This window comes from Tiliqua scincoides, chromosome 5, assembly GCF_035046505.1.
Source record: "Tiliqua scincoides isolate rTilSci1 chromosome 5, rTilSci1.hap2, whole genome shotgun sequence".
Lineage (NCBI taxonomy): Eukaryota > Metazoa > Chordata > Lepidosauria > Squamata > Scincidae > Tiliqua > Tiliqua scincoides.
The window spans coordinates 80,204,645-80,478,990 of NC_089825.1; the positions used below are offsets into that span (position 1 = coordinate 80,204,645).

The 274,346-nt window shown below is 44.1% G+C and overlaps 6 protein-coding genes and 1 pseudogene across 6 annotated transcripts; 4 read left to right on the top strand and 3 right to left on the bottom strand.

The window, feature by feature from the left end:
- Window positions 1-26,385: 26,385 nt before the first annotated feature.
- On the top strand, window positions 26,386-26,502 carry LOC136655157 (5S ribosomal RNA; annotated as a pseudogene).
- Window positions 26,503-49,329: 22,827 nt separating this feature from the next.
- ZNF385C (zinc finger protein 385C) lies at window positions 49,330-159,761 on the top strand. The gene is made up of 8 exons (XM_066628316.1): window positions 49,330-49,579; window positions 133,544-133,686; window positions 144,603-144,713; window positions 147,905-148,076; window positions 151,197-151,538; window positions 156,357-156,544; window positions 157,886-157,999; window positions 159,540-159,761. Exons 1-8 carry the CDS (start codon window positions 49,330-49,332, stop codon window positions 159,759-159,761), a joined length of 1,542 nt encoding a protein of 513 aa, XP_066484413.1.
- C5H17orf113 (chromosome 5 C17orf113 homolog) lies at window positions 107,786-112,370 on the top strand. The gene is made up of 2 exons (XM_066627366.1): window positions 107,786-108,308; window positions 110,836-112,370. Exons 1-2 carry the CDS (start codon window positions 107,786-107,788, stop codon window positions 112,368-112,370), a joined length of 2,058 nt encoding a protein of 685 aa, XP_066483463.1.
- A 12,943-nt stretch (window positions 159,762-172,704) lies between the features above and the next one.
- Window positions 172,705-180,186, bottom strand: NKIRAS2 (NFKB inhibitor interacting Ras like 2). The gene is made up of 4 exons (XM_066628627.1): window positions 180,123-180,186; window positions 177,696-177,830; window positions 176,238-176,479; window positions 172,705-174,057 (listed from the first exon to the last, which is right to left on the bottom strand). Exons 2-4 carry the CDS (start codon window positions 177,787-177,789, stop codon window positions 173,818-173,820), a joined length of 576 nt encoding a protein of 191 aa, XP_066484724.1. The 5' UTR covers window positions 177,790-177,830; window positions 180,123-180,186; the 3' UTR covers window positions 172,705-173,817.
- A 1,966-nt stretch (window positions 180,187-182,152) lies between these two features.
- Window positions 182,153-217,850, top strand: DNAJC7 (DnaJ heat shock protein family (Hsp40) member C7). Its single transcript, XM_066627187.1, has 14 exons — window positions 182,153-182,361; window positions 199,373-199,461; window positions 201,878-202,002; window positions 202,095-202,208; window positions 203,195-203,269; window positions 207,616-207,734; window positions 208,692-208,845; window positions 209,694-209,858; window positions 210,659-210,750; window positions 211,153-211,226; window positions 211,472-211,618; window positions 212,387-212,539; window positions 213,232-213,294; window positions 213,778-217,850. Exons 1-14 carry the CDS (start codon window positions 182,243-182,245, stop codon window positions 213,813-213,815), a joined length of 1,527 nt encoding a protein of 508 aa, XP_066483284.1. The 5' UTR covers window positions 182,153-182,242; the 3' UTR covers window positions 213,816-217,850.
- CNP (2',3'-cyclic nucleotide 3' phosphodiesterase) lies at window positions 217,824-238,258 on the bottom strand. The gene is made up of 4 exons (XM_066627188.1): window positions 238,047-238,258; window positions 226,459-227,128; window positions 223,475-223,617; window positions 217,824-222,697 (listed from the first exon to the last, which is right to left on the bottom strand). Exons 1-4 carry the CDS (start codon window positions 238,047-238,049, stop codon window positions 222,245-222,247), a joined length of 1,269 nt encoding a protein of 422 aa, XP_066483285.1. The 5' UTR covers window positions 238,050-238,258; the 3' UTR covers window positions 217,824-222,244.
- Window positions 238,259-241,767: 3,509 nt separating this feature from the next.
- On the bottom strand, window positions 241,768-260,219 carry ODAD4 (outer dynein arm docking complex subunit 4). Its single transcript, XM_066629249.1, has 12 exons — window positions 260,106-260,219; window positions 256,867-256,998; window positions 256,167-256,320; window positions 253,962-254,023; window positions 252,458-252,617; window positions 250,847-251,071; window positions 249,462-249,669; window positions 248,272-248,358; window positions 246,743-246,939; window positions 246,012-246,112; window positions 244,703-244,781; window positions 241,768-242,081 (listed from the first exon to the last, which is right to left on the bottom strand). The coding sequence occupies exons 1-12, from the start codon at window positions 260,217-260,219 to the stop codon at window positions 241,768-241,770; spliced, it is 1,833 nt and encodes a 610-aa protein (XP_066485346.1).
- Window positions 260,220-274,346: the final 14,127 nt, after the last annotated feature.

Here is a 274,346-nt window from a genome sequence, read left to right on the forward strand (position 1 = left end):
TTACCATCTGGGCCAGTTGAAACTCTTCACTGTCAATCAAATTCTGTGCCTAGTATAAATCTGAATGATTGCACACTTGCTGTTTTTGCACAATGCTTGCACACTTGCTGCTTGTTTGGACACTTCGTCTGAGAGATTAAAACATCAGTGGCTAGGAGCATGGCCTTGGCTTTGCGATTAGGTACTGGGAGAAAGCTCAGGGGGTGCTCCTTCCACGCAAGTTTTAAAATTGCTTTATTATAGCTCATGTTTATCTTGGCAAATGAATAGCTGTACTTGTAGGATTGTCATTGCTTTTATTTTTGTTGTTTTTTTAATTGTGTGTTTAAATTTTGAGAGCTCATTCTGATCTTTTGGGAAAGCTATATGGAAGCATGGGCCTGTCTTAAAATTAATCTTCCCAACAATGAGGTTTAGAAGCTTGCTTGCTTCCTTCATTTCTTGAGTTAGTCAAGGTAGCAACTGAAGTTCTCTTTGGATTTTTGCTTTTTGCACAATGAACACTAATTCCAAAGCCAAGGCATTTTATTCTCCACTTTCTCATAACAAGATACAGCAGCACACTCAACTGCATTTATGCTTCTGGTCCTAGGAAATAAGCAGCAAATTATTTTTTAAAAATCTCACTCCTGAATAAATAGTTTGCTCAGGCAGTTGTCGTTTAAGCTCTGTCTGTTCTAGAAAATGCTGCTTGAGATGGGGAATTGATTTTTCTCTAGCTTGAACAGGGCGAAGTGGTTCTTGAAGCCAACACAGGGCAGTGAGGGTCCATTATCAAGGGAAAATAGTGCAGTTGGGGGTGGGGGTGGGGAGGAATCCTTAAAGGGAATGCATAGACTTGGCTGCTTCTGTGCTTTCCATCAATTTCTATCACCTGTGTGATTGATTCTAACCTATAGTTTTCTCAATTTCACCGTGGGGAACGCAAGCCGAGGATGTCATTGCTGTAAGGCTTTAGAAGTGCCTGCATAGTGGTTTTCAAATGCTTTCATTTCACACATACTCTCTTTGCAAACTGGCCTGTAATGAGCATTCTCATCAGAACACCAAAGGGGGTAAAAAAGCTTCTTACAAGATAAAATTTCCCCCCTGTTCTTATCTCACACGGCACCAGAACCAGGGAACACCCACTAAAATTGTGTGTTGGGTAAGTTAGAACAGAATGTGTTCTTATGAACATTCTTTAAGCTGTTAGATCCCTCTTAGTTCTTTGATATTGTATTTGCACCTTTCTGACCTTGCTGTCATGTTGGTTTTGGTTTTTAAAAATCTGTTTCCCCAATCTTAGTAGCATTATTGGGTAGTGTCTCACAGCTGGTGGGAAAGGGCTAAGTCAGGGACCAGGTCATAGGTGGGCTAGGAGTCCAAGTGAAACGGAGTGTCTTGGGGAAGCAAACTATCTGGAAGACACAACTCCAGTTGATTATATGACATTGGGCCCTGAATGTGGCAACCACCAATTATGAGGAATCAAAGAGGTGTACAAATTGTAATAGCCCACCTATATATCCACCATGAATAGTTGGGAGAAGTCCTTTTTCCTGCAAGCAGTATTATATAAGATAGGATCAAATGACGTAATGAAGCAGTGCTTCTCTAGAGCAAGCCTCATTGGAAGCAACATGGTGAAAGTTGAGCAGGTGGGAACAAGTAAAGATTCTGGTTATGAATTACTGGAAAGCTGAGACTGATCTGAAGCAACTTATGGTGCTGTGAACCTTTTTGAAATTCTAGGAAATTTTCCCATGCAACACCTAAACGTGATTCTTGCTTCAGTCAATTGCACTGTCAGTGTAAATTCTGCATTTGACCAGAATGTTCATTTGCACAACAAACTTCTATCTAATTAACAGATGTTAAATCTCCACTTAGTGAACAGAGGCAGAAGGGTAATTTAAGCTTCAAGTATGAAAACACTCTTGCATTTTGCCCTGTGTTGGGACTTGACTGGTTTGGACTGGTGTCCACTTTCGTTCTTCTAAAACCCACATATTAGTTTTTTAAAAAAATTCCTTAAAGATACCCAGAGTCCTTAGTGTAGTCTTTTTCCAAAGGAAGTTAGCTTTAGCAAAAGCTGCCTCAGATTTAGGTTGATTTTCTTTCTGCCACTACCTTGTATCACACAAGATTTTTGTGCTATCCAAGCTAAGTATCTTTTCTGAGTACAATAGTACAAAGCATTTTGAACTGGTTGTTTCCCCTGCCCCCAATCCTTTCTCTTTCAAAAATCTTCACTAAAATTGGAGTTGGGTGATTTGTGTCAAGAAAAGGAGACAGTACAGACAGTATCGGAGAGATAGTTCTTTGTTGTTCTTTGTTACCTTCTTCCAGGCAATGAAGGATGACTGCAATTAGGAAATGATAAAAATAATAGTCCCAGGAGAAATAGGAATGATACATAGGTTGTATCTGAAAAAAGGTTTGTCATAGCTCCTATTGAAACTTAATGGGACTTCATCTTATTCATTTCAGTGATGCTTAGTAGACAGGTTTCTCTATAAGGTGTGCTGCCCAACACACTCTTGCTTTCATTATATGTGCAGCCATGTGTGTGTTCATTGTAAGGCACTCTCACAGCTCAAGCATGGCAAGATTAAGATCCAGCAGACTTGGCCAGGTGTGTTCCTCCATAGTCTGTATGAACTAGACACGCTTTCTCAAATATGTTCCCTAAGCTTCTGTAACACAGAGGTTTTGGAACAGATATGCAGTGGTCCTTGATGGATAAGCTGATGTGTCTACCTTTCTTGAGGTAGAAAGTTTGGAAACTGCTACCTTGGAACAGTACTGTAAGTAAGGTATATAGAATCATAGAGTTGGGAAAGATCTTGGAGAGTGGTTTAGTCATTAGTTTGGAGAACAGACTGAGCGGAGAGCCACAATGTAATGCTGGGGTTCATTGTCTTCATACTATCATTTTAGTTCACATTAATTAGAGCATCTAGGTCAGCATCAGCCTGTCTTTGCAGTTGGTTAATATCTGCACAATTGAGGCATGATGGTGTAGTTGCTTCTGTCTTCTGTGCATCTATCCCAGCTGTCAAAGACATATTGCCTCTGGGCACGCAGTGTTGTATGTTTAGCTGTTATGGTTAATTCTTACCTGCTAGACCTAAATGTCACACTTTTATCTATTCCTTTGGAGGGACTCAATTATGCTAGTTGACATAAGTAGACTGTGTGGGTTGGTGTGTTTTAAGAAATAGCCATCCCTTGTTTGCCAAAAACCTTACCCATTTCGGTGGATGACCTCCACACCTCTTGTATTTGGGGAGTATTGAAGGCTGCCAAGGAATATCTTCGTTCTGTTCTGGACTTTTAAAGGCATTAGTGCAAGTCCTGTGTTCATTTTTGGGTGTTGACATGGGAGGTTGTTGAAGTTTTGTGCACTCCATAATGTATAATTCTTGGTGGAGTTTAACCTTGAATTTCCTGCCTGCATTACTTGTCATTGTGTGCCTCTGCCTCCCAGCCAATAGCAGCTGCCGCCACAAGGACCCAAAGTCTTTGACTCCACATGGACCTCAATAAAGGTAAGCAGATGAGTTTGGAAATTTGAGTCACTGACCAATTTTTTAAAAGCATAGGAAAAGATTGGGAGTGGCAAAGCCCACTGCAGGGGAAGATTGCCAGGCAAGCTCTGTCTGTGTAGTAGTGCTTCAGGAGACAAAACGAGAGAGAAGCTGGGAAGAGCAGCGAGCAAAAATTATCAACTGAGTCACCGCTGATAATTCGCTCGCTTCTCTCGTCTCTGGCAGAGTCTAAAGCGGTATTAAGTGTGCTGTTCAGAGAGAGCATCAGTGGAATGCTAATCGCATTTAAACGGCGTGACTGGTACGGAAGGCAAAGAAAAGGAGAGGGAAAAGGTTTGTTCTCAACTCCAGATGGCTTGAAAAAGCGCAACCCATGACTGTTGAGAGATGCTCAATTAGCAATTGCTCCTTTTAATCAGGAGTGGGTTTGGGCTGAACTGCCTGGGGAGGCTTTTGAGGTGCCTAGGAAGGCTGGTTTGGCATCTTGTGGTTTTGTAAGCACTGGATTTTACACTAATAAATAGCATCCCAGTGCAGAGCTATTTGAATTACCCTTCCACTGCATTTGTCTTGTCTTTCCTCAACCATCAATTAACATGTCCCTTTACTTAGAGTGGTTGCTCACCTTATCCCGAACACTGCATTCTCTGCTTAAGATGACTTCTCGTACGTTAGCCACTGACCACCCTCTCGCTCTGAACTGTCAGGACAACTAGCAACTTGGCCCACAGAATGTTGGCAGGATTAGATCTAGAGTGAGAAGGTAGTCAAGGGAAATAAGGTGTGTTTCCTAATAGCTGTGTAGTTTTTCAGAAAGTATAAGCACAATGACTGTTCCTACCATCTTCCCACCCCCACCCCCACCCCCCAGGAACCACCAAGTTGACTTAAGGGCAAGAAGGAATGGGTTATAAACTATGGGCTAGGCCCTATTCCACAATAAAGAAAAAAAAACAACCAGCAACATTTATGTGCCAAAGCAATTCAAATTCTGCTGTGAGAAAAACCTGCAACCTATGTAAAATATGCCAACGCGTATGATTTCTCTTCCGTTGCAAAAATGGTTCTGCCAGGCCTTGGGAAGGGCACTTCGGAAGCTTCTATAAATGGAAAGTCTTCATTCAGCAACTTTTCTGGCTTTCAAATTGCAGCAGGCATTTTCCAGACACCATCTTCACTATCAGAAGGGCTGGATTCTATTGGCAAGACCATGTTCTGTGACTTTGCCAAATTCCCTCCTTTTTTCCTACTCTATAGACTTCCCTTAATATGTATAGTTTGATTCCCTTCTCTGTAGTGGCATGCCTCTTGGTGCCTTCTGGACATTTAAATGCTACTACTATTACACCATTTGAGGAGCAAAGTAGACAATATGTGAGTGCCATGAGCAATCCTTTTTATATTTTCTTTTTCTTTCTTTGTTGTTTTTTTACCTAAAAGCTTTATTAGGGGCTGTCATAATAATCAGGTGGAGTAATGACTGATATAAACCCTTTCTTGCTATGGCTTTGCCCTTTCCAAGCTTTTATTTCTGCAGGGAAGCCCTGCATTTTTTGCCCCTGTGGGCAGAAAAGCAGTTTGGTGGATTTTGAGCAGAAAAAATGAGAGGAAGAATGGTTTTCAGGACATTCATGCAGGGAAGGTTGAAAGGTCCTGTTTTAAATCTCTGCCTGGTACCCCACCAGGACATGTTCATGCTTGAGCAAGCCAGATGAAATGCAATAGTTTATTACATGAGGTTTGCAGCACCTCGACACATCTGTCAGACAGTGGCTCTTCTGGGTATGGAACAGAACTGTACTTTAAGCCTTGCTGTGGGGACATCATCCCCCCATCCCCCCACTGTCATCTTCACTTTCCTAGGCAGCAATTTTCAACCTTTTTCATCTTGCAGCACACTGAAGGTGCTAGAATTTTCAAGGCACACCATCAGTTTTTTGACAATCGACAAGGCACAGCACACTGCCAGTTGGGGGCTCACACCCTCCAATGGCCCTACTAATAAATGATTCTCCCCCCAAGTCCTGCAGCACAACTGTGGACCATTTGTGCCCAGTGGTGTCGCTAGGGAGGTGCGGGGATGTGGGTCGCACTGGGTGGCGCGCAAGGGGGGTGACGTGCACTGGGGGGTTTTAGGAGCAACCCCGTCATGCCATATACCAATTTCCAGTGGAATGTAATGCAAAATACCAGAGTAAAATATCGCCTTTCTATCAAAAGTTATGGCCAAAAAACTGGAGAACAAAAAATGCATGGAGCCCTATGGAAAGTGAAACCGAGCTGTATCGTGCGTTTACTCATGAGTAGGTGGACTTGCCTTAGACCAGGGGTGCCCAAACCCCGGCCCTGGGGCCACATGCGGCTTTCGAGGCTTCTCAATGCGGCCCTCAGGGAGCCCCCAGTTTCCAATGAGCCTCTGGCCCTCTGGAGATTTGTTGAAGCCCGCACTGGCCGGATGCAACTGCTTTCAGCATGAGGGCAACTGTTTGAGCTGCGGGATGAGGGTTTCCTCCACTGCTTGCTGTTTCACGTCTGTGATGCAGCAGAAGCAGCAAAGGAAAGGCCAGCCTTGCTTTGTGCAAGGCCTTCATTCATTCATTCATATAAGTTCATCTTTAATATATTCATTTATGTAAACTTATGCAAATTTATTCAAATTTTAAATGTAAATTAATTCTTTTTTTTTTCCCTGGCCCCCGACACAGTGTCAGAGAGATGATGTGGCCCTCTAGCCAAAAACTTTGGACACCCCTGCCTTAGACCATCAGAAAGGGCAGGCTGAGGCACCCAGAGAAAGAAGTTGCCTTTTTTTTTGTTGATGCTGAAAAAGCATTTGACAATCTGAATTGGGACTTCCTGTTGGAATTAATTGACAAGATGGGTTTGGGCGAGAACTTTGCAAAGGCAATTAAGGCAATATATAGTGACCAGAGAGCCTCGTTGACTGTAAACTCTGATAACACAGAAAAATTTAAGGTTGAAAAAGGTATAAGACAAGGGTGCCCTCTGTCTCCATTGCTTTTTATAATGGTGTTAGAAATTTTATTTTTACAGGTCAAAGAGGACTCTGAAATCTCAGGTTTGAAATGTAGAGGTTTTTCATATAAATATAGAGCCTTTGCAGATGATGTGTTGTTTATAATAGAGAACCAAATGAAATCACTGTCAAATCTGTTAGTAAAAATAAAGGAATTTGGAGATTTAGCAGGTTTTTACGTAAACAAATTAAAGTCCAAGATTCTATGTAAAAATGTCAGTAAAGATAAACAAAAAGATATAGAAAACCTGATCGAATGTGAAGTAGTGCAAAGAACGAAATATTTAGGGGTGGAGTTAACAATGAAAAATATAGATTTGTATAAAAATAATTACGAAAAACTGTGGAAACAAATTGACAAGGATATGTTAAGATGGAATAAGTTGAATTTATCATTACTAGGTAGAATCTCTGTGATTAAGATGAACGTGCTACCAAGAATTCTGTTCTTTTTACAAACAATACCGATAATTAGAGACTTCAAAATGTTTGAGCATTGGCAGAGGAAGCTTTTGAATTTTGTGTGGGCGGGAAAAAAACCGAGAATTAAGATGAAGGTGCTGTGTGATGCTAAAGAACGAGGAGGATTTCAACTGCCAAATTTGAGGTTGTATTACGAAGCAGTTTGTTTGTCATGGCTTAGTGAATGGTTAAATCTAAAAAACAGAAAACTTTTATCTTTAGAAGGTCATGACAAGATTTTTGGGTGGCATGCATATTTGATGTATGGGAAAAAACAAATGGATGGACATTTCATGCATCATTTCATAAGAAGGAGTATTTACATGGTCTGGGAAAAATACAAAAAATGCCTGGGAGGAAAAAAGCCGCTATGGATTGTTCCAGCGGAAGTTATAAAACCGACATCAACCTCTCAAGGAGAAGATTGGTTACAGTACAAAGATATTTTGGACATGGAGGGAGGGAAGGTGGAATTAAAGAAAAAGGACAATTTAACTTTTAGGTATGACTGGTTTGGGTACAGACAGATTAAAGACCTATTTGATGCAGATAAGAGAACCGTTGGTTTTAGGGGAAAAAATTCTGAACTAGAAGAGATACTGCTGGGAGAAAAGAAAAAGCAAATTTCAAAGATTTACAGACTGATAAATGAATGGTACACTGCAGATGAACTTGTAAAAGTACAAATGGTGAAGTGGGCAGTGAATGTAAATAAAGAAATAATGATGACATCTTGGGAGCATCTCTGGAAGAAATCATTAAAGATCTCGATATGCAATAATATAAATGAAAATTGTTATAAGATGATGTACAGGTGTTATTTAACTCCAAAAAAACTAGCAAATATGAATAATAAGTTATCTAACAAATGTTGGAAATGTCGTGAGGGGTCTTTCTACCATATGTGGTGGACTTGTAAAAAAGCAAAGCATTTCTGGTCAGAGATGTTTATAGAGGTCACGAAGGTATTAAGATATACAATTTATAAGAGTCCGGAATTGTTCTTGCTAGGTTTAAATTTAGAGGAAATAGCAGTCAATGATAGAACTTTATTATGGTATATGGTGACAGCAGCAAGGATGATATATGCGAAGTATTGGAAGCAAGAAAAAGTGCCTGATATAGACGAATGGCTACAAAAGATGATATATATGATGGAAATGGATAAAATTACGAGAAGTTTGAATGATGAAATGCTAGAGAAATTTCATTTGGAATGGTATAAATTTGAAGCCTACTTGGAGAAAAATTGGAAGGTCAAGGGTTCATTAATGTTATTAGAATGTTAATAAGAACTATACAATGAACAAAAGTTTATCTTGGTAAAAAAATAAAATGATAAATGGTTAAAACGTTGTGGGAAGTCCGGGGTGGGGAGGGAGGGGGGAGTGGAAATGAAATTTATATTGAAGTAAAGAAAAATATGTAGAAATGTAAGGAGTGAATTGAAACTTGATGTTTTGGATCTACTATAGATATAATGTATTGTGAAAATTTCAATAAAATTTATAAAAAAAAAGAAAAGAAAGGGCAGGCTGAGAGGATTCCAACGATGTCAGAATGGTCCTGATCCAATGAATGCAGCCTCCCAAAAACACCCTAGAAGGAGGTCCCTCCCTCCCAGCTGCGAATGTATTGAGCCCTATGGAAAGCAAAACTAAGCCTCATGGTCGCGAGTAGGCAGGCAGCCTTTACTTGTGAGTAGGCAGGCTTGTGATCACTGGCTTGTGATCAGGCCAGGCAAAGGGGAATGTGAGGACACCAGAATGGTCTTGATCTGATGGAACTGGAGCGCGACAAATGCTCCAGAAGGCAGCCTCTCCCCCCCCCCCCCCCACTAAAAAGGACCAAAAAAAGAGACTTGAACTGGTAAGGAGAATGTTTTCTATTTTGCACTTGTAGAGCCAGGTGGGTCTTTATCTTGATATGCTTGAAATAGAAGAACTTTAAACTAGGCACTGGGAAGGGCTGAAAATCTCACTGATTCTTTTTGGGGGGTGCTATTGCAGGCAGGCTACAGAGAATATTCACTTGGTGGAATAGGACTGGCGCCCCCTTATTTAATTATTTCTTTTATTTTTAATTTAATTATTTATAATTTTTTATTTTAATTTGCTTGATGATGTCACTTCTGGCCATGACATCACTTCCAATGGGTCCTGGACAGATTGTCATTCTAAAAAGTGGGCCCCAGTGCTAAAAGTTTGAGAACTGCTGCAATAAGGTGTTAGTAAGTTGACACGGGATTGTCACTCCCGGATTGGCCTTTTCAGCCACACTAGACGCTGTGCCAGAACCACCTTTCAGAGCGCGATACCATAGTCTTTCGAGACTGAAGGTTGCCAATACTAAGTTGACACGGGATGGGTGTGTGTGTGTGTGTGTACAAGTTTTCAAAATCACTACAATCAGAGTTTGGAGGAATAATACCATCATGTTATATATCAATCAATGTGTAATTTGATGCAGAATGCAATGAAACAAACCACATTGACATATCTGTGTTCTATCAAAAGGTACAGCCAAAAAACCAGTGGGGGCGAGGCGATGGTACATCACCATGCCCCCCCCACCTGGGGTGTTGCCCTGCCCACTGCATGGGGTGGCACGCAGGCCTCCTGCACCAGGTGACGTGAATTCTAGTGATGCCACTGTTCGTGCCACACCAATATGCTGTGGCACAGTGGTTGAAAATAGCTGGAGTAGGGTCTCAGACTGTTTTCTGTTTTAAGAATCCTCTTCTGCTCTAGAAGTCGCCTCCTCTCATGGTTTCAGGGGCTTCTCACCAAGAGGATCATCTGCAATTCAAGGTGCTGCTGTCTTTTTCCTCTGTGGGTCTGCTGAGACAGAACATGAGCATCTCACAGAACCAATGTCCTAGTAGTCCTCTTCCATTTTTATCATCCTTTGACTGCCTTTTACTTTTCTAGAGGCCTAGCAGAGGACAGCATTTTTTAATCTGGACCATTATCTCTCTATGCCCAGTTTCTCCCTCTCCAGGTTCGTCTTTCCCTTCTGCTGCTAGGATTTTGGCTGGGAATTTTGGTGGTCCTAAGTGACAGTGGCATTATGACCTTGTGTTTGAACTATAAGTTAGTGTTTTTAAAAAAAAAATGTATATTCGAGGCCTAAGGGAGAAAAAAATCAAAGGGAAAAAGGGCTTTGCTTCTTTTTCCTGCAGACGTTGTAATACTGCCTGCTGATCCAGTGAGGGATGAGTGGCTCTTTATGCAGGTGTCAACAAATTACATCAGCTGGGAATGTTAATGGGGGGCTCAGCAGGGCAGAACCTGTTTGCTCTCCAGCAGAGCATCAAAGTTGGCACTAGGGAGATATCATTGGGTCCCTAGGAGGGTGTCCCCTTGCTTGATCTTCTGCCCAAAGTATCTGCTTCTCATAGCCTGCCTTGGGCTGAATGAAGAAGCAGAGTCCAGGAGTGGCCAAGGGACTTGTTTACTGACCTTTGCCTTTGAGATTATCTACACTTAGCATTAGATGGCGGCCAGGCCAGTAAATATCCACTTGCCTGGTCACTTGTGGCAGGTTAGATTTGTCTCCAAGTAAGCAGGCAGAGCCAAGGCATGCAACTGTGAGAATTGCCCCCCTCCCAATGCTTCTGACCACTTTGGGTGCTCTGTACAAAGTTCAAATGACAGTTTGGGTGGGGAGGTCTTGGCACCCTGGCAAATGCCAAATGTTGCCCTGCTAAAAGTTGTTCTTGCTTGGAGAGTAGTCGGTTGTGGGCTAGAAAAATGGATGTCTACCCTTGGTTAGGCTTCATGTTGTATTGGTAACTTGGAAGGTCTGACCTTGGAAGGTCTGATTACCCTATTTGCATCTAGTAAGACAAGCTAAGGCTAATATGGAAAATATCCATATAACCCACGTGCCCACTGCCTGTTAGCTGTAGGAACACAGAGCCTCTTCAGTTTGCTGGGCAGTCTGACACCTTTCTTTAAATGTCTCTATTGCAGCGATTTTTCAGTCTTTTTCATCTCATAGCGCACTGACAAGGCACTATAATTGTCAGGTCACACCATGAATTTTTGGGCAATTGACAAGGTACACCACACTGCCAGTGGTGGGCTAACATCCCCCAATAGCCCTACTCATAAATGACTCTTCCCCTAAACTCCCGTGGCACATTGGTGGACCATTCTCAGCACACTGATTGCAATGTGTAGGCTGCAGCACACTGATTGCAAATTGCTGTTCTATTGTCTTAGCACTGTGTAGGACTTGTTAAAAGAATGGGATTTTGTCATGGCATCCAGTTCTCCTGATGGCAGTTCCCGCCGTATTCAACCTTGATCCTTAGCCCTTCAGTGTTGAACAGGATGCTGCAGGTGTACCTGCCCTACAGGTAGTGATGGATCCAGTGGCACTGGGGTCTGTATACAACTTGAAGGTGCTGATTCCAGACATTACCAAAACAAGTGGAGTTTGGATTTGTTGAATACCTACTTGAGGGTGCCTACACGCACACATAAAATGTTGTATATTCTAGTGGCGTGTGTCTCTTTTTTGTTTGTCTTCTGCAGTCAAAAAGAAAAGAATTATAATACAGACAGCCCCTGTAGGCACTTATTGTATTTAAAAATAAATTAAGACAGCCGAGACACAACTGCTGATCAATTCGAGACGTGCGTTATGCTAGAAGTGATTAAACAAGGGGCTTCCCTTTCCTGCAAATTTTTCCTTTCCTCCAGCTAAGATATATGTATAATTTTATTAGTTTATCTGCTGGAGATGTTCAAGAACCCAAGCCATTAATTATCACCTGCCTAGTCTAATTTTCTTTGTTGCTCTTCCACTTTACAACAGTTTGAAAAGGACTGAGGAATAAATGCTGGTTGGAAAATTGCGTTCTTTTTATTCACTTTGCCAGGAAACATTTGTGATGGGGAAGTGGGCTGATAGGACAGGGGCAGTGTGTTGCCATGTAGTGGTAAAAGGAGGTGTTCTAGGGAATTCCAGTACTGTGACATTTCCTCCCCCCCCCCCCCCCCATTCAACATTAGCGGAGAGTGTTTCTTGTAAGGAAGCATTCGGTTGTCTGATGGTGGCTTGCTAAACCTACCTCAAGACAAACCCTACCTTTCTCAGGGAGTTCAGAAGGCAGCTTGAAAGATGAATTACCGCTTGTGATATGCATGCCTCCTCTAGTCAACAGGTTTGACAGGTTTTACAGTGGTTCTCAAACTTTTTAGCACTGGGATCCACTCTTTAAAAATGACACTATATTGGGACCCACTTATCATTATGAGACTTTGAAAAAAGGTAATCCAGACAGAAAATATTTTTATTTATTCACAAGTAATGTTTTATTTATCACTGGCAAAAAACTTGATCCATTTCTTGTAACGAGGCAGCCCTCATGAATAGCCTCAAGGCTTGAGTTGTGTGACCCAGCTTGACCCCACTCCCTGTCATTGATGAACTTAGAGAAAAAAAATACACCTAAAAAAAAGATGCTCAAACATTTCTCTCCCTATATTTACATAAGCTTGTAAACAGCAGGAGCTCAGCTTCTTGCAGGGCGGTTAGCAGCTATCTTGCACATTGGAGGAGCTCAGCTTCTTGCAGGGCGGTTAGCAGCTATCTGATTTTTGCATAGCCTCAGGGCTTAAGGCGGTTAATCTGATCTTTCCATCACTCTTTTCCTTGGAGGCTCTGTGGGACTCACCAGAAATTGGGTCCCGACCTAGCAAGTTGGGTCCTGACCCAAAGTTTGAGAAATGCTGGTGCATGGAATCAAACCTTTCTCAGATTGCTTTCAATTCTTAAGGATTACGTCCTCCACGCCTCCCCAGGCAAGAGAAGTTCCAGGGAACGTATCACGCAGTTTCAGTAAGCACACTGGGAGTTTATGGTGTGTCTCTAATACAGTATCTGTTTTTTTATATGAATGCACATATAGAATGTCATGGAAGCAAATGGGCTCCTGTAGCAGGCAGCAAAAACATTTGATTCTGCTGCAAATTCCCAAAGCAGCCATGTGGACCTGTGTCCCCCACCCCCTCAAGCTGCTTCCAGACCAGCTAACCTCCAGCTCAAAAATTATCTGATCTTTGCATCTGCAGCACATAAGAAAGTCATAGTTGAGATGCTTATTTTGCAACACCATAATCTCCCTCCAGCTCTGTGCTGTGGGCAATTATTAAAAAAAAACCAACGTAATTTTAAACAAACAAAACATACTGTATTTTTCTCCTACACAGAAGAAGTTGTTAATGTCTGTTTTATTTCATTTACTGTATATTCTGCTCTTCACCCACTAAGCTGAAAGCAGTACAGTATTCTTTACCCTCCCCTTTTATCCTCACAACAACCTTGTGAGGTAGGTTAGGCTGAAAGAGAGTGATTGACTCAAGGTCACCCAGACTGATGGCAGAGTAGGGTCACCCGGTTCCTATTGGAACACTCAGGCCACTGCATTATTCTGCTGGCACATGTGAGTTTCCTCCTCTGGCTCGTCTTCAAAAGGATAATGGTAAATCTCAGTCTTGTGCCAACCCTCAAATTTCAGCCCTCTCAATAATCTTGTGCCATAGTCAGTTCATCCAAGTTTCTTTTTCTTATCAAGACATTCTAATCGGTCCCCAAACTCCAGGCATCTGTTTAGGGCGGCTATGGTCCCCATTCAAGCTGCGGGGAGGAGAGAGGCTTGTGGTTGCTCAACACAATTTCCTTGGTGAACCCTGCTTTTCTTTGTCTGGGAATTTCATAGGATCATAGAGTTGGAATGGACCCACATGGTCATCTGGTCCAACACCTGCCTGTAGCAGGAAAACCTAGAGTATCTCCATGGCAGCTGGACTCCATTCCTTTCACTATTCTTTCCACTCCAGCAAGGCTGTCTGGATACAGTTCCCTGAAGATTATATGAAAATCTTCATCAAACTGTCTCTCTGTTAAATAATTTTTTCTTTGGATCTCCCACCTTGCCTTGCACTAATCTTGGTATGCGAGACCTGTAAGTTCATTGATAGCTGCCAGTTCTACAAAGACCCCCTCTAGGTTTTGTACTAAAATTCAGTCTCCAGTAGACCTGGTTGGCAGAAGATTTAGGACAGGGCAGAAGGAGTTGCTTCTACATACAGCAAATAATGTATGGAATTTGCTACCTTAAGATGTGGTGATGACCATTCGTTCAGAACAACAACAACAACAGTATTTATATACCGCTTTTCAACAAAAAGTTCACAAAGCGGTTTACAGAGAAAATCAAATATCTAATGGCTCCCTAAAGGCATTAAAATGGGGATTAGACACATTCATTGGAGGGCAAGGCCATCAATGGTTAAGTCTTTGTGGCTGCATGGAACCTTCAGACTCAGGGCATTATTCCACTAAATACCAGTTGTCGAGGAGTGGCAGTGGGAGTGGGCTCTTGTTTTCATGCCCTGCTTGTGCATTTCCCAGAGGTGTCTCATTGGCCACTTTGGGAAATGGTGGTTTTCCGAGGCACAAGTATTCCGAGGCGCAATCATGTTATAATATCTAGCATTTTTATCTCTCGTTGTAACCTGAACTTGCATTTACTCAGTCAGTATGGGATAACTGAAGCTGCACTTGTAATTTTTCATTGCTACCTCTTGAGGTTTTATCCCCCTTTATATGAAGGTCACCCACATTATAGTGGGTGGAGGGATCGCGTGTCCCCAGTGCTAAGGTTGATATTTCTATCCATAGGCTATGGACCATAGCAAATCTGTGTGGCTAATTGGACACACCCTCTTGGATAGCACCACTCCAGTCCTTTCAAGTAGGAGTTTATATGCAGTAATAATAATATTCCACCAGGTCTCCTTTGTGGCTTCTGTGTCAATGCTTTCACTTAGCACAGGCTTCTGGTATTAGCATAGAAACACCTATATGTTGTATCCTTCTCTAAATGTCCTTGATGTGTGCATTTTCCTGTGCTGCCTTTGGGGCTCTCTAATTGGTTGACAAGACTTTTATGCTCATTACCAAATTCTGTGGTGTCCCCATTTGGATGACCTGAAACATTTGCACCGTCATCCCTTAGCCAGGAATGCTTCTCCACCAGACGTCCTGAGCCAGATGCTTCTCAGTTTATGTTGGTTTCTTCCAGTTTAAACGTTGATACTGAGGTCTCACAGTTGTTGGTTTGTCATTCAAAGTGGAGTTCACAGGTCCAGTTTGGGTTGACCTCATCAGCTGCTCATGCATCACAGGGATCTCCTCAACCAGTCCTAGCTTGAGGTCTCATCGGCTGGGCTTCCTTTGTGGCTGCTGATGAACTATCAGGATTCTCCTCTTCAGACTGAGGTTGTGTTTCAGCTGCATTTGGGAAGTGTCCAGGTTTGCTTTGAAGTTGTTGGCAACCTTGAGTCTCGAAAGACTATGGTATCACGCTCTGAAGGGTGGTTCTGGAACAGCGTCTAGTGTGGCTGAAAAGGCCAATTCGGGCTCTCCCACCATCGGAAGTACTCCAGCTGATGCTGAGACCACTCTTCCCTTTCAAAAGTTGCCCCACCTTGACTCCTTTACCAGCTCACAGTTTCTCTCCAAAGAAACAAAAATTCAATTGCTGATGCCAGTGTTATACACCTCATTTCTCTGAGCAGGGAGAAGACCAGGATTGCATGCAATAGACTATCACTTCCTTTTGAATAAAGCACTGGAGACTTAAGTTGTCTTTGCAGTTCGTTGTACAGGTGTGCGTCACTTAATGATGGGGATATGTTCTCCGATCCCTGTTATGCCATTAGGTTGTTAAGTGAACATTCAGCCCAATCTAGTGCCGTTGTTGCGTAAACAGACACTTCCTGCCAGACACTAGCTGGCCGCACAGGCTACTGGAGATAGATGGCCTCTTCTTTGCAATAAGAGCCTCTTTGTTGTGTAATCAGGCACTCTGTTGCAGGCTGTGGGAGACCTGCCTAATTAAGAGCCTCTTTGTTGTGCTTTGACTACTGTTGTATTTGCAGTCTGTGGTTAAGCAATGCACGCTTGTGCTTGCAAAGATACCAGCAGAGCTACTTGAGCAGGCAACAGAACTACTTGTCTTGGCAGTGGCGTCACTGGGGCTTGCATCACCCAGAGTGGAAGGCAAGCGTATCACTTCATCATGGACCTTCTCACATGCAGTGGGCAGGTGGTGGGTATGGTGATGTAGTATTGCTTCACCCTGCTGTTTTTTTGGCCATACCTTTTGATAGAATAAAGATATTTCAAAGTGGTTTGTTTCATTGTATTCTGCTGTAAATTATGCATCAAATGGTAGATAACATGATGGTATATAATTCCTGTTAACTGCGATTTTGGTCACTAGTGGTGTCACCCCCCTCCGGGGGGGGGCATCTTACTAACATCTTATTGGTTCCATGCTCTGTTATAACATCTCATTGGCTCTTCGAGCCATCAGTCTCCTTGGTCCGTTTTGAATTAAAGAAATGTACTTTTTAGTTAGATAAGACAGTTACCTTTTTGTTTTCTGTTTTTTTGTCCATAACTTTTGATAGAATTGAGATATTTCACTCCAATTTTTTCATTGCATTCTGCAGTAAATTACACATTGAATGGTATTATTCCTACAAACCATGATTTTAGTGATTTTGTCACAAGTAGTTTCACACAAACACCCCCCGGTGCGCATCACCCATTGCAGGCCGCACCCTGCTAGTGATGCCACTGTGTCTTGGATTCTCAAAGCAGCAATGTAGCCCCCTTTCTTACACTCCAGCCAGGACCAGGTCAAGAATTCCTACCTCTTTGCTGCTGCCTGTCTATCCCGGTTCAAACAGCAACAATGCATAATTTCTCTGCCCCTCCTACCAGTTGAAGGAAGTCACCTTCCAAAGGCAGAGGAGAGATTTCCAATTATTCAGGGAATATCAGCTGATCCTTCCTGACTATATGTTAGTAAGAGTTGACTCAACAGTGAATTGTGACGCAGCAGCCATAGTGTTACTGATTGTGTCCAGCCTCAGAACAATGTCTTGAATTTGGAATATTTAGACTGATATCCATACTGTGTGGCATGAAAATGACTCATTAGATGGGGACTAATGCTGAAAAAGTTTACAAAGTGCATTTTGTTGTTCCCTTCCCATCTTTACCTCCATAGTGACCCATCAGCTTCTCTCCTTTTCTCATAGGAATCCACAGAGAATCCATGCACTTTTGTGGAGAAAGGCAGGTGCAGAATGCCTTACTTGGTTTGTTAATAAAAATGCAAAGGCTATTTCTGCAGTCAGTGGCATTCCCCCCCATTACAGTCTCCTCCAGGGAATACCTGTCTCTTCTGCCTAACCTTGATTATAAACCCTTTGATGGGTTTATAATCAAGGGGGGAGGGGGGCATGCCAGTTCGAGCTCTTTTTACAGCATCTGGTACAGTATTGGTACTGATGAAAGATTTGGTTGTAGCAGCAGGTGAGCAAGCCTACATGACGTGTGGCTAGGCTGAAGGTGAGGAGTGCTGAGAAATATTATAGCAAGCCTTGAGGGTAAGGTGGAGACTTCTTCAAACTTCAAAAGCCCTGAGTCATACATTTCACGCCCATCTAATCATTTCTGGATTTATGTACCGGTCACCGATGAAGGTCACACATCTTTATTATGCTGATGAGAGCGAGCCAACTGCAGCAGCTTCCAAGAGAGTTGATTGCCATCTCGGCAAATGGTCTGAGGGAGTTAATTTTGGGGATGGGGTACTGGGGGAAGAGCATATTCTCGTAGTGACGGAGCAGAGGAGCCCAGCCTGCACAGTTGGCTGCATCAGGTTGCACGCCCACCATCCTATTTTAAGCACTCAGCGGTGTGGATGTTGGGAAGTGCGCCAGCACCATCAATTGTGAATATACTACAGCAATCAAAAGGTTCTGTCAACAGAATTGCCTGCAATTGACTGAGCTCCTGGCAGGGGGAAAGAAGGCTGTAGCACAGTCATTCCTTGTCTCCCTAGTTGAAAGAAATGCAGGTTCATATTAGTGTTTACAGATGACAACGATGTACTGCAAAATGCTTGCAAAAACAGTTCACAGGTTACATAACTGGCATTTGGGTTTTGCCACCATATCTATAATTTTGCAGGGAAAGCTACTTTTCTTAAAAATTCCTCTACAAATTAAAGGGTCTCTTAAACAAGAAAACTGTTCAAAGGCCTTGCTTCACTACAGTCATAGGACCTTAATTACTATAAACAGCTGAGTCTTTTACAGCAGAAATGAAAGGAGGGGAATGCAAAAACCTAACGACAGACCCCCAAGTTCACAAGCATCAGGTTTAAACATGTGTAAGTTACCATGAACCATTTATCCTCTGGAAAATATATTGAAGAAAAGTTGATAATTCCCCCAAGGACTGTGTGAGAGGGGCTGTTATGTCCATTGTTCAGGTGTTACTGAGGGTGAGAAGTTAGTGCAAAGTTCCAGTACATTGGGAAGAAGCAGTTGTTGAAGAGAGAGAGAGAATTCAAAACTGTGGCCCTTGCTTCCCTAGTAGATTAAATTCCTCCCATCAGTGTTCATGTTTCCCATCTCTTGTAGAGGGGCTGGTGTGGGGCACAGAGTCATGGCCTCATATTTTACAAACCTCTTCATGGTTCTGAGTTGGGGTTCCAGAGCTGATGTTCAGAGAGGGCAAATCTTGACTCAGAACAAACGTATGTGAAGACAAACATCAATGATGGACTTCTTGGTTGTTAAGTTGGTCTGTTCTTCTACCTTCCCTCCCCCGTTACCACCACTCCTTCCTCTTGGTGCCAACGGTTTAGCTGTATTACAGATTTATGCTGGCTGTGCTTAAGACATTTCCAGCCAAGAAAGCTGTAGCCAGTCTTTGGGCAGATCTGCTTGTCAGGGAGAGCACCAATTCAAGTGGCAGGCAAGGATTGTCACGCATTAACATAGTGACTAAAAAAAGATCACCCGGGGCAGTGGTATACCTGGTGGGGTGTCCAGGGAGTCGCATGGTCCAGGGTGGCCAAGGGAAAGGGGTGGCATTTGCCACCCTCCCACCTGCTACCTCCCCCCTGGAGTCATTCTGAGAGCCAGGGAGGCTGCATATGGTTTCCCCATCACTGAACACTTTCTGGAGGCTGAAAACCAGAAGTGATTATTTTCAACCCCCAGAAGGCCTTAGAAGGTCTTCTGAGAGCTGGGGAGACTGAGTGCATCCTTCCTGGCCCTCAGAACAACTCCAGGGGGAGGTAGTGGGCATGGTTGGGTGGCATCTCCAGTGGCAAGGAATGCCACTGACCCAAGGGGTCATCCTCCCTCAAAGGTTAAGCAAAATAGATGTATTTTTACCCTCAAAGGTTAAGCAAAATAGATGTATTCAAACACCACAGGAAACTTTAAAAAGAGGGGGCTATCCTGAGATTTTGTGGAAGCTCATTCCATAGACATTATTCCACAACAGAGAAAGCCCTGCACCTTGTTGCCATCCCTTCTCCTTGGATGTTTTGTATCAGCTTCCCAGGCAAGTCAGAGCCCCAGATACCTGCACGGGAAGCAGGAATGCAATCAGGCTTCATCCTGTTGGCTCAGCCATCTCCTTCCAGGTGTTGCCAATCTCAACCAGCCTGCCTCCTTTCCCCTTCCCACAAGTCAGAGGCCCAAGAACCTGCCAGGGAAGCAGGAGTTCATAGTTCATAAAATGTAATGAGTATAACCTTGACTCGTTATTTATCATTTTGACCTGTAAAAAATCTTGGCTTTCATGAATTCTCTGATGTGACTGTGACGCCTGTGACTTGAAAGCAAAGAAGCATTTTTTAGTTCTTGGCAGCCTCTGTGAGATCCTTGCACTTTTTTGGATTTTAATTCTGCTGGGTTTATGTTTATTTTTATCTCTTTAGGATTCCTCATTAGCGAAACAAGGACTTAATCACATTTGTCAAGCAATAGAGCATTTGCTGCTTCCAATTTATTAGATGAGTTTGTGGAACACGGTAGTGGTGGGAGAATCTTCCTTATAAACCAGTCTTGGCATTCATTTGTAAATCGGATATGTCAAAACATAATGTGTTTGCCAATAAAACCTGTTGTGGTGAATTGAGGCCAAATATTTCTAAGAAATTCTCTCTCTCTCTCTCTCTCTCTCTCTCTCTCTCTGTGTGTGTGCCTAATATAAGCATTGGATATCACCATACCTACAATCAAAGGCAAACATTTTCCCAGTGAGGAGCAGCCACAGAATGTGGAGGTGGAGACAGCTGTCATAGTGATTTTGTGTTAAATGACCGCAGCAAATCTGTCACCTAAAGTATAAACTTGACTTTGTAACTCTTAGTATATAGACATAGGTAGCGATATGCAAATCCACCGCAGCTCCCTTTGACTCGAGTCCCTGCTCCCTTTGACTCGACTTAATGGGCAGTCCAGAGTGTGTTCGGGACTCTATTTTCAAATCAGGTGTCAAGCACAGCTCTGCAGGAAAAAATGGAGCTCCTGGTGATATGTGTGTGTGTGTGTGTGTGTGTATGTGTCAGAGTTCTCATTTAATACTCCCCTGATTCCCCATTCCATCTGTAAACAAATGCAGGAAGCGCCAATCAGCTCCTGTCAAACCCAGGCGATGAAACACCTCCACCCCCATTCACATCATGCCTTCAGAAAGAGTGCCAGGCATGCCAGGGCATGGAGCAACAGGGACTGGAAGGCGCCTGAGGTTGGCAAGGCTGGAGAGGGTGGGACACACTGGGTGAGGGCGAGGACAGAAGAGGCAAGGGGGAGGAGGATCGCGCACAGCAACTGGCAGTATTTACCAGTACAACCCAATCGTTTGCAGCTCTACTCAGAAGTAGTCCCATTGTGGCCGGCCAGTCAATGAATCTGCTGGAGCCATGAGTTTTTCATGAGTTGGCTAGGAACTACTTCTCCCTGCCTTTTCCCCTCACTTGTCCAGGGGAAAAACCTTCATCCAATGATCAGTTCTTTCTGAGATGGACAGGAGAGCCCGCTCTCACCTCTCTCTTCTCCCGCCTCCTGCTTGATGCGGAACCAAAACATTAATCCTTCACTGCCTTCTGGCTGGAACATCTCTGCTGCTCACCTGGTCTGAATGATGGCCCCATGAGTTCTTTCATGCTGCAAAAAAAGTAAGCAAGCACACCCAGACACAAACAGACTCAAGTCTGTACACATGGGACTCATTTCTGAGTCAGTGACCTCACTCGAGTCTGCCAAAGTCATTGACACATGTGACAGGAGTGTACATGACAAAGATCATGTGTGTTTGTGTCTTGGACTCAAGTCACCTGACTCAAGTTCCCATCCTTGGACATAAACCCCAGGAAGCTGAGTATGGAAATCAGCCACATGTGAAGAATTTGTGGCTTTCATTTGTAACTTTTCTCCTGGCGCACACACAGGGTGTTTCATATTTATTAATCAAAGCTTGATCTTTTTTCCCCTTATCTATATGGCCATCAGGCTGAAAGTCATTGACACATGTGACAGGAGTGTACATGACAAAGATCATGTGTGTTTGTGTCTTGGACTCAAGTCACCTGACTCAAGTTCCCATCCTTGGACATAAACCCCAGGAAGCTGAGTATGGAAATCAGCCACATGTGAAGAATTTGTGGCTTTCATTTGTAACTTTTCTCCTGGCGCACACACAGGGTGTTTCATATTTATTAATCAAAGCTTGATCTTTTTTCCCCTTATCTATATGGCCATCAGGCTGAAAAGTGTTCAATAGTTATCTTGCTGCTTAGTGTACCATATGAAGAAATAGTGCTGGCTGAAGTATCTCATCCTTCTTATCTGCTCCACTTGCAATGTGGTTCCACTCAAATCCTCATTTCTACCTTCTCCAGTTCTCAGCAATATGTTCTTCAAAGGCAAATTTTCATCAAGGCTTTTGCTGATTTTTTTTTTGCTTCACTATTTTCCTTTCAGTTTCTCCTCTGACACCTTGTAATATTTGTTGCTACAAACTTTTTGTAAATGATGCCACAGGAGACTGAAGTGTGAAACCAAGCAGTCTTGCTGCAACTTATCTTCAGATTGCTGCAGCCCAGATTCAATTCCCTGCTGGTGGTGTTTAGAACTGCTTCCCACCTTGCACCCACTCATAGAATACATCTGTAACTCCTGTCATTACCTTAGCCCTGTGTCTTCCCCCTTGCCTTACATGTCAAGGAGGCTGTGACTCTTTGTTTTGCTCAATAAAGATTTTAGAAAAAGCTGCTTCTGGGACTGGAAAGGGAATTGTGCATCTTGATGGCACAGTCGCTAACCAATACAGCTTGGAACCACAATGAAAAGCTTCAGAACCATTTTTTTTCCCTACTAGAGCCCACCCTGGAAAACTTGAAACTGTGGCCCTTGAAAAACAATATAGAAATTTATGTGACACCTTCCCTCCAATATTATAGCTAGTTGCAACTCACATTCTGAGAATATCGGGAGTACGACAATTGGTCCATCTAGTTCAGTATTCTATGCTTACTGGCAGTGGCTTTCTGCTTTCTGAAGTACTATGCTTCTTTCTACCACCTCAGCCCTCTTACCACCTCATTTTGTTACATGTGCCGATAAAACCTTAACTTAATCAGAAGGTTCAGGAAAGCTCAATATTATGCTTGGTATTCAACCTGGAAACTGGTTTTTGATATCTTGGCTAACCCTTGGAATGTGTGAAGTACACTAAGTTCACAGGACACATTCCAGTTCTGTTCTGGAGGTTTGTCCATATCTGATGTAAATTGAAGCAGCCAACAGGCCCAATGCTTTCGTGCCTGCACAAAAGCACCACAGTAAATGTACTGTGCCTCCAAAAAGTGCTGACATGGCCACCTGTAGTTCTGGGACCTAGCATAATCAAGGTGCCCCATACACATGGGCTGAATGCCTTTTTTCTTACCCCTGAGTAGCCACAGACCTTTCCCTGTACACAACATTAAGCAGCCCATCTTCTTTGGCAAAGGCAGATAAGGGAGTACCATTCAAGTGCATCTCTAAGGTTTTCTAGCAGGCTTCGGATTTTGTAGTTGCGAGTGTTGTCCGAGTGTGACCTCAAGACCCATGGCTTACAGGGGACGGCGTGAGATGACTTCCCATTCGTCTTTTCTCTCTTATAGGTCTGATGTCAAGTGCATTCCGCATGTTCTTGGCAGGCAGCAATTGCTTCAGTTACAAAGCGCCAGTTGGCACCTGTTCTGCCCTGTAACCAGTCTAAGGACTTGTCGGGTTTTCCTTGCGGGCGTCTTATGTCTAAGGCTTGCCTGCCGAAACCTTGCTGCTGGATAAACCTGGCTGTTGTGTTTTTTCTTTAGTTAGTAGTGCTAGAATTAGGACTGAAGGAATTCCAGTCTGTAAGACGAAAAAGATCAGGACCTCTTGGCTGGCTCTGTGATAAGGGTGCCAGCTCTTCCTCCCTGGCTCTCCTTTGCTCAGACGAGGTGGAGCAAGTGGCCCCAATTGAGGGGTGGAAGCACTCGCCTTTGGCAGCGTTTACGGTAAGAAAAATTTCCGGTACAGTAGACTGAAGATGCTGAGGGTGGCATCCCCTTTCTCCAGGTTTGGTTTGAATTGGCTGGGATGCCTACATTTGGCAACCCATCTAACGTAATGTGCAAAACCAGTGAGCTTTCTCCTCGGCTAGAAGAGCCCAAACATTTCCAGTGAGGGGAACTGCTCATACAGAATGTGCTATTTGCTGGATTTGAACATTACAAGGGGTTTACTAGGGTTTGCATCTGTTCAATTGTAAGCGTGTCTCGTGTCGTATGCCAGGGGTAGCCAAACCGTGGCTCACAAGCCACATGTAGCTCTGTGACATATAATGTGTGGCTTGTGGAAATATAATGGCTGAGCTCATTTTTGCATCACAATTCATATAGAAGGTAAATAAGAAATTTTTGAACTTCATGGTTATTTACCTGGTTTTATTTAATTATTAAATATATTATTTACTGAGAGTCCACTGGATTAAAACATAAGTGTAATGTTCTTGTGGAGTAAATATATTTAAATGCTTCTTAATTATTGTGGCTCTCAAACATCTGAAGTTTACTGTATGTGACACTTACGTTAAGCAAATTTGGCCACCTGTGCATTTACTGAGGTGGATGAAGACATTACTGTGTGTATGGAACAGCATTTTAGAGAGATGTTGAAGCCCCTTAAAAGCAACCTTGCTGGGTCAGGTCTAGGATCCAATTTCTAATAGGAGCTAGCCAGTTTTCTCTCGGGGGCATTCAAGCAAGGCATGAAGGCAAAAGACCCTCCCCTCTTGCTGGTCCCAAGCAGAGAGGGGTGCTCAATAGGTGGATCGCGAGGCAAAATGAGTAGATCGCGGAGTGCCGACCCCCCCTTCAGGTGCCTCTGGGAGGAAACGCCGGGAGTAAGGCCCATTGTACTCAATGGGGCTTACTCCCAGGTAAGTGTGGCTAGGATTGCAGCCTCACAGCCTAATCCTAGGCATGTCTACTCAGGAGTAAGTCCTGTAAGTGTATCTTGAGCCCCACTGAGTATGTGGGGCTCAAGGTACACCAACATACATTGTGCACATAAATGTTATATGTTATGATGGCGCGAACATTGTAAAAAAAACTCCGGTGAATCTCCGGGCCTTGCTGGGTTTCAAAGTAGCTCTCGAGCCAAAAAAGTGTGAGCACCCCTGAGAGAGATGATGTCTGTGAAAATTTACCTGGCTAATAGCTATTGAGAGGTCCAGCCTCTATTATTCATTTTTTTAAGCTTACTTTTTCAGAGCCATTCTAGCAATGGAGTGCATATGTTAATTATGTGTTGTGTGCCAAAATATTTTTATTGAATATGTTTATATACTACTCTCATAAAATCAGAGTTATGCAAAACAGTTCACAAGTTTAAAAAAAATAAATCCAAATGAATAAGAGAACAGATTGACAAACAAAACAACATAAAAAGTAGTCTAAAATCCACTACCAACTACAGCATAAAATATTAAACCAAAATCAATGAAATGCCAAGCAGCTTCTTGTCTCTCCTAAATCTATTGCCCATCAATTTCATTAGGCAGCTAATGCTGGTTTCTATAAAAGAACAAAATATTTCCCCCCTGCACCGCCTACTCTCTTTTCATAATTGTATAAACATCACTCATGTTCCCTTTTCATAGCTACTGGTATATCTCTTTTTCTAAACTCAGAAGCCCCAAGTTCTCCAACTCCTTGAGAAAGTTTGTGGGAGAGCTCAGATCCATTGGAGGTATGGATTAGGGAAAAGTTGTGTGTAGTGACTTAAAATCTGCATGGCTGTGAAACCTGGAAGTTTGTGTTAACAGAAGTGCTTTCGTCCAGCTATCCCAGTTGAAAAGAAGAGCCTTGTTTAGCTTCAAGAGCCTGTGTGGAGGAAGGAGACAAGTAAGTGGGCAGGATCACTACATGGGTTTTATTTTACTGATAAGGCCTCTTGTTCAAGTGCAACACTATACAGCTCTTTCTCCCCACAAGCACTGCTTCATCAAAAAGTTTAAAAAGAAACTTTGGGTGTGGGTGTTATGGTCCAGCATTTTTTCAAAACCTTCAGGAAAGAAAATTGCACACACACACCCAAACCATACTCCTCTCATGCAATCTTTGTTGAAGTAAAAACACCAGTCTCAGGAGACTCCTGTGTCACTGGAATGTTAAGATTAATATTCACATATTTTTCTGTGGGTAAATCAGAATTTTTTTTAATTTGAGGAAATATTATTGGACGTGATTGAGACATACAAAATTATGCAGGGGATGGACAGAGTGGATAGAGAGATGCTCTTTACACTCTCAGATAACATCAGCACCAGGGGACATCCACGAAAATTGAGTGTTGGGAGAGTTAGAACAGACAAAAGAAAATATTTCTTTACTCAGCGTGTGGTTGGTCTGTGGAACTCCTTGCCACAGGATGTGGTGATGGCGTCTGGCCTGGACGCCTTTAAAAAGGGATTGGACAAGTTTCTGGAGGAAAAATCCATTACGGGCTACAAACCATGATGTGTATGTGCAACCTCCTGATTTTAGAAATGGGCTATGTCAGAATGCCAGATGCAAGGGAGGGCACCAGGATGAGGTCTCTTGTTATCTGGTGTGTTCCCTGGGGCATTTGGTGGGCCGCTGTGAGATACAGGAAGCTGGACTAGATGGGCCTATGGCCTGATCCAGTGGGGCTGTTCTTATGTTAAGAATAAGAACATAAGAACATTCCTTTTAAGGTGAAGATAGACATAACACATGTGGATTAGTGGGACAGTTTAGAAATACCCTCATAGTGTTCGGTCCAAACACAGACTTTCTTCTCCTAGGGTAAATGTTGAGAAAAGAAGAACACCTCCCCTCTGTCTTGCAGCTTGCAGCTTGTCAGAGTTGGAACAGTGAAAAGATGTCTGTGGGTGGTGCCAATTGACTACAACTGTTACCCTGCACATGCCCGATCTTGTCTGATCTCGGAAGCTAAGCAGGGTCAGGCCTGGTTAGTACTTGGATGGGAGACCGCCTGGGAATACCGGGTGCTGTAGGCTTATACCATAGTCTTTCGAGACTGAAGCTTGCCAGCCATGCCAACACACACTCACTCCTGCTATCCCGAAATCCCAGAGCAATGTTGCAACTGAGTTTTTAAACTCTTTGCAATTTTTTTAAAATTAGGTTAAAAAAAATGACTACATAAGCAGATAAATATGCATATGACACTTAGAAAAATAAAAAGATAAACAGGTTTCCTGAAAAGGGGGTGGGGGGTGGGGAAAGACTGACTGCTAAACCAGTATTCAGCTTCTGATATGTATGCACTCAAGGCAGTCTTTGAAACAGAGTTGAATTTGGGTTCATACAAGTGAAAAATGGATTGTGGCCACTTCTAAAACAAGATGACTGTGTTCACTTAACAGATTCTGATAATTACCCCAGATCACCTTAGTCCAAACTGAACAGTCTGTAGGGTTTTGTAGTATTGTATCCGCCTGTGTTTGCCTGTTTCATCTTGTAACCTTCGCAGTGATACTAATTTATACAAATACTAATTTGCTTAGCACATGATGGTTTGAGAGCTGGAGGTAAATCCGTCGCCCAGCAGGGGTGACAGGGGAGAACACCAGGCCTTGCATGGTAGCTGTAACTTAGCCTTTATTGAGTGGGATGACACACTTGTCTTGAAGCTGCATTTATCTCCAGCCTACGCAGGCCAGGCATATTCCTTCTGCAAGCATAGCAAGTCCAAGAAGCAAAGAAGAGTTTTATGTTTTGCGAAACAGTCTAACACGTGATCCTTTGCTTTTGTCTTTGATACTAATGGTAAAGGAGAACTGCTTTACCCAAGATAGAAGCAAGCTACCTTGACAGGACTGACATTTTCCTGACAGTATAGCTGGTCCACATCTAGGAGTTGGGGTCAAGCTAGACTTTGCGCAGAACAAATAATGTGACCCACGTGTGTTCATAAATAGCATGCATGATGAGATTGAAATGCAGTGCAGGTTAGGGGGCTTACATCACTGTGTTCACCACGGTTCTTATCCAAATCACAGCCCCTTAACATGCTACTTTAATTGGGGGAAAATACATTGAAAGACAATGAGAGCTCCCCCCTCCCCCCCCAAAAAATATGTGCATGATTGGGGTTGGAACTGTCAGAGTTTTGTAGGGCAAAATCATGAAGCCCTTTACCATAATCTTGTACTCTTTCAGCCCTCTGGCATGCTATTTGGGGAAAAAGAAAAAACATACTCCACAGCAGGGGGGCTCACACTTTTTTGGCTCGAGAGCTACTTTGAAACCCAGCAAGGCCTGGAGATCTACCAGAGTTTTTTTTATAATGTTCGCGCCATCATAACATATAACATTTATGTGTACAAAGTATGTTGGTGTACCTTGCATAACCGCATGAGCCAATATTGCACAACACAATATAATTAACTATAAACATTTTTTGTAATTACTTGAGTTTACTTTGATGACTTGCACTGAAGTGAATCAGCCAAGGATGCATAGTCCGGACAGTAGCTGCTGACAGCCAGCCTCAAGCACACTTCCAAATGTTCATCGGTCATGGTGGAACGGTACTCGGACTTAATGATCTTCATGTAGGAAAAGGCTGACTCACATAAATAAGTGGAGCCCTTCCTGCCTCAGGTGCTCTTATATCCCTGAGGGCCTATTGCCTTCAAGTGGCTGCAGCTGTGCAGCATACTCTGCTGGATGCCCAGGCCTTACCCTTAAAGGGGCCACTGCTGACACCACATCTACCTCCTCACCAGATCTTCCTCGATTCCAATACAAGTGGGGGGGGGGAGCAGATCTCTATACAGACCAGTGCAAAAACAGGGGAAAGGTGTGGGGGAGGGAAGATCTCTATATAGACATCACAGCAAGACCAGTGCAAAACCCCTTGCACACAGAACCAACAGATGGAAGTTGGGGGGGGGCAGATCTCCATACATACCAGTGCAAAAACAGGGGAAAGGTAAGTCAGCCCCAGTAGAGTCAATGGGGCTCACTCCCAGGGATGCGTGGATGGGAGAGAAGCCTGACAGCAGCTCCTCTCCAGGTCTACTCACGAGTCAGCCCCAGTAGAGTCAGCGGGGCTCACTCCCAGGGATGCGAGGACGGGAGAGAAGCCTGCGATCGACTCATTTTGCTTTGCGATCGACCGGTGGATCGCGATCGACGTATTGAGCACCCCTGCTCCACAGAGTTATGTTTCATGTTCTGGGTAACATCTGCTTTGACCCTTAATTTTGAACCATGTTTCAGCCATCATACTTTTTTTTTTCAGTGCCAGGAGTTGTTCTCTTCCAAACAATGAGAAGTGAAATCTATTTTCTAGAGATATTAATTCACTTTCAATTATAGGAGATATGACACTGTGAAATTGCATCCATCCTATATCATGAAACTGGGTAGTGGGTTCAAGACAGAGTTGAACACATTGGTTGATGGTCTTCATCTTAATCTTCTTTTCAACAAGAAGTCATTTGCAAAACAGTTTAGTAAAATATGTAAAGTTGTGGTTTATTTTCTGAGCAAAATGGACTCAGGAAGGATTCGTTTTTAATTTCTTTTTTCTCTCTCCTCCTGAGATATGTCAGACACAAAGACCAAGGACAGGTGCATAGGCTAGAAGTAAGCTGGAACCAAGCGGTTTCTATCAGCACCAGTTGTTCAGACTGAGGGAATTTGGCAAGTTGCAAGTCTTGATATATCCCTCATTACCAGCAAACTGGCTTTCCAGGATCATTTAACTACACAAGCCAGGAGGGCGGCAAGCTCCTAGCAGGAATGGTCTACACTTCTCTGACCAACAGACCCAATGGTGCGGAAAGCTGATGCGTAGGACCTGATGGCACTTGATAAGCTCTTTGGGCATTTTATCCTCTTCCCAGCCCTAATCTGAGGCATCACCAAAATAGGACTTCCAACCAACCAGCCATCCATTCATCCAATTGGTAAAACTGTATTCCATCAGAAAATAGGTAATGGTGTCTGACAAACAGATGAACTTTGTATCCTGCTACATTTTGACAGTCTCCACCTTTGAGGCACTAAGTTATGCCCTGCCCCCATCATTTAGTAGCCAGTCTTCATCTACTTTAGTGTTTGTCCCGTGTAGTGGCGGGGTCTGCTATTTTGGATCGGAGTCGCCATTTCTCTAGGTCGCAGGCTTGGTCCTGGTGTAGGTGGGTGATTTTTCATGTCACCGTGCAGCGTGTCAAGTCATCATTTAGTAGCCAGTATTTTTTTTAAATTGAAAGTAGATGTCTAGATGCTCTGAGCCAGCTTCTCTGATGATTTCTTTCTGCTGGATCAGTCCAAACCTGGCGCTAAGCATCCGTGCAGCAAGTGAATTACTGTAGCTTCCTTGTGGGGAACAAACATGTGGTACCATTTTCTCAGATGTCTTGAATAGGCAACGTCTCCAACAATCAGTACATCAACCAAAATGAACAGGAAGGCTCTCACAGAATGCGGTAGTTCCAGTTTGGCAGTATCCTGGTTGTCTTGGCAGGGCCATCACTCTAGAGATGAATAGCACCAGTGGGGGGGGGCTGCTGAGTGTCATAGATGAGTGTTTAGCCAGGCTGCCGCTCACAAACCCCTCAATCTGGAAGTGACCCCACTGTGAAAGCAGTTGAAGCACTGGAGCAACAAATTATGTAGCTGGGGTGAGGGCAAGTTGCCATCTGTGTAAAACTTTAAGGGCGTTTAGATGAGCATGTGTTTTGGAATAATTTACAGGGACAGTGAATCCCTGAGGCAGGAGGAGTAATTGGAGAACCACTTATAGTGACTACAGGCGGAATAACTTAGAATACCATAAGTGGAGAGAACGTGCGGCCCTTTGACAAGGATAGTTATAATTAGGATTTGCACTTTGGGCTCAACTGATCTGTTCTTCCAACTCTGGTTTTGGGTAGTTGAGTTCGGTTTGGCCCTTTAAGCTTGGTTCTCTTGTTGTTCACAACTGTAGTTTGCTCTTTCTTTGAGAAGGTGTGTGTGTGTGTGTGTGTGTGTGTGTGTGTGTGTGTTGTTACGGTCAAAGACCAGCAAGTACAAACACACAATACCGCCATACATCAGGCGGAATTTAAAATTTCAGCATTTAAAATAAGATTGAGAAGCAGTGAATGACCTGTCTCCATCATGTGAATGTCTGGCCACTGGAAAGGCCTTTGAATTAAAATGTAGCTCCTTCAGCAGTTCAGTGCAGTTGCACTGAACCTGTGGGGAGAAGGGAACGTGCTGCTTTGGGCAGTGGGCAGACGTTGCTAGGTTTGCGCATGTTTTGTGTGACCTAGACAAGTGCCTTGGCTGACAAATGACACAAAACGTGTGCAAACCTAGCAACAGATCCATTTTCCCTCACCTTGTGTGTTCCAGTACTGCTGAATCTGAGAACAAGGTTGACTTTTTTTGCATTTGGCATTTATCACTGTTTGCTCTGGGAAAGGCTGTCAGCATTTTTCTCTGTTTTGTTGCAGTCATTTGGGCCATGTGAAACTGTACCTTTTTCTACTCACTGGGGGTCTATTTAAGGAGCAATAATAGTACTCTAACATCTGGAGGCAGCTAATAGCTCTTCAGAGAGTTGAAAGTGATTTGAGAGAGACGTTTTTCATAGTGCAACACACACCCACGTTTCTTTAGTCAAGGGGTTCCCAAACGTTTTTGACTGGATGGTCCCTTGACCTACTGGGCCACTGACCATGGCTCTCCATTAGAGCTACAATCCTATACATTGTATGGGATAGTAGGTTTTTTGTGAGGATTCTGCTGCTCACTTGCCTGGTTTCTGCGGCTCCACAGGGAGCCACGGCTCACAGTTTTGGGAACCATTGCTTTAGTCTCACTTTTGCCTCTGGACAACCTGGATTTGCAGGTTTTTAAATCCTAGAAAAACTTGCCAAACCTATTTTACTTGAGACGAGTGTACACACCACAGCAACAAGCAATCTTTTTCAGCTCTCTGGGGAAAAAAAGTTGTCTGTATCCAGCTACACACTGGTAGGCTCTCATTGATGTATAGCTGTAGGCACCGTGGTTCAGGAAGGAAAATCAAGACGAATGTGTAATTCATATAATGCATAATTCACTTGAGTTCACTGCTGTAGGATGTGTTGATTGCTGCTAGCTTAGATGGCTTTAAAAAGAATTAGGTATTTGTGAAAGATAGATGGGTCCTAGCTAATTGCCAATGAAAGTTATATGGCGCAGTCTTCAGTAGCAAAATACCCAAGTAACAGTTGCTGGAACAGGCAAACAGGTGTTAGCTGTCACTATTGTGCCTGCTTGTGGTCTTTGAGGATTGCATCAGACATGCAATTATTTGATAAGAAATTATATCCATGAGCTTCAACCCACATCAGATTTGCAACCACTCTGAGGTTTTACTTGTGGAAAAAGCTATTCCAGTCCCTCCCCCAGTGCCATCAATTATTCTTTGGCAGACTCTGAGGCTTATCTAGGGTATGTCAGGTCTGGGCACCTGCCCTGAGTGCCAGTTGAAGGGGGGTGCTGCACCACTGAGCTGGGGAGGGCAGCCGGATCATGAAGCCATCGCCTTAGGTTTCAGTGACTTTGCGATCTGGCTGCCCTCTGTTCCTTCTGCTCACTGGTGCCCCCTTCAAGCAGAGCCCCTTCAAGGGGCATCCCCGTCAGGTGAGAACCCCCATAGGAGAAGGAACGGAGGTGGTAACTAGACTGAGGAATCTGCCGCCACCAGTGCCACCTCCTGTAAGAGAACCATTGATTAAGTATCTTATAAAGCCAAGCCAAATTCCCTGAAAAAGAGTGAGGCTGGAGATCTGTGATTGGATCTCTTAATTAAAAAAAAAAAAGGCTGCAGATGGGAGAGGGACAAATAGCTTGTGGGAGATCTGTATTGACAAAATAGCATGAAAGAAAAGATTAAACCCCACCTCTCCCAGCACCTGAACCTATTCTCTTCCCCCCCCCCCAACTGCTTTAAAAATAAATGTAAGGAGATCAAAGACCTGACAACAGATCTCCAGCATCTTGTCTATTTGACCCTTAGCCCTCAGAAAAGAATAAGCAGGGGGAAATACTAACAACACAGTGAAATGCTACAGTAGTTGGCAACCTTCAGTCTCGAAAGACTATGGTATCGCGCTCTGAAAGGTGGTTCTGGCACAGCGTCTAGTGTGGCTGAAAAGGCCAATTCGGGAGTGACAATCCCTTCCACACCGGGAGCAAGTGCAGTCTGTCCCTGGTCTGTCTCCCTGGCTATGGGCCTTCCTTCTTTGCCTCTTAGCCTCAAACTGTTGGCCAAGTGTCTCTTCAAACTGGGAAAGGCCATGCTGCACAGCCTGCCTCCAAGCGGGCCGCTCAGAGGCCAGGGTTTCCCACTTGTTGAGGTCCACTCCTAAGGCCTTCAGATCCCTCTTGCAGATGTCCTTGTATCACAGCTGTGGTCTACCTGTAGGGCGCTTTCCTTGCACGAGTTCTCCATAGAGGAGATCCTTTGGGATCCGGCCATCATCCATTCTCACGACATGACCGAGCCAACGCAGGCGTCTCTGTTTCAGTAGTGCGTACATGCTAGGGATTCCAGCACGTTCCAGGACTGTGTTGTTTGGAACTTTGTCCTGCCAGGTGATGCCGAGAATGCGTTGGAGGCAGCGCATGTGGAAAGCGTTCAGTTTCCTCTCCTGTTGTGAGTGAAGAGTCCATGACTCGCTGCAGTACAGAAGTGTACTCAGGACGCAAGCTCTGTAGACCTGGATCTTGGTATGTTCCGTCAGCTTCTTGTTGGACCAGACTCTCTTTGTGAGTCTGGAAAACGTGGTAGCTGCTTTACCAATGCGTTTGTTTAGTTCGGTATCGAGAGAAAGAGTGTCGGAGATCGTTGAGCCAAGGTACACAAAGTCATGGACAACCTCCAGTTCATGTGCAGAGATTGTAATGCAGGGAGGTGAGTCCACGTCCTGAACCATGACCTGTGTTTTCTTCAGGCTGATCGTCAGTCCAAAATCTTGGCAGGCCTTGCTAAAACGATCCATGAGCTGCTGGAGATCTTTGGCAGAGTGGGTAGTGATAGCTGCATCGTCGGCAAAGAGGAAGTCACGCAGACATTTCAGCTGGACTTTGGACTTTGCTCTCAGTCTAGAGAGGTTGAAGAGCTTTCCATCTGATCTGGTCCGGAGATAGATGCCTTCTGTTGCAGTTCCAAAGGCCTGCTTCAGCAGGACAGCGAAGAAAATCCCAAACAAGGTTGGTGCAAGAACACAGCCCTGCTTCACGCCGCTTCGGATGTCAAAGGGGTCTGATGTGGAGCCATCGAAGACAACAGTGCCCTTCATGTCCTTGTGGAAGGATCTGATGATGCTGAGGAGCCTGGGTGGACATCCAATCTTGGGGAGAATCTTGAAGAGGCCATCCCTGCTTACCAGGTCGAAGGCCTTCGTGAGATCTATGAAGGCTATAAAGAGTGGCTGTTGTTGTTCCCTGCATTTCTCCTGCAGTTGTCTAAGGGAGAATACCATATCAGTGGTGGACCTGTTGGCTCGGAATCCGCACTGTGATTCTGGATAAACGCTCTCTGCAAGTACCTGGAGCCTCTTTAGTGCAACTTGGGCAAACAACTTTCCTACAACGCTAAGGAGAGAGATGCCACGGTAGTTGTTGCAGTCACCCCTGTCGCCTTTGTTCTTGTACAGCGTGATGATGTTTGCATCTCTCATGTCTTGAGGTACTCCACCTTCTCTCCAGCAAAGACAGAGGATTTCATGCAGCTCAGTGACGATGATCTCTTTGCAGCACTTTAGGACTTCAGCAGGGATGCTGTCTTTTCCAGGTGCCTTGCCAAAGGCAAGGGAGTCCAGGGCCACGTGAAGTTCTTCTAGGGTTGGTTCACTGTCAAGCTCCTCCAACACAGGCAGGCACTCAATGTTGTTCAGCGCTTCTTCGGTGACTACATCTTCTCTGGAGTATAGCTCAGAATAGTGCTGCACCCAGCGTTCCATCTGCTGCGTCCGATCCTGGATGACCTCGCCTGTGGCAGACTTCAGAGGGGCAATTTTCTTCTGCGTTGGACCTAGGGCCTGCTTGATACCATCATACATCCCCTTGATGTTGCCCGTGTCAGCTGCTATCTGTATCTCAGAACAGAGCTGGAGCCAGTAGTCGTTAGCACATCTCCTGGCAATCTGCTGGACTTTGCTGCGAGCAGCTCGGAGGACCTGCAGGTTGTGCTCACTGGGACAGGCCTTGTATGCTGCTTGAGCTCTCCTCTTTTCCTCAATGACTGGTGTCAACTCCTCAGAGTGGGCTTCAAACCAGTCTGCCGTCTTGTTGGTCTTCTTGCCAAATATGGACAAGGCGGTGTTGTAAACGGCATTCTTGAAATGTTCCCATCTGTTGGATGCGTTTGCATCGACAGGGCCTGGAAGAGATTCCTCAAGCGCTCGTGCAAATTCCTCCACTTTTCTCTGATCCCGGGTCTTGCTGGTATCAATGCGAGGTCTTCCTTCCTTTTTCGTGTGGTACAGTCGCTTTGTTTGCAGTTTCACTCTGCTGCACACCAGGGAGTGGTCAGTGTTGCAGGCAGCACCCTGATAGCTGCGTGTGATCTTGATGCTGGGAAGGCTGGAGCGTCTGGTGAGAATCAGGTCGAGCTGGTGCCAGTGCTTTGATCTTGGGTGTCTCCAAGAGACTCTATGTTGGGGCTTCGTGTTGAAGAACATGTTGCTGACACAGAGACCGTGATGACAGCAAAACTCTAGCAGGCGTTGGCCATTTTCATTCATCTTTCCAGTGCCGAACTGACCTAAGCAAGTGGGCCACGAACTGTTATCAGCACCAACTCTAGCATTGAAGTCGCCGAGGATGAACAATGGCTCTTTTACGGGGATCTTCTAGATAGTGGTGGCCAGGTCATCATAAAATTTGTCTTTGGCTTCTGTTGGAGACGACAGAGTCGGTGCATAAGCACTGATGAGAGTGACAGGTCCTGCTGATGACTGGAGCTGCAGGGACAAAATTCTTTCACTTCCCTCAGTAGGTGGGATGATGGATTTCAGCAGAGTGTTTCTGACCGCAAAGCCAACAAAATGTTCCCTGGTTTCGTTTGGTGGTTTTCCCTGCCAGAAAAATGAGAAATTTCTCTCCTTGACAGATCCGGAATCTGGCAGCCTAGTCTCTTGAAGGGCGACGATGTCCATCTGCAGTCTGCTCAGCTCCATGTCGATGACAGCTGTTTTGCGTGCGTCATCTATTGCTTGCAGGTCATCAGAGAAGCCAGGTGTCATTGTCCTTACGTTCCAGGTGCCCAGCTTTAGGGCAGGAGTTTTCTGTTTTCTATTGCATGGTGCAGAGTTGTCGATCTGCTTGTCGGTTTTCACCCTAAACCCCACGCACCCCGTGAGGTTAACGGACCGTGGCGAGGCAACACCTTACTGGCTGGGGACTGCCCAGCTTAAGGCGGGCGGTAGCTGCCCAATGAGATGCAATGATCTCTCCCACCGTCGGAAGCAGCCCCTGGCGTCACGCCCTACACCAATCGAGTGAAGACTTATAACCGGTAACTGCTGCTTCCCGTGTTGTGCCGACGCCGTATGGCAAAGTTGGAGTGTCCTCTCCAGTGCGCGAAGCCTGGGTAAAAGAAGGTATGGAGGATAGGCTGTTACCCATGCAGCAAATCCCCCCTCTCCACGTCGCTGGAATGATCCAATGGAAAGGCAGAAACCAATACGGTTGGTTCCAGCGGCGTCGCAGGAGTTGCCAGAGCGTGACTGTGTTCAGCCACGAACTGCCTAAGGGACTCCAGCTCCTGATTTTGCCTCAAGGTTGACTCCTGAAGCCTTTTCCACAAATGCTACAAATGATATTGAAATGCTACAAAGATATTGGAAAGCTAGGAAACAGTTGAGAAGCTAGCTTAAAATTGGGAAGAGTGCATTAAGTATAAAAGCAATTCTTCCATTATGATCCTGCCGTAGATCGAGCTAATTATGTGTGTTATGTAAACTTTTGGCCTGTCCTGTTTTTTAGGAGACCAGGTTGGAAAAAATCTATTTTTGGTATGTTTTAGATCAGTGGTATTGTGTTCTAGGGAATCCTGGGAATTTCTTCAAAGCTTATTGGGGTTCTGCAACAGGAATGTCAGCAACAGTAGACAAGCTTCCTTGAAAAGCAGTTTGTCTCTCCATTGTTTGTGCTCTCCTTCAGTGCACAATTGCTGAATAGTGTAGAGTGTCTTTCCAAGTAGACAGAGTAGGTTTACCTGGGGGTTATTTTGAGGCCCAACAGGCCTTGCAAGTATTCCATGTGAGCTGAGAGTGCACCCTATAATGTGCCCTTCTGCAATGTTCTGAGGTTCCACAGCAGACAAGTGGTCGTGAAAAGAGTTTCCGGGAAGTTGAAAGTTTTGAAAATAGCAGGAATTTCTTACCTGGGATTTCCTGTTCTGGGGAGAGGAAAGGGGGGCATTCCCACCAAAAGGATGTAGGGCCAATCCAAAGCATTGTCTCCTGCTGTAGGAGTCGTCCCAGCCCCAGATGATCCCAGAGAGCTGGAACATCTCCTTTACTCCCAGCAAACAACTAGAATGCCAGAGACAAGAATCCTCAGAAGACGGAAAATAGGTTATAGAAGGACAACAGCCATGTACATATTGAGAGGAACACTCTCAATATGAACACCTCTCATACTGAGAGGAAAGAAAATAGGGGAATGCACCCACCCACTTAGGAGTGCCACCACCAACGTAGACTAGAGTTCCCCAGGAACCCAGGCAACCACCTCACAGGTAGCCCATCAAAGGCTACCCTCTATTTGCCCTCTCAAGGCTTTTTAAATATATGTATTATACAGGGTGACCCAAATACCAGCTCCTTTTCCTGGAGTTCCCTCAGAGTCCATTTCATGAATTCAAGGTGACTCAGCATGTCCCCTCCTGTCTGGAGGCGTGCCCTGAGCAATTTCTGCATGAGATGTATTTGCGCGCCAACACTGTCCCGTACATATATTGCTCTCAGGGCGTCCCAGCATTCCTTTGCTGAGACCAGTCCATCAATATGGACCAGTTGCTGGTCCTCCAGGGTCAGGCCAATAAGATACAGAGCCTTTTCATTGTCCCTGTGGTAGGCCTGAATGAGCTCAGCATCGTTTTCTTCATCAAGGGCTCCCCAAGTCCGGTGGATCAATGACTACTTTCCACAGGGATTCATGCTTCAGCAATAAGACTTTTGTAGACCAGATTGCATAGTTATGTTCATTTAGTCAGGTAATCAAAAACCCGGTGGCTGAGACTGCATTCATCTCCATGCCCTCATTATAGCCACCTGTAGCTTTAACCAACAGCAATAGCAGCTCTTGCAGCACACCAGCTCACAGGATCAATGCAGCAGTTCCTGGGACCAATTCAGCAGTTCCTGGGCCCATAACCAATGTTAAGGTTGAAAGGAACCTTGGGTGTGTCCCAGTGTAGAGCAGGGTGCAAAAAAACCCGGCAGACACAGCAGAGGCTTAGAAATTGCTGTTGTATATTAGAGCAAGGAGTTGCACACATAGAGTAGTCAAAAACGGTCCAGGTCATACACGTAGAGTACAGCAGTCCAGCATTACCTTATCCAAGTCAGTATCCACAAATCACAGTCAGTCAGTTAGTCCAAGGTCATTTACAACATATATATATACACACAGTTATCCGATCGTCAAAAGTCTCCGGCAGCAGTACCACAGTTTTCACCTACTGCACTGGTGGAGCTGCATGCTGTTAAGGATTGGAGAGGAACCTTGAAGACTGAGGCTTAAGTAGTCTGAGCACCCAATCAGAGTCTGCTTAGTTAACTAGGGTGTGGCAGGCACAGGTGCAGTGTAATTCTGCTGTCTCCGTGTGACTCAGCTGCCTGCAACTTTCCATGAACCAACTTGTTAGCATTGTCTCTGGCTTTGCATGAACAGAGAGCTAACAAGTAGGTGGACAGTAAATGATAACGTTTATTCCACATACTGTCCGCCTACTTTTGGGTCACCCTGTATATAAACACTGTGTTTCTGAGGGTGCTGATTTTTGTGTGTATTGAACACCAGTTTCTATACAGGTGTATGTTGCCAACCAACCATGGTCCGTATATACAAACAGTCCGTTGTTTTACTGTACAATAATTTAAAATGCAGAAAAATTTACTTTTGTGTTGGTGATGTTGTCATTAGGAGGTCCCAGAGGCCTTTTTGGGATCATGCCGGGCCTCTAAAGGCCTCAGAATGACCTGCAGAAGCCTTTGGAAGCTACTTCTGGTCTTTGGGAAAACTATTTCTGCTTTGCTTCCAGAAACTGAAAGTAGCTTCAGGACACTTCTGTGGGTCATTCTGTGGCACTGTGGTGGTCCAGTGAACCTAGAAGAGACCTCTGGGGCCTCCTAATGACATATACCATTAGCCCAAAGACGTTATGCATTTTTCGCGTAATGCCAACATAACGATGGGGCTTGGCAAACGAAACCCCGTCGTTAAGCGACGCATACCTTTGCAATATGTGGTTGCCAATTACATTATATACAATAATAGCTTACATTTAGCGAGGGGGAGAGTGATGATTGAGCAAATAGGCCTTTGCTACCAACACGCTGGGTAAACAAGACCTTACAGGTCTGCACTTAATGGTTTAGGAGTTGTCCAAAGTTCTAAAATACAACAGCCTTGAAACTCTTCCCCCACCCCAAATTATTGTCCATAACATTCCCCTGTAAAGAGTGTCTTGATGCCCCAAGGGAGCCTCCTGCTTCCCTTATCCACTTGTGCCTTGTCTATAATCCAGACCCCATTCAGATTTATTTTTGCTGTTCTGAATTCTCAGTAGCATTTGTCACTGCTCTATTCACCTGCTTCTCCTTTTTTTCCCCTTAAAAAAAAAAGATTTCAGTAGCATTATGTTTTATGACATTATTAAGATTAAAATAGAAAAAAGACCTCAGGTTATGGACTGCATTACGAGAGCTATAAAACTGACCGTAGAGGATTATAAATGAGGTGGCAAGGCTTCTCTTCCTGACAGCTTGCTTACTGTTTTCAGATTTACTGCCAGTCAGTCTGGTTAGGGGGTTGTAATTCCTCCAATCAGACTGTTATTCCATGGGAAAGTCAGCGTGTGCATTTTAAAGTTAGTTGTAGCTGTAGAGAAAGAGGGAAGAGAATTGAAAGGAGAGAAAAAAGAAGCCACTTCAGCAAGGGCTGCAATCTTTCTAGCAGCGTGATTTGGTTGCAGAATATTTCTATAGATCACTTACGTCAGCACTTCATTTTTAAGAAGAAAAGTGCCAAAGCTTGGCATGCAGATGTATACACAGATACACATGCCTCTGAGTCTCTCTGCCACCCTAATTTCAGATAGATGGGGTTGGTTTTGATTACTCAGTGGTGAAGAAAAGGCACTCTGTACATTTTCAGTGGTGCTGGTCAGTATTATGTCTCAGGATGTCAGCTCTGCTCCTGAATGTCCATCTCATAGTTCATGGACATAGTACTGTCTGTGCAAAATGAGATGTTCAGTTGAATCACATTTATCATTTACTATATTTTTTTAAAATATCACCCATAATTATTATGATGTTGGACTGAAGCTTATGCACATTCACGGCAGTTTCCAAACGGTAACATAGAAATTCTGTCTCAATCTGATTACTTTAGATCAGGGGTGCCCAAACCCCAGCCCTGGGGCCACTTGCGGCCCTTGAGGACTCCCAATCTGGCCTTCAGGGAGCCCCCAGTCTCCAGTGAGCCTCTAGCCCTCCAGAGACTTGATGGAGCCCATGTTGGCCCGAGTGATGTTCTCAGCGTGATAGCCAACTGTTCGACCTCTTGCATGAGCTGTGGGATGAGGTCTCCCTCCACTGCTTGTTATTTCATGTTTGTGATGCGGCAGCGGCAGCAAAGAAAAGGCCAGCCTTGCTTTGTGCAAGGCCTTTTATAGGCCTGGAGCTATTGCAAGACCTTCATTCATTCATATAAGTTCCATCTCTAATATATTCATTTATGTAAATTTATTCAAATTTGAAATGTAAATTAATTCTTTTTTTCCCCGGCCCCCAACTTAGTGTCAGAGAGATGATGTGGCCCTCCTGCCAAAATGTTTGGACTCCCCTGCTTTAGATGAATAACAATAATGATATATAACAGGGGTGGCCACCTAAAAGCTACGTACATACGATAAACTTCAGGTGTTTGAGAGCCGCAGACATTTAAATTTAAGAAGCATTTAAATTCTTAAATATATTTACTCACCATGATAATTAGACTTAAGTTTTAATCCTGTAGACTCTCAGTTTGTACCCAGTAAATAATTATAAATCATGAACATTTCTTATTTACCTTTTATAGTAACCCATTTCTGCCCAGCCTACAGGTATACACACTTGATCCCTTATGCAATGTTGGGCAGAAATGGCTTAATTGTGATGCAATGAGGAACTCGGCCAACATATTTCCGAGAACCACTGATGATGATGATGATGATGATGATGATGATGATTGTTATTAGCAGCATTTATATACCGCTTTTTTCAACAAAAAGTTCACAAAGCGGTTTACAGAGAAAATCAAACAAACAACTAATGGCATATAAAGATTATATGTTAAAGAGCTGCAGGTGGCTTGTGCATTGCAGTCTTTCAACCTTGTTCCACTTGCAGAAATCCTGTGGGAGGCTACCCAGTTGGGAAGGCAAATAGCTGAGAACTCAAAGAGCAGGATAGTAGGATCAAATGTTGTGTAAAAGGTGTGAAGGGGTAACAGCAGATAGATAAACTCGGTGCTCATCAGTCAGTGGTATTAGTACTACAACTAACACGACTTCATAGTACTTCATTTTGTGGCAGGTGGTACTTGGCCTTTCTGGCCTGGCCCTGCTAGATATGGACATGGTTGGAGCTGTTGTTTGCCAGTGGGCAAGATGGGGCTGTGCTTTGGGAAAGGCGGGTGCAGAGTGAAAAAGAGATCAGGAGGCAGTTGCTACTGAAGAAACCTCTCCCATCCAGCAGGGTCAGCTGTGGAGCAAGCCACCAAGTCCTGTGTACTGCTATCCTCTGCGGTAGCACTTGGAAAAAGGTGGTACTTGAAAAAGTAGTCCAGTCAAGTCTTGATTTAACAGATTAATGGGAGACGGGTTGCCCATGAATGCAGAAAGTCTGTTAAATCTGAACACACTAAAGTTGATTGGAGACACACATGCACAGAATGTATATGCAGTAAGTAATTTTTAATGAAGCAGAAAACATTCATTATTTCCAAACTCTGTTAAGTTGAGATCAGTTAAAGTTTTGCTTGTAAAGTGGAGCCTCTTGAATCATGTGATTTACCTGTCTGTTGGGGGGGCCAGGAGAATGTATTCTGATAACGGGATATCTGGAGAAAAAGGGAGTGCTATTTCCATAGACCTACAATGACCTTGAGGAAGGCCAATAAAAGTACAGAAGTAATGCTATGGGGTTGGTATCATATTGCGCTTTGGGGTGAGGAGGGCTCTCTGTGCCTACACCACTTGCTGTAGCCTCCCGAGCAGTCCAGGTTGAAAGTGGGGGTGCTGGAAAACTCTTAATGTGAAGCATTTTAGAACTGACCCTCATTGCAACTTCTGACCTTCTTTTATTTCAAAGAGATTTAGACATCTGTCAAGGATCTCTTGCCATCCATCATCTGCATTCAGACTCCCTGTGTTGCTGCTGCCACTGCCTCCCCCTTCTAGGTTTCTGCTTGTTCTGACAGCTGCTCCTGGAAGATCTCCCTTTTTTTTTAAGCAGCCCAGGCCACTTAAGGTCTTGGCAGAGCATAAGAGCCTGTCTTGAGACCTGCTCCAAGTACAGTGGCCACCCAGAGTTTCACTTCAGAAGACAGAGAAGTGGTGGCAAAGAAGATCTTGTCACCATGACTGCACACATGCAGAGTGACTCACTGTGATCTGTGGGTCACTGCACCAAAGCCCTCTGCCCCTGGGGTAGGTCTTTTACTGCCCAATCCTATCCCCCACCATTGGTGCCGGTGCAGCCACACTGGTGGAGTGTGTGCGCTGCATTCAGTGGTTGGGGTGATCAAGAGGCATGCCAGAGGTAAGTAAAATTACTTTGTATTTACCTCTGTGGAGGCCTCATGAGGCCCTTTGGGTCTTCTCAGATCCATGCCCCACCTATATAGCTGACAAAGAGAGAAAGGGAGCGAGGTGAAAAATGTGGGATAGAATCTGGCGTGCACTTTTGTCAGAGTGATCTCCCCCAATTCATCTCGGAAGGCTCCCAAACAGCCCCCTCCCTGCCTCCCAATTTACCAGTGCTTGCAGAGCCTCCTGGAACCATTGCCATACATGCTGCACCTCTTGCTGTTTTTGGCAATGACCGAACAATTTGCGACTGTGGCTGGTGTTTTGTGCTGCCATGAAGCGGGTTACACTGCCAGACTCTGGCAGCGCAGGCAGCCCATAGGATCAGGTGGTTAGTGTAGTAGGTTCCAAGAAGGCTTGAGCCTCAGCACCTTCAGAAAAGGACCCTGGAACTACTTCCTTTAGCCTTCCAAATCAAATTACATGTTTGGGTTTTTTGCTTTCTCTGTTGATGGGCGCACAGGCAAGGTCAGATTTTTGCCTTGGCTATGTGTGCACTAGACCTCTCACATGCCTGAGCTGGAGACTTGCACTGGAAATAGGTTTCAGGGCTCAGCCTTGACTCAGTTTAAGGCATAAGCTACCCGTGATGTTAATCACATGTTTCTCCCTACAGAGCAAAAAGCTACTGGGGTTTTGTGACTTGGAAGCAAAAACAAAACAAAAACAGTGGAGAGGAAAGGGTTCAGATTTCCTCCCCCCCCCCACTCCCCAAACATACTGATCTCTTATTGGAGATTGCAGCTTTTGCAGCTGATTTAAATAAGAGTGTGTAATGGGGGGGGGGGGTCTGTTGGTGATTATTTAAAACATTTATATCCTGCCATTCCCCTGACATCAAAGTGTCCAAGTGTCTTAAAGAATACAATAAAAACAATAGATATAATAATACAGTATTAAATCATAAAAGCAGCAACCGTAAAGATTTAACTACAAGCAGTAAAACAATAAAATCAGCAGCATACTAGTAATAAACAAAAGGTTAATAAGAACAACAACAAAAAACCCACAAACAAAATCTCAAAGGGAGACCCATAACATATGAGGGGCTAACAGAAATTAAGGGGGAGGGAACCCTAATGAAAAAGGTTTTTTCAGCCCCTGCCATTAACATTGTGTAGTTTTTGAGCCTAAATCCTGGAGATGGGGGTATTAGTCCCTCAAGCCTCACATGGAGTGTTTTTGTAAGAACATTGGTCTGGCTCCCACTGTAAGCAAAATTCATATAACAGATTATCCCAAGAAAGACTTGGGGATATATCTTATCCTCTTTCATTGTGTATGGTGGAGCGCATTCAAGGCAATACTGTACCTCCCCGAGGCTCCCCAAGGCTATGTACTGAGCCCCTTCCTCTATTCCCTGAATACACATGATTGTACCCCATCACATAACACCAATGAAATTATAAAATTTGCAGACAATACTACAGTGGTGGGGCTTGTTAGCGGGAATGATGAGTCTGCTTATCGGAAGGAGGTACAGCAGTTGCTACTGTGGTGCAAAGAAAATAATCTCTCACTTAACATCAAAAAAACTAAAGAACTTATAATTAACATCTGGAAAAAGAGGGATGTACACACACCATTATACATAAATGGTGAGGAGGTGGAGAGGGTTGTTAGTTTCAAATCCCTAGGTATTTACATCACAGAGGACCTCTCATGGACTATTAAACACCAGCATGTTGATTAAAAAAGGCACAAAAGCGGTTATACTTTCTGAGGAAGCTTGGGAGGTTAAATTTGTCACAGCAGCTGCTGTCTTACTATCTTTGCACCATTGAGAGTGTCCTAACCTATGATATCTTGGTGTGGTACGGGAATTGCTCTGCAGGGGACAAAAAAGCTCTGCAGAGAATTATTAAGGTTGCACAGCACATCATCAACCTTCATCTACCAGCTTTGGAGGACATCTATACATCTCGTTGTCTACAGAAGTCACATAGTATTCTGAGAGACCCCTTCCATCCGGCTCATAAGTTCTTTGAACTGTTGCCTTCGGGTAGACGATACAGAACTATTAGAGCACGCACCACACCATTCCTGAACAGTTTTTATCCCACAGCCATAATTACATTGAATAAGGCAATATAGTTGTTACCATGCTCCTGGGCATTATGGTCTGTTATACTGTTTTATTTTATGATGCATGTTGTATAGAATGTGTGGGTGAGTGTGTAGAGTGTGATTGTTGGAATTGTATATATTTATGCTTGTATCTCAAAGGTGCATAAATTTCGTTGTGCTGTAGCACAATGCCAATAAAGTTACTACTGCTACATATGTGGCTTTACCATGTCAGGGCTAATTCCACTGTAATTGTCTTGTCTGTATAGGGTTCTCTTGGCTAATTCCAGCAAACTGGTAAGAGAGAATGACAGACTACTGCACTGCAGGACCTAATATTCTGGGAGGGACACACGGGCACCTCAGAGATTAAGTGAATGAGATGAGAGCGTCCATGATACGGGAGGGTTATTTAAAACACAGTAACTGGATATGTGATGGTGGGCCAAGCTAATTTGAGTGGCTGTGTGTCCTTTTTTTAGAGAGCTGCGGCCTTTTGGGAGGTATCTTGTCTAGCTAACTTTCCAATTTTAATTTCTGCCCATATTAAAAATAACCTAGTCACCTGTGGGAAAGCAGTGAGCAAAACACATGCACCGGAAACTCAGTGACACATCTGGGTAAGAGGCCATTGGAGATCTTGGCAGAGTTCAAGAGAGAGCTGATGTGCTTGGCATCTGGCAGTCCATTTGCTGACATAGCCTTTTCAGTGCAGCTTTAATCAGTGCTAGATCGAGTCCTGTATCAGTAGTTATTTTGTTCAAATTCATCTATGCTGCGGTTCCTCAGTGTTTATTCATTGAGTGTAAATCTTTGCATCATCCTGTTCCAAAGATTTGGGAAGTACAACAGCCACTTCCTCTGAAGATGGTTTTCTGCTGTACCCCTGCTCTCTGCAGTGGCACAGTGTGGTTTGAATTTTGCAGGATGTTTTGTGTGGAGATGGTGCATAAAGAGTACTAGTTTTGAACCTGCAAGGGTGTGAGGTTGAAGTGGAGCATGTAGTGTTTAGGATGAATCCAGTAGTATTCTATCTAGAGGACCCTAAGAGCTGAATTAGACATGACAGGAGTAGCCATGTATGTATGTTTACATGTCTGCCCAGGCACAAATAAAGTGGGAGGGGAGGTCATATATTAAATCAAAAAGGGTGTGCAGATAAGGGAAACTGAAACCTCCCTTTCCTGCCTCCCTGACGTATGCTGACCTGAGAGGAAAGTGTCCGAAACAACAGATGGAAGGAGAATTATGCTGTCCTCACCTGTGTGCCATTTTTTACAAAACGGAAGTGCTTTGCACCCACTTCTATTGCAGGTTCCAAGCGTTGGGGAGCGCTGCAGAGGGCCCCCCCACACCTCCTGCAGCCTTCTGCAGCCCTACATTGTACAAAGTAAGTCACAAGCACCCCCCTCGCTGCCCTAGCCCCTCCCCACCAAGAACTTACTGAGGGAGTAAAGCTCCCTCAAGGTTTGGGAACCAGGGGTGCCCAAACCCCAGCCCTGGGGCCACTTGCAGCCTTCGAGGACTCCCAATGTGGCCCTCAGGGAGCCCCCAGTCTCCAACAAGCCTCTGGCCCTCTGGAGATTTGTTGGAGCCCACACTGCCCCGATGCAACTACTCTCAGCGTGAGGGCAACTGTTTGACCTCTCGTGTGAGCTGTGGGATGACGGCTTCCTCTACTGCTTGCTGTTTCATGTCTGTGATGCAGCAGTGGCAGCGAAGGAAAGGCTGGCTTTGCTTTGTGCAAGGCCTTTTATAGGCCTTGAGCTACTGCAAGACCTTCATTCATTCATTCATTCATTCATATAAGTTCCACCTCTAATGTAGTCATTTATGTAAATTTATTCAAATTGTAACAGCCTATCCTCCATACCTACTTTACCCAGGCTTCGCGCACTGGAAAGGACACTCTGTTCCAGAACCACCATTCAGAGCGTGACACCATAGTCTTCTGAGACTGAAGGATGCCTTGCTATTCAAATTTGAAATGTATATTAATTCTTTTTTTCATGGCCCCCTACACAGTGTCAGAGAGATGATGTGGCCCTCCTGCAAAAACTTTGGACATCCCTGCTCTAGAGTCTAGACGCAAATGGGACAGACCCTCCAATGAACCCACTACTCCCAATCTTTCCTTCAGTATGCATTCTCAAAGCAGTGTTGGGTGTGTGCCAGGTGTGCACTTGATTTGCACAGGGCCTCACTTGCACCCTTAGTGAACCTGGGCGTGCACTCACTTGACTACCAGCACAGCATCTGAAGTGCCTATTCAGTTCCCAGTGTGCAGGAATGCTGCACAGTCTGGTATGTGCTTTGATGCTTTCTGCTTCTGTGATCTTTCTTGTGTGTTGACTCCTAGCAACTGGGGGTCTGTCCACACACCATATGTTTAGGTTTACACTTTAAGACTGAAGGATGCCAACACACTATAAGCATCTAAAAAGTTTGATCATCACTGTATATCTCATAGCAACTGTTATGTTTTGTGCCCACTTCCCCAACCATTGAAAATTTCCAGGGCACCAATGACTTGATTTTGACTTCCTTTGGAGGAGAGATCATTGGAGCCTTGTGGTGTCTTCATCATGTTTGCATTGGGCAGATGTCGAGAGCACAGTACTCCTTAGAAGCAGTCAACAGGCTACATCAGTTCTCCAGGCATTTCTGTGCCTGAAAGGGGCTGCAGCTGTTGACTTGTGCTGTCTTAGCATCCATTCCACCCCCCTCCCCAGTCTCAGTTGAAATCTACTCTGTTGTCTGCCTCAAGCTATCCATAAAGCCTCTCTGCATGTAGCTGTCCTAACCACTGGGGGTGTGGGGTAGAGTGTCCTCTCATGTTCACCTCCACTCCTTGCCTCTGGGTAATCGCATGGCATTTTACAAAGCTCCTATGCTGTCCTCCACCTCCTGGAGAACCTCCTGTGAAGAAAGTACCTTGGTGTTGCTAACTCGTCTTTCACCAGTGATTTTCTGGAGTTGCCAGCCAATCCACCTCATGTACGAAAGCAGTAGGTCAGCTAACATTCATAATCCCATTTCCTAAGTGCATAACAGTACACATGTCAGGGAGCTTAGCTGTGGTTCCCTGCCTGTCTACCCTGTCATCTGACCTAGAACTGTGTTTTCTAGGAGTGGAAGCATTTCTGGAGCTGGCCCAGTACCCACTGCTTTGATCAGGGTTCAGGCCTGGTCTGGAAATAAAGGGAGGCCTCTGTTGTGGGGAGAGCAGTTGTATTTTTGTCTCCCTCATTGCCAGGAAGGCACTGGTACATATGAACTAGGGGGCCTGATGCAATCCTCTACTTAGCACCCCAAGGTCTCTGCTCCAGTGAAAGAGCATTTGTTTTTGCTTAGGTCTCACTGAATCAGAAACCTTCTCTCATAAGAAGCAGAATTCTTCATGGTACATGGGAGGTGGAGAGCATAAAGCAACCCCTTCCTACAAGTTATTCTAGCTCAGCCTTTTTCATCTCACAGCACACTGACAAGACACTAAAATTGTCATGGCACACCATCAGTTTTTTGACAATTGATAAGCACACATGCTTTTGGTGGGGGTTCACATCCCCCAGTGGCCCTACTAACAAATGATCCTCCCTTAAACTCCCGCGACACACCAGACTTTCCATGGCGCAACAGTGTGCCGTGGCACAGTGGTTGAAAATGGTTGTTCTAGCTCCTTGCTTTGCAGTAATCAGTACAACAGTCCTGTAAGGTAGACCCTTTTAATCCTTCTATTGCAATTGAGGACTAATGAGTGATTCAACCTGGGCTTTCCCTCAGTTTATTGTAAGTTTTTAATGTTGATATTGTTTACATTTATTGGATATTGTTTATGCCAATAAAGGTTAAATGAAATGAAATGCAATTGAGGGGGCAAGGATAAGATCAGACATGGCACTCAGCTCCTGTTATTTACTGTAATGCTGTGTCAGCTCTTGGTGTGAAAACGTCTCTGTGTGCAAGTAAAGAATTAATTCCAGGATGTTTCACCCGCATTCCTTTGCTGACTTTCCGTACATCATTCACAAACAACTGTCTCTTTAGATGAATGCCACTCACACAGAGATAATTGCCTTGCAGTTGTTTTGTACTATCACATTTTCTGGAATGAGAGAGAGAGAGAGAGAGAGAGGTGATTTCAAGGCTTCTGATCTTGGCAGATTGATCTTGCCAACCAATCTTGACGCTTGATTCTTTTTTGACTTACTAGAACCCCTGGTTTACCCCTTGAACATATAAAAAAAATATCTAAGGTTGAAGTCCTTTTCAGACTGGCTGGTCCTGGAATTACAGTTGTATGAATGTAGATTTTAGATAGCAGAGTGGACAAGAAATGGATAATTGCAAAATTAGATCCCAAAGGTCTTTCAGTGTTGCATTTTGCCCTGTAAAGACTGTCTTGAAAATCCATCATGCAGCAAAGGTACCTGCTTAAAATAAAGGTTTTTGAATTCTTGCAGTGCAAGAGAATGATGATTTCACTGTATGATGCTGTGTGAACAAAAGCAAAGGCAGTTTACTCCATCTAGAGGCTGCTTACGTGTACTGTTGGTGGGTTTTGGTACCAAATCAAGGGAAACAGTAACTTTGATTTTATGACCTTGTGGAATTGGTGGGTGTGTGTCAAATCAGTGGGCAGATTCTAATACCTGTTTTTCATCTTTTTCCCTTAGGAATGAAGCGGCCCTTAAGCCCGTCCCACCCCCCTGGGAGCAGTATCCTTGGGTCTGTCGCCGAGAATGTTGGTGTAGGATGCCCATCAGAGCAGCGCACAAAGCGGGAGAAGAAGCACCCATCCTTCACACTGTGTGAGGTGTGCAATATCCAGCTCAATTCGGCTGTCCAGGCCCAGATCCACTACAACGGAAAGTCGCACCAAAAGCGCCTCAAGCAGCTCAACAAAGGCAAAGTCCCACCAAGTCAAGGTAAAACCTCAGGGGGGCGGAAGCGCAGCGGAGAGCCTGAGATGAGAAATGTCGTTTAAAATGATAAACAAAGCCCAAACCTCCATGGCACAGTATTTACGTCTCCTGTTTCCTCAAATTCAGGGACAACCTGTATGTCATTTCTTTTCTACACGGGACCCTTGGATGTTTCAAGTTCTCCTGCTTCCTTAAACAGTTCTGGCCATTCTTTCTTACATACCCCTTTGCCTGGGACTTTCTCCCAAATATTGTATTCTCCTAGTATCACGGTCATTTTCTTTAAATCCTTCCTTGGAATTGCAACTTTTCTGTGAATCATTTGACTTAAACTCCTTGAGTGTCATCCCCTACTTGAAATGATGCCTGACTGAAGTAGATACACACAGTATTTTTACCTTGTTTACTTTCCCCTTCTTCTGTTGCCTTCCCTGTGGCATTGTCAGCTCCTTGTCACGTGGGCTTGTCATCTTGCTGTTCTGAAATGCCATGCACTCTGATAAGTGCTGTATAAATAATACGTTGTTAATCCTGAAGCTGGCTTGTAATAAAGGGTTTCTGTTTTCCTGTCTTCAAGAGAATTGCAAAGCTGTAATGGTGATTAAGGATTGACTTTACTCAAAAATGTAGATCATATATAAGCTGGGTGGCAAACTTTAATCTGTTAGATCTGTAATTGGTTGATTAATGATGGCAAACTTATTCGAGTGTTAGTCTGGTTCAGAGGTGATTAGGGGAGATACAGAAAGAAATAGAAATCATAACCTTTCCTTCTAAGAAGCAGTTTCTGTCTTAAATTTCAAATTAATCACAAATTTCATACTAACCTCAGTATCTCAGAAAGATACCTATATTGAGTTTTTGGTAACATACAGATCTTATTTAAGTGTGATAGAGTGGTTAAAGAGCAGATGATGGGTCAACTAAAAACACTTTGTTTTCTTTGAATTGTATAGTGAAATGTCTCATTCATATATATATATATATTCTTATATATATAAGAATTTGAATTGTTTTCTTTGAATTGTATAGTGAAATGTCTCATTCATATATATATATATATATATATATATATATATATATATATATATATATATAAAGAATTAGGGCACAATCCTAACCCACTTTCCAGCACCAACATAATAGTAATTCAACTTTGAGGTAAGGGAACAAACATTGCCATACTTGAGGAGGCCTCCGTGGCTGCCCTCCAACTGCATGATGCAGCACATGCCCCACTGGCACAGCTGTGCCAGTGCTGGAAAATTGGTTAGGATTGAGCCCTTAGTATAATATTTAAGAATGTAATCGGTGTGCTTGCACCAGGTCTTGGGGTCTTTCATTAAACACAATACTGAGGTTAGGAGGTTGGGAACTCCCAGTGGCGTGAGAACTTCTTCCCTCTTCCATTTGTTTTTGCTAACTGTAGTTAGTATTACAAATTTATCACTGTTTCGGTAAACCATTGTAACTCAAACCACAGTTCACAAATTTGCTGCTAACCATGGTTTCAAACAACCATCCATAGCCAGCTCTATAACTCTGATGGAGAGGGCATTTCTGAACAGGAACAGGAATATGCTAACCTGTGGGTCACTCCTCATTTCCTATTCCTGGTCAAGAGGTTGGGCAGTGCTGCATCAGGTCTAGTAACACTTTTTAGACTATAAAAATAACAATGGAGTAAAGAAAGCAAGAGAGTTGTTTTTAAAATGGAATCTGCTTTCTAACCAGTGTCAACGTTGCATTCATTTGCACTCATGGGAAATGTGGAATCTGATTTTAAGTGTTGCTTGTGACACTAGCATGCCAGGTTTAGTATTTCTCCATCTTACTATAGCAGGTGTGTGCCAAACATAAGGTTCACAGGCTGGATGCGGGCCCCAAGAAACAATTTCTCTGGCCCCTGTTATAATTGGGCTCTCCCAGCATGGTAATTGGACTCTCTCATAACTTGAAATTATGAACAAGATTTGCAAATTTTCTGTCATTTGCAGCTAATGAGTTTCTGTGTGAGAACGAAGTGCTTATTTCTAGCCATCATCTGCTGAATGACATCACATCCAGCCCTTAGCAGATGCCATGAATGCTATTCAGCCCACTATATGAAGTGAGTTTGGCACCCCTGTGTTAGAGGCATTCTAACAGCTCGGTCTTATCCTTTCCTCCCAAAAACAAAAACAGGCTCTCTGTATCCAGCGGGAGGGAGGGTCAAATCGGGAAGCTTCAGAGGCAAAAGGGGATTTAAATCCTCTTACACCTCTGTAAGCCTCCTTCTTCACAAAAGGTTTCCTCGGACCTGCACTTAGCAATTCCACTAACAAAAGTCAGAGGAGAGAAAGGGGATGGGAGGCTGCAGAAAGGGGCATAGGATCAGGAGTACACCATCACCGCTGGGTCCACTCCTTCCCACAGCCTCCCCACCTCCCATTTCTCCCCCTCCCCACCCCTGCCTGCCCTCTTCCAATGCCCTTCTGCCTCTTGTGCCACCTTACTATCATCGGGGCAGCTGGGAATCTGCTAGTGGGCACAAGAAGGCTATAGCCTTCCCAACTGTTCTCCAGCAGTACACTACTTGGTGTACTGCTGAAGCATGCTTTATGGCTGTTTTGCAGCAGTCGCTGCCAGCAGAATGCATGTTCTGCTGGTGGTGAGGCCCAATCGGAGTAATTTTCCTTTTGAAGTTCCTTTGACTGTCTAGTGCAGTGTCAAGGAGATACCAAATTATACAGAGAAGGAAGAGTCCAGAAACTTGGTCTGAGGTTGTCCAGATCATTGCAGTGTTATCCTCATGGTTTATGATGGTGGTTTAGAAATGCCACTGCCAGCCTCTTTGCCAGTAACCTTTGTCAGCTTCTTGGAGCGTAAATTTAAAAGGTAAAGCTGGGTATACTTTGGTCTACCTTAACAGAGCCTTCAGAGCAACTCTTTAAAATCCTAATCATTTTTTCCCATATGATTCATGGGTGTGTATAGGTTTTGCTGTTGTTTCATCAACCTGCATTCAGCCTGGGACAGGAATAATATGGATACAATAGGTGGGACAGTGGCCATTCTTTCAAACAGACTCCAGTGAGGGCTTAAAGCAGTGTTTCTTAACCAGTGGTATTTGAGGTGGTGTCTGGTGGTACGTGCAGGATCCCCAGACCCCTGTTGTCTGGCAGTGAGACCAGTGATGCAACGCAGCAGTAGAAGGTTTGGCTCAGTGGGCAGAGCTCCAGGGTGTGCTTTTTGCATGTTGAAAAAGCCCTCCTGTCCACCCTGAGCCTTTTAGTGATGTTTGTCACATTGCCTGACCTCCCAGTCTGGAAGTAACTGACAATGACATCGTTGCCAGTTACTTCTGGTGGCACTTCGAATAGGTGAACCATGCAGAGTGGTACAGTGGGGGAACAAATGTTGGAAAATGCTGGCTTAGAGGATTAGTATTTTTGGTGGACTTCCCTGTTGTCAATCCATTTCACTCACATGCTATACCTATGTAGTGTTTAACTTTTGTGGATGTCCTAGAAACAGAATTGCAAGGTTAGAAGGGACCTTGAAGGTCATCTGATCCAACTACCTGCTCAGCACAGGTGACTACAGCATCCCTAACAGATGGCCATCCAGCCCCTGCTTATCAACCTCCAATGACTACTGCAAGAGGAAGGCTGTTCTAGTGCTGGACAGGTCATACAGTTAGGAAATTCTTCATGTCTACCCTAAATCTCCTTTCCTATAATTTCAACTCATTGATTCTAGTCCTTCCCTATGGAGCTAGTACTGTTTTTTCTCCTTGCTTAAATAAACCCCACTTCTTTAACCTTGTATAATTCTATACGAGAGGTTCAAATTGGAAAGGGTTGTCTTTGGGTTTGAGATCTGGACTTGGTTAGCTGTCCTGGGATGACCTGCTCTTGCCTGCTAGATCATCTCGCTCTTTGATCCTGGGCTGGCAGCCTGAGGGATTATCTCTTTGGATCCAGGTTCCATAGCTCTCTTTATTTGGGTTTGGTGGGGGAATAGGTTACACACTAATGAACCAGGGTGGTGTCGTGGTTTGGGAGGTGGACTCATACCTGGAAAATCCAGGTTCAAATCCCCCCTCAGCCACAAAGCATCCTGGGTGACCTTGGGCCAGTCACTTTCTCTCAGCCTCATCTACCTCACAGGGCTGTTGTGAGATAAAAAGGACAGGAGCAGCCATGTACACTGCCCGGAGAAAGGGCGGTATAAAAATGTGATAAATAAATAAAATAAGACCAGATTCATGCTAACATATGCATTGTCATCCAGTGACTTTCAGTGTACACTGCCTTTCTTGAGGAGTATTTTGTGGAAGCAGTACAAGGAGTTCTTGTCTCTGGTGTGTGTTCAGCGATGGCTTTTTTCATGCATGCAGATAATTCCTTAACCCAACCATTTTCAACCACTGTGCCGTGGCACATTGGTGTGCCACAAATTGTCCGCAGGTGTGCCACGAGTGTTTTGGGGAGGGTCATTTGTTAATAGGGCCAATGGGAATTTGAGCTCCCCACCAACAGCATGGTGTGCCTTGTCAATTGTCAAAAAACTGATGTGTGCCTTGACAGTTTTTGTACTTTGTCAGTGTGCCATGAGACAAAAAAAGATTGAAAATCACTGCCTTAACCTAATCATCTTAATTTTAATCATCAAGTGATGAATACATGTGTATGAGCTTGCTTCCAAATATGTGTCTGCTTGCCCTTCTAGGAAGCAGTCCTAGGAGATTAACTGAACTGGTGGCAGGGTATCATGTCTTCTTTTTTTCCACCAGTTTTCCACTGTATCTGGAGGGGGCAGCATTGCAATGCAAACTGCAGTTTAACTGGCTTACCAACATTTCTCCCTTTTCAAGCACTTCCATGTGGTTGTTTAAAAGTGGATCACAGGAGGTCTGGTTTAGGGCATCTGAAGGTTGGCCAATGGGCACGATTGCGAACCTGTGACTTTCTCTTTTCCTCTAGTAAAGGGTTCTATGGAAAAAGGCTTAAGCCCTTCTTGAAATACTTCCCAGGTCTCCATTGTGCCCTATACTGCTGAAACTGGGGGCTGTTTCACATGAAATAGCAATAGACTCAGGTTTGTCCATTTGGCACATTGTAGAGGATTTATTTGTGGGGAGGAAAGGGATACAGAAACGTTGCTTTGGGCTGCTCCATGCTACCTGTTTAATCTGGAATTAAAGAATTAAATTCTTCATTTGCAACATGTTTTACAGAGAAACCAAATTATGTTGTTGCCAACCCATTGTATTCCAATGTTTGCTATGTTTTTGTGCTATCTTTTAAAATCTCATTTGTGATTATTTTTTTAAAGTTTAAAAAAGTTTTTTTTAAGTTTAAAGATTTTTAAAAGTTTAGAGTTTTTTTTAAGTTAAAAAAAATAATTGCACTGCTACCCCTGACAGATGTGGATTGTTGAAATGGTATTGAGGCATTTCAAGCCTATTGTACCTTTAATTAGAATCGTCCTAGTCTGGAAGGAGTAACTTCCTCTGCTTTTATTCCATCTTGTTCAGTGTGCTCCAGAATTACTGATGAATTGCTCCTTAATTTAAGTAATTACAACTTAATTGCTCTGTAATTAATCACACCCTTTTTCCTGGGTGGTAGGAGCTTTAATTACTGGTTTCCTCTTTTTTCTTTTATTGTGAAATTGTGCTATTTTTCTATAAAAGAGAAAAAGAAAAGGGTGGCAAAATGAAGTGAAACCAGTAGTTAAAGCCTTTTCCCTTACAGGAAAGGAACTGACAAATTTCAGGTCAATTAATTAGAAACTTATGACTGGGCCTTAGGGTCAGACAGAAGCCACAAGGAGAAAGCTTCCAATTAACGTTACAAGGGACCTTTGCTGAGTAAACTCACTTTGCTGAGTAAAGTCACCTTTGCTGACTTCTGAGTAAACATTATAGTAGGATCTTGTTTGTGTGGATGGGCCTTGCCGGATAATATAGCACCCCAAGAGTGGTGTGGAACCCTTGTTTTAATTCCACTTCCAAGTGAGTGTGGATAAGCAATGCGTCAGCAGGGTCATCAGTCACAGCTCTTTGGTTCTGTTGGAGTGGCCATACTAATCACACCATGGAGTGTAGCTAGCCCTGTCTGTTCTGTGGCATGACAACTGCATGGCAAACAGAAAACTGGAAAGTGGCTTTAAAAAAAAAATGTAGATGACAGTTTTCCCAATTCACTCATGACCTTTCTGTGACTTACCAGTTTAGGTGTGGCAAGCCAAGCAGGGTGCGGAAATGTCATCCGTTTGCAATTCTCTCATCTCTGTTTGCCCTCCCCCCAATCCATGGCCCCAAAAAGTCAACAGACATTCACAACTGCCACCCCTCACGTTCCCCAAGCAGGCCTGCCTTGGGCCCTGTCAGTTTATATCTCACTGATCCAGTCAGCTGGGTAAGATCGCAGGGAAGGATGTTCTTCTTAGGGCTTGTCTATACTGCAGCCTATTGCAGTGTTGCTTTGCCAGGGTGAACCATCTATCGTATTTGACCATCTGCTTTGAAAACTGTTACAGGGCAGAGAGTTGGGGGGGGAGAGCAGTTTGCTGCTGAATTAAACAAGCTTTTTATTTATGTGATGGGGGGGGAGTTATCTCTAAGTGACTTTTCCCCCATTTCTTTCAGACTGAAACAAACTGCTCCCCACACCCGTCCTGCAATAAAACCAATAAAATAACATGTGCCATAATCATATTGCAGGATTCCCTTCCTCTCTCTCCTTTTCATTGGCTGCTACTTGTGGGGACAGGGAATATCACATTTTTAATTTAGTAGAAGTTGCCAGGGAGAGAGGAGTCCTTGTCAGGGAGCTGTGCTCTTGGGGAGCCATGTGATTCCCATAGTGCAGAAGTTCCCAAACTTTGCAGGGGAGGAGGGACCTTCTTAAGTAGATGTGGGGGTGAGAATTGAGACTGCGGCAGAGGCGCTTCTAGGATCATGCCACCGCTGCACAAAAAGGAGGGTTTTCTCATGGGGGGTTGCTATTGTATGGTGTATAGCATGTGAAGGGTCCCCACCTCCCTCTGTGGATCTCCCTGTGCCTCAGAACAGGTCGTGTTCATTGCAGAGAGCTGTTCTGAGGTATGGGGCCCATAGAGGGGGCCACAGATCCCCCATACTCTTCAGAGGGCCATAGCGACCACCGGTAAGTGAGAAAACCTCCCTTTTTGCGCAGAACTGGCGCAATTCCAGAAGCACCACTACCTCAGTTACAATGTTACCCTGCCTCTTAACGGGATAGCAACCTTTTCTCCCTAGCTGGGGTGTCATGATGCTCCAGTTTGGGAAATGCTGTCATAGTGTGTAGTTCAGCCCAAAGTATGTCCCAAAGTAACCACTAGTAAAAGCCTAACCCTAACCCCTATTGACCTTCCAACGCTGGCATAGCGGTGCCAATGGGACGTGTGCTGCATCCTGCAGTTGGGTAGCACTCATGGAGGCCTCCTCAAAGTAAGGGAATGTTTGTTCCCTTACCTCAAAGCTGTATTGCCCTTATGTCGGTTCTGGAAAGTGGGTTAGGATGGCACCCAGTGTCACATCCAGCTTCATCTTTTGCTTACTGGGAAGGTAGCAGGTTGATAGCAGTCAAGTGTCTTCTTTAGCACTTACTTTTGCCTCATTACAGTTAAGAGTCCAGTTTGAATTGGTTTTTCCCTTCTGTAGATGACATACTTTTGCTAGACTTTGCTGGGAAGGCAGCAGGTTGACAGCCACCAAGTGTCTCCTTTAGCACTTATTTTTGCGTCATTATGGTTAGGAGTGCAGCTTGAATTGGTTTTTCACTTCTATAGATGGAATGCCCAGATTCCACTCAGTTCATCCACCTTCATGCTCTTCCTTTCCCCTTTGAGGAATACCTATCTTCTGTGACACCAAAAAACCTGCAGTGAACTGAGGAAAAGAGTAACAGATGCCAGGGCAATAGTATTACCTACAGTACCTCCCTTTGAATTTTTGAAATCATTTGCCGATTTCCTGTCCTTACTTTGGTTGCAGAGGGAAAGGGGATGGTGGTGAACCAATTTAATTTTGTTTTATGACAGAGGAAGAGTTTTTGGCAGGAAAAGTGAAGGGTACAGCTGGCCTGTGAGAGATGCTGGGAGGGCTCATTTGCCTGTGATGGCTGAGTGCATCCATGATTGTAATGCCAGCTGACAGGTTTCACTAGATAAATAAAGAGATTTTTAAAAATAAAGAGGGAGAAAATAAAGGACTACCACAGTTTTGTGAGTGGAGTGTTGACATGGTGATGGTGCAAATGAAGGAAGCCTGTGGTGAAAGGGGTGGGAGTGACCTCTTCCAGGGTGGGCTGTCATGGTTCTAGGGACATGATGTCTCAGTTTGGTGTGTGGAAGTGTTCTAGTGATTCCAAGAATGATTCTGATTCTTGTATACAGCAATGGGGCAAGAGTGTGTTCCCTTCTCCAAGATTTTCCAGATCGCAGCCTCTTTTTCCTGTTTCATAAATGAGTATAGTGAGTGGGAAGGAGCTGAAATGGGAAAAATTCTAGGAGTCAGAATGCTTCCTCTCTCTGCTCCAGATCCTTTTCTCTCAATATGTGGGGGTAGTGAAAGCATTTGTGCTCTTTGCAATGCCTGTTTGACATCATTATATGATCGTATGATCAAGATATGATAACTTGGAGAAGGGTGATCTGGTCTAGGGATGTGGTGTAAAGGTAGAACTAAGGGACAGAGGAAATGTGTCACTTTCCCCCCTCATGATGTATAACATTGAGATCTGTGTCCAGATGACGATATGTTAAGCATTTTCTCACCCTTTTCTTCATGTTGACTTCAGTTGGTGGGACAAGGAAACAGTGTAATTATGCATGGGAAGAGGAGCTTGATACGGGGCCATCATATTTTCAGTATATTTGAGGGTTTCTCTTCATTTTGTCTTAGTTGGAATCTCCAAAGTGATGACTACCTTGCTTTCAAAAACATAGGTCGTTTCATCAAATAGGCTTTACAGATGAGCAGATCTGGCACCCTTTGGTTTAAATGTAATACTTGCAGTTCTTTGAAAAAGAATTAGGTGCTGCATCAGGTTTTTGCCCTCAACTTTCACTTTCCCCCAACCTTATTTCCAGCCTTTTGTGGTTGTTTACAGTTGATTGAGCCACTGATTCTGCTCTTTCCTGTTGCTTCTGTGCCATTTCCCTCTATTTCATCCCTCCTTGAATGCTTCAGAAATATGTTCCCCTCCCCCTTTTAGTGTGCCCCTAAAAAGTGTGAATGTCAAAGCTTGCCAGAAATAAAGACTATGGTCTCTTTTCTGCACAGCTTTTTGATTGCTCTTATTACATTGCTTATCCCTATTGAGATAAGGTGGGATATAGTGAGAGAGAGAGAGAGAGAGAGAGAGAGAGAGAGAATTCTTTTGGTGCATATACACTCTTATGTGGATTGGTGCACAAATATCAGATTAAACTTCTGTCAACTATACTAACCAATCTTCCGGTTCTTGTAGAAAGGAAAACAACCCCACCACGACTAAGAACGCAATCCTAAGGCACTATTGGGCTGGCGCAATCCCTTGATTCGACCTCCAGGTGTCGCAAATGTACCGTAAGGCACTTCTGCACCACTGGGAGAGTCAGCAGGCCGGCTCTCAGAGCGTTGGTCTCCATGGTGCCAGCCTAAGGTAGGTTTGCTCAGGTGGCAGGCTGCCAGCGAGGGGGTGGCAGGGGGAGGGCATTTCAGGGGAATTCTGGGGCAGGGGGAGGATGGGCATCAGGCAGGCCAGTGGGAGGACCGGGCCCAGGAGGGGGGCAGGACCAGAATCCGGCACTTAGGCTGGATTGTAACCCCCCTCCCAAGTGGCCCAGCCTTTCACTGGTTCTCTCTGATCTTTGCCACTGATTTAGGGGTGGCTGCCATGTGACATGAAGTAAGGGGAATGCATTCCCCTTGGTCTGAGTTGCGCTGCAACCCAGCCCAATCCTGCTCTGGATACAGCACAGGCCGGCCGGCCGGCCTGTTCCAGGGCAAGTTAGGATTGGGCTGTAAACTTCTTTTCAGTGGGCTGCAGACCATAAATTGACGTGACAAAATCTACAGTTTTATGTGTGGAACTGGAATATTTTTCAGAAATTTTTTTAATAACTATATTTTTAGTTATTTGCATCCATAAAACTTACAATGGTAAGCAATAACAAAACTTTGAAACAAAATGTAGAGTATCCTATTACAGTATTTTAATTTTATCCAACCTATGCAACATCTTGATTCTCTGCTCCCAATTCAAGATCCATTCTAATGTGGCAAATATGTTTTTTGATTCAATTTTAAAATGAGAGTGTAATAAATAGAGAGCAAAAATGTTGGGATTACAAACAGGTGCTTCATTCGCTTCTGTGCTAGGTGGAAGAGAATTTCATACTGGAAGGAAATCATCAGGGATTGGTAAAGCCACTTGTTTCTTTGAATATATTTTCACATTTCAGTGTTACTTTCTAACCTGATAATAGCCCAAAATGCAGGCAAACTTTGTGCCATGTGTTTGACGGTTAGAGATAAGAGGCATGGAAGTGAGAAGCCTCTGAAACTTGAAGGGCAAACGCCGTGGGAAGCGGCTAATCCATTCAACTGCAAGCAGATCTATCCGGAAATAACTTTGCACGGTGCAGTTGGCTAGCACTGAATCTCTGGAGGGGAAATGGATGCCCTTTTGCATGTTGGGAAAGGGGAGAAAAGTCAGGGATCAAAAGTGCAACTGGTGTTCTGTTGTTTTACAATCATGTACATAAGAAAACTGCACTTTTCTTCACATCCTCATTCCTTTGTGCCATTGAGGAGCTTGCAAAGGGATGGCTGCGTTTTGGGTTGTGTTTCAGTAAGGGAGTGCAAGAATTGCCTTGCTGAATCTGACTAAAACCCTGCCTTGTTCTGCACTCTAGCGCCCTGCGTGACGGTACTGCAAAAGTCTCAAGGAAGGCCTGGCAGAAGTAGCTATGCTCTATTTGTTCCTAGCATCTGGTAGTCAAAAGAGCCAGCCTTTTAACGTATATCTACCACAAATGTATTTAATCCAGCAATTTTCAGACTAAGTGCCTTAAAAGAACTGCTGCTGCACTGTGAGAAATGAATTAAATAGTTCAAATTTCTTGAGAGTCTTAACAGTGATGGGGAAAATAATTGTGAGTACATTCAGCTATAAAGGTTTCCAGTAAAAAAAAGTATGATCTTATTATAGGGAGGGGAGAATCTCAAGAGTAGATGCTTATTAAAAAGGTGGGGAAAGAGATGTTGTTTACAATCCTGTGCACGCTTATCTGAGAGCAAGCCCTGTTGAATATAGTGGGACTTACTTCTAAGTAAAGCTGTAAGACTGCACTGTTGAGCAGGAATGTTGCAGTAAAGGGGTGGATCTGTTTGTTTCAGTCTTTTCCAGCAGTCTCCAAAATGCAGACTGTTATGTGCTGGAAAAGATGTCTGGGTGTGGCGCTTTCCGTTCCGTGCCACAACCTCCTATCTTTCCAGCCAATCTTCTCAAAGTTGTGCCAGGAGCTGCTTTCACCCAGAAATCAGGGTGCAGAGCCTGCTGAGGCAATGGGCAGTGGAAGCGGCTGCCCAGTGCAAGTTTCTGAGAAGATCAGCTGGAAGGATAGGAGGCTGTGGCACAGTATGGAAAATGCTGTGCCTGGATGGCTTTTCCAGCACACCAGATCCAGCTATGGTTTGGCGACCACTGGTCTATTTGATCATTTTATCTTTGAATTAGAGAAAGATGCAGTATAAACTTTTGTGATCTTGCCATGCAAAGGAAATTAGATGCATATATCCACTTTTAATGAACTTCGGAAGAAACTGGAATAAATAGATTTATCATTTAGCAGGATTCATGCTGGAATTTGATTAATTTGTGATACTTTTTATTAAAAAAAATACTACTGGGATAACCAAACATAGAATGCTAGTAAATCCCAATGTTATAGTAGCTAGACAATGGAAATGCAGATATCCATTTCTTGTGTCACATTGATTGAAGAGAATTTTGAAAGTGGGTCAATGGCAAATTAACCAGTTTAATACAACTCTGATTGAGGAGGGCAGATTATGATAAATCACAGTACTACATAGGTGGTTTCCTGTTGTTGCTTATTTGAATAATGATGGTAATCCTCAGTTAAAGGAATGTATCCTTTTTGTTTGTAATAGCTGCTATCTTTGTATTTATTCTATTTATATCTTGCCTTCTGCCTGACAGGAGACACGCAAGGCTGCTGACAGTAAGACAATTAATATACATTAAAATGCATTTTATTTCAAGGGGAATGGTGACTGATAGAAGCCTCAGGGTGGGATGAGAGGAACATATGGGAAATGTCTCTTTCCCAGACCTCAGACACAACTGCATCTATAGTAGTGGTTCTCAAACTTTTTAGCACTGGGACCCACTTTTTAGAATGACAATCGGTCAGGTCCCTGGAAGTGATGTCATTGCTGGAAGTAACACCATCAATTTAGACTTCAAACCTAAGCTGCAATCAGCCAAAGCTCCCATTACACCGCGCACTTGTGTTATTTTACATAGCTCAGAAGTCAAAGCAGAATGCAGACTTGGATCCTTCTCCATCCACGCAACCCTCTCCAGCATCCTATTGATTTGGGGCAAAACACCATGCCTCTCTCCCTCTGGGAGCCTGCCCTGCCCAGCAGCTCTGTACCATGTATTTTCAGCTCCGTATTTCAATGGTGACTAAGCTAGGTGCTATGCGACCCACCTGAAATTAGTTCGCAACCCACCTAGTGGGTCACGACCCACAGTTTGAGAAATGCTGGTCTACAGTGTTGCCAACATCCACTTTTTCCCAACACATGTGCAGTTTGTCCTAACTCCATTTTGGTTTCTGGCTGTCAATCTCAGGAGGTAGGCAAGATTTCACTCTGAAGGGGGTGAGGTAATGCTGAACTCTTAGGACAGGCATGTCCAACTTCAAACAGGTCGTGATCTACTTTTTCTGGCCAAAAGTGCCGGTGATGTACCACAAATGAAAATTAAGTTTCAAATTAGTTTCAAATTAAATTTTAACCCAATAAAGTTGGAGGATTCTCCCCCCCCCCATTTTTAATGAACCTTCTGTCATTTACTTGGATGTGATCAGCTGTTAAGCAAATTAAGCAAAAACAAAACAGAGAGATGAAGATCCATAAGAACTGCGAGGGAAAATGGAAAGTACATTTTTTCTTAAAGTTTTATTGAGTAATAACTTTCTTTAACTGTCTTAATAACTTTCTTTAACTTTTATTGAGTAATTTGTGTTAAATTTAGATTGAGTATTGATCCAGGCTGATCTTGCACAATCTTTAATATTTCGCTCTTGCTCATTAGTGAGACGTCTGAGCCTGCATTTCATTCACCAGCTTTTTGAAGTTGGGTGAATATTGCGTGAGGGCCAGTCTCAGGGAATCCTGGAGATGTTCATCTGTCATGTTGGAACGTTGTTTACTCTTTGTCATTTTCAGATGGGAAAACGCAGATTCACACAAATAAGTTGAACCGAAACAGGAGTGTACAGCTTCACTGCATCATCTCAAGTTGGGAAATTTGTCTCTAGGCACTAGCTTCCAAAACAATTCTTGCTCAGCATGGGTCTTGAGAAAAATGTCATTTTTAAGGGTTAATATTTCATTTTCAAGAGATGGCTTGTTCAATGAGTAATTTTTACTGATAGCAGCTGCAGTTTCTTTAATGTCCACATCTACTTTGAATGGGTATGACAAGTACTCCACAACTGTTCCAATTTTTTGGAAGTCACAGAATCTATTTTCGAATTCCTGGATAACAGAACAGATTTCTGTCACATACTTCTCGTTCTGAAAAACAAAATTTGGATATTGTCCCAGATGGTCCTGTGTATTAGGAAAATGATCAGAAGTGTTGTTTGCAAGGTCAGTCATCATTAGCTCAAATTTGCTCTTGTAGGATGAAACTGTACTCATCATCTCGCCAATGCATTTGTTTTTACCTTGTAGTTCAAGGTTCATATCACTTAGTTCGCCTGTAAGGTCAGCGAGAAATGCCAGATCACATAACCACTCCTCATCTTCCAACTCTGCTTGGTCATCTCCCCTCTCCTTCAAAAAACTTTTTATTTCATTCAGCAAATCACGAAATCTTTACAGAAATTTGTGCCTACTTAGCCACCTTACATCTGTGTGCAAAATGATTTCCGCTGCCCCTTCATCAAGATTGAAAAGCCGTCTTTGAAGTGATCTTCCATGAACTGAATTTACAATTTTGAAAGTGATGTCCATGACAGTCTTTGTATTGAGTCTCTTGCTTGCCAAAACTTGCTGGTGAATGATGCAGTGGTAAGAAAGGAAATCTGGGAAGTTGTCATGCTGTCTACAGAGGGCTATGAAACCGTTAACCTCACCTGTCATTGCTCTTGCTCCATCAGTAGTGATGGAAACAAGTCTATGCAATGGAAGATTGCACTTTGTCACAAAAGAATGGAAAGAACTGAATATTTCCTGACCAGTAGTTCTCCCTTTTAAAGAAATCATTCCAAGTAGTTCTTCTTTAACACTGAAGTCTTCAAAAACCATCCAGATAAAGACTAGTAACTGGGCTGTGTCTCTTATGTCTGTAGATCCATCCAGTTGGAGTGAGAAAGCAACACAATTTGAAACATCCTCCAACAATTGTTCCGTTGTGTCTCCACACATCTTTTCTATTCGCCACACGACGGTGTTTCTTGACAATTGTACATCTTGAATAGCAGCTATGAACTCTTTCTTATTTTTAAATCCTTCAAAAAGATTGTCAGCTGCTTCAAGAAAACAATCTTTTACAAATTCCCCTTCAGTGAAAGGTTTGCATTTCTTTGCGATCAGATTGCTGATCTTGAAGGATGCTATGGTTGCATTGACCGAATGTGATCTTGGCTTCGCCATCAACTGTCGCTGAGTAGCCAATTTCGATTTAAGTTCTTTGAGCTTCAGTTTACGAATTTCACTTTTGGGTGGAAAATCAGCATCAAACCTATTGCTATGCAGAGCCTTATAATGACGTTCCAGATTACCCTTTTTGGGCAAGGATACTGGGGCGTTACAAATTAGACAACAACACTTGTCTTTCACCATGATGAAGTAGTAGTCCATTTCCCATTTATCATGAAAGTGGTCGGTTTTGCTCTTCTTTGGAACACTCATCTTCATTATACTGGGGTGGCTGGATGTAGGAAGGCCAAATCTACTAAGTTAATATAAACACTGGCTGAATCTGTTCCAAAACTGTCACTGTCCCAAAGTATTAAAGATTAACAGGAACTGAAGACCTCTGGATGATGTGCAATACAAGGACTGGAGATGCCAAAACCACACATGCAGTTCTAAAAGTAAAAATAAGAATTCATCATACTGGCACCAATAATCAAATACCACCAAACAATCATCAAAAAAACTCAAACACCTGTCCAGCAAACCAGATAAAATCAAGTACCGCCAAACAAGTTCAAATACCACCACACGCAATTTAATAAATTCTGCACACAGTGTAGAATCAACGCAAAGGCAAGGCGAAATAAAATTGCAGTGTAGAATTAACGCAAAAGCTAGGCAAAATAAAATTGCAGAGGCAAGCAAAAGTCACAGTGGTTTGAACCAATTCGAAGGCAAGGCATAGGCAAGTTAGAACAAAATTGGAAAAGCCAGCCAAAATCACCACATTCTTGACACTCTGTTGTGTCTGCCCAAAAACGTTTAATGAAAGCAAACTATAAAGTGACCAATGACCAGCACACGCCACAACTAATACAGTAAGTGTATTCAGTTAAAGCCTGGGCGAATGGATATCGCCCGGTATATAACACACCTCTGAGGAGTGTTGGGGTGGGGGCAGGAATGGGTGATTCTTAGAGGCAGGAGACCAGGTATGACGCCGGGCCTGTGGCCCCCTGGGGTACCCACAAACTATTGGCACGAAAACAACAAGCGCCCCCAATACACCCGCAGGCAAGATTCCCGCAGGCAGGGAAAAAAGACAGGCAAAGGATCAGCAGTGGTGGCAAGCCCTTGGCAGATGACCTGCCGGCACGAGCTCTCTCTTAGCGACGGGGCGAGCTGCTGGAGAGGTGGAGCCAAGTGGGGCTGGCGATCTACCTCTGACCCCCCCACGATCTACAGGTAGATTGCAATCTACCTGCTGGACATGCCTGTCTTAGGAGATGCCTTGTTAATAAAGGGCTGTTAAGGGGAACAAAAGATACAGAACTATGGGGTAGAATCATCCAGTCTCGGAGGAAGATGTCTGTTGGGTCTCTGCATGTCGCTTCTCCAACCCTGTCTCCTTCCAATCGGAGGAGGAACTGTAGCACAGTGGAAAAATATATGCTTTGTACTCAGGTGTCACCAGATTCCATCCCCATTGTCACCAGTGAAAATACAACAAAAAGTCCTAAAGAACCCATATCTGTTGGAGTAGTAGACAGTTCTGAGCTAGGTAGCTCATGGGTTAACTCAGTAAAAGACAGCTTCATATGAGTGACATGCAGAAATGCAGGGATAGACTTCTCCCCTGAACATCTAATTCTTACTGTCCTGTTTACTTACTCTGTAAATAAGTCTTTGCAGTGTCTTAGCTCAGGAAAATAAAAATGTGCCTTAGCTATAAGGTTTGGGAAATACTGGTGTAATTTTTTTTCAGAAGATTATCCAAGCTGATGACCATCACATAGTTGCATGGCAAATGTCCCTTAAGTAGTGTGCTAGATGGCTTTTACTTGTTTTAAGACAGGCATTTAATGATCAAGTATATTGACTATTTCTATTCTCATTTGCGATTTATCACGCCTCTCCCTATCTTCAGTGTCAACGGGACTTTCCAGATAGTATGACAAGCCTGTTCAGTGACAGTTTTCCATGTTGCATTATTGTATGATGGCATGTCTTCTCTCTAAATTCCTACTAGGTGTTACAAAAGGATATATGACTGCAGTCAGTCCATCACGCTCATGCATCTTCCCAATTACATCTGGGTAAAGCAACATGTGATGTGACAACAGCATTCAGTATTTCTCTTTCCTTGTTGCAGTTCATTGGCCTTGGTTTGCATGGAGATGGATAAGTACTAGATGCAATGATGTCACACATATGTCTCTGTAACCAGACATTTCCTTACATTGCAGTGGTGGGAAGAATACAAGTTGGCAGCAGTCATTTGTCTCTTGTAATATGTTGCTAGACCCTAAGATTTGTTTCAAAATATTAAGGTTGATTTGTGTAGTTGATGTTGTCAGGGAAAGGGACTCCTGGGAGAAGGCTGACTGACCAAGGGGAGTAGTGCCTAGTGGGTAATGCTCAGACGCCCCACCTGCTCCTCTTTCCCTTTTCTGGACCAACTGCTTAATGGGGGAGAAACTTGGTAGTTTGTATTTGCTTCCACCATCCCAAGTCTCAGAGACCAGACAGAGGGGGGCCTTCTAGAGGAAAAAAAAACCCTCCCAGGGCAGCACTGAACCCCAGGGTTCTTATTAAAAATCAAGTCTGCAGTAGCGCCTGCAGCGTGAAGAGATGTGACAATCCAATGAATTATTCATAAACCTGAACCAGGCCAGCTAACAATCAAAACGTAACTAGTTTATTACAAGTCCAGAGGAAATGTGGGAAAGAAATGGGGGTAGCAAATCAGTACAAGCAGACTGATGGGAAATGACTGTGCTTGGCTGGAAAGAATAAAGAAAGGGGTTCATCAAATTGATGCATTAATTGAGGGATGCTGAATATAGGATCCAGGCCTTGTGATAGTTGGGCTCTCCCAGCACCACCCTTTCAGCAGCACCACTTCTACCTAGGCTCTGGGAGGGAGAGGTAGGAGGAGGACTTGGGCAGCAAGGAATGATACAGAGAAAAGGGCAGATCAAGAGGGGTGAGAGAGGGAGATGCTGCTGAGGCACTGGAACAGTTCAGTTATCTTGCAGGCTGCCCTTTCAGTAGCTGTGCAGCCATATCTTAAAAATATGATCAAGATTTGCGTATTTTCTCTTCTGTCATTTGCAACTAATGAGTTCCTGTGTGAGAACAGAGTGCTCGTTTCTGGTCATCATCTGCCTAATGATGTCACTTCCTGCTTAATGAGGTCACTTCTGGCCCTCAGCAGACACCATGAATGCTATTCGGCCCACTGTATGAAATAAGTTTGAAATCCCTACATTAACCATTAACGCCAACAAATGGAGCTGGGATGTGACTCAGAACTCTCGGTTTGCAACCCCACCTCAACTCCTAACTGCAGGAAGTTGGCATGCTGGCTGGAGTCACTGAGCAGACAAAACAACAAGAATCCCTGATTGGAATTGACCCAGATGGTTCCTGGCTTAAGCTGCTTACATTGCTTCAGGAAGCTTCAGTCCTTGAGCTCGTGGGTGAGCAAGTGGATGCTCTTCTCCTACTTGGGTTGTTCAGGCGAATGGCAAAGAATAACCCACACTTCTTGTGGACTGGGAAATGTCTAACCTTGCTTTGATGATGTCATCAGGTTCCTTGATTGGAGGAGTGTATCGCACCTAGTAACTCCATCCCACCACTTTGACCTAAATGGACAGGTCTGGCTGCCCAATCACAAAGCATATGACAATCGTGGAGGAGGAGTAGCTATACAGTAAGAGAAGCTGAATCCACAAACAGCACCTGTTTCCAGAATCATAGTGTTTCCAAAGGCTGCTTGCAGGGTGATGCGGCAGCAGCTTTTTAGGCTGCTGAACCTGCACAGGAATTTCCAGAGAATTAAAAGTACCAAAAAAAAAAAAAATTGGCAAAAAATGGGGGAATATGTTAGTTCTCTTGTTTTCACACATGCATCATATCTTAGTTAGGTGTTGGTATTTGTCTTCAGGGAATAACAGTTACCTGTACTTGCCTGCAGGGGTTAACAATCGTTTTATTTTAATATAAAATAGAATCTGGATTCTAAGCTCTTTAGACACATTGATGTACACATAAATAATAATGAGAATCAAATTATAATAATAAATTATTAATAAGAATAAATAAGAATAAAGATAACCTGGCTTAGTCAGGCTTGTGTGCAGAGGTTAGCTAAAATAATAGAACCATTTCAGCATGGTTTGCTGCAGTCACTTTTTGGGTATCAGTGCTGAAATCTGAGTCATCTTATTATGTCCATGAAGGCTGGCTGAAGATGTTTCCCTCTCACTGCCAGCAATCCTTTGGGTTATTTGATCTGAGTCTCTTTACTTTTCCTTTTTAAAAATGAAACATGGGAAGGAGACCACAGCTGAGCACATGTTTTGCATGTAAAATGTCCCTAGTTCAGTGGTACCCAAACATTTTAGCACTGGGACCCACTTTTTTTAAATGACGCTCTATTGGGACCCACTTAGGTTTACCAGACTTAAAAAATGAGATCCAGAAAGAAATGTTTATTTATAAGTAATAATCAGAAAAAAGACCCTGAAACATTTATCTCTGTATATTTACGCATGCTTGCAAACTGCAGGAGCTGAACTCTTTGCAGGGTAATTAGCAGCTGTAGTATCTCAATCCTCAGGGCTTGAGGCAATTATCTTTCCATCACCCTTTCTAGACCCACAGTTTGGGAACCACTGCCCTAGTTCATTTCCTGATATCATCAAGGGCTGGGAAAGGTACTCAAAACCCAGGAGAGCCACTGCCAACCAGCTTAGACAATACTGAGCTCAGTGGGTCTGAGAATTTGAGTTAGTAAATAAGGCAATTTCATTTGCATCTATGAAATTGGAAGTTCATCAGATGTAATTTTTCCAGTGATGAGTGTGCATTGACTATAATGGGCCAAATTCAAGATTTTGGGGACCTGTGGGCAAGAACCTACCAGTAGGACTGTCATAACTAGCGGAGATTGAGAGGAAGTGGTTGCCCTAGAACTGGGTCCCTTATTGGATCTGTGGAACTCCTTGCCACAGGATGTGGTGCTGGCGTCTAGCCTAGATGCCTTTAAAAGGGGATTGGACAAGTTTCTGGAGGAAAAATCCATTATGGGGTACAAGCCATGATGTGTATACGCAACCTCCTGATTTTAGAAATGGGTTATGTCAGAATGCCAGATGCAAGGGAGGGCACCCAGATGAGGTCTCTTGTTATCTGGTGTGCTCCCTGGGTCATTTGGTGGGCCGCTGTGAGATACAGGAAGCTGGACTAGATGGGCCTATGGCCTGATCCAGTGGGACTGTTCTTATGTTCTTATTGGCCTCAAGTCCCCAGCATCTGCTTCCTCCTCATTCTCTGAAGCTGTTTGAAATGATTGCATTTTCTATAGAAATTGATTGAATTGTGAAAAGAATCGCTGGTTGTTTCCAGTTTGTACCTTGGTCCTACATAGGCAGCCCACATTGTTCAGGGTAAAGGAAATCTACCTGGATTTCTGTTTCTGACTCTCCATAAAAGGATTGATGTGTAACCCAAATGAGACTTGGGAGAGATCTTTAAGCATTTGCCATAGACATTGGGTAACTGTAAGTAGCAGAGCTTTGTGACTGAAGCAGAAATCTGTCTTTTCTGTTCAGGTCTTGAAGAACTGAGCTGTTTTATGTGTTCAGATGGGAAGTCGTGTGCAATATACAATCTGGCGATCTGTTCTAATCATGCTTTTTTCTTGTCGCTTTTTCTCAGTCTTAAAAAAAAGAAAGGCATGGTAGATGTTGACATAAAGGGAGGAGGCTGCAGTGGAAAAGAGGAGGGGAAATTTGAAGTCAGAACAACAAATATTGGGATTTGAGGGATATGGATTTTCCAGTGTGTGGTCTGCTTTTAGGTCTTTAGCTGTCAGTGAATCTCCAGCACCAGTGCAGTGGTATCAGCCAGGCATGTGCAGCATTCTGGGGGGGGGCCCACACACAGAGGCCTCCTCAAAGTAGAAGAGTGTTTTATTCTTTTATCTTGGGTCTGCATTGCAGCTGCATTGGTGCTGGAAAGTTGGTTAGGATTGGGCTGTCAGTTAGGTGTTCCAAGTTCCCACCTTCAAGGCTGGTGCTGTACTTGCCTTGTAAACCAAAGAGAAGTTGAACTGGAAGGGGGAAGCGAAGTTGTGCAGGAACACCCACGCTGTGTCGCCCTAACTTCAAGGCCCTGTGCAAACAGACACTCACTCTGGCCTGGTGGGAGACAAAGAGTGGGACCTGATGGGTCACTCAGAGAAGAGGCAGGCTCTTCTTGGCACCCCAGGAATGAAGTCTTATGAATGTGAGGGGCAAAGCGTCTTGCACTGAGCAGAAAATATCCTGCTGCTTTATTGGTGACAGGTCTTCTTTATTTATGTTCATTATTTTTCAAAACATCAGGCTGCTGCCGAAAAGGCTATGTACCGGGTCATTGCCAGTCTGATCTTTTATAGCAATGTTAATGGGCTGGTGGACACATATGCAAGAGGTGTTCTCTCAGGTGTGAAAATCTTATGCAGGAGTAAGAGCTTGACCCCACTGATTCTAGGGTTCAAATTTTGTCAGGTATCAGTATCTTGCTAGGTTTTGTTTAGGACACAGGCAAGAAGAGCAATTGGTTCGGTGTTCAGTGGACAAGGCAAAGGGGGAGAGGCAGGGGACTGGAGGACTGAGAAATGATTACACCCAAACCAGACTTCACATATCAGTGTCTGCTCAGACTTGACTGCTGTGTACACAAGACAGGGCTTTCTCAGTTGCAGCCCCCAGACTTAGGAACTCCCTTCCCTAGGATGCTTATATTGTTTAAGCTCTCCCAGCCTTTTAATGGTTGCTTAAAATATGGTTGGCTGGCTTTTGGGGACAAATTGAGATGGGCTCCTTTTTTTTCACTGTGGTTTTATGCTGTCTTTTAGTTCTTACTGTGTAAAGTGTAAAAAAGCATATACTTGCTGAAATAAAAATGTAATACCAAAAAATAGCTCATCATGTCTCTTGTCTCAGGAATCCTTAGGACAACCCTGTCAGGTTGATTGTCCCTACATCAGAGGAGGGTTGGTGAATTACGACTGAGAAAGCATAGGTTTCTGAAGACTACCAAAATGACCTTTGAACCAGAGGCTTCTCGGCTTATAGTTCAGTCTTTTAGCAATGAGACTAAATGACACCTCTAGTTGGAAGGGCATTTGACCAAGATGAGAAATAATGTCAGTTGTTTCCTCATGTAGTTTTTGTCTTTTCTTTCCTCCCCTGTTTGTACACAAACATAATGGGACACAGTAACTACCAGTCAATCTTTAGGCAGAGCCTCATTGTGTGTTAAACCTTGGACAGCGCCTGGTACAGGTTATGATTTTTAAAGGTTGAATGCTCATAGTCTGCAGTTTGAGTAAGATTTGAGTAAGAAGTAGTTGGGGATGAACTTCTGCACGTTGCATAATTCTTTCCCTGGAGTTGCAAAATAATGTAGGCAAAATAAAAGAAATTGTACAGGTATGTTCAATTTGCATAATTTGTGCAAGTTACAGAATCTACATTATTTTAGCATAGAGAACACAAATCTCTGGTCTTGTAGAAGGATTGCAGCAGGATAGTTAAGTGAATGGCAAAAGGCAAGGATATTTCCTGGGTTAAGAGGAGCATGTTGAAAGGTACAGAGATGCAAGTAGGAGATGAATACAAAATGTAGTGCTGGTAGTGGATAGCTACCTTGGGCATTTGCTTCAACATAGGAATGGTAGGACATACATCTTTTATGGTAAGTAGTTCTCATGAAACTGAGACTATGTGGCAGGCCTGAACCTCCAGTAGGCTTTAAGTAGTATGTTCTCTTTGTCACCCCTGTCTCTTTTTCAAGTACATCTTCACACAGCAATTTTCAACCTTTTTATCTCATGGCACACTGACAAGGTGCTAAAATTGTCAAGGCACACAATCGGTTTTTTGACAATTGTCACACTGCGCTACTGGTAGGGGAGGGCTCACATCCCCTGATGGCTCTGCTAATAAATTACCCTCCCCCAAACTCTTGCAGCACACCTGTGAACTGTTCACAGCACCCCAGTGTGCTGCAGCATACTGGTTGAAAATTGCTGCATTAACACATGCACCGTCACCCCATTCTTTCCTCCTTGCCTACCACCTTCCTGGGCCTGGCTGAGAGAAAGGACATGGCTGCTACTGCTGTTGGGCAACTTGCTCACCCTTTTCCTTGGCGAGCAGCAGCAACCTTCACCTCCAGAGCGGTTGTAAGTGAACTGCTGCTGGTTCTAGATGTACTGAAAGAGGGTGAGCCCCACTGGGGCAGACTAAGTGGCACACAGAGGCAGTGGGGAGGTGTGGCATTTGTGTTGGGCAACCCAATCTGCTGCCACTTTCATGCAGCCACTTTGCCTTGCCCCCCCCCCCAATCTCTCCATTCACTCATAACTTGGTTGGATCTCTGTAGTTCATGTCACTTTCAGTCATTCCATTTATTTATACATCTTTTTCTGAAAGAAAATTTACAGTGGCTAACAAAGAAGATAATCTTAAATATAGGTAGGCTTTTTATGATGCATAGGTAGGCAGCACCTAGAGATAACTGATAAAGAGAAACTGCCAGTCAGGGTGTGATTCACCCAGTTGGCCCAGACCTCCCTTTTGACAACTGGTGCACATAGTCACAGTAGAATAGATGCATGTAGCAGCTTCACATTATGTACTTGCTTAATTTGTTAATGCTTGAAACAGCCCTCAGGTGTATCAGAAGAAATTTTGTTGGGATGAAGTTCTGCATCTTTCAACTTCTTCCCTCTACTGTAGCATTGAATCTTGTTTCAGAAGTAGGTTGGGGTCAGCTGGTATGCAACAATCAAGTCACTGCATCTTTATGGCCCATTTTAATAAGTAGATCACAGCTACACTACATACAGTTGATGTCTTCTACTAAATGAAGCATGGGCTTTTAAGAAGCAGTCTCTTAGTGTAAATGACAGCAACCATTCCCCCTCATTTATATCTGTAGTCTTGAGGACTAGAATCCTGGGGGAGCGGGCGAATAGTATGCTTGGAATCTATCAAGAGCCTACAGGCCATCGAGGGTTGCCTTGGGGGATGCATCCCACTCCTTGTCTAGCTAATGGAATGGAAATTGGTTATCATCCCAGCTGTTTCCATGCCAACCTGTTCAGTGGAGCAGATACCATTGAAATGCAGTGGATTAAAAAGCCCCTTGCTTAACTGACCCTTGATACCTGTTAAGGGCCAGTGTGATTATAATGAGTGCTAATTACGCACACTTAAATCGGAGCCGTTTATGTTCGCTGTGCTTATGAAGGCAACCTCTCGGCTTGGTTTCTCTGCAAGCCATAGAGGAGAGAGTTTCCTGGTAAAAGTGGTTTGTATACATGTCAATTTCTGCTGCTGTCACCTTGGACAAAATTATTGGTTGTTATCTTGCCCCTACATTATGTTTTACTGGCTATAGTTAATCCCTACACCCTTGTGTTTGTATGTGGGGTTTTTTTTTCTTATGAATGCTTAAGAAATCATTTGAATTATTTGAATAACACCTTTCTATTCAACATGCCAACAGTCTTCATCAGATCCCTCCCAATAGAATCTTCATTGCCATTTGGAGTTGATAAGAGTGGGATGACCACAGTGTCATCTAACAGAATATGTAGGATTGCTGAGAGAGGCTCCCTGCTTCTCCCTGAATTCCAGAGAAACCAGGAACCAGAAATGTGGAACCAGGAACCACGCCGTGCCTTTAGGATGGATACACTTTCTGTTAGCTTCACCAGAAAAAAATTCCCACTGCATTGTGTGGAAGGGAGACTACCAAATGGGAAGAAGGTAGGAATATCCGCGATATGTTGGCAAATGGGATTGTGACTGATGCTGTTGCCACATTTGAATATAGAGAAATTTCTAGAGAACTGGCTCTGTTGTGTCTGTTGCTGTAAAAAGCATCAAGAGTGTCTTGTGGCATTTTAAAGGCCAAGTTATGGCCCAAATCTATCCATTCAGTATACTGATGGACCCTGAGGTCCGCCAAAGTATACCAGGAATATTTGTATACCATTTTTCAATACAGTTGTTCACAAACTGGTTTACATAGAAATAAATCAGTAATGCTCAATGTCTCACATTTTCCGGTGTCACAGGAGCTTTTCTGCTGGTCTGCAGAGTGCTACCTCTAGTGTAAGGTTCAGAAGACTGCATGCCACTGACAGCACCCTGCAGATTGGCCACTGTGGTGATTTTGCTGGTGGGACGGGGGGAGATCTTGACAGCACTAATGGCTACTGAATCCTATACCCTTATCCTAGGCTTGATATGCTCATTTCCATGTAACAGATCTATACCAGCAAAAGACATGGCATAGATCTGAGTAGGCCCACAAGGGAACAGGAGGTGGTCAGAGAGGTAAGTAAACTTTTTCTCCATTTACCTCTCCCAGCTGGCCTGATTCCCTGTTGGTGTGCAGGATACAGCAGCAGCTGCAGCTGTGGTCCTGTATCCTGCGCGCAAGTGAGGGTTAGGATTGGGCCATCATTGAACAATAAACTTTTGTGTCCTGGGAAGCCCATTTTGTGACATGCATGGTGTGATCCTCAGTGGCAAGATATACATATGCATGAATATGGAGAAGGAGAAAAGAATACCCTGTAAACCATAGGGCCAAAAAGAATGCAAGGTCTGAGACATCTACAGTGAACTCAAATGAGTATATCAGGACTTCTCAAACTAGGGCATTACGACGCCCCGGCCAGAGGACCCTGGACTCTGCCCCCTTAAGGGGCGGGGGCAGGGGGGAGGCAGTAACACAATCCCCAGGATTGCATCGCTAAGGGTGCTGCAGGGACTGGCATGCACTTACCAGTCCCTACAGCAGCCTCCCAGGGGTGTGGGGAGCCCTGCATGACCTTCCACAGGGCTCCCCAGCCTTCAAAAAGTGAAAGTGGAGTGATTGTGCTCCACTTTGGTTTTGCAGAGGCAGGGCACAGTTGCTCCACTTTCTGAAGGCTGGGAAGCCCTGTGGATGGTTGCGCAAGGGTCCCCGCACCCCAGCAGGCTGCTGCAGGGACTGGTAAGTGCATGCCAGTCCCTGTAGCCCCCTAAGTGACGTGATCCTGGGGGTCGCATTGCTGCCTTCCCCCCACCCCTGCTGCCTTCCCCGCTCCCCCGCAAAGGTTTAGTGGCTCTCAAACTCTCCTAGTGTTTGAGAACCACTGGAGTATATGATAAACAGTGTCCATTCTCAGCAGCAGTAACTTAGTGAGCATTCTGTCTCTGCTGTGCTAATTGAATACCTGTAGTGGGTGTTGATTTAATAATACGAAGCAAAATACAAGTTCTCACTGAGGTGGAGACTGGCTCCGTCTGACTGCTTGCACGTTGGCTCATCTTAGCCGCACAGGCAGTTCATTCATAGCCAAGGAATGTTTGCCTTTCAGAACCCACCCCATATCCGTTAACTGGTTGAACCGCTGTGTGATTAGGGAAAGGGGGAGCTGGTCAGGCTGGCAGCCTTCATCTGATAACAGAAAAGTGAATGCTTTGAGAGAGAGAAAGAGAAAGAGAGGTCTCCTTCTAGTCGAGGAGCATAACCTTTTTTGCTTATTATGTGCACATGCATTTTAAACCAAGGCAGATATTGCCATCATTTGCTTTTTAGAGTTAAGCAATAAGGAAACCAATTTCAAAGTGAGTGAAATATTTGTTAGGGGAAAAGGTACATTTTGTCAGTGTTCAAAGGGTCTGCCCAGGTTACTGTTCAGGTTTTTAAGGCATTAGAAATTCTTTCACAGTTTGTGCCCTCTCTGACACTCCCACTCTCTCTCTCATTCTCACTGTATCAAAGGTTTTGAGCGCAGTAGAGCAGTGTGCAGAAACATACTTAGCAGAGCTGTGTTTTAGCAATCGATTAGATCAGCTGCTGAAACATCTTTTTACAATTAGAAAGATACGTTCACTGTAATCAGGAAGCAGATTGTTTAGAAAATGTAATTTATATTTAATACCAATTTAGTAAATAATACTAAGTAATAGTATTATTTAATACCGATAAAAACCATGAATGGTGGACACCATCTTGGAAGAGTAGGGATGCCATATTATGCAAATTTTCAGGTTTTTTTGGGGTGGGGGTGGATTCTAGACATTCCACCCAGGGTCTGTTTCATTCATCAACTGACCTGGATTGCCAGATTTTCTTTTCTTTTTTCTCTTTTTTAAGCAAGTTTTTATCTGCTCTGGAAGTCGAGATATGAACCAAAATGTGCAGGCAGTACTCTGCATGATCATTCAGTGAAAAGAGTCTGCTCCCACCTTCCATTCTTCTAGCCAATGAGAAAAGACAATAAACCTGTGATTGGCATGTAAGGAAAATGGTGATAATGTGCTCTTTCCCTTTCACACATGTGGCCCGTAGAGTTAAGAAAAGTCGACAGTCACCTTTCAGTTGTTTGAGCATGCAACCTACTGATTCCTTTATGAAGATATTGTGTGTGTTTTTTCCTCTCTTGGGGAGGAACTGAGGGCTCCCCTTAGACTATAAGGGAGAAATTCAGGTTTTTAGCATAGCTGTGATTGAGCAGCAGCATCTGCCCCCTCCCCCACCTCTGAGAGGAAAAAATGGCAATAGCATAGACCAGCGATTTTCATCCTTTTTCATCTCAGGGCACACTGACAAGGCACTAAAGTTACCAAAGCACACAATCAGGTTTTTGATAATTGCCAAGGCATGCTGCCAGTGGGGGCCTCATATCCCTATTGGCCCTACTAATAAAAGACCTTCCCTCAAATTCCTGTGGCACACCTGTGGACCACTCGTGGCACACCAGTGTGCCATGGCACACTGGTTGAAAATGGCTGACATAGACAAACATCGCTGTTTCCAATTCAGGTCTTGTTTCATGTTTTAAAATGTGATTCCCCCTTCCCCCAGCTTTTAAATATGATGCATACAAGTCAGTGGAACACAAAGTTTCTTCATGCAACTGAGTGCTTGATTGAATGTGGAAAGGAAGGGGCAGTTTAAGCAGATTTGACCTTCACTGCAGCCTGAAAAGTATTCTGTGTGGTTGATTTTTGACTGGAAATATAAATCAACCTTGGCTCTACCCCTAATAATAATAATAATAATAATAATAATAATAATAATAATAATAATAATAATAATGCAGGTATTTATATACCGCCTTTCTTGGTCTTTATTCAAGACTTCATTCAAGGCGGTTTACATAGGCAGGCTTATTTAAATCCCTGTAGGGATTTTTACAAATGAAAGAAGGTTCTTTCTTTCAAGAACCACAACATTCAGGTGTTTCTCTCTGATCTGGTTTCACATTCTGGCCTCCACGCTAAGAGCAGATGGAATAGCTCGGCTTCAGCTTGTCAGCTGCTTCAAGGTCGCAAGGCGCTGGTGGCCTCGAACTGGCGACCTTGTGGATGTTATCTTCAGGCAAATGGAGGCTCTACCCTCTAGACCAGACCTACTGCCCAGACCAATCTGCAACAGACCACATTACGGGGCGGTCATGAGCCGTTGTCTCCCCAACCTGGAATATGGGCAAAATGGACTACAAAATATTGCAGTTCCAAAGGCCATTTTAAAATGGTTAAAAACTAAAACAACTAACAATATATGCTTTAAAAATGTGAAAAGAACTGCACTGGAAGGAGCATAAGGTTGTCCTGTCTTTGCTGCTGCCTTGGGGGTGGGGATACAGCTGTGCTAACGTCTTGGATTTCTCAATTGTATTTCATGGGCAGCTCTCACTTCTGGGCAGCAGGAAGAAATTTCAAGAGCAGCCTGTGCTTCTGCATTTGGGGGGGGGGGGAGTGGGGAGAGACTTCCAAAGAAGCTAGGAAGTGTCTGTGGGACTAGTTATTACAAATCTAAGGCATGACCAACAAGAACTGACCCGCTTATCAACCAAGGTTCTACTGTCCTGAAGACCTTAGCTGGGAGGGAAGTAGCACCAGCAGAATTGTTTGTGCTAAATATACAATTGTGGTACCTTTGAGGCTTTAACATTACTTTCTTTTACAAACTAATTAAAGAGAAAGATCATATGCCAGTTCCCTCAGGCAACAGAAAAGACTGGACTAAGCTTGTGGATACAAGCCCCAGATTTCCCCTAACCCCTAATCATATCAGAGCAAATATCCAGCTGTTGCTATTTACCAGGGTCAGTTCCTATTTTCTAGTTCCTCTCCCTGGAAAATTATGGACCCTGTTTCTGTCCCTGTCCTTGCCTCATTTTTGCTGGTGGTAGCGTTGCATAGGGTTCAGCTCCCAGCCCTAGGCCTCTGAAGGTTAAACCTCTACCAATGCAATTATATGCAAGTTTACACAGAAGTAGATGACAATGGGCTTTACTCCCATGTAAGTTTGCACAAGATGGCTGCACAAGTTTGTACAAGAAGTTTGCACAAGGTGGGGAATGAATGCATCCTTCCGACCGCATGTACAATTAATGCAGGCATGTGAACCGCAAGGCACCATGCAGTGCTTATCCTGCTATTTCACACACTGTTGCTGTGTTGTATTTTGAAGTGTTGATAACCTATTATTTATAGGACAGTGAGGTTTTTCTAGTATTTCTATAAGCAAAATAATAATTGCTTGTGGGTTTTATATCAGTGGGGAACAGCCTACTGCAAGGTAAATGAGCAGCCAGGATGTATTTAACAATATAGAACAGCAGCAGGAGTGGGGCTCACAGAGTGTTCTTTGATTTAAAAGCAGGGGTGCTACAAGCATGTTCTTATGTTCACCTGAGAAATGGTGTAGGGTATTTCAGAGTTGAAAATACATGTGTGTGTGGACATAACTGTGTGGAGGTTAGGAATATAATAAGGAATAGTCATGCATATTGTCCAGCCTTCCCAGCCTTCCCAGCCTTCCCAGTCCAGCCTTCCCAGCATCAAGATCACACGCAGTTATCATGGTGCTGCCTGCGACACTGACCACTCCCTGGTGTGCAGCAGAGTGAAACTGCAAACAAAGCGACTGTATCACACGAAAAAGGAAGGAAGACCTCGCATTGATACCAGCAAGACCCAGGATCAGAGAAAAGTGGAGGAATTTGCACAAGCGCTTGAGGAATCTCTTCCAGGCCCGGCCGACGCAAACGCATCCAACAGATGGGAACATTTCAAGAATACCGTTTACAACACCGCCTTGTCCATATTCGGCAAGAAGACCAACAAGGCGGCAGACTGGTTTGAAGCCCACTCTGAGGAGTTGACACCAGTCATTGAGGAAAAGAGGAGAGCTCAAGCAGCATACAAGGCCTGTCCCAGTGAGCGCAACCTGCAGGTCCTCCGAACTGCTCGCAGCAAAGTCCAACAGACTGCCAGGAGATGTGCTAACGACTACTGGCTCCAGCTCTGTTCCGAGATACAGATAGCAGCTGACACGGGCAACATCAAGGGGATGTATGATGGTATCAAGCAGGCCCTAGGTCCAACACAGAAGAAAATTGCCCCTCTGAAGTCTGCCACAGGCGAGGTCATCCAGGATCGGGCGCAGCAGATGGAACGCTGGGTGCAGCACTACTCTGAGCTATATTCCAGAGAAAATGTAGTCACCGAAGAAGCACTGAACAACATTGAGTGCCTGCCTGTGCTGGAAGAGCTTGACAGTGAAGAACTTAGAAGAACACACCCTAGAAGAACTTCACATGGCCCTGGACTCCCTTGCCTTTGGCAAGGCACCTGGAAAGGACAGCATCCCTGCTGAAGTCCTAAAATGCTGCAAAGAGATCATCGTCACTGAGCTGCATGAAATCCTCTGTCTCTGCTGGAGAGAAGGTGGAGTACCTCAAGACATGAGGGATGCAAACATCATCACGCTGTACAAGAACAAAGGTGACAGGGGTGACTGCAACAACTACCGCGGCATCTCTCTCTTTAGCATTGTAGGAAAGCTGTTTGCCCGAGTTGTACTAAAGAGGCTCCAGGTACTTGCAGAGAGCGTCTATCCAGAATCGCAGTGTGGATTCCGAGCCAACAGGTCCACCACTGATATGGTATTCTCCCTTAGACAACTGCAGGAGAAATGCAGGGAACAACGACAGCCTTCATAGATCTCACAAAGGCTTTCGACCTGGTCAGCAGAGACGGCCTCTTCAAGATTCTCCCCAAGATTGGATGTCCACCCAGGCTCCTCAGCATCATCAGATCTTTCCACAAGGACATGAAGGGCACTGTTGTCTTCGATGGCTCCACATCAGACCCTTTTGACATCCGAAGCGGAGTGAAGCAGGGCTGTGTTCCTGCACCAACCTTGTTTGGGATTTTCTTCGCTGTCCTGCTGAAGCAGGCCTTTGGAACTGCAACAGAAGGCATCTATCTCCGGACCAGATCAGACGGAAAGCTCTTCAACCTCTCCAGACTGAGAGCAAAATCCAAAGTCCAGCTGAAATGTCTGCATGACTTCCTCTTTGCCGACGATGCAGCTGTCACTACCCACTCTGCCAAAGATCTCCAGCAGCTCATGGATCGTTTTAGCAAGGCCTGCCAAGATTTTGGACTGACAATCAGCCTGAAGAAAACACAGGTCATGGTTCAGGATGTGGACTCACCTCCCTGCATTACAATCTCTGAGCATGAACTGGAGGTTGTCCATGACTTTGTGTACCTTGGCTCAACGATCTCCAACACTCTTTCTCTCGATACCGAGCTAAACAAGCGCATCGGTAAAGCAGCTACCACGTTTTCCAGACTCACAAAGAGAATCTGGTCCAACAAGAAGCTGACGGAACATACCAAGATCCAGGTCTACAGAGCTTGCGTCCTGAGTACACTTCTGTACTGCAGCGAGTCATGGACTCTTCGCTCACAACAGGAGAGGAAACTGAGCGCTTTCCACATGCGCTGCCTCCGACGCATCCTCGGCATCACCTGGCAGGACAAAGTTCCAAACAACACAGTCCTGGAACGTGCTGGAATCCCTAGCATGTATTCACTGCTGAAACAGAGACGCCTGCGTTGGCTTGATCATGTCGTGAGAATGGATGATGGCCGGATCCCAAAGGATCTCCTCTATGGAGAACTCGTGCAAGGAAAGCGCCCTACAGGTAGACCACAGCTGCGATACAAGGACATCTGCAAGAGGGATCTGAAGGCCTTAGGGATGGACCTCAACAAGTGGGAAACCCTGGCCTCTGAGCGGCCCGCTTGGAGGCAGGCTGTGCAGCATGGCCTTTCCCAGTTTGAAGAGACACTTTGCCAACAGTCTGAGGCTAAGAGGCAAAGAAGGAAGGCCCATAGCCAGGGAGACAGACCAGGGACAGACTGCACTTGCTCCCTGTGTGGAAGGGATTGTCATTCCCGGATTGGCCTTTTCAGCCACACTAGACGCTGTGCCAGAACCACCTTTCAGAGCGCGATACCATAGTCTTTCGAGACTGAAGGTTGCCAATACATAGTCATGCATAAGAAGAAGAACAGATTACACAAAGAATACTGTAGTCCTCCAGTTCCCAAACCTACCATGATCACAGTGCGCTTCTGCCATGGTGCCCTTTTGCACCACCGCTACACTGCACTCCCCCCAAGATCTCATATGAATAGCATGAGATCTCGTGAGAATATCACAATCTCAACCTCGCCAAGATGGTGGCACTAGGAAGAAGAGGCCGCCAGTAACATCGCGTGGCACCCCTATGACATTTGCTGTGGTGCCTCAGGGTGCCACAGTACACAGTTTGGGAATCACTGCTATAGTCTGTGCAGTGAGTTAAAGTTAACTTACAATGCAATACTGTGCATGTCTGTGCATCCTTACTAGACTTAGCCTGCGTCCTATATATGTTACCTGGGAGTAGGTTCCATTGTATTCAGTAGAACTGATTTCTGAATAGACATGCATAGGATTGTGCCATCAGACTATTTTCTTTAGTGTTTATTTTAACCTTTGAGGTTTCAACTGCATATTATTACTGTAAACTGCCTTGAGGCCATGTTTATGGCAAAAGGCAGGGGAGAAATGTTATAGTGAATACATGCATACGTACATATTACATTCTACTTTGTGCAAGAAAAGCCTCATGCACCATTGCCTTGCTTCAAAGCAGCTTTAGGAGGGGGCAGTTTGGAAAGGAAACACAGCAGGGTTGTTAAGCCCCCTCAATCAATTTTCATAACATGCAAAAGACACTGCTCTGATTTGGCAAAATGGAATATGGCAACTCCTATAGAAGAGGCATTCCCTTCTCTCGCATCCAGGGGATGCCTCTGTTAAGGCATGTATCTTCTGAATACAAAGTCCGGTTTTCTTCAAGACTGTCTTAATGTTCAAATGCAGGTTTAATTTGATTAAAAAACTCTTACGGTTAATTAATCAAGATTTCTTTGATCTTATGACAAGGCTAATATTCAGGCATGGGGATAATGTTGCTGAACCAGAATGCAAAGTATGTAGGAAAGACAGGGCCTGATCTTTGCTTGCAACTCTATTTGTCATCAGTCTTCGGTTCTTTGCATTTAAAAAAAAAGAAAAGCATAATGCCCCTTACAATGTTTGTATCTATTTTTAAAAGACACTGGCTGACTTCTTGGCCTTTTCATGATGAAAGGCAGAATATCTTCCCCTTCTCCCGTCTTTCCCTTCAACACCTGAGTCTTTCTACTCTCCAGTTACAGAGGCAGCAAAAAGAGGGGCTGGGAGTTGGGTGGACATGGGGGGAGACATTTCTTTCAGCTTTATTAATTTCGATCCTAATCTTCTCTCCCATCGGCCTGCTCCCCTTCCTAAGGCCCCCAAGGGAAGAAAATTTGCCTCAAAGTCAATGAAGCTCATCAGAGTCTCAGAGGATTAGTAGATCCATTTGAGGGGGAAAAGTAAAAACGTATCAGTCAGATAAGTCTTCTCCAGATGCATTTGTTAGAGTTGTTTTAAGAAGAGAAGAAGCAGCACAGCCGGGATTTGATAGCAAAAATTTATAAGCAGCAATTTTTTTCCCATTGCGTGTAGAAAGATGCTTAAGTCACACTTAAGCATACACAACAGAAAATACAAACTGACTCCAAATTCTTAGATACGTTGTTGAGTCTTTGCTAACATTTTGCTGTTTTCGTATGTGTGTGTGTGCGTGTGCTAATCTCTTGTTAATCGGACTATTCCCAATAGGTGATTGCAATGCAAAATTGTTCTGGATTGGCTGGCAAGGCTTGTACTGCTTTTCTCGCATACACACACACTACTCACCTGTGCCTTTAATAACAGCCGGATACATGGAAATACTGCAGCTGGTGCTTTTCCTGGCATAGGGATACAGTGATAGAAAAAGTTATTACCTGCTAAATTTCTCCGTTTCAGGCATGTTAAAGGAACAGAATCAGGGCCAGTTTAAATGTTGCTTCCCTCCACAACCATTCTGTAATTAACCTCTTACTGGCTGTTCTATATATGAATATTTAGGGTATCTGTTATATTACAGTAACTTTGCAATGAGTGTTTTCTGTGTGTGTGTGTGTGTGTGTGTGTGTGTGTGTGTGTGTGTGTGTGTGTGTGTGTGTACATGCGTGTTTTGCAGAGACTCTGTGAGGTTTACAAAGCATCTCTATGTTGTCTGCATAGAAGCACTCACTGCCCTTCCCCTGTGGGTTTCTGTTAAAGGGTATGGGCAGATTTTTGCCCTAAGTTGAATACTGGTCATTCACTTAAAACTAAAAGGGTACGCTTGGGGACACCCCCAGAGTGGTGGTAAACCAAGCTAGCATACCTAAGGAATGTCCTCCAGAATCTTCACAACAACCTGGTGAGGTAAGGCTGAGAGAGTGTGACTGGCTCAAGGTCACCCAGAAAGCTTCAAGATTGTGTAGAGGTTTCAACCTCTGTCAACTGACCAAATCCAAAACTCTTTACTTTGTCACACTGGCTCACAGCTTGGTAACATAGTTCAAATATTTAGTTGCTTGCTGACTTGACCTGACCTCACCTGGATGTTTCTGGTGGTGAATGGCTGTAAATAATCTAATAGAACTTTTAACATGCCAGGTGCTTTTCAGCTTTCTCTCTTGTCTAGCTTTTCATTCATTTTTGCTGCAGCCTTGTGAGATGTGTTGTACTAGTTGCAAGGAGAGGTGTGTGTGTGTTGAACTGAGAGACTGCAAGATGCACAGGGCCGCCCAGTCCATTGATACGTGAATCAGGTCCTGGTCCCAGTTCCTTTTGTGAGATTTTGCCAGCTCTCACATGACCTTTGGGCTACTGGATCAAAGGCACTGCAGTGAAACAAGCATAGAACTAATTGTCACATGATCCCCAGAAATTAAAAACAAAAAAACAGGTTCAACCTGTGGGGAGGGGGGAAATAAAATAATCAACTGCTGCTGATAGATGCCCCATTGAAATGTCGGAATATTAAAAAGTACCAGGAGATGTTTAAAAAGCACTGCAAGAGGGTGTGAGAGATTTGGGGGGGGGGGCAGTGGGTATCAGCCTGCAAGTTTCTTTGCTTTTGGTTGCATTTCTGAGCCAGGGTTTCTTTCATTGGGGCTAGAATATTGCCTGTGTGTTCTTTAGGCATTGAAAATAAAAAAACGGGACTCCTTTTCTTCTGTCCCCCCTCCTTTTCCCCAGCCCTCCCTTTCTCTCCCCCCTATCCAATTTTGATGTTCATCTTTGTTTGCATGGACCTCTGCTGAGAGCAGTTACGGAGACTAATTTTTCCATCTGTCCTGCTTGCGCCAGTGACTGGGGAAAGCACGGCTGCTGTTACCTCCTTTAGGGCACTGATCAGTTGAGCATTAAGCTTTTAATTGAGGTGTAAGTGTATCGGCACAAGGGGGAGGCAGTGGTCGGCGGCGGGGTGGGGGCTGGCACGCCAGTTGCACAGCACACAGCTTTGGGAGAAGCAAGAGCTCCTTTTGAGCGCAGCAGTGTGTTGGCAAATACAGAGAAGTGGCCAGCTCTGGAGGGACGCCAGCTCCATAGCAATGCTTCTAGGTGAGTGCCATGCAACTTTCTTTCCCTGCTTTCTGCCTTCGGGGTTGGGGGGCAGTATCTCTTTTTTTTTCTGGTGAATGGAAAGCAGCATCACTTTTATTTCAAAGAGTAGTCTTTTTTTTTTTTTCCCCTGGTGGGCAATGTAGAGGCTTCAGCTGTATAAGAAGGCGTTAGAGATGTTCACCTGCTTTGCAGACACAGTGATGGACTGAGATGTATTTTATGCAGGCAAAATCTCAAGGAAAGTCCTAAAGTGCCCATGTGCAAGATGATACTGGCATCCTATAGGCAGAACATAAGAATCCAAAAGATTTTAGTTCAGTACAGAGAGAGATACAGAGTGCCTAGAGTTTACAAAGCCAGGATATTTGTTGCATTCAAACATACTGTTAAATCAAAGTGTACGTCGCTGTCTGTTAAGCATCCCTGGCAAAAGAACAGGGTAGGTGTTCATTGTCATCAACAGATGAATATATCTCCTCAAACTGTTTGACAAAGTCTAGGCAATCTCTGCTAAGATGTCTTGTCTCCTCACGGAATTCACCTTTTGTCTTAATTCATGTAACCATGTTTTTACATATTGAGGGAAAACCAAGTTGACTTTTCCATTGGATGTTGCTGTCTTGTGCTAGTTTTGTGAATGTTCCAGCACCTCTTTACCTGGCCAGTTGCCAGATGGTTAAAAAAAAAAAAACCCCTTCAGGAAGTTCACTGATTCCAGTGTGCTGTGAAGAGCAATCCAGGTACAGGTGAGAACATTTAAAAGGACCAACTCAGCACACCCAAACGCACTGAAAAGGTCAGCTTGTGATTTTGACTTCTAAGATGTGGTTGTGTATATTGACCCCAACTGAGATCGTTGGCATCTTGGGTGCTGTCTTCAGTATCTCTTATTATTAATTTTTTTAAATCTCTCAATACGTAAAATCTCTGTCTTTCTTTCACATTATTTTGGATACCCACTCTTTCTCTGCTCATTCCCATCCTTACCTTTCTCATTATTGCAGGCCTTGAGCTAGCCCTGCGGGAACAGTCTCTAGGTTAAGAGTGGAAGAGGGTGGGGGAAAATTGTCACTGCTTTCCAAAATGCATACCATGTTTTTAAAAAAATACTTGACTGTCTCAATAAGAAATGTTTTTGTATTCATCCTAAATTAAACTAAGATCAAATATTAATTTGACCAACCTAGCCAGAATTAGAAATATACAATTTTTCCTTGCCAAGGAGATGTTCAGACTAAAAAATATTTAACAGGAAATTTCTGGAAAATATCAAAATGTCAGACTTCTGCAACAGAACCTGAAAACATTCTGTGGTTTGCGGTACGGGAGAGGTGTAGGGAATTAATTGCCTTCCTTATGCCCTTGCTTGGACCCCTCTTCTATAAAAGGCATATCCGTACACTCCAACCTTTTCATATGGCAATTACAAACAGGGCTTGATGAGGTTTTTGATAAGCAGATTGTATTCTGCGAGAGAATCAAAACGAAAGCAGACAACACCAGTTACCCTTGCTCTTTTTGTGTGTGTGTACCGTATTTGGATCATTCTGCAGCATCTTCTGGGTTTTTTGTGGAGGGGGTAGTTGTACATCGGTGATGATGATTGCAATTATGTATTGATTTGTCCTGGGCTGGGATGCATCTCTGAGGTAGTCTCTTTGTTGTGGTGGGTTTTTGTTGCGTGTGGAGCTTTTTATGTGTGCGTGTTTGTGGATTTTTATTTTATTTTTTTGCGCAACAAGACTCCGAAAGGTGATGAAGCGTACAGAAGCATCTGTGACGAAAACACGATGGAACAGCTTGAGGTCTTAATCTCAGTCCTGGACTCCGTAGCCTTCTGCGACCACATAAACTGCATATGACTCACTGAAACGGTGGCATCCGCAGCACCGGGGTGCACAGGCTTCCTTGTATATGCGCCGATGCAGTTGTTCACCAGGCTTTGTACCATCATTGACGTTTTCTTAAGTGGCCTTCATGGCTTTTCCGCATCTGAGATTTTAATCCCTCTCCTTGCTGCTTTTGTGAAGTCGTGCTAGTTTTGAGAGACACCAACCTGTCTGGACATCATGTGTGTATGTTTAATAGAGAGAGTGCAATATAGGGCATTCTTCTCCTTCTCTCTGTGTGTGCATGTACTCATTTTGTATCATTATTAATGCCTTCTGCCTAGACCTGTCCTGGTTGTGCATCTCTGACCTTTCTAAGTCCATTGAGTCTAAAAAAGTCAGTGTCTTCTTCATTTAGGCTCTTTAGGCAGGGCTATTTTTCACTGGCAATGTTGCATGTCAGCTGTCTCGCATGGATCACTTTAATTTTTATAATAATCTGAAATGTAATCCATGCCTCCCCCCTCCCCCACCTTCCATTCCTCTTATTTCTGGAACATGTAACCATTGCAGAGATAATATATCTGGAAATATTTGCAAGGTTTTGTTTGCTTTGGCTTTTTCTTTGCTCCCTTGTTGCAGAGAGAAACACATCCAGAAACCAAACATCATCCCATTTTTTTTGGGGGGGGGGGATCACATATACAAACTGATATGTGGGGTGAGAAAAAAATCAGAAAAAGACGTATACAATTCCTTTGATTGTATTGCAAAGCTTTTTGCTGCATATTATTCTTTTAGTTATTTTTAGTTTAAATAGAGAGTGCAGGGTAGTGCAAATGACCTCTTTGTTTAAGAAAAATAAATTAAAAAAATAGGGAAAGTATTGCATTACAGCACAATCATTGTATTTTATGACATATACAACAGAAATTAAGTGTAATTTTCTTTATAATTTTTCTAACTTAAAAAAGAGCTTTTACAGCCTCTTTCCAGTTCAAAGAGCACCAGCTGTGTATGGAGAAATATTTTTGTCCCATAGATTTGCTATGCTGAGTGTTCAAATTCAAGGTTGAAATGAAGGGGAGGTTGCCTTCTAGTAGTGGCTGTAGAAACCCATGTTTCGCCCCAATAGGGATGTTTTGTGCATCAAACCCTGTGTCTTTTTGTGGGTATACTAGCATGCATTGTACCCACAAATGCATTACTGCTCTTTGCATCAGGACCATTATATTGTGGCATGCCTGAAAATCTCAGCTTGTAATGTGCTGTGCTGTAGTAGTTAAAAGAGGGAAAGAAGGATAGAACATGATGCAGGAAACTATAACCTGAAGTCTTTGTGTAGATCTATGGTATATCCACACTAGAAGAATACTGGTGCTGCTCTGATCATTCTGTCTCAAAAAAAATAAAAAAGATAGTGTGTGTTATGTGGGCAGAACAGCAAAAATACATTATGCAATGTTTATCAAAGATTTGGACATAGTGACATGCTTTGACAAATTACTATAAAATGTACGCCAAACAGATGAAAGGCAACCAAGTAGAGAAGACTGTGTGTTAACCAGGCCAGCATAGGTTTAATCAAGCTCTTTAGGTAGAAAAGCAAAGAACTTGAATTGTGTATAAGTAACATGTAATTACTCAAATAAAAAATTAAATAAATATATTATACTAATATATTGTATTAATCATAACTGAATATGTTGAGAGTTGCAGGTGACTGAAACATTGGCATTGTTTAAATATTTTTATGCTCTCTTTCTTTCTTTCTTTCTTTCTTTCTTTCTTTCTTTCTTTCTTTCTTTCTTTCTTTCTTTCTTTCTTTCTTTCTTTCTTTCTTTCTTTCTTTCTTATCAAAGAAGAATTCAAAGCTAATCTGCAAATGAGAGATTCCAATTAAATACAATTGGGCAGATTAGAAAATTCAAAAGAAAACAATCCCATGTGTTCATTCATAATCTAAGGGCACAATCCTAACCAGATCTACTCAGAAGTAAGTCCTATTTTGTTCAGTGGGGCTTACTCTCAGGAAAGTATGGTTAGGATTGCAGCCTAAATCTGTGTCTATTCCAAACTAAATATCTTTTCTACAGTTCACCATCACATGATACCAAAACATAATCAACATGCAATGTTTCTCATGTCCGTGTGTATCAGTCATACAACATGGTTGTTAATTTGACACTCAATATCATAAATTTTCTTTATCGGTTTTTTTTTTAAAAAGTTTGCCCACTTCTGGGATATTTGTCAGAGCTGCACACACACAAAAAATCCCTTTAAATGGAAAACCCCACTTAGAATTTATTTTGTGATAAAATTATAATAGCAAACCTTTAAAGTTTTGCTTTTCTTTAGTACTTCTGATGAAAAATCTAAGAGGATTTGAATTGTTGTCTGCTTGGTAGAAATTTTAGGAGCTTGCCATAAAATCTATGGAATTAAAGCTTGCTCCTGTGCTTGCTTTCTCAGAAGTCAGTCTCGCCAAACTCAACGGGAATTAGGATCCAATCCTATTCTACTTTCCTGTGCTAATGTAGCGGCAATGCAGCCCCAAAGTAAGGGAATCTGAACTTTTTAGTGGTTAAAACCACCAGCAGGAGAAGGGTTCAGGCAGGTGAAGAAGAAGAAAAAAGTTGTTTTCCCTTGTGAAACCCCGCCCCCCCCTACTACTTTTCCATGCTCCTACAGCGTTGCAAGGCTCCTCATCCTGGTTGATTGGAGGCTGGAAAATAAGTGTTTCTGTTTGGTACTACTGCAACATTATGTTGAGAGTCCTTCCTTATTTTACAAAAAAATGCTAGGACAAGGATATCAGATATTTACAGCACAATCCATTGCATGTTTATTCAAAATTAAATTAAATTATTTTCAATAGGGCTTACTCCTAGGAAAGTGTATATAGGATTGCAGCCTTGGGGGGCAGTTCTGTGCAGATTTACCTAAGACTAAGGGCCCAATCCTATCCAACTTTCCAGCGCTGATGCAGCCATGCCAGTGGGGTACGTGCTGCATAACTGCCCCTTCACTGCACCATTGACCACAGTCTGTATGTAAGCTTGTACTTCCCTTATGCTTCTCAATAAGCGGAGGATAGTTCAATGAAAACCCAGTGTAGCAGCTTCAAAAATGATACACTCCATGCTAAAGATCAAAGGAGAAAGGAACTGGAAAATAAAGCTTCCAATATGGTGTTGCCCTTATATAAATAAGTAGTGCAGCCATAGCCATGTATAATTCTGATTGCCACATCTCAAAAAATATCAAAGCTGCAAACAAAATTTCTTCTAATTTTCTTCTGGAGCATGTAGAGCCCTGTGATGGCTGTGTAATGGCAGCTGCAGAGTGCTCTGAGATGACTTCATTGCCAAGCTCCAGAGCGCTAAGAGGGAAAGCGCTCAAGGCTTGGATTAGAGCTGTGCAGCCACACAGCTTGCAGGGAAAGCTGGCTGCAGAAGAGGGCAACTAAATGGTCAAGGAAATGGAGCATCTTCTCTGAGAACAAAGCATTTAGAGAGTTTTAATGTGTTTTTAAAGATGATATAAGGTATAGATATGGAGAAAGCAGACAGAATTTTTCTCCTTCTCCCATCACACTACAATCCAGAATCATCCCGTGACACTGATTGGCAAGAGGATACCAGATGGCCAAAAGGTGCACATTGCATTAATTAATGTATACAGGTCGTGCCCAGTTGTCCACTGGGGTTCCATTCCAGAATCCTCAGTTGATAAAATAATCAGTGGATACCAAATCAGTGGAAAAATAGCTTTAAAGACCCACTTTCAGGTTTCTTGCTTCTCCATTGTCACCCCAGAATGCATTGGTATAGATACTATACTGCGTTCAGCCACTAGATAGAGTGAATAATGGAATCTAGTGGAATGAAATTATGGAGCTATTTAATTGCATGAAGGTGGGAAATTGGATTTTGGTGCTTTTTTCCTTGTTAAAAGGCATTCAGAAGTGGACCCGGTATCAGTGGTGAGTCAAATCAGTGGATAGCAAATCAGCGGATACCGAGGTCTCACCTGTATAGTTTGTTGCCATGTGATGATGATGATAACTATTTTCTGAAATGGCTATAAGGACAAATTTGGGGTGAATTAAGGCTGCAGCCCTAAACACAGTGATCTGGGAGTACGTTCCATTAAAGGCAGTGGGACTTTATTCTTAGTCATAACTGCCTATCCACAGTAGGAAGTAGATGTGGTCTGGTGGTTGCGTGGAAGACTGCTAGAAGAATGCTAAGCAGCAATGGTCCTGCTTGAATTTTGGATGGGAGACTGAAAGCTGATAAAGCTGTCATGAGATAAGAGCTAGGTGGAGTTGCTGTTTACATCTTGGCTGACCCGAAACTGCTCCTGCTGGAAGCTCAGAAGGCATACCCAGATGCGACGACCACAACCACACCATGAAGGATTCCATATGGAAGAAAAGGGTTCTATGAGCTGCTGGCAGAACAATTACTATAATAACCCCATTTGTACTCTATTATGGAGTAAGCCACCTTGGGCGTTTGCTTCGGCATGGGAAAGGCAGGATATAAATCTCTCAAATAAAATAACAAATAAATAATGGCTCTATTTCAGAGTCAGAGGCATTATGCCACTGAATACCTGTTGTTGAGCAGCAAGGGTATGACTGTCATATACTGCTTGTGGGCTGCCATTATTGAACTTTTTATTGGATTGTTTCATTTTTATCATTGATCAAAGCTAAATTTTTTATTATTCTGGAAATGGGGTAGATATCTGGCAACAAAATAAAATGATGAAACCCCTGGATAATGCTCATGTACAGAACCAGGACCACCAACGACTAGGGTATTTACATCCTTGAATATTTGCCATTTTGTATAGATAGCCAAAAAATCAAGATCTGAGAATCTTGGGTTTTCTGAACAGAAAAACTCATTGTTTCCCAACATCGCAGCTTTTCCCCACATTGGATTTTGAAGATATTCAATATGTTTAGTGCACCCATCATATCAACATACCCAGCAGTTATTTTTATTCTGAATGCCTGGCTTGGGCCTAAAGTTTTGCTAACTGTGCTAGACTGGTGGAATGTATCTCACCAATGCAAATCTCACTTAAATGAGTTTGCAGAATTTTGCCTTTTTATGAACTTTTTGTAAGCTTCCTAATCTCTGTTTAATCTTTGTAGCAATCTGTAAGGCAGTTTAGGGTTCAAGATAGTGGCTTAGGCTGAATGGGGATTTAAAATCCACTTCCAAGTCTCACTTTCTATTTGCTGCGCCATACCTGGGTCTCAAAAGTTACTGAATTCTGTATGTTTGAAAAGCTCCATTTGAATTCTTACAATATTACTGTAGTAGCATGATAACTTTTATTGGGGACAACTGAAAGAGAAAAAGTAGTGAGCTAGCTTTTTAATTTCAGGAAGAGAAGGTGGGGAGGAGAGTGATGTTGCTCTAAAGCAGGGGTGCCCAAACCCGGCCCTGGGGCCACTTGCGGCCCTCGAGGCCTCTCAATGCGGCCCTCAGGGAGCCCCCAGTCTCCAATGAGCCTCTGGCCCTCTGGAGATTTGTTGGAGCCCATACTGACCCAACGCAACTGCTCTCAGCATGAGGGCGACAGTTTGACCTCTTGTGCAAGCTGTAAGATGAGGGCTCCCTCCACTGCTTGTTGTTTCACATCTGTGATGCAGTAGCGGCAGCAAAGGAAAGGCCAGCCTTGCTTTGTGCAAGGTCTTTTATAGGCCTTGAGTTATTGCAAGACCTTCATTCATTCATATAAGTTCATCTTTAATATATTCATTTATGTAAACTTATGTAAATTTATTCAAATTTTAAATGTAAATTAATTCTTCCCCCCCCCCCCGGCCTCCGACAGTGTCAGAGAGATGATGTGACCCTCCTGCCAAAAACTTTGGACACCCCTGCTCTAAAGGGCTGTGGGAGCCCTGCCTATAATACATGATGATTTTCAATGTCTTTCCTGATTACTTCCAGAGAGATAACTGTTTCATGCTTTTCAATCTACTTAGAGCAAACAAACAAAGCATTCGCAAATGGGAAAAAATGGATGCAAATATGCCATCAAAACTGGTTACACTCAGACCAGTGAGAGAACATTTCAGTATCCTAGGACACTCTGCCAGAGTGAAAGTTGTGATCTTTTAACATGGGAACTTCAAAGAGAGACCCCAGTGTAAAACTACTGAATTAAAATTTATCAAGAGATTTGATTCAATTTGTTCAGGCTTGAATTGAGACAATGGTTTCCTGTCATGTTGCTGGATTAATTAGCTTAGCATAGTTAGGAGATCTTGTTATCGCCAATTACTGCTGTTCTGAATTATCACTGGAGTTTTACTGTATATGCATTTAAACTTAAGATAGGGTTGTCACTAACAGATAAAGGTAGATAATTTTTTTCTGTACCTATGTGTGTGCACACATGTGTACTTGCCAAGGATAACACTGCATGCATCTGAAGATATAGGCTGTAGTCCACAAAAGCTTATGCTACAATAAATGTGTTACAGCCCATTCCTATCCACACTTTCCTGGGAGCAAGCCCCATTGACTCTAATGGAACTTACTTCTGAGTAGACACGCATAGGATTGGTCTGTTAGTTATGAAAGCACCACAAGACTCTTTATCAGCCTTAAGGTGGTGATTCAGGAGCCATTAATTAGTCTGTAAGGAGCACTCAGCCTGAGAGAGAGTTCTGTGGTATACAAACACTGGCTCACTACTACAGTTGGTCCTAATAAAGTTGTTATGCTACTATTGCCGTTTGAATTTTTTTTTTCCTCAGACCAACACAGATGCTGCCTTTTGGATTCTTGCCTCCAATGTCTTTAAATAACTTGGCGCTGAGTACACTTGGTCACGGCATGTCTGGGTAGGAGCATTTGCAAAATGACAAGGAGACAAGTTGCATAGGATTTTGGACCTGTTTGAGTTTTGGTGTCTGATGCTTGTACATACTAGCAGAAAATCAGTGAAATTTGGTGGCTTGTAGGTCTTTGAGAGTGATGAAGACCTTCCTGGGTGTGGACAGATTTGTTTTTTAGTCTAGTACAGTAACCTTATGTCCTCTTCATAACTGTACTGCACAAAGCACTGCTTTCTTGTTCTGATGACAGAGCACAATGTTAAAAGTCTAGAAGTTTTTAGTTCAGGGCTGATTTCACAAGGACACTATTTGTATATGGCAAGAGCAACCTTGAGTTTTCTTTCTTAATTTACTTTTCATGGATTAAGCTGGTCTTATGACTGCTTAGTCACATGTCTAGACTCTCCATGTTTTCTCAGGAGGCAGAAATTTTTCGTCCTATACTTAGGAAAGAGAGAAAGTTCATAGCAGTTTCTGGTCTGTAAGATTTGAACTTCCAGATCCATTGCTACAGTCCCCAAACCCCTACACACACATGCACACTCCCCAGCCATTGCAGAGTTCCTTCTGTAGCATTTGACTAGACTTCCTCTGTGGAGAGACTGATCCAGAAGATGAGTATAATCTGTTTCCCTTGCCAAAGGGTATCATTTCAATGTTTTAGTTTGTTTTTTTTTCCAATGATGGTGTATGGGGAAACCTGTTAAAGAGAATCTGTCTTCCAGATTCTCATCCTTGGGCATAATGGGCAATTTCGGAACAAACATCCAGACTGATGGAGTTGTAACTCAAGAGTTCTCACTGTTCCCTTTGGCAAAAATGAATCTGGGTTTCACTTTGGTGGCTATCAAGCATCAAATGACCTTGTCTAAAGAGGTAGCTTAGTGGTGCACAAGAGAATAATCTTTGCTATCCAAGCCAGGACAATGTAGAAGTTTGCCAACTATTATACTATAGTAATGCCTTCTCTCTGGAATCTTTGAATTGCTGGCATGCCCAGAAAGTTAGTGCCACTTAGAGAACAATTGTCATGTTGGTTGCAGCAAATGAGAAAGAGATGGGGAGAGGTTTAGGGTTAATTGTCAGAAGACTTGGAGAGGATTAATTGCATTGTTGTCTCTTTAAATTTTTATTGGATTGTTACAGACTTTTGTATGCACATTTAGCTGTTGCTCATCCGGAGCCTTCACTTTGGACCAAGTTATATGATGTCAAAATAATCGTACCAACCTTAGCTAAGAAGTCTTGCTTGCTGGAGACTCCCATTTCTTAAAACTCCCATTTTGCTCCCTTTTCTTAAAACTCCAAAGGGGTTAAATGTTGGAAACATTTCACCATGGACATCTGGTTGTTTTTTTCAGGTATTCTCAACAGGCATTCTGAGAAATGGTGTTTCCTGAACTTGTTAACAGGCAGCCCGGTCCAGAAGCTGGCAGCTCTGCCAGGTGCAACAGCACCAGAACACCAGAGCATTGCTGAGGCTGCTGGAGTTGTTGGGGAAAGCCCCAAGCCCCACAACGGGGCCTCTCAAGTCTGCACTGGCTATTTTGCTGGCACAGAGTTAAGAGACTCCATGTCGGCCTTCTGGCCTGACACGGAGTTCAGGATCCAGCAGAGCAGAGCTCCACCAGTCCCACCCCTCTCCCACTCTGGTTCTTCCTCTTGCCCCCCTCTCTGTTCCATCCACTCCCTGCCTTCCCCCTTCCCCGAAACTGCTTAGTGCCTGCTGGTGCTGTGGTGTGCTGGCCGGCCCACCACACGGCACTGAGGCTCAGCACTGACTGGTGCTGACCTAATGCCGGCAGCCCCTCCACTCTGGGTGCCGCAGATGTGCTTTATGGCACATTTGCAACACCCAGTGCTGGCACTGGAACTCAGAGCCGGAGCTGATTGTGTTTAGGATTGGGCCCTGAATCCTTAACTCCTAGCAATCTTTTCCCCCCTACAAAGGAGAATTGGACTTAAACAAAACAAAAAGCAACAGCCATGGGAAATCTTACATACTAGGATCATTGACTTTTATGATTTTCATGAGAACTTTGGATTCCCAGTGATCCAGCAAGATTAGAAGAGCAGAGGACCCATGCTAATTTTCCTCAGGTATTTTTGCAGTGACAGTGGTAATGTTTTTCTACCTGCCCTTTATCTTCTTCTTTTTGCCTTCTCTTTCTATCCACTTGTTTCTTTCCATCCAATATTGGTTGTAACAAATGGTGAAGGTTATAATTTACAGATTAGACTCTTCCTCAGTTGCTGGCCCTAGGAAGAAAAGGGTGCCTCTTCCATTTCCTCTGAAGCAGTCTCTTCCTATAGCCTTCTCATCCCCACCAAAACAAATTGGTGAAAAGTGCAGTGTTTCTGCAGGGGCCAGAAGAGAGGGATGTGAACAATCACCTCCTTTTATCCCCTGAGCTGCCTAGCTCTTCTGCCCCCAGGTCAGGATTATGGTTTCTCCTCACTTCTGATGGGTTCCATATTATTTTCCTGTCACAGAGTTGCATTCCTCAGCACAGATAAGTCAAATCTCTGGTCCACTGGCTCCTGTGAATGCTGAAGCGCTTTGTAATATGTTGGGTCTATCAAGAGAAAAAAATCTTTGGATCCTGGGGCATTACCAGGTGCTTCAAGAATATTCAGGATGTATCTGTTTTCTGTGTCCTGTTGCAGGTGGGGAGCTTATCAGTGGAATGTGCTTCTTAATTGCCCTTTCTAGCAAATTAGAACCATTGCTTTCACAACTACAACCTTGTGACCTTTACCTTAAAGATTTTTTTCCTCCCTCAAAGTTGACTTCCTGGTAATTAAAAAAAAAAAAAAAAAAGTACCTAATTTTGAATTTGAATCCACTCATTACAGAGGAACTTGTACTCATCTTCAAATTGGCATACCTACATTACAAATTTGTATTGATTTTATACCAGTTTAGCTGTCATGGCTTCCTCCAAAGTTTCTTGGGAAGTGTAGTTCAGTAAAGGAGCTGAGAATTCATTGTAAGGTTCCAAATCCACCTTCCAAAACTGCAGCTCCTGTCTCCCCTCGGGGGGAGAGGGTTTTGCACTCCACCAAACCATTTTAAGTCTATGGTGTATAGACATACCTTCAAACTCTTCTTTCTCAGCTCCCATAATCTTTTAGTGATTCAGGCCCTATGTGATCCCTTCTTCTACAGGAGACAACAATTGGGTGGGGGCCCAATTCTTTCCCCTGCCACCAGCACTGATGCAGCAAAACCAAAAAGATGCACGCTGCATTGGGGGGGGGGGCAGATGACCCGAAGGCAAGTAAAAAAAAATTGTAACTTACCTCTGGGTAAGCCCAGAGAGCTGCCTATGGGTCTCCTCAGACATACTGCACTTATTTTGGTGTCATGTGTCTGAAAAGGGAAAAGGGGTGGTAAGGTTTTCAAAAGAGGGGATAAGATCTGGCATGTCCCATTGCTGCTGGATCCGACCTCTCCTCACCTCTGGTTCTTCCTCCAGAATGCCCACTTCCACCGCCTACCCTCCTGTGATCCACCTCCCTCACCCAGCTTACCTGCTTTGGAGCAGGATGCTGTCTGCGGCAGCAGCTTCAAAATGGCCACTGGTGGCATACTGTGTGTGCTGCCTAGTAGCCTCTTAAGACAGCAGAAAGGACTGAGCCATAAATTAGATTGTGTGATTTTTTCCTGGAATTTGCATAAAGTTATCCTAGAACTTAAGAAGGATCCTTCTGAAACAAACCAAGTCCATATAGTTCAGTATCCTGTTTCTAACAGTGGGCTGCTTGATACCTCTTGAAAGCCCATTAGCAAACTATGAAAGCTGTAGCCTTCCCCTGTTGTTTGACTCCAGCAACTGGTATTCTGAGAGATGCTGAACTGGTTTGGAAGAAGTGTCTGTCGGCCCTTGGGAACTGTTGTTCTATTGCATAATTTCATGTGAGGCAGTTCAGACAAGTCTCACCTCACATATGACTTAAATAATAAGTATTATCTAAATCAATAGCAAGAGGTGGTTTGGATGACTCATTCCCCATGCAATTAGGCAACATAAAGATGGCACAACAGATATGGGGGGAGCCAATGTGCTGAGGTATCATTTGAACCAATCCAGTGCCTTTGTGTATGAAGGTTCCATTTAGTTACCATGGCAATTGGTAGACCTACCCTCTAAAATTTTGTCTAAGCCAGTGGTTCTTTTTAGCACCAGGACCCACTTTTTAGAATGACATTCTGTCTGGATCCACTGGAAGTGATGTCATTAAACTGGGAGTGATGTCATGGCCGGAACTGACATCATCAAAATGGAAAATGTTTAACATCCCATATGACAAAATCAAATCAATCCAAGTAAGTAAACTAAAAGTTTACAATAAGTATAAAAATTTATTTAAAATAAAGAAGAACCCTCCCAAGCAGTTTCTGATCAATTTTTTTAAAAATTCCCCAAACATCCCAAAGGCTGCAATCCTATCCATACCCCCAGAAGTAAGCCCCATTGACTATCATTGTTAAAAGCATATACTTAGTAACCTGATAAAATTACAGATCTGTAACAGTCATTTCCCCAGATGCAGTCACATACCATGGTAGCATCAAGACTAATACATTAAAAATGAAATACACACAGAAATGAATGGGGACCCACCTGAAATTTGCTCATGACCCACCAAGTGGGGTACAGACCCACAGTTTGAGAAACACTGGTCTAAGTCCCTTCTAAAACCATCATACCATCATTACATAGTGTGGCAGTGAATTCTGTGTGTTAATTGTGCACTACTAGACAAAGAAGATGTATTTATGTGTTCAGTGTGAAAAGTGGGCGCACTCTTGTTCTGTAACTCCTTACTGTTCATCCAGACCTTCAATCCTGTATACTTTTGCTCTTTATGCTATTAACTTTCATTTCCCTGTGACTGTTTCTGCTTGAGAAAAAGAGATTGCCAGACTGTCATTTGGGGTGGCAGGTTACTGCGGAGTGTCACGGTTGGAAGCCCAATTGGTTTCAAAGCAGCATCTGCCCCATAATATCTTGGCAGAGCATGGCTAGTAACCCTTGTAGCTACGCTGACGTTGCTGTCTCTAGCACAGATCACAGAGCCTGCTGTGAGTAGTCCTCCACTTGGGACTATGTGATGCGTACTAAGAGCATCTCTGCATCTCTGGAGCAGACATAACTGGAGGCATGAAAAACCATCCCCTGGTACTCAAGGTATGCAAGATGACTTTCAAAGAGTGGTCTGAATATTTGGGGGCGGGGATGTAGGGTGATTGTTCAAAGAACAGGGGAGACTCCCAATTTGCCCTTGATCACAGGAAGGACACGAGCTCGTTCTCCCTCCTGCTGCAGTGCACCAGCTCCTTGGGTTGTCCCTGCTGCATCTGATTCCATAAAAATCTCTTATGATGAGCTATAATTTAAGGGCAGGAGGAGGGAAAGAGGGTTTAATGCTTTCAAGTGTTGAAGAGCACTTGAGTATTTTTGTTGCATACAAACATACAAATATTTGCAACCTTTTGAAACAAGCCATTATAACAGGTGTGATATTAGTATGAGCGCAAGGCCCAAAATCTGATAAAAATCGGATAAATGGAACATCAGTCTGAGTCTTTTTAACAAGAAGATGGCTGTATGTATAGTATTTTTTAAGTATTCAAGAGAAGGCTTATAAATGCCTCTTCCATCACAGTGATGCATGATGAGGAAGTTCCTGGTAGTGATATGGGAACTTTCCTAGCTCTGTGTTGTTTACCTCATTCCTGACATAAGGACATAAGAAGAGCCCTGCTGGATCAGGCCAAAGGCCCATCTAGTCCAGCTTCCTGTTTCTCACAGTGGCTCACCAAATGCTTCAGAGAGCACACAGGTCCTGCTGCATCTGGCAATCGGAGGCAACCTGCCTCTAAAACCAAGAGCTTGCATATACCTACTATGACTTGTAACCCATAATGAACTTTTCCTCCAGAAATTTGTCCAATCCCCTCTTAAAGGCATCCAGGCAAGTTACCATCACTACTTCCTGTGGCAGGGAGTTCCACAGACTAATCTGACCACCAAGCATAGATAAGCACTCTGGGTAAGGCCTCTCTTGACCCCTTTTCTGTGCATCCATAAGAACCTAAGATGTGCATTGCTATATCACCACACAGACACTCTCTCTCATTCCAGCCCAGGTGCACCTGAGTAGCAACCTAGCAGAGCATCACGGAGAGGCATGCTGTCTTCAATGTTTATCCCAGCATCTGGTAATTGAGAGAATATACTGCCTCTGAGCACCATCATAGGAAGTAGCCATTGATAGGCCTGTCCTCTGCACATTTGCCTCATCTGTTTTCAACCTAGTGCCCATCACTGCACAGCTTGTGGCAATGAATTGCACCAGTGCATTGCCAATTCATTATGCAAAATCCATTAGCAGTACCATATGAATATTAATAGTGATAGCCACGACCATCACCATTTTTTGCCAGAGGTGCTAGCCTGCAAAGCGAGGGGCTTGAAATTTTTACTGTTCTTTTCTGTCAACCCCCATTTCCAGGATGCTCCAAACTAGACAATGAGCATCTTGTGGAGATGGACTAGCTGACTCAAGAGGCCATTTTCAGTTCTGAGACTATGTGAGGGAATCCCTGCCATTGTTTTGCTGTCATTACATCTCACTTCTTTTCCTTCCTGCATCCCATTCAAAGTCTCAGCTTTCTTACCTCCAGGGTTTGTTCCTGTCTGTGCCTGTTTTGTTTCCAAGGCTTTGCATCTCTCTGCTCTCTTTTGTTTTTCTCCTGATCCCTGACCCTTTCTGCCCTACTCCTTTTTCTGACCTCCAGGAAACACCATATATTTATATACATCCTCCTCAAGGCCAGGTGGATGCAAGCTATCCCTCTTTGATTCCAGGGAAGATAAATTTGAGGCCTCAGGCACTCTGTGTGTGGCTGTCTCTGCACCCCCAGGCTTTCCTGACTGTATGTTTGTACTGTCTTCATACCTCTGGGAAAAAGAGAGGCAAAGCACTCTGAGAGTGCAACAGAGGGCATTCAATTTCTTAAAACGTATACAGCTTAATGCTGAAAAAGGCTGGTCGATCTCTGGCAAGGCTGTTGAGTGGTTTGGAGAAACAGCAGGTTCCCCCCCCAGAAGCCCTTCCAAAGTGTGTGTGTGTGTGTGTGTGTGTGTGAGTGAGCAATGTTTCAATGGCCTAGCACTGTGGTTCTCAAAGTTTTCACACCGGGACCCACTTTTTAGAATGAGATTCTGTCAGAACCCACCAGAAGTGATGTCATGACTGGAAGTAACATCATCAAGCAGGAAAATTTTTACAATCCTAGGCTGCAACCCTACCCACGCTTACCCAGGAGTAAGTCCCATTGACTCTCATTGTTAAAAGCATATGCATAGTAGCCTGTTAAAAGTACAGATCTTTAGCATTTCCCCAAATGCTGTCACAGACTATGGTGGCATCAAGTCTAATATATTTAATAAAATATTGAAATGAATGGGGACCCACCTGAAATTGCCTCGCGACCCACCTAGTGGGTCCCGACCCACAGTTTGAGAAACACTGGTCTAGCATATATAACATGCAAGCATAACTGGGATGTTATCTGGGCACCAGGTCCATCAAGAGATCTAGGAACTTGAAGTTGGTGTGTTGTTGTCACACTGTTATAATGTCTTCCTTTGAACCCCATCACTGCTGCTCATTCTGTGTGAACTTCAGCCAGTGGTGCAGACAAACTAGGGAGCTGTGTGGCTGGTGCTGAATGAACAGGCACATTTTGTTCAGGTTCATCCTTCACCTAACGAAGGAACTTGGTGATCTATTTCTGCAACGTTAAAGTTCTAAACAGATTCCCATTTGCCATATATTCAGGTGTGGGTGGACTGAATTTTGTATTTTGTATTCTATGAGATTGTAAACTCCCTTCAAGAATAAACAGCATCTGCAGGGGGCCCATATCCAGATCAGGGTCATAGCAGGAGCAGAGGATCCCCCCACCAGTGCAGTCTTGGTTTCTAAAGGCAGCAGAAATCTGACTGCTGTTTGTGTAGGAAAAATCAGGCCTGTCACCATTAATAATGAACTTAATGTAGCATGTAGTTTGGTCCTAAATTGCACTTAAATGGTGTGTGATTGTGTTCTGTTTGTTTTTGTGAAGTGTTGATAAACATGAACAAATCCAAGGAAAGTGAGGAAAAATGTGAGGCTAGTGCAGGTATGTCATCTTTAATGATCAGCCAGCAAACATTCAAAGGGACCAAATGTTATCTATATAATAGAAAAGCACTGGAGGTATGTGATATCACTCAAAGACAGCAAGCATTGTTACTTTCCTGGCTGCCACTGCAAATCCCTGTTCTCCCCCCCCCCCCCAATCCAAGGTTGGTTTTCCTGGTGGTGGTGGAGGGAAGCTCCCTCATCCCAATTTTAGCCTCAATCCCATTTGTTTACAATAATTTATATTCTGCCTTTCTACATAAACTGTAGTCAAGGCAGCTACAATTGACAGCATCTTCCAAATCCTTGCCGCCGCCTCCTCGAGACTCTCCCATGCTCCCAAAATTGTCTGCTTTCCGCTAGTGGCCACTGCAGCAGCTGGTGAATACTGGAAAAAAAAGAATCAGAGAGCTCACGGTGGGAAAAAATGGCTGCTTCCTTAGCCTGATAGAGGGGTGTGTGAAGGAGAGAGAGGGGATTCGCCTGCTTCCTTCTCAAATCTTCTAGTATCTTTTTGGCAGGGGGGAAAAAAACAGGGAGAGTGGAGGTGGCAGTGAGCTGAGGAAGAAGACTATACTCCCTTGCAGGCTTTACAGACCTGCTGCACTGGAAATCAACTTCTGCTGGAAGAGGGGGATTGATGAATCGCATTTGTGTGTGTGTGTGTGTGTGTGTGTGTGTGTGTGTGTGTGTGAAGCTCCTTCTCCCCCCTTTTCCCTGCTTATTAATTAAAAACAATCAGTGAAGTTTTCCAATGGCAGCTTTGCAAAAATGGTATGTATCCCTCATATAGGAGGTGTGTTGGGGAAGAAGGTGGGGTGGAAGCAGTTTGCTGTTCCTTTTAAGAAGCAGCAAGGTCTTGCAGGTGGGAGGCCAGGGTGTTGCACGTCTCCCCTCCCCTGAAAACACATGTCAAAAATCACATATCGGGGGCAGGGAAAGGTAATATTTGTTTCTTTTTCTAATGCTTTTATCTGGCACAATGGGCAGTATGTAGAAAGTTTTTTTTATCTGAGATGTTGACTGATACTTATCAAGGAGGGGATATTCTTTACAGTTCTTTACAGTCCTGTTTAAAAATACTGGAGAAGGGGCACTGAAGCTGAAAGCCAAATTACATGTTATCTGGAGATGTTTTCTCCAGTCTGTTTTTGTGTGGAAGGCAGGCTGAGGGTGGGGGGGTGGGGGAAGAACTGTGAATTGAATTGAAAAGCAACTGTGAGTTGAAAGCAACTATGGGAGAGGTTGACTGAACGATGAGCCACAGCTGACCCACTTGTAGCAGTAGTGCTGGAGTATGAGTGTTGAACCCATTTTTGGTGTGCCATCATGCAGTGAGCCAGTTGCTTTTCAACTTGAAGAATAAAATCTAGGACAGGGGTGTCAAGCATAAGGCCTGGGGGCTGGATGTGGCCTGTTGAAGCTTTATATTTGGCTCTCAGTGTCTCAGCTGCTGAGCAGTACTAAAGAGTTACTGCTGAAAGGGCAGCCCACATGAAAATTGGGCTGTCCCATACCTTGAAATATGATAAAGATTTGTGTATTTTCTCTTCTATCATTTGCAGCTAATGAGTTCCTAAGTAAGAAAAAGTACTTATTTTTTGTTATGACCGGTTTAATGACATCACTTCCTGTCTAATAACATCACTTCCAGCCCTCAGGAGGCATCATGAATGCTATTCGGCCCCCTGTATGAAATGAGTTGGACACCCCTGATCTAGGTGCTCCCCCAGGAGGTGATAAAACAGCTGTGGGGGGAGAGGCAATTGAGATCACACAAAAAATTGTGTGAAAAGTTAAGCAAATACTTTTCACACAGAATGGTTGTACGATGTGAATTTCTTCCCCTCAACTATCACTTTGTGTGTGTGTGTGTGTGTGTGTGTGTGTGTGAGAGAGAGAGAGAGAGAGAGAGAAGAGACAATTCAGTCACTGATCTTCCAGTGTTACTTACCTGTAGTTTGAATTGAGTTACCACTTCGAAGAAGCTATTAGTTATATGCAATACATAGAATGTTTAACATAATTTCGCAGAGATTATCACCTCATCCCCTCTGTTAACCTTCTTTTGCATCAGTTTATAGTCTACCTTCCTTGCTTTTTAGCTGGGAAGGGAATTTGAATGTGCTCTTTTCTTTTCCTTTGACCCATTGCAGTAGGGAAGAAACACTGGAAAGGTTCAGCTCTAGGAGCTTCCTTCCACTGGTTCTTGTTTCTCAAGGAATTTTGATGCAGTTTTCACATGGATTCTCCCAGCTCAAAAAGGATCATCCAGAGTATATCAGGACCTTTTCCCAAACACATCTAGAAGTTCATATTCAGCACCCAAGAAAATCTTTGTGTAAATGTATGCAAAAGTGCACATAGTTTGCTTCTGTTATTATTGATATCAATTTTGTGTGTGACTCTTATTCTCAAGTGTTGATTGGTTTGGATTGTATGCCACTTCAAGTGCCAGGTCTAGCAGCAAATCTGGCTAAAGACATGTCTTAAACACAGATTTTGCTAGGCCTGGATTTCTAGCGACCACAAATTCTGTGTGCCCATGCTGTCTAAGCCAGAGCATTGCCCTTGTATTTTGATACTATTGTTGCAGCTTTGAGGCTTTAAAGCAGAGGTCTCCAAACCCCAGCCCAGGGCGAGATGCAGCCCGCGGCAAGCCTCTGTCTGGGCTGCGGCAAGCCTTTGAACCCCTGCAAGCCTCTGGCCTGTGGCCTGGTCAACCGAATGTGACCAGAGCTGTGCTCCAGTTGCATCCAGAGGGTTTTCTGAGGGCCAGGGAGGCCATGCACCTCCACTCAGAATGCCTTCTAAAGGCCTAAAAGCATTGCTTCCTGGTTTTCCTGAAAAACCAGAAGTGACGTTTTTGGGTTGTCTGAAGGCCTTAGGCTCTCTGAGAGCCCAATCCTGTGGTCCACGCCGTGCCTCCGCGGCGCGGACCACAGTCACAAATGTGCCGTAAGGCACATTTGCGGGGCTTACCGCCGGGCTCCCACCAGAGGTGGCTCGGCTCCAGCCGGCGCTGAACCACCGCCCGGTGGGTGCCCGCGTTCCACAGCTTGGCGGTGCCTGCGACTACCAGGCTGTGGAATGGGGAATGGGGGCGTTCCCTGGGGCATGGGGGAGGCGTTCCAGGGAGGGGGGAGGCTTGGTCGTGGGCGTTCCTGGGGGCAGGGGAGAGGTGGGTCTGCGGAGCCGAGCTCCACAGAATCCAGGGCACTCGGGTAGGGCTGCTCGCCCTACGCAAGCGCCTTCACTTTAGCGACGACCAAACAGTCGCCTCAAAAGTGAGTAGTCCCATTGCGGGACTGCTTCCCTTACTCGGGGGAAGGGGACGAACATCCCCTTCTCCTGAGGAGCCTCCCACGGTAGCGCCGGAGGCTCTGGATCTGGTGGGAGCCCTTTGTGGAGCCACCAGGTCCTGCAGCTCCAGGCAACTTAGGATTGGGCTGTGAGGCTTTCTAATGTATAAATTTTATCTTTAAAATTTATTTATTTTTCTGACCCTTGACACAATGCCAGATGTTTGATGTGGCCCTCTGGCCTAAAAGTTTAGAGATCCCTGCTTTAAAGCAAAGGAAATTCTTGGGATACTGAATACTGCTCCTGGTGCCAAATTCTGCACTTGCACTCTCTAGACCTGCATTATTGGTTTAGGAAGACAACCTCTTGTCCTGCCAAAATGATGCAGTCATCACATGTTTCTGAGCACAAGAAGGCCTAAGAAGAGAATAGTCACATCATGGCTGACCTTAAACCAAGTGTCCCTGCTGTCAGGCTTGAGGTCATCACATCGCTACATTACATGACAGCAAGCCCTGGTTTTTCACTGAGTGCTCTCACAACTACTCTTAGCTCCCTGATAAATGTACCTGGTGCAACACAAGTGTGAGTGCAACCAAGAAGTTTTCGCAAACACATTAATTCCTGTTTTTGCGAAGACCTGTTGGTGGTACTGAACACATTTTATAATACATACAGGCATGTGCTTCAAATCTCTTCAGTAGATACCACTAAACATCATAACATATGACTGGTCCTTGGAATCTCTCAAACATTAATCTTCCACAATATACTTCAGTCATTTTGATTTTCCTCCATGTTGTCTGCTAGGCTGAAGCAAAGATTGCTTCTGGGTATGTTTCCAATACTATTTTCCTTCCTGCTGAATAACATCCTGTGTATTTATGAGAAGGGGGGCTTGAGACTTGCTTAAAGCTGCAGAATTACCACTTGGGAGGGGAACCAATAAAAAGGAATGGATATCTTCTCCTTTGGATTCTGTCTCCTGCTTTTACTTTCCTTTTGGGTCAGTTAATTTTTTCTTCTTCAGTATAAATGTTTCATTTGTCATTAGTGTTCCCTGAAATATGTTAATATTACCTCATCTCTTAAGAGAAGCTTTACAAGAGCTGAGCTGCTGTCTTGAACAATGGCTACTTTCTAAACTCACCTCAATAGGGTTAGTGAAGATGGACAGGTTTTGCCTCTTTGCTCAAAGATGCCTCTTCGACACACATGGTTGACTTGAAGATCGCTTCTGCTTTTGAACACACAGTTATATAAAGCATCTTGGAGTTCTAGATTTGAAACGCAGGTTTTAGAAGCATGCTGTCCCTGAAAAAAATGTTTAAATAAATTGTATGTTAGGTTTGGTGAGTTTAATTGGAGAGAGGTTGTCTTGAGTAGGAACTAGGTCTAGAGAGGCATTACAGGGCACTTCCAGGCACCAGCTTTCTTGGCAACAGTAGCCTCACAACAGGAAGTGGTGATTCATATTAGCGCATGGAAAGGATTTAGCTGTGGTCATTTTTCGTGTGCACCTGTTGTATGACTGCACACGCATGCACACAAAAGTGCTATCCTGACCAGAGGAAGGTGGTGGATGAGGCTGCTTTCCTGATGCAACTGATCAGATATTGGCAGGTATGATGCACCCCCTTGATTGCATTGCACAGCTCTTGTTCATTTCAAGGGAGTTTGCACAGAAGTGTTTCTGGTGGGTTTCTGCCTGTGGTGTTTCATGCCTCCCCCTGGCAAGGAGTCTGATTTTGCATGTTTTAGGGATCACAGAGCATCAAGCCTGCCGGATCATAGACACCAAGAATATGGGTGATTACAATCATGGCTTAAATGGAGAGGAACATCTCAACAGAGATTTACATACTGTTTGTAAAAAGCCTCAACTGTGGGGAAGTCTTTCGTTTGTTTATATGGCATGGTTAATGTCTCTGCTGCCTTTGCCCATTCAGACAAACTGCTAGCTAACCAGGCCAAGCAATATCTGATAGCTTCCTAATCCCTTTCCCCCTTGTCTCTTTCATCTCCAGTCAACCAGGGAAGTGGTAAATAGACCTTCCTTTCTAAATTAAATATAAAAAGCCTGCTTCTCCTGCAAGGGAAAAAAAAATCAGTTCCTCCTCGTAGCATTTGGTTCCCTAGACTGGGAGCAAGCTATGGTGCCACCTGGGAAGAAGCCGGCTGGGGAAACGTCCAATTCAAATAAGAAGTGCAAGCGGTATTTCAATGAACACTGGAAGAAGGAGTTCATTTGGCTGGAGTTTGACTATGAACAGAAACTCATGTTCTGTATCGAATGCCGCCAGGCCCTTGTGAGAAACAAGCACGGCAAAGCGGAGAATGCCTTTACCGTGGGCACAGATAACTTTCAGCGCCATGCCCTCCTGCGCCACGTCACTTCGGGGGCTCACAGGCAGGCCCTGGCAGTCAACCAAGAGCAGCTGGCTTTGGAGGCACAGATGCAAAACCACCAGGACCTGGGCTCGGTGCTCAAGGTGGAAATCAACCCCATCAAGATAGCTGTCCTCACCACCGTCTACTGGATGGCCAAGGAGGAGGTTCCCAATGAGAAATGCTCCTCCTTGCTCGAGATGCAGAAGTTCAACCTCTGCCAAGCACTGCTGACCTCTGAACACAGCAGGTATTACAATACCAGCAACGTCTGGGCAATGCAGGTTTGTATCTGTTGACACGCCCTGATATTTTTGCTGCCTCACCTACTCTTTATGCTAGAGAACCCACATAGTGTGATCAGAATAAAATATGCTACAAAGTGTTGAGTGTGCACAAATTGCTTTTGCATAACTTATTCTGCATCAGTTTATTTGGGTTTTTAAAGAAGGATTCAAACTATGTCATGTTTATCATGCAACAGTGTAGTGTGTGTCTTACTTTTATGTGTGGGTAGCAGCCACATAGGGCCACAGCACAGAGAAAGAGAATGGTTAACACTTTACCTCTGCATATTTTTCCCATGCCAAATTGAGCAAACCCCCCCCCCCCCCGCAGTTGTTTCACTTGGCACCTTAAGACTTAAATAGTCACTTTGATGGTTAAATTGCACTTTGCATCACATAAGTAAAATTAGGATCCATGATACACAATCACATGCTAATAAGACTTGTAATTTTAGGTCCAATTTAGGGCTTTAAAGAGGGAATGATGGCAGAAATAATGCTTAAGAATTTATATGTTTTATTAAATGCCTCACTGATTGATTTTCTGAATGGTGGCCTAGAAATCTTATAAGTAAATAAAATAGCACTTTGGAATGTTCAAAGGACTTTGCATGTGGTGTTTCAAAGACCCTACAACAATCCTGAAAAGTAGGCTAGTACTATCCCCATATTCAGAGCTTAGCTGCTACCATTACTAACTTTCCCGTAGTAGAAGGGAATGGGAAGATGCAGACTTGAATGGTCAGAGAAATAAGGAATTGCAGTTGGGCTAAAACAAAAGTTGAAAAAAGAGACAGACCATAAAATCTCAAGACCTGTCCACATTACACATCTAAAACCACTTTCAGATCTGTTTGTTATGGTTCCTAAACAAGGCGTTCTGGAAACTGCATTACACTGAAGGAAGATGGGGTCTCCAACTGCAGCATGCTCATAAGATTGCAGTTCCCAGTGGATATATTATTTTCAGTGTAGATTGTAGGTTGGTATGGGCTTTTTAAAGTTTAACTTGTAGTCAACACACATACTAATTATTGAACTTTACGGATGAATGAACACACCCTTCTCTTCCCAGATGCTTTTAATAGGAAATTACTGAATGTAAGAGAATTTAAAACCAAGATCTTTTTTTCCCTTTCTGTCTTTTCAATGACAAACCTGTGGTATGTGGAGCCCTTTAATGAGAAAAAGCATCCTAGATTAGCACAATAAACAATTCTGTTATAGAGGCTTCTTCTTTAAAACAAATTCTCTCCCCCCTTCTCAGCTGGTCCATGAACAAGCCAAAGCTGCGAGCGCACGGGAAGAAGAAGAAAAAGAAAAAAATTATTTAACTTTACCAGTGTTTCATGCCTGTTAAAAATCAAATTAATTTGTTTGCCCCATCTTGGGTGCTTGCCAGTTGGTTTGCATAAATAACAGTCTCTGTTTTATGGCAGATAAACACGCTAATTAGATTTCTCACTCCCCAGTGGATCTTGGAGAATTTGCTTAAAAGAAAAAAGAAAACAAGGTGGAGGTTTGTGATTTAAAATATTTTAACAAAATGGAATTCAAGGCACCCAGGCTTCATAGCGGTGCTGCCTGGAAGGAACTGATGGAATTACATCAGTGATCAAAAACAGTGAGACTTTGGTATGCAAATCAAGGCAAATTCATGCAAAATGGGACCATCCTACTTCTGTGTTGTGGTCAGATACAGAAGGCAGGCGTTTCTTCTGAAGGCCACCACCCTATATTTTGTTTTGTGTGGTACACAGGGGTATTCTGGCTCTGAAATATAGATCAGAACACCTGGGGAAGGGGAGAGGCCTGCTACTATAATGAAGCTCATACAAACAGAAAAGGCTCCAGGGGTACAACTTGAAATTTCTGGATTCCTGTTCTAAAAATTTCCACCTATACTGCAACAATGCAAAGAGAATGAATAGATTTCCATAGTCTTTTTATGCTGCACGTTTAGGTGTTTTGTTTGTTTTTGTTTTCTGATGGGGAAGAATTTGGATAATTCTGTTTCACAGCAGTGTACGTGTGTTCTGGCTCAACCCAGGTTTTAGATCATACAGAGTGTTGATCATTTACAAGCAGGGCAGGTTATTTACAAGCAGAAGGAGAAATGGACAGAATTGGGAGATCCTTTCTTCAGTTGAACAAACATTGCCCACATTTTTTTCCAGGCTAAAAACATGTATCCTTTGACCCAACAGATGTGATCCGCTTGCAAAAACACCAATCCAGTTTTTGCAGAAGAATGTTTTTAATACGTATATAAAAATTATAGTTATGCCAAGTTCCTGGTTTCCATCTCCACTAGTATAACCATAAAAGCCAAAGGTTACTTGGCTGGCAGTCCTAATTCTTGTCCCCCAAGCAAAGGGAAAGGAGGTCATGTGACCTTATGGCACAGTTTAAGATAATCAAGAAAAATGCAGATCAATGCTTGCTCTTAAAATTCATATATATGTATATTTTTTTTCTCCTGCTTCATTCTTCCAAACTTTGGTCCTCAACTCATTAACACCAGGCAGCCATTGCCAAAGTGCTACACAGTGAGGACAAGATCAAGCTGAAGGCCTCACCTTTCATTGGACTGGTGGTAGATGAGACGTTGGATGTGCTGGATCAAAGGAGCCTGATAATATTTAGCACTACCATCTCCCCTCATGAGGGTCAAACTTCCATCATGTTCCTGGGCACCATTCAGCTTTCGGACAGAGAAGACTACACAGCAGCAGACAAAACAGTCAAGTTGATGTGCTCTTTTGGTGTGCCAACAATGAAGGTTGCATGGCTGAACTCTGGGGGATCCTCCCTGATGACCCACAAACTCAGTGGTATAGGAACCAAGTTGAAATCCATCTGCCCTCTGCTCTCTGAGATGCATTGCCTCTCCCACCACTGGAGTAGTCTACTGCCGGAGACTAAGGGAATTTTTGACATACAGTATGTGCAGAAGTACGAGGCTGTGATGGATGCTGTCTACAGGTTCTCTGTTAACTTTGCAGCAGGAAACAGTGACCTCCAACAGTTGCAGAGTGTCTTTGAATTTTGTGAAATTGACATGCAAAGACCCAAGGTCATTAACTGGAGCTCTATTTTACCAGCAGTGAAGGCTGTTGATTCCTCCTGGCCAGCTTTGCTGCTTCAGCTGAAGAATGAGTCGGAAAGATCTCCATTATTCCTTGGCCTTTATGAAGAGCTCAAGAAATTCCATTTTCTTGCCTTCACCAAAGTACTTCTGGATACCCTACCCACTTTCCAGAAACTAAACAGATTCTTCCAGTTGGAGGACTTTGATCTCTCCATCTTGAAGCCCATAGTCTCTGCCACCATCATCAATCTTCAAAGCCAGAAGGCTTCCAATGGTCCAAACTTCCAAATGTTCCTTAATGAACTTGGTGAGCACCCTTGTGAGGATGAGGATAAGCAGAGCAGGTTCTGGTACAAGGGGGTAGAATTGACTGACTGTTGCAAGATACACCTGACTAACTTTGAGCATGTCAAGAAGAGTTACTTAGAACATATCCAGTGCAATCTACAGGACAGATTCGCTAGTAGCTCTTTGGAAGTAATCAACTCTTTCTCTGTTATCTTTAACCCCAAGTGCTATCCGCAGTCTTTAGATGAGATTGGAAGCTATGGTGTGGATGAGTTGAACTTCCTTTTGCAGGCTTATTCCTGTGTCGTGATAAGTGAGCGGGCACAGAATGACTTTCCTCTCTTCAAACGGATAGTATTTAGCCTTAATCAGCTCTCCTACAAAGATCTTTGTGCTAAGCTGGTCTATGGAAGTTCCGAGATGCACGAATTGTTCCCAGACTTTGCTATTCTGGCTTCCATTGTTCTGGTGATGCCTTTTGGCTCTGTCCATAAAAAAATCAGCAGAGGAAGGGAACTCCTGAAGCAGGGCCAGCTTGGCTACTCAAAAGAAGACCAAGGCCTGTCTAGTGTCATGAAAATTGCCATTGATGGACCGTCTCTGAATGAGTTTGATTTTACCTTAGCTGTTGAATATTATGAAAACATGAAAGAAACAGAGTTTATGACAGTGCAGACCAAATAAAGTTTAGAGAGGAGTGTTAAAAGCATCACTTGAATCAAACCACAGTGTTTCTGGAAAGAATGTGCAAATGTTACATTTTCTTGAGGTTACCTGGCTAATTTGGGAGAAGGGGAGAGTGCCTTACATTCTAAGCAGAGTATTTAGTACAAGGTTCTCTTTTTGTTATCCTTTCACCAAACCATTTATATTGTCATTAACCACACTCACTGTTGGTGCAACTCTTGATCATTTTGTTTCGCTTAGCCAGTTGGCTGAAAATAAAGAGTTGCACCTCAGTTCTCTTAAGTCACTGTTCTTGTGCAGTTTACAGAACTCGTTCTTGCAGGTGAACAAAACTGGCAGATGACTCTATTATGTTCAGGCCAAGATGTCAGTTTCCCAATCAGCAACATTCTGGAAAAGGGTCAGGACTTTGTATGGCAGTGGGGAGGAATGAGAGCTAGAATGTCTTTATCTGTATGCAAAGGGCTAGAAATCACTGTTGATCTATGTGGTGCTAGAAAAGAGTCTTCGTCTATAGAATTGTGGTCTTCTAGCCTACATTAACTGTGTGTCCTCCAGTGATGGGAATTCTGGTGATGAGCCAAATCTGCCTTCCCAATTCCACCTACAGGTGCTCCCAGTGCCCCTTTAGTTTGGCCACGTCCTACTTTAGCAGAAACTGTCACACGCTTTTCTAAAGAGGAAGCTGCTGCTAAATTGATGTTGGGGAGAGGGGGAAGAACCCCATCACTTCCCATTCTAGGTTTGCTTGCCTGGGGAAGAGACAAAGACTTCTTATCCTTTGTGGGGGGGGGGCGCGGAGGAAGAAAAGTACTTACCATTGTTTACACATAGGAGCATTCCTTGCATTTTTGGATGTGGCCCTTTGATTAGATAGAACATCATGTGCACCCCCTTTCAGGGCTGGTGGGTCACAGACATGCATGCATATAGGGTTCAAGACCACTTAAATCTATGTTTGAATGATGAGTTGCTCAAACTGTGGACCCAGCAACTTCATAGAATAATGTGTGTCGCTCTAATGGCCCGTTGTGTAAATCAATCCCTTGCAGAATTGTCATATCATTGACAGTGCAACAGAGAGCAGGCCCATCACTCCTTTTTCTGGCAAGCTGCTGCAGGGGTATAAAGAGCGAGATGCCTGGGTCCCCCTGCTGGAGTTCTTGATTCAAGAAATCTGAAACTTTACACCAGTACCCAAATCACTCATTTCCTCTCCCTAAAATATTCCTTAGCAAGGTTCACACAGTCAACTTACTTTTAAATGCCTCATCAGAATTCCTCCCTCCTACACTGCCCATGCAGCAAACAGTGATTTGGATCCCAGGAGCTTCTTGGGCATGCTCAGTAGAACCAGATTGTGACACGGCATGAGGAACTGCCATTCAAAAGGAAGATGTCAAAGTTTCTGCTGGTCTTGCTCAAGCCATTGAGTGTACTAAGACTGTACTGCAATCCTGTATGCACTTACCTGGGAGTAGATTCCTTTGCACTTAATGAAGCTAACTTCTGGGTGATGCATAGGATTGTGCTGTGACTCACTGGATCCAAGTCAATGATTGCATTCCTTTCTCACTAATGTTAACAAGGATTTTAATAATCAGTGGGGAGGAGCTGGATTGTGGGCAATATATTGGTCTTAACTCCCACCTGAAAATAATGGAAAGTTATTATTTTAATATTAAATTGAAAATACAGATAGCTGTTTCATATCAACTTGCTCACTTGAACAGCAACATAAACAGTTGTCTCTGAAAATTCTTCATACGTTGCTGACTCAGTTTTGCACAGAAAAATTCATAATCCAAAAATGCACAATCCACAGGTAAGTTAATGCCTGTTAGGGGCAATGAGGCCAAGGTCAACTAGCTACTTTCAGGATTCTTTATTGGGCTAGAGATCATAAATAAAAGAAGGAAGGGACTAATGGGGATATGTTGTAGGTTCTCCAACCAGTGGTGTCACTAGGTTTGCGTCACCCAGTGCGGAAGGCCAGTGTGTCATCCCATGATGGACCTCCTCCCATGCAGTGTGCAGGGCAATGACTGGGGTGGTGGGCATGGTGATGTACCATTGCCCCACCCCGCTGGTTTTTTGGCTATACCTTTTGATAGAACACAGATATTTCAATGTGCTTTTTTAAATTGCATTCTGCTGTAAATTCATCGAATGGTATATAACATGATGTTATTATTCCTACAAATTGCTATTTTAGCAATTTTGGTCACTAGTGTGCGTCACCCCCCCCCATGCACATCACCCAGTGTGGCCTGCACCCCCCTAGCAACGCCACTGTCTCCAACAGCCAGCAACTTGGAGAAGCACAAGATCTACCCCAAATCTGCACAAAAGTCTCCTGAACTGCATCTTGGGCTTTTCCAAGTTGCTGTTCAGGAGACTTTTGTGCAGATTTCAGCCAGCCTCTTAAGAGTGTGAGACAATTCCTCTGTGTGCATGTGTCTGTACACGAATACACACACACCTGGCTACTTAGACAAAGGAAGCAAAATACTGGAAATACAGAGTCTGTAAGTTACCTCTGCCTCTCCTAAGATGTAGAATCCAATCCTATGTGTACATAGAATTGCAGCCTTAGAAGACTAAATCTTAAACTTGCAGTCATTCAAGTAATTACCTGCGTTTTCCTCCAGAAAATTAAGCAAATAGTGAAACACTTTGTTGTATGTGTGTTTGTAATGTATATAACTATATGATATCAGACTCTGTTGAATTTTTGTAGCATCTTAAATTAGCTACAGATTTTTAACCTCTTTTGTAATTATAGAATTACTGTATTATAAATGGTCTCCAACAGGAGCAGAAACTATTGTTTCATTATTTGTCTTTTTTTCTTTTCATTCTTTTTACAGTTCCTTTGCTATAACTTGAGAGCCTTTCATTCAAGGGTGGGATTTTAGGAGGGTAGTACTTTCAGGGCTATATCCTATCCAAACTTCCAGCACTGATGTAGCTGTACCAATGGGGCATGCACTGCATCCTGCTGTGGGGAGTCAGTCATGGAGCCTCCTCAAGGTATGAAAATGTTTGTTCTCTTATCTCGGGGCTGCATTGATGCTTCCCCAGCACTGAAAAGTTGGATAGGATTGGGCCCTCAATGTTTAAAGAATAGACTGAGGCTGTCTTTCTGTCACCAGGATTTGGTAGCCACAAATCTGGCAGGTGACTGGTGTGATTGAGTATATTGATTACAGTGTGTGTATTGGTTACAGTGTGGTCTTATGAAGACATGGTGTCAGCGCAGAGTTGAGCAACACACCTACCTTGTTTCCTGCTTGATTTGGAATTTCCATGCAACACACTGAAAGTGGCAAAAGCACAAAGTTGTCTGCATGCAAGTGCATGGCAAGCCATCTGCTTTCAGTTGTGAGCTGTTTTTTTGTTTGGGGGGGTGCAGTGGTGGTGGTAATTGAACTAGAATGCCCTTTGCTGCAACTGAAGGTCTTATACTGAGATTTTACATAAGAACAGCCCCACTGGATTAGGCCATAGGCCCATCTAGTCCAGCTTCCTGTATCTCACAGCAGCTCCACCAAATGTTTCAGGAAGTACACCTGATAACAAGAGACCTGCATCCTGGTGCCCTCCCCTGCATTTGACATAGCCCATTTCTAAAATCAGGAGGTTGCACATACACATCATGGACTCTGTAATGGATTTTTCCTCCAGAAACTTGTCCAATCCCCTTTTAAAGGCATCCAGACCAGATGCCGTCACCACATTCTGTGGCAAGGAGTTCCACAGACCAACCACATGCTGAGTAAAGAAATGTTTTCTTTTGTCTGTCCTAACTCTCCCAACACTCAATTTTAGTGGATATCCCCTGGTTCTGGTGTTATGTGAGAGTGTAAAGAGCATCTCCCTATCCACTTTATCCTTCCTATGCATAATTTTGTATGTCTCGATCATGTTCCCCCTCGGGCATCTCTTTTCTAGGCTGAAGAGGCCCAAATGCCATAGCCTTTCCTCATAAGGAAGGTGCCACAGCCCAGCAATCATCTTAGTTGCCCTCTTTTGCACCTTTTCCATTTCCACTGTGTCCTTTTTGAGATGCGGCGACCAGAACTGGACACAATACTCCAGGTGTGGCCTTACCATCGATTTGTACAACAGCATTATAATATTAGCTGTTTTGTTCTCAATACCTTTTCTAATGATCCCAAGCATAGAATTGGCCTTCTTCACTGCCGCCGCACATTGGGTCGACACTTTCATCGATTTGTCCTCCACCACCCCAAGATCTCTCTCCTGATCTGTCACAGACAGCTCAGAACCCATTAGCCCAGGGGTGCTCACACTTTTTTGGCTTGAGAGCTACTTTGAAACCCAGCAAGGCCCAGAGATCTACCAGAGTTTTTTTACAATGTTCGCGCCATCATAACATATAACATTTATGTGTACAATGTATGTTGGTGTACCTTGAGCCCCACTGAGTATAACAGGACTTACTCCTGAGTAGACATGCCTAGGATTAGGCTGTGAGGCTGCAATCCTAGCCACACTTACCTGGGAGTAAGCCCCATTGAGTACAATGGGCCTTACACCTGAGTAGACATGCCTAGGATCGGGATCGGGCTGCAGTCCACCCTTCCCTGGGAGCAGCGGCTGCAGCGGGGAGCTGAGAGCCACGGCCAGGCGAGGAGGGGCCTGGGGGAGGAGGGCGCAGGCAGGCAGGCAGAGTGGCCGCTCCTTACCTCCTGGAGCTCGGTGAGGAGGATCTCCCTCTCGGCCGCGTTGGGCGCCATTGCTGTGGGTCCGGGCTCCGCACCTGGGAGCCGCCGCTGGTGGAGAGGCGGGCTGGGCTGGGGGCGCTGCTCCGAGACTCCCAGGTGGCGGGTGGGTGGGGGCAACCCCCTCGCCTCATGCTCACATGGAGGAGGGGGTCGCGGACGGGCGTCTCGCTCGCTCGCTCCCGCGTCACGCCTTCCTCTCCCCTGCTGCCCTGCCTGGCATCCCCGCCTCCTCCGCACTGGAGCCACTCCTAGTCGCACCCCTTGGCTGTCACCTGTCACCCTGTCATGAAGGCCGCGCTGCTTTACGGCTCTGGCGGCACGTGACTGGGGGTGTGTGGAGGGAGAGTCCGGAGCAGTTTCCTCACAGAGGCACCTGAAGGGGGGGGTTGGCACTCCGCGATCGACTCATTTTGCCTCGCAATCGACCAGTCGATTGCGATCGACGTATTGAGCACCCCTGTATTAGCCTATATGTGAAGTTTTGATTTTTTTGCCCCAATGTGCCTGACTTTACACTTACTTACATTGAAACGCATCTGCCATTTTGCTGCCCATTCTGCCAGTTTGGAGAGATCCTTCTGGAGCTCCTCACAATCACTTCTGGTCTTCACCGCTCGGAAAAGTTTGGTGTCGTCTGCAAACTTAGCCACCTCACTGCTCAACCCTGTTTCCAGGTCATTTATGAAGAGGTTGAAGAGCACTGGTCCCAGGACAGATCCTTGTTTAATTTTAATTTTATTCGTTTGTTTTGCTGAAAATCTAAAAGTAGATGACAAAAGGGGACCAGGGATGGGGTGGGAGGAGCAAGTTGGCACGTCATCAAGTAAGGGGAGGTAGCATTTAGCATGTTTGGCCTATGTCAGGGAGTTAGCCCTGGGACAAACAGTGGAGGGGAGGCTGTTACATCCCTGCCCTAATTGTGGCTACCACAGACATATCTGGCAGGCCACTGAGTCAGAATCCTGGACAAGAGAAATCTTTGGGCTGACCCCGCAGAGCAAGTTGTATGTTGCTGTAGAAGGATTAGATACAACAGGTCTATCAGCAGCTGTTAACCATGATAGCTTAATGGAACCTCCACATACCCAGGCAGTATACGTCTCTGAACACCAGAAACAGGAGCATGCATATGCCCTGCATTAGAGGCATCAGGCTGACTCCTCTTGGGAAAACAACTGAACCACTGATAGTATATGGTCACTGTTGCTGTGTGCTTCGTGAGTGGGGAGATGCAGAGGAGGGGTCACTGCTAGCAAGAGGGGCTCCACGATTCTTCCCATGGCACCAGTTTCTCTTTATCTTGCAGCTTTATAATACTTGAAATGTAGAGCTTGGAACCGGGTGTGTATTGGAAGGAAAGGCAAACAGCTTGCCAGGAGTGTAAGAAGATGTGAGCTGCGTCTTCACCTTCTGTATTTATATTTCAAATTGAAAGCAAAGGTTGAAAGTGGGGGAAGGCCAGTAGAACTGTGTGTGTGTTTGACGTGGATTTCTTTCACCTGCCTTGCCCCGTCTCTCTTTGTGGAGGAATAAGAAAAGCTACTGGGAGGAGATATTACATCTTCCTGGAACAGAACATTAGTCCGAAATGTGTTGTGCGTGTACATGGCCCTGCTTCTGTCCACCTGTCATCCTGCCCAGCTTGCAATACATACGCAGAGGATGTTTTTCCAGCATAGGCAATAGAGCAGCACCTTAACAACTCACCAGTTCATTTCAGCACAAGCTTTTGTGGACTACAGTCTACTACTTCATTAGGAGCGTGTAGTTTCCATCATGGGGTATCCCGTAGCCTAACCCTAAACCTTCTCACCCAGCAAGCTTCTTCTTGAGACCAAGTAATTCATCTCCGCTAAAGTCATGTCATTCTATCCTGGTCTCTAGAGGCCTTGCCGTTCTTGTTGCGGCAAATCCTTTTAATTGAGTGTTTTAAATTAACAGCTAAAAATACATCCCGCAGCTGCTCCACTGGAATATCGCTGACAAGAAATTGCGGTCAGGATGGGGGGGGGGGGAGTGAGAAGAGGACAAGATAAGAAGGACAGGTCCGGTAGAATAATAATCCCTCAAATTGACCTTATTTGGAATGAAGCCTAGAAATGGGAACAAGAAATCCTCAGAAATCCAACTACCAACCCCGCAGGCTACCTGGTTTGTGTATTAATTTAGTTAGTATATCCAATCCTTCCTTTAAGAAGATTTGAAATTGTGTTTAGAGCTATATAATTGCCCTCTGAAATAGAAATGTTCAAGAGTTTTGTGTCTCCATAAAGACCAACACATTTTGTTGTGGCATAACTGTCATAGACCAGAACCTATTGTTCAGATTTATTTTTTTATTGTTTACATTTTTATGCCATCCTTTCTCCAAGGAACTCAGGGTATACATGGTTCCTCCACTCCTTTTGTCCTCACAACAACCCTGTGAGGTAGGTGAGATGGGCATGGTCACAAAAGAAACTTCATGGCTGAAACAAGGGTTTGAACCTTGGTCTTCCAGGTCCAACTCCATCTCCCAAACACTACACCATCCTGGCTATCATGAATGAGGTGGTCTAAGTTGGTGGGTATATAGTTACACACACTTCTTATTTGTTTATTTAATGCATGTATGCTCCCACACTGTGGGCAGCCAGGGTGACTAACAGGGTATATAAATATATGTATACATATTTAATATATACCTACATAGACACATGGGCATGGGGGGGGAGAAATTATTAGTTAAGTCAGAAGACATGAAATATGGGGAGAACCATAGCTCTGTGACATTTCTATGCAGAATCTCAAATTATACAAGATAAGACTGATTTGTTAAGCAGCAATGGATGGCAATAATACTGTTTTTAATATCTATGATTTAATACCTACTTTTTAATTGCTTGCTGAAATGGGAAGTTATCTTGTCTTGACTCTTTGTACCACAGAAAATGCAGCTCCTATCTGCCAAGTCCCAGGCTGGGTTCTCTGCCTTGGTCATACTACTTTGTGGTGCCATATGGCAATTGACTTGGTCAGCAGTAAACATGGTCATGGCAGAATTGATTTGGGATTGCTGCATGTGGGGATGTCCAGTACTCCTCTTGAAGGGGAATATGCAAGATTTCTCAACAACTGCATGGGGCAGGCTGAACGGAGAAGTTGGATGATTAAGGGACCCTGGCAAGTACAGCTTGGGGCCTGCTTGAAGAGACACCTGTTTAGATAAGAATGGCAGGGGCTGAATGGGAGGAAAGGAAACTACTGGTGAAGAGGTGGAACGACCCAGAGTAGCAATATGGGCATGGGCTTTGTTGCCTGGAGAAGGGGCACTGAGCTAGGACCCCTTTCATCATAGCACTTGAGTGTGATGAAGTCTTGGGACATGACCGTTGGCTAAAATATGTACAGGTAAGCGTACTTGTGGTAGAACACAGATTAAAATGCATCACCCAGCCTGCAAAATGCTGCAAGTGTGATCATACCATGCAGCTCTCGCACCCTACAAGGCACATGCAGAATGCATTTGCTCGGAATGCCCAGTGGACATTTTATTTTGCTAAGCAGATCTGTGTTCTACATGCCCATGCTAAAATCCCCATCTCAGAAAAACCTCAGCCCCTTAAAGTCATGGGGAAGAACGTCAGACAAGGTCTCCTCTTAAGTTGAGGAGCAAGTTTCTAAAAGCAGGGCAAGATGGACGCAGTGAGATTAAGATCTGTTGGAAGAAACTCAAGGCACTTAGTTGATGGTATAGTTTGGTGTCTTGTACTTCCCTCATTTGACCAGATCTTGCTAATGGTCTAGAGCAGGGGTCCAAACATTTTGGCAGGAGGGCCACATCATCTCTCTGACACTGTATTGGAGGCCAGGAAAAAAAGGAATTAATTTACATTTAAAATTTGAATAAATTTACATAAAAGAATTTATTAGAGATTGAACTTCTATGAATGAATGAAGGTCTCATAGTAGCTCAAGGTCTATAAAAAGCCTTGCACAAAGCAAGGCCAGCCTTTCCTTTGCTGCCACTGCTGCATCACAGACGTGAAACAACGAGTAGTGGAGGGAGCCCTCGTCCCACAGCTCAGATGAGAGTTCAAACAGTCATCATGCTGAGTGCAGTTGCATCGGACCAGCACAGGCTCCAGCAAGTCTCTGGAGGGCCAGAGGCTCATTGGAGACTGGGGGCTCCCTGAGGGCCGGACTGGGAGCCCCCAAGGGCCGCAAGTGGCCCCTGGGCCGGGGTTTGGGCACCCCTGGTCTAGAGTCCTTGCTTGGTATGCTTGCATCTCCAGGTGCAGAGTCTGTTGGAGCCTAGAGTTGGAGCCTGTTGGAGACAAAGGGGGCTACCCAGTAGCGTAAGCATTCTAAGGGTAGGGTGGGAATGCAATGCTGTATGGGAGTGCCAGCCTTTGGAGAAGAGACTGGCATAGCTTTTGCCTCAAAGAAAACCCTGGATTGCATTGAACGTGTGGTTTCAAATCACATATGACATGAAACCCATGGAGGTGACCCATGGATGTGTTTCCCCATGAAATAATTGCATGTTTGGTTTGGACCAGAGACTAAATGACAACTTTATGCTGATGCATGTGCAGTAATTCAGATATGTGCCTCTTGCTTTGAGACGATCAAGCTATATTATACACTAAACAAGGCCCCTTTTCACTTTTATTGTTAGAGTCCTTGGTAAACTTTTAACCTGCAACTGTTTGCAAATATCAGGGGCAATCATATCTTTTAAATACATTGCTCAAAACAATAAAGGGAACACTTAAACAACACAATATCACTCCAAGTCAGTCACACTTCTGTGCAATCAAACTGTCCACGTAGGAAGCCACACCGATTGACAATCAAGTTCACATGCTGTTGCACAAATGGAGTAGACAACAGGTGGAAATCATAGGCAAGTAACAAGACACCCCCAATAAAGGAGTGGTTCTGCAGGTGGTGACCACAGACCACTTTGCAGTCCCTATGCTTTCTGGCTGATGTTTGGGTGACCTTTGAATGCTGGTGGTGCTGTCACTCTAGTGGCAGCATGAGGCGGAGTCTGCAATCCACACAAGTGGCTCAGGTAGTACAGCTCATCCAGGATGGCATATCACTGCGAGGTGTGGCACGAAGGTTTGCTGTGTCTGTCAGTGTAGTGTCCAGAGCATGGAGGCGCTACCAGGAGACAGGCCAGTACACCAGGAGACGTGGAGGAGGCCGTGGGAGGGCAACAACCCAGCATCAGGACCGCTACCTCTGCCTTCGTGCCAGGAGGAACAGGAGGAGCACTGCCAGAGCCCTGCAAAATGACCTCCAGCAGGCCACAAATGTGCGTGTGTCTGGTCAAACAGTCAGAAACAGACTCCATGAGGGTGGTATGAGGGCCCGACGTCCACAGGTGGGGGTTGTGCTGACAGCCCGACACCGTGCAGGACGTTTGGCATTTGCCAGAGAACACCAAGATCGCCAACCTCGCCACTGGCGCCCTGTGCTCTTCACAGATGAAAGCAGGTTCACACTGAGCACATGTGACAGACGTGACAGAGTCTGGAGACGGCAGGGAGAACATTCTGCTGCCTGCAACATCCTCTAGCATGACTGGTTTGGCAGTGGGTCAGTAATGGTGTGGGGTGGCATTTCTTTGGGGGGCCGCACAGCCCTCCATGTGCTCGCCAGAGGTAGCCTGACTGCCATTAGGTACCAAGATGAGATCCTCAGACCCCTTGTGAGACCATATGCTGGCGCGGTTGGCCCTGGGTTCCTCCTAATGCAGGACAATGCTAGACCTCATGTGGCTGGAGTGTGTCAGCAGTTCCTGCAAGATGAAGGCATTGATGCTATGGACTGGCCCACCCGTTCCCCAGACCTGAATCCAATTGAGCACATCTGGGACATCATGTCTCGCTCCATCCACCAGCGCCACGTTGCACCACAGACTGTCCAGGAGTTGGCGGATGCTTTAGTCCAGGTCTGGGAGGCGATCCCTCAGGAAACTATCCGCCACCTCATCAGGAGCATGCCCAGGCATTGTAGGGAGGTCATACAGGCACGTGGAGGCCACACACACTACTGAGCCTCATTTTGACTTGCTTTATGGACATTACATCGAAGTTGGATCAGCCTGTAGTGTGTTTTTCCACTTCAATTTTGAGTATGACACCAAACCCAGACCTCCATGGGTTAATAAATGTGATTTCCATTGATGATTGTTGTGTGATTTTGTTGTCAGCACATTCAACTATGTCAGGAACAAAGTATTTAATAGGAATATTTCATTCATTCAGATCTCGGATGTGTTGTTTAAGTGTTCCCTTTATTGTTTTGAGCATTGTATTTTTGCTTATGATATTGCTGTTTCTCCCAGATGCTGCTGCTGCAATGCTCCCAGAGCGAAACTCCACCATTGTGGATCCTGGAGAAGTGGTGATGGTTTTTTAAATGCATTTTAATAAATCTCATTATCCTACCTTCTCACTTAATATGTGCAAAATATTTAAAGAGCTTGCAGGTCATCAAGGACATGCTACATGTATTAAATATCTGGGTATTCAGTTCCCTGCCAAATTATTCCAATTGTATAAACCTAATTATAAGCTATTCTTGCAAAAGACCAAAATAGAATTGGAGCATTTGAAGTCCTTCCTCCTTTTGATGTTGGACCATATTGCTACTTTCAAGATGATGGTCTCGCCCATATTGAATTTTCTTTTTCACACTTTACCAGTTCACTTATTGCATCAATTCCTCGTTGGATAACAGCATTGTGTAAATCTTTTCTTTTTGGGGGAAATGAGTGACACAGCCATTGCATCTTGGACAACTGTGTCCTGATCAAGTGTGTTCCAGTATCAGACATTAGCATCTGTTCTTTTTGCATCCCACAAGTTTATGTCCCAATATATGTATATTTCTATTAGATGCACTTTTTAATTCTTAAAACACAAAGGTAGGGCTAGGGCTGGGATAGGAAACTTAGGATGTATAACATGGGGTTTGTTGCCCAGTTAACATAAGAAGAGCCCCGCTGGATCAGGCCAAAGGCTCATCTTGTCCAACTTACTGTATTTCCCAGTGGCCCACCAGTTGCCTTAGGGAGCGCACAAGACCACAAGAGATCGGTATCCTGATGCCCTCCCTTGCATCTGGCAAAATGTTATAGTGAGATGCAAATAACTAGGATGCAAAAAAAAAAAGTGAATGTCCAGGGCATCTGGACTGGGATTCATTTGACCAGGACATATCCAGGACACAAATACCCGAGTACCAAAAAAATGTAAACTTAATAAAGCTGCCCGATAGAGATCTATCAAAGAAGGCAACCTTGGCATTCTCAATTTATTTTGATGCTTTTCAGCTTGGACTCTTCACCCCAATTATTCAAATAGTCCACTTTAAATGAACTTGAATGCCATACTATGAGGAGGTGCTAAGGATTTAGCAACTGAGTGGTTACAACATTATTCTCTTAGCAATGCCATCACTGCTTACAGTTCTTCCAAACCACCCTGGTTGTCCCCAAGTGGCATCCATAGCCTACTTCAGTGATACCACTGCTGAGCAGGTGTGGCTGTGCCTTGTAGGGGCCAGTGATTTTGGGAGTCCGCTCTCTGGAGAGCATTCCTGGGCAGTTTTTATGTCTACCGGAAGCGACCAGAACCAGAATGATAGGTTCCTGGATTATAGATCAGCCATTTTCAACCACTGCCATGGCACACTGGTGTGCCACGAGTGGTCCACAGGTGTGCCACTGGAATTTGGGGGAAGGTCATTTATTAGTAGAGCCAATGGGAGTGTGAGCCCCACACTGGCAGCATGGTGTGCCTTGTCAATTGTAAAAAACCTGATGGTGTGCCTTGACAATTTTAGTGGCCTTGTCAGTGTGCTGACAAGTCAGTGTGAGACAAAAAAGATTGAAAATCACTGTTATAGATGCTTGTGCTATAAATATTATGCTGTATTTACCTGAATTGGAATTGTTGTCAGTGTCATTCCAGTCAAAATCTAATACTGCATATGATTGTCAGACTGAGAATCTGTTTCTGCAAGCAACTTCACATGTATGGAGTGACTGGTTATTTAAGTTCATACCTACAAGCATAGCCACTTATATCATTTCGGTCTCAGCCTCTCTTTTATCAGGGTTGGTGTGATTGTGGTTTGTCATGACTGAGAGATCTGTTTATCCACATTGCTGCACTTTCAGGGCTTAAAGCCGAATTAAGAAATGTCAGAGTGAATTGGTTCCACCTACTCCAAGTGACACATTTCACATTGTTGTGTTTCATTAAAGAACAAATATTTAGTCTGCTGAGGTTTCAATCACAGCTCTGCCTCCCCTTTTCAAAGGCCTGGCTTCCCCCATTATAAGGTTTTGCTTTCAAACTCATGGATCTTGCTCAAGGGAATGGAAATCCCAGTGTCTGATTGGAATGCTTTAAGATGCGAATGGACCTTTCAGTCTGCTTTGCTGCAAATGCTGTTCATAGTCTCCTCCTTAAAGCTTAGAAATATCAATAGAGGCATTTTGCAGTTGTGCAAGAGGGGCTGCACCACATGTGGAATTTGTTTTCACATGTGGCATATAAAGTCTCAATCTTTGGGGAACAGGTATTTGTAAGGATTCCAGCAATAGCTGGTTTGCAAATCCCACCTGACTCCTTTTTTTGCTCTTCTTTAAACCTTTTAAGATGACTGTAAAGAATTGTTACATAACTACAGTGGTACCTCGCATAACGAATGCCCCGTGCAGCGAAAAACCCGCAGAACGAAAGCGGTGTGCAAAGTTTGGTAACTCACATAACGAATTTTTATGACTTATGCTTCGCATAACGAATTTTTTTTTTATTGTCCTCGTTTGTCTTAAGGGGGGGATCTTCATGTCCCTTTATGATCCTGTCCAACCTAGTAAGGGGCGGATCTTCATGTCCATTTATGATCCCGTTCACCCCAGTAAGGGGCGGATCTTCATGTCCCTTTATGATCCCGTTCACCCTAGTAAGGGGCGGATCTTCATGTCCCTTTATGATCCCGTCCACCCTAGTAAGGGGCGGATCTTCATGTCACTTTATGATCCCGTCCACCCTAGTAAGGGGCGGATCTTCATGTCACTTTATGATCCCGTCCACCCTAGTAAGGGGAGGATCTTCATGTCAGCTTGCTCCCAGGAAAGTGTGCACAGGATTACAACCTTCAAACTCCCCACTCAGCATCCCCCCATCGCTCATTCACCCTCTCACTGCCCCATTTCCTTCACGTTTCCCCCCATGATCACGGCAAAAGCAAGCAATTGAGTGCAGCTGCTGTGTCCTCCCCAGCTTAGAGCACAATCCTGTGCGTGTCTCCTCAGAAGTAAGTCCCATTGTGCTTACTCCCAGGAAAGTGTGCACAGGATTACAGCCTTCAAGCTCCCCACTCAGCATCGCCCCCCCCCCGTTTTTGAAATCCTCTGTACAGTATGTATGCCTTTAAAGAGCACTTAATAAACACTTTGTAAACCAAATTTGACTTTGTTCTGACTTTTCTTGCCCATAGGAACGCATTAATTAAATTTCAATGCATTCCTATGGGAAAACGCGCTTCGCAAAACGAAAAACTCGCATAACGAAAGGACTCGCGGAACGGATTAATTTCGTTATGCGAGGCACCACTGTACCTGATTATATTGTTCCTTACTGAGATTGCCCTTCATTGGAAAAAGAAATTCAGTGTTGTTATAGACTGCTTCATAGAGTGTGGAGTATAGCTTTAATGGACAAGCTTACTCATGTGGTTGTCCAGAGGAATTGGAAAACCAAGCTTGTTCTGTAGTACATGATATCCCTTTGTTCCATAATATGGCCATCCAGCTGTTCACCACAGGTCCTTTTTGAATGATACTCTAAGCCAGTGGTTCCCAAACATGTTAGCACCAGGACCCTCTTTTTAAAATGACACTCATTAGGACCCACCGAAATTTACAAGACTTTTAAAAAAGGAGATCTAGAAATAAATAATATTTTTATTTATTTACAAGTAATTATTTATTTACTTAAATAATTGAGACATACAAAATCATGCAGGGGATGAACAGAGTGGATAGAGAGACACCCTTTTCCCTCTCACATAACACCAGAACCAGGGGACATCCACGCAAGTTGAGTGTTGGGAGAGTTAGGACAGACAGAAGAAAATATTTCTTTACCCAGCGTGTAATTAGTTTGTGGAACTCTTTGCCACAGGAAGTAGTGATGGCATCCTGCCTGGATACCTTTTAGAGAGGATTGGACAAATTTCAATACAAAAACCTCATTCCATTTCGTGTAATGAGGCAGCCCTAATGAACTTTAATTAATGCTATCCTTCCTTTCCCATTTCTCTCTAGAAAAATTAAAAACATAAAATCTTCTGGGGTTTTTTGGGATTCTTCTTTCAGCCGAAATACATTTCTCCCCCTTTATTTACACAGACTTGCATACTGCATACTGCAAGAGCTGAGCTTTTTGCAGGGCAATTGGCAGCTATCTTACAAACTGCAGGCACTTAGCTTTTTGCATGGCAATCAGCAGCTACCTGATTTTTGAATAGCCTTGGGGCTTGAGGGAATTAGTTATCTGATCTTTTCATCACCATGTTTTCATTTGAGGCTCCCGCCCAGCGCTATGTGACCCACCAAAAATTGTCACAATCCCACAGTGGGTCACAACCCAGTTTGGGAACTGCTGCACTAAGTCAGTGTTTCTCAAGCTTCGGGTTGTGATCCATCAGTGAGTCATGAAACTGACAAAACTGATAGCTGACATGAAAAATGTATTGAGCCCTTTGGAAAGAGAAACTGAGCCACAGATGTGCGTTATTGTGTGAGTAGGTGAGCTTGCCTCAGCTCTTATCAAAGGCTAGGCAAAGGGGAACACAAGGCCACCAGAATTGTCCAGATCCAATGAACATGGAGCTCAGCAAACACTCCTGAAAGAGGCTCCCCCCCCCATAGTAAAAAGGATAAAGCAGAAGACATCAGCGGCTGGTAAAATGAAACTTTTTTAAAAGTCTCATAAAGTTAGGTGGGTCCCAATAGAGTGTTTTAAAAATTGGGTCCTGGTGCTAAAAGGTTTGCACTAAGCTGATGGTGCTCATTACAACAATGGATTGTTCTGCTGTAGTGATCCACTTGTCACCAGATCTGTACTTGACATTTGTTGTTCTGTTTTGTTCTTAAGATATTCTGAAAACTAGTTAAAAATATTTAGAAAAAAGGAAAATGCCCTCTTGCATGTGATACTTCTGTAATTGGGCTTGCCCTCCCTGATTTCTTTGCCATTCTTGCCTCAGTTAATAGTATGAGGCAGAAAATCCTTCCAAACCTTGTGAGGTAGTAATGTGCTTCATACAACCACACACACATCTCATGCTCTTCCCCCCCTTTTAAAAATTTGCATGTTTGTTTGTCTATCACTTTAAAAATGAATAAATGAAAAGCATTTGTTTTGAGTGTGCTGCTGCTGTTCCCCAGATTTCCCTTCTGGGTGACTTTGGCATTAATTTGATCACTTCATGCCTGATGAAGCAAGCCGTAGTCTACCCCCCTGGAGTCACGCTGGTTCGGGGAGCAGTTCCCTCAACCAAGAAGGGAACAAATTTGTCCAATCTGCTAGAAAGAGGTCACTTTCACCTTCTAGGCATCTTCAGGCATGTTGCATTACAATCTGTAGAAAAATGTGCAAACTGAGGGTGTTTTTAATGGTCTTTGATCCTTTCTCTTCCAACCGTTCCTGTTTTATACTGGCAAATAAAGTTAAATAAGTAACATTAATAGGACTGCGGGGTAGGGGTGTAGAAGAACTAACCAGTTGAATTAGGAAGGTAAAGAATTGAGTCATATAATGCCTCATTGTCCTATGTTGCGGGGGCGTCCGTTGGCTAGAACTGCGTTGTATCTGCTCTTGTTGCTACCTCAGCAAATAAGTACCTGCTGTGCCACCAAGGTAAGGCAAGGGGGCCCACTCAGCTGCCAGCTACTGGCAGGGTCCAATACTCCCTTGAAAAGGCACAGCTATTTGTTAGGGAAGCTGGTGGCTCACCAAAGGAAGTAGTATCTAGTGGTTAGCACTCAGCGTGCACCTTCCTGCTCTTTTGTTCACTGTTTTACTGGGTCAGCCACTGAATGGAGAGGAAAACTGGAAAGTCTGTCTGCTGCCATCTTTCCAGGCAAAGGAAACCATGCGGGAGGGTGCGGGGGGGGGGGGATCTAGCTCACAAAATCCCAAAGTTGCAAATTGGCTTGGAGTGAAAAGAGCAAATAAAAGTTAATTAATTCCCTTAACAGTCCTAGGAATCCTGGCTGTCTCTGCTTCCTGAGGAATAAGTAGATATGCCTCTCTGAACCAGCTGCTGGTTCCAATAGCAGACCTGGCAGAATATACCCAAGGATCCTTGTGAAAAAACCAAAGTCTGAAGATGTCATAGAGTCATTCAATTGAATGAGAGGAAACCATCCAGCCACCCCACCTTTACTCACATGGGCTTGGTTACCCAATTGGACACATGCCAATCTCACTAGTAGGATTGACTTCAGGCTCTTGTTTCTGGAGGAACGCAGCCATAGAGAAGGGCCAATACACGTTGCATACCGCCAAATGTGCCTGTTTGAGGAAAGGCATTTCAGACAAAGGAAACAGGTGACCACATGAGCGTTTAGCAGTTGTTTGTAGGATGCTGAGCCATCTTAGACATTTCTGGAGGATTAAAAGTATTCAAAGGAAAGGAAAAATAGGCAGAAACAGATAAAACAAGACATTTATCACAGCAGGCATGAGCTGCATATTCCCCAGTGCACTTAGCCCTCAGTGAAAAATGCCACCTCCCCCCATTCCATTCAATTATGTAGAAGAGGGGCTGATGTCAGGAAAGCCCTTCGTGAGGGACCCCACAGTGTATGCATGTGTGTATGTGTGTCAGAGTTAAACTATACAGTATGTTACAATGAATGTGTTAGTTTGGCCGTGTGAGGGGTGCCCCGAAAAGAGGGGGGTGTCAGGGTGACATCTGGCGGGGTGCCGAGGGTCGGCTGGATAGTCTCATGGGAAGCCTTGGACCAAGCCAGGGGGAGGGGGTTCACAACACCCTTGTCCTCCTCCCTGGAGGCAGGACCTGAGGCCCTTGGTCTTCAGGCAGGGGCTCCAGCCTCCTGCCTTCCCTCTCCAGAACTGCCTGTCATCACAGGCCTCCCTGCTTTTATCCTCCCCAGCCACACCCTCGGCTCCTCCCCTTCCTCCCTCTCTAGGCTTAAAGGGGCCCTGACCTTAGCCTGCTTCTCTCCTCTTTGGTGGTTAATGGTGACTCGGCCCTGCTCACTGCTCAGGTCAGGTGAGCCCTGGGGGGAAGGTCTCTCCCACCCAGCTGCCCTAGTCTTACCTGGTCAGCTGGAGAGGTGATGGTGACTCTATGGCCAGGCAATTCTGCCCCTAGCCTGCAGCCAGGTAAGACAGGGGTCGGACAAGGGCGCGACCCCTGACAGGCCTATTTTTCCTTCTCTTTTTGTAAATAGCAGGAGGGGTCCAAAACCACATAGAATTGCAGCAGGAAAGGAGAGAGCACTTTAGCTCTTATCCCTCAACAGAGAGAGCTTCTGTTGCAGTTGCTCCAACTGTTTGCGTTACTTTCTAAAGCTTCAATTAAATGCCTTTCTTATTATAAGGAGTACACAAAGGGGAAGTGTAATCAGGATAGGAACTGTGTTGGGGCTGAAGTCCTCCGGGTACATTCCTTGCCACAGTTTTGCAAGTCCCTCCCTCCCCACAATTTACCTAATGAAAGGAAAAACAAGCCCAGCTAACATGTTTATTGTTATTGTAATATGGTTTTGGTATTAATACTGCAAACAGTGGGAATATAGACACTAACGTTGAATTTAATCTAGGGCAGCAAAATAGATTGTGTGAGCCCTGCCTGCTTGTAGGAGATGTCTGGTTTTCATTTTATAAGAGGGCAACACATTGAAAAAGGTTCAGAGAAAACTGTAAAGAAGTTGAGGTGAGTGTATGACGATAAAAGGTTCCCCACAAAGGAGGAGTTGAAGGAGTTGGCTATGGCTAGCTCTGAGAAAAATGGCACCTATGGTTTTCAACAGTCAAAACAGATGTTGGATAAAATGGGGGGAAACAGCTGTTTGCACTCTCCCTTCAGGTGTGTGGGGTGAATGGTTTGTGCATCTATCCAGCCAAGGTCACAAAGACATTCCCATAGCTTCATTTATTATCCTTTTGGAGTTCAAAGTCTGCCAAATGATAGTTTTCTGTCTGATTGCGTAGCATCCATTTGGTCTTTGTGGGTCAAACGCAGTGAATGGTTTCTGAGCCAGTGAGCGATAGCGAGGTTCAACAGCCTTCAACCTTCAAAACCTGGTTGTTGCTTTGTTAGGGCCAAAATGGTGCCTATTTCTTTGAGTCTCCCACATTTTGAAGACTTGAGATCACCTTCCTGTTGAGTTGGAATCAGAATTAACTACTTTTGGAGAGAATCATTCTTTTCTCCCACTCCATCCTGCTGTTCCTCTATGAGCTACCAAACTAGACATGTCTCATGGTTGGAAGGAGACAAACCTAGGAAACTGGTCCATGGAGAGGAGCAGCAAGCAAGCGTTTTGTATAGTGGGTCATCCGGCTGCATCTCTGGGTTGGGAGCAATTGAACAATCCAATTGTATACAAGGCAGAGCAGCATTTGGTACCCCAGTTGGTCTAGAGACCAACTAGATCAGGGGCGTTGTCGTAAGCACAGGGGGGTTTTGGGGTGCTTATGGTTCTTGGTTTTCGAACCCTAAAGCCCTCGAGGCCCCTTTGCTCAGTAGTACTGCCACCACCCTGTATGTGCCAGTGCCTCAGTCCAGGGACACTGAGACCCTCTATGCTTAATTCTATCCCTTGCAGGCACTGAGCTCTTTCTCCAATTAGAGCTTCAGTCCTCAAGTTACTAGACCTCAATGAGCATTTGGTAGCTTGCTGAACGGCTAGGCGGGATTCTGAACCTTTGTCCCCAACAGACACTTAAGCAACTTAGTAAAAGATATTTTAGTTTATTAAGTATATACGGTTACACACTCTACAATAAGGCAGCAAATGCTAGAGGCATAAACATCTAGAAAACATATCAGCAATAAAATAATAAAGCTAGCTGGCTACCTCTATTAATCCCTATCTCTCACCTGGGTCAGTTACTCTTGTAGATCTCTTAGCTCCAGGGCTACCTATGAGGCCAGGTGCCCATGATGGACAATGGAGCTCCAGCGTGCAGGATCTTGCACCCAAAAACCCTTTCCAAGAAGGAACACACACACCCCTTGGGCACTCATTATTATACTTCTTATGCTAATAGTACTGAGGTGACTTCATACTATTTAGACTGTCGAATCAGAACCCTTGAGGGACAGAACCTTCTCGAAGTTGGCCTGGTTGCTAACCCTCATAGTTCTTTACCCCTCCCAACTGGAGATCCACAGCTGCACTCCATCACGCTTGATAAGGCACCTCTCTGTCTGCTAAGGTGCTAAACATTCCAATGGGTTGTAATTCTTGTTATCTGTCCTTTTTGGCCTGCAAAGGAGAGACAACAATCCTTTTGTTTATTTACTCATGTTCTTGCAGCTGGGAACTGCTAGCAACTTCTCCATTACACCGTCTTAGTTTGGTTCAGGCTTCACATGCTAACCTAGGCCTAACAAGTACTTATTCATGACAGGTGTCAAACTTGTTTCATATAGTGGACCGAAAAGCATTCATGGAGTCTATTGAGGTGGCTAACAATGAAAAAACAATAAAAACATAACCAGAAAACATTCAGGGCATGGGGAGAGTCCTCCTTTGCAAGTGGATGTTTAGGCTTACTGAGGTTTTTAATGATTTGTTCCACATGGCACCCAGAGAAGTTCTCTTGCAACACACGCTTTTGAAAGGGCTTCTTTGACGTACAGCATTTTACTTTTATTTCTCAACACTTACATTCTGCCTTCTTGGTCAAAATGTCAGTTCACAATGCAATGCAACTCAAAATACAATAATTTCACTGAAAACAGCCAAACCTAAAAATGATAATGGGGAGGGGGAAAGGAACAGCAGGGGAATAAGAACATTTTGGGTGGCAGCAATCTGTCAGGTGATCAACAATTAATCAAATATTAAAGTCCCGCCAAAAGAAACTGTGAAAACCACTTTTTCTCAGCCGTGGCAAGCAAGAAGTTAGGCAGATTTCCCAGAGGAGGGAGCTTCAAAACCTGAATGCCACCATTGAGAGGGCTGTATCTCAGGTATCTACCAAAGTCCCCTCTAACAGTGGTGAGACACAGAGCAGAGCCTTCTCTGCTGATCTCAGCTGGTGGGCAGTCATATGGTGGGCGGGGTGGGGGGGAGGTATCCAATCTCTTTCTCTGTCAACTTGCTCTGTTTCTCACATCTTTTTTTTCCTTTTTGGCATTTAGGTCCAGCTGGTCACAACAGCTCCCTCTTAACATCGCTTCCCATCCCAGGACGGTCTCTACACCCACCATTGGACATCAAGCACTTTCTGACTTTTCGCCTCAATGGAACATCTCCACTCAACCTCTTCCCCAACTTCAATGCAGTGAGTTTTCTTGACTTGGATTACACTATCCGCATGCTGAATACAGTGGTACTGCCTTCTGAGTAAACATGTATAGGATTGCAGTGTTAGTCTGTGAGTTGTATGTTCAAAAGGCATAGAGAGAAAGAAATCTTATTCAACAAGAGACCACCCGTTATTTCCCCCTGCCAAGTGCTGCCCTTTGTCAACTAGGGCCTGATAGCGGCAAGGCTGGCCCTCACTGTGCGGATTAAAAACTGACACAGAACATCTGAAATCAACAAACTTGTGCTGACCTGCTTTCAGCTTCTTCTGGCCTTCTTTGTTCATTCCTTGCATAATTTCCCATGTTGACTTGCTGCCTTCAAGGTCACCCAGAAGTCACATGTACAGGGCTGGAGTTATGTGAGGTATCTATGGAAATACTGCAAGGGCAGGATGCCTTCACACACCCGCTCATGCTCATCAAGTTATGCCAACCTTATTTCATTTCAGAAGGAAAGCTTAAGCTGTCCGACGGCATTTAACAAGAGATGTGAAGGTCACTAGAGGTTGTTATGATACTAGAGAGATGGTCATTTGAGAAGGTTGTAGCCACTGGAAAGCAGCATCTTTTGGTGGTCAGGGAATAGCTGGGGATTCCCAGAAAGGTGTATTCAGTTAACTTTTCTCTTTCTGTAGCAATCTCTGGTAAATTGCTCTATTTCTCTGTATTATGTAAAGCAGAAATAATAGCTGGATGTTCAGTCTCTAAAGAGCCTAGAATCTTGAAAACAGATGCTCTAAATATGGCTTCATGTTCCTGTTCTCTCGGGTGTCTTTCATAAGAAAGTATTCCTGCTGGATCGTATTAGGCCTCCATCTAATCTAGCATCCTGTTTACCCCACAAGGAGCAGCCAGCTTCTGTTCAAGAAGCCCACACACAAAATGTGAAGGCAATTCTCCTCCTAGGTGTTTGTCCCTGGCATCTGACACTCCACTTTGGACGTGGAGGTTCCACTTCTCTTCCATGGCTAATAGCTATTGATGGGCTTGTCCTCCATGAATTTCAATCCAGTTTTGATCCAAACCTGCAGGCTGTGGCAGCAAATGTCATGAGCACTGCATGAACAAGTCTGTCCTGCATCTACTGCCAGTCAATATCATTGGATGACCCTATGTTCTACTGTTGTTTAGCTAAGAGGAAAATGACTATCAAATTTCTCGACACTATGCACAGTCTCGACACATGCTGTCATCTCGTAGCAGGTGATCTGTCCTCGCCTCCAGTTATCCTTTTTCTAAATTAAAAATCCCTGAATTTCAGCTCAGGTATTTTACATCACTTTTCGAGAACTTAAAGGTATGAACTTTTCTTTCACTTGGACCGTTGTTGAACCACACAAAACGAATGTGGACCCAATCCTATCCAACTTTCCAGCACCAATGCAGCTGCAGTGCAGTCCCGAGGTAAGGGAACAAATGTTCCCTTACCTTGAAGAGGCCTCCGTGACTGCCACCCCACCACATGATGCAGCACATGCCCCATTGGCATGGCTGCATTGGTGCTGGAAATTTGAATGGGATTGGGTCCTTAATTAGTTTATTTCCTGCCCTATATTTATATTACAATAAACACAGTTCTCCTGCTGTGAACTACAGCCTCTTGTTGAGTTCTTCCCTCCATGCTTACAGTTGTACAGACTGAACAGCCAAATGTCTTCTAGGTCTCCAAACCAGATGTGGCCCACAGCAAGCCTCTATCTGGCCTGTGGCCAACCCCTGGTCCCCTAAGAGCCTCTGGCCCACTCGACACAGCCAGTCATGTTCAGAGGGTTTCTAAGAGCCTAAAACATCTTTCCAAAAAATGGAAGTAACTTTTTGTGCCCTCTGAAGCCCTTCAAAGACATTCTGAGGATCAGGGTTGGCTCCCCCAACCTCAGAACACGCTCCAGGTGTTTCCTGTGATGTGCTGGTTCTAAGTATTGTTTCCTGTATGTTTAAGTAAATTGCTTGGGAGATGGGGGAATAGAGTCCTTATGAGTGTGTGCCTTGTTTCTGTGGTGTGTCTTGGTGCTTGGAGAAAACCTTTAAATTTGAGCCCATTCATTAATTTATTCATTCATCAAAGTTCCTTCTCTAATGTATTTATGTTTTATATTTAAAGTTGGTTTTTTTCCAACCCTCGACACCATGCCAGATATTTGTTGCAGCTCTCTGGCTGAAAAGTTTGGAGACCCCTGTTCTAGAACATCTTGCCCCAAGTCCTGATGTCACACTGTATGCTTTTCTGCCATCTGTCATTGGCTTCTGCTGCCCATTGTTTGATGAGATAAGGATGTGGGGAAAGGAGTACTAGATATTACAGAGGGAGAGAAACTTAGCACAGGCTGCTGCTTTTGCTGGTGTTCAGTCTAACATTTAATTCTCCCCTTAAGCGTTCAGGGGTCTTTATCTCTTTTGTCTCCCTTTGTTCTGGACTAAAAAATATACCATAGATGCATTAGGCTGGTAGGAATTTGCCAAAGGCCACCCAGATTTCATAAACGCAAGATGGTTTAATGCAAGTTAGCTTCCTGAACACCCTTGAATCAACTGAGTCTAGATTGTCCATGGCCAAGCCTAAACAAAGGAGGAAATGAAGTGAGAGGAGGAGGAGGAGGGAAAGGCTTAACTTCCTGTGATTTTAACTTCCTGTAAACTTTGTGCTAAACTTTGTCCTTTATCTGCTTCTCCTTCTCCTCTCCTGAGCAGTGGGGGAGTCTAACAGCACAGTCCTATGCATGTCTACTCAGTAGTAAGTCTCGTTGTGTTCAGTGAGACTTATTCCCAGGATTGCAGCCTAAGGCAGCCTTTGTAGGAGAAGTTTCCTTAAGAAGAGCTAGAGACTGATTGCAGCTTTCTAATAACCTACTTATTTACAATCATATGGGCTGAGCAGATATTATGTGGTGGAGCAGAAGCAAGCGCACTGGCTGTCAGTGGTAGCCCCAAAGCATTATCATCCTCGTGCCTGATTTTTCAGCTTTGGGGCATATGCTTCCTAAACAAAACCTGTCTCTCAATCCACCAGATGAGTGTGGCTGACATTCCAGGTGCTCTAACAGTCCACTGCCAGTTCTCTTCCATCAACAATTGGCTTTAAAGGGAGATTTTGCATAACAGGACATCATGACTCACAACATCTGTGTTCATTAGTGCTTGCTCTGCTGGAACAAATCTGAACAGTGCTCATTTTATCTTCTTCCTCTGCCTAATCTGCTGCAAGGACAGATTGAAGATTCCTTCTGGAAGCTGGAACTCTTATCTAGATGTTAAGGTAACAATATTATATCCTTAAGCAGTACTCTTGTTGCTGCTGAGCACAGAATCACAGATTGGAAGGAGGCTCCTTCAGAATCATCTGCAGCCTTCTGTACCTCCAGGTGGAATACCTGTTCCAAGCTGAGCCTAATAAATGAACCCCTTGGTGGTTTTAAGTAGTTCGCTTTGCAAAAAAAAAAGAGAAAAATCGCCAAACCTTATGCAAAGTTATTGTTATTATAAATACTTATATACTACTTTTCAACAAGAGTAGTTCACAAAGCAATTTACATAGAAAATCAATAAATTTTTCCCTGCCCTCAAAGGGCTCATAATCTAAACATTAATCCATTATAAATTGTATCATCTAGGACAGGCGTGCCCAAACCCTGGCCCTGGGGCCACTTGCAGCCCTCACAGACTCCCAATTTGGCCAGTCTCCAATGAGCTCTGGCCCTCCAGAGACTTACTGGAGCCCGCGCTGGCCCGACGCAACTGCTCTCAGCGTGATGGCCAACTGTTCGACCTCTCGTGTGAACTGTGGGACGAGGGCTCCCTCCACTGCTTGCTGTTTCACATCTGTGATGCAGCAGTGGCAGCAAAGGAAAGGCTGACCTTGCTTTGTGCAAGGCCTTTTATAGGCCATGAACTACTGCAAGACCTTCATTCATTCCATCTTTAATATATTAATTTATGTAGATTTATTCAAATTTGAAATGTAAATTAATTCTTTTTTCCCAGCCCCACACAGTGGGGAGAGATATGAGATCTGACACACAGTGTAAGAGAGATGATGTATCCCTCCTGCCAAAAGGTTTGGACACCCCTGATCTAGGAAGATGATACAATTTATAATGGATTAATGTTTAGATTGCGTACACATAGCATATTCTCCAGTTTGGATACTTTCATAGCTATGTATTAACAGACTATGGGCACAATCCTAACCTGGTCAACTCAGAAGTATTTTGTTCAATGGGGCTTACTCTCAGGAAAGTGTGGTTAGGATTGCAGCCTAATTTCAGCATTTTGTTCCAGCTGGAGCTACTGGTGTTGCCCTCCAGGTCTGTTTCCTAAGCAACAGAATAAGTTCCTAGGGGAGGTTGTGGCATTGTCTTCCTTCCTGGATGAAAAAAAAAAAATCAGGCCCTGGAGCCAAAACTAGGAAACTCAGTATTCTGGTCCTGGGACCTAGCCTAGTAAGCTTCTGTGGATCTCAGAGCCTAATTCATGTGTAAACCATCAACCATTATAATTAGCATAAAGCCATCTCAACTAGTAGCCTGTGATAGACCTATCTTCCATTACTTTGTCTAATCTTCTGTTGAAGCTAAGCTGATGGCCTTCGCCACATCTTATGCAATAATTTTATAAACCTCTGAGTCCCTACAACTTAGTGAATGTTTTAATTAACTGAAACCTGTGGTAAAGGTGCCTTAATCTGTGTGTGAATAGAGTCTCCCCATTAGCCACAAGCACTGTAGCTTTTCCTCAGAGGAAAGATCCTCTAGTTTTCTGATCACTTTGGCTACTGCATTAGTGATGGACAGGTTTCCCCAGTCTCCGTTCATTTTAAGCAAGCCTATTCTGAACTGTTTGGGGGTTCATTTGAGTCGTGCTCTGTCAGAAATGGAGGTCTTTTGCACTCCTGATGACATCTTCAAGAACCAGACACGGCCTAGAGCTGAACTGTTTGTTCTCCAAAGCGGACAGTAGGCTAGTATATGACGAATCTTGCTTGACAAGGAGATGGGCTCTACAGCTATCATGTTCCCACAGATAGACAGTCTAAACTGTGATAACTCTATTCTTGCATGGATTAAGGCACCTTTAGGACACGTTTTAAGGCTCCCTGGTCATATCCTGTCCATATCTTGCTGGCAACCTTGATAGCACCAATTTCCAATGAAGATCTTGATCTCTGATGTCCTTATATGAACTCTGCATTATCTAATAAAACTGATAATAGGCTTAAGAAAAGAAGTTTCTCTGCACCACGCCTATTCAATATATTCTTTGAGATCTGTTGAAGAGGCTTCTTTCCAGGCCACGTTGCTACATTATAAAATATTTTATATATTATATAAAATATATAAAATCATACATTATATTATATATTCTAGGAAAATTAGAGAAGCACCTCCTATGTGTGGCATTCCAGCTTTGGAAACAGCTGCCTAGAAAAGCCTGTCAGAGACCACCTCATTTTTGAATGTCAAGGTTTTTGTTTTGTTCAAATCCTTTTTACCCCAAAATTTGCAGCAAACTGCAGCTGGGGAGGGTATCTGTGACAATGATTTACAGCAGGAAAACAGCATAGGAAGAAAGGATTAAAGGCTTTCTCTCCACATTCTGTGGTCCCCATCTGAATCCGAGCCCCTTAGCTTGGTTGTTTTAAACAATGGCTGTCTTAGCTCACAAGGTTTAGCCAGGTCTCTTATGGCCTAACCTGTCTGGGCCTTGCACTGCCAGAACTTGAAGTGCAAAGGCAGCGCAAAGCCATTTGCAATGGAGTGAAATCCATCACACACTTTCATCTGCCATCACTCGCTTCTAAGACACAACTGCAAACAAGCAGTCTCATGGTACATGCAGCATAAGAACATAAGAACAGCCCCACTGGATCAGGCCATAGGCCCATCTAGTCCAGCTTCCTGTATCTCACAGCGGCCCACCAAATGCCCCAGGGAGCACACCAGATAACCAGAGACCTCATCCTGGTGCCCTCCCCTGCATCTGGCATTCTGACATAACCCATTTCTAAAATCAGGAGGTTGTGCATACACATCATGGCTTGTACCCCATAATGGATTTTTCCTCCAGAAACTCGTCCAATCCCCTTTTAAAGGCATCTAGGCTAGACGCCAGCACCACATCCTGTGGCAAGGAGTTCCACAGACCGACCACACGCTGAGTAAAGAAATATTTTCTTTTGTCTGTCCTAACCCGCCCAACACTCAATTTTAGTGGATGTCCCCTGGTTCTGGTATTATGTGAGAGTGTAAAGAACCTCTCCCTATCCACTCTGTCCATCCCCTGCATAATTTTGTATGTCTCAATCATGTCCCCCCTCAGGCGTCTCTTTTCTAGGCTGAAGAGGCCCAAAAGCCATAGCCTTTCCTCATAAGGAAGGTGCCCCAGCCCCATAATCATCTTAGTCGCTCTCTTTTGCACCTTTTCCATTTCCACTATGTCTGTTTTGAGATGCGGCGACCAGAACTGGACACAATACTCCAGGTGTGGCCTTACCATAGATTTGTACAACGGCATTATAATACTAGCCGTTTTGTTCTCAATACCCTTCCTAATGATCCCAAGCATAGAATTGACCTTCTTCACTGCCGCCGCACATTGGGTCGATACTTTCATCGACCTGTCCACCACCACCCCAAGATCTCTCTCCTGATCTGTCACAGACAGCTCAGAACCCATCAGCCTATATCTAAAGTTTTGATTTTTTGCCCCAATGTGCATGACTTTACACTTACTGACATTGAAGCACATCTGCCATTTTGCTGCCCATTCTGCCAGTCTGGAGAGATCCTTCTGGAGCTCCTCACAATCACTTCTGGTCTTCACCATTCGGAAAAGTTTGGTGTCGTCTGCAAACTTAGCCACTTCACTGCTCAACCCTGTCTCCAGGTCATTTATGAAGAGGTTGAAAAGCACCAGTCCCAGGACAGATCCTTGGGGCATACCGCTTTTCACCTCTCTCCATTGTGAAAATTGCCCATTGACACCCACTCTCTGCTTCCTGGCCTCCAACCAGTTCTCAATCCATGAGAGGACCTGTCCTCTAATTCCCTGACTGTGAAGTTTTTTCAGTAGCCTTTGGTGCTGGACCGTGTCAAACGCCTTCTGAAAGTCCAGATATATAATGTCCACGAGTTCTCCCACATCCACATGCCTGTTGACCTTTTCAAAGAATTCTATAAGGTTCGTGAGGCAAGATTTACCCTTACAGAAGCCATGCTGACTCTCCCTCAGCAAGGCCTGTTCGTCTATGTGTTTTGAGATCCTATCTTTAATGAAGCATTCCACCATCTTACCCGGTATGGATGTTAGGCTGACCGGCCTATAGTTTCCCGGGTCCCCCCTCTTTCCCTTTTTAAAAATAGGCGTGACATTTGCTATCCTCCAATCTTCTGGCACCGTGGCCATTTTGAGGGACAAGTTGCATACCTTAGTCAAGAGATCTGCAACTTCATTCTTCAATTCCTTAATAACTCTTGGGTGGATGCCATCAGGGCCAGGTGACTTATTGATCTTTAATTTATCAATGAGGTCTGAAACATCTTCTCTTTTAACCTCTATCTGACTTAACTCCTCGGTCAGGAGGGGCCGTTCGGGCAGCGGTATCTGCCCGAGGTCTTCTGCCATGAAGACAGATGCAAAGAACTCATTTAATTTCTCTGCCATCTCTAAGTCTCCTTTTATCTCCCCTTTCCCTCCCTCACCATCCAGAGGGCCAACCGCTTCTCTGGCGGGTTTTCTGCTTCTAACAGTGGCTCCCAGAGCCTCTGCTGGTGTCCGTAAGTTGGAGGCAGAGGTGTGTCATTGGCAGGGAGAAGGTCCGGGGAAGTTTCTGGACAGGAGATGGGAATGGGGGAGGGAGGGAGGATTCTGATGGCAGTGACTATGCTGGTGTCCTATCCCGTTTCCCAGTTCAACACAGCCCTTTTCTCTCCTTGGACTTATGCCAGCAAATGCCTTGCGCAGGACCAAGGAGACCCATAAGCGATGGGGCAGCATACTGGAGGATAAGTTAAAAAATTTTTTTACTTACTCCTGCTGGCTGTTCGATTGCCACCCCCCAACACTGGATTCAGCACATGCTGTGTCAGCGTGGCTGCACCAGCGTTAATAGTGGGGAATAGGATTGGGGCATTAATGCAGTAAAACGTGTCATTTGAGCCTGCATTGAATGACTGTTGCTAATCCCTATGTATTCTTCATTATAATGTTTGCTCTTATCATGACTGATTGATTTTTAGAGTGGGAAAACTGTATACCACTTTTGGCGCTTTTGTAGAGATGCAATTGATTGATAAACATTGTAAATAAAGTAAATGATGGAATTCACCCCCTCAAACTGTGATTGTACTCACTAACTGGAGTGGTTGTTGCTGTTGCAACAATGCAATACCATTTAGGGAGCAGGGAGACAGAACCAGTACAGAAAGTAAATGTAGAGACTTCTGAAGTTGCAGGTTATTTTAATAAAGGTAATGGTTCCATTTTGAACTCAACCAGCTCTTTATCAAGGACTCTAAAGCATGTGTGAAAACAAATCTAATATAACTATGGGTTGGGACTGTTATAACTCTTTATGAAAATGTTCCTGCTCTCTTAGAAGTTTTTTTGGTTTGTTAAATTAATAGGATCTTATGTTCTTATGGTCTCAAAATCACCTGTGCACAGTACAGATATTTTAACTTTAGATAAATTCATGGGAAATCGATGACTGTTAGCTGTGATTTATAAATGAAACCTCCATATGCAGAGGCACTATACCACTGAATACCAGTTTCTCTTAAGAGAGGAGGAAAATTGGGGCAGCCATTGCCTATGTGCCTTCTTTGTTATATTTCCAGAGGCCTCTGACTGGCTCATGTGGGAAACAAACTGCTGCGCTAGTTCAGGGGTCTCCGAGCCACATCCAACCCACCACAAGATTTTATCCTGCCCTCAGCTACTTGTGGTGTGTGGGATTTTGTTTGCTTTTGTCAAAGCATTTTCTACTCATTATTTATCTTTTCTCAGTTTAAGCACAGCACTGTTTCTTGGTAATTGTCACATTTCTGTTTTGTTCTGAATCATATCATACTGATTACTGAGTAAGTTCCAGGTAAAACTTACTCAGGGCGCAATCCTAACCCCTGATACCAGTGCTTTCCAGCACTGACATAAGTGCAGTGCAGCTCTGAGGTAAGGGAAGAAACATTCCCTTACTTTGAGAAAGCCTCCATGAGTGACACCCAACTGCAGGATGCAGCACATGTCCCATTGGCACCACTATACCAGTACTGGAAAGCACTGACATAAGGGGTTAGGATTGTGCCTTCATTCATTTAAATTTCATTCATTCATTTATAAAACTGATTTTTTTTTTTTGGCCCATGAAACTGTAAAATATACAACGTGGCCCTCATACTGAAGGGTTTGGAGACCCCTGCACTGAATAGATCTTTGGTTTGATAACAGCAAGGCAGTTTTGACACTGCAGGCTTTCTGACTGAAGCGTTGTGTCAGTAATAACGGAGGACGGAATGGGTTGTTTGTCCTCTTGGCCAAGTGGCAGAAGGAAAGTGACAGCACAGATTCCTTCTCTTTCTCTCTGCCCTCCACCCTGTACATACATATTCCCGTTTTCTTCATCGCCAGACAGTGAGCTGGCTTCCATGTATGTATAGCATCCCTGCAGCAAGGGGATTTGCCTTGGACAGGCCACTCTATTCATCATCAAGGCTGGGACATAGGGCTTATTTCATCACTCAAAGCCTCTGATCCACTATCGCTATCTCCACCCTCTCGGACCCTGAATTATACCCCAGCATTTTTATTCCAGATGAGTGAGTAAAAATTTCATCTTGGGCATGGGGAAGGCAACCACTTCATCAATCATTTTCTGTTACCAATTCCACTCCCTTTGGGAATGGAATATGGGGGTCCAGATAATGATTCCCTTGTCCACACACTTTGCCCGGTAGACCGATGCACCTGTCTGGACAATTAAATGGCTTTGCTGAGAAATACGATCGCCTTCAAATCCCAATCTCTCTCTCTCTCTTTTTCTCTCTCCTCCCCCCCTCCTGACAACCAGCCTTGGATAAGATAATCTGCCACAGCCACAGGGCCAGGAGAACAATACTTGTATTATAGATTATGGTAGTGCTCAAACAAACACATTATTCTTACATTAGGTTCCCCCTTTCCCCCTATTCACCTCCCTACTCTAATCTCTTCCCACATTCTTTAATACAATTATTTTGGTTGAAATTGTTGCAGACTTTCAAATATATTCTGCAAGAATAAAAACTATGGAAATAAAAATGAAAACGAGAACTGGAGCAAATGCAGCAGGCAATGTAATTCCCACTTTGGTTTGCAGCAGAATTTGCCGAATCTAGTTGACTACCTAAGCCCTATTTTTAAAACAATTTCTCCCTTGCTCTTTGGGTGCTGTCAGATGCCACAGAGAGACTTTGTGTCCAAACTCTGGCATTGGGTAGATGAGTGATGACTTCCAAACCAGTGGCTGTCAAATTATGTTCCATGAAATGCAGGGGTTCTTTAGGAGTTTATTGGGGTTCTTGATGGGAAGACAAGTAATGACTAACAGGCATTTATGCAGTGCATAACCAGGGACCATTGGAAGTATTAGGGCACACTCTCAATTCATATGGGGCAATGATGAGGCCTTTGGCCAGCATTCTGTTAGGCTTCCATGCAGAAGACTGAAAGTCCCCCGCCCCTAGAATCCTCTGCATTGCACAGTAGTTCTGTGTCAAATGTGTAGGGCTTCCTCGAACAGGTATATGTGGAACGGTTCCTTGAAGGCAGTTTTTTTCTTTTGAATCCTCTCATCTAAGTTTGTTGGCTCTCTGAAGCATTGGCTAACTGAGTCCACTTCTCTCCACGCGCTCCCCTCCAGATGGATCCAGTACAGAAAGCAGTGATCAACCATACCTTTGGTGTCCCCAACCCACTCAAGAAGAAGCAGTTCATCTCTTGTAATATTTGCCACCTCAAATTCAACTCTGCGGTAAGCTGTGTCCTAGAGGGAGTTTGGGCAGGCACGTGGGTGGGTCAGGTGGGCAACAGAGGTGCCTGTAGGCCAACACTACTAATTCATTATATGAATTCCTGGAGTGTATGGAGGTGAGGTATGGAGAGGATTTTGAAGTCCAATTTATTGACCAGTTTTAGGTATCCCATTTCACGTTTTCTCCCTAATGTAAAATATCTTTTATCTTCCATAAACAGCTATAAAAGCAACAATTTACACTAGCAGCATTTGATAAGCAGGTGTAGGTTAAAATTACATTTAAACAACTATATTTTGCATTGTCTGAAATGCCAACTAGGTGGGCTGGGTCTCTGTTAGGGCCAAATTAGAAGTTACTTTAATTGTTTCATTTTGGGCTTGCTTTATTCCCCTGTGAATAGCATGCATTTGGGTGGGGGAATCCAACTTGAGAAAGGGGCTTAACCCCTCTCCCCCCCCTCAGTCCCAGTCCAATTCAGGAAGTCTTGTAATGCTTTTTGTTGTGGAGGAAAATCATCCATTGGCTCCAATAGGTGCTTTTTCTCCCAGAGCAAGTATTTTGTGTGCAGGGCCAATCTGTATTGGGACCTTAGGGAGGCAAGTCCACCTAGCACCCCCACACACACTTCTGCTCAGTCCTCTCCTCTCCCCCTCCCCCAATGTGCTGAATACAGGAAGGAAAGGCAAACATGCCAAAGCCAATGACATGATTAAAGTTGCATCTAATTTGGTCCTCTGGTGGTGATTGGTTCTTGGTTCCAATGGGCTGGAACCACAGATTGTTCCAAGCCATAGTCAGTTTCGTCAGCACTTATATATAGTGCTTCAGAGTGTTCAGTGCATTTTCATTTTGCATCTTTTTATTGTAATACTTAACAACCACCCTGTTAAAGAGGCCAACGTTTTTGTCTTCCTCCATCATTGCAGATGGTGGTGGCCAAGGCGGGAGATAATATGGCTCCTTAAGACTACTTGTTGAGTTTGTGGAGGAGGCAACATTTTAACTTGAAATGTCCTGATATTTAACTCAGTCTTTAAAGACTCCTGTGAGAGATCCAAAGCTTCTGCCCACAGAGGAAGCTGCTGCTTCTGAGACTCTTGTGTGCGTTTCCAGTCTCAGTGTACCAATCAAACTTGCCCAACTGGGCAGTTTGTTTGTATGTATTCAATCTCATGCATGCACACACGCGTGCATGCACACGTGTATGCATGCATACACACAATAATGTAGTAGGATCTCTTGTCCAGGGAAGCTGAATCTACCAGGGACAACTTAGAATCCCACCCATTCCCAAGGGAGTGTTGCAGACCACAGATTCTAGTATACAGCCATCTCTGGTCTAGGCTACTCTCCATTCCACCAATGTTTTTGAGGCCCCCTCCAAACAGGAGATTTCCAGTGATCTACCCAGCTCCCCTCCTTTGCAGATGGGTTCCCCCCCCCCGAAGAAAATCTGGACAGGCATCCTCCAGGGATGTAGTAAAACAGGATACTAACGCACCTAAATCAGTGTCAAGACTCTGGCTCACAGTGGAACGTGAACTGGAGTCTGGAAGGGATTGAGCCAATGTGCCATCAGCTGGCTCTGGTCAAAGAGGGGAGCAGCAAAGAGATCAGGTATACCAGCCAAGGAAGCCTCTTAATAACAATAATCCAGAATGGGCCAGGCGATACTCCCTGACCCCATCAAAGCTTCTGGTAGGGACTTGCTCACTGGCCTGAGTGACTAGAACACCTGTTTCTACTGAGCTACAAATCAGTCTTTGCCTTGTTTCTCCTCTATGTTTGCTTCTCCCTGCCCTTGACTGCCCAGGATCCAAGCCTCCCAATCGGGCTGAGTGACCTTCAGTTCCATCCTCTGCTATATTGCAGCCATCTAGCCAGGCAGTGTCTCCTTTCTATTGTCTTTTCTTTTTCTCTCTCTTACTCTCCTCCCCTGCTTTTTGCCATAAGCCTCCCATTTCAAACTGACATTTCCTCCCCCCTTTCTTCCTCCCCCACACCGTGCACCCATATAATTCAATTCCTGGCATTGCTCTCCGCCTGGCAAAGCAGAGATAAGACACGTCGCCCCTGATTAAATGCAACCCATTGCTTGTTTCTAAAGGAGCTTTCGGGCAAAAGAAAATAAAAATGTGCAGCTTCAGAAAAAAAAAAAACCGCATATGGCAAACGACTTTGCCATTCGAAATAAAAAAATATAGCTAAATATGTTCACCATAGGTGGGGGTAGAGGAGAAGGACGTGTCAACTGTTGTCACATCCCAGGATGCGTGTCTAACATGCAGTGTATGTTCACAGCTATGTGTGTCTGTATATGTATACGCTTTTTATCCTTCTCCACCTTTCCATGGAAAGGGTGAATTAATGTAATGTGTTTTTGTGTCTTGCCTGTTTGATACTGATAAAAAAAAAGAATACAAAAGAATATAGAAAGGCCCCCCTCCAAATGTTTGTGTACTTAGCAGTCAGAGACAATGCCCCCCATTGTCACTAGAAAGAATGGCACTGCAGCAAATTCATGGGAATTTAAATCCACTCTGAATTAAAATGAGGGTGTTACTCAGCGGTTCATTTTAGTTTGCATAATGTATAAGGGAGGGGGGGTTGCAGTTTCCTTTTTCACAGAATGGGCAACACCACCTATCCTTTTCCCCTCCACTTTCTTTTTCTGAGGATTGTTTTTGCATATATGGAAAAAGTCTCTGTTGCACTTTTTAATCCCCATACTCTTAAAATACAAGTTTTGCAATCTAGGTCGGTTTCATATTAGTAAAATTAGACATGTGCCAGTTTTATGCCTGCTACAAGTGGATTGGAACTTTTTGCTTTTAGGGGTCCCCCCACCCCCCCAGGGCAGTGCCTCCAAAGTGAAACCAGAGGTTAGAAGAGGCTACATACATAGGTGTGAGGGGGGAGGGTTAATGTGTGACCTTGGTATTTCAAAACCCCAGACTAAATGATAGAAAATCTTCAATGTTTTGCAGACAGTAAAGAAAAACCTATGCTGTGGCAGGAAGGTAAATCTGCCTTTGAAGTTATATTTTTGCAGCAGCTAAAAAGATGGACTTAGCAAGTCTCTTCATCATACCCATGCCTTTGTGGAGCCATCTATAATGTGTAGAATCATCTCTTAATATCTTTCTTCATCTCTCTTGTCACCCCCCCCCCCACTTGTCCTTCTCAGAATCAAGCTGAGGCGCATTACAGAGGCCACAAGCATGCCCGGAGACTCAAAGCCATTGAAGCGGTGAAAAACAAGCAGAAGATGGCTGACCGCAGCAGCAGCCGCCAAGAAAAAGCAACGGATTTGGAAACCAGGCTGGACCTCAATGGAAGCATCACCAACAACGCAGGAGGTGGCCAAGTCCCACTGTCTGCCTCAGAAGGAGACATTTTCAAGGGTAGCTCTCAGGTTTTGGAACTCTCTCCCCTTGAACTCTGTGAGTTTATTGGGTCACAGTCTGACTGTGTGTAGAACAGATTAGATGGGGGGATTTGCTCTGAATGACCTGGAATAAAGCTCAACTGGCTCACTTTATAAGAACATAAGAAGAGCCCTGCTGGATCAGGCCAAAGGCCCATCTAATCCAGCTTCCTGTATCTCACAGTGGCCCACCAAATGCCCCAGGGAGCACACAAGACAACAGGCACAACCTGCGTCCTGGTGCCCTCCCCTGCATCTGGCAATCAGAGGCAGCCTGCCTCTAAAACCAAGAGCTTGCACATACCTGCTATGACTTGTAACCCCTAAGGAACTTCTCCTCCAGAAATTTGTCCAATCCCCTCTTAAAGGCATCCAGGCAAGATGCCATAACTACTTCTTGTGGCAAAGAGTTCCACAAACTAATTACATGCTGGGTAAAGAAATATTTTCTTTTGTCTGTCCTAACTCTCCCAACACTCAACTTTCGTGGATGTCCCCTGGTTCTGGTGCTATGCAAGAGGGAAAAGAGCATCTCTCTATCCACTCTGTCCATCCCCTGCATGATTTTGTATGTCTTTTCTAGACTGAAGAGGCCCAAATGCTGTAGCCTTTCCTTATAAGGGAGGTGCCCCAGCCCAGTAATAATTTTTGTTGCTCTCTTTTCCACCTTTTCCATCTCCACTATATCCTTTTTGAGATGTGGCAACCAGAACTGGATGCAGTGCTCCAGGTGTAGCCTAACCATCGATTTGTACAGCGGCATTACAATATTAGCTGTTTTATTCTCAATGCCTTTCCTAATTATCCCAAGCATAGAATTAACCTTCACTGCCACCACACAGTGTTTCCGGTGTATCTGGTGTTTAATTCATGTTGTTTATCCGGTATCCGGCATTTAATTTGGTGTGTATCCGGTGTTTAATTCATGTTGGTTTTTTGGCCCATTTAAATCATGCTTTAATAACACAGGCAGCATTGCATACCCCACCTTTTTGGCTGTTAGCTGTGGCAATATAGAAATAGGCCAAGGCGGTTTCTACAAATGGCTGTTAAATTTTGCTAACAGCTGTTCGATAAATGCAACAATGGTTGAAACCAAAACGGAGCCCCCATTCATTGATTTCATTCATTCACATGAACCAAGTGAGTTGGGGGGGGAGAGGAGAGAATGGAGTGCCTTTTGAGGTCCCAGTTCAGTCATACAGAGATGTGCCAAGAAGAAACCGTAGGAGACAGGAAGTATGAATTTGTGATAGACAGTGATATTCGGGGAGAAGGGAGTAGCAAAGACCTCTTCACTGGTAATATTCTCATGAACAATGCCAGGGAAGGGAGGTGTATTCTTTTCTCTGACTCCTTCCTTGACTTCAATTGAGAACCAAACAGAAGTTTAAAGGTTTGTTAAACAGAAGCAACTGCGGGTCCACAGTTAGTGTGATGTCACTGGAGTTAGTGTCACCCGGTGTGGTAGCAGCATCACCCCCTCTGATTGGTGGTTTCCACTCAGCCTGTTTTGGCTCTTGCCCCCAACTCTGTTGTGCAGGCACCCTTTGAGGTGAGGAAGGAACGTTCATGGTTATTTTTTAAAATAAAAATTTTATGTTTAAAAAAAATTTAAGTTATATAAGTCATTTTGGTTTCACCCCTCAACTCTGTCACCCAGTGCAGTTCTAGCCCTCCCCTCCACAACCCTCTGGTGATGCCACTGGTCCAGGGGTCCTGAACTCAAGGGGACTTGAGCCATGTGGCCCTTGACTCACTGTGTCATAATGGTGACTTGCCAGGACAGGGTCTTGCTTACTGTGCTCCTCTGCTTCTCTGCCACCATTGTGAGTAGCCAGATGGCACTGCTACTACAGTTACTATTAAGAACATTTTATGTACTGCAGTACATAAACTATGTATGTACGAGTTCTATGGAGAACTCGTGCAAGGAAAGCACCCTACAGGTAGACCACAGCTGCGATACAAGGACATCTGCAAGACGGATCTGAAGGCCTGAGGAGTGGACCTCAACAGGTGGAAAACCCTGGCCTCTGAGCGTCCCGCTTGGAGGCAGGCTGTGCAGCATGGCCTTTCCCAGTTTGAAGAGACACTTGGCCAACAGTCTGAGGCTAAGAGGCAAAGAAGGAAGGTCCATAGCCAGGGATACAGACCAGGGACAGACTGCACTTGCTCCCAGTGTGGAAGGGATTGTCACTCCCGAATCAGCCTTTTCAGCCACACTAGACGCTGTTCCAGAACCACCATTCAGAGCGCAATACCATAGTCTTTCGAGACTGAAGGTTGCCAACATGAGATGTACTGCAGTTCAACAAAACAGTACACAAGGTGGTTGACAGCAAATTGAATAAATCATAACATCATCAAGTTGGAAAGGGCCTTCAGGGTCATCTAGTCCAATCCCCTGCTTGAAGCAGGAAATAAATGACTCCCTATCCCAAAAGGGCTCACAGTCTAAAAGGATGCGAAAGAAACACCCACAGACAGCCACTAGGAAAGACTAGGTAAACTTGAGTGAAGAGGGGTAGTTGTTCTCATCCTGCTAAATATAAGAGAACACTACCTGAATTTCAGCAGGGGTCTGGTCCAGTGACATGTGATGAGGTCAGTGGCTGGGGAAGCACTTACTCTGGCACTGCAAGGCATTCTGGTGTGCTATCCGGCTGCAGTCAGAGGGGATACTGAGCTCCTTGTGGCCGCACCTCTTGCCTTTCCTGTATTTCCTCTGACTCTGCAGCTGTCAGGATCCCCTACCAAAAGTAGCAGTTCTTTCTGGAGCAGGAAGTAGTGCTTAGCAAAACATCAAGTGCTCTTTGCAGCATGGGTAGCAGGTGTATCATGTATGGGCCAGAAAGGCTGAACAGATGTTGAGACCAGACTTCATGCAGTGGATTGTACCCTGTCTTCCCACAAAGTACTACGAAAGAATAATCTCAGTTGACACGTGCCTACAATGAAAGTAAATGTCAGCCTTTTTAAGGCCATGTTGATTTGCAGAAGTGGCAATGTCCTTTAAAGGGAAATTTTAAAAATCTGCTTTATTTGTTAGCACAACCCAATGGCCTGCTGAAACTGAACCAGCCGACAGCAGAGCACAACAACCTCATGCTGATGTCCCCTCTAGAAGAGTCACCTGCTGAGCTCACCAGTGGCATCCTATCCCTGGTCTCCCCAACGGTTTCCGAGCCCTCGGAGGGTGCTCCAGACACCGCGAGTGTGACATCATCGTCTGCTGCACCAGGAGCAGACACTCCAGCCACCGAATCAGGCAGCACCATCAGCTTAGCACCAGATGTGGAAAAAGAGGGGAAGAAAAATAAGCAGCACCTCTACTGTCCCACTTGCAAAGTGACAGTCAACTCTGTCTCTCAACTGGATGCTCACAACTCTGGTAAGAAGTCCCTTTATACCTGGTATCACGGAGATGCTAGGGCTGAAACTAGCCCTCAAAAGCAAAGCCAGCACTCTTGTAAGGGATGTGTGTGTGTTTGTTGTGATTGTCTCATGTGTCTTGGATGTAGACCCCTTCCCCCTGTGCCCAGAGCAGTTTTGGAACTCTTTTGAACACGTGATAGTTGCATTTTAAGTACAGGTGGGGCCCTGTATCCATGAATCCAGTATCAGCTGCTTCAGTGATCCACAGATTGGGGAGGGGGCATGTGGAAGTTAACTGCTTCCTGTTTAGCATTAGATCTAGTTCCATCAGGCATTCAGATCTAGTTTTGTCAGCCTGCTCTTGTTGCACTATAAGCTCGAATATTTATAGCAAACTGTTTAAAGCAAGAAACACTTCCTGGTAAGCCTATTAATAGGTATGGGGACATGCCTGGGGGGGCATCATTAGTACAGGCATCCTCCAGATCTGCGGTTTCCATATCTGGGGGGAATCCCTGGAATGGATCCACCGTGGGTACAGTGGCATGTCTTACATTGAAGAATGCATTTTTATCTGGATATGGAAATGAGCACTCATGCAGCCTTTTAAAAAAAAAAATGTGAAAAACTGCCTCTCTGCGATGCCTTTCCTTCAAAAACTTTTTTAAAAAAGTTTATATTAAGAGTGAAATTGACCAGGCCAGCAGCTGCTTGGATAAGAACATAAGAAAAGCCCTGCTACATCAGGCCAAAGAGTTATCTAGTCCAGTGTTCTGTTTCTCACCGTGGCCCGCCAGTTGTTTCTGGGAAGCCCTCAAGCAGGAGAGAAAGGGGTATTTCTCTTCTACCAGTGCTCCCCTGCAACTGGGGTTTAGAGGCATACTGCCACTGAACCCTGAAGAAGCATAGCCATCACGACTAGGAGCCACTGATAGACCAATCCCCTTTTAAAGCCACAAGCCACCACCGCAACTTGCAGCAGTGATTTCCACAGACTGATGAGGCACCATGTGAAGAAATACTTCCCTTTGTCCAACTTAAACCTTCTGCTTGTCGTTCAATGACCCCCTAGTCCCAATATCATGTGTATGAAAGAGAGATTGATCTAGGTCAGGAGTGGCCAAACTGTGGCTCAAGAGCTGCATGTGGCTCTTTGGCATATAACGTGTGACTCTCAGAAATATGTTGGCTGAGCTCTTTTTTTGCATCAGCTTTAATCCAGTGGACTCTCAGTTTATACCCGGTAAATAATTATAAAGCATGAAATTTTTTTTTAAATTTACCTTTTATGCTTTATAATTATTTACTGGGTATAAACTGAGAGTCCACTGGATTAAATTGTAAGTGTAATGTTCAGGGTAAGTAAACGGCTTTGAAACATCTCTCTTGCAGCTCTCAAACATCTGAAGTTTATCTTAAACAATGGTGCCTCGCAAGACGAATGCCTCACACACCGAAAAACTCGCAAGACGAAAGTGTTTTTGCGATTTTTTCTGGTGACTCGCAAGACGAATTTTTCTATGGCCGTGCTTCGCAAGACGAATTTTTAAAATTAAAAAGTTGAAGTTTTGTGCTTGAAATTTTTGAAATCCTCTGTAAGTATGTATGCCTTTAAAGAGCACTTAATAAACACTATGTAAACCAAATTTGACTTTGTTCTGACTTTTTTTGCCCATAGGAACGCATTAATTAAATTTCAATGCATTCCTATGGGAAACCGCGCTTCGCAAGACGAAATTTTCGCAATACGAAACGACTTGCGGAACGAATTAATTTCGTCTTGCGAGGCACCACTGTATTAAGCACTTTTGGCCACCCGTGTTCTATAGCACCTACTTAGATGTAAGTCCCATTTAACTAGGATCTTTTCCAGTGTAGATGGAAAGCCTTCTCTTTGCACAGTCAACTGGTTTTTTTGGCTTCACAGGCTTGCACACCTGAGTGATTGTGCCAAATTGTCCCTTGTTTAGTCAGTAGGGTTGGTGACTGTGTTCAACAACCCAATCCTGTTGGGGTCCAGTACTCTGCAGGGCCAGGGAAGCTGCCGGAGTTCTCCTTGGGATAAGGGAACTTCAATTCCCTTACTCTGTGCCGGACTCTGGCAACCCCTGTGGTCTACCAAGGAGACACGGGTCGAGCTGCAAGGCCCAGCAGAGGGTATAGGATTCAGCAACAGTCAAGGCTGCCACCCCATCCCCCTCTTGGGAACTAAACCACCCCATCCTGCCTCCCCCTTTCCCTGACCCAGGAACGCTTCCTCATCGCCTCCCAACCCTCAGAAGGCCTTGGAGGGTCAAAAATAATCACTTTCGGTTTCATGGAGGAAACCAGAAGTTACATTTTTTTAGCCCTGAAAAGGCCTTTTGAGGGTCAGGGAGGCTTCACTTTTAAGGTCCGAAAAATGTGAAACTGGAAGTGGTGTTTTTCAGCCTTCTGAGGCTTTTACAAGGCCTTCAGAGGGTCGGGGAAGCTGTGCCCTGCCTTTCTGGGTCTCTGAAAGGGAGGCAGCAGATGACTGCCCACCAATGGGGGGAGCAACAGCTTGTCCGGTGGGGTGGCACCTGTGGTCATGGCCCCGGGCAGTATCGGGTCTAGGATCGACACTGGTTTAGAAAGCCAAATTCAATCTTTCCTGGATGCAGCACAGTTAAGAAGGGCAAACAGGGCCATGGAGTAGGTTTGCCAGCAGGCCTTTAACAGTTTCTAGGGCAGACTTAACCTATGGGCACCGAGTGGAACAACCTGCATGGCTCTCAAATGTCCTGGAGCAATGAGGACAGAGGAGGGTCAGGCACACAAATGCCAAAGGGCCCCTGTTAAAAAATCTATTCTGGGGCCCACTTAACCCACTGGAGATGTGTAGAATCTGAACTTGTCCAGGCTGAGAAGAAATTTGGCTGCTTTTTTTCAAGATTTACAATTATTCTGCCTTTTTCTTATTTTTTTATTTTCTTACAATCTATCTTTGTAAATTCTATTCTATTAAAAAAAAAACTCTTCAGATCCTTTTCCCTTAGCTAAGTGTGGTTTTGCCTCTCTTTTTCTTCCTAAAAGTTATTGAGGGCATTTTTCTCTCCCAGTATCATCTTCTCACCAAATTCTCTTTTTGATCCTATTCAGCCTGGTGTTTGCTCTTTATTCTGACCTGCTTTAACTCATATTTCCATTTACCTTCTTATGCAATATCTGAGGGTCTACAGTCCGTACTTTGTCTTTTGGCTCTTTCTTCAGCCTTTGATACAGTCAGCCACAGGCTTTTCCTTTCTTTTCTTGATTTTCAGCTAGTGTTTTGTTATGGTTTCAATTGTATGCGTCCCATCACTAAGATTTCTTTCAATGTTTCCATGTCTTCATCATTTTTTCTCATTTCCTTTTTCACAGGAGTTCCTTGGGGTTAAGTTTTAACCACTTTTCTCTTGAGACTTCATATTTTTTGCTTGGTCCAATTTTTTTTTCTCTTCAATACCAAGCAGTGTGTTAACAGATGTGCTGTAGAATTCATATAATAACAGGTGTACACGGGAGCAAATGTATTTGTACAAGGGCCATATTCATAGGTTAATGGCAAACATCAGTGGAATTTGGCATTTAACAAGGACTACAGCAATGCAGGTGCAAGCACTGTAGTATTTATTGGGAGGATAAATATACAATAAAAGAGAAGGGAAGTAGAGGGTAAAATGCAATCAAGTAAACAGAGCTATGATATGAAAGGATATATAGATCTAATTCACATCCACTCACGCACAGCTAGAAGTTAAGAAATATCAGAAATTTCTTTCTGAAATTTCTAGGCAGAAATAGGAGTAAGGAAGAAAACGGAACTGTTTGAAAAGGAGAAGGGAACATGTAGCAACACGAAGGGGAAGAGAGGAGGGAGAAAGGAGGTTGCTCATGGAGGAACATTAGCATCTGTGGAGATAAACCAGGGAGGAAGAAGGCTAGATGGGAGAAGAAAGGTTTGGGCTGCATAAGGGAGAGAGAGGAAAAACAAGAAACTAAGTTTAAATAAAATGGGAGACCAAGTCGAGGCACGGCTACAACTTGGCTCTATAATTGGAGATTGGTTGTAAAGAGTGACCTGAGCTGGTGTTCTTCATCCACTCTTAAGAGTATAATGCTCTTAAGTGATATATCGGTTAGGCAAAGAGGTAGCCATATAGTCTTCCATTGCTCATCTGATAAATCAGTTAAGAAGTTTATAGCAAAGGAAACCTGGATTTACAGGCATCGCGCCATATCTGTGGATTCGGTATCTGCTGATTCAGTTATCCGCGGTTCTCAGCAGTGCTCTGCCACTCTGTTTCAAATCATAGAGTGGCAGAGCAAGGATGAAGAGAAAAGCGGGCAAACAGGGACTCGGTGATGCCGCTGGCACCCATCTGCCATGCAAGGTCCTTTCTTCATCTCATAGCTGGGCTGGCCCTAGAAGAATTGAATAACTCGTGTTTGTGTTATAGAAGCTGGTAAAAAGCACAAGAGGGAGAAGCGCTGTTGACAGAGAAGTGTCACTCTGCATTGTGCAGGCTTGTGGCAATGCAAATTGCAGTCTCTTTTGCATTTCATTCAGTGAGAGGCTTAATTTGCATCCACTGCTAGAGCAGGGCTGCCTAGAGTTACTTGGTGACCCTGGTGGACTTTCTAAAGTGACAGTAGGCCAAGACTACAATTCCCCCTGCTGGGCAAGTTTTTCCATACAGCCACTTTCATCCTGGGATCCTTACCTACCCTTTGACCCTCTACATACCTCTTGCCCCAGAACTCTTCAAACTTAGCAGTGCTCCAGAACCAAACTATTGCTTCTTCTTCAAAAACCATTTTTCTCTTTTCTTAGGAGCAAAGCACAAGTCGATGCTGGAAGGCCAGGCAGCTTTGCCAAGGCGAGGCAGGGGGAAGGTCCTCTCTCGAGTGGGGCACAAGCCCAAACGGATTGGCAGTAAAGGCAGCCTTAGCATTCAAAACAAGGCCTTTCAGTGCCAGGTGTGCGAGATTTTTGTCAACTCCGAAACCCAGCTCAAACAGGTAAGGAGAATTGTCTAGGAAAGAAAAAGTTCCTCCTTTCAGCACCTTGATGGGCTATATGTAGTCGATATGAATGTGAATATGTTTGGTTCCACTGGGCATTCAGCTAAATTAGCTATTCCACGTCACTTCTGTTTAACCCATTTTTGCTGGGCCCACAGGTGTACACATTTGGTCCTGATATGTATATACAACGTTGGGCAGAAATGGGTTAAGTTCACTACTGAACTACTGTTTTGTCTTATTGTGAATTTGTAAGCCACCTTGAGTCCCCCTGCTGAGGAGAAAGGCAGCATAGAAATACTTACATAGATACAGAGTTACAACTAAGATTGTGTCAGTTCTTTGATTTTTGAGTGCAAGATGCATTTTCAGGGAGAATAGGTTCTTTTCCGGAAAAAGACTCAAATAAACTATGGTGGTCCATGGCTGTTCACAGTCATTGCTACCCCTCTTCTGTGTCATTTTGTTGTTGTTTTTTAAGAGCTGCTTCTCCTTCCTGAATGATCCTAACCAATCAGGAATCATCTAGACATTGCAATTCTACCTAGCCAATTGGTTTTGCTAGGTGAGAAGATCACTGAGAGCAAGTAAAGCCAATTCAAAGTGAGGGCAATTGCTCTCGCATCGCATCAACCTCATCACAGTGGGCAAACTCTTTCACCCCCTTAACATGTTTTGTTATGTCCAAAAAATTGTAAGGATGAACTTTTTGCTACTACTCAAAGTGTTTGTGAGAAGCTTCTGTTCCCCTATTTGGCACAGCCCTGGTTTTGATGTTGGAATGAATTTAGAAAGGTGGAGTGAAATCTCATTGCTTGGAGAAATTTAATCAGTTTTAACTAACTTGATCTAGCACAAAACTGAAATGTTACAACCAGACCTGCATATTATCACCACCTGGTTCTTTTTAATGGGAGAAATCTCCTTCCAGAGGGTGATCAGAAAATGGAGAAGTGCCATGCAGGAGGGGTGCTAAACCCTTTGTCAATTTGAAACATGTTTCTTACCTTGTATCCAAGATAATAGAAATATATCCAAGAAATAGGAAGGCCAGTGTTAAAGTAAAAGTATAAATTTAGGATCTCTTCATTATCAGGGCATGTAGCCACTCTGCATCAAATGGTCCTGAGCCTGTGCTTTTCTTATGAACATAAAAAGTGTATTGCTAGTCCATCCTTCTTCATAAGATTCCCATCAAACAGCCAGCATCAGACAATTGGCCAATGATCTACTACAATTGATCATTTGCCCAGCCCAAACTGGATGACCTGTTGAGGTCTCTCTGTAGGCCTATTTTAATTCATAACTCTAGGATGTATTTTGTTTCTCCACCCACAGCACATGAGCAGCAGGAGGCACAAGGACAGGCTGGCAGGGAAGCCACCAAAGCCCAAATATAGCCCATACAGCAAACTGCAGAAGAATACGGCCCTGGCAGTGAGTATTCTGAAGGTACTTGTCACTGAAGATACCTGCTGACCATGGAGTCTATCAAAGTAAATGTGATTTGTAAAGGTGGTGGTGGGGAGGTGTCCCTTGGATGCAAATTTTTTGGGGGAGTTGTCTTGTTTTTGAACCAAGATTGAACCAAGCAACATTTGGTAATTCAAGAGAGAAAGAAGGGCTTACATGGAAGGGAGGGGAAGAGAATTGTTCAGCAGATGAGTGTTTGCCTGTAAATCAGGGAGCTTTAAATCTGGGTGCCCCCTCTTTCCTTTTTCCCCTCATCTTCACACAATGCATAATTAACTTTGTAGAAGAAACTGCAGCAGGATGTTGTGATGGCCACTAAACGTTATACTAGATGTGAGATGTGCCTTTGTGGCTGAAGTTAAAGCAAAACTAACAGCTGCACAGGGGTTCAATTGGTACTGTGGCATAGAGGTAGTTAAACTGTGACGCTTTCCTACTGAAAGTCCCTCCTACAGCAAAGGACATCTTCAGGGACCCATAACAGATTTGGAGGGTGTACATATTGGTCAGGTATATTGAGTACACAGGTCTACACATATTTTGTTGTCTTAAGTTAGACCTGTTCTTGGATATGTGGCCAAGCCATGAGGAAGCTGCTTGAATCAGCATATAAGGCACTCGTGTTCCTGGTAGTAGGGGTCAAAAGTTTTTTCAGGCACCTGGCCACTGGTATAAAGCTTTTGCAGTTGTGATTTGCTCTGAAGGTGAGGAGGAAGAGCCGTTTTATACCAGCAGTCACACTCCTGAAGAAACTTAGTGTTTTGACCTCCCCCCTTTTCAGGAATGCCAGTGATATAAGGTGGCTATGCCTTACCCAAAACTAGAGCCAACTGGGCAAAACCAATGCCATTTTTGGATTCAGCACACCAAAAATATCCTAAATTCATTCAAACATCCTTAACAATTAACAAAAAGATTTTTTTGTAGGCCTGTGTTATAGCCTGGGCCCTGAGGCAACACTGAGATTGATACAGCATTTTCAGTGTCTTACTGGGTTTTGAAGTAATTTATAAAGAGAGGGTGCTGGGGCTCAGCTTTACTTCTGAAGATGCAGCTTAGCCTTGGAGGCAATTCCAGATGTGCGTGGGTTGGCCTAAGTTGTTCAGTATGACTTATATACACTCAGTACATGCTCAGGAAATTGAGGTCTTTATTGTGATACTTCAGGGCTGAGCTGTGGTCTTACAAAACAAGACTGAGTGTGAGCCCTAGTGAGGCCTGGGTTACAATTATGCACTGGAAGTTTACAGTCATGACCAGGGCCTCTGAGAAACGGGTGCAGGGGTCAAAAAGGGAGCCCAGGAAACAAATGGAGCAAAAAAGAGGGCTTCGGGGAGCCAGATTCACATTTGAAGGGAGAAGGGAAGGGGCCCAAAAGTGATTTTGTACCCCCTTATATCATTCCGCTCAGCAGCTCTGGTCCTGGCCTCCAGCATTCTCTTCTCCTTTTGCAGTTGGTTGGGTCACATGGTATGTGTGTTGTCTCTCTCACTCCCCTTCTCCTTCTTACCCTCCACAGTCCAAGCTGGCTCTGCAGAAGCACCTCACAAAGACCTTGGCTGCCCGGTTCCTGCCAAGCCCCCTCACCCCAGCTACTGTCTGCACTCTGCCCAGCCCGCTAACGCTCCGACCAGCCGCTGCTACCCTCTTCCAAGCTCCCATCTTTGGACCAGCGCTTTTCCGAACCCCTCCAGGCCCTGTGCGTGCAGCAACAGGCCCCATCATCTTCTCCCCCTACTAGAAATCTTGGCACTCTTTTTGCTTCACTTAGTTAAATCGATGTGCTGAAAATCAAGGGGAAAACAGTACAGGGAAAATTGAAGTGGGAGGGAGTCTTAACAGGCCTGGTGTTCTGAGCAAAGGTGAATCAGAAGCTCTTCTGTTATTTTAAGCAATTATCTTTTTTGTTGGTAGGGGTTTCCACCTGCATCATCGGCTTGGGGTAGATTATGATTTGGGGTTGGAAATCGTCCGCACCGCCCCCCTCCAGTTCTCTCTGTTAATTTTTGACAATCCTACAATGCACCAGGCTTTGTCCTTGACTATCTGCCATAGAGCACAATCCCAATTTTTTCCAATAGAGGGTTGGAGGAGATATCCATTACATTTTGGTAATTAGAAGCCTGGATAGCCATTTTACACAGAGCTGCTGTGACTTGGAAGATATACAGGTTCCAACATCCAAGACTTTGTAAAGGGTAACGAAGGCTATCTTATACTGGTGAATTTCAGAATTTGAATGTTCTCCTTTTAAAAGGAGGTGCCAAGATATTGCCAAACTAGCCAAGGAATGGAGCTGGTTCTTCCAAATGGTAGAGAACATTGAGGAGAGGGTGCATAGGGTGGTGGTGGAATATCTCCCATTCTAACAAAATTACGTACACGGAAAAACTAGTATAATCTAAATCTCCTCTCAAGCTTTCATGTTTCATCCCAAAATGGAAGTCAGTTGGCAAAAATCATTAACTCCTTTTCAAAATGACCAAATGGTTTTCAGTTTTGCAACTGGAAACCCAATTTTGTTCCCTGCTCTGGAGTAGGTAGGAGGCGTAGGTGAGTGGATATGTGTGAAGGAGTATTGCATAGGTTATGGATATATGATGAGATCTAATATTTTATTGGCTCCTAGAGCTATTCTCTAAATATGTGGCAGTCATGTTTGTCACATGTTCAACTGTGTGTGATGTGGTCATTGTGGAGTTTGAAGGGAAGACCAAGGGTGTGTCAACATGCAGTGGACATGCATCCCAGAGTCTTGAATGTCTCCATGTGTCCTTGAGTGTTTGGAGATGCCTTTGCATGTTCATACTGAAGTAGGCCCTAGTCCGTTCTAGTTGGACACCACCATGGGTATGCAAGAAAGTTTCATCCCAGCACCATTGGGTTTATGCTCTTTTGTTGAAAGGTGAATGTCAGGAAATGGTTAAGAAGTAGATCTTGTCCAAGTGAGGTTGGAGGATTTCTACTTCTGGTTGCAGACTCCAGAAGACAGAATGCTAATCCTTTGGGAATGCCTATCAAGAACTAGTTCCAGTATAAATTTTTTTTTTATTTGCTTCCATGGCAGGCTTTTTTCCTGCACACACTTGAAAATATTTCAGGCAAATGGGCAACGTGCATCTTGTTCCCTGACAATCCTATGAGCAGGCGTCAGATTCCTTGACACAATGTTCACTACCAATATCCTATGAACTTGGTGGCAAATCATGGGGCTAGATGGGGCCATGGGCTACCCAGTCCTACCTCCTCTCACCTCTGCCACAAAAAGTGCAATCAGGCCACACAATTCAGGCTACAGCATGCTGAAGGTGGAGAAACAGGTACAAGCAAAACACATTGCTCCAGTTAACTCTAGCAAGTGAACCAGGTTGGGGGGGGGGGGAGGAATGGCAAAATGTTGCATGGGCAGTTCATTTGGCTTGGGAGTGGATTCTGAGCATGACATTGGAACCAGTCCTTGCTTGATCTTTCATATATATACACAGTTTGTGTGTCTGCTTGAGGAGATGCTGAGGGATTTTTCCTAAGATTTCAGCAGAGCCCGTTCAGATTCTCCAGAAAGAGCAACATAGAGAAAATAATCTTGATAAACCCCTTCCCCCCACTCTCAGCAGTTCTCCAGATGTTTGCTGTGGGGAAGGTGATACGGTTATATTGCCTCCTTACAGCTTTGGAGGACAGTACAGTCAACCAGCTTACCAAGAAGTGGCATGGACACCATGGCAAGCTACTGCTTGATAAAGGATTGTTGGTATTCACCCTTCAAAATACAGGAGCAGGAAGAGCATCAAATCCTTTTCCTTTAGGCAGACAATCATGTGTTAAACAGAAGTGCCCTAAGAAACTGTTTGCTTTAAAAAAAAAAAAAAAGTCCTTTATTTATCTCAGAGCTTGGTGCCTCAGCAGACCTTGTGGAGAAGCAAAAGGGTACTTGCTTCTCAACTTGGTAAGTGCCTGAGCCCTCCCCCATCCCTCATCCAGGGCCTGGTGGTGCCCTGAGAACAACAGCTGATGTTTCTCCTTGTTTCAAGTAGACTCAAGTAGACGCACTCACAAGGCTTGGACTGCAACTGCATCAAATGGCCTGACCCAAAGCCATGGGGCTCCAAAAGTCCTACTCATTTGATCCTGCAGCCTCACCTATGTCCAAGCCTTATGCCTACCTGGCATTGCAGCCTCCCTGTCCACCCACTTCCCTGTCACTTGAGCTGCTTTGACTGGAGATAGAATCTGGGACACACAAAGCATGTGCCCTTTGAGCTGTGGTCCCAGTCCCCAAACTAAGAACATCAAGGAATTTGGGGATACCAGACACTGGTGTCACCAAACAACCAGTAAATGACCATGTCCTTCTTGCCCTGTTTGTGAACTTTCCAGAGACATCTGGCCTGGCCACTGGTGGAAACAAAATGCCGTTCTTAAGAGTCTGCTGTTGTGGGTGAACAATGCAAAGGTCATTGTTTAAAGATCATCTGGTGAGACCAGCAGTGCTATTTTCCCTCGCTGTATTTCAGGGTTCTGCGGTGAAACATGATTCTTAAATTCATAATTGAAGCACCCCTAAACACAGACATATCCAGCAGCTGCTCCCCAAAGGACCTCTTGGATACCATTGGACTCAAACAGGGAAGGTTGCCGACCACAAAGGAATGATGAACCATTCCAGTCTATGCAAAATACTTATGGAGAGGCTCAATCCTTCGTTGTCTTCCTTGCCTGTTTCTCATTCCTGTGCTATGGTTGTTTTTACCCTGGTGACAAGGAGTGATGTCCAGGACAGAAATATGTCCATTAAAGAGAATAGTGGTCTTGTTGCACATATGAAATCCCCTTTTCTGCCCCAGGATGTGGACAGCCTTCTCCATGACACACACAATCAGAAATTTCAAATGTGTGAGTCAGTCTGAATAACCATATATTTCAGGCTGGTTTCACCCAAGCTTCATCAGCAGGAGGTCAAGTGGAATTATGATTAGTTCAGGAAGAATGTTTCAGGTCTCAGGGTCTAGCCCTTGTGGGTCTTTCTTGCTTCAGAGGATGCACCCCAATGACATTTTCCTTTTGCTTGCTTAACTTATCAAACATTTTCAGTGCTTGCCAGGCTCACAGGGCAAGTACACCACCTAACAAGGAGCAGGAAACAGCTGTAATTTATTCCTCCTCCTCTCAAGCAGTGCAAAATTCAGGGCAGCCCCTCCAGTTTCTGGAGACACACCACCCTGGAGACTTAAGATGAGGACACAAACATTTGTGGAGCAGAGGACACCCTGAAAATGTCCTCCTTCATTCAAAATAAGCATACCTTTTCTAAGTTTACCTGACTAGTATAGATTGGTTGGTGGTTGTGACATCACCAAGACACAAAGCTCCTGCAAACCTGCAACTGTTCTTAAAATGCTCCCTTAAAAAAATGAAAAACAACATACTTGTGTGAATGAGTGAGGCTTTCCTAAGGAGAGGGGTGATGCTTCTGGGATGTTTGTGGCAAAATGAGGTAGTTGACAACAACATTGCTAGAACTGAAGTGGGGAATATCTTGTTTGTTTATGTACTTTGGTTTCCCACAACAAAAATCTCCAGTTGGAAATCCCCAGTTTGTAGCTGATTTGACTAGTCACTAGTGCAAATGTATATTCATTTGCTTGCTTGCTTGCTTATTCAATCTGAATTGCACACTTTTTCTGGGGCTTTCATTTTTGGAGTTTGGATTAATTTTTGTGGTCCCAATAGCATGTCACAGATTGGGGAGTGGCAGAGGAAAACCCCAAACTTTGACTGTCACATGTGTAGTGACAAAAACAGAGAGATGAAGTCTAGAAGGTGTGGGGAGGGCTTGGAATCATCTAATATCTAAGCATTTCTTTTCGCCCTTCTTGAGAGATAAAGCCTCATCCCCACCACCACCACTTTCTATCTCTTAAAAAAGAAATCTCAGCTCAGGATTTTGTGGCAGCTGCCTGCAAGGTACTCCAAAGTGTGATTATAGCCATCCATTCTTTCTAGACGAAGTATTTCTAATCCAATCGTAGTTCATTGTGATTAAGTTCCACTGAAAGCAATAGGTGAGTCATAACTGACTTGTTTCCACTGGTTGCAGTAGAACTTAAGTCATGACTAACTTTATATGCATCAGGAACACTAGCTATGATAGATTAGACTTTATAGGATGGTGCAGTAAGGACTACTGCAGCAGGGAGAGTAGCTTAAATACATGTCATGTTCACAATGGATTCATTCCAGGATCCATTCCAGGTTTTGCCAAGCATTGGTGCTGCTTCATACATGAGAAGTCCCCTGTTCTCTCATGCAGGAGAGAAAGCCTCTTCCAAGGTCCAAACAATACATTATGATAAATGTGTAGTATGGCCCTTTTTTAAAAAGTTAAATAACAAGTGCCATGGGGGCAATCAAGACCATGGCACTTGTGTTTATTGATCACTTCTCCTTAATGGTCCTGGTGCAAATGGCACCTCCAAAGCCTGTATTAGCCATGGAGTGAAACTTTTATTGGCACGAGTAGAAACCACCATTCTGGACCTAAAATCAACTCCAGAGGTGCAATTTTCAGAAGGACTGTAGCATGGTGGGGAAGGATTAAATACCCACTTGTGGTATGCCATGGTCCAGTCTTGAGTGGGTGTCCCTGCAGCTACTCTATTTTTTATAAAGTACATGACCAAACTATGCACATGGATTGGCCCTAAAATGTTGTCTGTGCATCAATTATGGTTTCAGAAGTATTGTGTTTATTCATATGCAAATTGATTATTTTTGATTAATTAATCATTTCAATTAAGTAATCAACTGAAGCTGCAATCCTGTGCACCCTTACCTGGGAGTAAGCCCCATTGAACACAGTGGAACTTATTCTGAGTAAACTTGCATAGGTATGTGCTGTAAGATTGCTTTAATCAGGGTGCCAGTTCGTCCAACGTGTACGCTTTCCCCATTTAGGAGAAAATATGTCCATTATCCAACATGAAGCACTGTGGACATTTTATTGCCACTGACTGCTGCTTTTGCTGCTCATATTGCTGCTTCATTTGTATTCTCAGGATGGAAATACAATGATCACGTCACATTAAAACAGATGAGTAGCCACTTGTCTGCTCACCTGCGGCAGGTAAGAATTACCCTTGGGGGACCAAGAGGGAAACTGTTAATCTTTCTCTCCTGCCCCACTGATCATGAGTTCTGTAGATGACTAGTAATAGATATCTTATCCCTAGATAAGGGACATATTTTACGAACATACTTGCAAGGCTAACACTACTTATGGAATGTTGGGGTGTAACTCAATTTAAGCACACTTTAGCAGTGACAATGAGCAAGCCAAGGGACCCTCTTCCATATCCCACTGACATGGCAAAGGACCTTGGGATGCAACTTTAGGATTCTAGCCCCAGCTTGTGATCCCAGAGGTGAGTCCCAGAATCCCTCATAACATTGCTGAAGGATTGCAGGGCATACTTCTTGGACTAAAAAAGTATATATATCTACAAAGTGCAGATTTTCCTGATATAGGTACCAAGAAGTTGGGTAAATTGATGAAAATGGATTGTGTGAAACACCCATGCAATAACAGAGGATGTTTCAATTTGAACAAGCGCTCCAGAGGGCTCCATGCTAAGCCCCATCCAAGAGAATAAAGCTGGGGCAGGAAAAAGGAAGTTGTATAACTAGATTAGAAAGGGGAGAAAGAGAACTGGCCAGTTCTGTAGAAAGCAGAGATCCAAGGAACTAAACTCAGGGCTGGAAAAGCTTGCCTTAGTCTGACAGTCAGAAGGGCTGTGACAGGAAAACGTATGCAACATTTGACTAATCTGTTGGGCGGAATGAGTCTAATTTGGTGGGACAACCACCTCCAGTGTAGCCATATGTGAGAGGAACCTGATCCATTGGGGAAGGGAAGGGAGATGATGGTGGAGCTCACAGGAACAGGTACAAATCTGCTCTGCCTACAACACCTTAATGGTTTGGCAAGCTCTCCAAAGAATGTCATAGGTGTAAAGGTTGTTTTAGCGGCACCTCCGCCCACATCCTTTTCTGGATTTATGGCTGTTTGCTATAAAAATAAAATGTCTTTATTTTGTATTTTTTTCTCTTTTCAGACCCCGGGGGGGGGGGAGTTTGCATACTGGGGCAATTGTGGGAGAATGTTTGAAACCAAACAGAAATTCTGCTTGTGAAAGCTTTGTTTTGTTCAGAGATCAGAGCTTTTGCTTCATTTTAAAATTACAGTGGAGTCATGGGATTTTTCCCCCTCTGCCCAAAGTAAGGTGCCAAGAAGGAAAGCCAGCTTCAGTCTGTGGCTTTATATTACCCTACCAAAAGAATGATGCCCTAACATGATTTGGAAGGGGAAAATTCACACGCTGAACCAGATGGCTTCCTTTCTAAACTTGGAAGACACTAATGAACCGTTATTCACTTGTGTGACCAAAGGTCTGACATTCTTTAAACCCCAAATGGATTAATAATATAATCTGACCCCGGGTATTCTTCATTTCCTATTGCTCCAGCTTTGAATAGAATGCTCTTGATAACCTCCCTACTACAGTTCCAAGTTCCCTTACGACAGCCTCTGTGTGCTTCCTGAGCCTAAGCTTCCAGTAAGGTTCTCACTTGATCTGATGCTACCCTTCCCGTTGAGTTCTAATTTCTCCAGCCCACTGGCCATTCACTGTGCTTCCCCTACTTCCTTTCTAGTTCAGGTGTTTCCTAAAATGAGCCCATCACTTGAGCTTCTCTTCCTGTACAATTTTAAATCTTTCAGCCATTTGGCCTATCACTGTGCTTTTCTGTTCTAGGTTCTATAATGGTGCATCACTGTGGTTACCCTTTCTAGAGAGACAAAGTAGGCAAAACCGTATCTTTCATTGGACCAATCCAGGGTCATTTCACACTTTGCAGTGTGCATACACAAAATATTTTGCAGACATACACAAAGATGCAATGTGTGCCTATGCTTCAAAGCACGCATGACACAGATCAGAGAGCTGGAACAGCTTCCCGCTTGTAATGTGAAGAAGGTTCCAGATTGCTAGAGAAGCTTTTGGGTTTCAAATAATTCCTTACCGTTCAGGTATGGAGAACCAGAACAGGCAGGGAAATAAATAACTGAAATGTTTGCATCCTTGACAATGGGTGACTTACAAAGCTACAAAATTCTGCAGTGCCCGTAGCAGGCGCAATTTTTAATGCTCCGTTCAAAAGTGGCTGAAGGAATTTACACTGCTGATGACAAACTGCTTACAAAATATTCACTTTTGTTTAACAAAGGTGGGGTATTCGAGAATACATAGTTACAGTGAGCCAGAAATCTCTGATTTTAATTTAAACCATTTTTTCACTTCTCTCTCTCTCTGAAAGTATATTCTGTATTCTCCTGCTGTGGTCCACTGTTTTTACTTGCCTTTCTGTGCAGTTCTAGGTTCACCTACCGTTGGCCTATCACTGTGCTTCCCTTCTTCCTGATTGTGTTAAGCTACATTGTGCCTCTCTTTCTGCATAGTTCTAGGTTTGCCAACTAGTTGCTCCTACAACTGTGCTTTCTTTTCCTTCCAGTTGGAAATCCTTCCACCCTAGCCTTTCACTTGGTTTCTCTCCTGCCTCCACTTTTCATTGATCTGCTCACAACAGTAGCTTTGGAGATTTTAGGGAGCTGCGAATGTGGCACTGGGCAAGTTTCAACCCCCAATGGGGCTGTCTGTGGCTTCATTGGTCATATTATCACTGCGTGAAGCCATAAGGCCTTCCATCAGACACTTGGCCTAAAGTCAGCTGCCCTCCACTGCCACTCTGGAGCTGGTGTTTTGATACACTTGGCACTTTAACCCCTTGAAAGCCATTCCTTCTGCTAATAATAACATAGCAAAAGGCTGCTTTATGAACACAACATGGATGTGCTTTCTTCTATAGCCCTCTTCCTTTGTATCCAAAGCATTAATGCCTTTGAACATAGCATATAATGTACTCCAGGTTGTAGGTAGGGCGCCTAGGCCATAGCTCTCGGTAATATGTGTGCCCCCACCCTACGCCCCAGTGTAAATTTTAAAGAAAAAAAGGGAGTGACGTGTGACAATGTTTGATCCTTTTTTACAAAAATAAATAAATAAGTGAAAGGAAATTCAAACAATTTTAGGGACTCGGCCAGTATGTTGTCTGCACTCCACCCTCTGATGGTTTAATGTATATTTTTGATGTAACTATATATATAAAACTGTTGAGATTTAAGTAAAAAAAAATATTTTGATAATCAAATTTCATTGCTCTACTGTGTTGGTCAATAAATGGAACACGGATAAATGAGGAACAACTTTTGACTCATCTGCTTTGTTGGTGAAAGAGGGAGATGAAACTGCTTTTTTCCAAGGCCTCAAATTATTCACAAGCTCTGGTGGGGTGATGAACCCTGAACTCAAAATGTGTTGGTGCCTTTGGATTTTCTTTGCTCAGTCTTCACTGAGCCAATGGAATTTGCAGTCTTCACTTCTCTCCGGCATTTCTTGCTCTCTGTGCTACACAGGACAGGATGGATCCCTTGTCATGCAATGCAGGGAAAGCCTGAGCAAGCAGTGAATTACTGATGGGTCATGGGCAAGAGGCCTCATCTACACAGGCAGCAGACAAGATGAGTAAACTTCCCTGAACTGCATTTATTCTGCACATGCCCAATCTCGTCTGATCTTGGAAGCTAAGCAGGGTCAGGCCTGGATAGTACTTGGATGGGAGACCACTTGGGAATACCGGGTGCTGTAGGCTTATACCATAGTCTTTCGAGACTGAAGGTTGCCAACCATTTATTCAGGGGGAAATCCCTGACTGAATGCAGTCTCCCTGTGTTTAGAAAGCTAGATGTCACGGCAATGGGTTCTGTCTGTGGTTCCCAAGGGAGCCATGGAAACCATTCAGGGGAACCACAGAATCCTTGCAGAAAACCCACTGACCTATGCAGTGTATAGGATTGTAGACCTAATGGGGAGCCGTGGTCAATGGCCCAGTAGGTCAAGGGAACCGCCAGTCAAAAATAGTTGGGAACCACTGGGTTTCTGTCCTAGGCTTCTCCCTTACATCCTAGCTTTCTATGCATCCTTATTTTTTCTTCTGTGGTGGAGAGTTCAAACTTTTTTAAATACTTTATTTTATGAAATAAGAAAGGGAAAAAGCATAAAATACATAGAATGCACAAAAAATAGAGGCAAAAACAAATGGATAATACAAAGAAAAACCAGATATTTAAGCAATCAAAGGTATTACCTTCAGTATTATTACATACTTCACACAGCTATAAGTAGATTTCGAGGAATGGCTTCCAAATACAACCAGTCATAATTGTTGTTGGTATGCCATTAGCTCAAAAATCGATAAAATCAAAAGGCATTCAATCCCTTTGAGCAATAGCAGTTCGGCACTTATCCTTCCAGTGTTTCAATATCAGTCTTTTAGCCATTGTAAGGGCACAGTGAATTCATTTCCGCTGACTCATAGTTAGGGGTAAATAGTTCAAGAGGACATGTGTATCAGTAATTATCAAAAAAAGCATAAGAGTCTCACTGGATCAGGCCAAAGGCCCATCTAGTCCAACTTCCTGTATTTCACAGCGGTCCACCAGATGCCTCAGGGTACGGACAAGGCAACAAGATACCTTGGATAAATTGGATAATCTGTGGAACTGCTTGCCATAGGATGGGGTGATGGTGTCTGACCTAGAGGTCTTTACAAGGAGATTGGACAGATTTCTGAAGGAAATGAAGGCTAGAAATCTGGCCTTCCGAGGTAGCCCACTTCTAAAACCAGGAGGTTGCACATACCTATCATGGCTTGTAACCTGTGATGGACTTTTCCTTCACAATCCTGGTTGAAAAGTCCATCCCAGGTTACAAGCCATGATAGGTATTGTGCAACCTCCTGGTTTTAGAAGTGGGCTACCTGGGAAGGCCAGATTTCTAGCCTTCATTTCCTTCAGAAATCTGTCCAATCTCCTTGTAAAGACCTCTAGGTCAGACACCATCACCACATCCTATGGCAAGCAGTTCCACAGATTAATTTCATGCTGGCTAAAGAAATATTTTCAATTATTGTTGTAACACAGTATTTATGCTATTGATAGTTCTCCCCCCCCCCCCAAAAAAATATTGCAGAATATGACCCAGTGCATATACATAAGAGAAGCATCCAAAGTATTGCTTTGGAGCAGGGGTGTCCAAATTTGGCAGGAGGGCCACATCTCTCTGACACTGTGTTGGGGGCTGGGAAGAAAATTAATTTACATTTCAAATTTACATAAATGAATTTCTTAGAGATGAAACTTATATGAATGAATGAAGGTCTTGCAGTAGCTCAAGGCCTATAAAAGGCCTTGCACAAAGCAAGGCCAGCCTTTCCTTTGCTGCCACTGCTACATCACAGACGCAAAACAACAAGTAGTGGAGGGAGCCTTCGTCCCACAGCTCAGGTGAACAGTCGTCCTCATGCTGAGAGCAGTTGCATCAGGCCAGCACTGGCTCCAGCATGTCTCCGGAGGGCCAGCAGCTCATTGGAGACTGGGAGCTCCCCAAGTGCCGCAAGTGGCCCCTGGGCCAGGGTTTGGTCACCCCTGCTTTGGAGAGTCAAACATGACACCTACCATCACCAGAATGAGTTCCTTAAGCTGAGGGTCAAATGACATGTTACCCATCTTTGACAAGCAGGCTTAAAGCAGGAATTTGTCCTTTTAAGCCCCCATTTTAAAACTGGGGCCCAACACATGACTAGGGGATTTTTTCCCTTCACTATTTTGTGTCTAAATCTTTGCCCCAAAGCAGCAATTTCAGTGCTTTGGGGACAAACAGCTGTTTCAAAGAGGTTGTTCTTAGTGAAAACTTAAAAGACAGCAAGGGGGGAATGCTAACTTCCCCTATGCGCTGAACTCTCCTTCTTCCCATGGCTAGAGACTTGAAAAATCACTTCCTGCCTTAAGCCCATTTGTTAAAGATGCCTTTATGATTACGCGTTGTCTTGAAGAACAGTATAGTTCATGAACCGTTTTCCCACCTCATGTGCTATTCTGCTGCCTAAATCCAGTCTGCTAAAGTGTCGGTAGAGGGACTGCCTTGGGAGGTGGATTTTGAATGCCGTTGGGTACAGTTTAGGAGGGCTGCACCACAATAATGTCACTATATGCAAAGATTGGCCTTTAGGTCCTGAAGCTGGCCATCATGATGTGTGTCTAGGGTGCACCAACACTTTAAGGAGACTGACAGCCCAGTCCCCTGGTTGCTTTCCACTGATGGATCAAATGCTCTGTCAATGGAAGGACCACTTTGTTGGTGCTGTAGCTGCAGTGACAGTGCATGCGGCTGAACTGCCAGTGTACCACCAGAACACCCCACTCAGTGCCAGAGGAGGTGAGCTGGTGCAGGGAGTGGGCTCTGGGCAAAGAGAAGGGATCATGGCAGAGAGGGGGATCAGGGCCACTGGGAGGCATGTTAGGAGAGGAGGTGGATATCAGCAGCAATGGCACAGCTGATATTGTATGCCCCCTGCCCGACTATGACACAACCCCTTGAGTCCACCTGGACTTGCGCCAGCTAAAGAGCTGGCACAGATCCAAGTAGACCCATTGGGGACCATGGTGTGGCAGAGTAGGTAAGAATTTTGTTTACTTACCTCTCTGTCGTACCATGGTCTCCATCTGGCTCACAGGATGCAATAAGAGGCTATGTGCCACTGTGTCCTGTAGCTTGGCCGACAATAGAATTGGGCCATAACTGATATTAACTGCAACTGAAGCCTGCCCTAAACTCTGGCAAAAATTAATTCCTGAAATGAGCACAGACAGGACCCAAGTCTGTGTGGAAGCCGTGTCCTACTTACCTGGCCACTCTGTTGCTCCAATTTCAAGTGCTCTTGAGAATTTGTTGTATTGGCATAACACATGTCCATACCAGCTTACTGGGGCATGTTCAGGTACCTCCCACATAGGAAAGCAGTGCTACACTTATGACAGAAGGAATGTACCATACTAAGAGGAGGGCAGAAATAAAAGATTGGGGAACAACTCAAAGCAATGCTTGGGTTTCTACTAAAAAAAATGAAGGTTTAGCACCCCCTTATGGTCACAACTAGAAATCGCACCATTTTCCTGCTGTCAGTTGGGTGGTCCGACATTGGCAAGCTTTCATTGCCAATGCCTTGACCTTTTCTCCTTTCAGTTTACTTCTGTTACTAACGCTAAATTTGCTGCTTAAAAGGCTCCATGGAGGAGTGGCACTAAAAGGCATGATAATAAATAAATAAATAAATGTTGAAAAAAGGAAAAATCCCCAAAGAGAATAATTATTTCCACATTGCTGTTAAGGAAATTCACAGTGCAATCCTAGGCATGTCTACTCAGAAGCAAGTCTCGCTGAGTTCAATGAAGCCTACTCCCAGGAAAGTATGTATAGGATTGTAGCCTAAAATGGTTATTTCTTTTTAAAGTTTCTACATTTATTTTAATAGCATTTCACTCAAGAACCAAAGCAACTAATAATTCATAAAAAGAATCCATAAATAATTTTTTAGAAAGACCAAAGTCCCAGCTTGTGACTGGGACAATATTCCTTCCCTGTTCTATCTTATACTCAAGACATATTTTATTTATGTAAGACATTTTTACTTCAGTTTCTCTTAAACACAAATCACCTTCCATACTCTATAAACAGTGCCGAATCCAATTTTAATCAGCATTTAAATGATTCATATTAACAAAAGAAGATGAGAGTCCACTATTAAGTCCAATTGACCCACAAGTTTCTTAAGACAGTTGGTTAATGTAGATTATCCATAATCAAAGAAACAATGTTTGCAAAAGTCATTCATGGGGCAAGTTAAATCAAGCCCATCCTACACACTGGGGCACTTTTAAATATATGAAAATGTAACTTAAATTGACTGCAACTGCATTATTGTGATAACACTTTTCTTTCAACCATTTGTACCCTGCTTTTAATAATAAAGAAAAAGCAGTATTCCTCACCCATACTTCTTTTCCTTCCTTCTTTCTATAACTGTTAGAAGTTGTGGATGGGAAAGCAGTTCACTGTTTCTTAGGAGGTAAACAATGAACTGCTAAAACCTTTTTCTGTAAATGGCTCCCATTAGCTCAAACTCTGCATATAGCTTAGCTTGGCCAGGTGTGCAATCTATAGGGAAGGAGGTGCTCACATGTAGGGAGGAAATTCCACTGTCTCATTTTATCATTGTTGCAGCTGCTCCACCCAATAGCATCCCCTCCCTTTCCCATAGTATGTGGAGCAAACAAAGCAAGACTGCTCGAATGAGATCACACTGAGAGTAGGCTCTCCTCTCTCCGTGATGGTCTTCAGGACCCCAGTCGAGAGCAGAAACCCTGATACATCTAACACAGGTTTCTAAAATGCAGACAGCTAGAAAAACAAAAGAGTGACACACAAACACAACCCAAGCAGGCAAACAAAAAAGGTTAAAATTTCAACCACCCATGTCATCCAGCCAGCATGTTTATCACAAAATACATTTTGACACCTGCTGGCCACTAAACTTCCACTTGAACTTGCCGGCTTTAAACATGTTTCATTTCATGTGACAAGTTAAAGGAATTTCCACTTGGAGCACACTGAGCTTGAACAAAAGGAAAAAAACTAAACAGAAAGATGGAGAGCGGAGGAAGGAGAAAATGGTACTTCCTCTGGGATCTGCTGCTGGTAGCTTCTGCCTTGCATTGATTCGTAGTAAAGTCAGTCCCTTGCATGCATGCATTTTTACAAGAGATAAAAGGGGCATCGCCCCCTGTTTCACCCATCTACAGAACCACTGCTTTTGTTCTTGCGGCTGAGTGGAAAGGCAGACTTGCTCTGCGGCTGCGTCATCTTGCTGGCCAGGTAGACAAAGGGTTCAATAAGGGTCCGGCGGTCAGCCACTGAGACCTCCCACAGCTTCACTTTCTCTGCCTTGGCCCAGTGCTGCACGATATCGTGGTCCACGCGTCGCTGCTCTTGCAAGTCACACTTGTTGCCTAAGACCACAATGGTGACCTATCATGAGTTAGAAAAAAGATAAGTTAGTTGAGACAATAAAAGCACAGATTGCTCAAAGTGGGAGGACCAAGGCTAGCCTCCCAGTGACACTGATCCTGCTTTGGGTGCTGAATGAAGGGTGCAGAGCAGAGTCCACAGTTTTGTTGAAAAGATATTGCCCATGTTGATGAATCTAGCCCAAGTCTGAATGCCCAGAGGATGCAACTTCTCAAGAGATGGAGGAATAGCTGGCACAGTTTTAGGTCTCCAGTAAGGATCCTGCCACAGTTTTTAAAATGAGGCTGTTATTGCAGGTAAAGCAAACGGGCTTCCTGAGAGTCTCTGTCAGGAGCAAGCTATCACCCATATTCCCTATTTTATTTTATTCCATGCCATCAGCCCCTGAGCCAAAGGGAGAGGGACAGGAATTGTTGTACAGAGCCAAACTAAACATGCCTTTACTCACAAGTTTGGTTATGATATGCTTGCTTTTTCCTTGTAAAAATGTGCAGGGGGCCCTGATCAAAATGGTGACAAGGTAAGCAACTTTCATCCTTTCCCCCTGCTGCAATTCCAATCTGAATTGGAGCCTCCCACATGTGGTGTTTGCTCTGTAGGAAAAAAATACCTCACATTGGAGCCAATGGAAGCAGTTTTTCCTGACAGAGTGTGGTGCCTGATCCAGATCAAGACCTCAGAAGGGGTTAGAGCTGAAGCTCCCTGCCCTCCTATGATTCTAACTTAAAATGGCGATGGGGGCTGCACAATGCAATAGACATTTTTTGAAAGCCAACATACCATGAAGAGATGTAACTAGGGTGGAGCCTGAGGGGCACCTGCTTTAGGCACTACACTAGGTGCAACATGAAAGGCAGGCACTTCCAGGTTTGCCGAGAAGGTACTGACAGTTTCATGCCCCTTCTCCTGTGGGAGCTCCCCTTCTGGGGAGTGCAAAGCCGCCAGCACCTCCTCCAGAGAGAGCCAAAGTTACATCACAATGTGACATTGTGATGTCACTGCCCCAGGAGCCAGAGCCAGCCCAGGAGGGTTGCAAACATGTCATAAAGCTGATTTGCACCTCCCTTGGAGTTAGCCACGCCAGCGCATGGAGGTGTGCCGGCCCACGCAGGCCAGATCTAAGTACTGCAGCGGCAGCAGGTGCATCTGGGCTGGCTGAGTTTGGCCACCTTGGGGGTCTGGGCGTGTTGGAAGGGAGGGAGGAGGCATTTTGGGGTGGAGGAGGGTGGTTGGTGGGCAGGCAGGCGGGCAGGTGGGGAGCAGGAGGTGGGGCCGGGATCTGACAGTTAAGCTGGATCCTAGCCCCGTTCCCAGGCAGCAGCTCAAGGCTGCTCTGTTCTGCTCAGATCTGCACCATCTCCTCAGGTGGTGCAGATCTGAGTAGACCCATTGGGGCCGCTGCAGCTCTCCCCGGGGTAAGGGGAATATTTTCCTCTTGCCCTGAGCTGAGCCTCAGCCAATCCCAAACATGCACTGGATACAGCGCAGGCCTGTTGGCCTGCCTGTTTTAGCACAAGTTGGGATTGCGCTGTAAGTTCATAACAAAAGTAATAATACAAACAAGGGATATGAAATGAATTTGTTGCTCAGTCTCTTATCCAGGACACTCCACCAACTCTTGCAGTAGCTCAATCTTAACTGAACCCACTATCACCCCTCCCACTGATGCAACCACGTTAGTGGAGTGCATGCTGTATCTTGCAGGGTATGGGCAACCCTATAGGCCTTCTCAAGATAAAGGAACATTTGCTCCCCTACCTCAGGGAAGGCTTCCCTTTCCCCAGTTGATCTCATTGAATCTGCGCCAGTCATTTTCCTAGTGCAAAACTAAGGAGAACGAGGGAACGGGAACAAGGGAAGGAATGGGGATAGGATCCTGGCACACAGCTGGTGCTATCAGGTTCCCCCTTTCCCAAGCCCCCTCCCAGATGCCTCCTCCCCACCCAGACACTCCCCCATTGTGCCTCATTCCTCCCATCATTTGCCCTTGCTGCCAACTTACCAGTGCTGGCAATGGGTGGCTTCTCTGCTGGTATGCATGCAGCCACCAGCCATGCACACCTTGACATGCATACCATGGTAGTGGTACTTCCACTGGTGGAATGTGATTCCGCTGGCAAATCCTAGTTGGTTAAGATTGGGCCCAGAGACTCTTACGCCATTGGGTGTGGTTCACCTACCTCCTTCTTATCCTTGCATTTGTCTATCTCCTTCTTGAGCATTTCAGCCCTCTTGAAAGATTCCTTGCTGTCAATGCTGTAAACCAGCACATAGCCATCCGTGCAGGAGAAGCAGTGCTTGGGCAGCTCCAGATTATCTCGCAAGCCTCGAGTGTCATAGAAACGCACCTGCTCCCGTACCCCTCGGTCAGTCTCAATGGAGCCCACGTAGATGTCCTCCTGGGTTTCGATCATCTCTGAACCTGCAGGGAGGCAACCAAGCAGATGGTATGATTTCCATAAGCACAGAAAAAATTCTTTGCAAGAAAGATTTTTATCTTAATATGTGAAGTCTCCAAATTATGTCCTGCTACCTAGTCCCTCCAAAGGCAAAAGTCCTTGGCAGTTACAGGCTGACATCTCTCCTTCAGTATTATCTAGTTCTCACAGCTACTGAAGCTATTTCCAGCATTCACTTATTCTGGACAGCAGTCTGCTGATACCAAATCTGTTTTTCCAAACTTTTTTCTGCTCTGTGTGTGAAGCGGAACACTAGCCTGTGAACTGAGTATATACAGGTAGTCCCTAACTTACATCCTGGTTCTGTTCTGGAACCCTGTCCAGAAGCCCAAATCAATATGTCAGAACAGTGCTATCCCACCTGCGTGAAAACACAAGGCCAGAGAGACTACACCTGCACAAAAGCACCAACATGGCTATCCATAAGATGGGACATGTTTAAGTCAACATAAGAACATAAGAACAGCCCCACTGGATCACGCATAGGCCCATCTAGTCCAGCTTCCTGTATCTCACAGTGACCCACCAAAAGCCTCAGGGAGCACACAAGACAACAAGAGACCTGCATACTGATGCCCTCCCTTGCATCTGGCATTCTGACGTAGCCCAGATATAGTCAAGGACTACCTGTATATGAAATTGCATCAACTACCTTTAGCCAGGTAGTGCAAGTCAGCCCCAGCAGGTAGGCTGGGTAGGACCCATTGGACTGGGGCAGAGAAGACAAAGAAAACAAGGAATCCACAAAACTGCTTAGCTGTGTGGTCTTTCCACAATAGTAAGGATTTCAAAGTTTCACAGGAAGCCTCTTTCCTATTGAACCTTATGCCACAGCTTTCCTTAAGGAAAACATGGAGAAAAATAAGGAAGTAAATGGGATTCAATCATCACCCACCCATTATCCCAAAACCCAACCAAACCAACCTTTCACCCACCAACCAAAAGCCACACTATGTATTAAATTCTACCAGTGATAGTTTCTCTCTGGTCAATAAGAACGATAGCAACTCAGCCACCAGCTGAGGTGAGAAGGGTCTACAGGTAGACAACTAGACTGCTTTTATCCTCACAACAGCTTCATCAGGTAAATTAGCCGAGGAGAGTATGTCTCAAGGCTGAACCTCATGTTTCACTGTTGAAAAAGGATGTGAGCTTCACACAGCAAAAGCCAACGCTCACCAACCACGTGGTTCCCATAGAGAAGCTGTTCCAGGATGGAGGTCTTCCCAACAGCTGCTTGCCCACACACGACCACTTTGCAACTCTTTCCCATCTTTGGTTGGTGGGCAGGAGGGCGAAGGAGAATTCAGGAAGCTATGAAGATAGAGTGAAAATATATATTGCAGAGGCACAAACATGCTCACACACTTGCACGTCAGGGAGGATCTTTCAGGAGGCTCTCATCAGGCTGCCTGATACCGAGATGTATACTGGTAAGATGGATCAAAGGGCAGGATTGGATGGGCCCAAGGGACAGACAACCCAATTCTGAGCTGCCAAGCGCCTGAGGCTGCAGCATCCTGCACGCTCCAGGCAGCTGCAGTTCCTCAGGAGAACTTTTGTCCCCTTCCCCTGGGTAAAGCAAGTAGCCCCACAATGGGGCTGCTTGATTCTATGGCGACCCAAAGATCGGTTGGGCAACCAGCATGTTGGGCAACCAGCATGGAGGTTCTGGATCTGCTCCCTCCCCCCGGAATGCCTCCTCCCCGTCTCTACCTACCTCTCTGCTGCTCAGCGGTCCTAGCACCAGCGCTAGGGCCCACAAACATGCCTTATGGCAGTGAGCCAGCACACAAAGTTTAGGATTGGGCCCAGAGGCATTGCAAGGTCCAGCAAACTGCCTGGGATTTGCATATATAATCTGACTCCGGGCACAATCCTAACCCGTGCTGGAGCAGGCAAGCCAGGAGGCTTGCACTGCATCCAACGCAGGATTGCAGCAAGCAGCAGCTCAGCCATGGGCAAGGGGAAGCTATTCCCCTTACCCGTGGGTAAGAGCTGCGTGCCCCTATGGGTCTCCTCGGACCTGCACCACCTCCGGAGGTGGTACAAGTCCGAGGAGAGCGGAGCAGCTTGAAGCCACTCCGCTTGCCCCGGGGACAGGGGTTGGGATCCGGCATAACCGCCGGCTCCCCGCGTGCCTGCCCCCAGGCCCGCCCTCCCCCCGTCCAGTAACGCCCCCTCCCCACGCCCCCCACCCCTACCTTTGCCACTTATGTCAGCACGCTTGCCGACACAAGTGGCGGCGCAGGAGCCACGGTGGAGGCTTCTGCCTCCATCCGCACGTCGGCACATCTGAATGTGCCAACGCAGCTCCCGCCTAAGGAGGTGCAAATGTGCTTTACGGCACGTTCACGACCCTCCAGGGCCACCTATACCGGCATAACTGCCAGTTAGGATTGCGCCCTCCAGCTTGCTAATAAGACTACTGTATAGGGTTTTTATCTCCTTACAAGGGATTCAGCCAGTGACACTGTTGGCTGTGGCTTGTGGCTGGGGTTTCCATTTTCTTCCATGTCTTTTTTGTCCTGTAAGTATCACCAGAGACCTTAACAGGTGGCAAACTTCTGACCTCATTTAAGAGCTGGTGCAGTGGTTCAATAAGCAGTTGTGGGGAGCACAACTGCCTTGTACAATTGCCTGTCCCAGTTTTGTCCTGAATTGATTTTGTACACTGTTGCCAATGTGATTCTCCAGTATGTAGGCGTGGGGAAGCTGCTTTGGGGTGGCATATTACTTCTATGCAAGCACATCACTCAAAAGATTAGATAGTATATGTGAGGGAATAAGGGCCCAATCCTAATTCTGGAACTGACCAACAAATCCAATTCTCTTTTATTAAAATGTAACAGGGTCAATGAGTTTCTTGCCCCATAGAAGCATTGTTAGCTACAAGATAGTACTAGTTACTACTGTTGTGAACAGGTCACAGTTTTCATCTCGTACGTATTTAGGAGCTGCATAGAAGTGTCAGAGACCTACTACAGCTTCTTATATTTTGTATTCTTGCCTTTTGTCTCAATATTTACTTTGCTGTTGTTTTGCACCACTCTGTGTGCGCCTGCTGCGAATAACACTAAAAAATAAATACTTGTATGGCACTTTAGAGCACTCAAAACATTACACATTTATTACCCTGTTGTTATACTTCCAACAACTCTGTAAGGTAGGTATTGCATCTGGGGAGGGGAGACTGAGAGGGAGTGGCTTGGCTAAGGCCACCAAATTTGGTGGCAGAGGTGAGATTCACACAAGATAGGTCCTGATTAGCAGCTCAGGCTCTCATCCTCTACATTGCATCTGCTCTTGTGCAGCATGTCGTGCTCTAGTCCACAACAGCATAAAGCACAATCAGTGTGTCAGTCTTTAGAGCACCACCACTTTGCTGTGTACTGGATTGTATAATTCTATTCACCAGATAGCCAGTATTGACTGCTACTCTGTGATGAGTGTTCACTCAGTGACAAACCCATCACACAACCTGTCACTTTGGGTCATTAATGCTGTTACTTTTCTGAAATTGTGCATCCTGCTGGCAGATTGATCCAAGAAAGCCCTGCCAATCCCGGTTGTTCTTGCATAGCTGCAAGAGTAATGCAAACTTACCTTCACAAGGCACGCCTGTCTTTGCTTTCAGGCTACCCTCCTGCTTACAGTCTTGCTCAGGAGAGGAACTGAGAGTCAACAAGGCAGCAGTGCTGAGAGAAGAAGAGCAGAGAGGAGGATACAGCCTATAGCTCCATCTAGGGTTTCATCCACAATGGTGCTTTACTGCAAGCTTTCCATAAGGCAGAGAGCACTTTTGAAAAGACTGCATCATGCAGAGGAGCTGCACCAAGCATAGGTGTTGTGTGGAAGATAAACATATGACTCTGGAGACAGTGATTATACATCTTCTTCTCACACCACATAATTAACTTATGGAATTCACAGCCACAAGATGTGGATGGCCATTGGCTCAGAAGGCTTTATGAAAGGATTAGATTAATGGATTAGATTATTATAGCTATTCACAGCTATAGTACATAATAACTAATAGAATGTATGTATTTCTCAAAGGGCTGGGAGGAATCTCCAGTGTGTGAACTTGTTTAAGGTATTTGGTACATGTCTGTTGAAACTCAATGGACCTCATCCGGTTCAGCAGAGCTCTTCTTATACAGTTACACATGATCTGGTTAATCTTATTTCTCTTCTTGAGGATGAAGAGTTGCTTTTAAAAAAATTGCTTGGGAGTTTGGGAGTAAAAGGCACACCCAAATTTTGGAAGATCCAATATTGTTTTCCAAACAAGTTCACTGAAGTTGAATACATCCACCAAGGGGCTGTGAATTTTGGTGCAAATCCTGGAAAAACTACCACTATCACCTCTCTCTCTCTCTCTCTCTCTCTCTCTCTCAATTCCAAAATGATGGTTCTAGGGGGTCCCATTTTTCTCCCTGAAATCTGTGATAGATAGATAGATAGATAGATAGATAGATAGATAGATAGATAGATAGATAGATAGATAGATAGATAGATAGAGGACCTTTATTGGCATACAAAACAAACACAAATGCAACAACACAACAAAGAGAACAACAGTAGTGAATACAAGCCTTTGATATATAATACATACCAACTGAATAAATCAGGTATATTTGTCCCATATAAAACACAGTGGGAAATCTGTGTATTTATTCAAAAGCAAATCTCAAGAACGCTGGTGCACAAATTCTCACATCAACTGAAGCTCGGTGTTCAAAGGTGTGGCAAGCACCGATTATGACTACTATCATGGAGCCATTTCTGCCCAACGTTGCATATGCGCCACAGGGATCAAACGTGTGCACACCTTGGGGCTGGGCAGAAGTGGGTTAAGGCCCAAGCAGGGCACACAAATGCAGGTCTATGTCTTTATTGCAGGGCAGCTCAGGCAGTGTGTGGTTTTCTGTGGACTGGGGATTCAGGTGTCTGCCTGGCCAGGTGTGTCCTCCGACAGGCACGGGCCTAACCCAAGAGACAAAATGAAGGGAGCCAAGTGAGGAAGGATTCTGTGGGGACAGGCTGGCCCTGCTGCCATAAGTCAGTGTTATGATGTGACAGGAAGGTACGGTGGGTGGGGAGGCAGGGGAGGCAGAGCCTCCCCACTGGAGTCCTTCGAAAAGCACCGCCGCCGTGGGAGGCACCCACAACCCACGCTCAACGCTTGGGTGCCTCCCACGGCGATGGTGCTTTTCGAAGGACTCCGGTGGGGAGGCTCTGCCTCCCCTGCCTCCCCACCCACCGCACCTCCCTGTCACATGACATGCTGCTGTGCTAGGCCTCCCACCGGTCCTCTCCTCAGGCTGGCACTGCTTTCCCTGCCCCACAGGCAGTGTCAGGACTTGAACGCAGGACCCTCTGCATGCCCAGCAGGCCTATTGGGGGGAAGCATCACACAGCCCCATCTCTGCGCAGGGCTTTCAGGCGCCTCCTTGTGGCGGACAAAACCCCCGCCTCAGCGCCCAGCGCTGCCTCGAGCTCTGCTTAGGCTCTCCAGGCTGCCCCCTCCTGGCGCTAGGACCCAGCAGACGCCTCTTGGAGGACTGCGTCCCGATCGGAAGTGGCCTTTCTAGCAGTCTCGGCCCTTCTCCTCGCTCTCCGGATGTGGATGAGCGAACTTCCGCTCCCTTCTCTCTCTCGCTGTCTCGCTCGTTCTCGTCCCGGCTCGGCGGCCGTTGCTCGCGGCAGGAAGGAAAAGGAAGATGGCGGCGGCGGGCGGCGAGTGCGACGTGATTATGGCGCCGGCCGCGGCTGTGTCGGCCCCGCACCCGGAGGCGTCGGGGATGCTGAGCGACGAGGACGAGGACGCGGGGACGCGCAGGTAGGACTCCCCCCCAGCCCTGCGCGCCCGTCTGGAGTGAGGTTGTGCTCCCTGCTAAGGGGGGGGGGACTGGGCAGGGGGCGGAGCCTGCACCCTGAGGGGGAGGGGCTGCTTGGGGCTGGACGGAGACGGAGCCTGCACCCTGTGGGGGGCTGCTTGGGCTGGACAGGAGAGCGGAGCCTGTACCCTGAGGAGGGCTAGGCAGGGGGCGGAGCCTGCACCCTGAGGGGGAGGGGCTCCTGGGGGCTGGACAGGGATGGAGCATGCCCCCTGAGGGGGGCTGCTTGGGGGGCTGGACAGGAGGGCAGAGTCTGCACCCTGAGGGGGGACTGGGCAGCGGGCGGAACCTACACCCTGAGGGGGGGTACTGTTGGGGGCTGGCAGGGGGTGGAGCGTGCACCCTGAGGGGGGCTGGACAGGGGGCAGAGCCTGCACCCTGAGGGGGAGGGAAGCGAGGAAGGAGTGCCCTTGCTGTAGGGAAGAGGTGTCCAGAAGGCGCTGGGCTGGGGTGGGCACTGACACTGGCCCACTTCTCCCCAGGGGTTCATGAATGAGAAACTGGCTTCAAGCTCAAGCCAGGATCAGTGGGGGTTGGTATAGTTAAGTAGAACCTCCATGGGCAGGAGCATGTTACCCCTGAAATGGGTTGGGAGGGATGCTGCTTTTATGCTATGCTCATAGGCTTGCTTGGAGGGTCTGAGTAGCCACTGTCAGATGAAGACAGGCTCTTGGTCCAGAAGGAGCCTTGGCCATTCTTGAGGTTGTAACAGGGATGGGAGGATTGACAGCAGCGCTTGGTCCCCAAAGGGAGAGGTACTGATGCTCAGGATGGAAGTCAGTCATTGTGCCATGGTAGTCCTTCCTCCTAATCTCAGATGCATGTTTGCCCCTGTGTATTTACCTGTGCTGTGGTGTTGGACTTTTGAGCTGTGCTGTGGTGTGGGGACTTCTGAGAGTCCCCTGGACTACAAGGAGATCAAATTAGTCAATCCTATAGGAAATCAACCCTGACTGTTCATTGGAAGGACATAAGCTGAAGCTTAAGTACTTTGGTCATCCCATGAGAAGGGAGTACTCTTTAGAAATGGCCCTGATGCTGGGAAAAATTGAAGGCCAAAGGAGAATGGGACGGCAGAGGATGCAATGGTTAGATAGATGGTTAGACAGGGAGGTCTGGCGTGCTGTGGTCTATGGGGTCACAAAGAGTCGGACACGACTTAACGACTGAACAACAACATTTACCTGTGCAGGTACAGGCACAGTCCTTCCTTCTAATCTCAGATGCCTGTTTACCTGTGTGTATTTAGCTGTGCAGGTACAGGCTGTAAGTTCTACTCTACCTGTACAGACCTTGTTGAAAAACATCAAAGAGGCCAGCGGACACCCTTATGGATAAGAGTGAAAAGAGCCAGAGGAAGCAATTCTCATTATATTGATGCAATGATTCCAAAATCAAGACAAATCCAAAATCTTGACGCCTTCCCATTCCAAGCAGTCTGGATAAGGAATATCAACCTGTCATAAACTCCTGTATTCTGAGGCAGACCATTGGTCCATTGCGTTCTTGTCTAGGAAAACCAGTAGCCGTTCTCTGGATTGTTAGACCCTTCCTAACCTTAACAAAGATTGAGCTGGGGGTAGAGTGGATGGAATTCTGCATACCAAACATTGACTGTCCAAGTATTGGCTGTCCCACTGAGCTTTGGCCCATTTCCAAAGCATACATTAGCCCCTATTTTACAATGAGAGTGGTTTGTCAAAGACCACCCATAGAAATCTAATGGCTGAGTAGACATTTTAGCCAGGGACTTCTCTAGCTTCTGTTCTTGAGCACTATGCTGCACCTGCTTAGCATGGTGGCAAGAAAGATTGTGTGAAGGAGCTGCATTCAGCAGGAAGCTGTTCTTCACTGTAGAGGGTAGCAATGAAACACCTTGTTGTGGTGGTGTTAGATTAGCATTAGGTTTCTTGTTTGGAGAAATGGTTAGGATTCCAGTAATAGAGGATCTTGGGATATTGCATATTTCCACCTTCTTGGTGAAAGTTGAAAGCTATTTTATCTCTAAAGTAATAATCTCCTTTGGACATCAGCACCATTTAAACCAAACCTGGAGGGATAGCCAACAGGAGCTGGGCAGCATTCAGTTCAGGTCAAGTAAGTGTGTAGATCAGTGGTTCTCACACATTTAGTATCAGGACCCACTTTTTAGACTGAGAATCTATCAGGACCCACCGGAAGTGACATCATCAAGCAGGCAAATTTTTGCTAGGCTGCAAACCTACCCACACTTACCTAGGAGTAAATCCCATTTACCATCATTGTTAAAAGAATATACACAGTAGCTTGTACAGGTCTGTAACATTTCTCCAAATGCAGTCGCATCCCATGATAGCATCAAGTCTAATGTATTAAAAACAAAATATTGAAATGAAATTGGACCCACCTGAAATTGGCTCACGACCCACCTAGTGGGTCCTGACCCACAGTTTGAGAAACACTGGTATAGATGTTTCAGTTCATCCAGAATGAGAGAGGGTACAACTTGGAAATGAGAATACAGTAGGACAGATTGGAAAGTGTAAAAGACCACTGGGGAAAAAGCCATACACCTGCAACGTTTGAAATAGAAAACAGTGCATTAGTGTTTATATGTAAAGTGTCTGTGCTAGAGGAGTGCTTGATTTCAAAGAAGAAAACAGATAAGTGGGCACACAGAATCCTGGTAGAACCAGTGGGATACAGTTATTCCAAGATACAAACTTTATAGAAAAGGTGGGGAGTGTCATTGTGTGTGGGGGGGGGGGTGTATATGATGTAACTGGATATGTCAAAGAAGGGTATAGAATCCAACAAGCTAGAACACTGAGGGCAGCCAGACTCCTCAGAATCATACCAGGCTCAAACAGTAATTTAGTGCTAAAGGATATGCCATCATCTTTCTATTCAAAATACTGGGGAAGAAATCAGGGAGGCATCCAAAGGAGACAGCGGTGTTGTAAGAGATAGCTTCAGTTACCCGTATATAGAGTGTCACAGACTGAACATGAATCTACCCTGAGAAAGAACATTTCTAGATACCCTAAATCAGTAGTTCTCTAGCACCAGGACCCACTTTTTAGAATGAGAATCTGTCAGGACCCACTGGAAGTGACATCATGACAGGAAATGACATCATCAAGCAGGAGAATTTTTAACAATCCTAGGCTGCAATCCTATGCACATGACATTTTGTTCTGTGATTGCTTTATGATTACTCCCAGGAGTAAATCCCATTGACTGTCATTGTTGAACGCATATACACAGTAGCCTGTTAAAAGTATAGATCTGTAACATTTCCCCAAATGCAGTCACATACCGTGGTAGCATCAAGTCTAATATATTAAAAATAAAACATTGAAATGAATGGGTACCCACATGAAATTGGTTCCTGACCCACCTAGTGGGTCCCAACCCCACAGTTTGAGAAACACTACCCTAAATGATCGTGTCATAGAACAGTTGTTCTTGGAACTGGCCAGAAGGAAAGTGACCCTATACTAATCCCATGAAGAGTGAGATTTAAGTGTTTAACCAGTGGGGAACAGTGACCATAATACTGTTCAGCTGAACATATATGTAATTAGAAAGTTCCAAAGAAGGCTAACACGTTTGCCTTTTAAAAGAGGACTTCTCAGAAAGAAGGCTGAAAGAGAATGTTGCAAGAGTGTGATCTCTCCAGAGATCTCAACTAAACTAAAGCTCAACTAGAATGTATACCATTAAGTAGGAAAGTCACCAAAAAATCCCAGAGGAGGTCAGCATGGCTCATAAGTGGAGACAAGGAAGCTATAAAAGGCAAGAAGGCTTCCTTCAGGAAATAGAAGCCGTGCCTAAATGGGAACACTCAGGAATACAAATTTGGTATGATGAAAACTTCTTTAAATACATTAGATGCAGGAAACCTGCCAGGGAGACAGTTGGACAATTAGATCTACAAACTCATTTCGTATGGTGGGCTGAATAGCATTCATGGCAGCTGCTGAGGGTCAGAAGTGATGTCATTAACCGGGAAGTGATGTGGAGATGTTGACCAGAAATCAGCACTTTATTCTCACATAGAAACTCATTGGGTGCAAATGACAGAAGTGAAAATATGCAATCTTGATAATATTTTTAAGATATGGGAGAGCCCAATTACCACACAGGCCAGATAAAGAGCTTCCATAGGCCATATCCAGTCCACAAGCCTTATGTTTGACACCCCTGTTCTAGAGCATATTGACAAATTAAATATTTATCAATTTTTATCTGGGTATAAATAGGGTATTTGGGTCCAGATGACATTCACTAGAGTTCTTAAGGAACTCAAATGCAAAGTTGTTGGTCTTCAAACAGAATATGTAACTTGTCTTTTGAATTAGGCTCTGCACCAGAGAACAGGAAGACAGACAGTGTAACACTGATATTTTTCAATGGATCAAGGAAATTTAAGGCAAGTTAGCTTACAGCACAATCCTAACTTGCACTGGAACAGGCAGGCTGACTTGCTGATTTCGGGCTGCAAGCGACTCAGCCTGGGGCAAGGAGAAACGCTTTCTCTTACCCCAGGGAGAGCTGCTGCAATCCCAATAGATCGAATCTGCGCCACTTAAAGAGGTGGCGCAGAACCAAACAGCCTGGACCCACTCCATGCTGCCCTGGAACGGGGTCAGGATCTGGCATAACTGTCAGGTCCTGGCTCCACCCCCACTTGCGTGCCACCAGCCCTCCCCCATTCCAAAACAATTCCTTCCAAGCCCCTCTGACCCCCATGCCTGCCAAGCTCAGCCAGCACGAACTTACCGAGTTTTCTTGCAGTGGATACAGCCTCCACAGGCTGGCTCACATCCTTGTGCTGATCTGGCTAACTCCTAAGGAGGTGCAAGCGTGCTTTATGACAAGTTTGTGACCCTCCCAGGCTGGTGCAAGGGTCGCGCCGGCTGAGCACCCAGTTTGGATTGCTCTCTTAGTGTCTCTTCTGGGTAAATTGGTAGAAGGCTTAATTAAAAGTTAAACATGAGGCTTGCTGAAAGAGGCTTGAGGCCTCAAGGATGAGGCTTGCTGAAAGAGAATCAGCATGGTTTCTGCAGAATCCTGCCTCACTAACATTCTTGAATCCTTTGAAATTGTCAACATACATATGATAGAAACAATCCAGTTGACAACGTATGCTTGGACTTTCAGAAAGCTTTTTGATGAAGCGCCTTACCAAAGGTTCTAAATTTAGTGGTCATGGCATAAGAGGACACGGATTGATAACTGGTTAAAAAACAGGCAACAGGGAGCAGAAATAATTGGGCAGTTTTTACAGTGTTTTTTTTTACAGTGAAGTAAGAGGCAGGGTCCTCCAAGGTCTGTTCTGGGATCAGTGTTTTTTAATTTCATCATAAATGATGTGGACTTAGGAGTAAACAGTGAGGTGGACAAGTTTGCCACTGACACCAAACTTTTCAGGGTGGTAAAACCAAAGTGGATTGTGCAGTGCTCCAGAAGATCTCTCCAAACTGGGTGAATAGGCAGCCAAATGTTAAATGCAGTTCAATGTCAGTAAGTCTAATATCACACACAGTAGGGCAAAAAAAATCCCAAATTCGCATATACAGTACACTGGGTTTCTGCAATCCATTTGTTCTTGTGTTTTTGGGCAGGCGCTCTGTTCCAGTTTAGCCATGCTCCAGCTTAGGACCATTCCAACTTCCGGACAAATCAGGATTTAAGTTTTTTATTTATTTGTCACACTTTAACCCCACCCTTCCCCCAAGGAGCTCAGGGAGGCATACATAGTTCCTCCCCTCCTTTTGTCCTCAAAACAACCCTGTGAGGTAGGGGAGGCTGAGATATAGCGACTGGTCCAAGGTCACCCGGGAAGCTTCATGGCTGAGTGGGGATTTGAACCTGGATCCAACTCCCAAACTACCACACACCATTTTGGCTCTCTAGTTGGGGTCTTGATTGGATCTGAATTATTGGTGACAAACCAGTAAAGAGATCTAGGGGTTGGGGTGAATATTTCAATAAAAACATCAACTCGGAAGGAAAATTCCATACTAGGGTTCCATACTAGGAAAGCTATAGAGAATGACTGACTATTATAACACCCCTATATAAATTTATAGTGCAGCCACATTTGAAATTCTGTGTACAGTTCTGATCACTACACCTCAAAAAGGATATTGCAGAGCTGAAAAAGAGTCCAAAGAGTGCAACCAAAAAGACCTAGAACAAGGAAAATTACAGTCTTGGGGACTTTTTATCTTGGGATGGGGAGAACATGATTAAGAGAGGACACGATTGAGAGTTATATGTGGTATGGGGATAGTAGATCACTGTTCTCTCTCACTTTCAGATAAACCATCAGCTTTAACACAGAGGTTCTTAACCTTTGTGCCTCATGCACTCTCTGGAAAACTTCAAGCTGTTCATCACCTCTCCCAAAATTGTTTTTTTGTTTGCTTTATTTCAGTTATCTGTTATTGCAGATTAATCAACCCTTATCTGTAATTCTGAAATACAGAGAATTCCTAATACGCAACATTTTTGAGTGCCAACATTTTTTTTTACTTTTTTGCCTAAAGAAATAAAATCACAAACTGTGTTTCAAGCACAAACCTTGTTTCATGCACAAAATAATTGAAAATACTGTATAAAATTACGTTCAGGCTATATGTATAAGGGGTATATGAAGCATAAATGAATTTTTTGTTTAGACTTGGACCCCATCCCCAAGATCTCTCATTATGTATATGCAAGTATTCTGAAATAGGGAAAAAACCAAAAAAGTCTGGTCCCAAGAATCAAATAAGGGATACCCAATCTGTGTTGTTATTTGCTATTTTCCTGAAATTTCACTAAATATATATGACAAAGAATAGAATTTGAAAACACAGTATTAAATTTCAGTCTTAGAAAAAAAATTGTTCACTTTATAGAATTTGAAGGCATTCATTACAAGAAAAATCAGTGAGAAAACCAAATACAATACATGTTGTGTGGCCAGATTGTCCTCGTCTAGAAAAAAAGTGTATCAGTGTGAAATATTTTCTTAATTCTGGCAACACCTCACAGCTGGTCTCCCTTCATGCACCTCCTAGAGGTGCAGGCCTCATAGGTTGAGAACCCTTGCTTTAGGGGAAAATGCGGCAAAAGCAGTGACTAATCCAGAGATGTTTGGTGAACATCCTTTGGGGCAAGTTTCTGATAATAGCTGGTGATTTGTTTTCTGAGGCTTTTAACTTTATAACTGCTGAAGGGCTGGGTGTGACCTTGGCTGGCTGAATGTGAAGGGAGAAATCAGAATAAATTAGCAATGTGGCTCCTGCCCATAAATGAATGAGGTTTTAGTTTCCTATTCCTTAAAATAGCACTCCTTACTTTTTCCTCTCAGGTCTCCAGTTGCGTGTTTGTTATATTTCCAAGACACGATAAATGACAGATTTAGCTGACCTGCTCCACATGTGCTTCTGTGTCATAGAGTGACTGGCAAACTGCTCGGCCTCACAGGGTGACGGTCAGGACTGCCTTACTTACCCTTTACAAGCAGCAAATTGCAGTATGGTTTATCTTCAGAGCAACCAGGGAAATTAGGTTAAACGGAGAGTGAGTAGCTTGCCACAGTGAACTTTCATGGCTTTAGTGGGATTTGCATACAAGTCTCCCCCTTGCAAAGCTGGAGCTGTTTCTCCTATCACAGCCATAATTAGTGATCAGCAGAAAGCAACAGGGCCAAATCTAACCTTCTCTCCTTGCCCCAGAGTCCCAACTGATCTCTTTGGTTGCCAACACATGCAAAGGACATATCTGGTACCCAAGCCTCAGAAATGTAAAAATAACTATTATGACCCACTTCCATTTTAGCTGTCGCAGACCGGAAGTGGGTTGTGATAGTTATTTTTCCATTCTCCGAGGCTTGGGAAGCCCTGTGGAGGCTTCTGCAGGGCTCTCCGCACCCCGGGAGGCTTAGTTGTCCTGGTACCCTGGCAGCGGCACAGTCCTAGGAATTGTGTCGCTGCATTCCCCCCTCCCCACAAAGACTTTCTGCGGCTCCCAAACTCCTGAAGAGTTTGGGAACCGCAGCCATAATGTGTAGACAGAAGATAATATTGTAGTGTGTTCTGGGGCACACTGTCGTTCAATGCAGAGCAAAAGTGAATTCTACCAAGCTTTGTCAGCACCCTGTTTTAAATTAATTGTGCTCTTCCCCATCCCAAACTTGTTTCAATGTCCTCCTGGTTCCTCAGCGAATGAGTCAGTGTGGTAAAAGTTCCCTGAAGACAAAAAACTTAAAAAAAACACTGCAGTACACTTGCAACTCAGGTGTTCCTGTTTTGCAACGCAGAAGGATTGGATGCACTTTGCTAGTGATGTTATCTATGACTAGGAGTGGCATCAGTGTCTGTGGAACTGTCTGCCAGTACCAATAGGAATAATAGCCAATAGTAGAAATGCATTTAAACAAAGGACTAGATGCATCTGAAAACTTTTTTTTTGTACAATTCAGAGCACGTGGCTTAATGCTTTGGCTGTTTTGAATAGCCATGATTAAAGGTTGGTGAGTACTCTGTTGATAAAGTGTACTGTTCTAAATGTTCTACAACACCTGGATCTAGCTGGGCTAGTTGGGCCACTTACTGCAGGCTCCTCTTGTGTTGGTAAACGCCTTGGTCCTGGCTGTGTTCAAGAGTCTTGAGGACTATGGGAAAGAAAAGACCTGCTTTAAGGGCTATGGAAAGTGTAAATGATGCCTCTGTAGGGGAGTAGGGTGGGGAATGCCAGATGGAAGCTGACTTAGAGGATTTTATTGACATGGCTTCTCAGCACAGATGGTCAAGAGGGTCAGCGTTATAAAATATATGAGAACTAAAAAGCTGGCCAGTACCTTCTTTTGACCTTGCTTCCAGGTCACCATGCAAAGGAAACCCATCTCATTACTAAGAGACATGAAATGTAAAGACTTTTAAGAGATTACCATTTCTCATGTTACCGTTTGGTGGTGTCTCCAGGAAGGAACTGCATGCATGTCTCTCAGCAGTATCTAGAATGAGAATCTCTACTGGAGTAAATACAGTCATCTTTATTTCATAATGTGGAGAGACCCAAGAGTGAAGGATCTCCAAAGGCTATGTATGACTTTGAATCAGAAATGTGACCATTACCATCACAAAGGAATGTCAAGTCAGCTTGTGAATATCTGCAAGTATAGAGATTGTGATTGTTAGCAGTCATTTACAGTCATCTCTAAAAAGTTTCATTCCTTAAAATGGGGACATTTGCCTTGTAAGTTTGCGGCAGATCTCATTCTTGTACATTTTACAGCACTATGTCTCTAACATCACCTTGGCAGAAGTAGAAGGTCTCAGCAACAGTGGAAGTAAATAAGAACTTAAGCAAATGTGAATGTGGCTTAGTGCATGTATGGCACAGGACAAGTTTGATGCACTTGAACTGTTCAGGTATTTCATTTCACCTGTATCCAGAGATAATCCGTTTGCAATCCCTTCCCTTTGTGGCGTTGTCCTGGAATGATTTCATGAGAGTTGGAAAGTATCAATAGCAGTGAGAATAAGGTTGGTTAAAATGTGATGCTGCACTAACAAATCCATTGGGTTCTTACAAGTTCTTTAATGGGGAATAGATTAACTGGCTTCTATTTGTAAAGTGTTAGCTACAGACATCAGGAATCAAATTGTCTAAGAGGGGAGACATATCATTAACCTCGGACCTATAGGTGGTTCCTTTTTCGGATTTTACCCATTTCCTGCTTACTAGCATAAGATTCTGTACACTGAGAAATTGACACAGTCAGTCCAGAGCAGGAATGAGAAAGGCATGTCATGCACAAGTGGCTCCAGGGCAGGTAGCTCTGGGTTCTGCAATCCAGACAGTGTTCTGCAGAGCTGAAACAGCCATCAGAGGGCTCAATCCTGTCCAACTTTCCAGCACCGGTGCAGCAGCAATACCACCCCAAGATAAGGGAGGAAATGTTCCCATACCTTGAGGAGGCCTCTGTGAGTGTCCCTCCATCACAGGATGCAGTGCACACCCCGTTGGCCCGGCCCCACTGGCACTGGAAAGTTGGATAGGATCGGGCCCTTATTTGTTTAATATAAGACCATGTTATCTAATATTCTGCCTCCAGTTGTGGCAAATTCTGGAGCGAAGGGCAATAGTGACTGAGATTTACTGGCAGTGGTGGCAGTCCTCCTTGACCCTAGGAAGACCCAGTAGAGGTAACCTTATTCTTAAAAAAAATAAATGCAAAAGTTTTCTTGTTTCCAACATAGTAAAGCACCATAGCTGTGATATCTTAATACTCCTTTTGCTGAGGCAGCCAAAGGGTGTATAGTATAGGTGAAATAAAAGTATGTTCTTTTTCCCTGCTACTGTACAAAAAGAATTGATTAGGTGGGCAGCTGTTGCTTTGTAGGCAGCTTTCAGCCTGTCTTAACCACAGTTTTTCAATTATCTTTTCTTTACAAGTGTCTTATCCAAGGAGTTCCTCTAGCCAGGCTTTGTACTCCTATTTGGAGTACAAAACTCTCTGACTTTTTAATAGCGCTTGTATACTTGGCAGCCGGCTGATTTCCAGGAAAGAGAAACCAAAGCCAGCTGAATTTCTAGCAGAGCAATGCAGGGCAGTGTATGCTGCAATGAAAGTGAAATACTGACAGGTTATGAGCTGCTTGTGATGAATGCCTCAAGGGCAAAGAAAATTCTAAAGGTGCAGGTTTGAGGTTGCAGTTCTTTAGAAGTAACTTTTAGCAGTCTGCCCCCCCCCCCCGAAGCAGTGTGTATGAAAGGAATCTGCAGAATAAATGTGAGGTGAGCAGAGCAGGTGTTTGCTCTTCTAACACTGTGTTGGAGCAGATAGATGATTCCAGTTCTTTGCATAAAACACTAGGGGGCAGAGGTGCACAGATGAATATTTTCAAGCATGCTACAATAACCTGCATTGTGTGCTGTTTGGCCTGCAACTTACAGTCAGGGCTGGAGGAGACACACAGCTCATCTCTGGGCTGTCTCTTCCTGCCAACAGAGTTAACTCTCATCTTGCAACAATTCTAGAGACTCCAAAGAGTAGTGTTCTAAGCCATGGGTCTCCAAACTCCAGCCCATGATTCAGATCTGGTGCACCATGATACTAATTTCAGGTGTGGCATGGTGGTGGCAAAGCCTACCGTTCCATGCTGCAGCCTCCTTTTTTTGCACCCGATCTTTTCAGCAATTTGCTCCAGGCAGCCACTTCTACTCCACATTGCCCTAAAACAGTTGGTTTTCAAACTGGGGCGTCACGACGCCCCAGCCTGAAGACCCTGACCACTGCCCCCTTAAAGGGTGGGGGCAGCGAGGAGGCAGGGAAGAGGCAGCAACGCGATTCTGGGGATCGCTAAGTGGGGAACTGGGATGTACTTACCAGTCCCTGCAGCAGCCTTCCCAGGGTGCGGGGAGCCCTGTGTGAGCATCTGCAGGGCTCCTCAGCTCATAAGAATTGAAAGTGGAGCAGTCGCACTCCGCTTCTGGTTTTGCGGAAGTGGGGCGCGATCACTCCACTTTTACTTTTAGAAGCCTGGGGAGCCCTGTAGACGCTAGCGCAGGCTGCTGCAGGGACTGGTAAGTACATCCCAGTCCCTGCAATCCCCCCTTAGCTATCCCTGGGGATCGCTTCACTGCCTTCCCCCCGCTCTCACCAAGACTTACTGTTGTTCAACTGTTGTTAACAACTGTTGTTGTTACTCTCCCCAAGAGTTTGAAAACCTGCACCCTGTTTTCCAGGGGGTGTGGCTGCCTGGTGTGAGTTGTTGCAGTGAATGCATGTTCTCCTACCATTATGTATTAAATAGACCTTCCGGTTGGCGGATACTTGTAAGTCTTTAGTCAGCCCTTGAGACTGAACATGAACAATGATCCTGGAAGCCGTGGCAGCTAAAAATTGAGTGAAGATGGGCTATCATAACATGCTTTCATATTTTCTGAGGATGGATTATTTTGGGGGGGGGGGCTGTTCTGTTTTCATATATTTGTAGCTATGGGGGCCAGGAACTTGATGAGTTTTTAATCAAAGAGGAAGATTAGGTTGCTGCTCTCCTAGTTCTCCTCTTGCTTGGTCAAAAAGGGGACTGGAGTGTGGGGCGAAGTGTCTAGCTGGGGAAGACAGCAGGCAGACATGGGTGGAAGGCACCCATTTTCAATTCATTACCTCCTTCAGTAATCTCTTCATTCTGCTTCATGGCAGGGCTGACCCTATATAGAACTGTGATTTGTTCTAAACAAAAAGCAAGAACTTTTACTTTCTTCCTGTTGCATGCGAGAGAAAAGGAGTGGTGTATGCAAACCTGCAGGTCTCCAAGCCTTGTTTATGCAAGCGCTAAATTAAAGTTTAGTATTATAGCAGAACCAGGCCACTGTCAGGTAAATCTCATTTTTGTTTTTAAATGAATGAATCAGAGTCCCCTTGACCCTTGTATGAGGAGAGCAAATAATGTTTACAGACATTGGAGAGTTAAAACGCAACATTTTCAGGATTTGTCTAATGAAATGCTGAGACAGATTTCTCTAGACAGTTTTAGAAAACATGGGCTTGAACCCTGTAATAAGGTGGGCTTCAAGTACAAAATAAACACTATAATCCTTTGTTATAGCATAATAATTCACTGTAATTTCGACAACATGGAACAGGGAGATTTTAACAGATCAGGAGGTAGGCAGAAGGACTAATCATGTGGGAGTATAAGCAAAGGAAATAAACAGAACTCGTTGAAGAAGTGACTTTCAATCTTCCTGTCTCCATATAGCACTTTTCATACTGTCTCATCCTCTGAAGAACTCCTGCATATTGCTGAAGAGACCAGAACATAGTCTGGATAAAGAGTTCATGGGCCAGGTGTGTTGGGCCTCACAGTTGCCTCACGTGAACTGAGTGTGTGCTGTAAAAGGCACCTCCATCACTGCACGCTGCAGGAAAAATTGGTAGCATTAGGCAAGCTCTCTTTTAGGAAGGTTCATCTGCCAATATTGATTTAATATAAATTATTTCTTTAAATATTTTAATCCCATCTTCCCAGTTAAAAACCTGTCACAGCAACATAATCAGTCATTGATACCGACAATCTCATTAAGAAGCCCCTCCATTCCCAACAAGAGTCTGAAAACCACACTGTTAAAGAAAATGTAACTGTGATTTCTCTCTTAAGTTTTGTTTTGTTGCCAGGGGAGGAGAGAAATGCAACATTTCGTATTAAGGAGGTCTTGCAAGAAAAAAGCAGATTTCCCTGGTTTTTTCCTGAAGAATCTGCCTGAGTCCAAAATAACCCACGGGTCAAACACCAAAACTGCAGCCAGTAGGGTCTACCATGCTTCATCAATGTGGTGAAGACACACAGAAGAGGATTTTTTTTTTAAGTCCTGCCCTTGTTTACTAAGGACTCTGACTGGACAACAAGGGAAAAAATTCTGATCTCCTGATATCACGAGTGATTGTTTCTGTTCTGAGCAGATGCTACTGCCTGAATGAGGTCATTCTGTATGGCCTGCGCTGATGTAGGCTGCGTTCCCCACTTGCTACTTTTGAAGCTGGAGAAAGAATCTGGCTTGGCTAAAAATACAATCCAGCTCTCTCAATGAGACTCTTTGTTGAGGAAAGAGTTGGCGTCCCTCTCTGGTGAACCCTGGAGGTGGAGGACAGAGCTACAACAAAGCCCTAAAACGTCTCCTCCCACTACTACGAAGCTCCTAGACATTGTACAGCTGCATTAGGAAGGACTCCAGTGCTTTGAATGTGTACTATGAGTGCCACATACCTCTAGGCTACCATGGCCCTGAAGCAGAACTGAAACTTGGCCTCTAGGCTACCATGCCCCTGAAGCAGAACAAGCCCCTTCCCCTTGTACAGATGGAACAGCAAAGCCTAATCTCAAAGGCCAATGTGTTATTTCAGAGACCAAGAGCTGAAAGCAAAGGAAATCAGTGGTTCAAATAAAGTTGGACAAAAATTCTGCAGTAGATGTTACCTTGTGAAAACTCATTCAACCACTTTTAGGTTGTTTAGACCAGGTTTAGAAACTGAGGAATCTGCTTTATATGCAGTCAGACCCTTGGTCTATCTAGCTATTGTTGTCACTTTCTGATGGAGACTCTCCAGATTTTTCTGCCTTGCCCAGAAATGCCAGGGGTTGAACCTGGGACCGTGTGCATTTTGCTCTGCCATGAAGCTGTGGCCTTCTCCTTGAGGCTCATGGGACCTACTTTATTTTCTGCTAGAATCCTGAGGTTCATCAGCTGAGGCCAGCTGGCGAACAGTGACTCCAGGGCAGACACACCCATTTAGATTAAGAACCGCAATGCCTCTGAGCACATGTTCAGCCCAGGAATTTATTTTCAGTAGCAGAAGTGAACTCTTGGTCACCCCATAACTCCTGACTTCCTTTAGCTTAGGCAGTCTAATTTAGAACAAAGTAATGTTTTGTTGTTATTGTTGAACAGTTGGGAATTAGTTGAGAATCACCTAGAAATCTAGTAAATCCTACTTTACTTTCTGCCTACCTTTGATTTAAATACATGCACACATGTGTTTTTGTTTCCTCCTTTTTCTGCAGTTGGGTCTGATTTACCCTTTTAGTGCAATCCTCAAGTTTAAAAATAGGATAAATGCAGAAGGTGGGGCAGTTGTTTGGGAAAACTAGAGCACAGTCCAATTTATTGTGGGAGAATACAGGAAGTATGAAATGGTATGGATTGGGGAAAACGGGTTACATAATTTTAATGCTCCAAAGTGTTACAAGGAACAACACTTTTTTCCTGGGGTATTTTGATACGCTGAGTGGCTGTTGGTGTCTTTTGACAGTTACCTGGTTTGTATGACCAGAACTGATAGAGACTTCTGAGAACTGAAAATTTGTTTGTTAAAGAGCAACAGCAGTTCTTATGCTTTGCTTAGGGGAAGTAGGGCATGATGGCAAGCAGTGTTCTGTACCGTGGCTCTTGTTTTTCTTGTATGCTTATGTCCTGGATCTCTTTCCCCTCTAAGACCAGTCTACTACACATTATGCAGTGAGGTAAAAATCAGAATTCTGGTAGAATTCTGGACAGTTCCACTTCAGACTGCAGACATTTTAGAATGCCTTCCATGCAACAAACCTCACTGAATATCGCTAATGAGCACATTGGAGGAAAGGTTTTGCACAGACCACTCCCTAATTTTCTGGTTTACTACATGTAGGAAGCTTTTTATGTGGAAGAGGTTTAAGAAATATGACTCCCCCTACCTGTACTGTATTCTGAAGTGGAACAGTCCAGATTTCTGCCACTTTGGTTTTCCACTTCACTTATATGATGTTTAGAATGGATCTTACAAACAGCAGATGAGCTGGCAAACTTATGTCAAGACTCTTCAGTTTCAGACTGCAGGTGGATGCTTCCCCCATATATTAGAAACAAAATCCTGCACGTAGAAAAGTAGCTTGTCAGACAGGCTAGAATTCTTTTCCCTGCCTTCTAGTTTTTCTAGTGTGCAGGGTTTTTGGTATAGGGGAAGAATTCAATAACATGAATGCATACTTGCAGTCTGAATTCATACAGTCCAGGCAGTGTATCTGCTGTTTGCAAAACAAAACCAAAAAGAGCCAGTTCCCAAACCCCTCATTTTCCAAGTTCTCTTTTTTCCCTTCCAACTCCCTAAGGACTATTGGTGCCTGCCCACAATGATGATGATTAAAAAATAAATAAAGTGAAAAGGGCTAGGAAAGGAAGAAATGTCAGCCTTGATGGAGTTGCATCAGTTGTTCTTTTGGACTGCCTGAGCCTATTGGACTGCATGTGCTGCTCCCTGTGCCATTCATTGGATTAAGTGACAAATCAGGGTCATTGTCAACTTCTTGAACCAAATGTGATTGGCTACAGTAAATGTGAGCTGCACGCCTCTTGGTCTTGACCTCCACAGGCCCCCTTTTGAGCTGAAATATTCTTGGATCCTATTGTGTTTGAGAGCTGATGAACTGTTACATTCTAGTGAGAACTGCCTTGGGGGAGGGAACACTGAGGGGGTGGCCAGAATGAGGTTAAAACTATGTTAACACACCCCAACACAACCCTCTTTTGTTTTGTTTTGCTTTTCTTGGGGACTTTCCTAACATAGCTTGCATTGTCCACTCCAGAACGCCTTTTGGTTGTTGTGGGTAGTGAGGGGGGTAAAGCTCTGTGCTGTGTTCTGGCTTTGCTGAAGAAACCAGTTCAGAGCCTTCTGCTTGGGGACTCAGGACTGACTTGTTTCTCTGTTTGGTTCAATGGCTAGAGCCTGAGATCTGGATTCCCAGCTTGGTGGGCATTAAAATGGCACTCTTCAAGAACTACCTTTATGTCCTGAAGCATTTGTTCAGTAGCAGATAGCAATCATATTTAAGCCTTGTTATGTACTTTTTAGGCAAATATTCAGTTTCTCCCCCCCTGCCAAAGGGTATTGTGCATTTTCTCTTTAGCAATGTGATAATGCCTTCTATTAATTTGGCTGTTTCCTCTAATCACCAGATTGTGAACAATGGGTTATCTTCAGTGATTCAGCAGGGTGCAAAAAATAAGTAGACCTACATAAATTTAAATATGAGCTTTAAAAGTCTCATTGTAGGAGTTGGATCAGTATTCCATGTTCTCTCCCGGGTGGATAAATATCCATGGTTTTTCAATTGAGATTTTTTTATTTAAATTGTATTTTAAATAAATATTTCAACTAGTCTACCAAAGAGACTTTTGCACCCCATGTTCTATTGTGTAACTTCCTTCTGAAAAGTTCTGGTTACAGTACTCAAAGCACCCTCTTGCTTGGCATTGCAGCATATGTACAGAGAGAATGAAATAGAAAGCCTTAATTTCACAATTCTGCTTCTACAGATAAAAAGTCTATAGTGCAAAGAGGCATGAGGTCTATGTGATTAGATCGCCGTCCTGTTGTCTTGTCTATGCTGGATGCTGCTGCCTCTTCCAGGTTGTGATATCTTGTCTTTTCAGAGAAGCAGAGTCCTTCAAGGAGCAAGGGAATGCCTTTTATGCCAAGAAGGACTATAATGAAGCATACAACTACTACACAAAAGCCATAGGTAAGAAGAAGTAAGGGGAGAGGGGATATTCACCTGACTTGCTAACCTAAAAACTGGAGCAATCTGACTATGGGAATATCTTGGGCTTGATTTCTCTCAACAAAGTTTTGTAAAGGTTGAGCATTCCTTATCCAAAGTGCTTGGGACCAGAAGTATTTTGGATTTTCTGTATTTTGGAACACCTGCATATACAGGTGTGCCCCCATATCTGTGGGGGGTTCCATTCCAGGACTCACCCACCCCTACAGTTAAGTGAAACCGTGGATATGAGAGAACACCCCTGCCACCTTCTGAAGACGAGGGGAGCAGAGCTCCCTTTGCTTCCAGACAGTCTTCTGAACCTAGCAGAGGCCCCACCCACAGCCTCTTCAGGCCGAAACTCTTCAGGTTTTACAGGCCGAAAAACTCTACTTTTGGTTTTTGACTGAAAACAGGAAGTGACAATTTTATGCCTTTAAAAGGCATTTGGAGGTCCTGGGAAAAAAAAGTAAGGGGAGTTAGGAGATTCACCTGACTTGCCAATCTAAAAACTGCAGTGATCTGGCTATGGAAATATTTTGGCTTTGATTTCTTGGAAGCCCTCCGGGGAAAGCCTTCCGCAGCCCTCCTAATGCCTTTTAAAGACAAAAATGTCACTTCCAGTTTTTTGCTGAATATCAGAAGTAGCATTTTTCAACCTGTAACTGTCATTCTGAGCCCTGCAGAGGCAGCAGGTGGACATGTGTGGCCTCTGCTGGGCTCAGAAGACTAGAGGCGAGGGGAGCACAACTTCCCTCACCTTTGGAGAAGGCACGCGTGTGGGCGCACAGACCCGATCCGCAGATAAGTGAAACTGCAGATACGGGATCCATGGATACGGGGGGCCCAGTACATATTGAGAGATCTTGGGGGTGGGGTCCAAGTCTAAACACAAAGTTTGTGTTTTTTTTTTCATTTAACCCTTACATATATAGCCTGAAGGTAATTCTATACAACATTTTAAATAATTTTGTACATGAAAGATAATTTGTGATTTTATTTCTTTAGGCAAGAAGTATTTTTAAAAGTCTTGTTGGAACTAAAAAAAAGTTCCATATTTTGGAATATTTGGTATTTCGGAGTTCTGGATACTCAGTCTGTATTTCTGCTCTGTTCTAATGCATTCGTCCCAATCCAGGGTCAGCAATCTGTCTACAAGCAATAGGTTTCCACAGGTAGATCCAGTGTACTCAGTGCAAAGAACCCTGTAATGCATGTACAAGACATTTCCCAAAAGGGATTCACTTGTACCCAAACTACATTGTTCTTCGCAGGGTTAGGTCCATTACAATGATGTTGTGGCACGTGCATTAGGGACGGGTGCATGCGTAAGCAGCCTAGTATTCAACATGAGAAGATGTTGAATTGCAGAGACAAAGCTCAGAGATTTGCCATTTCACTGCGAGCCTTGGTTGTGGAGAACAACTTGAAAGCATGCAAGCAGTATTTGATGGCTCAGAAGCCATGAGTCAGAAGCTAATCTTTTTGGGTACTTTCCTGTTGATTCTAGTCTTATCTCCCCTATTGTCCCATTTCTCTGTCTACTTCCTTACCACCTACAGCTCCATTGCAAAGGTACAATCACTGAAATAAGTGATGCCTGCAAGGTGCCTTTCTTGCAGCCTTGTAGTAATTGCATAATTTGTTGCTAGGGGGAGGACTCGATAGGACTGGGCTTCCCTGGTGAGAAGAGTTTTTAAGGACAGAGTTACAAGAGTTTTTAAGGAAAAAAGAAAAAGTATTTTTAAAGGGAGTAGGAGTAACTCCAGTTTGGAGTGGGCCTTGGGCTCAAGAGCCTCCTACATTGGTGGCCCCCAGTGTAGTGAGCCTTTGCAGGCCATTAGGTAGTGAGAGCATCAGTTGTAGTCCCCATGCTGGGAAACTAAAGCCCCATCACCCATTTTAATTATTCCATGCTATGCTGGGATCATCATGGAAGGCTTAAAATGGCAGCCGGGCTCCTGGTGCTGAGACGAATGGTGAGAAGGGAGAAGTTTTAAAGGAGGGGGCTAATCAGCAGTAGTCTATCCTGAAGCACTGGACTGAGGCATTTGTCCAAGGGTGTCCTGTGCTGATGCAAGGGTGGCGGTTGGTAACTAATATATGTAATGATTTTGCTTCTTGAAATTCATAGCAAAAGTAGTTGACGCTTGAGGTGTATAAACTAGCTTTTTAATTGTTCATTACATTTTAATTACTGAGGAAGAATGTACAGAACCCCCAAACTCTTTTAGATGTTGAAACTTTAAAAAGGGATTCTGTTGATTATGGTTTGTGGTGTTCATTTTTTGCTGCAGCTTTATTGAAAACAGTAAAAAGAAGCTGAGGATTTGGCACAGGGTGATGGATTTGACTCCTTGGTTTTTATACTAACCACTGTCCTATTGCACATTGTCAGATGCGTGTCCCAGCAATGCCAGCTACTATGGAAACCGAGCTGCTACTCTCATGATGCTTGGCAAATTCCGGGAGGCCCTGGGAGATGCCCAGCAGTCTGTCAGGATGGACGACAGCTTTGTGAGGGTATGTAAGTCCACCTGTGCAGTTCCCCTGGAGTTAACCCCCATTTACAGATATGCCACTAAAGGTTTTTTATCTCTCCTCTGTCATGTCAGGGACATCTACGGGAGGGAAAGTGCCACCTATCCCTGGGGAATGCCATGGCTGCCAGCCGCTGCTTTCAGCGGGTTCTAGAACTGGATCACAAAAACGCACAAGCTCTACAAGAGGTAAGGTGATTGTGACCAGATTTGTCCAAAGAGGTGGGAAGAGTGCACTGTGCCAAGATAGTTGTCCTGAACCTTTATTTGACCATTACAGAACCCCAGGATGTGTTAGCCTCTGCTTGTATTAGTGTCATTTGTTAATGCTCTCTCTGGTTGTCTTTGAGTAAATCTGGAGTTCAGTTTTAGATTTCAGTTTTAATTTGTAGGTTTATAACCAGTGCTTCTTAAACTGTGAGCCATGAAAACTAGCCAGGAGAGCCATGGTATCCTTGCAAAAAAAAAAACTGCTGCCCTATAAAATGTATAGGATTGTGGCCCTAATGGGGAGCAGCAGCCAATGGCCCAGTAGGTCAGTGGGGGCCACCAGTCAAAAAAATTTGGGAGCCACTGGTTTATAACTATCCATCACTCAAGAAATTCATACAAAGAGCAGTACTGCAAAAAATATTTTCCCCTGTCCCTGCAAACATAAGCAGATGATGAACTCAAGATACAGCAAATCCTTGCTGGGAGATGTGCAACCATCCTGCCTATAAGATAGCTTCTCTAAGAATATAAGAACTCCTCCTGTTTTTGTTCTTTAAAAAGGCAAGAGGTAATATCTAACCTCTAATCTCCTTGGCCACTTTTCAGAATTGCAGTTTTCCTAATTAGATCTTGATTATAATTCTTTAGAGTAACAGACACACAGGAATCCACATCTCTATCATATAGGACATGGGTTTCTTTTTAAAAAAAATGGAAATTTTTGCAGATATTGCTTGTATGTATCCATATCCATCAGCAAAATCATGAAGACTGGAAGTGATTCTTCAATAAATAAAAACAGTGATTTCCAGACATCTGTAGCTGATATCAGATTGTATGTAATCCAGAAACTGGAGAGAAGCAACAACCCCAGTATGGATGCAAAGGCCATGGATGGAAAGACTGGTTGGGTCATAAACATTTATGGTGGAAACTCATACTGTTCTTGCCTTTCCTTCCAGCTGAACAATGCCAGAACTGTTCTAGAATATGAGAAGATTGCTGAAAATGACTTTGAAAAACGTGATTTCCGGAAGGTGTGTTGAAGCTGCCCTAAGCTAAATCAGAGCATTAGTCCTTCTTACCCGGTATTAGTCTAGTCCGGTGGTCTTCAGCCTTTTTCATGCCACAATCCCAATAAATAAATAATGTGATTGGGGACCCACTGTTTACCCCTCTCTCCACCATGGACCCTATCCGCCCTCTCCCTGCCCCCATTACGCCCTCCTGTTCACTGTAACTAAATATTCTTATTGGCGAGAGCAGAAAAATTTACCATGAAGCCTGTGAAAGCTGTTTTAGTGCAATTGCTAAGAATCTCAGCAGGACTGGGACACCATCTCCTGGTACCTGAAAGGGTCCACCAGGTAGCCTCCCTCCCTTTGCCTGGTAGTTCTCTAGTCCAGTGGCCTTAGACCTATTTTGTTCCAGTAAGTTACCAGTAAGCAGCTGAAGTTTTGTGACCTCATTGGGGTCGCACTCTCAAGGCTGAAGAACTCTGGTCTAGTGTGATTTGCAACAGCTCTCAGGCAGAGGGATCTGGAGCTCTGTTCCTTGCAGTTCTTTTAATCGTAGATGATGGGTCTTGAACCCGAGGCCTTCTGCTTCCACAGCTGATACTCTAACTGTGAGCTACAGCCCTTCTCATAACTAGTGTGTGAGTGCCCAAGGAAGCACTCGTCTTTCCATATAGGTGGCACTGTCGCTTGAAACACTAGTTTGTTGAGCTAGTAGTGCACTGGAGGTCCTTCTCTTCCAGTTGATAGTGCAAGAACTGCTTTAGTTTGTTGGCATCTGTTTTGGTAGGGGTGCCCCAAATACAAGGGAAAACCTATATGTTAGAGGTTCTAGCTGCTGTCATGTCAGGCCTCTTTCCAGCTTCTCCCCAAATGTAACTAAAATGGATGGGATCACCTGATGAAGATCCTTCTGTTTGGGGCAAGCTGTGAGGAGTGGAGGGAGAAGGATTTTATGAGCCTGCACGATTTCTGACCCAACAGCTCAAGTCTTGATGACTTTAGCCAGGTCGTTACAATCTCCTCCACCCTACCCCCCCCAAAGGATTTGTAGTCTTTGATTCTTAATTATGGTTTGCATCTTCTGGATCTAGAGTGTCTGTTTCATAGATCTGTCAATTTTTATAATGATCATTGTTTTTCAAACTTTCTCACTTCAGAATTCCTTTTCATGCTGACGTTTTATTTGCCAGAGAATCTCTGCTCTCTGTATGTTGATAATTCTGGGAGGTGTTCTTGGGCTCACACTCAATGTACACATCCAGTCTGATATTTTGATTTCAGCAGTGGCCAGTCATGTGCTTCTTGGGAGCCCAAAAGCAGGCCATGTAGGCGTAATAGAAATTGCCTAAAGATTGCTAACTCAGTTTTAAGTGTCCTGTAAAATGCTTGAAAGGAATACCCTGCATTCTGTTATATTGCATCTATGAGAGGTGGGTGGTAGAGTGTGTGATTGAGATGTACCTGATGACTAGAGGTATGACAGCCCATGGTAGAGAGTTTTTCCATCACTATCAGTGAAGCTTGTCTGTCATTACTGATCTTCTCATTGAGAAACTACTGACCAGCTCCTGCGGAGCCCAGTTTGAATATCACTGAGCTTAAATTAGTATAAGTAGCAGGGATTCGCCTGAGCATCTTTGACTTTCATGAAACAATCAACTTTCCTACTATGAATAATTGGGATTTTTTAAAAGGCAGTTAGTTATACAGGTGTTTCAGTTTCTGTCTCCTAGCACTACCTAATTTTCTACTTGCAAAAATAGAACCTTTACCATTGATTTTTAAAACCTACCCAGGTAGTAACCAGAATCCATTTGTAACTGAGTGCTGCAGTTACTTGGCAAAGAACTGTTCTCCAATATATAGTGTTGGATTCAGTGCTCCTGTTTTGCAGGGTGAGGAAGCCAAGAGAGGCTGAGAGAAAGTGACTTCTCTAGAGCCATCCAGTGAGCCTATGGCTTAGCAGGCATTCAGACTCCCAAGTTAAAAGCCTGATCTCTCCCCCTTGGAATGACTTGGAAATGGGTCTGGTTCCCCCCACTCAGGCCTGAAATCCTTGGGGCTGTCTTTGGAATGTAGTCCCCTTGAGTAACAGGGGAATCTGTCTTAATGGCTCTTGATTGTCCCCATGTGCCCCTGCTCAAGTCTATGTACATTTCAGGGCAGAACAACTTTGCCCTCTGCCCCTTGACCTCTGCATTAAGGCCTCCACCCATCCCAGAGAATTCCTACTTCACTGCTTTCTGATTGTCAAGAGCAGCTGCTTTGCCAGGGACAATCTGAAGTTTGTCTTAAGGAAGAACCCTGCCTTGTCTGAGAGTCGAGTCAGCTCTCTCCAGGCCTCTCCATCCTTTGGGCACTGTCAAACGTGCCCATTGTTTTGCGAGAAGAAGCGCCTCCTTCCTATGGCCTCCATCATCTGGAGTGTCTTGGCGCTTCCCACAATGCCCAGTGGTGATGTCACCTGTGGGAAGGGGGGGTTGAGAATCCAGCTGAGCCTTGAGCCAAACAATGGTCCCTTCTTGTGCAGCTGCCTCTGTCCTGAAGCTGCAAGAGAGCCTATGAAGTCATTCACTGAGGCCTGGACTGTGAATTTAGTTGCCTCTTGTGTATAGATGGTGTCTTCATTCTGTCTGCTTTTACTTTCACCACTGTTGGTCCTGTTAAGTTTTAAGTGCCTCCCCCTTCCCCTGGTGATCAGAGTGGGAACCATGTCTGAGGAAATGGGGCCTCTTGTAGACCCAGTAAACTCCTTTTATTTATTTCATCTGTTCATATTTTACCTCAGAAGCAGCAGTGCACAGAGCAAACAAGAGGCCTAACTAGACATAACTGTGGTAGATGTGAGATGTTTAAATCTACACCTCCCCAGTCATGCAGGAAATGAGGTGTGTGCGTGCATGCTCTATTAAAGAACAAAGGTGGCACATGAACTTTCTGCCTACCTGTCCCAAACTTAGGGAGGTTTGGGGTGCTCAGAGTTCTTGGCTCTCGAACCCTAAAGCCGTCAAGGCCCCGCTGTTCAGTAGTACTTCCACCACCCTGTATGTGCCAGTGCCTCAGTCCAGGGACACTGACCCTCTAGGCTTAATTCTATCCCTTGCAGGCACTGAGCGCTTTCTCCAATTAAAGCTTCAGTCCTCAAGTTACTAGACCTCAATGAGCACTTGGTAGCTTGCTGAACTGCTAGGCAGGATTCTGAACCTTTGTCCCCAACAGACAATGAAACAACTTAGCAAAAGAGATTTTAGTTTATTAAGTACATAAGGTTACATAAGGCAGCAAATGCTAGAGGCATTAACATCTAGGAAACATATCAGCAGTAAAATAATAAAGATAGCTGGCTATCTCTATTAATACCTATCTCTCACCTGGGTCGGCTTCTCTTGTAGATCCTTGAGCTCCAGGCTACCTGTGAGTTCAGATGCCCATGGTGGATAATGGAGCTCCCAGCATGCAGGATGTTGCACCCAAAACTCTGTCCAAGAAGGAGCCTTGGGCACTCATTATTATACTTCTCATGCTAATAGTACTGAGGTTACTTCATACTTATTTAGACTGTCCAATCAGAAACTTTTGAGGACAGAACCTTCTTAAAGTTGGCTTGGTTGCTATCCCTCCTAGTTCTTACCCCTCCCAACTGGAGATCCACAGCTGCACTTCATCAGCTTGATAAGGCGCCTTTCTGTCTGCAGAGGTGCTAACATTCCAATGGGTTGTAATTCTTGTTGTCTCTCCTTTCTGACCAGCAAAGGAGAGACAACAATCTTTTTGTATGTTTACTCACATTTTTGCAGCTAGGAATTGCTAACCACTTCTCTGTTACTGACTTAGTTTGGTTCAGGCTCCACATGCTAACCAAGGCCTAAAATGTACATATTCATGACACTACCTGCAGTGTATCACCCTGCACCTTCTCTGATGTGATTTTCCTGCTGCATTCCAGGACTACTAGCAGCAAATCACATTGGGGAATGGGCTGTAGGGGTCTCCCTCCCCTGTTGTGGTCTTCCAACACCTTATATGCAGAGACATACTGTCTCGTACAGCTTAAAGGCATCAGTAGATGGTCCCTGAATTTGTATCATCCCCTTAAAACCATCTACGCTAGTAGCGGTCACCACATGTTGTGGTTGCTAATTCCATGCATTAATAACTTATTGTGTGAAGACTTACTATTTGCAGTCTGTTCTAAATCTCCTGTCAGTACAGAAATTGGCAGTCTGACAAATGACTAGCAGAAGGCCACTGTTCCCAGGTGTATCCAGATCCCAACAGCCATGGAGCTGTCTCCCACCCTCAGTGTCTGGACTTGCTTCTCCCATTCTCAGTAGCTGTTCTCTTGCTGTTGTTTTTTGTGCCAGGTTGTCTTTTGCATGGACCGTGCTCTGGGGTTTGCTCCCGCCTGCCACCGGTTCAAAATCCTCAAAGCAGAATGCTTAGCGTTGCTTGGTCGTTATCCTGAAGCACAGTCAGTTGCCAGGTAGGAAATGCTAGAGCACTTCTGTGTTGTGAGGGAAAAGCTGTGCAAAATTTTTTGATCAGCATTGGGGGAGATGAGCAAGATTTGTGCCTTGAACAAATGTAATTGATGCTTTCATCCCGTTGCCTGCATAATTGATTCTCTTCTTAGGGACAAAGATATTGCAAAATTTGGATTGGAAGTTTTTTTTTCCCTTTTTGACCTGCGTGAATGTGCTCCTGCTAATCTCTGGAAATTGCAGAGAGATTTTCTGATGATAAAATCTCTGGCAATTCTTACTCTGATGTCAGAGATGGGCAACAGAAGCAGAAGAGTCTCTGACTGCCGTTGGCTGAGCTGCTCAGGTACTACAGTAGGGCATGGCAAGGAAAAGCAGAAGCAGCCTCCTCAAATATCTGTTCCAAGGTGACTCGACATTTTGGGGGAGCTGAGAATCTCCTCATGCCCCCAGCTAAACATCTTTCCCCCGCCCCAGGGAGAACAAGTGGGTGTTGGCTCAAAGGGTTTGTGGTTCCCTCTTCCCAAGACTCTTCAATTTTGGCTCAACCTGCCTAACTGACTTTGGCAAGTGAACCCCTTCTGCATTGTACTGCATGGCAGGATCTTATAAGTGAAATTGCTTTACTGGGTCAAATCAATTTGTCTGCACTGTTAAGTGAAATGCCTGCAGGTTTTACCATCATAGCTACTATATTATTACATAAAATAAGCCCTGCTGGATCAGACTACAGATATGGCCATCAAGTCCACTGTTTTGTTTTCAACATCAGTCGCATTCCTCCAGTAATCCTGCAAGAACGACATGAGGTTAATAGTCCCTCATTTATTATCTGATTTTTCAAAGAGAAACTGCCTCTGTACTTGGAGATGTTTTGGGTCTGGTCCTGCCCACCATTTTGTATTGTTGCCCACCACCCTGTCTCAGAATTCCAGATTTGTCTTTTTGCTGTGTTTCAGTGACATCTTGCGAATAGACTCCACAAATGCTGACGCTCTCTATGTCCGAGGGCTTTGCCTTTATTATGAGGACTGCATCGAAAAGGCTGTACAGTTTTTCATCCAGGCGCTCAAAATGGCTCCTGACCATGATAAAGCTTGCCTCGCCTGCCGTGTAAGTACAAAGAGAAGCAGCCCCAAGAATGATGGCCTGATACGTCTGTGGGAAGTATAGGGGAAAACTATCACCTGCATTTCCGTGAACAGAAGCAACCTGCTTTAATTGGGTTCTCAGGAGGATCAAGGGCTTGTGCTCTTCAGATCATGTATAACATGGATCATGTATAACAATAAACAGAAATGTTTTTATTCCTCTTTGAGGCGTTCAGGAGGGTACTGAAGATGACGAATCAATACCTTTCATATTTTGTAGAATTTATTTTGTAGTGATTCTTTGTGTGCTAGTCATGGGAAGGAAAGGGACACAGGCCTTGAAGCTCTTCCTCAGATCAATGAACGTGTTGTTCAGTAGCTGCAATTCTGGCAACTATGTCTCAACCAGTTGGCCAAAATGCATTGGTGGGCCAGTTATGGCTTGCAGGCCATGGTTTGGGGATCTCTGGTTTAACCAGTTGATTAGATCAACCAGTTAAAAACACTGTGATCCATTAAAACGGTACCTCAATTAATCAGACAAGAATTATTTTGAAAAATTAATCTGTTTGATGCAAGTACCTCTACAAATTGAAGGTTGCAAGTTCCACCATGGAAGATTTCTCTTTTGCCTGAGCAGAGAGCCTCTGCACTATGCAGGGCACCCAAGTGACCTCAAAAAACCAAGGAAGGTTGCTATTTTTTCTTTATAATGGTTTTATTCCTATTTGCAGATTTGTGCAGATTTACTTGAATCTCAACTAAAACTCATCAGTCAGTCACTTAAGGTTCTTCTCGTTGAACAAGAGAATAGTATTTTTTTTACTGCCCAGATCCTTAAGTTGGCTTGTGGGCCATTTTCTCTTCCAGAACGCCAAGGCGCTGAAAGCAAAGAAGGACGACGGCAACAAAGCCTTCAATGAAGGGAATTACAAGTTAGCCTTTGAACTTTATACAGAGGCCCTGGCAATAGACCCAAACAACAGGAAAACCAACGCCAAACTCTACTGCAACCGTGGCACAGTGAATGCAAAGGTAATAAGGACTGTTTGAGTGGGTTGTTTTTCTTTTTGCTAGAGACTTCTCTAAAAGTTTCTCTCATCGCAATTCAGGCAAAGGCAGTGTGAAGAATCTTTATCTCAGAATAGCCGCAAGAATCATAAATTTTGGAAAGACTCTTCTAGGGTGAAGTGTTCCAAGAAGGGCATGCAGGCCCTAGGAGGGCATGCAGCCAGCAAAGGGCAGCCGAGGGTGGCCAGTCTGGCAAGGTCTGCAGCCCTTGGCATGTTGAGTACAAAGCAGAGAGGATCAAATGTTTGAACGGCATGTGATTTAGCCTCCTGAGATTGCCATCTGCAGGATGGTCATGAAGTTAGTTGACATGTATGCCAGCATATTAGGAATTTAATAGAGATTTTTGACATTTTTGTATGGAAATTAGCTTGCGATGAATAATCCTTTAAATCTGGTTAAGAAAGAGGCTTCTCGTCCTGCACCTCTTCTGTATTTGATCTCTGAGCTGTTGTGAATTAATGCTTTTGATCTGTTTAGTATACTTTTAATTGCATATTCACGTGTGTGGTGTGTGTATTTCATTGACTTGTTATCCCTAGTAGCTCACTTTTTGCCTCTTCTATCTTTTTTCTTTTGTAAATGGCTTTGAGAGTTGCCCTCTTCCCGTTCACAAAAAATTGTAAGGAAAGGCCTTGTTAACTGGTTTGGAAGAGGCAGCCAGTCAAATCTGTGAAACTGTTGCCTTTCACTCTTGAAATTCAAAACAAAAAATACTGTAATGCAGAGGGATTCACTTCCTAACCTCCCAGCTTGTCTTACAGCTTCGGAAATTAGATGAAGCAATAGAAGACTGCACAAGCGCCATCAGACTGGACGACACATACATCAAAGCCTACTTGAGGAGAGCGCAGTGGTGAGCATATGTGTCTGTTAAACCTGGGGTGGGCAACAGCCACAGAGTGCATGCTTAGTGTACAAAAGGCTCCAAGTTCAACACCTGGCATCTTCAATTAAAACAGCATCAGATGGCAGGACTAAGCCCTTTGTCTGAAACCCAAATGAACACTGGCTGGGGCTGGACCAATGTTCTTGGTCAGGTCCAACTTGATTTACCAGGGAAGAGGAAGTAAATTCCCCCCACAAGAACTTGGCAGGTTGGCTCTGCTCACACTCGGGTCTGAAAAGCCATCTTTGCATACACCCCACCACCTCTTCCAGTGTGACCAGTGACTCATACGTGGAGCTTGGCTCAGTTGTTTGAGCAATCTGCTTTTGATTTTGATAAGGTGTTGATAACTGTGCTTACCTTGCTTAGTTACATGGATACAGAGCAATATGAAGATGCCGTGAGGGACTATGAAAAGGTTTACCAGACAGAGAAAACAAAAGGTACAAACAGCAGTAGGCCTCTGCCTTGACTAACCTTTTTTTCTTTTTGGAGGGTTTTGCAGTTTGGGTTTATATACCCTTTTGTTCAACTGGTCATTATTTGTAAAGGAAATTATATTGTTTTCGATGTGATATCAGAGCAGTGTCTGCCATGTGCAGCTTTCAGTTTTTGAAATGTTTGTATGAGTGATTATTTCTTTGTCTCATTAAAGCTGCTGTTTGACGCTTTCCCTTGTGTATTCTAGAACACAAACAGCTCCTCAAGAATGCACAGATGGAACTGAAGAAAAGTAAGAGGAAAGACTATTATAAAATCTTGGGTGTGGACAAGAATGCCTCTGAGGATGAGATCAAGAAGGCATATCGCAAGCGGGCCCTGATGCATCATCCTGGTACAGAAAAATTGCTCCCACCTCTGTTTTTAATTCAATAATTCTCAGACTGTGGAAATGAGCATGCAGCGTGCTTTGAAACAATTAAGCCACCACATTGGATACTCTGTGCTTGTTATAGCAAGGAAACCTTGTGCAGTATAATCTTTCCTTTGCCAATATGGAGACAATGACATCCTCTTGAAGCATGCAGTAAGGGTGCATCAGAATTCCCTGATTTAGCCCATGCAACAGCTAACAGATGTGGAGGAATTCCAGACAGCACTATTGCTCAGAGATGTCAAGAAAGCAGTATTAGTTGAGTCATTAATGTAGAATTCACATTTGTGAGAATCTCTTTTTTTTTCCAGGAGCAAGTGTTTAATCCTAGTGCCATGAAAGTATGCATAAAAGTGTGTGGCTTTTACCTAGTGATGTCCCAGAAACCAAAGGAGTAGCTGCATAAAATTTCTCTTGTGTGTGGTATGGGGAGATCAGGTTTCATTGCTTCACCTCTCGCTATAACAGAAAAAACTGAACACATGATACAAAAAGAAAAATGGCAGAGTAAATTAGGTGAAATGAGAAACTTGCAAATTTATTTCACTTCCATACTTTTATAAGAGGTCAAGACATCAGGCTTTTTTTGTGTGTGGAATTTGAATTACACTGACAAATCATCCTTAGCACAAAATGAACACAGCCCTGCCTCTAGACTCTAAGAATGCATCATTCTTTCTCTCCACAAGTGAGATCTTTGCTTTCTCTCTCCACTTCCCCTCCTGACAGACCGACATAGTGGTGCAAGTGCTGAAATCCAGAAAGAGGAAGAAAAGAAATTCAAGGAGGTTGGCGAAGCCTTCACCATACTCTCTGATCCAAAGAAGAAAGCCCGGTATGACAGTGGACAGGATCTTGAGGAAGACGGCATGAATATGGGAGGTGAGTTGAAGGGATTTTTCACTGGGTGCCTATTTGTATGGCGGAAGATATGCTCAAAATCCTTTAATAAATCCTTTTCATGTTCCATGCTTATAAACCTTCAAGATGGCTAACAACAAATAATTAAGACTTTAACTGTAATTTGCCATCCCTCTCATTGAAGGCTCCTCCAGATATGACTACTAGCTCACATCTGCTATGTTCCTCCTTTGAAGTGTCCGCTAGACACTAAACACGTGGCAGCAGATGGCAGTCATTGGGTTTGGAGGCGGTTCTCCTCCACTGGGTCACAATTCTAAGAGGAACCCCTGGCTTCTGCCTGTGTGACAGCTCTAAGTGATAGAAAAGGCTGTAGTGATGAGATGGCAACCATTTTCACTGCAGATGTGGTGGTGATGGTGGTGGAAGCCTTAGCACTTTGAGTCTGAGAGCTGTTATGTAGTAATTTTGCTTGCGTTGCAGTTGGGCACTATAGACAAAGGTCTGGAAAAATCAGGACAAGAAAAAGAGAGGCTGGCATTCTCAGAAGCAAAGACATAGTGGGGAATGGTGGATATTTTGAAGCTCCTCAGACCTTTTAGAACCTTTTTTCAGTATGACTCATATAATTGGCCAATAAAGTCAAGATGCAGATAAGGAAGTCCTCCTCATTCGCTCTTGTCTGTTTTCTTTTCCACCCTCCATTCCAATAGATTTCGATGCTAATAATATATTCAAGGCTTTCTTTGGCGGGCCAGGAGGCTTCAGTTTTGAGGGTAAGTGGCACACCCTTCCTGTTGTCCATTAAAGAAAGAGACTCCTGAGTTTGTACAGAGAGATGATTCATTCAATTCTGACAGCATTTCTTGAACCCACAACTACATCTCTGTACAAATCAGGGGGGGGGGAACTGTTGCCCACATAATTTAAGGGCTATTCTGCACAAGCAAAAAAGTATGTGTGTATGCACAAATGGGACACATGGGTCCCTGATCCTCACCCCACCCCCTTGACTTAAATTACCCAGAAGAGAACTGTTCCTGTGATAATTCTAGGACTGGAGGCTCTGCATTCACCTCATCAGCTATGAGGCTGATCCAGTATTCTTGTGTCTGGGCCAGTAGACTTAGGGAGCACCCTTTTAGGACCTGAATGTCACTGTTCTGGCTCCTTGCTTCTCGTGCATGCCATGGTGGTAGAGGTGGGATTTTGCTCTGGGGGTGTCCATTTCAATTCTGTGCCTCTCCTCTATCTTTCAGCTTCTGGGCCTGGGAATTTCTTTTTCCAGTTCGGCTAAACAGAAGAGGCCCATCTCTTCTACTGAAATCCACACGTTTCCTGACCTGCTTCTTTTAAACTCAAGTTACATTCTCCCTTCATCACATCTCGCCGTTCCTTAGGGCTGTGGCGTTTTCTCCATTGGAGACCTCAATTTTTTTGTGTGTGCTTTAGAGTGTGATGAGAAAACCAGCACGAGAAGGGGGAGGGGGCAGTGAAGGAATATACTTCCTTTTTTGTTGTTTTGTTTTATTGTTAACTTTATTAAAAAAAGAGAGAGAGAGAGAGAGAAATAAAATCTTATTCCTCCATAATAAGTAATTTCAGACTCCCAAGCTGTTGGGACTTAACTGGGAAAGCCCTTGCCTTCCAAGACAGGCCTGAGACTTTCTTCAAGCGCAACTGGACATGGCACACCTTCATGTTTACGTAAGTAATTAGGGGGAACCTAATTAGATTTTCCTCACTGCATTCTCATCATCCTGGTTGTAACCACCACGAAGCGTAAAAGCAAGGGCATTCACCCGCTTGAGAAACCCAGGCCACCTATGAGCTCCTGGCATAGCTCTCTGCGTGATTCACCTTCAGGATAAGAAGAGGACCCCTCTTCTCTGCAACTGTTTGTAATACCTTCAAATGCTTCTGAGATTCTCCTTCATTGGGGGGGATAGGACGCAACAGTTCATTCTGTTTCCAGTTTCTTGAGCAATTCAAGGAAGTGGCAAGGGCTGATTCACAAGTGGATGTTCATCGCTTGATGGTGACTCCCTACTCAACATGTAAAACAGCCTCCAATGAAAAGTATATGGTGTCTGAGGTTATGTTGGGTGATACAAAAGCTCCATGTGTGTCAAATCTCGAATGGCAGTTTCACACATGCAAGTCAGCACTTGATATTGTCATTGCAGTTCATACATGCATGTGCAAATTCATCCCAAGTATTGGAACCTGTCTTTTTTTTCCCCAACAAACCGGTTAGGTTCTCAAACTGCATATTTTGTTGGATGGACTTTTTTGTTTTCTAGAATTGACCAATAATGATTTCCGCCTTTCAGAAAATCAGCAAAGATTATTGGAATTGCTCTGTGGGTTGTGGGCAGCTCCTATGTCAGCTGGGTGGCCCTTTTTGGAATATGATACAAAGGTACTTGCTCTCTCCAAGTACCAATCTTAGTGCTGAAAATCAAGTTTTAAAATGTTCTGGGAACATTTTTCTACTTGTGGAACCTCAGATTATGGCCAAAGCTGAGCTGCTTGTCCTTAATTTACCCAGTGCATTGTCTTTCAAGATGACCATTTTCAGTTGAAAAAACCAAAACTGTACTCACTGACAGTTGTGAGTTTTTACTTCTGTCCATTGCTGATATTAATGTGTATGTTGGTCACACCAAGTAACTTCTTCCATGATACCTCATTTTTTGCTGCAAAATTAGCTTACTGTTCTCCACAGTAGCAAGTCACTGTAAGTAGATTTTTCTCTCCGCACCATCCAAGTTGTGATCCACTTTAATCTTAGCTTGCAATGTTCACTCTGAATTGGTAACTTCTTTTCTGTAAGACCCAAGTGATTGATACTACAGTGCTCGATTTAAATTAGGTGAAGGAAAATGTTTGTCAGCATAGATGTGAACAGCTTTGGGCAAGTTTCTGCCCTGGATGGACTGCCGAATGAACGGACCCTAAAACAACTTAAAAGGTTGATCAAACACACGTTCACGTAATAGGTTTTATTACTATGTGTCTATTTAGCCTTATGCCTGTCCAGAGCTTAGTTCATCTTAGTTCTCCAGGGTGGTTTAATAGAGGGATATCAAAAGGTTTGTGTGTTTACAACGATGTGTATAACATTTTTAGGGAACTTGTTCCTGTACCTGTTCCTGTACAATACCTAGAATTCTGCTCAGTCAGAATAAGGCATCATTTTCAGAGATGTCCAGATCATGGTCTGGAGTTTTGTGCCATTTTTCAAGCAGTTCATCTGTGTCTCTTGTACATTTGACCTGGTCCTCCTTCCTAGCCTCATAGTGGGACATAGGACACTAGAAAGATATAAAGATGGCAGAAGTAGAATCTGTATAGAGATGTGCTGGAGAAAGGTCAAACAGGTGAGCATTGGGTGGGAGGAGCAGAAGCTGTGGGCCTCAGCCATGTGAAAACCTTTGAATGTTGACTCTTTGGCTTGGGGGATGTTGGCCACCTCTTAGGCTTCCATGGTGCAGTCAGATTCCACTGGTGGTTGAGTGTAATCATCCAGAGGAGTGTTGGTTGCATGCACCTTCTCAGCTAACATGTTTAACCATCTTGTCTGATTGTTGGCAGACAAGAATATGAACCCACAAAACCCTCTTCATAGTTGCCTTATGCTGAAGGAAAATTATACCAGCAGAAATATTGTCTACAGAGGGTCTGTGCTATTGGACACATGGAAAGCAAGATTGAAGCATCCAATGAATTTCCCCTCTTAGCAGTTTGAAATTTGCTTTGTCTTTAGATATTGAAAATGTGGCTTCCAGGAATGTTGCTAATAGTTTTGGTAAACGGTTGCCTGGTTTTCTCTGACCAGCTGTACAGGTGGTAATTGTCTCAAAGCTAGCTTTAAAATAGATATCTAGGAATGGCTTCCTCCATGTGTCAGGCATTTAAGTTCTTTGTCACCCAAAAGCTAGTGGTGAGGAATTATTTTGAGAACATGACATTGATTGTAAATCTGAAAGTTGGTGAGTGCCAATTTTTTTTAAACTATTCTTCTGCAACATCTTGCCTTTTATTGTGTTTCTATTTGAGAGTTGGTCTCTGTCCTCAAGGCAGCCATTGAGGAGCCTCATAGGTTGCAATGGTTTTTGCATTAAAGTAGGCAGCAAAGCTGTTTTCCACACAATATGTGGCATTTGAGTAGTACTTTGCATTTCGTTCTTCGTCACTGGACTTTAATGAGCACTGTTGCAGATAGGAGCTACCAGAAGAATTTACGGCTGATGGCCCCAGAGGTTTCTCGTTTCTCTGTATCTGTCTGAGGCCTACCTCTGTATACAGAACAGCATGACATGGTAGAATACTGTGGTTGGTAGATCACATTTTTCAATGTTCTCTTCTGTAAACAGCTCCTTGTAAGTAGAAATCTAGCACAGCAGGTACAGAACTGAGCTAGAACTTTGCTTGCTGCTGTGCTAGATCTATATTTATGGGTTGTGTTTTTTTTTAAACATGGGGAGGCACTAAAAAAATTACACCCCAACCTGCAGTCTAAAATGGTTTCCTATTATGTTGAGTTTCCTCCTTATTGTATATTTTAGTATGTTGTTGGCTCCATAGTGGGAGAGGAAAGGCAAGATATAAATATTTCAAATAAATAAATGGCATCGACTCTACCATTCTGCTGCCTATGTGGACTAGGCCTTGGCGTAAGATAAGAGGAGGCAAAAGAACCAAGAGCTCTCCAGACAGAGAGATCTGGGGCAGCTTCTACCTTGCTCATTGAGCTGCAGATCCAGGGACAAAGCTTTCTAGGAAAGGTTGCTGTTTTTCGACATATGTTTCCGACTCTTCCCAACCCCACCCTCTCTTCTGTACACTGCCTGATCATCTTTCCTTGCATGCATTGTGTCCTCGTTGCTGTACAGATTTCTGAGAATTACCTAAGCGGGGGACGAATAGGCCAGTGTTGAAGCCATTTGGAGAGAGGCTGTTCAGCTAGAAATATTTAACATACTCCGTTTTAACCACCATGTAAGGATCTAGCCTTCCTGTTAAGAAGTTTGTTGCATGCTCTGTTTTTAGAACAGCACTCCCAACTCTTCTTCCCTTCCTCCAAGCTCTCTCCTAGGGATGGCTTCACACATGGATACATACACTTGAACCCTTCTACCTTTCTAAGATGAAGAATATTAAAAGGAGAGCAAATTAAACTGGTGATTATTTGTTAGGCAGGATTCATAATGTGTTTATATGCAGAATTTCAAACCAGACTGAAGCAAAAACCGTATGCAATTGATATTAACTTTATTATAAATTGTATATGATGTACAAAAAAAATAATAAAACACTTCAGATCTCAGTGGTGACTTTTTATCATCTTGGATAAATCAGACACTTGAGTTTGGTATATGTGTGGTGGTATGGAGTTGGATCAAGGGAGAAAAGGGTTCTCCAAGAAATCTGTAATGGTCAATTTAAAAATTTCTTTATTTAAATTATTTATATCCTACCTTTTTTGTCTGAATAAACTAAGCGCTCAAGGCAGTTTCACTCAGCATTGGGAGAACAAGACCTAATTTGTCAAGAGATCCTGACAGGATCTTCAGCTCAACTTGGGGAGGGAACATATTAAGGTTATTGTAACAAAATCCAAATCATGCTAAGCACTACATCTTGTTACTGTTTCTTTCCAGAGAGAGATTTCTCTATGAATACCATATGCAGGCAGTTCCCCCAAGAGAACCACAATCTGCAGGATACATTCCAGAGTGTTTCAGTCAGTTAATTGGCCCTTCAAGCCATGTGTGCTGCTCCTTTCCCAGAGGCAGCAAATGTTCTCTGGTTCTGTTGCAGGCCTATCCCGAGAAGAGAATCCAGATGCCTGAACTGTGTAACATGAAAGCATATGCTACTGTTTGAGGACAATAAAAAAAAAAATCAAACCTCACAGAAGTATCAAAACACAGCAAGCATTTCTGTATATTAATAATGGATTTATTTCAATATACTTTACTGTTGCTATAAGTTTAAGCCACTGTTTAGCCCTGAATCAGAGTTAAAGCATTTTAAAAAAAACAAAGTTACAGCGCCAGTCAGAATCACTGAGAAATACACTGGGTAAAAATTGGCTTTGACTGTGCTTCACAACAAACATATTAACAGGAATTTGATCATTAAACAAACCAGTAGGAGACATCTTAAGATCAGGCACAAGTGTTATGCACATGGAGTTATTATGTGACTAGAATGTGTTTCCTGAAAGACAGTGTTAGCAAGACCAACTTCCCCTGGTTTAGGTAAACATTCTAGAGAATAAGGACTGTGAAGTATGAATAAAAGAAAGACCAATGATACTTTAAATGATACACTGATGAAATCCAGGTTTGATTCTAGATTTGAAATCTACATTTAGGTTGAGTTCATGTCTTCCATTTTAAAACAATCACGATTCAGTAAAGTCCTGTGTTAATGTTGACTAAGGATGCATTCACATGAACAAAGCAGTAAATGTGTCTGAGGATTATTCAAGATGGTGTGCCTTCCATGCTGTTCCCACTGTTGTCTAGGAGATTATTTCCCACAATAAGGGTCGTTGTCAGTGAGGTCATGTGAGGATACTGCAGAGGGCTGAGGAAAGGACCCTGATCTTGTAACATTCTCATGAATAAACCAACTCAAGAGTGGGAGTCACAGCCATAGATTCTCTTGCTTACAACAGAGAGTAAAAATGACAAAACACACTCCAGTCTGAGTGCACTACTGAACATGTTGCTGACATATTACACATGAATGTTTCTATGACTGGAATACTTCAGGTAGGTAAACAGTGTGTTAAGCTACACGTGCCTAATTTTTAAGGCCAAGTGGAAGGAACAACAGCTCGGTGAAAAATTGAAATTTCAAATGTGTAACCACTACTACCAAGCTTAGCTATATTACTACTTAGAATTAATGCATAAAATAGTGGTTGCTCAGCCATTATCTCACAGAAACCCTTGTTTGCAGAAAAGCAATGGAATATTGAACCTATTCAGTTGTATATATTCAAAATATACTGCCACTATACTCTGTGTATGATTCAGCCAAAGTGAAGCACCTCCCCAACTTGTAATCACTGAGATTTAAAAGTGCTTAGCTTTACATAAGTCATGGCCTTTACTTTTAGAGTATGTTTTAACTGTAGGCAAATCTAGGCATACTATGAACCAGTACAAGTTACTATTATAAAGTCAAAAGTAGTCTATAAAAACTTGTATTTTTCTTGCTTAAATCAGTTTCTGTAGAATCCATAAGCAATTCTACAATTTCACTGGGTTCATTACGTACTTAAGAGAACTGAAGTTTTTAAACAAATATCAGTCTCTGATGTGTGTGTTCATACCGGATGTGAATGAATTGTGAGTACTGTTGGTTTTAAACACTAGTCAATATTCGTGTAGCACTTTAGAGTGCTGTATATGTTATCTCTGCCATTCTTATAACAATGGTAAGGTAAGATCTCTTTATATAGAGACTTTCACATCATTATGAAAGCTCAAAGAGCAATTGTATCTGCTGTTTGAAATACTTTTTTGACTGACTTTTTATTCACTGACAGAAGATATTTTGTAGACAACTTTCCATTTTAAAAAAAGTGCCATTTATTGCACATATGGCAGAAGGAGAGAAACCCAGCCATTCTCAACAGTTTCTAGAAAGATGTGCTTAGAAACCAATGAAATCTGTGCTCACTCCTGTCAGAAGTACACAAATATACTCCAAAGCATGTTGCTAACTGACCTTGAAGGGTTGCTATTCTCCCATCAACCCACCTATTCTGCCTGGCGTGGAGAATTTTTGTGCAACTCTTCCACAAGTACCACCTGCTATATAAAAAAAGCTTCATTAAGTGTCTAACCATCTCCCTGCATCAGTTGCAGAGATCTACAGTTGTAGAAACTGTTTGCGACCATGGTGAGAACAACCCCTTCTGGATATCCTGCACCTGTGGCCCTAAGGCACAGTATGTTTTTCCTTTAGTAGGAGAAGGGCATGTAGGGATTTGATGACACAAGAAGCGGAAACAAGTGGTGAATGAAAGTATATTGGTGGTTAATGGTGATAGCAAACGATATGTGAAAGAAAGATAGGGGAGAACAATTAAAATTGTGATGTGGCATTCCTTTTACAGTTTTAAAATGATTAAACCAGATGTTTCACATTCTGGGAGACTGATTGCAGAATGGGGGGTAATAGAGGTTATCAAATGTGTGTGCTTGTCTTGAGTCTGGTTTTGGGTTTTTTTTTTCTGTTTCTCTGCATTTTTAGAGGATGGTGGAATGAATTAAATTGCATGGAATGCTGATAAATATTGTTTTAAAAGGGGTGTCTTGGTCTGCAGTTAGGAATGAACTAACAGTATAATCCTGTACATGTCTACTTTGAAGTAAGTCCCACTATGTTCAGTAATGCTTTCTCCCAAATAAGTCCATTCAGAATTACAAACAGAATTGTGTGAATGTTTTGGAAAGCATGGAGCAAGGACTGAACTTAGAAGGATTTTCTTGGTATTCATGGAACATGTCAGTTTCAGCTCTGGAATAATTTTTCTGCAACTCTTCTGTGAACTGAGCTTCCATTCTTCTGATTGTAACTAAAACTGCAGTCTTAAGTACTTTTTGTTGTAGGGATTTACAGTCTTGAGACTATGAACAGGATAAAATTATATCTTATAAACCTTTACAACCAGCTGGTAGGAAAGGCAAGCGTAGCAGAGAAAGATATGGCCTTTTTTAAACCATTAGTTCCTCTACAAAGATAAGTAATGGCGGAAGAGAAAGGCCATGAATGCATGTGGTTAGTTGGTGGTCTGCTGAGATCTGAACCTTGAGGTGTCTCAGTCAACAGTTTAACTTTTTGCCTTATTTTGCAATATGTTTAAAAAATTTTGGAGTAGCTGTGTGTCATCCTAACCTGAAAAAAGGTCTAGATCTACACGTGCAGTAGAATGATGGGCTGTAGCTCAGTGATAGAGCACTTGCACTATATACAGTAGGACCCCCATTAAATCCTGGTGCCTCCAGGTACGGCTGGGAAAGATCCCTGTCTAAAAACGCTGGAGAGCCTGCCAGATAATGTGTAGATAATACTGACCTAGATGGACCAATGATCTAATGGTTAAGTGAAAGAGCCCTGAAGTAGTAAAACAGACTGTACCACTTCAAACTGTAAGGTAAGGATGCCACTTTAAACATTCCCCCCCCCCAAAAAAAACCCTTACTTTAAACAGAAGAATTAGCACAGCAAGAAGAAAGGTATAGGCCTTCTTGCCTGCTCTGCTGGTTTTCTGTTTTATGTGGGGGGATGCTTAAAAAAGGTAAATATCCACACACACCCCCCACCTGAAGAGGTGCAATCCATTTTACCACCTAATTCTGCTGCAGATCCAAGATTGTGATGAGTGGATTTTCAAGACATGAGTGCCAGCAGAAACAAAACCCTGAGGAGAAGACTGCTCAATAAGGAAACCCTCAAATGCTTAAAAATAAGCACTTAACGTTGCACTTCCACTAGAGGTGCCCAGGCCTCCCTGTTTGTCCCCCTAATAAGGGCAAAAGAAAAAGAGATGGGCTGTTTTCTTGAAGAGGTGGGCTATATTACCATTTAAAATGAGGACTAACTTTAGTTTTGCAATATTGTATGGAGGGGCGGTTTCTTTGAAAAGGGTATGCCTGACTTTTTCATAAGAAGAGGTTGCAACATTAATAAGGGTCCTTAGAGGATGATGCAGGAATTAAAGGGCGACCCCCGTTTGCTGCCACCTTGAGTTGGCACTAATTTTCCCTTTCCGTAGTACCCACCAAAGATGGCCCTCACCTCTATCTTTTTAGAAAGCTGCAGCATCCACATGCCATTCCCATAGGACAAGAGCTTCCCACCACCAATCTCCCCAACCTCCTCGCCTTTGTTCCCTGCCTTTTCCAGTTTGACAAATTCAAGGAGGTCAATGCCGGTCTGGACAGCTTCTATTCCACTGGCACAGCCCAGAGTGACGTGAGCCCGGCTGCCTTTTGGAAGGCTGCCTCCTGGCTGGATCACATCCACATCGCCTGGCCACAGAAGCATCTGCTGCTCGCTCAGTTCCACACGGGCACCAGCTGTTCTTGGTGTGATGAAGAGGGCTGAGATGGTTAGGAAGAAAGCTTTTCCATAAGATGACTTTACAGCCTAGGAAAGAAATTATTCCTGTAGAGTTAAAACTGTCAACATATTAAAGATTTCACAGATCAGTCATTGACTATATTTAAATTATTCCCACATATGTTACCAAACTTCAACACCTGTCTGAGGACTCTGAAGATTAATAAGAACTTTCCAGTTCAATGAAAGGCTTGGCTTTCATTTGCTTTAACGAAACAAGCTTCTTAGCCCACATGGTTGCAGAGATGCATTTGAAAATATTCAAGTAGGTTTTTTTTACAAATGTAGGGGGAAAGGGGGAGGCTTCTATATGCAATTGATGGTTATTTGTCCTTCTGATCTCTGGTAATGACCAGTTGCTCAGTACAGGTAACAAATAGGTGCATTACTTGGCTTAAAAACAATTTAGATGTAGAAAGAATGTGTGTAAACCAATCTGGATTGTACAACTACATACATGCAATATATGGGTGCTTGTATTAAATTACTGCCCAACATTGCATGCATATATGCAACAGGGATCAAATGTGTACACCTGTGGGCTGGGCAGTAATGGATTAATTTGCATAATCAAAACAATTTCATGTGTTCTTGAGGCCAAGCATTAAAAAGTCATTACATGGTTGGAACACAGTCTGCACATGCACTCCTAAAGACAAAAATAGTCCATTCCCATCTTACAATGCAATAGGAGGAAGCAGGAGTTAGGGGAAGAGGTTGGGCCCTTCTAACAAAGGCAATTGTGAGAGCTTCCCAATGCTACCACTTTCCTGCCTAGAAAGAAAGAAGGAAAAACTCTCTCACCTCTTGTTGTGCATAATCATCTGAACCTGGGGCCTTGCCAAAGTCAGTGAATTTGGTTGTACAGTGCAAGACACCAGGTGGCCTTTTCACAAAGTAACCGGTCAGGTCAAATTTCATTTTGGGGTCTTCGCTGGCTGGCCCAACTGCAAACAAAGGGAAATGGAATGAGTTCTGAAAACTGTCTCACTTTCCACGCACAGCCTCAATCTTTCACCAATAGGCAGGATTAGTTTCAACCCAGAAAGTTAGGTTACAGCTGATCTGATAGATTTTTGGTCTAGCAAATTTAATAATTACTTGGAGACCAGTTTGTGCAGCTACTTTGGGGTTTAAATATAGAAAATACCTCTTGGTTCAGCTACCTGGGCCTAAACTGGAGGAACAATACACATGAGAAGGGTGCCAACTTCAGCCGATTCCTGCACTGATGAGCATAATTAGACATTAACAAGAGTTTACAATAGTCATCTTCTCTCTGTCCCCAAAGTCTAAAACTACTAAAGATGACAGTATGATCAGAACAGTGAATTTCCTCTGTTCACTGGCTCCTGCTTGTATGAACAGGCACCCACAACCTCATGCTATCACACGTTCTGTAGTCCTAAGCATTAGTAGAGGATGTAGAACTGCTCTTGCTTTTGATGGCAGCCATGTAGGCCTTTAATATTTATATAGCCACCTTAGTCTAGGCCTGCTAGTCAAGGAGTCTGCAGCTTGAACAGTTGCTTTCCTTCCATGTTGTCTCTTCGAGGGGTATCGATCAAGCTAGCTTGAGCATTTAAATTTTAGGGCCCAAACATACAAAGCATACTTTTTTTATATTAAGACTATGACTTGACACAGACCAATATCTAAAATTTAGAAAATTAGCTGAAAAGATTTAGGCTACATAAAGGAAGAATAACAGGAGTGACTGGCGTCCAGCTAGAAGATGGAGGAAGGTGCAACAAAGGGTAGGTGGGGACTACCACCAGAGGCCCAACCACTGAGCCTCCAGTACAGGTGGCAGTGCCATCACAGGGTCACTATGGAGGCCTCCAGTGCAGGACCTTGCCTCATTCTCCCCCCCAAAAGCTGTCATTGCAAGAATGGTAGATCAAACTGGGTTGGGTTTAGGTTACAGGTAATTACATGTCATTAACTAGAAAACATCTAAGCAGACCATCCACGGGCATCTAACTCTAGAATTGAACGGAGATAACTCTTAGGCAGTTTTTGCACATGGATGTATTATGTCTATGCAGAAACATTCTAAGTATGTGTGAAAGAAAGTATAGAATTTAGCCACTAGGGAATCTGTTCCATTTTTCCCCCTTTTAAAAAAAGGTTGGTCCCTACATGGCTCAAACAGCCCATTTTGCTTGGTTCCAGGGGACCATCCTCTCTCTAGCCCCCCCCCCTCAAGAAGCTGCATGGTTTGAAAGTATTGTGAGCAATGGGGAAAGATAGCAGGTTTTCAGGTGTCCAAGTGTGGAGCTTTGAGCGCTCTCTCCAACTAGGCAGAGCAAAATTAGGTTCAAAGATATGTATATGGATAATCCCTACCAGCTGTACCAGTTAGCTTGCCTTAGCACATCATGTTTTGCTTTTTTTTCTTTAGCAGAGTCATGGCATGAATTTAAGTAGGATTCTGTTTCTGGAAGCAATAAAGCTGTTCTAGTCCAGGAGGTTCATTGCAAGTCTGCTCTTAGGAATCTTGTGTTCACCTGATCAGCTTTGCATTTATATAAGGGAAGCAAAGAGTTGGCAGACGTCTTGTACACTGAAGACACTGACTCCAGAGAGAAGAAGAGAGCTGTCTGTACTAGGCTAAACAGGCATGCTGTGGTTAAGAATTCCATTTTGGAACAAGGTGGTGCCACAGAATTACAGAAACCACAAGGCTGCATATAGACTACAGATGGTTGATGGCCCACAGGACCGACCTCCTTCCCGGAGTAGGGGTTTGCCTGGAATGACAGTCCCCAATGTCTTATCAGCACCATCCAACTGCATGTGTTTCTGCTACTGTGGCACTGGAAAGGTTGTCTATTTAAAAGGTTATGGAAGCTGACCTCAGTGGGCAAAGGTGGTGACTATCCTACGATAAAACTAGTCAATCTTGGGAAAATGCTGTGCACACAGGTTATCCCACAGCGCATCTAAACTGGTGTACAAATACCAACTTGGGTCTAACAATGCACTGAGTGAGTTCGAGGCCTGCTGCTTATGCAAGTAGAAAACAGCTCACAGGAGTGGAGTTACTATAGTGACAAGAAGAGACTCTTGCCACTTGTACCTCACTCCAAAGGTGAGCTGTAGGCAGTCACAAGCCAGGACTTGGGGAGGGAGCTCAGAACTTTACAAAAGGGAGCTGAAGGTATTCCTAGGAGGTTATAGGAGATTTCCCCTTGGGCCACAGAATGTGGGGAGGATATTACTGAAGCTCAGGGAACCAAGCTGCAATATGAATTCTCTGAACCATGAGCATCTTACCAGCCTTTCTAACTGCAGAAGAGAGAAAAATATTCCTGGTTCAGGCCAACATATTTTAGCTTACCACAAACAGTACTTCCCAAGAGGATGCTTATAGCTGTGTGTGTTCTACATTAAAACCCACCTTAAAACATTCTGCAGTGAAAATGATAAAGTTAACCATTCATTGTGTCATTCAAGCTGCTGACAGATCTGAGGATCTCAAACAACTTGAATTTGAGAATATTTAAGATTATGCAGTGGGTGATGCACAGGAATGACAAGAAGGCATTCCGGAGCTTTCCAATTACCATGAGAACTAGCGACTTTGAATAAAAAGAATGCTGGCATTCTCCGGATGTCATATTTGGTTCTTGTGCAGGAAACCTTCAGATTTTTTTTTTTTTTAAACCCCCAACATATGCAACCTGGACCTAGCCAGAAGGTGTCATTGACCTGCTGGAGAAAAGCAACTTTGTAGGTTAGTAGAAGGCAGCTTCTGAATATATTAAAAGCTTTTGGGGACCCACAGTGCTTATTGGACTCCTTTCTGAAGGCTTTGATACTGGCAAGCTCATCCAAAAACGCCTGCCCAGTCTTCCGCAAATTCTCAGAGCTCCTTTTGCTCAAAAACCATCCATAATACAAGGGAAGGAAGTCTTTTTCTAAGCTGGGCTTCAGCTTCTTCAGCTCATCTGCAGAGAGTTTCCACTGATTCTTGTCCTTGAGCTGCAAGCAATCCATTTTCCATGGTGTTTTGGGCTCCAGGAGGATGACTTTGTAGCAGAACTTATCAGCAATGTCAAAGAGCTGCTCTAGCCGCTCCCGTTCGTGGTGCGTGTCATCTACCACCAGCACACTCACGTCGCGCTTGCAATAGTCACCTAGATCCTCATCTACCTTGCTGTAGTCTTCAGGAATGGCACTCCTGATGGCAGGTGGGATTTTGTAGTGGTCAGCAGAGATTACTTTGCAAGCATCCTTGTATTTGTCTTGGATGGCCTGTGCCAGGGTCGACTTTCCACTGCCCGGCAGGCCCCGGAGCACAAAAAGTGTTTTTGATTCCCGGATGGTGCTGATAGTGTCATCGTCATCGAGGAAGGGAAACTGCAAGCTCTCAGGACGCTCTTTGGGCTGAGAAGACATTTTCCTAAATATCTTGGGCAGGAATGTGTGGCTCTTTCGGGCGAAGCCTTTGTTCTGCAATCAAGAAGGGGAGAAAAAAAAGTTATATGGTTCTGTTGGAACATTCCAGAGAGAGATACCATCTTTAAGCCTGTAATAATAGGCCTCTGTTTCCAATCTAAATGGGAGAGGGGATTTCGTTGTTGTTGCTGTTGGCTATTCAGTTGAGCATAAATGGCTCAGTGAAGGCTTTTAAATGATGCTATTATGTCAAATGAGAACTCAGTGCATTCCAGGAGCAGCAGCCATGTCAGGCTGCTGTAACAGGAACAAGAGGATCCTACAGCAATTCAAAAGATTAATGCGTTTACTGGGACCTTCAACATCTCATGAAACAAATCTATGTCTTTTTAAATGTACTTACTATAGCAATCCCTATGAAGAATAGCATGCATATAATTTCCATCAATGTCCCATCTGACCATGAATCTGATCCACATAACTTCAAGGCCTAACTAGATGTTCTGACCTAGAATATAGTCCCTGGTCTTAATGTTTAATTCTTTTTTGTATGGTGCTTCCTTCCTTAACAACGATGAGCACTTTTGCCTGTTTTCATGAAGTTGGCAATACTTGAGTAATGTGCACTGGAAATAAGGTGGGCCATAAATTCAAGACTTATGTAAAGATGGACCTCTCCCTCCCATGCATACTTCACAGTATTCAAGGTCAGCCAGAGTTTCATGGAGTCCAATCCTAATGGCCTATAGAGCCAGTGCTGAGCTCCAGCACTGGTGCTCAGTGTCATAAACATGCCGTAAAGCATGTTTACTGCACATTAGGAGGAGGGAGCACCAGGCCAGCACCATTGGCACTGTACCCAGTGCCAGGAGAATGCAGGCCAGCAGTATAGGTGTTCAAGGTGGGGGGTTGGCATTCTGGGATTGGGGAAGGGCAGAATGGGAAGAGGGGATGAGACAGAAGGGGGGGGGCTGAAAAAACTTCAATAGCCATTGCAGATTTGAGAAGCCCCATTGCGGGTACCGGGGCTTTCCTCGGGGGAAGAGGATGAAAGTTCCCTTCCCTTGAGGAGATCTCCAGTGGCTTCCCTGTGCCCGCAGGATACAGTGGTAGCTACTGTTCTTCAGGTCGCCCGGAACCATAGGATCAGGCTGCCCATTTCTCTTTAGGGTTTTTTTTTCTTGGAAAGCAGACCTTGCATAACTCCAAACTCTGCCCTCTCCCCTTAATGTACAATGACCAGCAACTATACAGGAAAGGAAAACCACCTATGCTATTAAAAAGTGCCTTCAATTACATTGCATCCTTTAGATCCTTTGCTTTTACTTTTACTTTTACTACATTCTTGGCTTCCATAATCTGCTATCATTACTGCTATGCAACAACTTGGCTTAAGAATTACTAGGATCATGTTGTTACTAATAAATTCAATTTTCCATAATCTCTACTCATTCTTTCAGGTAACAAGGTGGATGTTTCTCACCTGCTGCTTGCCATAGAATAAGAGAGAGATTTTTAGTTCAAACCCCCCCTACACACACACTTCCCTCCCCCCCCCACTTTCTGACACTATTAATGCGTTCAGTTCCTGATACCCAAGCCAGAAGCCTAGAGTTGCCAAGCTGTTGCAAACCTTTGTTCCTCTAGCCCTCCCCACTATGCATACACAAGTAATTCAAACTTTCATACCTGCAAGCTTCCACTGTTGCCCTTAGCAGAGCCTTGTTATTTCAAAACCCTGAGAATAGCACAGCAATTTCCTGCCCTAGGAGCTTGCATGAATATCTATGATATGAACATAAAAGTACAACACATTTGCTGCCTCCACAGCTACAAAGGAAGTAAAGATGTGAGATAGAGAGAGCAAGAGGATGTGAGATGGCTTTCAAGCATGACTTGTTACCAAAACTTTTGTACAGCAAGTTAAACCATTAAGAATGCCCTTCCATCAGTACTTCTAACTTTCTGGTTCTGATGCTAACTTGGAAACCAACAGACACTTTCAAACCAGTTGGGAGAGTAGAATAAGATGAAACTTTCTTGCTTGCTGCAACATAATTCTACAAAATGAACACAGTATTAATTATGTAACTCAAGAAAATCTCTTTTTTATAAAGGTACTTACAAATAAAGTAAGCATTAATGATATAACTTCAGAGCAGAAAGCAATTATTTGAACCACTTATTTTGATGATTGCTTCTTATGTTTAGGAATTCAGCTCAAGTTCCAGGCAGCCAAGAGATCTTGGACATCTCTTGTTCATCATCAGGTTGAGTTCTGGATCACTGGAAAAACCCTTCTCTGGACTGGTCTTTGGACTCAGATTTGATTTGATTCCCTACTTGTGTGTTTTCCTCACAAAGTATTTTTTGACAATGGCTTACGGCAATGGTTCCCAAACTGTGCACCACAGCACCCCAAGCAGCCACTGTTGCCCTTAGCAGAGCCTTGTTATTTCAAAACCCTGGGGATAGCACAGCAATTTCCTGCCCTAGGAGCTTGCATAAAGGAAGATGCTGCTTGTATTTGACCAAGGGAATCTGAGTGCAATTGCACTATTTTGACAAAAACAGCTGCTTGGGGAACAGAAGTTAACAATGGCTTGTAAAAAAAATCCACAGAAGACATAACAAAAGAACGATAATAGTGGAGGGGGGCCACCACTGCGAGCGTCAATTGTTTTGCCATGAAATTGAAATAATAAATGCTTGTGTTAAGCTGGGTGGGAGGGGACATGGACAATGGTACCACACAAGCCCGTCTTAAGAGGAGAACATGGATGGTTTTCTACTGAACAATGTGTCCCATTCTGTACAACACAGGCCCCCTCACCACCTTCCCTTCCCCCTCCACATAAACAAGCAATAAGGGAGGAGCAGATAGTAAAGCAGAGCAGCTCAGCTCAATCTCCCCCCATTAGAAATTTCGGTAGATATCTCAATAATTTATGAACATTTAAAAACTCTTGCAAAGAAAGCAGATCGTATTCTGATGCCCAATAAATTTTACAGCAAATCACAAAAGCCACCCTGATCCCAACCTTCTAATAATACATGACAGAAGAATTTAAGAATCCATTCCCAATTTTTATTTTTAAAATTTCTAAACCATGTTTCTATATTTAAATGCCACATTACAAAATGCATTACCATGAATACAAACCCCAAAAGAAACAGCTATTCAAATGAATTGAAGCCTTCTACTATAAGCCCTCTGCAAGCCTGCCAAATTAAAAAAAAAAACAGACAGATCCTAAGGGATACCCCATGCACCATCCTTTTTATCTGCTGCACTTCCTGGACCTGTTTAACATACAGTATCCTGAAAGATTTCCTAAATTCACTGCAGTCTACAGAGTCTGCAGAAATTAAGAGATGTGGAATAAAGCCTCCTAGACTAGGGATATCAAACACATTTCATACAGACAGCCAAATGTAGCATTCTGGCATTCTTGCCTGCTGATGGCTGGAAGCGACATCATTAAGCAGATGATGGCCACCAATAAGCACTTTGTTCTCACATAGACACTCATTAGCTGCAAATTAGAGGAAAGGTGCAAATCTTGTTCATATTTGCAAGATATGAGAGAGCCCAGTTATCAAGCTGAGAGCCCAGTTATAACAGGGGCCAGTTATAACAATTATAACAATAAATTGCTTCGGGGCGCTGCATTCAGCCTGCAGGCCTTCTGTTTGACACCCCTGTCCTAGACCATGAGAGGCTCTGAACCCAGGGCCATTTTCCCACTTTATGCAGGCCATGTAAGGGCACAAGCCTAACCAAGTCTACTCAGAAGTAAGTCCTATTTTGTTCAATGGGGCTTAGGAAAGTGTCGTTAGGATTGCAGCCGAAATCTGCCATTATGCAGGCCATGTAAATACAGCAAGCAAAACGCATAGCTTATATTTTGTTTTATCAAGCAAACTGGTGGACCACACTACATGTTTGTATTCTTAACTAAGGTCTAAAACCCCCTAATAGAGTATTCAAGTACAAATTCACTATAAGTCCACTTGAGGTAGTATGGTTGCTCAGTATGAAGGGTGCTGCTAAAGGACATATTAATCCAGCAGTTCTCAAACGTTTTGGTCTCCAGAACCCTTTAAACTCCTAAAAGGTGTCTCAGGGAGCCCTTGCAAGTATATGCACAGGGGCTTAGGGAGCTCTACAGTGCCAGCGCACATGTGGAGTGGCACAGTGCAAGACAGACGGTGGCCACTTATGGTATGCTCATACTTATTACATTTGAAGGGGTGTCAGGGAGTGTCCTGGCTCCCAGCAGCACACTTTGAGAAACACTGCATTAATCTATTGAAGAGTCTACAGAATACAAAGGAGTTTTACTAAGTAGTCAAGAGGTTGTCAAATAATCCCACAGGAACAGAATTGCATAACAGTAGCAAAATAGGAAAAAATCAACAACAGCCTAAGTAATCTAATGTTTTTGGGAAAGACAAGACTTGGAGTTTTCATTTTAAATCAACCTAAACTATGAAAATAGCAATGGCAATTTTTTTTTTTGAATAGTTGGATGCAATTTGTTCTTGTCCTTAGAAGATTGCTTTTCCCTACCTCCATTTTTGTTAGGTTGGTGCTTATGTGATCAATCTATGCTCTTTTGTTTTCCAACAGCTGAATTCATCAGCTCTTAACAAAAAGTTCCCTTTAAACAGTTTTATTGGAGGTTTCAAAAAAGACGCAAGAGACTATGTTTTATGACAGTTTATTTCAGTCTTGTAAATAACTAATGTTACTAGCCAGTAAATATTTTTATTAGCCTGGCAGCTCACTTATGTTACCATTAGTTGTTTGTAGCCAAAAAGGAAAAGCACTAGCTTTCATAAAGCTTTCCAACCTGATCACCTGAAAAGATTCTAACCATAGGTTAGTAGATGTGTCACTATGTTTTAGACTGCAATGCCCTCAGGGCAAGGACCCCTCAAAATAATAAGCCCAGTTTTTCCCCTGAAACTGGGCTGAGCATGTAATACAGTGGTTCTCAAACATCTTAGCACTGGGACCCACTTTTTAGAATGGGAATCTGTCGGGACCCACCAGAAGTGATGTCAAGACCAGAAGTGACATCAATCAAGCAGGAAAAATACTTTTAACAATCCTACCCACACTTACCCAGAAGTCCCATTTGCTTATCACTGTGAAAAGCATATACATAGTAGCCTGTTAAAAGTACAGATCTGTCACATTTTCCCAAATGCAGTCATCTACTACTATGGTAGCATCAAATCTAATAGATTAAAAATATTGAAATGAATGGAGACCCACTGGATCCCAACCCACAGCTTGAAAACACTGTTGTATTATAAAAGACCATCCCTTAAGTATTAGTGCTTACCTTGCATTTTGAATTTTACATTTCAGTTGAGTGCAAGTACTGTATTCAAAAACTGGTGATTCTGAACATGGCTGGTATTACTTCAATTATGTGTCCAATATGCAGTGGCTGTTTCTCATTGAATAAATTTGAGGTTGCCATATCTGTGGTATGGTCCAAAATTTTCTTTTGTTGACCTTCCTTCCACTGATCATTCCTGAACTTGGGATACTGGATATAACTTCATTTCATCCGTTTTTAGTATGATGGATAAAGACATGACTTTAGGATTAAAAATCCACCAGTAATGTGAGAAATAGAACTCAGTGAAATCTCTACCACAACCATCCTTGCCCTTTCACTATCACAATGATCAACATTGAGCTAACTGAGAACTAAGGATAAGTCTATTCACTGGGGATACTGGTTGTGAGCATTGTGCAATTATATTCTTGCACCCAACATAGACAAAAGTAGCAGCACTTTTAAGTTGCTTGAAATTTGCTTGAAGTCCACAGGATGTTAACAGCAACCAACTCAAGACCCTAATGGTACTTTCTCTGAACATGACCCATGTCTGTCCTGGAACTTTTCCCTCAAAATGTGTTATGAATGACTGGATTGTACTTGTCATTGTTCATTGTGTCTTTGCAGCAATTGTGTATTTATACAATGTTACACAATTCCTATGCTTTTTGGTCTAATATTGTCGGGATCATGTTTTCTCTTGCTATTTCTCCTGGCTAAGAAAAGGGGTTGAAGAACTGCAAATGTCCCTTCCTTGGAGAGGGTAGGAGGCTGTGAGAGAAAAGGAAAAACCTTAGCTCTCCTAGTTGGAATAAGATGAAAGAGATGCCATAAATGATTAAAGATGAGTATGAACAGGCTGGCTAATGAAACTTTTGATGGGCTAATAGCTTCTATGGAATTATTTGTAAGACTGCACGTAAGCCACACATTGCAAGAATGAAACCATTCCTACATGAGGTCAGCATGGTGTGCCATAAGAGAACCAGGGTATGTCTGCATGATTTGCTGTCCTGGCCTTCTAGCCAACCTCTGCTGTACTTGTATCAAGTACAATTGGAACATTTGGTCAATAGAGAACAGCAATTTTCAACCTTTTTCTTCTCCAGGCACACTGAGAAGCCACTACAATTGTCAAGGCACACCATCCATTTTTTGACAACTGACAAGACATACCGTACTATCAGCAGGGGGCTCATATCCCCCAATGGTCATACTAATATTTGACGCTCCCCCAAACTCCTGCAGTACACCTGTGGACCATTTGCGGCAGAACAGTGTACCATGTTGAAAATCACTGGTATAGAGACTCAGAAGAACTGCTTACCCTCAAGAGATTGTCTGTTACATCTCTCTATGCCAGTGGTTCTCACACATTTAGTACCAACACCCACTTTTTAGAATGAGAATCTGTCAGGACCCACCAGAAGTGATGACATAACTGGAAGCGACATCATCAAGCAGGAAATTTTGAGAAACACTGCTCTATGCACTGAACTTATTAATTTTTTATTTTTCACATTTTTATACCGCCCTTCCTCCAAAGAGCTCAGGGCAGTGTACACAGCTGCTCCCCTCCTTCTTGTACTCACAAGATTAGGTTGTGAGGTAGGTTAGGCTGAGAGAAAGTGACTGGCCCAAGGTCACCCAGGAAGCTTTGTGGCTAAGGGGGGATTCCCCGATTCCAATTCCCCAATTCCAATCAGCCTCCAGAAGGGGGCAGATAATTGGGTCTAGTCTCTATCTGATATAAATGGCACACTCAAGGATTGCAGATACAGAGATGAACCAGAATCTCCTGCTTTCAGAGGAGACTGCCTGTTGCATATTTGCTGGGCTTGCCTCCTTCTAGCCAAGAGCCCCAACCAGAAATTGATTCATAAAGAAACAAAGGGGGTTGGCCCCTCTAAGCGGAAGTAATTTTAAATCCTATACATTATAAAAGTAAATTATGTTAGACTGGAAAACTAAAATTGGGAGTGTGTCCAGTTTTAATTCAGAGGAGTGTCAGAAGTTCTCGGACTGGTTAACTTTTCTGTGATTAGAGACCTGTCAAGGAGGAAAGTGATAAAAAGGAAGTTCTTTTTTTTTCTCTCTGGCAGAAATCTGGAGGGGAATGTAAACTGTCAGAAGCTTCCTCTAGAATTGCAAACAGGAGGCCGTTTTGGTTCTTAAACAGATAACCTTACACAGCCTTCTTTGTCTTGCCATTGCCTAAAATAGGACTGTAACATTAGGGATTGCACGTGCAAAAGCACAGCAGAGGGAGATAAACTTTAAAATACATTGTAAACAAATGGATCCAGAAGTTATCTGAAAGAATAGCAACAGGAATATGTTCTTTAAAGCCCAGAGTCTATAAAATGTTCAGAGGGCAGGTTCTAGCTGAATACGACAGGGTTAATTGAGATGTTTGTTTAGAGAAAATCATTGGCCAGGGATAGCAACCAAGTTTCATTTTCCTGCACAGCAACTAAGTCTCATTTCCCAGCATAGAAAGCAGCTGGGCAAGACTGCTTCTCTCTAAACCCACGCAAAACTTTTATTGCTCCACCAGGTTTTACACACAGCACTCTTACTCATGCTCATCTAGTACCATCAAACACAACATGCATTGCTGGGCAAGACTGCAAAAGGTAGTATAGTACAGTATTCCTTATGCAACAGCATGCTTTGTGTTGTCTTCCCATTGCTTTAGAATGGCAAGGAGAGAAAAAGGAATGGGGAAAAACTGCTGTCACCCCAAGAACTTTGAGCAAAGAATAGTTTGCACTGCCAAAATCATTTTCATTCATTTTCATTTCATTCACCTTTATTGGCATAAATACTGCCAAAATTAACAAAATAATAGGGAACAAATGTGCTTTCTCGCTCTTCCTCAATCCATTCAAGATGCAGAAAATACATGTTAATCTATCTTCACCAAAATCCACAATGGATAGTACAGGAAGGGGAGAACATTAATGTCCAAAATTTGTTTTTAACTTCACTTACTTTCCTCTCAAAAAACTCTCCAGACAGCATAAACAGGTTTGGATTTACCAGCTGGGAAGCAACAGCATATACAGACACCTAGTTAAGTGAAGGATGCCTGTGCACACACACAATGGAGAGTGAAGGGCTTTTCTAGAAAGGATTATGCAAGGAGTAAGTTTCACAGTAACACTCCACCATACTTGCTAAAGTGTTTGTGAAAGTGACAAGCTTGCATTGCTCCGACTCTGATACAGTATGCCACTAAGAGAGGTCAAGTAGCTCATATCTGTAGCTGGCTGCCACAGTTTTCCACCAAAGTCAATGGTAAATTTTATAAGCCCCCTTGTGATGTTCGAATTCTTTGAAAAGCTGATTGTATTTTAAACCCATCAATGGATGTATTTTAAACCCATCAATGAAACACTGTAGGGCTCTGCTCTGCTCTGCTCCAGCTCTTACACTTTATGATTCCAGCTTCTGCCTACACTCACAGGCAGACCTGGCCCTCCCTTCCCCTCAAGTCACCTTTCACAAGTTGCCCCATCTTTCTTCTGCCCAAGCCCAAAAGTCTCACTCCACATTTCCTTTCCCATGAAGATAGGTTCAGTGTAAGTTATACCCCACCCTAGGCAGCTGAAAATAAAAATAAAACACTTGGGAAGCGTACTGAAACATTTGGTCCTGCCTTTATAGAGCATCTGCACTTCAGCAGCCATTAGGAACTCAGGGAATGGCAACAAATGGGTTTCAGATACTTCCCCCCCCCCCAATCACCTTAGGCTTCAAGGAAACCCCTCAAATTTTCTGCAGATCATATTCCCCCATTCCAGGGAATCAGAGAAGGATGGTCCTGCCTACCTGCGACCCTAAGTTGCCCCCTTGTTTTTTATTTTACTTTTTACATTTTTATACTGCCCTTCCCCCAAGGAGCTCAGAGTAGTGTACATGGTTCCTTCCCTTCTTTTGTCCTTCCAACAACCCTATGAGGCAGGCGTGGCTGAGCAGAGTGACCAGATGTCTTCTTTTTCCAGGACATGTCCTCTTTTTTAGTATGATGTCCTGGAAAAGCCCTCCTTTTCCCTGTGAGCAGGCAGCGCACAGCCTTTCTGTAATTAATAAATTATATGTAACTATATGCATTATATGTATATGTAATAAATTACTGCCTCTATAGCAGTTCCTTGAGTTATTTCTGTCCTCCTCCACTTGGTGTGTCCCCACCATTGTATTTCCTTTTTCTTTTGTTGTATTTTCTATTTTCTTTTTACTCTACTGTATATTGTATTTTTTTAAATCTATAAATTGTAAGCCACCTTGGGCATCTACTTTTAACAAAGGAAAGGCAGGGCAGAAATCTTTTAAATATATAAACATATAAACATAGTGTTTAAATCAGTGGTTCTCAACCTGTGTTCCGGGGACCACAGGTCGTCCGTGAGACCCTGAGAAGTGGTCCATGAGGTCACAAGAAAAAAAAAAGATGATCACCATTTATCACTTCCAGTAACTTGCCAAGTGAGCGCTCTCTCACAGACCACTGAAGTTTCGGCTTTGGCTGCAGGTAGTCCGATCTCTGCCCTCTCTGGTGGTCCAATGCTTGCTGAAGTGCCAGCTGCAGGAGGGTCCATTCTCCACCCTTTCTGGTAGTCTGTGGAGGAGTGCTCACTTGGTGACCTGCTTCCCCATGAACCACCAGAGAGGGCAGAGAACGGACCCCCTGCAGCTGGCATTTCCAGTATCTCACCAAGCATTCCCCCATGGGCTACCAAATTGAATTGTACTTTTTGTCCAGTGCGGACAGAAGGGGTTGCATGTGGTCCACACCAATCCCAAGTTTTGTCTCAGTAGTTTGTAGGCTCCTAAAGGTTGGGAATCACTGGTTTCAATTAGCCACATGAAATCAATATACAAGTGTTTTTAGCTGTTGTTATATTGTCAGGTCCTACACTGTTATTGGCTGTCCTACATTTTGGGGTGCTTTGTCCTCTTTTAGACACCTGGTCACCCTGGGCTGAGAGACAGAGGCTTGGCCCAAGTCACCCAGGAAACTTGGTGGCTGAGCTGGGGTTTGAACATGGCTGTTCCAGGTGACCAGTCTAAGTGCAGGGCCAGAAGTACTGCACCAGCCTGAGAGGGAGAGGTCCCTGTGCGTTTGAACAGCTGCAGGTCGGGCAGAAATCCTACAGGTGGCGGGAAATACACTTCCCCCTTTTGCTTCCTGCTCATTACGAAGGTGCTTCTAAAAGTGAAAGTGCAGGGGCTTGTGGGGAGGAAGGAGAGCAGCCATGTCCTCCCAGTCTCCTCCAGTCCCCCCCAAGGTAGAAAAGAGATGCCTCTCTTGTCCTCCCAGTCCCCCCATGTCCCCTCCAAGGTAGAAAAGAGATGCCTCTCTTGTCCTCCCAGTCCCCCCATGTCCCCTCCAAGGTAGAAAAGAGATGCCTCTCTTGTCTTCCCAGTCCCCCCCAGTTCAGGTAGAAAAAAGATGCCTCTCTTGTCCTCCTCCCAGTTCCCCCCAGTCCCCTCCAAGGCAGAAAGAGCTGCCTCTCCCCCCGTGCAAAGGCGAAGCGCCCAGCCATGAGAGGGATCAGGTACTAACCAGTCCCACGCCCTCCCCCCAGAGAGCGCCCCGCACTCACCATGGCAGCGCCACCGAGCGAAGGGGGCGGACGCAGTGGAATGGACGCCTCTAGTAGTTGCAGACGCGCAGACGGACTCCTGGACGCCTGCGTTGAGCGGCAGCGGGCTGCTGGCCCCTGCTTTTCATACCCCCGCGGGGGCTGGGGAAGCCACACCCGCTTCGTCCCTGCCTGGCACGGCAGGCGGTGGGTTGGATGGCTGGCTGGCTGGGCGGCTGCCACCTGGGAGGCGCAGCGGGAGGCGGCGCACGTGCCCCAGGAAGAGGCCCTCCAGTAGCTCTTCACTTGGCGCATTGGAAAGACACACTGGGGGTTTCCTTCGAGTCTTTGCTGCAGCCGCCAGATAGGGCGGGAGGGGTCCCTCCACTACAGGGCTTTCCATCCCCGGGTGGGGCCCCACCACTTTCCATCCCACTATCAGCTGGGACCTGGTCGTCCGGCTCTTTGTGGCTTGCACTTGCTTGCTTGGCTTAGCCAAGCACTCCACAAACACCGTGCAGCCCAAGCCTAGGCACGCCTGCTCAGAAGTAAATCCCATTGTAGTCAATAGGGCTTGCTCCCAGGTAAGTGTGAATGGTATTACGGCCTTAACCAAATGCACTCCCCAGAGGCTTTTGCGCCCCAGGCATCGCCATAATATCATGATGCCACACAGAATCATGACATCATTAGAGTGCTCGCGCTCCAGCTGCTTCCCCAGTCTACAACTCTGCATGCTTTGCAGCCAACCAGGCAATTTCACCTGGCTGACTGCTGAGGGTGCATGCACTTCAATTGCTTCCCAAGTGGGGAAGCAATTGGAGCACATGATCTTGCGCCCCCCCCTCCAGTTTGCACCCATGGCAGGTGCTATATTTTGCCCTAGGGCGATATGCCTCTAGCACTCCCCCATCCCATTGATCTGGATTAGTAGACAAGTGACCCTAGAGCTAGATGGCCCTGACAGTCTCTTCCAGTTCTGATCCTGTAGTTCAGTGTTTCTCAACATTTGGCCTCCATGGTACCACTTCACATGGTCCACCTATTTGAAGTACCATCAGAAGCAACTGGAGATGACATCATCACCAGTTACTTCTGGGTTTGGAGTCCAGATATGATGCAATAAGCACCACTAAGAGGTTCAGGGTAGACAGGAGGGCTTTTTTGAGTGCTGAAAAGCATGCTTTGGTGCTCTGCCCACCAAGCCAAGCAGTTTGTCGTGCTGTGTTCCTGGCCTCGCTGCAGGGGTCCCAAGAGTATCACCAGACATCACCTCAAGTACCACTGGTACTACCCACAGCATTGGTTGAGAAACACTGCCTTAACCAAATGCACTCTCCCCCCCCCCCCCACTAATATGGATTTCAACAGTGGTTCTAACGCTTTTAGGACCAGGGCCCTCTTTTTAGAATGAGAATCTGTCAAGACCCTCTAGAAGTGATGTCATGAATGGAAGTGACATCATCAAGCAGGACAAGTTTTTACAATCCTAGGCTGCAATCATACCCACACTTACCCAAGAGTGTGCTCCATTGACTATCATGGTTAAAAGCATATACATAGTAGCCTGTTCGAAGTAGAGATCTGTAACATTTCTCTGAATGCAGTCACATATCCTGGGAGCATCAAATCTAATGTATTAAAACTAAAATATTGAAATGAATGGGGGACGTACTTGAAATTGGCTCATGATCCACCTAGTGGGTCCCGACCCACAGTTTGAGAAACACTGGATTACAGGGACATCTTTAGGAGAGGAACAGGAGGCAAGTGACCCTGTGGCTAGATGGCCCTGTCAATCTCCTACAGTTCTGATACTGTAGATGGCTTCTCTTACTGTACATAATTAATATATCTGTGGTGGGGTGTGTTTTGCAGTTTCATGCTTGCTTGCTAGCATAGGATTTTGAGAGAAAACACTGAGATGAAGACACAGTGTTTGAAGGGGAAAACCCACACAGATCTATGACAGCCTAAGTAGGGAACTGTGCTGTTTTGGGGGGCAGTTCACACATGCCATCCCTACCCCTGCCTTTCCTACAGTATTGTAGGAATGCTAACAATATTGCAATTGTCTGAGTCACACAGATTAAGAAGACTGTTAACAAAGAAGTACATGCACACCCAGGTACACACCATTGCTGAAATCTCAATAGCCCTTTCTCCAGGCATCCATGCCTGTGTGTACTGTACTTCTCATTCATACAGGCTCCATATGGGTAAGCCATAATCACTGCATGCGTAACAGTCCCATGCTGGAAAGATTTCAAATTTCTCTGGTGGGCTGCATTTCCACCAGATCCTGTAGAATCCCTGCTAACTAGGTAGAGAGGCATTAAAAAAAAAAATTTTTTTTTAAAGATCTTTTTTATTTAGCAGGGGGAGCAACTGTGGCTCAAATCCTAACCAGCTTTGCTGCAGATGGGTGGCAGTCACCGAGGCCTCCTCAAGATAAGGGAAGGTTTGTTCTCTTACCTCGGAGCTGCATTACCCTTACCTTGGTGCTGGGAAGTTGGTTAGGATTGTGCCCTATCCCTCTTTGCCCCAGCATGGCATCTTTTCCAGTGGCTGTTACTGGATTTGTTTTTAAAGAATGTGGGCCTTCTGGGGACAGGGAACCATTGATTGATTTAGTTTATATGCAAACCGCTTTGTGAACTACTCTGGTTGACAAGAGGTATAAATATTCAACCCACTGCATTCTTTCCTCAAGGTTGTCTGTTGGTGTTTCTTCTGCTTGTTTCTCCCACAACTCATAAATTGTGTGTTGCTCCTTTACCTACTTTAGTTCATTTACATTATGGTGTCTGAACTGAATGGGAAATGGTTTTCAGCTAGATGGCATGCAATTAATGGCTTCCCATCCATGTTTGGGTCCAATTCAAGGTGCTGTTTGTTAGCTTTACAGCCCCAGAAAGAGAGGGGGGGCACACACACAGGGCATTCAGTAGGGCTGCTCCTACTTTGCTCAAGGTGCACCTGTTTTACTAAGTTTGTGAATTAGGATAGCCATTTTCAACCACTGTGCTGTGGCACACTGGTGGGCTGCAGATAGTCTGCAGGTATGCTGCCAGAATTTGGGGGATGGTCATTTTTTACCTGGGCCACTGGGGGATGCAAGCCCCTGCTGTCAATGGGTGTGCCTTGTCAATTGTCAAAAAACTGATGGTGTGCCCTGACAATTTTAGCACCTTGTCAGTGTCCTGTGAGATGAAAAAGGTTGAAAATTGCTGAGTTAGGTTGCCCCTGTGTTATGCTTGCTGCTGCTAGAATGTACTTCAGACAGTCTCTGATTTTTTTTTTAAATTGTTGCATTTGTTTTTATTGGAAGTTGTTTTTTTTTCTTTTATACCCTTGTCAGCTGCCTTGGGATTATCTACTGAAAGTTGGAATAGAAATGAATATTCCTTGAGCTACAGTCAGTAAAAAACCAGATTTGCAATATATATCACTATAAGAAGCATTTGAAGGATTTTTAATGGACAGAACTGTTCCTTTTATCCACTACACAAACTGTAGGTTTCTGTAGTGCCTTACCTGAAATTATGACATTTCTTATATTGTTGGACTCCTCTTCCCCTTAAAAAAAAATCTAGAAGCAAAATTGTCCTTTTTGAATGCCCTGCAAGGCACCAAGAATGGCTTGGGGGGGAAAATATTGTGGAGGGATATGGATCACCATGGAAAAGAAACATACAGGGTTAGGAAATCAAGAATACCCAAGGGCAAAATTTCACAGACTTTATCCTGGAGTGTCCTCACTCAGATTACCCAAGTCTTCCTCATCCTCTGTTTTTTCTTCTTCTGTTTTCTCATCTTCTGTTCTCTCGGCTTCTCCCTGTTCCCCAGTTTTTCCTCTCTCTTTCGTCTCCCCCTCCTCAGTCTCAGATGTCTCTCCTCCCTCTGTGTCTGATACCTGTTTCTCTCCTTTGCTTTCAGTTTTTTCAGGCACTTCCTTTTGATTTTCTTCTGTTTTCTTTTCATAGTCCGTTTCGGAATCATCGGCCTCCTTACTGCTTTCCTCCTCGTCCTCTTCCTCCTCTGCATCTTCTAATTCTGAGAAGGAAATGCAGTCTCAGGGTCAATCCATTCTAGGATGGTCTAGCTCACTCACCTTATCTTAAGATTTTATTTCTTTTACCCCTATTCCTAGTTCCCATTTCACAGACAGCGGCAATGAGACTGCTCTGTGAAAGTGACCCGCTGTGGGGATAGATGTCTTTAGGTTCCTATTTTCAATGGGAACTTTGGGGTGTGGAAGATGATTTAAGGCTACAGTTGTATCACTTCTAAAACTTTCAGGTAGCCAAGAAAGCAAGGGATTTATCCATTTGACCAGTGGGCCCAAGAATAAGAGAGAAAATGGAGATGTGCTACCACCTAGTGGTTAACCTTGATACAGCACGTCAATATATATGTAGGAATTTTGGATAACATCCTCAGTTTGTTCCTCCAGACTCAGAACAAGGAAACTGTGGATGATGTCCTTCATCTTAGTCATTTTCAACCACTGTGCCGTGGCACACAGGTGTTCCACAAATGGTCTGCATGTATGCCACAGGAGTTTGGGAGAGGGTAATCTATTAGTAGAGTCATTGGGGGATGCGAGCCCACCACCAACTGCATGGTGTACCTTGTCAATTGTCAAAAAACTGATGGTGTGCCTTGACAATTTGAGTACCTTGTCAGTGTGCCATGAGACGGAAAAAGTTGAAAATCACTGATGTATGTGGTTGTGTATTCGTTCAGGATTGCTTCCACACTAGCCATTTTCTTTGGAATAGCCATCTGTTGATCACCCACTTCTTACAGACAATCCAGAAAAATCTCACAGATAAGGAAACCCACATGGGTTTTGCATCCAAACGTACAGTTAATCCATCAGAAATGTTGATTTCCACATGAGTTTTTGAACATTTGGAATAGGCTTTCACGAGGCACATTGCAGACAACCAAGAAAGTAGTAGAGGAGGGAAACATGATCGAAAGTCCAATGGAAAAGACTGTGTGGGCCTGATGTGGGCTCTGGTCCTGTTGTTGGAAAGCATAGCCATACTCCCTTACGAGCACTCAAGGAAGCTCACAAACAGGGCATAAAAGCTTTCCCTCCTCCTTTGCATGGTGCACAGAGACATTGGCAGATGACGTTCCTATATCTATTAGGTGTACAGAGGTGGACATTTCAGCAGGTGCAGCTTTTTCACCCCTACATCACTGCATATGATGAAATTCCCTTACAGGAACCCTGTCCCCCATCATCTGGTAATCAGAGTTATACTATCTCTGAATATGAGCATTCCTTTTGATTAGGGGCCTCCAAACCCTGGCCTGCAGGCCCAATTCAGTGCACCAGGCTTAGGCTTCTGGGCACAGCATGGGCAAAGTCTTACCGTTATGTGCCACAGCCTTCAGTTTTCGCAGCTAATCTTTATACACACTCACACCAGGCAGCTGCTTCCCCCTGGAAATTGGGGCACACAGCCTTCTGGGGCAACAGGCAGTGGAAGCAGCTGCCTGGTTCAAGTTTGTGCAAAGATCGGCTGAGAAAACTGGAGGCTCTGGCGTGGAATGGTAAGGCTTCACCTGTGCTGCGCCCAGAAGGCTACTCCTGGTGCATGCTGTGGGCCAGTGTGGACACTGCTGCTTTAGATGTTTATAACCACTGCATAGACTACTACTCTGTTAATATGTCTCTTCCTTAAAGCTACCTATGATAGAGGCCATTGCCATATCTTGTAGCAATCAATGCAGTAAGTGAGGAATGCACTGCATGAGAAAATATTTCATTTTGTTCCATCTAACCCTATTGTCAAGTTGGTTTGGATAAGTTCCGGCATGGAGACAAAATAATGTATTCACTCTCTACACATAGCTATGTGTTCTTACCTTCAAAAAGATACATAAGCACCTACTTTTTCTCTCTCCATGTGTCTAGTTTATCTACTATAAGTAGAAGTGTTTGAAAATGGTATTATTTATTTTACTCAGAAATAAATCCATTGTGTTCAGTACAACTTAGGCTGTAATCTTATCTTACCAGAAACGAACACCTCTAATAATAAGAACAGGGCCTACCTGCTTCAAAAGACACACCTACAAGGGAGAGAGAAAGAGGATAGCCCTAAGGGCCCTCTGGGTACAGGGACAGAAGTGATCTCTAGTGACAGTAGGCATTCAGCTGAGGCTTTTTTTCATTCTGAGACATTTGTGGAATGGCTTAGGATTGTTTCAGAACTTTCCACAGTAGCTACACCCATAAAAGCAGTTGAGTGAAGTGGCTGTTTGTACACAGCTTCAGAAATGTCTAAAGAAGATCAGAAACAACTCCATACTGCTCCCCTGCATTCTTAGGAAATTGTGAATATTGTTCATAGTGTGGCAGGAGAGTTCTTGAAGCAATATAAGCTTTGATGCTTTCTAGAATGGAGCGTCCTTTCATTCAGTCTGTAGGTTCTATCAAAAGTATACCATGCTTGTCAGATACACTATTCGGTGTGTCTGTAAAGGTCCTCTACTGTGTGTAAAGAGCCTTTACTGTGTGACATCCAAGCTGACTCCAGAGCCATCTAATCTCCCCTACCAGCTAGTTAGCAAGGCTACTTGTTTATATCATGCAAATGAAGATGGGCTATGAGATGCTGGGAACCTTTCACACTCAGTTTACAGCATAAACCAACCTCTCAGTTCATTCATTCTCTCACGAAGCTGCTCCTCTTTCAGCTCCTTGATAAATCCTTTGTTGGCTTCATCCAGAGCCTGCAAAAATGCAGAAGGATTCTTAATGTGACACTCTAATAGATTCTGTGAGAAATTCTCTCCCTCACTCCCCATGAGTACAACATGCCTCTATGGTGTGCAATGCGCATGTAGCAATATTGCTATCAGTATGTGCCTTCTGAAGGTAGGATTATCATAGGAGAAAGAAAATGAAACTTTGTTTTGTGTCTTCTTGAAAAAGTGGCACAGGGAAGGGAGACTACAGGGAAGGAAGAGAAGAATAGGCAGCATATTTTCCACCTTACGGACATGTTTCTCAAATTTTAAGAAATCATCTCCTCTGAGTTTCTTCTTGCTACACAACCAAGAAATTTTACAGCCAGCCCAATCCAAACTACAATTTGAGCCAGCGCAGGCCTCCTGCACTGGCTCCAAACTCAGCAGTCAGATGGGCTGGCGCGGAGGCTTGTGCCAGCTCACCAGGGTCAGACCCAGTCCAGCCCCTGCGCCAGTTAGATGGGGTAAATTTGCACCAGGCAGTGCAGGGGGAGGGAGAGGGTGGCAGGAGGGAGGTCCCAAGGTGGGGAGAGACATGATCAGGTCTGGGAGGAGGGCAGGATCAGCAGCAGCAGTACACACAAAATCCTAATCCCCAGCCCAAGCAGCCTTACATGGGCTGCTTGGATTTGCACTAGCTAAATAGCTGGCACAGATCTGAGTAGCCCCATAAGACAGGCTGAGGCTTGGCACAAGGTAAGGGGAGGCTTGGCACAAGGTAAGGGGTGGCCTCCAGCAGCCTCCTAACCTGTCCAGGAAACAGTGCAGGCCACTGCAGCCTGGTCATACCAGCGCAGGTTAGGATTTCACCCTAAGAATACCAACTGACTAGCACACTGTAGACAATGCTTCTACTATGCCAACCCTGTTCCTACTTCCTTTTTTGCTCTCTTTCTTGCCCCTACCTAAAGCATATGCCCTGCATCTGCACCACTTCAATCCTCATGCTCAGTTCCCACACAACATTCACTAACATGATGCCTATCTCACCTGGAGCCATTTTTGTCTCCTGACTAAAGGATCTAAATACATGACTCTACTACTACCTTTCAGCAAGCCCTCTAAGATCACAGCTGACATCTTGGAAAACCCAAGCAGCTTTGACACCAAAAAATATGCCAAATTAATCCTGGTTCCCCTCACAGTTCCTTTGTCTTTTAAAAATTGTCTTCAAGCCTTCCTATTTTTTCTGGGTTATAGCCAATCACTTACAATGATGATTGCCTGCTGAGCTGTATCGTTATGGATACGTTTTGCCTTCTCCAGCGCCTTCTCAAAGTAGGTCACTCCAGAGTGGAAATCCTCTAATTTCACTGTGTATTCATAATAGTTGGTTTGGTTTAAAAAATAAAATAAAAATCAACCTTAACCCAAGATACAGACTTCAGAGAAATCTAAAGAAATAAATGATATCTACCAGATACATTTTCAGATTATAATTTAAGCTCTAGTGGAAATACATGCAAAAGAAGATATTCTATTTTATATATTTTATAAAATGCAAGAAATAAATAGCTAAGTAAATATTTCATATGCTATCTTCACTTTTTTTTATGAAAAAACACAACTTTTTACAGTGCAATCTTATGCATGTCTCCTTAGAAGTTCCACTGAGTTCCACCAATTCTAAGGTAAGTGTGCACAGGATTGCTGCTTTCCAGCCTTCTGGGCCAGGACTGGCTTTTTAGGGAATGCTATCAGGCTTGCTGGCCTTTTGGGCAAAGTATAGCGGAGTAACTGTAAAGCAACAATTCTAGCACACAAATGGTCAAAGAAACAACTATATGGTGAACTTCAGTGCTGACCAATTCACCCCATTGCCCTTAGAATGAAACCGCAAAGGTTCCATTCAGATTAGCATCTGTGCACAGCACTATAGAAGAGGCACAGCCCTGCTTGTGAAGAAAGCTGTCATGGTGCAAAACTGCTGCAAAGCTCTTTACCTTGTGCTTGTGCCACCAAGACGCCTGCATTCAGCTGCCACTCAATGTCTCCCTCCTCCTCTGCGCACTGCAAAGACCTTTCACCATAGTCACGAGCCTCAACTGCTCTACCAAGCTCCAGGTAGCATCTGCCAATTTCATGGAACAGCCAAGTCTTCTCCAGGTTGCTCTTGACAAGTGGAATTTTCTCTTCCCACCTTTGCAAAATAAAATGGAACTTTGCAACCCGCTATGGTAAGAATTTGACCCCCCCCCTTGCTTTCCAGATTCACTCAAGATCAGAGCTCTCCAAATACTGTCAAGCTTTTCACTACAGCACTGCATTCAGCCCACCTCACTCCCCCTCCCCCGACACATTTTGCCCCTTCTTTCCATCTCCATAAAGTTGTAGTTAGGGTTGCCTGGTCCCTCAGATACAGGGGATGGTACCTGGGAGCTAACAGAATGTAGAGTGTAAGAAATGGCATTTAGGGGGTGAGGAAGCGCAGCCTAGCTCTGTTTGTCAGTTCAGGAGCCAAATGAACAAGGAGACTGAGCTAATAGCAAAAGCTCTCAATTGAAGCAAAAAGTAGATTGTCCCTTTGTTCTGTCTCCTCACCTCAAGAGTTCTTTCTCTGGCCCCAATCCTATGGGTGTCTTCCATTGACGGAACTAGCATTCCATCACTGGAAGGCCCTGTCTGTCACTGCAGATGCAGCATTGACATACACAAAACAGCCACCAGTGTGAATGGCTGGCAACCATGTGCAAATGTGCACACACCACCAGAGCACTCATCCTGCAGGCTATCTGACCACTGCCGCCTCCCCTTAGCATGCAGCATAGCCTCCCTTGGCACGACTGCATGCTATAACATTGCACGGAATAGGATTGGGCAGTTAGAAGACTAAACACTGACTATGTAGGTCAAACCCAAGACTTGCCATCCCTATTTCTACTCATGTAGACTGAGTCAAGCAATAGAGAAAGCCAGTGACTGCAAGTTCTCATAACATGTTTTCATTCTCTGTATCTCCTGCTCACCCCAGAGAGCTTCCTGTGCACCTGTCTTCAGGAAATTCTTGCTCTGATCAGCGGCATGCACTAGATGGGCTACCCGCCTAGACACAAGATGATCTACCACTCCTACCTCTATGTGGCAGCAGCACTAGTAGAAATCATTCCTATGTGCCATGTTGTTTTTAGGCTATGTGTGCTAGCTAGTGTGTTCTTGGGAAGATCTACATAGAAAATCTAAGTCCGTTTAGCTATCAAGGCTTCTCTCAAAGTACCTTGGGAAATTTGTGAGGATGCTGAGAACACATTGTTAGGGATCTGTAGCGCTCTAACAACTACAAACTCCAGAACACCTTGGAAGGAAGCCATAACAGTTAAACCAAGGTAAATGTAGAATGTCATAGACTGAAGTATGGCACACAGGGTGGTCTGAGACTATCCTCACTGTAGGAAAGAATAAGATTTCACTGTTCTCCCCAGCTGGGAAAGGGCAATGCTTGGCACCACAACCCATGGCCTTGGCTTCCACGTACGTGTTAATGGCATCCTGAAAGTTTCCCATGCGGGCATATACTCTGCCAATATTGTCAAGGGCTCTTGAGATGGTGTCAGTCAGGTTGCTGCAACAAAGACAAAAACGAGATCTAAAAGCTGGATTGCAACCTCAAAATATTCTTAGACACCCTTCTTCCCCAACTCCTGTACACTGCCTTCACTGTATTATTTCATTCATTTCTTTGAAGCATGCAATCAATATGCATGGGAATCTACAAAGAAATAGACAAGAAAACAGCACCCTGCCCTGAGGCGCATTCAATCTAAAATTTGACACAGGGGCATTGGTACAGAAACTGTGCTCACAGGCCAAATGTAAAATACCATGATGCTTTCTTAGGTGTGATAAGATCCCCCCAATCATAGAGTAGTTTACAGATGTGGGTGGTGAAGGCACAAGGGATGGAAAAGTAGGGCATTAGGACACTGCAGACAATAGTTGGATTCTAGTCTATTACAGGACTAGTAAGAGGTGCAAGAATGCAAGTTAGAAGAATCATTTAAAATGTGGTAGTCCAAATCGGATGCACTTATCTATCCCACGTGTCTAGTGCAGCAGGACTGTTGTCTCCTATATCTCCTATGGAAGACTCTTATGAATACAACCCAAAATGGTATTTTTCTTATTTTCTTTTTTCTACACCACACTGGTGACTCAAAATTATATTGTGCATTGCTAGAATCTAGGTTTCCAATGGAGGAACCCTAAGTCTGGGTCCAAATCACATTATATCAAGTAAGCAAATCTGCCAGTATCTGTTTATTCTGTAACCTTGATCTATGTTTTAAAAGACACTAGAATTTTGACAAGGACTGGAAGAAGAAAAAAAAAAGGAAAGGGAATGGAGTCTTGTGGATGAATAACTTGTAACATCTGAGGAAGAAAAATGGGATGGGTAGGGAAGGTGGACAGAATACTAAAGCTCCAAGTATGCCCAAATTAGCTACTCCAGTTTAGGAGATTTACCAGCCACTGCCTGCACATCTCCAAACTTTTCTTCTTCATAAGGACTAGAAATGTGTGTGAGGAGGTTGTTTATTTTAATGAAAGCTGACCACCTCAAGATATTAACATTTCTAAACTAGTTTGAGAAAAGCAAGAACATGCTACCAGGGGTGTGTGACGTGCATTTTAACTGGCACAAAAAGTGCGGTCCTGTTTTCTTACTTTTCTTTCGCAATGTCCAGATCCACTTGGTGACTCTGCAAAGCCAGCGCCATATTCCCGATCTCAATCTGAGCATTTCCGATACAACTGTAGAGGTTTCCGACCAGCTCACTCCTGTTGGGGATTTCTTCATCAGACCACCCTTGGATCTTTTTCAGCACTTGCTCAGCTTTTTGGCAGCTTCTTTCAGGGCAGCCACTAGTCAGCACTGGGTAGCAGGGACAGAACGCATACTGTGTGTTCCTTAGAGACATGGATGTACCTATTAAGACCCCTCCTGATCAAGTGGGACATCCCTGATTTGGACAACTTTTCTTTCTAGTAGTGGCTTATGAAACTGATTTTGGGGCCTGCTTCTGGCTGAAGTTAATTACCAAAGCCAGCTTTCTTTCAGGCTATGAAAGTGATCTGGCTACATAACCTAGTGGGAGAATATGATACACTTCCACCATGTGGGGACCAACAGTATGGTTCCAAAGGTTCTCTGCAACAGAACACAGGCATCACTCAGAGAATTTGATGGGGGATGAAAGACTGCCCTTGCAACAAGAAAGGACAATGCATATACCACAATAACATATTCTACAAACAGCCCAATCCTATCTAAATACCCATGTGGCAATGCTGTATTGCAGGCAAGACTTCTGCTGCATTCTGTGGTGGATTTTCAGCTGCTGGAGGTCTTCTTGAGGTAAGGGGATGTTTATCCCCTTTGCCCTGGGGTAAGCCTCAGCAGCCATTATGGGGCAACTCGGACCTGCACTAACTCAATTGCTGGCATAAGTCCACGTTGCTCCATGAAGGCAGATCAGGCCCTGAAAGGGGCTCAAGTTTTGGGTTAGCCACCATTGCAAATCTCGCCGCCCACCACCCAGGCTTGATCTGACCTCCTTCCCGCTTCCTTCACCACCCCATTCACTCCCTCCCCTGTCCCACCCTTCTCCCATCCCATTCAACCCCCACTCTGCCTCTCTCCAACCCCCTGTGCATTATCTGTTCTGGCGAGTGTCCATGGGTCCACCGGCATGTGACATGCTGCTGCAGCCTTCCTGCTGGTGGGCTCAATGTGCTTGTCAGGAGAGGCTGCTTTACAACAGACATAAAACAGCCTCTACTGGCAAAACACTAGTTCTGCCCACAGGAGGGGGCAATATTCTGATAGGATTGGGGCAATATTTTGTCTACAGGTGAAAACATGTTAGATGAAGTCCTGAGGCCTATATGAATTTTGCAAAGTCCTTTTGTTTTTTTCCTCAGACCATGCTCTGTGCCAGAAATGCTGGAATTCAATTTGATCCCTGATTAATTCTTGCAAATAAATACATCACATTCATAAAATTCTATCCATTTCCTCCCATCAGCATATTTTCACTTGAGCCACATACACATATCAATTTCCTCCATGCTTTTTAGGATGTATCTTGCCACGTCAGAGGGCTTCCGCTTTTGATCTCGGGTCCACCTCTTCAGCATAAGTTTGCGGTCTCTGATCCGGGCATAGATGGGCTTCTGCTGCTGCCAGAAATCTGTGCGAGTGTCTAGGTAGGAAAGACCTTCCTGGATCAGGTCTCCAACAGTTACCCCTTGCTTTGTAGTGCTTTTGATCAAAGCTGCACATTGGCCAGAGACGGAAATAAGAAGAGAGTGGAAAAAATGAAGGTGCATTAATAGTATTCATAAAAATGTGGTATCACTCCTTAAATATGCAAACTTTCTTTTACTGGAAAAAGTAATATTTTCGGAACCAAATCCTAACCAGCTCTGACACAGCTATGCCAATGGGGCATGAGCTGCCTCCTGCAGCTGGGGAGCAGTCAGAGTCCCTCCGTAAGGGAGCTGCATTGTCCTTACCTCAGTGCTGGAAAGTTGGTTAGGATTGAGCCCTAAGTGTTGCAGTGCTAGTGATTTGTCACTAGGTGTTGCTGTAATGCTGCATGAATCTATTAGTAGCAGCTGAAAAGCAGGATAGGGAGACCCAGAGCCTGTAACCATCTCTCTGCCTAACCATATACATTTTTGTGAGGATAAAAGGTCAAGTGGAGGACTGTGTATACCACCCTCTGTGGTATACTCCTGTGGAAGGAGTATTTATTTCTGGTATAAATGTAAATGGTGTTTATTTATAAAGGAAGGAAGCTGCAAATCCCTGTTCCCCATGCTGCCTGGATTGGGGCCCCCTTAACTGCTATTATTACACACGGAAGTAGTTCATATGTAATGCCAACTCAGGACCATGCACTTCTTCTTTCCCTCACAGGCCACAGTTCCTTCCTTATGATCCTGATTTGAGACAAACCATGCTTTGCCATTTTATGCTTGCCCAGGACCAAAAACCAAGAAAACTGGTTTTTCAGGACAAGGAGAAAACATGGTTTGCCAGTTCAGATGATACTGAATGTCACATAATGTCAACCCATGGTGTAATATCTGAACCACCTCACACATTTCTCCAAACACCATAAGGCTCTCCCTCTGGAAAAATCCCTCTGGAAAATATCAATGAGCCAGATGCTGCTCACATCCCTCCAAGAACACTGATTTTCAAACTCTCCACCTTCATATTTGTCTGCAAATGACAATGCAATGTCAGTGAAATGTCAGTGCAAACATCTTGGGCTTTGGAGCTATATTTGGGCATATGTGCAGTTGACATGGGACCCGCCTTCTTTTTGAGTTTGTGCTCTGACTTTGTGCTCTACTTCTCACACACTCCATCGGCTGCACATTACAGACAAGGATCAATACGATGAGCAAGTCATTTTTCAAGGGGCTTATCTTCTCTTACAAATCTTCTAATTGAGGAACCCCTAATGAAATGTCTGAGAATTTCCAGGAACACAGTTTGAAAAGCAATGCCTTAGAGAAACCCTAAGGAACCTTGCATATCTGCAAGCTCTCGGTCAGCTTTGTGGTGGTGGTGGAGACTCTCAACCTGATGGGGCTTGCAGTTCCAAGGCTCCCAAAACCAGCATTAGCCAAATGCATTAACTGAAAACCTTCATCCTTGAGCAGTTTCTCCAGAAAAGCTTTGTCAACATAGAGCTCCCCTAGGAGTTGCCTTTCCGTCTTCTCATTCCTCACAGGCTCTTGCTTAGCTTGGTATTTCAGGTCCTTTTTGGGGAATCTCATCTGAAGCTTCTGTTTCGCTCTTATACTCTGCCACAAAAAAAAAATATAAAAGCAAATTTTATGATAAGGATAAAAGACCTTTGAATTGATTTTCACTTTCTGGGCAGCACTCTTCCTGACTGGGCAAAAAGGAACTCAATTGATAAAAATGCTGCACATCAGGCTACAGGCAGGGATGTGCAGATATGTAACAACAGAATAAAATCAACAGCATAGTTTAAAGCAAAGTATTTGGTAACCTGAAAATTTCAGGTTGATTAAAAAAAAAAAGTTTGCAGTCCTTCTCATGCTGAGAAAAGCCTTGAAAAGCTTTAGGCACAGTGATATGAATTCTGAAAGATGAGGGCAGAGCAGGACTTCTGTATCCTACACAAACCCTTTCTCTAAAGTAAAGTAGTGATCAAGATCAAGAGCATGAACTATGAGCAGGGAAGTCCCCCCAATTCATACCTTAGCCCAGATGCCTTTAAAAAGTTGTTTTCGACCCACCATCTTTACTAGGGAGATCTTAATACTGCCCTACCATTACAAAGCACTATCAGGTCCCATTGACTTCAATGGGAGAGAGTTAGCACATGATTAACAGCAATCCTATGCATGTCTACTCAGAAGTAAGCACCATTGTGTTCAATGGGACTTTCTTCCAGGAAAGTGTATATGGGATTGCAGCCTAACTCTCCCACTGAAATAAATAGAAAGTGCTTATAGTATATCTCGCTAGATTGTGTCAAAAGTATTATTACTACTGTACAGTATTCTCGTGGCCCTTCCTCTGTCATCCTTGCTGCCCCCTCCTCTATCTTTCCCTATCAAATAATTGTGTGAACAATCTATTCTAAGCTACTCCTAAGAGTTTCCTCATATAGGTTGGGTGGAGCTGGAAATGTTGGGTTGAAGAGGAACAACAAAAGGGGGAGTAGCAAATAAAACAAAATGAGGTATTTCCTGACAGTTAATTTTACAGACTTGGCCATCCAAATATCTCAGAATCTTACATTTGTTCATTTTGGGGTGTTCAGATAATTTATCCATGGACAGTTATACTCCACTTGAATTATGGGGTTTCCCTCAGGAGAGATGAAAACCTGCCTAACACAAGGGCAACTGCTTAGAACACAATCGTCTCCTTATTTTAATGATACGTTTAATTTATATCTTCCAGTGCAAACTAGGGGGAGAAAGGTAGTCTTCCCATTTATTGTCACTGCTTCTCCACTGCTGTGGTGAAAGAGGAAAGTCAAACAGCTGTCAGTGCCCACCATCCTCGTCCCTTAAACCTTTCCCCATGACTTAGACCCCTTACCATGGATTTTATTCCCTCCTGAGGGAGGGATCAGACACCCACTTTGGGAAAAGCTGGTCAGACCATACCTCTGCCTGGCGGCTCAGAAAGCAGAGGTCCCCTCTATTCTCCAGTTTCACAGAAGAAGGGCCTACAAACAGAAAAGGTACCAGCCAAGGCGTCAGGAAAGCCCTACAAAATGTCTGCTGCAAACAAAAGCAGCCATTCATTTTGGGATGAATGAATTTGGCATACCAATTTCACCAAGAAAGACACTCTGACTCTCATTACAGTTGCCTTCTTTCATTGGTCTGATATTTTTCTTGAAATTAGGCAACTGTAACTCCACATAATATTCCATATATTTACATTCAGTAAGGGCATGTGATGTCTTATTTTCAACAAAATAATTCTCAACCATGATTTGCCTTTTTCATGACTGCAGTTAAAACCATTTTCAGTGAAAACCTCTTACTGAGAACTTCATGCAGAACTTCAGCATGAACATCACTGAAGAGGCCCTCACTAAAACTGTGAGATTAAGATGGCTGGCCAAAGTAAAGCCACTTCTTGAGCTCCCAAGACATAAAGAACTTTCAGCACAATCCAAACCAACTTTCCAGCGCCAAAGCAGCTGTGCTAATGGGGCGTGTGCTACATTCTGTGGTGGTGGGGAGAGTCATGAAGGCCTCCTCAAGGTAAGAAAATGTTTGTTTCCTTACCTCAGGGCTGCATCAATGCTGGAAAGTTAATTAGGATTAGGCTGCTTGTTGATTCATAAACATAAATTTATTTTTTACTCTTGCTCCTGTTGGCTGATAAAGGCTGCCTGAGGAGGGATGGCCCAGTGGCTGGAGGGGATTGTAAATGCATCTCTAAGGGGACACAAGATACCAACAGTTCTGAATGAGGCTTTGCCTCAAGAAACCCTCCCCAGTGCTCTCCACTTTTAACACCTGTTGGATGGTTTCTAATCTCCCCTTTTGGGGCAAGGCGATCAAGCATATGGTAGAAACTCCGTTTCAGAGGGTCTTTGATTAAGATGATTATTGACCCATTTTCAGTTTAGCTTCCATTCTGGGTCTGGAAGTGAAACTGTCTTATGGCCCAATCCTACTGGGGCCTCACCACCAGAGGAATGCATGTTCCACTGGTGGCAACTGCTGTAAAAGGGCTGTAAAGCACCTTCCGGCAGTGTGCTGATTAGTACACTGCCAGGCCACTGGCAGAAATGTCAGACAGCCCCCCAATCCACCCCCCCCCCACTGGATACAGCATGCCCATTTTTGGTGCAGCTGCACCAGCAGGCAGAAGGGGAGGAAGGATAGGATTGAGCTGTTAGTCACCCTGGTTCATGACCTACACCGAAAGCTAGAACTCTCTCTGTAGCTTCTGATAGATCTTTCAGCAATGCTCAATGCCATCAACCATGGTATCCTTCTGAATTCCCCTTGGAAATAAGATTGGGAGAGAGGATGCTGTGCCGGTTGCAGCACAACTTGAAGAGGAATGTGCAAGTTTTGCCATGACCTCTGATCTTTTGAGACCCACAAGGCTGCATCTTGTCCCCTACACTGCTTAACAACTACTATGAAACCACTGGGGGATGTTTCAAGGGATGTGATGAGGTATTATCAGCATGCAGGTGACACCCTGCTCTATCTCACTATGTCATCTTAACCCAGGGATTAAATGGGTGTCCTGAACTGGAGGCAGAGATGGACTAGATGTGGACTAAGAAGTTGAAACTGAATCCAAAGAGATGCTAATAGGTAGTAGGAGAACTAATAATGGAACATGAGTGCAGTCTGTTTTTGATGCACTATCACTCCCTCTGGAAGTGCAGGTTATTCTTTATTAGCTGCCTTGGGACTAATTAGCGAAGGAAAGGATAGAAACAAATTAACAAACCAGCATTTATTTTACTATATAGTGGTAAAATTAATCAACATAAAATGTTAAAGGTACAAAGGACTTCCTGTTTTTGATTTTTTTTTTTTGCAAAAGCAAAGACCAGACTTCAACAACTTCTCTAAGACAGTATATACACACCTATATACACTTACTTGGGAGTAAGTCCTATTGAACTCAGTGGGACTTACTTCTGAGTAGACGTACATAAAATTTTGTTGTGAGGCCCTTACCCTGCACTATGTTTTCCCTACCTGCTCAAAGCTAGATATGCCTTTGTTGACCCTGTACCTTTCTCTCATGCATTTCAGTTAAGCTCAAGGCTAGGTAATGCCTAGTGATTAAAATCAGACTTCACCCCCTATAAAAATGACATGGCTTACTTCCAACAGAATTTTCAATAGCCTCAATGGATTTCTGAATGCCCAGCTTGAATTTTTTCAACTCTGGGCGAAGCTTGTAGCCTCGATGGTAATACACTAAGGCAAATTCAAAGTCCCCCATGGTGTATAAGGCCTCTGCTTTCTGATATAGTCCCTGTAAAAGAGATGGGAAATACTGAGTAGGGGGAAAAACAGATGTAAGAGCTATACATTGTTGTATTCTGTGTACATATGAACAGCAAGTATCAAACAAAAAAACTTTACCCAGAAGCTTGCCTGCTTTAACAACTTCCCAGATGCAGCCAGGCTGAACAGAAGTCTGGGCACATGAGAAGTTCAAACAGGCACCAAGGCTCTTCCAGCCCATCCTCTTATTTACATCCTCTCCAGCATAAGTCAGTCCCCCTTCAGGGGATTGTGCTCCCATCCAGTTGTACCTTGAGCATCTATTCAAGTTTGCAACAGTTCTGTAAGCTGGTCAAAATTCCAAACATCACATAGGAAGTCAATAGCAGAACCAGGGACATTATGGAACCTGGGATCTTTTACGTAACTCAGTGGATGACTTCCCCTTCCTGGAGTCAGAAAAGAGGAGAAAAAGATCCATAACTCCCCTCCAGTATCAACTCAGATACCCTGCAATATATTTTGAAAAGCTAGTTAAGGTTGGAGCAGGCTTCCTTCCCTTCCAGTTGCTTACCATGGAAAACTCTTTATCAGTTGTCAGGGAGGCCTCTGCATCTTTCAGGGCATTTTCCGTATCACCGAGTCTCAAATAGCATTTTGAACGGGCAACAAGGCAGTTCCTGTCCCCTGGTTGGAATTGTAGGGCCTAAGATATAAATGTGATGTATAATTTCAAAAGTATTGTTACAGTTGTCAGCCAACCCCATATGGCTGCTAGCCAACATTTTACAGATGAAAATTGGGGTATTTGTTTGTTTGTTTAAAATATTTATATGCTGTCTTTCCTCTTATAAGGAAGGCAGCTCACAACTGATAATATATAATAGATAATATACAACGAAAAACAAAGATACACAAAAAATTCAAATGTAACACATATTTATCTGTATATGTAGCAGCAAAATTAAAATGGGAAAATAGCTTATGGGGGGCCACTAGAGAGAAGTCTCACTTAAAGAAAAACATCTTCTGCCCCTATCAGGTCACCAGGGAGGAGGCTGTTCTTAACTCTATTGGAAGTTCCAAGTTATCTCAGTGATCTATACAACAACTCTACAAGGGAGGTCCATTGCATTACCCTCATGCTCTACTACAGAAGGGAAAGGGAGGGACCTGCAGCTGAAAGAGAAAGAGAATGGTTAGCATAGTAGAGGCAATATGTGAACCAGAAATCTCTTAGTTCACAGCACAGTCTCATAGCCACTACAGTGCAGAAGTATATACAGCACAGAAGGTTCCTGGGGCAAACTCAGCACTGAATTCATTTGGTGGGAAGTCACTGGCTGGGATCCAGAGTGATGCTTGCAGAAGGAGTTCTAGAAGCAGCAGTGCTCTGCAACATCTTTCACTACTACAAGAAAAACCTTGTAATACCCTATTCTTCCATTAACATTTTTGCCCAGCCCACAGGAGCACACATTTGGGCCCTGTTGTATACATGCAACGTTGGACAGAAATGGCTTAAGGATAATTTTTTGAGAGCCTTTTTTTACGTACTACTGAAGGCTGTATACTGCAGTAATTTATCCTTAAAAAGTCTATCCTTCACCAGCTGAAATGCAAAGGAGGAGATTTTGATAATGACAGACCAGGAAAACATTGTCCTGCAATCTGTTATTGGTAATTCAATCAAAACAGATCACAGGGTGTGAAATGGCAGGCTGTGCACCACATTCAGGCACACACATTTACCTACACATGTAGTCACTGTAGTTAACAATGCAGAATGATTGTAGTGAATAGTTAGGATATATTCTTTGGATACACTGGGATCTGTGTGCAGTATTTGAATTATATATTAATTAGTGCATGGAGAAGATGACACAGCTAGAGGAGAAGACGTGTGTGCCCAGAAAAACAGCACAGCTCACACGTCATTTGTGTCCTGCTGCAAACTCCATTCTGGGCTGTATCCCCATCTCTGCCCCACCTGGCACATCTGGGCTGTGACTGTTCCAGATCTAATCTCACTATGTTACCCTCTCCTAAGGATGATGTCTCCACAACTGGCTCTCTGGGACCATTCTCTCCAACCCTGTAAAATGATCTCACCTCCACAGGCTTCCTGATTACACCACAACTTCATCAGATTCTTTCTCTAATCAGAAAGGGGCTCACTACAGTCCACCACTTTCCTCTCCTCCATGCTTCCTCTTCTGCCCTCTCCCCCTCTTCTTTTTCCAGTCCAGGGGAGGCGGGAGAAGGAGTAGAAGCAGTGGAAGTGAGTGGGTGGATGAAGGCGGGCATCAGACCAGGTGGCAGGAAGCTTAGGGGCTGGAGGTCTTGTGCTATGAGGTCAAGCTGAGAAAGAGCTGCTGTCCTGGGTCATGAATGGGGGGGGGGATTGGTAAATAGGACAGAGAAGTGGCCCAAGGAGAGGATGCTGGTTTCTTGCAGCAGAGCAGGGCTGGCCCATCTGTGAGGCTCAAAATAAAAATTAGAGGGCAGGCCCTCCCATGGATTGAGAACTGGTTGTAGACCAGGAAACAGAGAGTGGGTGTCAATGGGCAATTTTCACAATGGAGAGAGGTGAAAAGGATCTGTCCTGGAACTGGTGCTCTTTAACCTCTTCATAAATGACCTGGAGACAGGGTTGAGCAGTGAGGTGGCTAAGTTTGCAGATGACACCCAATGTGTGGTGGCAGTGAAGAAGGCCAATTCTATGCTTGGGATCATTAGAAAAGGTATTGAGAACAAAACAGCTAATATTATAATGCTGTTGTACAAATCGATGGTAAGGCCACACCTGGAGTAATGTGTCCAGTTCTGGTCGCTGCATCTCAAAAAGGACATAGTGGAAATGGAAAAGGTGCAAAAGAGAGCGACTAAGATGATTACTGGGCTGGGCCACCTTCCTTATGAGGAAAGGCTACAGGGTTTGGGAGAGGGGACATGATTGAGATATACAAAATCATGCAGGGGATGGACAGAGTGGATAGAGAGATGCTCTTTACAATCTCACATAACACCAGAACCAGGGGACATCCACTAAAATTGAGTGTTGGGAGAGTTAGAAAATATTTCTTTACTCTGTGGTTGGTCTGTGGAACTCCTTGCCACAGCATGTGGTGATGGCATCTGGCCTAGATGCTTTTAAAAGGGGATTGGACCAATTTCTGGAGGAAAAATCCAGTACGGGTTGCAAGCCGTGCTGTGTATGTGCAACCTCCTGACTTTAGAAATGGGCTATGTCAGAATGCCAGATGCAAGGAAGGGCACCAGGATGAGGTCTCTTGTTATCAGGTGTGCTCCCTGGGGCATTTGGTGGGCCGCTGTGAGATACAGGAAACTGGACTAGATGGGCCTATGGCCTGATCCAGTGGGGCTGTTCTTATGTTCTCATGAGGCTGGTTGAGAGAGTCGCCTCAGATGGGCCGGCCCTGCTCTGCCCCAAGAAACCAGTGCCCTGTCCATGGGCTTCTGGCCTCCTTCCCAATGCCTCCCCCATCCACAACCCATGACTGAAGCTCTTTCTCATCTTGCCCTCAAAGCACAAGACCCTCTCCAGCCCCTAAGCTTCCTGCCACCTGGTCCCACAGTGGGACCCATCGCCTAATCGAAAGACCCCAAAGGCTCAGCCCCCTCTCTTCTGCTTGAAGCCCCACCAGTGCCCGCCCCACCCTGCCCTGGCCCCGGCCCCAGACACTCAGCCCTCTTCCCCCCTCTCCTCATAAGCCATGAGCCAAATTCATGAGGCACCCCCCCCTGAGTCCCCCCCCGCCCCAATATTCTCCCCCCGGCGACTTCTCTCACGTAGGTGTAGCAAGCCAGGGCTTTGGTAAGCTCCCCGCGCCGGCTCAGCATCGTCCCTTCGGCCATGAGGCTGGGGAAGGTCCCCCGCAACACCTCACCCTCCGAGTCCCCCATCCTCGCAGCAGGCGAAGCCGAGGAAGACGCGACTCCGTTGCTTGGTAACCTGTTGCCTAGCAACCGAGTCACTTCTGGGAACCCCCTGGAAAGAAGCCTGCAAATGCTGGGAGGAGGCGCTTTAGAGCTCGCTTGCTGATTGGTCGGGTGTGGCCCCGCCCTCTCCTTCCTCTCTGCTCACTACAGACTTTGATCTGGGTTTGCAACAAGCGGTTTTGCTGCGCTTGCTCCCTTCCCTCCCCTAAGCATAGCTCTGGCTTTTGGGCACGGTTCAGTCTGAGCTGCACTGCTCCTGATCACTCTACTAGTCTCTACTAGGAGGGACTTTTTAAAGACAATAAAATTATACTAAAAATAAAATACTTGCAATATTTTGGTGCATTTTTCCTGCGGTTTTTTTTTTGTTTTTAACTCATGTTGTTTCACAGCCCAATCCTATTCTTGTCTACTCAGAAGTAAGTTCCATTAGAGTCAATGGGGCTTACTCCCAGGAAAGTGTGGATAGGATTGGCTGCTAGTGATTTGGTTTGGAGGGTGTTTATAAATATTAATTTAAGCTCGTATTCCTTTTCATTGCATTTTTGTATATTATTTTAGCATGCTGTTCACCACCCTGACTGGGTGACCAAATGTCATAACCACAAAAGAGAACCAGGCACCCCAAAATGTAGGACAGCCAAGAAAAATGCAGGACACGACAAAATAAAAACTAAAAACACTCATACATTGGTTTCGTGTGGTTAATTTAAACACTCTATTACTTATTAAATTTAAAACCATAATACCTATATTTTATTACATATGATATATTGATTACAAGAAGGCTATGTGCTGCCTGCAGGGGCTCAGGGAAAAAAAGGACATTTCAATTCTTGTTCAGGGTGCGAGGCTGAAAAAGAAAACATGCCCTACAAAAAGAGGGCATCTGGTCACCCTGCATCTTGAACACTTCCCAAGTGGGAAGGGAGATGTGGGATATAAATATTCCCCAAAAAGTGCATTATAGATATTCAATGTGATTCTCATACGTGGTCTTCACGTAATTCCTTAGCACAGCCATTGAAGTAGGTCAGTGCTATTTATTCCCATATTTTAGATAAGCGTTTCTCAAACTGTGGGCAAGGACCCACTAGGTGGGTCGTGAGCCAAGTTCAGGTGGGTCAAGTAGCACCTTGCTCTGACGTCATTGAAAATACAGGATACAGAGCAGCTGGGCAGGGCAAGCTGGAAGAGAGGCATGGTGCTTTGCCCTGAATAGGTGGGAAGATGGGACGTCGGAAAGGCAGGACAGCTGTTTGATTGGACAAGGATCCAAGCCTGTGTTCTGCTTTGACTTCTGATCTGGAATACTTGAATTCAGAGCTATGCAAAATGACAGCATGAGCACACGGTGTAATGGGATCTTTGGCTGATCACAGTTTTGGTTTAAAGCCTAAATTGATGATGTCCCTTCTGGCCGTGTCATCACTTCCAGGTTAATGACATCACTTCTGGTGGGTCCTGACGGACAGTAATTCTAAAAAGTGGGTTCCAGTGCTAAAAAGTTTGAGAGCCACCATTTTAGATGGAGGTTTGAGGCTGAAAGAAAGCTGCATAAAACCAGCTAGTGAATTCATGACATCAGCAAGATTCTGAACCACAAAGGACGCTGTCCTAACCAACTTTCCAGCATTAGCATGGCTATGCCAGTGGGGCATGTGCTCCATCCTGCAGTTGGGGGGCAGTCATGGAGGCCTTCTCAAGGTAAGGCAATGTTTGTTCCCTTATCTCAGAGTTGTATTGCCCTTACCTCAGTGCTGGAAAGTTGGTTAGGATTGTGCCCTAAGAGATATATCAGTGTCTACAGAATGCATCATTAACTTCTCATACATTCATTGCTTCATAGCATCACCAAAGGGAAAAAAACACAGATCTCCATTAGACTGTGGTGGCTTTTACCAGACCAATTTTTCATAAAGTTCATTTCCAGTGCTGAATAAATGGTCTTCTCCCCCATGTACGCTGTTCTCAAAATAGAGTTTTTGTGTCTTCCAGTGCCCACGTCAATTGTTCTTTCCCACAGGCAGAGAAAGTATACTAAGCATAATGCAAAAAGGGAGGTGATTTTACCAATGGAGAGCTGAGATCACACAATGAAATTAGCTTTGAACTCTGGTTTCCCAGATCAGCGTTCAACTTTATTCCCCTACTTGTCTATTCCTCTGTGTAAAAGGGCAGTCTGGATCAGGACTGCAGCAGATTTTTTTCATACCATGTGGAGTGTCTGGAGGCTGTAATGCAGTTGTGTGCCTGCCATAGACCTGCCTGGGGCAAATGCCCCAGGTGCCAGCTGCTGGGACCCCACGGAAGCCTCTCTGAGGCTCCCGACGGGGACAGAAACTATGCTTCTGGTTTGCTGGAAGCACAGTTTATAGCACCAGGGAACCTAACAGAGGTTTCCCTCGCGTGGCTTGGGAGGAAGTCGCACGAGGCTCTGTGAGCCTCTGGTGAGTGGGGGGGGGGCGGATTTCTGCCCAGGGGGGCAGTGATAGCCTGCGGGGGGTGCCATCGCAGAGCTTTGCCCAGGAGGCTGTGGTGGTCCACGGCTGCTGTAATGTAATTAAAGTAGCAGTGCATGCACAATTAATTCACTATGCCTGAATAAACACTTGTCAATGGCCACTACAACAGTTTTTTCTTCCTCCACTTCACAAGACTCCTTGAAGAAAAGATCAGTAATGGCAGTCAAGCTTCCTCAAACAGCAACTTGTCTACGGTTCTTGATGTGGAACAGATTGTAGATTGCCTTGTTTGGTTAGCTATTACCAAGCAAAGCTAAAACAGTTGGTGGTGGACTAAAACAGGCCTGGCTATTACATTATGTCTTACGCAAACTGAAAGTTCACCCAGAATCCTTAACAATACATAAAGATTCCATGGGGTTACTTGGCAGATAAACAACACTGAAAGTATTCCCTGAAGGCAGGAAACTGAAATGCCAATGGCTTTGGACACCAGTGTGCACCTGTGTGTGCGCACACATGTTCTAGAAATAATCGTGTTTTATATTGTGGTGCACTGAGAATGGATGACAAAGTCAGGGATGGCAGCAGCCAAGTGAGGCACTGGCTGAAGGCCCACCTGGCTGATCTCTAGTCCTAGTACCAGTGATGGCAACACAGGAGTGAGCACAGGGCACAGGGCTAGACTTAGTATGACTTGAGGACTGCAGAGTGCTTTGCTCTTTAAAAGCTCTATTGACTTGTGAAGCAATAATAGCAACTCTTTGAATCTTAATCTCATTTCAAAGAATGATGCCATTCTTCCCAGAATAGAAGAATGTAGCTCTATAGACTTCATTCTTTTTTATCTTTTTTCTTTTGTAATGCTCTATCAATGTTTCTCAAACTGTAAAAAGGGACCCACTAAGTGGGCTATGAACCAATTTCAGGTGGGACCCATTCATTTCAATATGTATTTTATTTTTAATGTTATTAGACTTGATGTTACCATCATAGGTGAATGCATTTGGGGAAATGTTACTGATCTGTCCTTTTAACGGGCTATTCTGTATATGTTTTTAACAATGATAGTCAATGGGGCTTACTCCTGGGAAAGTGTGGATAGGATTGCAGTCTGGGAAGTTTGGAGAATTTTTTTTTTAAACAGCTCAGCAATGGCTTTGGGAGGGTTAGGAGAGTGGTATTTTAAATAGATCTTTAAACTTATACTTACTGTAAACTTTTAGTTACCGATGACACTAGTCAGGAAGCCTCTGTGCTAGTGAAAAAGGTTGGGACCACTGCAGGACTTCCATGAATCAAATCCACCTTTAAGGTCTACATACAACATACAACCCATAACACATAACTGAGAGTGTGCAGTTCAATTCACAGCAGAGAGATGCAGCTGCATATACAGTAGTTGCAACCCTTTTTACTCAGAAGTAGACCCACTGCTTTCCATGGGTGTTATTCTTAAGTAAGGGTGCATTGAATTGTAGCCTGGAACTTTGCTTCAGATGGAGAGAAGGATCCCATCCTGGTGATGAAAAAAACAGATCTCTGCATAAGACTTGCATTTAGCAAAACAGAACCAGGCTGCAACACCATTTGCAAAACGGAGCAGAGGAGAATAAAAGGTTAACTTTGGCTGGAATTTCCCAGAAAGGTTACTATAGAACAGGGGTGCTCAAACTTTCAACTTTAGGGATGCTGGACCCTAAAGTGTATAGAAAGTGTAAAGTGTATGCTGGACCTATACAAGTGTATAGAAGCGAGAATTTCAGCAGGTGCAACTTGTCATCCCACAGATGACAAGCTGCACCTGCTGAAATTATCTCTCCTACACAATTTTAAAGGTCCAGGATCCCTAAAGTTGAAAGTTTGAGCACCCCTGCTATAGAAACTAATCTCTGCATTGCTTCTAATGAGGGAAAGAAAGAAACTTTTCAGAATTGAAAAGCTCTGATTGACCCAGAGATAAGGCGAAGTGATAATTGGAGCTTGATTACTTGGCAAAAATTTTATGTCCTATAGGCAAGTATCTACAGTACTTAATTCAATTTTGTTGCAGGGGGTGGGAAAAATTTTCCTGCTTCATGATGTCACTTTCCAGCCATGAACACCACTTCTGATGGGTCCTGACAAATTGTCATCCTAAAAAGTGGGTCCCAGGGCTAAAAGGTTTGAGAACTACTGCTCTATACAGGTGTGTGCCACTTAATGACAGGGATACACTCTCCAGTTCCCATAGTTATGCAATTAGATCATTAAGTGACCATTCAGTCCAACCTTTTTCCTTTGCCCTCACTGAAAAACTGCTCTGCAAAGTTAACTATAAAAAAGAGAGGGAGGTAGGGAGCACAAGTTCTAATGAACAAATAAATACCTGTTTCCCAGCATTGACAAATAACATTCTTCTTTATCTTGTTCATATTAAATCAAGTGTGAAAACTATACTAATAAATACAGGTAGAAGAAGGTGGTTCCTTTATATGGTTGACAAAAATCTAGAACTTGTGCAACATGGTTCCTTTTGTCTTACAAGTTTCAAAACGCCTGGAATAACCAGCTGGGAGAAAGTAAGCTCAGACAGTATCTTGCTCTCCTTCCATCTGTTACAGAACAAGTCCAACTAGTTCTCCAGCTTAATCAATGGAGACTCACTGGTAGTTTGGACTAACACAAAGATTTCCCAGCAATTACATTTAGCTCTGTGGAAGAGGTTTTGGTGTCTTAGGTCATGACACACTTGTCATCTGTGGCCCACATGTGGGTAGGGAAGACACCACATACATTGACATACATAACACGTCTACGGGCTGGTTCACATACACATGGACCTCAACTGATTTTTCTGTACCTCATTCTTGTACATGTGATGAGTGTATGTGATGAAAGTAGGAAGTGAATCCATCAGGTTCTGAGGTTCAAAATGTTTTGTATTTTATGTGCGAATCATTCACAGATATAACAAGTCAACGCATGTGTACTATTATCACCTTTGACTTTGAATGTATAAACTATGCCTAACCACAAGTTCATGCTTAGGGAAGCCATGCTTGACATCATTTTGAAACACCGATCCGTCAGTTACACTTCACAGTCCAATTTCTCTACCTCAGCAATATCCAACCTTTTAAAATCTCACAGCACGCTAAAATTGTCAAGGCAACGCCATCAGTTCTTTGACAAGGCACACCACAGTGCCAGCAGAGGGGCGTGCCCCCCTAATGGCCCTACTAATAAATGACCCTCCCCAAACTCCTGTGGCACAACTGTGGACCCTAACCAATGTGCTGCGGCACACTGGTTGAAATTCACTGCTGTACATGTTTTCAGAACAGTATTTTTAGAATTTCTGAAAGTTGAGACACTTAAAAATTATAATAAATTGCAGGTAGACTTTATTCTTCAATGTGAAAAGATAATTTTATACACTATAAGTTATTTTTAAAAGAGTAAAAACTATGTGTTCCAGCACACTAGGGAATCATTGCCCTCTACTTCCTGAGCTTATGTCAACCATTGACGACATTGTTGGAATGATTAATGTCTGTCCATGCTCTCTCATACAGCTGCTCCAGTAGGGGTGGGGCAGTCCTGTAGCATATTTAGAACACATTTGGCAGACGTTGACTTTTTTAAGGAAAAAATGAAGCTCCCTCCTCCCTGCAATATTACACGCACACTTTTAAAGTAACACATTTCCTTTTCTCTAAGAACAAGTTTCAAACAGCTGCAAGAAAGTCATGAAGATGTGCGTTCCCTATGAAGGAGAAGTAGATCAGGGGAAGTAGAGCCACTGGCTCTAGGAGGTGCTCTTCAGTAGCAGAAAATCATGACCCCTCCCTGCTCAGAATACAGTTCACTGTTCTTCATATAGCCTAGTACACCTGGAAATGTGGGTGCTCTTTGCATTAATAATAACAACAACAACAACAACAACAACAACACGGTATTTATATACCACCTTTCTGGTCATCAGATTACTCCTCTGACTTTCTTCAAGGTGATTTACATAGGCAGGCATTTCTAAATCCCTCAAGGGGATTTTTACAATCATAGAGGTTCTCTCTTTCAAGACCAACAACATTTCAGAATGGATCTTCCTGGTTTGGTCTCACTTCTGGCCTCCAGTTCTCCCATGCAAGCTGACAAGCAGCTCCAGCTCTCACATGCAGGGCAGCCACGACGCTTCTTGCTCACACCAACAGCAGGTGGAATCACTCAGCTGGGCTTGTCAGCTGCTTCAAAGTCTCGCCATTCTCAGCCATTCACGGAGCTGCCGATGTCCTCGAACTGGCGACCTTCTGATGTTATCTTCGGGCTAACGGAGGCTCTACCCTCTAGACCAGACCTCCTGCATTACCCTTACCTGAATGCAATGTCAAGACAAACTGTACTCTGCAATGCAAATATTTAATACATTAGTACATTTTTGTGTAGTGTATATTTCTGCAAGACTGGAGATCAGAAATGTAGCCTTGCAAAGCACTATAGCTTGACAGCTTTGTCTATTCACTGGCCTACTCAGCTTCTCTTTTGACCTGTAGCACCAAACATGGCTTTGCCACCATAATGACTAGAAAGTTTACAAGCCAAGATCTCAGGAAGCTGCATTTTGTGCCCACTACCAAATTCTGTATTTGTACATGCCACAGTCCAGAAACCTCATGGACTATTCTTACACATTCCTGGCCCACTGATCTAATACACTCAGGGCGCAATCCTAACCCCTTATGTCAGTGCTTTCCAGCACTGGCATAGCAGTGCCAATGGGACATGTGCTGCATCCTGCAGTTGGGTGTCACTCATGGAGACCTCCTCAAAGTAAGGGAATGTTTGTTCCCTTACCTCGGAGCTGCATTGCCCTTATGTCAGTGCTGGAAAACACTGACATAAGGGCTTAGGATTGCACCCTCAGTCAGGATAAGAACATAAGAACATAAGAACAGCCCCACTGGATCAGGCCATAGGCCCATCTAGTCCAGCTTCCTGTATCTCACAGCGGCCCACCAAATGCCCCAGGGAGCACACCAGATAACAAGAGACCTCATCCTGGTGCTCTCCCCTACATCTGGCATTCTGACTTAACCCATTCCTAAAATCAGGAGGTTGCGCATACACATCATGGCTTGTACCCCATAATGGATTTTTCCTCCAGAAACTCGTCCAATCCCCTTTTAAAGGCGTCTAGGCTAGACGCCAGCACCACATCCTGTGGCAAGGAGTTCCACAGACCGACCACGCGCTGAGTAAAGAAATATTTTCTTTTGTCTGTCCTAACCCGCCCAACACTCAATTTTAGTGGATGTCCCCTGGTTCTGGTATTATGTGAGAGTGTAAAGAGCATCTCCCTATCCACTCTGTCCATCCCCTGCATAATTTTGTATGTCTCAATCATGTCCCCCCTCAAGCGTCTCTTTTCTAGGCTGAAGAGGCCCAAACGCCGTAGCCTTTCCTCATAAGGAAGGTGCCCCAGCCCCGTAATCATCTTAGTCGCTCTCTTTTGCACCTTTTCCATTTCCACTATGTCTTTTTTGAGATGCGGCGACCAGAACTGGACACAATACTCCAGGTGTGGCCTTACCATAGATTTGTACAACGGCATTATAATACTAACCGTTTTGTTCTCAATACCCTTCCTAATGATCCCAAGCATAGAATTGGCCTTCTTCACTGCTGCCGCACATTGGGTCGACACTTTCAGCGACCTGTCCACCACCACCCCAAGATCTCTCTCCTGATCTGTCACAGACAGCTCAGAACCCATCAGCCTATATGTGAAGTTTTGATTTTTTGCCCCAATGTGCATGACTTTACACTTACTGACATTGAAGCGCATCTGCCATTTTGCTGCCCATTCTGCCAGTCTGGAGAGATCCTTCTGGAGCTCCTCACAATCACTTCTGGTCTTTACCACTCGGAAAAGTTTGGTGTCATCTGCAAACTTAGCCACTTCACTGCTCAACCCTGTCTCCAGGTCATTTATGAAGAGGTTGAAAAGCACCGGTCCCAGGACAGATCCTTGGGGCACACCGCTTTTCACCTCTCTCCATTGTGAAAATTGCCCATTGACACCCACTCTCTGCTTCCTGGCCTCCAACCAGTTCTCAATCCAGGAGAGGACCTGTCCTCTAATTCCCTGACTGTGGAGTTTTTTCAGTAACCTTTGGTGAGGGACCGTGTCAAACGCCTTCTGAAAGTCCAGATATATAATGTCCACGGGTTCTCCCGCATCCACATGCCTGTTGACCTTTTCAAAGAATTCTATAAGGTTTGTGAGGCAAGACTTACCCTTACAGAAGCCATGCTGACTCTCCCTCAGCAAGGCCTGTTCGTCTATGTGTTTTGAGATCCTATCTTTGATGAGGCATTCCACCATCTTACCCGGTATAGATGTTAGGCTGACCGGCCTATAGTTTCCCGGGTCCCCCCTCTTTCCCTTTTTAAAAATAGGCGTGACATTTGCTATCCTCCAATCTTCTGGCACTGTGGCCGTTTTGAGGGACAAGTTGCATACCTTAGTCAAGAGATCTGCAACTTCATTCTTCAATTCCTTAATAACCCTTGGGTGTATGCCATCAGGGCCCGGTGACTTATTGATCTTTAATTTATCAATGAGGTCTGAAACATCTTCTCTTTTAACCTCTATCTGACTTAACTCCTCGGTCAGAAGGGGCCGTTCGGGCAGCGGTATCTGCCTGAGGTCTTCTGCCGTGAAGACAGATGCAAAGAACTCATTTAATTTCTCTGCCATCTCTAAGTCTCCTTTTATCTCCCCTTTCCCTCCCTCACCATCCAGAGGGCCAACCGCTTCTCTGGCGGGTTTCCTGCTTCTAACATATTTGAAGAAGCTTTTATTATTCCCCTTAATGTTGCTGGCCATGCGTTCCTCATAGCCTCGCTTGGCCTCCCCTATCACCTTCTTACATTTCTTTTGCCACAGTTTATGTTCCTTTTTATTCTCTTCATTAGGGCAAGACTTCCATTTACGGAAGGAAGCTTCCTTGCCCTTCACAGCCTCTCTAACTTGGCTGGTTAGCCATGCGGGCACTCTCCTGGATTTAGTGGAACCCTTCTTTCTTTGCGGTATACACCTCTGCTGGGCCTCTATTACTGTTGTTTTAAGCAGCCTCCATGCACTCTGGAGAGACTGGACTCTTTCTACCCTCCCTTTCAGCCTCCTTCTAACCAGCCTCCTCATTTGAGGGAAGTCCGCCCGTCGGAAGTCAAGGGTTTTTGTTAGAGATTTGCCTGGTATTCCTCCCCCAACGTGCACGTCAAAACGGATCGCAGCATGATCACTGTTCCCCAATGGCTCAGTAACGTTTACATCTCTAACCAGGTCCTGCGTACTGCACAAAATTAAATCCAGAGTCACCTGTCCTCTGGTGGGCTCCGTGACTAGCTGATCTAAGCCACAGTCATTTAGCACGTCAAGAAATCCGGTTTCCTTATCGTGACCAGAACACAAATTGACCCAGTCAATATGAGGATAATTGAAGTCCCCCATGATTACAACCCTGTCCTTCCTTGTCACCTCCCTGATCTGTTTCCTCATTTCAAGGTCCCCATCAGATTTCTGGTCTGGAGGACGATAGCACACCCCCAGTATTACATCGCTGCTCAAGCCTGGTAATTTAACCCACAGAGATTCTACGGTGGAGTCGGACCCACCTTCAATCTCTACTTTGCTGGATTCTATCCCTTCCTTAACATAAAGGGCCACCCCACCTCCAACACGCCCCTGCCTGTCCCTCCTGTAGAGTTTATAGCCCGGGATTGCAGTATCCCACTGATTCTCCGCATTCCACCAGGTTTCCGTTATGCCCACTATGTCAATATTTTCCCTTGTCACCAGACATTCTAGTTCTCCCACCTTTGCTCGTAGACTTCGGGCATTCGCATAAAAGCAATTATACACGGAATGCCCCAGGATGGGCTGCTTATTCGCTCCTTTGTCCCCGCATCCTCTCATTGTGCCAAACTGTCTATCACATCCCATCTCCCTACCTTTCCCAATTTCTTCTCCTACCCTGCCTTTGTCTTGTTGTTCTCTAACCTCCCCATCCTCATCCCATAGGGATGAGGAGTCCCGAACCGGATGCCCCTCGGCTCCTGTCGGCCTTCCCCCAGGGATCAGTTTAAAAGCTGCTCTGCCACCTTTTTAATGTGACCAGACATCCTCTTTTTCCAGGACATGCCCTCTTTTTTAGCCTTGTGTCCTGGAAAAGAACTTAAATGTCCTCTTTTTCACTGTGACTGGGCCCCTGCAGGCAGCACATAGCCTTTTTGCAATTAATAAATTATGTAATAAATAATATATTAAAATTTTAAAGGTAATAAGCAATATAGTGTTTAATCACATGAAATCAATATACAAGTGTTTTTAGCTTTTATTTTATTGTGTCCTACATTTTTCTTGTATGTCCTGCATTTCAGGGTACCTTGTCCTCTTTTGCGGTTATGACATCTGGTCACCCTGTACCCAGTGAGTCAGCAATGCATGTTCCAATTAAGTTCTTATGTATCCTATGATCTCAAGAGCCTTAATACTTCATAATAATAATTAATACTGAGTAGAAGGCACAGTTCTCCAGTAAACAAGCCAAACATCAAGTACACAGTCTTGCACGCATTCACCTGATTAGCCAGTGTACACTAACAGGTAGGTGTGAAAGTCCTGAGGGCAACTGCCCTCTGGTATGCTGCCACTGCTGCCACCACCACCACCACCACCACCACCACACCTTCTACGTAGCCAGTCCTTCAGCCATGGAGATACTACAGGCTAGATCTTCTAACTCCCCAAAAACTCCAGGGACTCAAGCCTCAGGATTCTGGTTCATTCCACAGTAATAAGCTGAAGAGCCCAGGCCAGACTTAGATGAATCCGAGTTCCTTTCTACTCATACAGACACTTGCCTGCAATAATAGTGATCTAGGGCGCAATCCTAACCAATTTTCCAGCACTGGCCTAGCCGCAATGCAGATTCAAGGTAAGGTAACAAACATGCCCTTACCTTGAGGAATAATAATAATAATACAGGTATTTATATACCGCCTTCCTTGGCCGTAAGGATTTTTACAATTGAAAGGTTCTATCTTTCAAGAACCACAACATTTCAGATGGATCTTTCTGATCTGGTATCACATTCTGGCCTCCAGTTTCCTCCCATGGAAGCTGACAAGCAGCTCCTTCATCTCTCACATGGAGAGCAGCCAAGACGCTTCTTCGCTCACACCAAAGAGCAGGTGGAATAACTCGGCTCGGCTTGTCAGCTGCTTCACGGCCTCACCATTCACGGTGCCAGTGGCCTCGAACTGGCGACCTGCGGATGTTATCTTCAGGCAAACGAAGGCTCTACCCACTAGACCAGACCTCCTGCCCCTTGACTGCCTCCCCACTGCAGGATGCAGTGTATGCCACATCGGCACAGCTATGTCAGTGCTGGAAAGTTGGTTAGGATTGTGCCCTTATTTAAATAATTGGATTAAAGTTACATATTACTGTGAAAGGCATTAGGTATTTCAGAGAATTACAACATACATACAAGGCTAAAACAATAAAGCTAAGCCCCTAAACTGACTTGAACTTAATCTTCACCTGGATCTTTCCAATTTCTAAGTAAAGGATAGCTCTTCCACCTGCCATGCCTGATACAACCAGAAGTCCATAATGGAATGGCACAGAGCAAACCCACCACTTCTAATTATAGGGTGCTCCTGGTTAGTACTTGGATGGGAGACTGCCTGGGAATACCAGGTGCTGTAGGCTTATACCATAGTCTTCGAGACTGAAGGTTGCCAACCAACCAACTAGAGGTTAGCTGAAGCTTCTGGAATATAATCTCGTCACCTAAGGCTACCATTGGTCACTCACTACTGGTCCCTCACAACTGGAGACTCACAGCTGCATCCTAATTCCAATTAGCAAGACCTTGAAAACTAGCCCCTTATCACCCTTTTCATCCTGCTGGAGTGAAACTCAACATAAGGAGCTTCTTTCTCAACTTCCAATCAGCTGGTTTCCCATAGCTGCTGTAAAATGGCTGTAGGCTTACAAAATGGCATCAGAGCTAAGTTCATGATTGTACCTGTTTGTCACAGTGCAGTTATAGTGTTGTAGGAAGCCATAGTGATTTGGTACAGGCAAGCAGAACCCTAGCATCAGACCCTCCAGTTTGGGTTATAATAAGTGGTTCCCAAACTTTTTAGAGGCTGCTGCCTGATTTATAAATGTCAAGGAGTGTGGCTATAATGGTGATTATAGCCATGCTCCCTTCCCCAACTAGCAGCTCGTTTAACCCTTGATATACATAGTATAATCTATCCTGTTAGTTTGGCAAGCCAACAAAAATTGGGTCACAAACCGTTGGTGGGTCCCAGACCCACAATAGAAGAGAATTCAGAAATGTAAGGGAAAGACAGGGTGAAACACTCAGATTCTAAGCAACCAGTACTATTCTACAATCCACTTTGAACTGAGGCTAAACTGGGATGTTTCCACTATTCAAGGCTAGAGAAGATCCAGAGAGGAGGAAGTCACCATGGGGAAACATTTTCCCCAGTATGATAGAGAGCCCCCAAACCCGGGGAAGGTAGCTTAAAACTGGGCAGTAATTGAAGGTGGTCAGTTTCTCCTAAGAGATAGGGAAAACAGCTCCATCTTATATGAACTAAGGCCAGGCCAATAGTACAAATAAAAAGAGTTTTTAAAAAACTTTATTTTATTAAATACATCTAAATAAAAGATAATGGAAATAACAGGCTGGCACTGACCAAGAGACTGTCCTCTGAGATGCACAAGGAAAGCAAGTTCCTCTTGGGAAACTTTTACTTGGAAAAATGGCCCTCCTTCTTCTTTGTTGGCTCCCATCAAGTTCAGAGCTCTCTATGACTGCACTAAAGTGGAAAAAAAATGTTGAAAGACATTCCATGTACCCTCATGTCATGTCAGAGCATACCTACCGGTGATAATGATAAATACGCAAATGCGCCATGTAAGCAGCTCCTTCCACTTGCCGTTAGATTCATTCTGGGCAGCGACGGCAACACACAGTGCTCACTGAACCAAATGGCATTTCCTGTACATTGCCATCACTGCCCAGAATGGCTCTGAAGGCTAGTGGGAAAGGGAGCTTACACAGCGCATTGCAGAACCTGCAGTGTTCCCCCCCATTTTGTCCCCCCAGCTACGCTACTGGCTACTACACATAACTAATACACATTGATACTCTATGCCGGCTTGGTCAGAGATCTCCAAGCATGAGCTAACTAGGACAGACATGGTGAAAGTCTGGCCAGGAGGAAAAAGCATCCACTGGACCTTTGGGAATTTCTGTTTGCAAAGAAAGTGGATCAGAATATCACAAATCAGAGAGGAGCCAAGTTACCTTTGTCCTACCAGAATGCAGAAATGATGTAACATATAATTTGAAAGAAATAATTCCTATTCCACTTGGGAAAGTGTGTGGATGAAAAAAGGCTGGGCAGCTTTAGGAACCCAGAAGAGACAGGAGAGTAGGTGTTTATTGCATGTCATAAAACCTGTTGCAAAACAGCATCTAGGCAACTTGGGGGCTGCCCAGATCTCTATGTATTCCTTTGGGAAAGTCAAGAAACATTTAGACTCTAAATT

Bases quoted from the DNA above. Each gene is read 5' to 3' on its own strand.
- DNAJC7 (XM_066627187.1), top strand. From the start codon at position 182,243: ATGGCGGCGGCGGGCGGCGAGTGCGACGTGATTATGGCGCCGGCCGCG. The intron at 202,209-203,194 runs GTAAGGTGATTG...CTTTCCTTCCAG, and splicing joins ACGCACAAGCTCTACAAGAG to CTGAACAATGCCAGAACTGT. The intron at 211,227-211,471 runs GTACAAACAGCA...TGTGTATTCTAG, and splicing joins CCAGACAGAGAAAACAAAAG to AACACAAACAGCTCCTCAAG.
- CNP (XM_066627188.1), bottom strand. The intron at 223,618-226,458 runs GTGGGTCCCCAA...CTTTGTTTGCAG, and splicing joins AAAGGAGTCCAATAAGCACT to TTGGGCCAGCCAGCGAAGAC. The intron at 222,698-223,474 runs GTGAGAGAGTTT...TTTCTTTCCTAG, and splicing joins ATGATTATGCACAACAAGAG to GCTGTAAAGTCATCTTATGG.
- C5H17orf113 (XM_066627366.1), top strand. From the start codon at position 107,786: ATGGTGCCACCTGGGAAGAAGCCGGCTGGGGAAACGTCCAATTCAAAT. The intron at 108,309-110,835 runs GTATCTGTTGAC...AACACCAGGCAG, and splicing joins CGTCTGGGCAATGCAGGTTT to CCATTGCCAAAGTGCTACAC.
- ZNF385C (XM_066628316.1), top strand. From the start codon at position 49,330: ATGAAGCGGCCCTTAAGCCCGTCCCACCCCCCTGGGAGCAGTATCCTT. The intron at 151,539-156,356 runs GTAAGAAGTCCC...CTCTTTTCTTAG, and splicing joins ACTGGATGCTCACAACTCTG to GAGCAAAGCACAAGTCGATG. The intron at 156,545-157,885 runs GTAAGGAGAATT...CTCCACCCACAG, and splicing joins CCGAAACCCAGCTCAAACAG to CACATGAGCAGCAGGAGGCA.
- NKIRAS2 (XM_066628627.1), bottom strand. From the start codon at position 177,789: ATGGGAAAGAGTTGCAAAGTGGTCGTGTGTGGGCAAGCAGCTGTTGGG. The intron at 176,480-177,695 runs GTGAGCGTTGGC...GCCTCCCTGCAG, and splicing joins CTATGGGAACCACGTGGTTG to GTTCAGAGATGATCGAAACC. The intron at 174,058-176,237 runs GTAGGTGAACCA...AACTCATGATAG, and splicing joins AATGCAAGGATAAGAAGGAG to GTCACCATTGTGGTCTTAGG.
- ODAD4 (XM_066629249.1), bottom strand. From the start codon at position 260,219: ATGGGGGACTCGGAGGGTGAGGTGTTGCGGGGGACCTTCCCCAGCCTC. The intron at 246,940-248,271 runs GTACGTGGAAGC...TATTTTGCAAAG, and splicing joins TTTCAGGATGCCATTAACAC to GTGGGAAGAGAAAATTCCAC. The intron at 244,782-246,011 runs GTAAGTGATTGG...GCATTTTTGCAG, and splicing joins CTCAGCAGGCAATCATCATT to GCTCTGGATGAAGCCAACAA.